This window comes from Asterias rubens, chromosome 5 (genome assembly GCF_902459465.1).
Source record: "Asterias rubens chromosome 5, eAstRub1.3, whole genome shotgun sequence".
Taxonomy (NCBI): domain Eukaryota; kingdom Metazoa; phylum Echinodermata; class Asteroidea; order Forcipulatida; family Asteriidae; genus Asterias; species Asterias rubens.
The window spans coordinates 19,826,276-20,114,633 of NC_047066.1; the positions used below are offsets into that span (position 1 = coordinate 19,826,276).

At 39.0% G+C, this 288,358-nt stretch overlaps 14 protein-coding genes, 2 long non-coding RNA genes and 1 pseudogene across 30 annotated transcripts; 9 read left to right on the forward strand and 8 right to left on the reverse strand.

Moving 5' to 3' along the window:
- LOC117290481 overlaps positions 1 to 21,757 on the forward strand; it is a 25,737-nt pseudogene extending 3,980 nt beyond the window's left edge.
- Positions 21,758 to 54,287: 32,530 nt separating this feature from the next.
- LOC117290978 (GTPase Era, mitochondrial-like) lies at positions 54,288 to 61,732 on the forward strand. Of its 2 annotated transcripts, none has more exons than XM_033772570.1 (11): positions 54,288 to 54,352; positions 54,934 to 55,107; positions 56,167 to 56,294; positions 56,853 to 56,930; positions 57,215 to 57,261; positions 57,744 to 57,805; positions 58,316 to 58,428; positions 58,579 to 59,199; positions 59,872 to 60,021; positions 60,435 to 60,515; positions 60,777 to 61,732. In XM_033772570.1, exons 1-11 carry the CDS (start codon positions 54,289 to 54,291, stop codon positions 60,879 to 60,881), a joined length of 1,623 nt encoding a protein of 540 aa, XP_033628461.1. In that variant the 5' UTR covers position 54,288; the 3' UTR covers positions 60,882 to 61,732. The 2 variants fall into 2 exon arrangements, with proteins under 2 accessions (XP_033628461.1, XP_033628462.1); XM_033772571.1 differs by lacking the exon at positions 54,288 to 54,352 and adding an exon at positions 54,495 to 54,649.
- A 1,020-nt stretch (positions 61,733 to 62,752) lies between these two features.
- On the forward strand, positions 62,753 to 81,492 carry LOC117290240 (RNA-binding protein cabeza-like). 3 transcript variants are annotated; one of them, XM_033771515.1, is made up of 15 exons: positions 62,753 to 62,810; positions 63,666 to 63,705; positions 64,501 to 64,621; positions 65,082 to 65,259; positions 65,627 to 65,884; positions 66,319 to 66,535; positions 70,574 to 70,632; positions 71,538 to 71,579; positions 75,292 to 75,381; positions 76,066 to 76,172; positions 76,696 to 76,825; positions 77,563 to 77,670; positions 78,217 to 78,370; positions 79,175 to 79,245; positions 80,102 to 81,492. In XM_033771515.1, exons 1-15 carry the CDS (start codon positions 62,789 to 62,791, stop codon positions 80,353 to 80,355), a joined length of 1,851 nt encoding a protein of 616 aa, XP_033627406.1. In that variant the 5' UTR covers positions 62,753 to 62,788; the 3' UTR covers positions 80,356 to 81,492. The 3 variants fall into 3 exon arrangements, with proteins under 3 accessions (XP_033627406.1, XP_033627407.1, XP_033627408.1); XM_033771516.1 differs by having other exon boundaries at positions 64,507 to 64,621; XM_033771517.1 differs by lacking the exon at positions 71,538 to 71,579.
- A 691-nt stretch (positions 81,493 to 82,183) lies between these two features.
- LOC117289947 (polyamine oxidase 7-like) lies at positions 82,184 to 85,338 on the reverse strand. The gene is made up of 2 exons (XM_033771154.1): positions 83,974 to 85,338; positions 82,184 to 83,295 (listed from the first exon to the last, which is right to left on the reverse strand). Exons 1-2 carry the CDS (start codon positions 85,019 to 85,021, stop codon positions 82,829 to 82,831), a joined length of 1,515 nt encoding a protein of 504 aa, XP_033627045.1. The 5' UTR covers positions 85,022 to 85,338; the 3' UTR covers positions 82,184 to 82,828.
- A 1,573-nt stretch (positions 85,339 to 86,911) lies between these two features.
- On the reverse strand, positions 86,912 to 95,726 carry LOC117290865. The gene is made up of 9 exons (XM_033772420.1): positions 95,642 to 95,726; positions 94,633 to 94,772; positions 93,800 to 93,895; positions 92,780 to 92,926; positions 91,903 to 92,104; positions 89,678 to 89,900; positions 88,829 to 88,976; positions 87,955 to 88,055; positions 86,912 to 87,624 (listed from the first exon to the last, which is right to left on the reverse strand). Exons 2-9 carry the CDS (start codon positions 94,643 to 94,645, stop codon positions 87,433 to 87,435), a joined length of 1,122 nt encoding a protein of 373 aa, XP_033628311.1. The 5' UTR covers positions 94,646 to 94,772; positions 95,642 to 95,726; the 3' UTR covers positions 86,912 to 87,432.
- Positions 95,727 to 95,894: 168 nt separating this feature from the next.
- Positions 95,895 to 158,124, forward strand: LOC117290005 (CAP-Gly domain-containing linker protein 1-like). Of its 6 annotated transcripts, XM_033771216.1 has the most exons (30): positions 95,895 to 96,026; positions 113,016 to 113,219; positions 114,636 to 114,665; positions 121,711 to 122,237; positions 124,082 to 124,224; positions 125,489 to 125,738; positions 127,417 to 127,599; positions 131,543 to 131,596; positions 132,972 to 133,075; positions 135,789 to 135,849; positions 138,434 to 138,538; positions 138,927 to 139,184; positions 139,388 to 139,445; positions 140,388 to 140,471; positions 141,143 to 141,210; positions 141,629 to 141,717; positions 142,740 to 142,905; positions 147,802 to 148,017; positions 148,694 to 148,897; positions 149,194 to 149,441; positions 149,844 to 149,967; positions 150,369 to 150,823; positions 151,228 to 151,348; positions 151,858 to 151,910; positions 152,522 to 152,639; positions 153,568 to 153,754; positions 153,938 to 153,990; positions 154,505 to 154,632; positions 155,403 to 155,575; positions 155,858 to 158,124. In XM_033771216.1, exons 2-30 carry the CDS (start codon positions 113,117 to 113,119, stop codon positions 155,902 to 155,904), a joined length of 4,410 nt encoding a protein of 1,469 aa, XP_033627107.1. In that variant the 5' UTR covers positions 95,895 to 96,026; positions 113,016 to 113,116; the 3' UTR covers positions 155,905 to 158,124. The 6 variants fall into 6 exon arrangements, with proteins under 6 accessions (XP_033627107.1, XP_033627109.1, XP_033627111.1 ...); XM_033771218.1 differs by lacking the exon at positions 131,543 to 131,596; XM_033771220.1 differs by lacking the exon at positions 127,417 to 127,599.
- Positions 158,125 to 168,452: 10,328 nt separating this feature from the next.
- On the forward strand, positions 168,453 to 172,833 carry LOC117290861. The gene is made up of 5 exons (XR_004519093.1): positions 168,453 to 168,502; positions 170,198 to 170,345; positions 170,962 to 171,053; positions 171,465 to 171,559; positions 172,483 to 172,833. It is a non-coding gene; the product is annotated as an uncharacterized LOC117290861 (long non-coding RNA).
- A 12,914-nt stretch (positions 172,834 to 185,747) lies between these two features.
- On the reverse strand, positions 185,748 to 195,634 carry LOC117290927. The gene is made up of 8 exons (XR_004519102.1): positions 195,548 to 195,634; positions 193,623 to 193,724; positions 192,827 to 192,957; positions 191,784 to 191,916; positions 191,004 to 191,138; positions 187,939 to 188,076; positions 186,743 to 186,867; positions 185,748 to 186,188 (listed from the first exon to the last, which is right to left on the reverse strand). It is a non-coding gene; the product is annotated as an uncharacterized LOC117290927 (long non-coding RNA).
- A 5,113-nt stretch (positions 195,635 to 200,747) lies between these two features.
- LOC117290928 (angiopoietin-related protein 7-like) lies at positions 200,748 to 202,113 on the reverse strand. Its single transcript, XM_033772500.1, has one exon. It carries the CDS (start codon positions 201,880 to 201,882, stop codon positions 201,208 to 201,210), a length of 675 nt encoding a protein of 224 aa, XP_033628391.1. The 5' UTR covers positions 201,883 to 202,113; the 3' UTR covers positions 200,748 to 201,207.
- Positions 202,114 to 204,228: 2,115 nt separating this feature from the next.
- Positions 204,229 to 209,518, reverse strand: LOC117289868. The gene is made up of 6 exons (XM_033771052.1): positions 209,399 to 209,518; positions 208,254 to 208,452; positions 207,730 to 207,920; positions 207,153 to 207,348; positions 206,324 to 206,529; positions 204,229 to 206,026 (listed from the first exon to the last, which is right to left on the reverse strand). The coding sequence occupies exons 1-6, from the start codon at positions 209,411 to 209,413 to the stop codon at positions 205,316 to 205,318; spliced, it is 1,518 nt and encodes a 505-aa protein (XP_033626943.1). The 5' UTR covers positions 209,414 to 209,518; the 3' UTR covers positions 204,229 to 205,315.
- Positions 209,519 to 209,696: 178 nt separating this feature from the next.
- On the forward strand, positions 209,697 to 217,362 carry LOC117290655 (internal alternative NAD(P)H-ubiquinone oxidoreductase A1, mitochondrial-like). Its single transcript, XM_033772174.1, has 9 exons — positions 209,697 to 209,775; positions 210,574 to 210,908; positions 211,521 to 211,611; positions 212,270 to 212,404; positions 212,728 to 212,898; positions 213,426 to 213,670; positions 214,392 to 214,545; positions 215,305 to 215,449; positions 215,971 to 217,362. The coding sequence occupies exons 2-9, from the start codon at positions 210,622 to 210,624 to the stop codon at positions 216,096 to 216,098; spliced, it is 1,356 nt and encodes a 451-aa protein (XP_033628065.1). The 5' UTR covers positions 209,697 to 209,775; positions 210,574 to 210,621; the 3' UTR covers positions 216,099 to 217,362.
- A 1,968-nt stretch (positions 217,363 to 219,330) lies between these two features.
- LOC117290003 (arginine/serine-rich coiled-coil protein 2-like) lies at positions 219,331 to 233,491 on the reverse strand. 5 transcript variants are annotated; one of them, XM_033771211.1, is made up of 10 exons: positions 233,393 to 233,491; positions 231,654 to 232,290; positions 230,952 to 231,058; positions 227,445 to 227,537; positions 224,424 to 225,091; positions 223,925 to 223,993; positions 223,204 to 223,436; positions 222,343 to 222,587; positions 221,608 to 221,731; positions 219,331 to 221,137 (listed from the first exon to the last, which is right to left on the reverse strand). In XM_033771211.1, exons 1-10 carry the CDS (start codon positions 233,489 to 233,491, stop codon positions 220,959 to 220,961), a joined length of 2,454 nt encoding a protein of 817 aa, XP_033627102.1. In that variant the 3' UTR covers positions 219,331 to 220,958. The 5 variants fall into 5 exon arrangements, with proteins under 5 accessions (XP_033627102.1, XP_033627101.1, XP_033627103.1 ...); XM_033771210.1 differs by having other exon boundaries at positions 221,608 to 221,734; XM_033771212.1 differs by lacking the exon at positions 227,445 to 227,537 and having other exon boundaries at positions 221,608 to 221,734.
- A 390-nt stretch (positions 233,492 to 233,881) lies between these two features.
- Positions 233,882 to 237,585, forward strand: LOC117290331 (coiled-coil domain-containing protein 86-like). The gene is made up of 4 exons (XM_033771666.1): positions 233,882 to 234,733; positions 235,211 to 235,340; positions 235,923 to 235,997; positions 236,631 to 237,585. Exons 1-4 carry the CDS (start codon positions 234,000 to 234,002, stop codon positions 236,730 to 236,732), a joined length of 1,041 nt encoding a protein of 346 aa, XP_033627557.1. The 5' UTR covers positions 233,882 to 233,999; the 3' UTR covers positions 236,733 to 237,585.
- Positions 237,586 to 237,833: 248 nt separating this feature from the next.
- On the reverse strand, positions 237,834 to 255,839 carry LOC117290330 (ubiquitin-protein ligase E3B-like). Its single transcript, XM_033771665.1, has 27 exons — positions 255,622 to 255,839; positions 254,828 to 254,981; positions 254,246 to 254,310; positions 252,893 to 252,952; positions 252,673 to 252,777; positions 252,254 to 252,353; positions 250,641 to 250,809; positions 250,141 to 250,246; positions 249,341 to 249,461; positions 248,884 to 248,918; positions 248,714 to 248,743; positions 248,443 to 248,555; positions 247,624 to 247,778; positions 246,714 to 246,878; positions 245,951 to 246,119; positions 245,366 to 245,484; positions 244,570 to 244,781; positions 244,019 to 244,138; positions 243,538 to 243,615; positions 243,324 to 243,422; positions 242,784 to 242,891; positions 242,196 to 242,333; positions 241,412 to 241,536; positions 240,643 to 240,825; positions 240,045 to 240,156; positions 239,543 to 239,635; positions 237,834 to 239,032 (listed from the first exon to the last, which is right to left on the reverse strand). The coding sequence occupies exons 1-27, from the start codon at positions 255,733 to 255,735 to the stop codon at positions 238,841 to 238,843; spliced, it is 3,240 nt and encodes a 1,079-aa protein (XP_033627556.1). The 5' UTR covers positions 255,736 to 255,839; the 3' UTR covers positions 237,834 to 238,840.
- A 728-nt stretch (positions 255,840 to 256,567) lies between these two features.
- On the forward strand, positions 256,568 to 270,706 carry LOC117290306 (A-kinase anchor protein 10, mitochondrial-like). Of its 2 annotated transcripts, XR_004519034.1 has the most exons (13): positions 256,568 to 256,725; positions 257,853 to 258,104; positions 258,886 to 259,440; positions 259,952 to 260,050; positions 260,280 to 260,364; positions 260,703 to 260,826; positions 261,421 to 261,557; positions 264,800 to 264,944; positions 265,555 to 265,823; positions 266,426 to 266,514; positions 266,739 to 266,785; positions 267,159 to 269,826; positions 269,859 to 270,706. XR_004519034.1 is itself a non-coding variant. In XM_033771624.1 (12 exons), exons 1-12 carry the CDS (start codon positions 256,701 to 256,703, stop codon positions 267,354 to 267,356), a joined length of 2,025 nt encoding a protein of 674 aa, XP_033627515.1. In that variant the 5' UTR covers positions 256,568 to 256,700; the 3' UTR covers positions 267,357 to 270,706. The 2 variants fall into 2 exon arrangements, 1 of the variants encoding a protein (XP_033627515.1); XM_033771624.1 differs by having other exon boundaries at positions 267,159 to 270,706.
- LOC117290307 (tubulin delta chain-like) lies at positions 269,314 to 273,275 on the reverse strand. 2 transcript variants are annotated; one of them, XM_033771626.1, is made up of 3 exons: positions 273,142 to 273,275; positions 271,652 to 272,605; positions 269,314 to 271,468 (listed from the first exon to the last, which is right to left on the reverse strand). In XM_033771626.1, the coding sequence occupies exons 2-3, from the start codon at positions 272,550 to 272,552 to the stop codon at positions 271,068 to 271,070; spliced, it is 1,302 nt and encodes a 433-aa protein (XP_033627517.1). In that variant the 5' UTR covers positions 272,553 to 272,605; positions 273,142 to 273,275; the 3' UTR covers positions 269,314 to 271,067. The 2 variants fall into 2 exon arrangements, with proteins under 2 accessions (XP_033627517.1, XP_033627516.1); XM_033771625.1 differs by having other exon boundaries at positions 271,652 to 272,674.
- Positions 273,276 to 277,324: 4,049 nt separating this feature from the next.
- LOC117290576 (flocculation protein FLO11-like) lies at positions 277,325 to 284,484 on the forward strand. The gene has a single exon (XM_033772032.1). It carries the CDS (start codon positions 278,162 to 278,164, stop codon positions 282,107 to 282,109), a length of 3,948 nt encoding a protein of 1,315 aa, XP_033627923.1. The 5' UTR covers positions 277,325 to 278,161; the 3' UTR covers positions 282,110 to 284,484.
- Positions 284,485 to 288,358: the final 3,874 nt, after the last annotated feature.

Sequence of the window (288,358 nt, forward strand, 5' to 3'; positions counted from 1 at the left end):
CGTAACAAGACACTTCACCATTGCTTCGTCCTTCGAAAGGGGCGTAAAGCACTTGTCGCACTTTTTTATCGCAAATAATATGAGTAAAACCTGAGTCACAAAAATTATCTTCGTCTCAGTGAAAATTATTTCAGCATGTAAGAACGTATTAAAAACCAGTTATGATAAAAATGCAATTTTGCTGTAAAAAGTATTAAAATACTTTTTACGGCAAAAACTGAGACAAACATTATTTTTTTGTGGCATTGTTTTACTCATTTCTCTAAAACTGCAGAACCTCAGCAAGTTAGTAATTATTTTAAGGAAATCTTTCTACTATCATTATCTTCAAACGGTGTATGTAAGTTAATCTAAATCTGTGGATTTCGTGTTTTGTGTTACAAAAAGTACCGAGACCCTTTAAGCAATCAAACTCAAGTTAAAGGCAGTGGACACTATTGGTAATTACTCAAAATAACTATTAGCGTAAAACCTCTCTTGGTGACGAGTAATGGGGAGAGGTTGATGGTATAAAACATTGTGAGAAATGGCTCACTCTGAAATGCCATAGTTTTCGAGAAAGAAGTAATTTTCCACGAATTTGATTTCGAGACCTCAAGTTTAGAACTTGAGGTCTCAAAATCAACTATCTAAATGCACACAACTTCGTGTGACAAGGGTGTTTTTTCTTTCATTATTATCTCGCAACTTCGACGACCGATTGATATCAAATTTTCACAGGTTTGAAATTTTATGCATGTTGAGATACACCAACTGTGAAGGCTAGTTTTTGACAATTGCCAATAGTGTCCACTGTCTTTAACATTTCAAGTTCCAATCAAAATTATTCAAAACTTTACCCTGTCAGTTTCCTTGTGGTTATTGGTTTTTTTTTTTTTTTTACAGAAAGCAAGTATCTGGACCAAGAAGAATGACGGAGTTCAGTCCCGAGCTGAGAAGGATAAAGTCCTTACAGCAGAAGAAGAAAATGCATTGGATAAATCAAGGTAAATAATGTAAGATGCATGTTTCACTCCCTAAAAAAGTTTTGAAGGTAGTGCATTTTGCTCCACCAGCCATGCTCCTAGTGGATGATCCTTACAGACTTTGAAGGGGGTAACCCTGTTTCAGCCCTAGGAGTAGGTGGCTCCTAGTGGTTGACACCCATGCCTACATCCTTAGGGACTGTGAAGGGGGTAACCCTGTTTCAGCCCTAGGAGTAGGTGGCTCCTAGTGGATGATACCCATGCTTACATCCTTAGGGACTGTGAAGGGGGTAACCCTGTTTCAGCCCTAGGAGTAGGTGGCTCCTAGTGGATGATACCCATGCCTACATCCTTACAGACTGTGAAGGGGGTAACCCTGTTTCAGCCCTAGGAGTAGGTGGCTTCTAGTGGATGATACCCATGCCTACATCCTTAGGGACTGTGAAGGGGTAACCCTGTTTCAGCCCAAGGAGTAGGTGGCTTCTAGTGGATGATACCCATGCCTACATCCTTAGGGACTGTGAAGGGGGTAACCCTGTTTCAGCCCCAGGAGTAGGTGGCTTCTAGTGGATGATACCCATGCCTACATCCTTAGGGACTGTGAAGGGGGTAACCCTGTTTCAGCCCCAGGAGTAGGTGGCTCCTAGTGGATGATACCCATGCCTACATCCTTAGGGACTGTGAAGGGGTAACCCTGTTTCAGCCCAAGGAGTAGGTGGCTTCTAGTGGATGATACCCATGCCTACATCCTTAGGGACTGTGAAGGGGTAACCCTGTTTCAGCCCTAGGAGTAGGTGGCTCCTAGTGGATGATACCCATGCCTACATCCTTACAGACTGTGAAGGGGGTAAGTCTGTTTCAGCCCTAGGAGTAGGTGGCTCCTAGTGGATGGTACCCATGCCTACATCCTTATGGACTGTGAAGTGGGTTTCCTGTTTCAAAACAGCTAAAACTTAAAGTCACCTGGAAAAATATTTTTTTTTCTCCAAACATAAGAGTATAATGTTGATAAACAATAACATATTTTTTTTAGTAATTGTTTGTCACGATTTATATGTTAAAAAAATAGATAAAGTTGTTTATGGGGTGACTCCGCCTACCCCTTTTGTGACGTCAATCGAGGCAGACCTTGCCTTGATCGAACATCGAACACATGTGGAAGTACATGCAAGTCCTAGTCGTGAGTTTGTACGTTTTGAAAAAAAGTTTTTTCTTGCATTTTTCCGGCAATGCCGACCAGGTGTATTGCTGCTAAATGCAGTAAAACAACTTTAAATGGGGTCAGTTTGCAAAGTGGTCGGTCCATTGTCTTTTTTCAGCGCTGTGCAGCGAACACTTCGAACCGTCGTGCTTCGAATCCGGAAAACAATACACCACACATTTGACATGAAAAGAAAAGGTATTCTGAAACATGACACCATCCCAACAATTTTTCTTGCTAGTGGGACGTCGAAGAAGGTACCTGAAAGACGTGATGAACTTAAAGGAGCATTTGCCTGATGAGAAAACAATTTGGGTAATGTTTCAACTTTGAGGGCATGTTTTTAGCTTACACCAATCGTCAAGCGCCAAGCTATCTTGTGTTGGCACTGCATGCCATTGTCCGTGCAGGGTAATCCGAGTGGACTGTCCGCACAGCAGCCATAGTGCGTGCAGACATGGTTCGTGACCATAGTTCTGTACGTATGCATCATACCGATCAGGTACCCAGTATACGAGGCCAGACTACACATTTTCTCTTCAACTATCGTGCCTCGATTGACGTCATGGACAGCGCCCTCTCGGGTCGGGCCTAACTCTTGAAAAATAAAAGTAAAACAAATTTTTGGAACCTTAGTCAACTATTTGTTCATATTCTACTCATCAAAACACATATTTTGATTGTTGACAAAAGCTTTATTTTGAATAAAAATACCACTTCCAGGTGACTTTAAGAAAAGTTTGTTTTAACTATAATAGGGCCTATATTCCAGGTTTTGCATCGGAGATAAATAATATAATTTGTTTACACCGATGTGTATGAAAGCACTGTATACTCAGTACTTTCCCGAGTTATACATGTGTCTGCTCTAGCAATGCAAAGGTCATGGGTTCAAATCCCACCTGAGTGATTTGCCTGTGATAGTTCTGATAAAACAGTGAGTATACAATGCCCAACACACATCTGTGTTAAAGACTCTGGACACTATCGGGTATTGTCAAAGACTAGTCTTCACATTTGGTGTATCTCAACATATGCATAAAGTAACAAACCTGTGAAAATTTGAGCTCAATCGGTCGTTGAAGTTGCGGGATATTAATGAAAGAAAATACACCCTTGTCGCACCATGGTCACACGAAGTTGTGTGCTTTGAGATGCATGATTTTGAGACGTCCAATTCTAAATCTGAGGTCTCAAAATCAAATTCGTGGAAAATTACTTCTTTCTCCAAAACTGCGTCACTTCAGAGGGAGCTGTTTCTCACAATATTTTATACTATCAACCTCTCCCCATTACTCGTAATCAAGAAAGGTTTTATGATAATAATTATTTTGAGTAATTACCAAACTGCCTTTAAAGGAACGTTACAGAAATGGTAAGAAACAAATATCGTGAAGATCACAGATTTACATAAAACTTACACGGTCTAATGATGATGATAGTAGAAAACATCCCTTGAAATATTTCTGTCTGAAATGTCATATTTGATGAGAAATAAATATTCTAACTTTGCGTTTGGAGTTTATCGCTCAGTGAGCGTTTAATTCATTTTAATTTTGGCATCGATGCAATGCAAAATTTGTAATCGGTTTTTCACTATTCTCTCGTGACCCAGATGGCCGATTGATCTCAAACTTCTACAGGTTTGTCAGTTTATGTATTGATGGTGGATTACATAAAGTGCTTACACTGCCAGCAACTGTTCTGTTAGCAAAAACCAATTCTGTAATGTTCCTTCCCAAAAGAAGTAAATACCAGGTAACGATAGTATGTTTTAGTGTTTCAAGACTTGATTTTTTTGTTGTGTTTTCAGGGCAGCCTTAGAGGCCAAGTTAAAGCTCTAGGAGGAGATGTCAAAAGGAGCCATTCTGACAGCAGGTAAAGAGTTGTGCCCTTACGCTTATTTTCCTAAAGGGTTAAACAGAACCTGTGACTGTTTTTTTTAACCATCAACTTTCTCTACTGATTCCAAGCAGACCTACACATGTATGAGCCCATCTTTAAAGGAACACGTTGCCTTGGATCAGGCCAGTTGGCCATTTATGGGAATCAAATTTTTGACTCCCTTAATTAGGTTGCTGACCGTGTTTTAGTCCACGGCATACAAGGAAAACACTTTCGAGGCATGTTTGTGTGGATCATTATATTCAACTTTTAAAATATCTTTCTAATCAAATGCATTTCATTGTCCGATCCAAGGTCAACGTTTTCCTTTAAAGCCATTGGACCCTTTCGGTAAACAGTATTGCCCAAGGCCCACACTTCGTGTATCACAACTTCTATATCAAATAACAAACCGGCACGTTAATCCGGAGGTCGTTGGTTCGAATCCCACTCTAGTCAATTCTTTGTTCAACCCCAAAAATCATTTACAAATTTACCCAGTCAGTTTCCCTTGTGGTTAAATAACAAACCTGTGAAAATTTAGGCTCAATCGGTCATCGGAGTCGGGAGAAAATAACGGGAAAACCCACCCTTGTATCCGCGCGTTTCGCCGTGTCAGACATGTGTTTAAAATAAATCCGTAATTCTCGCTATCGAGAATTGATATTGTTTTTACTTTTTTCTCAAAAATTAAAGCATTTCATGGAAGAATATTTCAAGAGAAGTCTTTTACCACTACCTTCTGTAAACCCTGTAAGTTATTTGTAAATCTGTTAACTTTTTTTGTTTCATTACCGAAAGGGTCCAATGGCTTTAAAGGATTTGGGTACCTTTTCAAAATGTCCATAGATTTACATTAAACTTACAGGGTTTGAAGATAATGATAGTGGAAAGCTTCCCTTCAAATATTACTTACTGAGGTGCTGTAGTTTTTGAGAAATGAGTAAAACAATGTCATGAAAATACGTTTGTAAATGATTAAAATAATTTTCGTCTCATGAGACGAAAATTATTTTCATGACATTGTTTTACTTAATTCTCAAAAACAACAGCACTTCAGCACGTAATATTTTCAGGGAAGCTTTATACTATCATCATCTTCAAACTGTATAAGTTTAGTGTAAATCTGTGGACATTGTGTTTTTTGTCCTACAAGAGTAACATATAGTCTAGACCAGATTTAAAAAAAAACTTCGAGCGGCATTTTTGAGTAAAAGTTGGTAACATACCTGATTTAACTAAGTATCATGATTTTGTCCATATGTTAACTTACTATTTTCATTTTTGGGGGGGTTTAAGACTTTTCTTGAAGTTGGTTTTAAAAGTTTAAACTCTTGTTGTTCTTCCCAAATAAAATATTGCTGGAAAAGCAAAGTAAGAGTCTGGTGTACTTGGCCAAAATTGAAACAGTCTTTTGACTTAAGCTTTTTTGTTTAGCAAAACAATTTGCCTCAGTTTGTACTCCAAACTATGATTGCTAATATCGAAGATACGCACACCTTTCATGAATGATTCATTGCTGGGAACCGTCCTAGCTGACACACAAAAATAAAGTAGGAGTCTATACTTGTGGATTGAGCGGTAATAATGAATAAAGAGATATTTGTTTTTTCCTTGTTCTTCACAGCCAGCTGAAAAGAGAGGGGTGGATTGTTTTATCAATGGAGGGGATACATATGTTGTTGTCCTTTGTTTCGAATCTTACTATCGTCTTCTTGTGTACAATTTGTCCGTGTGTGTTCAAACGCGACTAACAATGCGTTATACTGCCAACAAACAAACAAACTGGAATTTATTTTTTCAATTGTTAGCCTACAACAGTTAGATTGGTTCGTCAACTGTGGAGAATACTTTCTAAAACGGGGGAGGATTGTAATCGAAAAATGAGTTACTTTAAAATCCTCTAAAATCAAATTTTTTGACTGGTAAGATAATTTCAAGCCATGAGTGTGAACACTAAAAGCTAACCTATGCAATTTGGTTGTAGATCTATCCAGTACAATCAAAAGTTTGTTACGGATACCTGACCTGCACCTGGTTACCTGCCCTGTGTGGTATCCTGACAACATTAATATGGAACCACAGCAGAACCTGACTATTTTTCACGTGAAAAGTCCGTCATCTGCTAGGTTTTCTGTATTGTTTTAAATTTGATTTTTCAGGGTGAAGGACCAAAAATTAGCCTAGGTAGCCACCATTTTCGGATTCAGCACCCCCAAATTAGTTAAATCAGGTATGTTACCAACTTTTTCTAAAAAATGACGCTCACTTCCTTAACTATATAGCCCTTTTTGGGAATCTGGTCTAGACTAATAGACCCTTTAAAGGATTAAAAATAGAACACTGTAACCAAGTCTTTATTTATTTTGGTTTACACCAGCGGGACTTGAACCTGTGACCTCTGAATTAACTTCCCGTCTTGGTTCAGGGCAAGCTTTTGTATAGCAACCTCCAGTTGAGCAAACTCCCGTACCATTGTGCCATGCACTCTCATTGAATGTTGGGCCATTCTGGACTGAAATTTTTGCCAAAGGACACTAAAAATGGAAACAAGGTCGTCGGAATGGGTTTTTTTTACTTGGTGTTTATCTTGGTGTCTGGAGCATTAACAATCGTTTTATCCAGAGGATTTTTGTAAAATTAGTAAATACAAAACTAAGTATCATGATTTGTTTTTCTTTTTTCAAATCGGTTGTATTTGCGCTTATTGACTCGCAATTCCCGAGTATCGACCCGAACCCTGCATCTCTTACTAACTATGCAAACACTTGCCCTGAAACATTTGATGTAGCAACTGTCTCAATTGTCATAGAACTTTCAATTTAAGAAAACACCTTGTGGCTAAGCATGTCATTGTACCAGACATTGTTCAAATCTAACTTTCAAATGGCTGATCACTAATACTGAAGTCATCTTGTCACATTCCGTCTTACCCAGGGGACGATGTTGCAGATCACTTCCTGGTGGACTATGAGAAGAAGGCCATCAGTGACATGAAGGAGAAGAGAAGACTCGAGGAGGAGGAAGAGGAGGCAGCAAGGGCGGGGCCAGAGTATGAGATGGGGCTACGGATGTACCTGGCCCAGTCGACCCTCAAGACCAATGGTAAGGAAATTCATCTAGAGGGGGGGGGGGGGGGGGGGGGGGGTGGGGGAGGTGAAAAGAGGAGGCAGCAAGGGCGGGGCCAGAGTATGAGATGGGGGCCACGGATGTACCTGGCCCTGTCAACCCTCTAGATCAATGGTAAGGAAGTCATCCAGGGAGGGGAAGGGGGAAAACAGGAGGCAGCAAGGGCGGGGCTGGAGTATGAGATGGGGGCCTCAGATGTACCTGGCCCTGTCAATCCTCTAGACCAATGGTAAGGAAGTCATCCAGGGAGGGGGAGGGGGAAAACAGGAGGCAGAAAGGGCGGGGCTGGAGTATGAGATGGGGGCCACGGATGTACCTGGCCCTGTCAATCCTCTAGACCAATGGTAAGGAAATCATCCAGGGAGGGGGAGGGGAAAACAGGAGGCAGAAAGGGCGGGGCTGGAGTATGAGATTGGGGCCACGGATGTATGTGGCCCTGTCAATCCTCTAGACCAATGGTAAGGAAGTCATCCATGGAGGGGGAGGGGGAAAACAGGAGGCAGTAAGGGCGGGGCTGGAGTATGAGATGGGGGCCACTGATGTACCTGGCCCTGTCAACCCTCTAGACCAATGGTAAGGAAGTCATCACGGGAGGGTGAGGGGGAAAACAGGAGGCAGAAAGGGCGGGGCTGGAGTATGAGATGGGGGCCACGGATGTACCTGGCCCTGTCAACCCTCTAGATCAATGGTGAGGAAGTCATCCAGGGAGGGGGAGGGGGAAAACAGGAGGCAGAAAGGGCGGGGCTGGAGTATGAGATGGGGGCCTCAGATGTACCTGGCCCTGTCAATCCTCTAGACCAATGGTAAGGAAGTCATCCAGGGAGGGGGAGGGGGAAAACAGGAGGCAGAAAGGGCGGGCTGGAGTATGAGATGGGGGCCACGGATGTACCTGGCCCTGTCAATCCTCTAGACCAATGGTAAGGAAGTCATCCAGGGAGGGGGAGGGGGAAAACAGGATGCAGAAAGGGCGGGGCTGGAGTATGAGATGGGGGCCACGGATGTACCTGGCCCTGTCAATCCTCTAGACCAATGGTAAGGAAGTCATCCAGGGAGGGGGAGGGGGAAAACAGGAGGCAGAAAGGGCGGGGCTGGAGTATGAGATTGGGGCCACGGATGTATGTGGCCCTGTCAATCCTCTAGACCAATGGTAAGGAAGTCATCCAGGGAGGGGGAGGGGGAAAACAGGAGGCAGTAAGGGCGGGGCTAGAGTATGAGATGGGGGCCACTGATGTACCTGGCCCTGTCAACCCTCTAGACCAATGGTAAGGAAGTCATCACGGGAGGGGGAGGGGGAAAACAGGAGGCAGAAAGGGCGGGGCTGGAGTATGAGATGGGGGCCACGGATGTACCTGGCCCTGTCAACCCTCTAGATCAATGGTAAGGAAGTCGTCCAGGGAGGGGAAGGGGGAAAACAGGAGGCAGAAAGGGCGGGGCTGGAGTATGAGATGGGGGCCTCAGATGTACCTGGCCCTGTCAATCCTCTAGACCAATGGTGAGGAAATCATTCGAGGGGAAAATCGAGCTAAAAATCCCATCTCATTTGCTGCTTATTTTTGCTTTGTAGAAAATGTTTAGGTGCTTTGTCCACTTAAAGGCAGTATTTGTACTTTCGGCAATCCTCAGCTGGTCATAAACACTGGTCATTATCAACCATTCATAAATACCCCAGACAGTTTCTCTACTCCTATTGGTGGAGAGTGCGTCTCGTGGGGGTGTTTAAACGGTTGATAAAGACACAGCTGAAGCTGTTTAAGACTGGCTGGCTTCCGCATGTCGGGCGCGCGCGCGCCAGATTATCACGCGGAACGTAAATCATAGCTATACAGCGCGTAATATATGTAAGCGCGCGCGTAATCTTTTTATAAGCACGCGCGCGTACACACAACCCACGCGCATCAAACAGATTCTTCACAAAGTTTTTGAAAAAAATATTTCAAACCTCGAATTTTCAATTGTCAAAGTGTCTATAATTGTATTTTGTTTAAAGTTTTTTAACAAAAGGGCAATATGAATGGGAATAAAAGAATAGTGACTCGTTCTTAAACGTCCGTTAAAAACCTTGCAGGGTCGTTGCCGTGCGATAAAGGCCCTCGCTTTCGGCTCGGGCCTTTATCACATGGCAACGACCCTGCCGGTTTAAACCGGCCGTTTAATAACTCGTCGCTACACTTTTATTCCCTTATTTAAACACCCCGCACGTGACGCGCTCTCCACCAATAGGAGTAGAGAAACTGTCCAGAGTATTTATGAATCTACATTTGAAGTCTGTACTTTCCTTGTTTTTCTCTTCTTCTCAGAATGGATTTTGTGGACACCTTAGGACGATCCAGACGCTGTATGAAGAAAGATCTTCCTGAGCTCATCAACATTGATAAACGTCTTAATCCTCAGGCATTTAGGTAAGTCCAGATTATCACCAGATATAAATGATTGGTCTCCGCGCTCGCTATTTGATTCATAGTTTGTAAAAGCACACAATTTGTGTAACATTTTGGTTTGTTTGTTTGTTTGTTTGTTTTTTTATTTCCAAATATCACTATAAATAATTATGAAACATACAAGAAATAAGAACAACGAGTGATAAGAGGAGGGCACCAGGAAAAAGCCTAGGCTTGTACAGAGCCTGGACCCTTTATAATATAAATTAATAGGTTATAGTTTATAGCAATAACAATATTGATTATTGAAATTAAGGTACGGTGAAAGGTATAGTGCATACAGCAAAAAAAAACACAAAGCAATGATTGTTTGTAATTAAACTGTTTCGAAAAAAATTTGTTTGCTATGCAGCCATAAATACATATTGAGATTGATAACAAAAAGGAAAATTAACAGAACATTATTTAGGAAATTACAAAAACTTGATAATTTGGAATGGATAATCATGGTACGCGTGTAGTTACAGGTGGTGTCATTTTAGACGATACTGGTTATAAGTAGGTTTTTCATGTATTTTTTGAAGCTGTGCACAGTTCTAAATGAAGGTATTGGGGTGAGCTGATTCCAGAGTAGGGGGCCTTGATGTCTGACTGTTTTCATAAATAAAGTGGTCCGAGCCTTTCCAATATGAATTTTAGTAGCTGATCTAGTGTTATGTGGATGGATGTCAATATTTCGTGTAAAGAGGAGTCTTATGTTACCTGGTAACAAGTTAAATTCAAACTTAAACATAAGGACCCCAAGATGATATTTATACAGTTTAAAAATATCGAGTGTTTTAAATTGCTTGAAAAGGGGTGCAGTGTGCTCTCTAAAGCTAGAATTGGCTATAACTCTCAAGGATTTCTTCTGTACGATTAATAGCTTGTTCAGGTAGAAGCATGAGTATTTCCCCAGGCTAGAATCCCGTATTGAAAGTGGGGCAATGCCAGCGTATTATAAATAGAGAAAAGCACATTTCTAGGCAGAATATTTTTAAGTTTACGTAGAACACCCATAACTTGGGAAACTGATGTGTGAATCTTTTGGCAGTGAGACTTCCATGTAAGGTTGCTGTCAATTATAACACCTAGAAATCTAAAAGAATTAACTTGGCTTATTTTAGAGTTGTTTATATAAATATTGATGTTGTCATCTTTACATATATTTGAAAATAACATAAAGCAAGTTTTCTTTTCATTAATTGATAGTTTGTTACATTTAAACCACAATGAAACCTTATGCAGTTCTGAGTTCATTACTGAAACTGCCTCCTTTAAGTTACTATGACTAAAGAAAACATTGGTGTCATCGGCAAAAAGAATAAAGGATAACAATTTCGAAGAATTACAGATATCGTTTATATATAAGAGAAAGAGTATTGGACCTAGAATTGAACCTTGAGGTACGCCACATTTAATAGTTTTAGATGTAGAGTCATAATCTTTCCAATGAACGAATTGTTTCCTATCAGAGAGATAGCTTTTGAACCAGTCCAAGGCCTTTCCCCTAATTCCATACCTCTCAAGCTTTGAAAGTAAGATAACATGATCAATAGTGTCGAATGCCTTTGAAAGGTCCAAGAACAACCCTATAGTGTGGTTACATTTATCAATAGACGAACTGATTTTGTCAACAAGGTCTATTAGTGCCGTTTGGGTTGAGAAGTTAGCACGGAAACCATACTGGGAGTTATGCAGAATATTATACTTAGTTATAAAGGTATTAAGACGATTAGCAACCAAGCGCTCAAGCAATTTGGAGAGACATGGTAATATAGAAATAGGTCGGTAGTTGCATATTAATTTAGGGTCACCATTTTTATACAAAGGAATAACCTTAGCCTTCTTAAAATCATTCTCTGATTTCCTGTGGTGAGCAAGCACAGGAAATCAGAGAAACAGAGCGCCCGCTAGCGTTCGTTCATTACAAGCGTGTACAGTTTTTGCCGTGCATAATCGGAACGTTGGTTGTGTGTGACCACGCAACACCAATGGTCTAGGAACCTAGACTACAGATTTACATCAAACTGACCCTGTTTGAAGCTAATGACAGTAGCAAGCTTCCCTTAAAATATTACTTACTGAGGTGCTATAGTTTTTGAGAAATTAGTAAAACAATGTCATGAAAAAACGTTTTTACATTCTAAAATAATTTTTGTCTCATGATCACTGAGACAAAAATTATTTTCATGACATTGTGTTACTCATTTCTCAAAAACTGCAGCACCTCAGCAAGTAATATTTTCAGGGTAGCTTTCTACTATCATTATCTTCAAACTGTAAATTTGGTGTAAATCTGTAGACATTGTGTTTTTATCCTACAAAAAGTACATAGACCCTTTAAAGGATTGGGAAAGAGGAGACTGTTAAATCAGCCATGATGGGAAGAATACTGCCCTCTGGTGGCGGATGGGGATGAGATAATAAGCTTCACTTTAATACCTTTTTTTGTTTTGCATATCTTAGGGAGAAGGACGACAAAGAGAAAGCTATGAAGCAAGAAACACTGCCAGATCTTCTCTCTAGAGGCATGCATCGGAAGATGATGAGGAAGAAATGGGAGGCTGAGGAGGAAGAAATGAGGAGCCGAGGTCCTGGGCCTCTTCACTACCAGAACCTCAAGTTTGATGGTAAGGTGTAAGATAGGGTTCTTAAAGGCACTGGACACCTTTGGTAATTGTTAAAGACCAGTCTTCTCACTTGTTGTATCTCAACATATGCATAAAATAACAAACCTGTGAAAATTTGAGCTCAATAGGTCGTCGCAGTTGCCAGATAAGAATGAAAGAAAAAACGCCTTTGTCGCATAAGTTGTGTGCTTTCAGATGCTTGATTTCGAGACCTCAAATTCTAAATCTTAGGTCTCGAAATGAAATTTCTTGAAGACTACTCAACTTCAGAGGGAGCCGTTTCTCACAAAGTTGTATACTATCAACCTTTACCCATTTCTCTTTACCAAGTGAGGTTTTATGCTAATAATTATTTTGAGTAATTATGAATAGTGTTTTAAACACCCTTTGAATGCCCCAGGCGGCCCTCATGCCTTCCTTTTGTTACGCAACACCAGGCGGTTTCTCTGACTCCACTCACACCTGTGTACTCACTGCATGCACTCCCTCTCTCATTTATATTTTTAGGACTCACTCCTGGATGAGGCAGTAGGTTAAAGCCATTGGACCCTTTCGGTACAGATACAAAAATTAAAGTTCACAGATTTTCAAATAACTGACAGGGTTTACAGAAGGTAGTGGTGAGAGACTTTTCTTGAAATATTTTTCCATGAAATGCTTTACTTTTTCACTTGAGAAAACAGTAAAACAGTATCAATTCTCAATAACGAGAATTACTGATTTATTTTAAACACATGTCGTGACACGGCGAAACAGGCGGATACAAGGGTGGGTTTTCTCGTTATTTTCTCCCGACTTCGATGACCGATTGAGCCTAAATTTTCACAGGGTTTGTTATTTGATATCGAAGTTGTGATACACGCAGTGTGGGCCTTGGACAATACTGTTTACCAAAAGGGTCCAATGGCTTTCAGGCAGTGTACACTATTGGTAATTACTCAAAATAATTATTGGCATCAAACCTTTCTTGGTGACGAGTAATAGGGAGAGGTTGATGGTATAAATCATTGTGAGAAACGTCTCCCTCTGAAGAGCCATAGTTTTCGAGAAAGAAGTAATTTTCCACGAATTTGATTTTGAGACCTCAGGTTTAGAACTTGAGGTCTCAACCATCATATGTTGAGGTTCACCATCTGTGAAGGCTAGTCTTTGACAATTACCAATAGTGTGCAACGCTTTAACCATCACCAGAATGTGTGTATAATGAGTGCCACATAGCGACTTTTATCTGTTAGAGAGGACAATTCAATTCAGCACTTACATTACTTTATTGGGACTCTTGGTGCTGTGGTGTACTGGGCCTAATTTCATAGAGCTGCTAAGCACAAAAATTTGCTTAGCATGAAATTTCTTCCTTTATAAAAACAGGATTACCAACCAAATTTCCACATGATTTTCAGGATAAGCAAACAACAGCTGAATACCAGTAACAAGAAATATACAACAATGGAAATTTGGTTGGTAATCCTGTTTTTATCAAGGAAAAAATTTCATGCTAAGCAAATTTGTGTGCTTATAGCAGCTCTATAAAATTTGGCCCTGTTTGGCAGAGAATCGGGCAAGTCGGGCTATGGTTTTCCTTTAAAGCTAACCCAGTCGGCCATTTTGTGGAATCAAGAGTTCCGTGTTAGTTCACGACATACATGTATAAGGAAAACCGCAATTTTAGTGTTAAAGAAAGAGAAACAATTTGTGTATTTTGTTTTCCGTCTTAAAGACTCTGGACACTATTCGCAATGGTCAAAGACCAGTCTTCTCACTTGGTGTATCTCAACATATGCATAAAATAACAAACCTGTGTAAATTTTAGCTCAATAGGTCGTCGAAGTTGCCAGATAATAATGACAGAAAAAATGCTTTTGTCGCATAAGTTGTGTGCTTTCAGATGCTTGATTTCGAGACCTCAAATTCTAAATCTGAGGTCTCGATATCAAATTCGTGGAAAGTTACTTCTTTCCGGAAAACTACTTTACTTCAGAGGGAGCTGTTTCTCGCAGTGTTTTATACTATCAACCTCTACCCATTACTCTTTACCAAGTAAGGATTTATGCTAATAATTATTTTGAGTAGGTCTCAAGGGTTGGGAACGGTAGGAATATTTCAATTTGACAAAGACCACTCTATTGGGCGCCTGCCCGTATTCACTCATGTAGGATTCCTTTTTTACTTGAGCATAATGATTCAGTCTAGTCAGTAGATCGTTCTTGTGGTTTAAAGGGTCTATGTAACTTTTGTAGGACAAAAAACACAATGTCCACAGATTTACACTAAACTTACACAGTTTGAAGATAATGATAGTAGAAAGCTTCCATGAAAATATTATGTGCTGAGGTGCTGTAGTGTTTGGGAAATGAGTAAAACAATGTCACAAAAATTATTTGAATTATTTACAAACGTATTTTCATGACATTGTTTTACTCATTTCTCCAAAACTACAGCACCTCAGTAAGTAATATTTGAAGGGGTAAGGTTTTCACTATTATTATCTTCAAAATCTTCAATACCCAAATCTTTTAATGGGTTGCGATCATGTGCCCACGGGAATGTTATTTCGGAACACGCAAGATTTGTTGTGTTTTTTTTGTATTGCCCGGATTTCCAAAGAGGATAATTTTAAACAAAATGTTTCAGCATATTCTAAAAAATATTACCATAGGTTAGCTCAATAAATTTTTGAGACGGTGAACAAAAGCCACATTTTCTCAATAGATAAAAATAAGTCTCGAGGTACATTTCTTGAGAACAGTCAATTTCTCTACTGGGTTAGAAATCATTGTTTCATTATGACAAAACAAATTAAAAAATACAAACTTGTTCTGCAAAGTGATCACTGAAAGGTGGTTAAAGGGAAGGTACACGTTTGGTAATTACTCAAAACAAATATTAACTCAAAAACTGACTTGGTGATGAGCATTGGAGAGCTGTTGATAGTATAAAACATTGTGGGAAACGACTCCCTCTGAAGTAGCGTAGTTTTTTGAGAAAGAGGTAATTTCTCACTAAAATATTAAAAGACTTCTAGCTAGAAGTCTTTTATTCCCATCTGAAAGCACACAAATTCGTCCAACAAGGGTGTTGTTTCTTTCATCATTTTCTCGCAACTTCGTTGACCGATTGAGCCCAAATTTTCACAAGCTTGTTATTTTATGCTTTTGTTGGGATACACCAAGTGAGAAGACTGTTCTTTGACAATTAACAAATGTGTACCTTCCCTTTAAAGGCAGTGGACACTGTTGGAATTGTTGATTGTATAAAACATTATGAGAAACGGCTCCCTCTGAAGTAACGTAGTTTTTGAGAATTTTTTTTTCCATGAGTTTGATTTCGAGACCTCATATTAGATTTTGAGGTCTCAAAATCAAGCATCTGAAAGCACCCAATTTTGTGTGACAAGGGTGTTTTCTGTCATTATTATCTTGCAACTTCGATGACCAATTGAGCTCAAATTTTAACATGTGTTATTTGAGATACACTCAGTGAGAAGACTGGTCTTTGACAAACACCAAAAGTGTCCAGAGTCTTTAATGCCAGTTTTGTTTCTGTTCAGATGTGAGAGAGATGGGTGTCGGCTGCTTTGACTTCTCAAAGGATGAGGGAGAGAGACAGAGTCAGATGGAGATGTTGAGTCATCTTAGAGACGAGGTAAGAAGATAACATGATTTTTGTGTTGATTAAGGGCAGTGGACACTATTGGTAATTGTCAAAGACTAGCCTTCACAGTTGGTGTATCTCAACATATACATAAAATAACAAACCTGTGAAAATTTGAGCTCAATCCGTCATCAAACTTGCGAGATATGAATGAAAGAAAAAAACACCCTTGTCCCACGAAGTTGTGTGCGTTTAGATGGTTGATTTCGAGACCTCAAGTTCTAAATCTGAGGTCTCAAAATCAAATTCGTGGAAAATTACTTCTTTCTCGGACACTATGGCACTTCAGAGGGTGCCGTTTCTCACAATGTTTTATACCATCAACCTCTCCCTATTACTTGTCACCAAGAGAGGTTTTATGCTAACAATTATGTTGAGTAATTACCAATAGTGTCCACTGCCTTTAAAGACCAGCATTCTCACTTGGTGTATCCCAACATTTGCATACAATAACAAACCTGTGAAAATTTGGGCTCAGTTGGTCTTCGAAGTTACAAGAAAATAATGAAAGAAAAAACACTCTTGTTGCACAACTTTGTGTGCTTTCAGTTGCATAACCTCTTTCTCAAAAACTACGTTACTTCAGAGGAAAACTATGGGAAAACAGTTGAGGAGATGTTTTCTCTGCAACCTTACTAGTTTGTACAGTACTTGTAGTTTAGCACTTGGATAAGCATAGCCTGAACATCTGACGCCACACTTCGTGGCTCGAAAATAACACCAGAGACCGGCATCAAAAACTGGCGTGTGTTTTGACTTTTGTACTCATTAATTTCACATAGAGATACGCAGTCAAATTCCATTGCGGACTTGACAGTAGTGTACTGTTTGGGCATAATGGGTGCACGTTTATCCAATATCATTGTATCCAATGGAATCACTGGATCTAGCGGCATGGACCTGAAAGACAGACCCCCAGTCTAGGATAGGCATCACAACCAGCCCTCAACCCACAACCCGCATAATAATAATAATAATAATAATAACCCGTTTTTATATATCGCTTCTCACACCCGGAGGGCGTCCCAAAGCGCTTCACATTATTACCATGGTCACTGGGCCTTAAATCACTCCTTAAACCATCTCAGCTCCCTGGTGGGGAGTATGCAGCCTGTGCAACATCAATATGCGCTACTCGGTTAAATCAATCACAAGAACCATCTCTGCCCTCATAGGTCCCCATTTACCCCTGGGTGGAGAGAAGCAATTATAGTTAAGTGTCTTGCTAAGTGTCTTGCTCAAGTGTCACGACCGGGATTCGACCCACACTCTGCTGAACAGAAGCATCAGAGCTCTTATCCGCTCGGCCATGACACCCATACATGTATATCAAAACCCATAACCCACCTCGACAACCCAACAACCTACAGCAACAAAATTCCAAAGTACAACTCACTACCAACACCTCAGAACCCACAACCCTTCTCTTGCAACTTCGATGAGTAATTGAGTCCAAACATTCACAGACTTGTTATTTTATGCATATGTTGGGATACACCAAGTGAGAAGACGGGTCTTTGACAATTACCAATAGTGTCCAGTACCATGGTTAGTTTTGCGATAGCACCATGTTTAAATAAGGGAATCAATGTGTGGTGAAGAGGTTTCCAACTAGTGGTTTAATCCCAACGAGGCTTGGTTCTTGATAATTTTACCGAGACGAAGTCGAGGTAAATTATAGAGAACCAGGCCTCGGCGGGTTTAAACCACTAGTTGAAAACCTATTCAACACACTTTGATTCCCATTCATAAATACCTTTTCGGTCAAAAACATCATCACTTTTTTGTCAAAAAGTAAAACAAATGCAAAAATTATAATTTTTAAAAGATTTCTTTCAACACAACACCCCTCTAGCTATGAAATGGTAAAGCCCTCCGCCCCCCTCGGGTAAACAACTCTTTATAAGGGAATGTTGTGCGCGTCGTGCGTATCGCGTGATGTAGCACATCTGTTTCAGCCATTGTTCTCTACCAATAGGAGTGAAGAAACTGCCTTATAAGAACAGGTGCAAGGTCGCGTGTCACGCCCATGAATTAACACTTTTTACCGGTCATAAACAAAGGTTTATACACACCAACGTGACGCGCTCTCCACCAATAGGAATAGCAAAACTGTCTGAGGTATTTATGAATCTCTTTTTGAGTAGAGTTGGTTCTGAGAAGAACCGTTGGTTGACAACTCAACGATTGTCAACCACCAGTTCTTTTCAAAACTACTACTCTCAGTGAGATTTACACAAGCCTCCCCTCATGGAATAAAAATTGTGATGCGATCTAAACCCATCACAAGGTGATGAAAATATTCATTTCTGAGTTAATTTATATACATGAAATTTAAGGGGACACTCCACTCTTTTCGTATCTACCTCTACCTCCATGGTAGGACCAAGGGTGGATTTCACAAAGAGTTAAGACTTGTCTTATCTCACGTTAGGACGAGTTACTTGTCAGTTTGTAATATCTTCTAGGACTATAGTCCTAAGTTAGGAATAGTCCTAACCCCTTTGTGAAATTGACCCAGTTGGCCTTGGTTTGAGAAATCAAGCTTTAAAGTTCCAAATGCACATTGATACAGATGTTTTTCAAGAATACAGTTGGAATATCGTTTTGTGCAATCGTTTCTTTTTTCAGACGCTTGGTCAGAGAACCAAGAGTGACCAGCTTAAAGCGAAACGCAAAGCGGCCCTCAAGGCCCGACTAGATAAAGTGAAGCAGCGTAACCGAGCCAAGGGGGAGATAGTTGAGGAGGAGGGCGATAAGGACCATCAGGAGGAGGAGGAAGATGCGAGGATGAAGGAGGAGTCAGAGTCAGCGAGACGAAGACAGAAGGAGGAGGATGAGAAGAGATTAGCAGAGAGGCTGAGCAAGACGGCGCCGGCGAGACCTTGGGATATTGGAAAAGGTAGGGTACCCTTCTTCATCTTCTTGTTCTTTTTTAGGGCGTTTGTGTCGTTGGCTTGATGCGGAAGGCTCTAGCAAAGTATTAGACTCGAAGTACATTAAAGCCATGTTCCCATTGGACTTTTCCTTCAGCTGTCACGTGGAAATTTACCGTGACTGGCTTTTGCGTAATTCTACAGTGCGTTCCCACCTAGACTTATATTCCGCAGCGTTTGCAAAGTTTTTTTACAGCGTGGTCGCGGTAGGTTTACAGCAAGGAGCTGTTCCTGTTGCTCTTTCTAGATAAGTTACAGTGGCTGTGCGGAAGTCTTCTGCGCCCTCTTTCCGCTTGTTAGTTTTACATCACAGTTGCGGTAAATTGACAGGGTCAGTTTACCATGCGTCCCCTTGGATTGTATTGTCATTCTACAGAGAAGTTGCGGTACTTAAACCAAAAACAGTCCATTTGGGAACACGTTTTTGTAAACATACATCAATTTTTCGCTATCTTTGTGAGGACTTTCCTTTGTCCCTCTAACTAAACACTCTCCATAAGAGCATGAGAAAATGTGAGGATGTAAAAATACAAAGGAGTCCAGTGCGAGGACAGCATTGCTTGTTTTGAGTTCCTTTGTTCTACTGTCCCCTCTCTTCCGATGAAACCATGTCATCGAATTCAATGAATTCAAACTCTGGTGTTTCTGATCAGCAGAGTGTGGGTTCGAATCCCCAGCCGTGACACTTGTGTCCTTAAGCAAGACACTTACCCATTGCTTCGTCCTTCGGATGGGACGTAAAGCCGTTGGTCCCATGTGTTGTGTAATGCATGTAAAAGAACCTAGTGCACTTATCGAAAAGAGAAGGGGTTCGCCCCGATGTTCCTGGCTGTGGTTGCTTAATGCGCCGTAGCACCTTGTAAACCCTTATAAGGTGCTAACTAATTGGGTCTCAACATTCATCACTGCAATAGCCTATCTTTCTGAAAGTTTGTATATACTCAGCGCCTTGAGTACCTCGTTAGGTAGATACGTGCGCTATATAAGACTTCGATATTATTATTATTATTATTATGTATTGTATGTTGATAAACCTTGTAAACATGGTAAAAGAAGAACATGCACTAAACCTTGTGGAGAGTTAGGATTTCAGAGTCTTGTTGTGATTAAAGGGGCTGTTTCATGATCAAAGCAGATCTGTGGCTGTACATAGTATCATGAACTCTCACCTGCATGTTTGCGTGTACTCGCCTTAGATATGATACCGAGGGAGGGCACATGTGTGACCTGTCACAACAAAATGAGCTAAAATTCGGAATTTAAAACAAATTAGCTATTCACATTTCTGAATTCTGCAGATTAATAGCTTTCCAATGGTATACAATACTTGGGGTAACAATAATCCTCCAAGTCGACAGAGCTTGTGGAAACAAGAGAGGTCTCACTTATCTATAGAGAAAGATTTGACTTTGACCGTCTGTAATGGGAAATGGCACAATGCGACTTATAGCTCATTTCGTTGTGACAGGTCACATATATGTACAGTAATTCATGAATCCGTTTAAAGCTACAGGCCTGTTGAGTATAACACAGCCCCTTGGAACCTAACCTTCCTAAAACCTTCTACATCCTCTTTGCTGAAATAAACGATTCAGAAGGACTTTACACCGCAATAACAATATTGTACCAGGGCTGTGTTTTGAGAACGTTGCATGGAGGGACGTCTCGTCTTCTTGGTCACGTTGCATGCTGAACCAAATTGTTAGTCCAAATGTAGCACATATCAATGCGCAGTTCAATCTGGCACCGCGTGTGCGCACATGTTTTTGTTTTTAAAGGCAGTGGACACTATTGGCAATTACTCAAAATAATTACTATTATAAAACCTTACTTGATTACGAGTAATGGGGAGAGGTTGATAGTATAAAACATTGTGAGAAACAGCTCCCTCTGAAGTGACGTAGTTTTTGAGAAAGAAGTAATTTTCCGCGAGTTTGATTTCGGGACCTCAGATTTAGAATTTGTGGTCTCGAAATCAAGCATCTGAAAGCACACAACTTGGTGTGACCATGGTGCGACAAGGGTGTGTTTTTCTCTCATTAATATCTCGCAACTTTGACGATAGATTGAGCTGAAATTTTCACAGGTTTGTTATTTTATGCATTATAATGTTGAGATACACCAACTGTGAAGACTAGTCTTTGACAGTTATCAATAGTGTTTAGTGTCTTTAAAATGGCTGCAAATTACTAGTATATATAGGTTTGCGGTAACACCATGTGTGTATCTGCTTGCCGGTTAGAGTTTGTTCTTAGAGAACTGTCTTGCTTAATTCTACTTCCGTGGAGTAGATTGATCGGGAGACTTCTCAGTTCAATCTGGCACCGTGTGTGCGCACATGTTTTTGTTTTTAGCAAAATGGCTTCATAAGTACTCGCAACACAAATCAGGTATCAGTTGCAATCGCCAAAACGCACCCCTGATGTCAACTGAAGATATTGAAGACTTTGTTAAACTTTTATAATCAGGTAGCTGTCATTTAAAACTAACAATTTGTTTACAATTCTTATTTATAAACAGAAGAGTCGCAATGGGACAGGGTGAAGAAGCAAGTACATGAAGAGCGCCCTCAAGAGTTTGCTCCTCCACAGCAGTACAACTGGATGATGCCATCGATGAGACAAACTCCAAAGAAGAAGAGCAAGTTTGCGTCCACAGAAAGTTGCGACGACACGCCTTAACACGTCAAAACAGCCGCAGGAGTTCGCTCCTCCTAGTAATTCTGCAAAGTGGAACATGAGAAAGGGTTTGTCTGCAAGTACTTCGTTAGAGGCCAAGAAATCTAAGGATCAAGGCAGCAGGCTGGGGAATCGAACCAAGAACCGCAAAGAACTGTAGAAGATTTCTGCCGTGGAGGTACCCTGATCGTCTGACGTCATTCTTCAAGGCTCGTGAATAACACCAGAGAGCGGCCAAAAACCGGCGTGTAGTTGACCTCTGACCTCTGTCGTTTCACATATAGATACGCAGTCAAATTACATTGCGGGCTTGAGAGCAGTGACTATTTGGACATTATGTCACTGCATGTGCATTGTATCCAATGGGAATCACTGGATCTAGCGGCAGCGACCTGTCTTTATCCTTGCGGATAAAGACAGGGGCCCAGTCTACCGTGGAGGGATCGGAGCTAAGGTAGTTAGTGCGGACTCTATAGCACAAGCTTTGTTTTTCTTCCGTAGTAAGGCAAAGAAGTAGGACTCAATAGAGGCCACAATTTGACAATATTTGATTAAAGGAAAACACTTGTCGAGAAGTAACACTGAATTTTCAGGTTGTATTATTAAAACCTCAGAAATTTACAAAGGGTTCCCCCATGGCAGATTCTTTTCCAAAGTGTAAGTCTATGTTTATTGAGGGCAAAAATTGACAAAATCTCAAACATATTTATCAATTTTGGGCTAAAAATTGAAGGAAAACAAATCACAAGGGGTCATAAGTCCAGTTGTTTTATCAAATTTTAGCCCAACATTAAAAAAATCGACAAGGGGTAAAGTCCTGTTGTTTTATCTTGATAACTTAGCCTTGTAAATTTTTCGCTTTAAAAAAATCATAAGGCCTTGTAATCTTTTCGCTCAAAAATAAAATAACAAGGCTATTTATATATAGCCTTGCAAATAAAAGCAGAGTCTTTCTCGAAGGCTTAATTACTATAATTCGGCCAACTAAAAAAATAAGTAAAAAAAACATAACGTGGAAGCATGTTGTGATTGTTGTTATTTGTATATTATTGTTACGCAATAAACCAGTCGGGCGTGACCGGTGGCTGGGCAGCATCCTGCGGCCTGGCCATGCGGCAGTCCGTTGCCCACCAGTCTTCGTCGTTGTGGTATAATTCTTAGCTCTCGTGTCGACCAGTCCAACGGGACTCTAAAAAAATCATAAGGCTATAGCTTTGTTAACTTTTCGCTCGAAAAATATCATAAGGCCTTGTGAATTTTTTGCTCGAAAAATATCATAAGGCTATATATAGCCTTTAAACTTTATGCAAAAAAAAAAATCATAAGGCCGTGTGAACTTTTCGCTCTTTAAAAATCACAAGGTCAAAGCCTTGTAACCTTACCCTTGTGAACTTTTTGCTCCAAAAAATCCATAACTTTTCGCTTGTGAACCTTTCGCTCCAAACGAAATCACCGGGCTATTATTAACCTTGTTAACTTTAACCTTGTTAAATCATAAGGCCTTGTGAACTTTTCGCTTGAAAAAAATCATAAGGCTATATATAGCCTTGTGAACTTTTCGCTCGAAAAAAAATCATAATGCTATATATAGCCTTGTGAACCTTTTTGCTTGAAAAAAATCCTCAAGGATTGTGAACGATTGTAGCCTTGTTAACTTTTTGCTCGAAAAAAATCATAAGGCCTTGTGAATTTTTTGCTCGAAAAATATCATAATGCTATAAATAGCCTTTAAACTTTATGCAAAAAAAAAATCATAAGGCCTTGTGAACTTTTCGCTCTTTAAAAATCACAAGGTCAAAGCCTTGTAACCTTACCCTTGTGAACTTTTTGCTCCAAAAAATCCATAACTTTTCGCTTGTGAACCTTTGGCTCCAAACGAAATCACTGGGCTATTATTAACCTTGTTAATTTTAACCTTGTTAAATCATAAGGCCTTGTGAACTTTTCGCTTGAAAAAAATCATAAGGCTATATATAGCCTTGTGAACCTTTCACTTGTGAACTTTTCGCTCTAAAAAAAATCACCAGGCCTTGTAAACTTTTTGCTCTAAAAAAATCATAAGCTATAGCCTTGTGAACCTTTCGCTTTCAAAAAATCATAAGGCCTTGTGAACTCTTCGCTTGAAAAAAAAATCACCAGGCCTTTTGAACTTTTTGCTCGAAAAAAAACCATAAGGCTATATATATAGCCTTTAAACTTTTTTCTCTAAAAAAAATCATAATGCCTTGTGAACTTTTCGCTCTAAAAAAAGTCACAAACTTACCCTTGTGAACTTTTTGCTCCAAAAATCACCAGGCTATTATTAACATATTGTGAACTTTTCGCTCAAAAAAAAAATCATAAGGTTATATATAGCCTTGTAAACTTTTCGCTCGAAAAAAAATCATAAGGCCTTGTGAACTTTTCGCCCGAAAAAAACTTTTCGCTCGACAAAAATCATAAATCTATAGCCTTGTGAACTTTTCGCTTGTGAACTTTTCGCTGTAAAAAAAATCACCAGGCCTTGTGAGCTTTTCGCTCGAAAAAAATCTTAAGGCCTTGTGAACTTTTTGCTCGAAAAAAAACCATAAGGCCTTGTGAACTTTTCGCTCTAAAAAAATCACAAGGCTAAAGCCTTGTAAACTAACCCTTGTGAACTTTTTGCTCAAAAAAAAGTCACAAACTTACCCTTGTGAACTTTTTGCTCCGAAAATCACCAGGCTATTATTAACATTGTGAGCTTTGTGAACTTTTCGCTCTAAAAAAATCACAAGGTTATATATAGCCTTGTAAACGTTTCACTCGAAAAAAATCATAAGGCCTTGTGAACTTTTCGCCCGAAAAAAACTTTTCGCTCGACAAAAATCATAAATCTATAGCATTGTGAACTTTTCGCTTGTGAACTTTTCGCTCTAAAAAAAATCACCAGGCCTTGTGAGCTTTTCGCTCGAAAAAAATCTTAAGGCCTTGTGAACTTTTTGCTCGAAAAAAAACCATAAGGCCTTGTGAACTTTTCGCTCTAAAAAAATCACAAGGCTAAAGCCTTGTAAACTAACCCTTGTGAACTTTTTGCTCAAAAAAATCCATAACTTTTCGCTTGTGAACTTTTTGCTCGAAAAAAATCATAAGAATTGTGAGCGATTGTAGCCTTGTGAAATTTTCGCTCTAAAAAAATCATAAGGCCTTGTGAACTTTTCGCTTGAAAAAAAACCACAAGGCTTTGTGAACTTTTCGCTTGAAAAAAATCATAAGGCCTTGTGAACTTTTCGCTCGAAAAAAAAAATCATAAGGCCTTGTGAACTTTTTGCTCGAAAAAAATCATAAGGCTATAAGCCCTTTAATATTTTTGCTCTTAAAAAATCATAAGCTATAGCCTTGTGAACTTTTCGCTCTAAAAAATTCATAAGGCCTTGTGAACTTTTCGCTCTAAAAAATTCATAAGGCCTAGTGAACTTTTTGCGCGAAAAAAATCATAAGGCCTAGTGAACTTTTTGCTCGAAAAAATCATGAGTCTTTAAACTTTTTGCTTTAAAGGCAGTGGACACTATTGGTAATCACTCAAAATAATTATTAGCATAAAACCTTTCTTGGTGACAAGTAATGGGGAGAGGTTGATGGTAAAAAACATTGTGAGAAACGGCTCCCTATGAAGTGCCATAGTTTTCGAGAAAGAAGTTATTTTCCACGAATTTGATTTTGAGACCTCAAGTTTAGAACTGGAGGTCTCGAAATCAACCATCTAAATGCACACAGGACTTCGTGACAAGGGTGTTTTTTTCTTTCATTATTATCTCGCGACTTCGACGACCGATTGAGCTCAAATTTTCACAGGTTTGTTATTTTATGCATACGTTGAGACACACCAACTGTGAAGGCTAGTCTTTGACAATTACCAATAGTGTCCAGTGCCTTTAAAAAAATCATAAGGCCTTTTCGCTCCAATGTGTACTTTTCGCTCGAAAAAAAATCATTGTGAACTTTTCGCTCGAAACAGAATCATAAGGCCTTGTGATCTTAGCACTCGACAAAATTCATAAGGCCTTGTGAACTCTTCGCTTGAAAAAAAAATCACCAGGCCTTGTGAGCTTTTCGCTCGAAAAAAATCTTAAGGCCTTGTGAACTTTTTGCTCGAAAAAAAACCATAAGGCTATATATATAGCCTTTAAACTTTTTTCTCTAAAAAAAATCATAATGCCTTGTGAACTTTTCGCTCTAAAAAAAGTCACAAACTTACCCTTGTGAACTTTTTGCTCCAAAAATCACCAGGCTATTATTAACATTGTGAACTTTTCGCTCAAAAAAAAAATCATAAGGTTATATATAGCCTTGTAAACTTTTCGCTCGAAAAAAATCATAAGGCCTTGTGAACTTTTCGCCCGAAAAAAACTTTTCGCTCGACAAAAATCATAAATCTATAGCCTTGTGAACTTTTCGCTTGTGAACTTTTCGCTCTAAAAAAAATCACCAGGCCTTGTGAGCTTTTCGCTCGAAAAAAATCTTAAGGCCTTGTGAACTTTTTGCTCGAAAAAAAACCATAAGGCCTTGTGAACTTTTCGCTCTAAAAAAATCACAAGGCTAAAGCCTTGTAAACTAACCCTTGTGAACTTTTTGCTCAAAAAAATCCATAACTTTTCGCTTGTGAACTTTTTGCTCGAAAAAAATCATAAGAATTGTGAGCGATTGTAGCCTTGTGAAATTTTCGCTCTAAAAAAATCATAAGGCCTTGTGAACTTTTCGCTTGAAAAAAAAACACAAGGCTTTGTGAACTTTTCGCTTGAAAAAAATCATAAGGCCTTGTGAACTTTTCGCTCGAAAAAAAAATCATAAGGCCTTGTGAACTTTTCGCTTGAAAAAAAAAACACAAGGCTTTGTGAACTTTTCGCTCGAAACAAAATCATAAGGCCTTGTGATCTTAGCACTCGACAAAATTCATAAGGCCTTGTGAACTTTTCGCTCGAAAAAAATCCCAAGGTCTTGTGAACTTTTTGCTCGAAAAAAATCGTAAGGCTTTATATAGCCTTTTAACTTTTTGCTCAACAAATATCATTAGGCCTTGTGAACTTTTCGCTCTAAAAAAATCACAAGGCAAACTTTTTGTGAACTTTTCACTCGAAAAAAAATCATAGCCTTGTGACTTTTTCGCTCAAAGAAATCACAAGGCTATACCCTTGTGATTTTTTAGAGCCAAAAATTTACAAGGCTCGAAAAAAGCCTTATGATTTGTTAAGTCTTGTGAACTGTTTGCTCGAAAAACTTGTGAGCTTTTCGCTGTAAAAAAAAATCATTAACTTTTCGCTCGAAAAAAAATCAAAAGCCTTGTGAACTTTTTGCTCTAAAAAAAATCACAAGGCTATAATAGCTTTATGAACTTTTCGCTTCTGAAAAAAAAATCATAAGGCTATTATGAACTTTTGAACTTTTCGTTCGAACAAAAATCATAAGGCTATATTTGATAAAAATGCTGGACCTTACCCTTTATAGTTTTATTAAGTTTCGCCCAACTTTTAAGTAAAAATAAAAAAAATCACAACTTCCTAATTATTGCTTCAAATATTATTATTCTTGGCCTCTGTTCAATAAAAAAAGGCTTCAGAAAAGCCTACCGCATCATGAAGAGCACAACATCGGACCTTAAAAACAAAATAGGCAAAAGTTGAGAAAAGTGCTGGCCTCACTGCCTATGATTCTTTCAAATTTCGGCCAATAAAAGGATGCACATCGAGCAAGGCATGCTGGGGGAAAAAATGGCGCATCGAGATCGATCGCCCCTGGGAACGAAGTTGGTGCACCCCTTTACTTAGTCTGGTTCCCAGACCCAAAAATCTCCGACTAGGCTCTGTCGACAAGAGACGTCAAGGAATCTTTGGTCAGGGGACCAGACTACCCTTTACTCCCCCGCGGCCATTTTCTTTTCTGAGCGCGGGCATGGTGTGTTCAGCTCCACGTGTGTGGTAAAAAAGCAGATTTTCTGCAACATTTTACATCACAAACCGACATCAAAATTCAACAACTTCCACATGATAACTGCACGGATGTTCATAGAATCTTCTAAATCAGGTAAGTGATTCGTGTGTTGATGCAAAAGAGGAAATTTGAGGGGGGTTCTAAGACAAGATTGTCTTGGCAATACAAACAGTCAAATTCCGTTAATATGTTCATAGTGTCCCTCACTATATTTTGAACGAGTTTACAGCTACAAATATATCCATGAAATAATTTCTGAAAATATGTCGGAGTCCTGCACTGGCGATGCGATCGTCATGTACCAAATTGATAGTGTGAGCCCAAAATATTAACATTAAATGAGAAAATTCAACAATTTTAAATAATGCTGTCTTGGAGTTCCGACTACAAGGAACATAACTAGTAAAAGTTCAGCTTCCTGAGTTAGGTGTATTTTTTTCGCAATGGTACGGGACCTTTATACCCTGGAGACAATTTAAAGGCCTCTGAACAATTTAAAGGCCCCTGAAGTAATTTTCCCAATGCCTTATACTTCCTATATCCCCTCATTTGTATGAACACTAATTTACATCTATACTCAAAATATAACTTTGTTCTTTTTCAGAGTTCGTGGAATCTGATGTTTCCCTTTCATCAAGTGTATGCTGCCTCTCCCTGCATCTTAGCAGTCTTTCCAGCCACAACAGCAGTCACTGAGGTACACAGCCTCAACCATTCTGTAAGGCAACCAAAATAAATCATATTCTATTACTAGCTGTAGGGCCAGAATAATTTATACCAACACATTTGCCAACATTTCTCTCATATTTGTTTTTCTCCTAAGACCCACCTATGACTTCTTATTTTGTGGGGCCTCCGAATAATCAGTTAAATTTCTATTAAAAACTTTCATTTAGAAAGCACACAATTTCATGAACGGAATAATTTGTTTTAAACTTTAATGACCATTTGAGCCAAAACTTCAATTGGTTTGTTATTTTTATTTTATGCATTTATTGAGGCACACCAAGTGAGGAGACTGTTGTTTGATAATTACGAAAAGTATCCCCAACCTTAATTATTTTCTAAAAGTTATTTTTAATTAGTTCATCAACACCAAGAAGGCATCAAAGTTACAAGTTGTCCAAATATTAGGATTCTTCAGAAAATAATAAGCAAACCAGACTAGATTGTTAATTTGAATTTTCAAGACTTTATTTGAACAAACTTTAAATGTCTTCCAAAGAAAGAAAACAATAACACTCACTTAGTGCATCCACACTGTTAGACATTACCCCCACCCACCCCAACCTCAAGAACTTGATTATGACTATGCTGTATGTTATGTTTCCTTAATGTTTTAATTAAAACAATTTTTGTTTTTGTGGGTGCTTTTGCACTCCTATTGCTTCCTTACTATTCATTTTGATAGTTGCTTAAATTGATGGTTGGAAATATGCCAGTTGATGTACAATTACTTTTTGAAAACTTCATTGAAATTATTTTAAAATGTCTTTTTTTTTTTTAATGCACTTGTCAAGTGCCACAATTCAAAAATTGTATTTGTAAAATCAAATACAGCTTTCAATTCATACTTGTTTTAATTAAAAGTGTATAGTTTCAAAATTCAACTTAAACCCCAAAATATTCGCGAAGAAATATCAGCTGGCAAATGACAACCATAGCTAAGAAATATAAATGATCAACCAAGGAAGAAATGTAACCTGTTTTATCCAAAAGGAGTCTACATGGCTAACAAAAAAACTAGTCTCATGAATTAACTATTTGGTTTCTGCAAAGTTGAAAAATATTTTTTTGTGCTTTTTCTTCATCTTACAAGAACTCAGAATATTTACAGAATCAAAGCGTTTTTTTCTTCTTTTCAAACAAATCTAATTAAATTTGACTCCTTTATGGTTTACAGGTTGCATTTCTTACTTATAAAGAAGGTACAACATTGGTATTCATATACTGCATATAGAGTGCACACATTTTGACACAAAAAACGTTATCTCAAACTTGCAGCGTTTTCATAACACATTTCTTTATTTATTGTATAACTCAATACAGTTTTTACATCAAGTGGACATTTAGATGAATGTTTACTTGCATGCTTACCAAAATTGAAGGCAATGCATGTTCAACAAATTCCCGCAATAAACATATAAGTTCAATTCACAATAGCGCAACTACCAATGTTGTATCTTCTGTAAAGGCCGCATCTTATAGCTTGTTCTGTGACTTTATAATCTCAATCTTGGAAAGTTTTTGAAGTCCACAAAGGGACACAGAGAGTCGAAAATTACTAAGTGTTTTTGTCATAAAATGACTAAGTCCAAAAAAAGACTATGAGTTTCTGCTCAAAAAATTACTAAGTACAAACAATGGCTAGTTTTTTGGTCGAAAAAATGACTAAGTCCACAATAGGACACAGAAAGTCAATAATTACCAAGTGTTTTTGTCAAAAAAATGACTAAGTCCAAAAAAAGACTAAGTACAAACATTGACTATGAGTTTCTGCTCAAAAAATTACTAAGTACAAACAATGGCTAGTGATTTGGTCAAAAAATGACTAAGTCCACAATGGGACTCCATTTTATTGTTATTTAAAGTCACAACAAGCTATAAGACGATACCTTTAATAAGGGGCTGTATTCCATTTTGATGTACCTAGCTATATAATCTAATGGTAATTTGAATTTGACGTCTTGTATAAGTGTCATGTGCAAATTTCTAGTTGATTACATTGTTGGTGTACATTACTTTGGGATACAGTCTCTTCTGCACCCCTATAGGGGGTGCACTTGGTTGATCAATATTTTAATAATAGGGGGGGTAGGACCAAAGTTTTTACGCAGTTAATTTCGAACCGTACAACGGCACGAGAAATATTTTTGGCTGACTTAGTCTATATAAAAAAGGCGTTTTTTAAGGGATTTTTTTGATTTTTTTAAGCACCACTGAACTGTAGAAGCAGCAGAGTTGCGCAAACGTGTGTGCCGGTCGGTGTGGCCAACTACTATCTAGAAAGTGAAGCGACTAAATGATCTAAGTATTAATGGAAGGAAAGCATTTTATTAAGTTAAATCAAGTTAATGTTTCATTGATAGTCTGTTTTACCAATGTCCTGCCTTACATGATTGACAAACTAAAAAGATTGTTTTTTAAAAGTCCGAAGCCAAAAACAAACTTAAGATTTTTTTTTTCAAAGTCCAAAACAAAAGTCGGAAAGGATTCTGTTGCCCGTTAAAATGTTTGATGAATCTGTATCAAGTGTACCATCGGACGTCTCCCCCTGTTCGGGCAAACACGTCGCTAAGTTCTTGGAGTAAAGTTTAAAGTTTGAATTTTGGTTGAAGTGTAAAAGGACGCTTCCACTCCGTCACCGATTGAGTCCTGTACCATCAGAATAACGAAGACTTCAACCCAGATGATGATGCGCTGATCAGAGAAACAAGATTCCAACATGGCGGCTGAACTTGAAAAATTTTGTGAATTTTTGTGACAAGCACAAAAAAACAGAACAGCATACTCAGGAATGTATTGGTTTCACTTGCATTAGAAGTACTACAATTTGTTTTGGATTTGTTAAAACATCGCAACATTTTAACAGTGTGTGTGATTACACGTTCAAATGAAGTCAAATTTCAAAGTCAAAAATGAGGTTATACACAAACATCAGATTTGCATCTTCATTGCATATTATTACAGGAGATATTGTAGATGACATTGGGTTTATGGAGGATAACTAGACTGTGAAAAAAAAACTCTTAAAAAAAACTAACCTATCTCTAAACAAATTCTAAACTCCTAAGTACAACAAAGTTTCAAATCCTACGGAACTACAAATTGCTGATGAAGTCCCAATAAAGTATTGAACATCTAGGATCAACAACTACTCCTACTGATTAACTTCATGTAAATCTGCGAACCAACCACTGCATACTAATGATTTCGTACCAATTATAAACTACAATGTTTTTGCATAAAAATGAGTCTGACGTCGATGTCAGAAAATTAAGGTTTTATCAGTGACGATAAGATCGCTGATAACTTGGTGTATTTTCCATCTAGAAAGACACCTGTGATTCTGCAAACAGTGCATGACTAAAGTAACAAAGTGACGTCTTATTTAGATTACCTATTCCTGCTGTGTCTTTTTGGCATAATATTCATAACAAAATCAAGCTAACAAGCAAATTGAGAAATAACTAATTTAGTTATTTGTTTAATAATTCTACACTAATACTGGACTAGTGTTTATACTCCCTATAACTACCTAGCCATGTGACAAATTACTATGTTTGTTCTGAGGTTATTTAACTGAATAAGTCTACACTAATACTGCTAATACGCTAATAAACACCTAGTTTGATCCATTGTACACTTCGCTATTGTACATGTTGAGACATTCTCATGTTAACCATAAAAGAAATAAAATAATTGATGGACATCGCACAAAATTTGTCTCGTTTCAAAGACAATTGTTGTACTGACAAAAAACTAGTAGGTTACTCTTGTTCCCAACAGTTCTATGGGTTACATATCTTAAACTTGCCAACTCTTTTTAGAACCTGTCAAAATATTAATGACCAAGTGTCTTTGTCACTTTAACAGCCTAAATAACTAGAGAAACAAGATTCAAACATTGCGGCTGAACAAATTTTGTGAGTGTTTGTAAATCGCCTGAGTGTCGTCACCATATTCAGCTGGAAAAGGGTTAACCAGTTGTAAAAACTGTTTACAATTATCAATAATTAATACCCTGAAGGATTGAAAACACCTACTGCAGCTAAATTTCTATGTTTATGAAAAATGTATACAAATCATGCACACCACAGTGGCAGTATTTGTTAAAAAAGCAATGTCTATTGGTCAACATCATTTGTAAATCATTTCCTCAACTGATTGTCGTTAACATACCTACTGTAGAATCTGTCATAAAGCTGACCACTCAAAACCTACAATGAACAACCTAGTTAATTGGTCACTGAAATAGACCAATAGTTAACGTCATAGACTGAATATTGTCAACCAGTTGAACAGATTTTAACTAAATCTAAAAACTATTCTAACTGACGATGGAGTGTACATACAACCTACTGTGGCTGAGAATTTAACCGGTTACAATTACCTAATGCACAACGGCATCTATCTAAGCGACGATGTTTCTTCTATAAAGGACCCTGTTAACTTCCTACACAATCCCAATGTCATCTTTGATATCTCCTTTTGATACAGTCAAAACTTCTTAACACAAGTGAAACCAATGTAAAAGCCTGAGTACCTGATTGAAATGTGAATAGCCATGTTCAGAATCTCGTTTCTCCGACCCTCGCACCAACATCTGGGTAGAAGTCTCCGTCATCCGTCAAGTTCAGAGGCTCCCTCAGATCAGAAGAGGATGTCCAGTGTAGAGAAGTTGCTCAAAAAGTAGACCCGTTTACACAGGAACAGTATAGAGAGACGGGTACCAACTTAGGATAACAAAATGATCAGGTAAAAAATGTGCAAAAAAGTGCAATGGTCCTCAGTCCTTGACACTTTTGATACAGGCCCCCAAAGACTTCAACAGGCAACCAAATCCTTTCTTTCTTAGGTTTCAATTTTTTGTTGGAGATCGAGAAAGTTGAAATAGTTTGTCAATCATGTAAAGTAGGACACCGGTAAGACAGACTACCAGCGCCACATTAACAAGATTTCACTTAATAAAATGCTTACCCAACCATTAACTCTTGGATCATTAGGTCGTCACACTTTCCAGATAGTAGTTGGCCACACCGACCGGCACACACGTTTGCACAACTCTGCTGCTTCTACAGTTCAGTGGTGCTTTCTACAGCATTTAATGAATGGTAACCAATTAATTTACTACATAATTTTTCAAAATATAAAAACAGCCAAGTACAACATTTACAATCCTTGAGTTGAAATAAAGTTATCTCTGAAATTAGATTTTTTTTTTGTATCAGCTGATGCAAAAAAAAAATAAATAAAATTTAGAACTGTTAACTATTACTGTCGCAGCAATGCAAAGAAGAACAAAAAAACATTTTCAAATGAAGTTTGTGACTGTTTCATAAAAAATATTGTACTTTTTGAATTTGGACAGGTGTAAATCACACTCGTCCAAACATGTCGAGCCTAAAATGAATAAATTTGGTTAAATTGATGACGTACTCGTATTTCATTTTGAGTTTGGACAGGTGTGCATCACACTTATCCAAACATGTTGTGCCAAAAAGGAATAAATTTAGTTAAAATGATGGCGTACTTGTATGTCATGAAGATTGGTCCCAAGAATACAACTTTAGGATGTGTTCCGCTTGCATTAATTGTATTGAGTGCAAGTTGTACTTGGCTTCACAATCATCAAAGTATCAATATAGGACCAGAGACACTCCCACAATTTGAGTCACAAGCAAATTTTACAGAAAGTTTTGTTTTCCTAAACAGGAAAACAAAAATTTCTAAAAAATTTGCTAAGATATTCCAACTCTGGGAAAAATCTAGAAAAGAAGAGTTTTTAAAGTGAGCAAAGTTTTAAAAGTAGTAGCGGGAAAAAAATTTGCCAAGAGAGTAAAACAAAAAAAAATAAGAATTTAGAATTTTGTATTTTGGGAAGTAAAGTCGAGCGTTCTATATGAAAAATGTACGCATTTTGTATATAAAGTAATGTGAACTCATTTCGTGGGAATGTCTCAATAAAGTGTTAAGATAATTTATGTAAAATACACAAATATTTTGCAGTTGTGACCCAAATTACCAAAAAAGACAAATCTTTTCGCATTGTCGTATTTCTTGTCCCAAAATTAAGTTTAAAGCCAAAATTAAGAATAGCTTTGACAGTAATTTATTTTGCGTGTGTGGCCAACACAAAGAATGATAAGCGAAATGTTTCACGTAATGATTTGTCTTCTTCTTTTTGTGAAGTTGGATCACAGATGCAGTCAAATGCACAATCATGAATAAATCCAGGCCTGATACTTCACGGAGGCAACGAAGGCGATAGCCTCGATGCCCCTGGTCATTGCCTTGGTGCCCTTGAAATGATCCAGTACAGATTTACAATTTCCGCATAGGGTGCGTTTTACCAAGGAGAAAATGCTCTGGTGCCCTTGCCTTTTCAAAAAAGAAGCATACAGGCCTGTTAGTCTATAGAAACAATTCACAACACATGATTCAAGATTTATCACTGTGTTATTGCAACAAATACCCCAGGTGGAAAGGGGGGGCAGAGGTAAAATGGCAAGTGGCCATTTCTGACATACATCCGCTAAAGGTTTACAGTAACCTTACCCCACAGAAGAAGGGTCAGAGGTCACACGGCAGGTGGATTAATATAAAGTACCAGTCATTTCCCCCAGGTAGGAAGGGGAAAAGATCATGTATGTACATATCAACCTCAACATTTAGTTTGCTGTGACCCAATCCCTAGCAGAAAGGGATGAAAGTCATGTGTGATGGTAGTGGTACAACAGTAAGCCACTAATGTAAAACGTTACTAAGTTTGCTGTGACCCAATCCCTAGCAGAAAGGGATGAAAGTCATGTGTGATGGTAGTGGTACAACAGTAAGCCACTAATGTAAAACGTTACTAAGTTTGCTGTGACCCAATCCCTAGCAGAAAGGGATGAAAGTCACGTGTGATGGTAGTGGTGCAACAGTAAGCCACTAATGTTATTCTTTTTTAAGTTTGCTGTGACACAATCCCTAGCAGAAAGGGATGAAAGTCATGTGTGATGGTAGTGGTACAACAGTAAGCCACTAATGTAAAACGTTACTAAGTTTGCTGTGACCCAATCCCTAGCAGAAAGGGATGAAAGTCACGTGTGATGGTAGTGGTGCAACAGTAAGCCACTAATGTTATTCTTTTTTAAGTTTGCTGTGACCCAATCCCTAGCAGAAAGGGATGAAAGTCACGTGTGATGGTAGTGGTGCAACAGTAAGCCACTAATGTTATTCTTTTTTAAGTTTGCTGTGACCCAATCCCTAGCAGAAAGGGATGAAAGTCACGTGTGATGGTAGTGGTACAACAGTAAGCCACTAATGTAAAACGTTACTAAGTTTGCTGTGACCCAATCCCTAGCAGAAAGGGATGAAAGTCACGTGTGATGGTAGTGGTGCAACAGTAAGCCACTAATGTAAAACGTTACTAAGTTTGCTGCGACACAATCCCTAGCAGAAAGGGATGAAAGTCATGTGTGATGGTAGTGGTACAACAGTAAGCCACTGTACTAAAACTTTACTAAGTTTGCTGTGACCCAATCCCTAGCAGAAAGGGATGAAAGTCACGTGTGATGGTAGTGGTACAACAGTAAGCCACTAATGTTATTCTTTTTTAAGTTTGCTGTGACACAATCCCTAGCAGAAAGGGATGAAAGTCATGTGTGATGGTAGTGGTACAACAGTAAGCCACTAATGTAAAACGTTACTAAGTTTGCTGTGACCCAATCCCTAGCAGAAAGGGATGAAAGTCACGTGTGATGGTAGTGGTGCAACAGTAAGCCACTAATGTAAAACGTTACTAAGTTTGCTGCGACACAATCCCTAGCAGAAAGGGATGAAAGTCATGTGTGATGGTAGTGGTACAACAGTAAGCCACTGTACTAAAACTTTACTAAGTTTGCTGTGACCCAATCCCTAGCAGAAAGGGATGAAAGTCATGTGTGATGGTAGTGGTGCAACAGTAATCCACTAATGTAAAACGTTACTAAGTTTGCTGTGACCCAATCCCTAGCAGAAAGGGATGAAAGTCATGTGTGATGGCAGTGGTACAACAGTAAGCCACTAATGTTATTCTTTTTTAAGTTTGCTGTGACCCAATCCCTAGCAGAAAGGGATGAAAGTCACGTGTGATGGTAGTGGTGCAACAGTAAGCCACTAATGTAAAACGTTACTAAGTTTGCTGTGACCCAATCCCTAGCAGAAAGGGATGAAAGTCATGTGTGATGGCAGTGGTACAACAGTAAGCCACTAATGTTATTCTTTTTTAAGTTTGCTGTGACCCAATCCCTAGCAGAAAGGGATGAAAGTCACGTGTGATGGTAGTGGTACAACAGTAAGCCACTAATGTAAAACGTTACTAAGTTTGCTGCGACACAATCCCTAGCAGAAAGGGATGAAAGTCATGTGTGATGGCAGTGGTACAACAGTAAGCCACTAATGTTATTCTTTTTTAAGTTTGCTGTGACCCAATCCCTAGCAGAAAGGGATGAAAGTCATGTGTGATGGTAGTGGTGCAACAGTAAGCCACTAATGTAAAATGTTACTAAGTTTGCTGCGACACAATCCCTAGCACTAGCAGAAAGGGATGAAAGTCATGTGTGATGGTAGTGGTACAACAGTAATCCACTAAACTAAAACTTTACCTAGTTTGCTGTGACCCAATCCCTAGCAGAAAGGGATGAAAGTCACGTGTGATGGTAGTGGTACAACAGTAAGCCACTAATGTTATTCTTTTTTAAGTTTGCTGTGACCCCATCCCTAGCAGAAAGGGATGAAAGTCACGTGTGATGGTAGTGGTGCAACAGTAAGCCACTAATGTAAAACGTTACTAAGTTTGCTGCGACACAATCCCTAGCAGAAAGGGATTAAAGTCATGTGTGATGGTAGTGGTACAACAGTAATCCACTAAACTAAAACTTTACCTAGTTTGCTGTGACCCAATCCCTAGCAGAAAGGGATGAAAGTCACGTGTGATGGTAGTGGTACAACAGTAAGCCACTAATGTTATTCTTTTTTAAGTTTGCTGTGACCCAATCCCTTGCAGAAAGGGATGAAAGTCATGCACTATGGTAGTGGTACAACAGTAAGCCACTGCTAGAGAACACGTTGATAGGTTCCTAGTTTGCTATGACGCAAACCCCTAGCAGAAAAGGACAGCTCAGTCATTTAAACAGGGCAAGTGCACCAAGGTGGTTTTTCTTGGTAAAGGGCACCTCTATGGAACAATTGCAAGAACATTTCAAGGGGCACCCAGGCAATGACCAGTGGCAACGTTGCCTCCGTAATGCATCAGGCGTTTCCTAGTAACAGTATCGAGGATGACATTTGTGCAATGACCAACTCTCAGGAAAAAGGGAGTTTTAGTCTTGCCATGACCCATAAGTTACTAAGTATGCCATAATCCTAACCAGAGCTAGAAGGCTTTTATCATAAAAGGTGTGCACTCAAGTTTCTTGTTCGTTCTTTCAATCGATCAACCCACCCCAGGGGTTAGGGGAGGATCGACCAACAACAACAATTCACGTCGGTTAACAATTCAATTTCAGATACTCATTTTTTGAAACAAGCTATAAAGCACGAGTTATCGCAAACTAATGTAAGCAACACTGACAGTTTAAAAACACCTTTATCACAGTTCGGCCATTTTGTCTGGTTCCCGTGTACCGATCAAAACCCGCTCGAAACGCTCAAAGTTTAACAAAAAGGAACCAGACTTAATTTTGTTGTCAAGCCTCATTTTGTTTCTTGAGACAATCTTGATGGCACTGTCAGTGATAAAGGATCCTTATCTTATTTAAGTACCCATACTGGGATGGATGCTCGGCCTCCTCATCAGTAACACATCTCTCTGGCATCAGGTGGTGGTCGTCGTTGTCGTCGGTGGTGATTTCATCTCCTTGTTCCAGTGAGCTCTTGATCCGAAAATGTTGATCCTCTTCAGGAGTACTCAATATCTTGATGCCTGTAAATAAAAAATAAAAAAATAAAAAATTACTTTTACATCAACATTTAACCTTTGACCCTAACCATCTTGGGGACGATTTCACAAATGGTTAGAAAGATGAAATAAAACAGTGAAAGTTTCAGCAAAATAGGTTGATTGGTTCTACTTGCTGAGAAAACAGAAAGAAGCAAAACCCTGTCACAGTAGCGATAAATCTATCGGAGGTTAAGATTTCGATACATCAACAAACTATGTTTGCTTTTTTTCCCAAAACATTTAAAATTAATTGGCCAGGGATTTCCTTACTGACTGTCACTGATTTTTGCTCCTCAGTTTTCACAGGTAAAATATAAAACCTCTGAAATAAAAGGAACCTATTTGTATATCAAAATATTTGGAGGGGTTTACGCTATTTTTCTAAATTTAAAAAATGTCAACTTTCATATCGAAGTGGCGCAATTTTCAATCAAACGCAAGTAAAAAATCCGCCAGGGGTTTCCTTGCGGGTGGCGAACCCTTTGTCACTGAATTTTTGCTCTTCTGTTTTCAGAGTTATAAATATATAAACCAAATAGTTGGGGGCTTGTTTTTCAAAACTTATAAATCACCTTATATGAAGTGGCGCATTTTTCAATGAATAAACACAGTCAAAAATTTGGCCTCCCATCAGTAAGACATCTCTGTGGCATCAGGTCGTCATCGTTGTCGTCGTCGCCGGTGGTGATTTCATCTCCTTGTTCCAGTGAGCTCTTGTCTTGAGATCTCTAAGTGTAGACTGATCCGAAGATGTTGATTATCTTCAGGAGTACTCAATCTCTTGATGCCTGTAAATATAAAAAAATATATAAAAAAATTACTTTGACATAAAAAATGAACCTTTGACCCTAACCATCCTGGGGTCGATTTCACAAATGGTTAGAAAGATGAAAATAAAACAGTGAAAGTTTCAGCAAAATAGGTTAATTGGTTAAAGAAGCAAAACCCTGTCACAGTAGCGATGAATCCATCCGAGGTAAAGATTTCAATACATCAACAAACTATGTTTGCTTTTTTTCCCAAACATTTAAAAAATAATTGGCCAGGAATTTCCTAACAGACTGTCACAGATTTTTGCTCTCTGTTTTCACAGGTAAAATATAAAACCTCTGAAATAAAACGAACCTATTTGTATGTCAAAATATTTGGAGGGGTTTCCTGTTATTTTTCAAAATTTACCAAATGTCAACTTTCAATTTGAAGTGGTGCAATTTTCAATCAAACACAGTTAAAAAATCGGCCAGGGGTTTCCTTACGGGTGGCGAACCCTTTGTCACTGAATTTTTGCTCTTCTGTTTTCAGAGTTCAAAATATAAAACCAAATAGTTGGGGGCTTGTTTTTCAAAACTTATAAATCACCTTATATGAAGTGGCGCATTTTTCAATGAATAAACCAGTCAAAAATCGGCCTCCTCATCAGTAAGACATCTCTGTGGCATCAGGTCGTCATCGTTGTTGTCGTCGCCGGTGGTGATTTCATCTCCTTGTTCCAGTGAGCTCTTGTCTTGAGATCTATAAGTGTAGACTGATCCGAAGATGTTGATTCTCTTCAGGAGTACTCAATCTCTTGATGCCTGTAAATATAAAACAATATATAAAAAAAATTACTTTTACATAAAAAAAAGAACCTTTGACCCTAACCATCCTTGGGTCGATTTCACAAATGGTTAGAAAGATGAAAAAACAGTGAAAGTTTCAGCAAAATAGGTTAATTGGTTCTACTTGCTTAGAAAACAGAAACAAGCAAAACCCTGTCACAGTAGCGATGAATCCATTCAAGGTAAAGATTTCAATACATCAACAAACTATGTTTGCTTTTTCCCCAAACATTTAAAAATAATTGGCCAGGGATTTCCTTACAGACTGTCACTGATTTTTGCTCTCTGTTTTCACAGGTAAAATATAAAACCTCTGAAATAAAACGAACCTATTTGTATGTCAAAATATTTGGAGGGGTTTCCTGTTATTTTTCAAAATTTACCAAATGTCAACTTTCAATTTGAAGTGGTGCAATTTTCAATCAAACACAGTTAAAAAATCGGCCAGGGGTTTCCTTACGGGTGGCGAACCCTTTGTCACTGAATTTTTGCTCTTCTGTTTTCAGAGTTCAAAATATAAAACCAAATAGTTGGGGGCTTGTTTTTCAAAACTTATAAATCACCTTATATGAAGTGGCGCATTTTTCAATGAATAAACCAGTAAAAAAATCGGCCTCCTCATCAGTAAGACATCTCTGTGGCATCAGGTCGTCATCGTTGTTGTCGTCGCCGGTGGTGATTTCATCTCCTTGTTCCAGTGAGCTCTTGTCTTGAGATCTATAAGTGTAGACTGATCCGAAGATGTTGATTCTCTTCAGGAGTACTCAATCTCTTGATGCCTGTAAATATAAAAAATATATAAAAAAAATTACTTTTACATAAAAAATTAACCTTTGACCCTAACCATCCTGGGGTCGATTTCACAAAATGGTTAGAAAGATGAAAAAACAGTGAAAGTTTCAGCAAAATAGGTTAATTGGTTCTACTTGCTTAGAAAACAGAAAGAAGCAAAACCCTGTCACAGTAGCAATGAATCCATCCGAGGTAAAGATTTCAATACATCAACAAACTATGTTTGCTTTTTCCCCAAACAGTTAAATATAATTGGCCAGGGATTTCCTTACAGACTGTCACTGATTTTTGCTCTCTGTTTTCACAGGTAAAATATAAAACCTCTGAAAAAAAACGAACCTATTTGTATGTCAAAATATTTGGAGGGGTTTCCTGTTATTTTTCAAAATTTACCAATTGTCAACTTTCAATTTGAAGTGGTGCAATTTTCAATCAAACATAGTTAAAAAATCGGCCAGGGGTTTCCTCACGGGTGGCGAACCCTTTGTCACTGAATTTTTGCTCTTCTGTTTTCAGAGCTCAAAATATAAAACCAAATAGTTGGGGGCTTGTTTTTCAAAACTTATAAATCACCTTATATGAAGTGGCGCATTTTTCAATGAATAAACCAGTCAAAAAATCGGCCTCCTCATCAGTAAGACATCTCTGTGGCATCAGGTCGTCATCGTTGTCGTCGTCGTCGCCGGTGGTGATTGCATCTCCTTGTTCCAGTGAGCTCTTGTCTTGAGATCTATAAGTGTAGACTTATCCGAAGTTGTTGATTCTCTTCAGGAGTACTCAATCTCTTGATGCCTGTAAATATAAAAAAATATATAAAAAAAATTACTTTTACATAAAAAAATGAACATTTGACCCTAACCATCCTGGGGTCGATTTCACAAATGGTTAGAAAGATGAAAAAACAGTGAAAGTTTCAGCAAAATAGGTTAATTGGTTCTACTTGCTTAGAAAACAGAAAGAAGCAAAACACTGTCACAGTAGCGATGAATCCATCCAAGGTAAAGATTTCAATACATCAACAAACTATGTTTGCTTTTTCCCCAAACATTTAAAAATAATTGGCCAGGGATTTCCTTACAGACTGTCACTGATTTTTGCTCTCTGTTTTCACAGGTAAAATATAAAACCTCTGAAATAAAACGAACCTATTTGTATGTCAAAATATTTGGAGGGGTTTCCTGTTATTTTTCAAAATTTACCAATTGTCAACTTTCAATTTGAAGTGGTGCAATTTTCAATCAAACATAGTTAAAAAATCGGCCAGGGGTTTCCTTACGGGTGGCGAACCCTTTGTCACTGAATTTTTGCTCTTCTGTTTTCAGAGTTCAAAATATAAAACCAAATAGTTGGGGGCTTGTTTTTCAAAACTTATAAATCACCTTATATGAAGTGGCGCATTTTTCAATGAATAAACCAGTCAAAAAATCGGCCTCCTCATCAGTAAGACATCTCTGTGGCATCAGGTCGTCATCGTTGTTGTCATCGCCGGTGGTGATTTCATCTCCTTGTTCCAGTGAGCTCTTGTCTTGAGATCTATAAGTGTAGACTGATCCGAAGATGTTGATTCTCTTCAGGAGTACTCAATCTCTTGATGCCTGTAAATATAAAAAAATATATAAAAAAAATTACTTTTACATAAAAAATTAACCTTTGACCCTAACCATCCTGGGGTCGATTTCACAAAATGGTTAGAAAGATGAAAAAACAGTGAAAGTTTCAGCAAAATAGGTTAATTGGTTCTACTTGCTTATAAAACAGAAAGAAGCAAAACCCTGTCACAGTAGCAATGAATCCATCCGAGGTAAAGATTTCAATACATCAACAAACTATGTTTGCTTTTTCCCCAAACAGTTAAATATAATTGGCCAGGGATTTCCTTACAGACTGTCACTGATTTTTGCTCTCTGTTTTCACAGGTAAAATATAAAACCTCTGAAAAAAAACGAACCTATTTGTACGTCAAAATATTTGGAGGGGTTTCCTGTTATTTTTCAAAATTTACCAATTGTCAACTTTCAATTTGAAGTGGTGCAATTATCAATCAAACATAGTTAAAAAATCGGCCAGGGGTTTCCTCACGGGTGGCGAACCCTTTGTCACTGAATTTTTGCTCTTCTGTTTTCAGAGCTCAAAATATAAAACCAAATAGTTGGGGGCTTGTTTTTCAAAACTTACCAGTCCAAAAATCGGCCTCCTCATCAGTAAGACATCTCTGTGGCATCAGGTCGTCATCGTTGTTGTCGTCGCCGGTGGTGATTTCATCTCCTTGTTCCAGTGAGCTCTTGTCTTGAGATCTATAAGTGTAGACTGATCCGAAGATGTTGATTCTCTTCAGGAGTACTCAATCTGTTGATGCCTGTAAATATAAAAAAATAAAAATAAAAGTTACTTAACCATCCTGGGGTCGATTTCAAAAAGAGTTAGGACTGGTCCTAACTTAAGGCTAGTCCAAAGTTAGACGAGTAACATGTCCTAACAAGATAAGACTAGTCTTAACTCTTTGTAAAGTTCACTGCAGATCCTTCACAAGATCCAATTGCATGTTTTGTTGGTTTCTGTTTTGCTGATGGATGCACTTGTAACCATATTGTGCTTTAATAATAACAACAATATTAAAAATTATAATAAACGTATTTATAACGCGCCTTTTCCAAAGGATACAAAGCGCCAAATATTTTTACTGCAAGGTGAGTGGGATAAAGATTTTGAAATTATGAGACCTTATCCTTAGGCCGAACAAAAGAATAGTTGTGTTTCCTATTACACTGTGGCAGGAGAATAGGGTAGGTAGGTAGGCAATAACTTTTTTTTTTGCTTAAAGTTTTTATGGCTCTGAAAATTAGGGTAGGCTAATGTTCCGATATTTTTTTTATTTTGCGCACTCAATTGAAAAACTGACCGTGTCAAATTTGTTATGTAAATATCAATAGTCCCTACATGCAGTACTGTCTATTCACTGATTTGTGAATACATGTATCTGACTTAATTAACACCAGTTGAAATTGGATGGTTTGAGTACAAATACAAACACAAGAACATGTAACCATTCTTTCAAGAACAAATAACAACATGTTTTTATTGCAGTTTTTATGTAAAAGTAAATGAATAAATATAAATATGTGAGGTTTGTGGAGACACCATGCTAGATCCCTTGCAGCAATGCGAAGACTCCCCCTGTCCCCAGCTGTGCCGCCATGATGCTGCAGCGAAAAACACTATTATTTTTACATGCGGTGCCGTGACACACACAGTACACGGCATGCACAAACACACGCCGCACGTACACACATAGTACATGTTTGGTTTAGATGTACATGTTTATGTATATGTACATACTCATGTACAGCACATGCATGCAACGAAAGGAGTTGAGAAGTCTCGATCGATTGCGTCTCGGTGGGGCACCATGCTTGTGTTGACCCTTGTCAAACATTTTCAAAAACACTTTCCTCATTTATATTAATGTATTCTTAAGTCATAAAAACAAAATTGCAAAAACTAACTTTTCAGAAATTGCAATGCTTGACCCCCAACTTTATCTGCAAATAAACGGAGTGACAAAATTTCTGAAAACACCCCTGCACTCCTTTTTCGACGAGCCCAAGTACGTCACAGAACCGCGCAAAAAAAGTAATCATGCAAGTTCAAAATTCCAATGCGCAATGTTGGAAATGTGCACATTCTCGCAGGTAAAATGTTTTAATTTGCGTAGGCATGTCTTCAATTTGCGCAAGTGTTGCAAGCACACTTCTAGAATATATAAACACAACAACTGAATTTGTCGAGAAGGTCCTGGTGCGTGTGGTGTGTGTGTATGGACGGACGAAATCATAACGATCCGAAAGACGGGACGACACGCGGCGTGCCGCCGGTGGGTACGTACGATTGAAGTTACCAAGGTACGAAATGACAAAGGTTCGAAGTGTCTGACAATCTTGTTTGGATGAATAAAAAATATAGGAAAAAACATAGAAACATACCAGGACGATGTGCACAAAAATGAGGTTTAGGGTCGGCACCATAATATTTTATTTTATACTTTTTTTTAAATAAAAAGATACAGGGTCGGCGTGATTTTCTAGGGACGGTCGGGTAACCGGAAACACAACAATTATTTTGTTCAGCCTTAGCACACCATGTAATGCTGTACATGGTGCTACGGCGCATACAGCAGCCAAAGCCAGGAACACCAGGGCGAACCCCTTCTCTTTTTTTTGATAAGTGCATGCACTGCGCTCTTTTAAAAGGGACCTGCGGCTTTACATCCAATCCGAAGGGCGAAGCAATGGTTAAGTGTCTCGCTTAAGGACACAAGTGTCATGGCTGGGGATTCGAACCCACACTCTGCTGATCAGAAACACCAGAGTTTGAACTTGATGCTCTTAACCGCTCGGCCATGACACACACTCCCGACAACGGTTTACACACATGTCATATGAACAGTGAATTTCTGCTTGTACTAATCCGCATGTAGCACTGAAATCCGTCATTCAGTGACGCTCGTGGCTCTTCAACAATGTTACCCCTGATCAATGGACCATTTATTTCATTCATCAAACCAACTCAGAAATTGCCTGTGCAGCCAAATATGTAGTGATAAATAAATCACAAGAACCATCTCTGCCCTCACAGGTACCTACTTACCCCTGCGCAATCTATGGAAACTGTATGATAAACCTAAAAGGATCTACAAGCCTAAAGCCCGGTTCATACTTCCTGCAAATGCGAACAAATTTTGTTGTCACAAACTCGCAATGAATCACTCGCAACAGTTGAACTGTGTTCAACCTCTTTGAAACATTTGTTAACTAAACAGGGCTGGGTCACCAAAATTCACTTTGCATTTGCAGGAAGTATGAACCAGGTTTAAAGTCACCTGGAAGTGTTTTTTTTTCAAAATAAAGCTTTTGTCACTAATAGGGGGCCTATGTGTTTTGATGAGTGAAATGTGAATAAACAGTTAACTAAGGTTTTAAAAAATCAGTTCTTATGTTATTTACAAATTTAAGAGTAGACCCGACCCGAGAGGGCGCTTTTCGTGACGTCAATCGAGGCAGACTTTGCCTGTAATGCGTAGAGTAAACACAATTGCAAAGTACATGCACGGACCAAGTCGTGAGTTTGTATGTTCAAAAAAAAAAATATTCTTTTTGTTTTTTTCCGGCAATGCCGACCAGGTGTATTGCTGCTGAATGCAGAAAAACACTTTTTGAAATGTACCAACTCACGACTTGGACGGACATGTACTTTGCACGTGTGTTTACTATACGCATTGCAGGCAAAGTCTGCCTCGATTGACGACACAAAAGGGGTAGGCGGAGTCAGCCTCCCAAACAACTTTATATATTTTTTAAACATATAAATAGTGACAAACAATTACTAAAAAAATTGTTTTATTGTTCGTAAGCATATACTCTTATGTTTGAAAGAAAAAAAAATCTATTTCCAGGTGACTTTACTGTTCTATCTTAAAAGAATCCACCCGCTGTAATCAAATCAAAATTCATGTCACTATGTGACTCGTGCTACGTTGTAAGTACTGCGAGCGCGCAAGTATGCGTGCTCTATTCGCGATTTGCTAAACACCCATCCATTTATTTGGGATGGGTCCACTTTTACTATTAGACATTTCTAAGAATCGACCGCAAGTTCAATAAAAAATGTTTTGCATGTGACTCACCCGGTTGTAGCTGTAACCAGCTGTTCCTTCTCTATGTGCTTCGATGGATGCTTCACACTGCAGGGGAGGGCCACATGAGCATGTACAGTTGTACTTCTATCAGTTCAGCAAACACTTGTATGGTACCAATCACCATCCATACTGAAGCTGGTTTAAACTGTGTGAGATATAAGAACCAAACTGTTAAAACATGTAGGGCCTACATAATGTAAATAAAACAGTCAGGATTCAAACTGCGTACTTAAAATGTACATGTAAAGCCTCGGTCACAACCCACCGAGCGTGTTTTTTGTCCGTACGTTTTTGGGGGAGGCCACGGCTGCCACGTTTTACTGAAAACATGGGGAGGGAGTGGCAAGAGCAGGGAGGGAATATGTCAACGCACGTCACTCGCACAGTTTGTGCAAGGTGCAAGTACGTGGCCGCCTGGCCGTGAGTGGTTGCGTGCATAGTACGTTGCGCACGTGGTATGCGAGTACTACATGCTTACAACGTGCTTACAGCGTACGATCATCTTGCGAGTGCCACGTTGTCGTACGGAGGCCGTACTTACACGTGCTGATTACGTACAGTGTACTCACTCGCATGTTGTAAGTACGTGCAGGTGCGGTTAGCATGCGGTAATTTATGGTAAAAAGTGGCCTTATTTGTCCTGGGGAAAAAATACGCTTCCACGTCTGCTTTAATTTTCTTTCCTAAGATGATTCTATTTTTAATTGTTAACTTTGTACATATCAGATTGTTTTTATATAGGCTGTATGAATATTTCTAATTTTTTTATTTTATATCCTTTCCTGTAATTTGCGGCTCGTCCGCTGTTGGTTTGGTTAATAAAATATAAATTTATATAAAATATAAAGTGTCCATCAGTGCACAACTAAGTTGTAAGCATGCGCTAATTTATGGTAAAAAGTGGCCTTATTTGTCCTGGGGAAAAAATACGCTTCCAGCACGTGGAGTCTTGGCACAAGACGTCGCAAAGTTCTGCAGTTTGTGTAAATTGCTCCCTGACTATTATCAATATGCCTAGTGTTTCGTTGACGCAAGTTGAAGGCAATTTGGCTGCAAATAGTAGGCCGCCAGTGATCAGTGCAAGAAAGTGTTTACACGGGAATGGAAATGCAATTTCAATTTTCTTTTCACAAAATATTAACACCAATAAGGAGACAATTCAACAATTTTAAATAATGCGGGCTTGGAGTTCCAACTACAAGGAACATATGAGTAAAAGTTCAGACTCCCGAGTAAGGTAGAAATATTTGTAACAGATTTTTGATTTTTTTTTGCAATGATACGGGACCTTCATACCCTGCACTCCGTCGCGTTGCCTGCAACCGAGGAGTCCAACCTGGGCTACTCATTGGCTAGATTAGTTTGCCCAAATTAAGTCTAGTGCGAACACCGCTTAACAATTGTTGGAAAGAGACAAGGGATAACTTTCTGTGTATGGGGATAATGGCGCCACCACCTTTTCACTCATTTTTACAAAAAGGGATATCACATTGACGAAAATTAGATACTGTATTATTTCATATCGAATGAAAAAGTGGTGACGCCATACGGAAATTTTTCCTAGACGAACTTCAGGCATTATCAACACGTGCGCTTCGAAGATTGCCGCCACACTGCACAGTTTAGCATACCGCACATTGCACACATAATGACTTAAGCCCACCCGCTACACCGACAATTTAAGATATATGTGTTTGCACCATTTTTGCCGTTTTGAAACCTCATATAAACCTCAAAAACACTCCCAAAAGATTCTATAACTAATATTCAACTCACCTTATTCATTTTGCAGTAGTTTTGTCAACCGAATTGGCTATAAAAAACAGAATAACTGGAGAGAAAAATTGGAGTCTTTCGCGGTCAGCCATTTTGTCTTCAAGGAAAGGTCAACGCCACGCCGAAAAAAGTGCTCATCAAAGTAGCCCTGACGCACACTACGAGGATCATGAATGATAAAGACAGGGGACCAGTCTAATATCGAAGGAGCGAGCCAACGTGACTAATTTGCATATCTCCATTGAGAAGGGCAAAGCACATTTTTTAAAGGGAAATACTTGCGATAGAGGAGGGGACGATCCCAAATAAGATACAAATATGGATAAACGGTTAAATTATAGCATTGTGATAAAACATGTCGTTGCTTTGAAGACTTTTGGAAACATGTGTGGAATGTACGATGAAGAATTAGCTGTAAGGAAAAACCAACCCTTCGTGAACACCCCCATTAAAGAATGGAGACAAGTCCCCTTATTTTCTAGATAACTATCGATAAATCGTTGGGCAAAAAGAATTTCCCTTGTTTGACCATGGAGGCAGAATTCTACCTCCATGGTTTGACAACCAGCCCACCCCAGGCCCTGTTTTGCTTCTGCTAGAGCAAAATGAAGCAGGATGGGGATGTACCAGTCAAGTCGTACTTGTGAGCTGGTATTTTGGCTGGTAACGCAACAAATATAGGTGCGTTCGATTAGCTCGATCCCTGACGGGATCGCAACAAATATAGGTGCGTTCAATTAGCTCGATCCCTGCCGTAATGCGGTGCGCATTCGGGCGAAGAGCCCCTGAAAAGAGCTCCCGAACGATCACTCGCCATCGATCTCGTGGTGACGTCATGCACCTCGGGCCAGTCCCAAGTGATCCAAGTGATCTCGAAGAAGGGCACTCGGAGCCGACCCGGGCCCAGTTTGCTGCTAACCACAGAAATTTGCTTAGCATGAAAAATTTGCACTGATACAAACAGGATTTCCCAACCAAACTTTTATTGCATTGTCAAGATAGGAAAACAACAGTAAAAAAGCAAATGCAACCAATGGAAATTTGGTTGGTAATGCTGTTTTAATCAAGGAAGAAATTTCATGCTACCCAAATGTTCATGCTTAGCAGCTCTATGAAATTGGGAATTGGGTGAGCCCCTGGAATGACGTCAAAGCTATTCGAACGTACCGGGGTCGACCCGGGGAAGCTAATCGAACGCACTCATTGCTTATAAAAGTTTGAGAAATTAGTAAGCTGCAAACTGCTTAACAACCGAAAGGACCTGATTATAAATGAAAAGCATATTTAGTGGCCTGACGTTTCGATCCATCGAAGGCTAAATGACAACAAAACAAATAGTGACATGTTCATGTTTGTTGCTACGGTCTAAACGTCCGGCAACTTACTATTTTCTTGCGCTTACAAGTTAGTTGTGCTTAGTTGTGCACTATATATTTATATTTTATTGACCAAACCAACAGCGGACGAGCCGCAAATTACAGGAAAGGATAAAAAATAATTAGAAATATTCATATAGCCTATATAAAAACAATCTGATATGTACAAAGTTAACAATCAAAAATAGAATCATCTTAGGAAAGAAAATTAAAGCATACATTGAAGATTAAATAAAATAAAATAGGGAACAGAAAGAGACCACCATGAGCGATTGTGAACATTAATTTAAAAATATTCTTTTACACCATGCATCGATTTTTACTCTAACACTGTACACTATTGGTAATTGTCAAAGACCAGTCTTCTCACTTGGTGTATCGTAACATATGCATAAAATAACAAACCTGTGAAAGTTTGAGCTCGATTGGTCGTCGGAGTTGCGAGATAATAATTAAAGAGAAAACACCCTTGTCACACAGAGATGTGTGCTTTGATCCTTGATTTCACAATTGGTAATTACTCAACATAAAATATTAACTTAAAAACTGACTTGGTGACGAGCATTGGAGAGCTGTTGATAGTGTAAAACATTGTGGGCTACGACTTCCTCTGAAATAATGTAGTTTTTGAGAAAGAGGTAATTTCTCACAAAAATAATAAAATACTTCTAGCTAGAAGTCTTTTATTCCTCTTTGAAAGCACAACAATTCGTCCAACAAGGGTGTGTTTTCTTTCATAATTTTCTCGCAACTTCGATGACCAATTGAGCCCAATTAATTTTCACAGGCTTGTTACTGTATGCTTATGATGGGATACACCAAGTGAGAACACGGGTCTTTGACAATAATACCAAAAGTGTACACAGTGCCTTTAATCAAATTAATGAATCTTTTTTCGGTACAAACTGCGTCTCTATTTTTTTTTTTAGTTCCAGAATGATTCAAAAGCATGAATATAATTTTTGCCTCCATTTATCACCACAAGCCGTGTGTATCATGCATTAAATGTCCTAAATTTATGGGATGTGTCGGGTCTACTCCCGGGCCTCTAGCGTCGCTTTGAAAATCCCAATAGCACTACTTTTGTAGGAGAGGAATGCCCTTGAAATTGTCCATCCAATGGTGCTAAACTTGTTTAGATTGAGCAATGATTTTGGGTCGAATTGACCCGTTGTACTTTTGATTTTCTCTGTGCACAAAAAAACCCGTAGAGAGTTCGTTTCGGAGCACAGCCGCCTACTTTTAATTTTCGGTGTCAAGAAGTCTGGAAGCCGCTCTAAAACTTTGAAATTTGAATTCAGGGACATGCCAGGATGACGCAAGTACAAACTGCGTCTCTCCATCGTTTTTAGTTCCAGAATGATTCAAAAGCATAGCTGAAAGTTTTTATAAGTCCGGGCTTTTTTTCAAGGCATATATTTGTTTTCTCCAATAATCACCACATGCCGTGTGTTTCATGCATTAAATGTCCCAAATTTATGGGGTGTGTCGGGTCTACTCCCTGGCCTCTAGCGTCGCTTCGAAAATCCCCATAGCACTAATTTTTTTACGAGAGGTAAGCCCTTGAAATTGTCCATCCAATGGTGCTAAACTTGTTTAGATTGAGCAATGATTTTGGGTCAAATTGACCCGTTGTACTTTTGATTTTCTCTGTGCACAAAAATCCCGTAGGGAGGCTTTTTGAGTTCGTTTCGGAGCATAGCCGCCTAGTTTAAATTTTCGGTATCAAGAAGTCTGGAAGCCGCTCTAAAACTTTGAAATTTGAGTTCAGGGACATGCCAGGATGACTCAGGTACAAACTGCGTCTCTCTATCTTTTTTAGTTCCAGAATGATTCAAAAGCTTAGCTGAAAGTTTTTATAAGTCCGGGCTTTTTTTTCAAGGCATATTAATTTTGTTTTCTCCAATAATCACCACATGCCGTGTGTTTCATGCATTAATGTCCTAAATTTACCGGTCGTGTCGGGTCTACTCCCTGGCCTCTAGCGTCGCTTTGAAAATCTCCATAGCACTAATTCTTGTACGAGAGGAAAGCCCTTGAAATTGTCCATCCAATGGTGCTAAACTTGTTTAGATTGAGCAATGATTTTGGGTCAAATTGACCCGTTGTACTTTTGATTTTCTCTGTGCAAAAAAATCCCGTAGGGAGGCTTTTTGAGTTCGTTTCGGAGCATAGCCGCCTAGTTTAAATTTTCGGTATCAAGAAGTCTGGAAGCCGCTCTAAAACTTTGAAATTTGAATTCAGGGACATGCCAGGATGACGCAGGTACAAACTGCGTCTCTCTATCTTTTTTAGTTCTAGAATTATTCAAAAGCATAGCTGAAAGTTTTTATAAGTCCGGGCTTTTTTTTCAAGGCATATATTTGTTTTCTCCAATAATCACCACATGCCGTGTGTTTCATGCATTAAATGTCCCAAATTTATGGGGTGTGTCGGGTCTACTCCCTGGCCTCTAGCGTCGCTTTGAAAATCCCCATAGCACTATTTTTTTACGAGAGGAAAGCCCTTGAAATTGTCCATCCAATGGTGCTAAACTTGTTTAGATTGAGCAATGATTTTGGGTCGAATTGACCCGTTGTACTTTTGATTTTCTCTGTGCACAAAAATCCCGTAGGGAGGCTTTTTGAGTTCGTTTCGGAGCATAGCCGCCTACTTTTAATTTTCGGTATCAAGAAGTCTGGAAGCCGCTCTAAAACTTTGAAATTTGAATTCAGGGACATGCCAGGATGACGCAGGTACAAACTGCGTCTCTCTTCACTTAACTTATCAAAACTCACGACTCTCCATCTCTGCCTAAAGCTGCAAGCTACAGCCCTGAAAGTCTACAAGTGTCATAAGCCGGGTGTGCAGGAAGTTCTGCCCCCCGCCCCCCTTATGCCGAACTATGTACAGACTACTTCTGATAGCACCCTCTTTCAGACCATCCTCTTCCAGCCGTTGTCAATTTCATATTCTTTTATAGGGGACAGAATCTCCGGTGAACAGAATTCCCTGGGACATCGGTGGTAAAGATTTTTCCATTAGAGTTAAACAAAACATGAAAAATGTCTACTATGAAATTCACAAGTGTTTGTATTTTGAACTCAATTACTAGTTGATCGAGAGTTGGCGCTCACTGTAAGACAAAAGGAAAATACAATTTTTGTTCATTTCAAACACAAAATCTCGTTTTCCCTCCTTCCATAAAGGCTATTGAAGTTTAGCAAACAAGAGAAACATAGAAATACAAACCAGGGTCAATCAGAGGGTATTCAATTCTAAAAAGTAGTTCCATTGTTAACTGTCTTCCCCGAAAACCCGATTGCGTCACGTACGGTGCTTTTATCCTCGTCCAATAAAAACACGCGAGCTAATTGTTCTTAGATAAAACACTGATTCAACTAGGGGACGCCATATTGATATGAATTATTGTACGAACAAAGGGGAATAAATGCCCGTGGCGTGGGCTGGATATTATTATTATTTTTTTTTTTGAAACGATCTTGGTTGGGCTTTTATAATATAATTATGCCCAGTATTATACATAGGCTTAGAGGTATGGTTTCCCTATAGAATTGTGCAGTAGGCCTACAATATTGGCGGCGCGTTCACAGGGTCCGTTTTTCGTCTCCCAAAAATTATTTCCCCACCACAATTCCCCAATTTCTCGTAAGAAACACCCCCATCACATTCAAACTGAGTTTAAAAACCGTCAAAAGCAATTCAAGCTTTCAGTAGGGCATGTAGATCTGTATGATCGCTCTCATGTTGTAGGCCTACACTTTTCACATCTACATAAATGTGTATAGAGCAGCACATTCGAAGTGCATGTTTATGGTGGACATTACAGCGATTTGGTTTTCAAGTCTGGATTTTCTTGTATAGGCCTCAATGACCAACTCTTTTTGTTAATTATAGGCCAATGTCAAAACCACGAGTTTTGCAAACCAGCAGTGTGCACCACTCCAATAAAAAGCACACTTAATGCTACTACACCAATTCAAATCATTTTAAAAGTCTGTCAGCCTCTCACGTGGAAAACGTTCAAATTGTTTTCTGGAAACTACATAATTTCTACTCCTAAATTGTTCATAGGTTTGTGTGCAGTTTAGCTTTTGACCAAGGCCCGGTATCAAAAAAAAACAAGGTAGATCTCACACACACAAAAAACGGCTAGAAAGACTCCATCGTTAGCAAACAATAGGCAGACTGAGGGCTATTTTTAGAGGGCTAAATTGCACCCAATATGCTCCATGTTGAAGGTCAAACAATCCCAGGGGCACAACGACGATATCGGACGATTTCTCGCCAATCAATAAGCCATACCTTCAACAAGAAAGAGATATTTTAACGAGGCTCGGCGCATGAGTTTCTATGCATGATCCCATCCCGGCCCGCCGGTGTCAGATGCAATTGTGTCCGCCATGCAATACTGTCCGATCCGAACACTTTTGCACCGTGCAATCGTGTCCGGGGCTATGCAAAAACCGTCCGATATATGTGCGCGCGTAACGAGCGTGCATGCACTGAATATGCAGCATGTCATTTCCTATGTCATTTTATGACATGCACTTAATAGCTTGTAAAAAAATGGCGAACGTGTTCCGTCGACCAAGGGCAATTTATTTACTGCAAGGACGGTTTTGCACGGGGGCGGACACAACTGCACATGCAAATGTGTCCTGGCGGACACAATTGCATTATGCAGCAGCGTCCGGGCGGACACGATTGCACATGCAAAACCGTCCGGCGGACAATATTGCATATGCAATAATGTCCTCCTGATAGTATTGCATAGAGGACATAAATGCATGCGACACCGGCCCAGCAGTAGGATCGGCAGCGGACTACGAAATAATAGTATAGCGCCCTCTGTCATTATGTGAAAGACAGAAGTACGACGACTTGGAGCAAGTCTACTTAATGCGCAGAATTAAACATGGCGGCCCCCATGTGTCAATCTATTTCTCAATTACTACGGACACGTTTGGCAATATGCCTGCAATTTAAAAGAGGTGAGACTAAGCTTGTTTTGTCATTTTGTTGTCCAGTTCTAACTGCATCTTAATTGTGAGAGAAATAAACTGCAAACCACAATTCTCTGCTCTTTTAATATTTATACTTTTTATTTTACTTGATAGATAGTGATACTGCATGCAGGGCAGTGCAGTTGCACAAACATGACACATTCACATCTCTATTTCTTGTGTACATATTGTGGCACCCACTGACTGCTGAGCACACAAACCGTCCACCGTCGGCAGCCCGAGCCGCACCCTTGTCTAGATGCTGAAAAGGCTTGAGTTTGACAAGTAGCTGAATACTCGAATAGAATATAGATGTAGATGTAGACTTTTAATTTTATGTATTTTTTTATTAGTTAATTTTTGCTGCATGATCATGAAGCAGTGCAGCATCGACCAAGCGCCGTTTTGATAATTCTTGGGGCCTGCTCTTTTTGTTACGTTTCTAGGGACTACGTACTAGCTGGGGGTTTTCAACCAGGTTTCAGAAAAAGTATTAATTATAGTTTTGTTGTATTTTGATGGAAAAGTGACGTCTCTGAATGTTTCAAATTGTCTTTTTTTTTCAACAGTGGAAAAACCTCTTGTCTGCACTCACTGCAGACAGTCTTCTTCTCATGTTACAACAAAAGAGGGCGCAGTTCAAAACGGCCTTCATCGAGATGACCCATTTTCCACAAATGCAGTTGAAGAGTACAACAGAAAGGACAAAACCCACAGTGGAATTCCTATCAGTTCAGAGAAAGGTAGGAATTGTTAGTTTGCCACTCTTAATAACGCATATAATGCAGGAGCCTCGATTCGCAGAGTCTTAGTGCTCTGTTCATTGGGTTTTCACAGTTTTGCACACTTTGCATAATGCAGGAGCCTCGATGCGCAGAGTCTTAGTGCTCTGTTCATTGGGTTTTCACAGTTTTGCACACTTTGCATAATGCAGGAGCCTCGATTCGCAGAGTCTTAGTGCTCTGTTCATTGGGTTTTCACAGTTTTGCACACTTTGCATAATGCAGGAGCCTCGATTCGCAGAGTCTTAGTGCTCTGTTCATTGGGTTTTCACAGTTTTGCACACTTTGCATAATGCAGGAGCCTCGATTCGCAGAGTCTTAGTGCTCTGTTCATTGGGTTTTCACAGTTTTGCACACTTTGCATAATGCAGGAGCCTCGATTCGCAGAGTCTTAGTGCTCTGTTCATTGGGTTTTCACAGTTTTGCACACTTTGCATAATGCAGGAGCCTCGATTCGCAGAGTCTTAGTGCTCTGTTCATTGGGTTTTCACAGTTTTGCACACTTTGCATAATGCAGGAGCCTCGATTCGCAGAGTCTTAGTGCTCTGTTCATTGGGTTTTCACAGTTTTGCACACTTTGCATAATGCAGGAGCCTCGATTCGCAGAGTCTTAGTGCTCTGTTCATTGGGTTTTCACAGTTTTGCACACTTTCATAATTTCTCGTTAAGTTCATAATCTAAATACCATACTTATTCAACTCAAGTCACAAACTATACAAACAGAGCGTCCCAAAGACTCCCAAAACATGCATTCAGTCCAAGTTTCTATGACCTGATCAGATTGTCATTTGTGACTTGAGGTCCTTCTTGACTCCTCCATTATCTATCAGTTGTGGATCTTGATTTAGGGTGGAAAATCCACAAGACCATTTACTTGACAGGAACTGTTTTTAAAAGACTAGAATCAAACAAGAAAACAAGTTAACCAACTTTTTATTTAAGCAAGCACCAATACATTACAAGTTAAAATTTGTGTATTATTCATTGCTCAATACAATTGTTCCAATTTGTTCTTGGCAGCTCTCCAGGAGATGTTATTGCTCAAGAAGCCCAACCTGCCTGACGATTCACAAGTCCTGAATGTCGCCATCATCGGGTCACCCAACGCTGGCAAATCAACACTTATCAATCGACTCATGGGTCAAAGGGTAAGGGTTGAAACTCTACTGGTTCCCTCGGGGTGGTAGGTTGATACTTGTCCAAGAGCTGTATATTTGAGAGAAATTGGACATAGAGGGACTAACTTCAGTGGACCACACTCGCACAGGCCAAAGCAGTTACGATCTTGACATCCCACTCACATTTCTAACACCAACCATTGCTCTGAGCAGGGTCGTTCTTACAGAACAGGGGTTTACTAACACTCATTCTTTCTCAACAGCATTTGAACAATCTCCATGAAGGCATCAACTGCGCATCTCTTGCTAGTCTTATACAGCGTATAGTCAGTCCAGCAACCGTCCAGTGAATGTACTTTGCAACACATTCACTGTTAACACCCATCTGCATTATATGTCCCCACCCTAGCATGCGCACATCAACCACAGTACATAATACACCAGATTGTTGACTGTAATCTCATGGAAGAAGAACAAGACCTACTTTCACCCATGAGAACTGTATTATAACCCAAGAGTCAGAGGTCTTCACTGAAAAAGAAACGGTATTTGATATTTTTTCACATCAGGGTCTCTCTTTTCTTTCAGATTTGTTCGGTCTCAAGTAAAGTCCACACAACGCGCTCTACTGCCCTGGCTGTTCTCACAAGAAATAATACACAAATTGTGAGTAATTTCTGTACAGTCCAATAAGTCTGATAATGCTGTTGCTTTGGGGATGTTTTAGTTGGAACCCTATCCAACAATTTTGAATGTGTACCCTCCAAATGTCTAGATACTGTTTTTGCTGAGAAAACAGAACAAAAAACTGTCACAGTATTTTCATTAAGAACTTCAATCTAGCCAGTTTAGGGTGACTTTGGGTACCAACTGCATCTCTGGTCGCTAGAGGATAGAACAAATTTTTAGTTTTTCATAAACAATTATGCACTTTCTCTTTTACCTTGTAGGTGTTATTGGATACTCCTGGTATGGTTAGTCACTTACATGGGAGAAGGTAAGCCAATAGTAACTCAATGTGTTGCGGGTATGACGGTGGTTTTTTCATTTCGTTTTTGTGTTGGTGAAACATGGTTTATATTTAGTTTGCGTTAACATCATGTTTGTATCTTCTAGCCAAGTAGATCATGTTCATTTAAAAACTTACCATTTACTCTACTGCCTTGGTGTAGATTTTTGTTGGAATTTGGTAGACTTCTCAGTGCTAAAAGAACTGTCCTGCTTATTAACTACTACCTGGGTGGAAGGTAGGAAATCTGTAGGGACTACTTCTTTTGCTTAGTGGATCTAGGGGACTTCTCATTATTAACTTCACTGCCACAGAGTGAGTTCTTAATTGGTCTCAACATTTCAACTAGCTTACTTAAGTCATTGTCAGGAGAGCTTGGTATCGGAAAACTTACAGAGTCTGGTACATTTGTTTAGTTCACCAAACCAAAGTCTTTGCAAACCAAATTTCTGTTGTTTTTCCTCCATCAGACATCAGTTATCACGACCTCTGCTAGTTGACCCCAAGAACAGCCTGGAAAAAGCAGACCTTGGTAAGGTCAAACAGTTCTATGCAAATATAAATCATTTCAATATGATTCTTTCATGAAAATTGTCCAGTACAAAAAGTTGAACTCTGCTGGTCAGACTTTGTAATGAATGAAATGCTGGCTGAGCTGATTGGTGGGCGTTGGTGTCTCCTAGATTACGAGGTGTTAGAGCGGAAGAGGCAAAGTGGTGCAATCATGTGATGAGAATGGGAGGCCAACCCGGCGCAGTTATAGATGGTCTGCCTACAGGTACAATTCGAGGTAGAGGTCGCCCTAAGCTGCGTTGGATAGACAGTGTGACAAAGTGGAGTAGTAGAACATGGGAGAGCTGTGATAAGCAGCGATTGAAGGAGAACAGGTGATGTCCCAGCTCCAGGAGTGTGTCCCCATTACAATTAAGGCCATGTACGAAAGTCTTTGCCAAATAATGATGATGATGATACATGTAGTTGAAAATGTTGGATGATGTATTTGTTGTTTTAAATTGTTTATCTGTTCATTTTTAATTTTCAGCTATTGTGCTAGTAGATGCTTCAAACAAGTGGACATGCGAGAAAATATCCCCTGAGATATTGGTGGCTTTGCATCATAATCCGAACGTACAATCTGTATTAGTGCTCAACAAGGTACAATCTATTTTGCTTCACATAAAACATAACCACCAAAGTTTATTGTTAATTAGTTGTTAATTATTGGTTTTCCCTTAAACCGATGTTTGTTAGCAAAAGCACTTCCCGCAGAATCACTGACAAAATTTCCCTTCCGTACCTTCCCAGGTTGACCTGATCAGCAGCAAGCAGCAACTGTTTTCTCTCACCGCTCAGCTGACCGAAGGAGTCATCGGCAACCATAAATTCACACTGGACAATAGGACAGCCTACTCTCTAGGCAAGGTCGAGACGAGTCCCATGCTCTCACACAAATACAAACCAAGAATGCAACCAGATGATATTCAAAGCATTCCTATGAACAAATCAGAGAGAACTGATCAAGTTCAGGAAGTCACCACAGACTCTAGAGACAATTATGAGGCAGACATTCCAACATTTGTTCCACAAAATCCTGATGCTAAGAACAAAGTACCCAGTAGAAGCAATGATTCAAGTTCGACCGAGAGCAGCATCGACCCTGTATTAAATTTAGACAGCGTGTCTCATCAGAAGTTCAACACTTTAGGAGACTATGTCAGCACCTTGGAGGGGTTTAGTTCAAAGAGCAGTGCGGTCGAGGCAGAAGAAGTCTCTACAAAATCTGAAGAGATGCAGGAGGATCAGAAGAGGGTGAAGCAGGAGCAACGAGAGCTTTTAAAGATGATGATGAAGAGAAATGGCTGGGATGGGTTTGATGCTGTGTTCATGATCTCTGCCCTCAGTGGAGAGGGGCTGGAGGATGTCAAGGTGAGGAACTAGACCTGGGAAAGTAGTTTATTTTTCGGTGAATCAGCTTTGTGGCTATTTTACCGTAGATACTATGCTTTTTGCAGTCATAGCATTTCATATCTAGATGTACAGCCGTGATGCATCTTTCATCAATGTGCTTTGATTTAAATGCACATAGCACACTAAATATAATGATTAGGTTACTATAAACCATAGGAGTTTGGTAGCTTAAAATGAGCTATAGTGACAAAGAGTTCAGATTAATAAGGTGTCTTTCAATTCTCTCATACCAGAAATAGACACGATTGATTTGTTTCATCTGGTTTACACTATCCATAAATACCATGTAGCAGAGAGATGTCTTTTCGTGGTATTGACCCATTTTACGACCTGCGGTGCACTTCCAGTTGCCTATCCTGTCTGTTATATTGGGAGTCCCAAAGGAATTTACTCCCATAAATGGCGGAAATGGTAGATACATTATTGTGCGGAGGTGTTTTTTGCATTGTACAAGGGGTCACTAGAAACTCTGTTTTACATCTTTACACAATAATTAGCTTCGCAACCGAGATACAGGAATAGTAACTTTAGGCTCAACGTGAAATATGTTAGAATGGAAAATCCAAATACATGTACGGTATTGAAAAGATTCAAATATTGCTACGGTAAAAGAATTTAATTCTTTTTTAGGAGCACTTGATGGAGAAGGCAGTTCCGGGTATCTGGGAGTACCACGAAGATGTAGTAACCAATTTGTCCCCTGAGGAGATTCTGGTTGAAGCCATCCGAGAGAAACTACTGGAGCATCTTCCACAGGAAGTACCTTACAATCTTAGCCAGGTGAGACCATTTGAAACAAGATGATAAATCTCACTGAACTACATGGATTTCTGTGTGTTAGTTTCTTAAAAGTGTTCCTGAGCATTCAATGGGAGACTTTCAGGCGCTAGGTGGCAGCAGACTTACCAGGTAAATTTCCATTGTTTACGTAGTTCTGAGCATGCGCACATTACCGAGAACTATGTATTGAATGGGTCTGAATCCAAGTTCTGCTTATGTCGTCCTTGAGCAAGATGCTTGTCCATAAGTTGCTTCTCAGCGTCTAGTAATATAAAATCGGCACAGATGGTATAGAGACAACTTAGTTACTTGAGGAGTGAAAACTCCCAAGAAAATTGAGTGTCCTAGGAATGACTTAAAGGAAGAGTCATACTTGCATCAAGATTTACATTTTATTCTCTATTTTTTTGCAGAGAAATGAGTTGTGGACAACGCTGGATTGTGGGAAACTGCGCATTATTCAGAAGATTGTTTGTCACAAGAAATCCCATGTGGTAAGCGCCTTGCTAAGTTTTCTGTGAAATGTTAAAACTCCAGAAATTGGTCCATAACAGGCAACACAGTTTTGGCAATAAAAGCTATGCTTCAGTTGTGTATTTGAGACGTGAATATTTCTCTGGAGATGTGTTCAATTATGATATTTAGGATGAATGAGCTTTCAGATTAAAAGTATATTTCTTATGTTTGTTAAAAATAGTTACCATAAAACCGTATTTTATCTTTAACACGGGGTATATTCTCTGCTCTTTTTTCAGAACATGTTGAAGAAAAGGATTGGCATTATAGCTCGGGAGGCAGAGGATAGCTTAGTGGAGGCGTTCCATCAAGATGTTCATCTTACACTCGGCATCAAACAATAAGTCTTTAACCTGGGGCCCATTTCACAGTGCTACTCAACATTGAATTCTGCGTTTTCTAAAATAATTACAATGCCATGTATGTGGTGGAGTAATCTTCATTGTCAATTATCGCCATGAAACTTGACCCAAATAACTCAACTGCTTGTAAACTTTGCTAACTGACAATAACAATAAAACCGTGTTATTTTAAAGTGCTTTATCACACTCGAAGTCATCTCAAAAGCCTCTTAAGATTTTCTACAAGGCACTTGAAGCTATTTTAGAAATATGAGGATGAAAAAAACATGGCACCATGTAACAGTTTACAAGGTGATGTGGTGCAATCTGCAACTCATACCAGAGAACACTGTACAAACCCCTTCTCTTTACGACAAAGTGTACTGGCTTCTTTTATATGCATAGGCAACAGTTTACACATGAGGCCCATGGCTTTATGTATATCCAAAAGACGTAGCAAAAGTTTTAACCACTTTGAAAAATGTCTTGATTAAGGACGTAAGTGTCAAGATTGAGACTCAAACTCGCACTAGTGCTGGTCAGAAAAGCAGATATTGAGTCAAGTGCCCTTGAGTGCCCTTGATAACCTAGGCAGACTTGACTGAAGATGTATTTTAGACATTCAGCCTCGGGCTCATGTTTTCAAGAGAAATAAAATAACAAATGCCCCCTGAGATCATTGCCCCAGTTGCCCGACGTGTCAAATATCGTAACAGCTGTTCATAAGCAAATAATACATTTATAACTTAACTATATTTCTGTTTAAATTGCATGTTTAAACGTGGCCATGTGATCTCTCTGCGACTAATTAGAATGTATAAACTGTCCCGGATATTTTTGAATAAAGATTTAAAGCATGAAAAAAATTCTAATGCCTTTTTCAATCGTTATTGTTGTGTCATATGGTTTCATTGATTTACTTATACTATGGTTAGCTTGGAAAAACTAAAGGGTCATCGGTTAAAAGGTAAATTTTTTGTAAAAAACTACAGTCTGATAAGCAGCCAAGTCCCAAGAAGTGGGCCTACCTGCTAAAGTAAAACTTACTACCTGCTTGGCAACAAAAGGACCTGTGGTATAAACGAACAAAAGAAATTAGTGGCCTGACATTTGGACCCTGACGGGAGTGTTTCTTCATTTTGAAGATTACGGGTCATCTCGTACCCAGTTGGTAGAGCGCCAGCATGTTAATCCGGAGGTCGTTGGTTTGAGTCCCACTTTAGTAAATTTTTATTTGTTCACCCCAAATCATTTACAAAATTTACCCAGTCATGTTTCGTTTGTGGTGTATAATGTAAACATCTGAGATAAAAAGTTGAACCTTCTTCAAAGGTGATCCCCTGGCTGCCGCTTCCCAGGTTGTACGGTGTCTTAATTTGGGTGTGATCCCTGGCTGCACTGCAGTAAACGGTTGAACCCACCCCCCCCCCCCCCCCCCCCCCCCCTTTGCCAAAAATCCTTACCGCTAATTTGCAATAGCGCCACCTACGTTAGTGTCAAACTTTGGGGTAGTCATCATTCCCCCCCCCCCCCCCCCCCCCCCCCCCAATTAAAGAAAATACTCTGGGACATGTTGGTCGATTTCTTTGTCCTTTAGAACGATTAAAATTTCTAAATAATAACAATATAAATCAATAGAGTTATACAGAATATGATAACCCCAGGGTAAACCAGTTTGAAAGCACATGTTTTAGCAGACGACATTAATTATCGGAATTTACCCCCACTGCGGCCCGTTTGGGAAACCCGCCTCGCGCATGCGTTTTACCTACTTAGAATGTCTGGTTTCTGCCTCAAACGAGTTGGCTTTTTTACACACTAAATGAACTTCCCTCTTCCGCGTGTGACACAAAGCGCTTGTCCGGAAACCAGACTATTGTACGGCGTTGGTTTTCTTTTACCATTTCAGAATGGCGTCCAACGTAGATTCTCGTGAGTATAAAACCACTTAAATATATCGTTTTTAATTTAATTTTTGAAATAAAATTCAAGTTTTCCATAAGATGATGTTGTAAGGCACAAATTGGTTAGCAAAAGGCATTAGTGCACCTCGAAGTTAAGAATTTTAAAACGCATGGTTGAGTTTTGTTTGGCAAGTAAAAATATTCTGCAGCATGCAGCAGCAGTGTCTTTCAATCATTCAATGAAGTGACAAACTCGACCATCAAAGAATGGTTGGTTAAATCCATAAAAGGGGTGGCCATTAATTGAAGTAAAATAAAGGGTATGCAAGCAGTTATTCAGTTTGTAATAACCAAGAAAAAATGAAATGTTTGGTTTTTATTTAGCCAGGGTTTTTGGGGAGAAAATATTATAGAAAGAGCACCGTATCTCGCCACAAATCTTTACTCAATTTTACCAAGGGGAATATCACGTGAGTGAAGTAAATTAGATATTTATTTCATTAAAAATAAATTGGTGGCAGGATGCAGAAATTTGTCCAACATAAATTTTGCAGTGTAGTCAGCACTGTTGCTGTGTCAAGAGGTATTCTGTCAAGAGAGGGCGCTTTACGATATGCCTTGAAATGATTTTAACGTACCCTGCCACCACTTTTAAATTGTTGACTCGTTTTTTTTTCTTTAAAATTTGAGAAAATACAATTTTTTCTATTAAATAATGAATGAAAAAGTGATTGCAGGTCTGAAGCTTCCCCCCCCCCCAAAAAAAAGTCACAAGTTTCCGACTGGGGAAAAACTGTATGTTAAATTTTTTTTTAACTGATAAATTCCGAGTGGAATTCATTGTTAAGCAAAAATACTTCAAACTTATTTGATTTATTTGCAGAGTATACTGGTTACGGAACCCCGCAGCAGGCCCAACAAGGGTGAGTTTCTATGTTGTTAAAAATTTGCACTACAAAATACATTTAGCTTTTAACCAAAGAGGGAAATTAGACAACCATGAAGCCCGGTTCATACTTCCTGCTAATGAATGCAAATTTGACGTCACATTTCTGTGTACGTTTTGCAGGAGTTGAGCAAATTTCAACTGAAGCTAATTATTTGTTCCGAACTTGTGACGTTAAAATTTGTATTGCATTCGTGGGAAGTATGAACCGGGCCTTATAACTGAGGTATTTGAATGTCATTGATAAATTGCTTTTCAGGTTTTAAAGCCATTGGACACTTTCGGTACACAGTATTGTCCAAGGCCCACACTTCGTGAATCACGACTTCTATATAAAATAACAAACCTGTGAAAATTTAGGCTCAATCGGTCATTGGAGTCCAGAGAAAATAACAGGAAAACCCACCCTTGTTTCGGCACTTTTCGCCATCTCATGACGTGTTTAAAATAAATCCGTAATTCTCGACATCGAGAATTGATATTGTTTTAATGTTTTCTCAAAAAGTAAAGCATTTCATGGAATAATATTTCAAGAGGTCTTTCACCATTACCTTCTGTAAACCCTGTAAGTTATTTGTAAATCTGTGAACTTTTATTTTGTTGTCTGTACCGAAAGTGTCCAATGGCTTTAAATAAAGAAAATGCACTTTTGTGACTATAAATTTAACAGAGCTTGTTGTTAGTGTATGGAGCGTAGTCTCGAAAAACAGTTGCTGCAAGATCTTAAAATCAATACAAGTAATTTGAGTATCAATGCTTCTGTCATTTTAAGGTACAGCTATGGGAGTGCTCAAGGTTACCAGCAACCACAACAGCAGCCTGCTGCAGGGGCAGCACCACCTGCCCAGCAGGCCGCAGGTTATGGCCAGACACCGCCAGCCGCATACAACCAGGTAAGTTCACCCTAAACCATTTCAGGCCTGGAATTGCACAAAAGTCACAGAGGCCATGGCCTCCATTGCCCCTGCATGGTCTGGGCATTGGTGCCCCCTTCAAAAGTTTCCCAATGAAAACGGCCTTGTCCTCACAAAGATGAAATTCCAGCCTACCTGCATTTCCTTTCTACCAGAGTTTGAGACATGCAGCAACTTGTAGTCTAGAGACTTGCCGAGAGAGATTTGAGACTCGAATTCAAAACTTTAGGTTAATGCCCTCTTTAAACTTAATAAACTGTTCACCTACGAATGATTTCAAAAGCCAGTCTATGTAATGCTTTTTAACTCATTACAGAGTTTTGTTTTCCTTCCTTATCTATGTGCCAACCACTGAGCCATGCACTGAGTAACTGTGATCATTGGCCAGCGTACATATTTATGGCATGTATTAATCACAATCATTTGAATGTATTTGCAGGCACAGACCACATATGGCACTCAGCCTACAGCCGCTTATGACTACAATGCCCAAGCACAGACTGCCTACGCCCAACCAGGGGCTACCAGCTATGCCCAAGCCCAGCCAAGTTCATACACTACTCCAGCCTCGACCTATGGACAAGCACAGCAAAGCTATGCACAGCCTGGTAGAACTGGTAGGTTCACACAAATTATTTGTAATTAAAAATAAACTGGTGCTATTTTTCAGGCCCAATTTCATTCAGTTTGTGTAACTTTATTTATGCACTGATATGTTGCAAATACAGGGTGCACAAATTTCATTTGTTGGTACTTTTTGTAACTTTTACGGAATGTTGTTTGGTTCTGTTAACAACGTGTGGTGTATTTGTGGTCACACACAGTTAGTCATAAAAAAAATACGGTGAGGAAGGATCTTAGTAATTGGTTAAAGGAGTTGTCGTTCAAATGATTTGTGTCGCTAAATTGTTATGGTTGTTGCAAGCATGCTGTGAAGTAAAGGAAATTCTTTCATACATGTTATCTGTCACCCTTTGTTTATAGGTCAAGCAGGCTACACCAGTCAGAGCACTACTGGTGGTACTGCAGTGCCAGCAGCGACCGGCTACAGTCAGACTGCCACACCAGGCAGTTACACCCAGGGTAGCACTCCACAGGGATACAGTCAAACCAGCGCTAGCTCCTACTCAAGCTCAGCTGCTAGCCAACCGTACTCCCAGAGCACTCAGCCAGCACAGAGCAGCACTTACAGTCACCAAGGCAGCCAGGGGTCCTATAGCGCACCAGAAGTGCCCAAGCAGGGTAAGAAAATACTTTGATTAATCAATTGAGTTTCATAATGAGGCTTTTAGTTAATTTGAAACGCAACTTTCAGTAGCTGGTAAGGAGTTTCACAAGCAGTATAATAGATGAGTGAAAATATTATTCCTGAAGGGAGTATAAAACAAAACTGCAAATGAAAGCCAGTGACATATCTGTTTGGCCCTATCGGCAAATATCTTTCTCACGATGTACATTCCACAAATATTTCTCCAATCAGCCCTCCTAAAAGGTGCTGAGAGGTATAGAAGCTTTGTTATTGAAAAGTACGACCATAAACAAGAGTTAATAAGAATCTTGGTTCACAGGTGGTGTTGGAGAAGTCCAGTTACCAGTATAATGTTATATGTGGAATCTACTAAGTCTGAAGTCTAAACTTCAATTTGACGTTGGTTAAATTCATTCTCTCTGTGTAGGTGGAGTTGGTAGTAGTAGCAGTAGTGGAAGCAGTGGTGGCTATGGTGGACACTCCGGAGGTGGTTCAACAGGCTATGGTGGATCCCAAGGAGGGCCTCCACAGAGTGGTGCTCTAGGAGGTAGTGGAGGGGGTTATGGTGGAGATTCCAGTGGTGGATACCGTGGTGGACGTGGTGGAAGCTCCAGCAGTGGAGGTGGTAGTAGCGGCGGATACGGGTGAGTTACATTCAATGTAATTATTGGTCAAGTAATCTGTGTGTAGGTTTTATCACGTAAAACTGAAGACTCGCTACATTTATTTCTATGGAAGGTTGAAATTTAATTGAGCTGTATCAAACGTAAACATAAGCTTTCTATAAAAGTGTATTCTGTTGTTTTACGTGGGGTCTTATTTTTATTTGTTTTGGGTGAATAGGGCTTCTTTTGTTTCCCTCACTCAAAATCTTAGCCATTTGTCATCATTAATACGGGTAAATATTATAATGGCTTTTAAAGTCATGTTTCACACTTATATGGTACAGCCCGGGTCCGTGAATGTTTGTCGCGTTACATTCACAAAATCACAGTGTTTGAGCAGAGCTGTAATTGTATGGTCAGGATGGTCTTTTTTTTTACTGTTTTATTTATTTTATTGGGTTTTTCTCTTTCAATCTCACATTATACTTGCAAACTCAGGGCTGAAAAGCAAAAGGGTTTATTTTGTTAACTGTAGCAACAATTAACTGAAAGATTTAGGAATGAAAAGGGATTATCCACGCATGAAGAAACTGTTGTTTAGTAAAAAAATATTTGATAACTATGTGCTTTTTGTGTGAACTCAACTGACAACTTCTACAACTTTCTTCACAGATTTGAAATCTTCATCCATTTATATTTTTGTTATGTTTTTATCATTTTAAGTTATATACAGTTTTTATTTGGTGCTTTATTATCCTGTCCATTTATTGAGCAAGTTGTATTTTTGGTTCACATAAATAATAACTTGAAATTATTGTGGTTAAATGAACTAAAACTTTGTTTAAGTATTGGTCAATATATGAAATAAGGTGTAGGAAAAGGTTGGTTCATTAAGCAAAAGGGATTTTTTTTTTTTAGATGGTAAGAGTGAAAAAGTAGTTCGATGAAGTGAGGTTCTATGTAAATGTTTTTGAAGAAGTTTTCAATAGATCAAAGTAAACAAAGATTGTTCTTTCTTTGTGAGGTTATTTTTTAATGATAAGAAATTAGCAATGTATTTCAAACCGATTCTTTGTAATCTCTCCATCGATACATGTGTGCGCTGATCTTCTGAAGAAAAGACGCCTCTTAGTGGGTTTGCAAACAAAGTATTTGTACTTGAAGTTTTAAGTATTTGATTTAAAACACGTAGCAGGCTTTGAATGAACCCAGCAGTTGTTGCGCCACTTGCTTTTGCTGTTGTTTTCCGTGCTGTTTTCCGTGCTGCCGTGCTGTAAACCAACAGAAGTTGAACATTTTCCTCATTGGAATACCAATACCCTTTACTACAGAATAACGGAGAACAATTTTTGTGACCCTCAAAAAGCTACATGTAACTTCAAAGCCTGTTGTAGCAGACCTCGCTTCCCCTGATTGCTTCCTTATTTATTGCAAATAATTATTGATAATGGTGTTATATTTGGCCATTTTGTTGGTTTTTATTTCACTTGAGATGTGTTTAGAGTACAAGAATAGATACCCATCTCAGTCAAAGAAGGTTTAGATGTTGGCCTCAAACATTGTGGAACAGAGTTCAGATTGGCCAGGAGCAAATATCTACTGTATCAGCATGCATGTGCAATCCAACAAGTTCAACTGTGTTCCTTGATGCTTGAAAAGCATCAAGATGGCTATTGCAGCTCTTGTGAAAATGAGGCTTGACGAAAAACATTGTGAATGTAAACAGTGTTGTACCATTGTATAGTTAAGTCACATGTTGAGTTAGAATGGTGGCTTAAGTGAAAAAAGACTGATACTAACTAAAACTACATTTCATCAACGTTATCAAGAGCAGAAGATCATCATATTGGGATTTGATGTTACATGTACCTCTAAACTACTAGATGTGACGCATATACCACATCCATTTTAGATATGCTGCTGTTTTTCAACTTCATAACTTCAAGGGAACAGCAGTAATTTTGTTTGATCCAGGTGCATTAGATAAACCCTGCCTCTTCCAGAAGTGATCCAGTATTTACACCATCTTGATCTTTGATCAGTTGCTGGTCTTGACATCCTAACTTTGAGGGAACATCTTTGGATCCAGTTGCTATTGACCCACTTCACCTGACGTCATCATTCATCACCTGACATCATTCATCTCCTCAACCAGTCTTAATTTTGCTCAGAATCGCATGTGCTGCTGGGTAATGCACATTTTAGGCACTGTGCTTGCGTTGACTAGCTCGGCAAATTTTCACATACATTTTGACTCCCCAAAATGGCACGCCATTGCAGACGAAATCCGCATGTGACCTCAGTGCAAGAGGTCAATACACAAGTCTACAAGTAACACCTTTTTGGGGACCCACACAAACGTATCTGGTGTTGGGAAAAGGTTCGAGTGATCTTGTTTTCTCCTCAATGCGTAAGTCCAAGTCCCTCAATAGAATTGCCCCCCCCAAAAAAAACAAAAAACAAGCGGACCCAAGGAAGGTGCATCAGAGAAAGTGACATACATGTAGAATCTGACAAACTTATGTCAACTCAACAGACCATCCGAATGCTGGATCCCACTAGCTGTCAAATGGCAACTTTTGTCATGTTCGTACATGATGTGAAAAATTCAATGAAGAATTGGTCACTAAAGATCAAATGCCCACTGTGTGCATCTGCAATTATTCAATAACAACAGGAATGGCAGGTGGATAAATTCTAGAGAAAGTGTATGGATCTGTTTTTCCTCTTAGGTATAACCAAACTCTTGTTCACTTAAAGAGTCTGAGAAAAAGACAAGAAAACAGATCATGATCTGAGAAAGTACACGACACATCTTCTTCCTACAGGATTAGTGTAAATTGTGAAGCAGCAAATGTTAAATCTTCGGACGCTTTAAGAGCCTGATAGTATTAGGTTTTTTTGATTGGAAAAGGGTCAAGTACTGCAGGTTGAATCTTAATCTGAAAGGGAAAGTTTGTGTAACATTCAAATGCTACCTAGATCACAATGGTAGAAAATAAAAATGGTAGGAAGACTCCATCGTCAAAGATTCAACAGAAAGTAAGATGAACCTGTGAACTGAATGAGACTTTGCCAAGTGGTTTGCCTGTGTTTTTTTCCCAGGAAACTTGGGAAAGTTAATAAGTATACAGTGCTTAGAACACATCTGTGTAAGGGTTAAAGCAAATTTTATTCTTTAGTCCTTGATGCAAAACTTGCATCTATTAGAAAGGTACTTTGTTAATTAATTTGATTTTGTAACTTGATTTATTACAGCAATTAACCTATTGGCTCACTGGTCCCGTTTGAAAGTTAAAAGCCACATCTGTTCTTCACATTGGAGCATTTTGTTCTCTAGGTATACTGTTTGCCGTGCACTTGCTGGGTCGCCAAATTCCTTGTAGAATTAGTATGAAATATCTTTTCGGCAAGTTAAGGGCCAACAAAAATTACTATGCTGTAAAAGTCAACAGTTTAAAAGATTTGTTTGATTGATTTGTGTTTATTTAGTTTTGTTTATTTTTGTTTTGTTATTGTGTCGGGAAAGTGTACTTCAAGTGACAATTTTATTTTTTATTTTGGGTGTCTACGTATATTCCTAAATACGTTATTCTTTTTTTGTGTGTATGATTGTTGATTACAAATGCCTAAATTCTAATCGCTGTGTAAGATATGGTTATAAAAGGGAAAATACTTATTTATTTTTTTGAATGTGGTACAAGTAGTATAATTCTTTGGTATTCAACTATATACACATAAGTTTTTTCCTCCTAGAAATGTATTTTACATTACAGTGTTTGTAGCTGCTTAATAAGTAGAGACAAAGTGTTATTTATATATGGGTTTATATGCGTACAGATTTGTAAAAAATATATTTAAGAGGTTTTATGGTTATACTATTACTGTTCAATGGGTAGAGGATTTATACTTATACCAATGTATTAGGTACATGTACTATTTTTGCCAAGTTTGTTTTTGATGTCAGCATCTTCATTGAAGCGGCCAATGATTTTACATCCAGCGCTTACTGAGAGACAGGGCCTAGTTCCCTGACTCCTAAGCATAATATACCAACCTTCTGCTAATTCCTTCTAGTGGTGACCGAAACAGCGGAGGAGGTGGACGAGGTGGTGGGGGCTTCAATAAGTTTGGTGGTAAGTTGTTTACTGGGTGTACCTGTGCCTCCTGTAAAGTATCTTTTTATTGTGGCATTTGATCGATGATTATGTTCAATTTTTCACTCGGTTAATGAGGCACAAAAAGTGATCTAATATGATTGAGAGAAAAAAGAAGGGCTGGAAAATCAAATAAGGTCATTAATGCAACAAAAAGAACAAGACACATTATTGTTTTTGTGTTTTTGAATGCAAAGCTGTTTTGTGCAGAGTCACAAGTTAAGCTTTATCGAACAATCTTAAAATTAATGTATGGAAACAACAGTATTTGAGGCACAAAAACGTTCATAAGTTGTTTCTTAATTGTAAAAGAAGAGATTTAGAACCAAAGTGTAGTTTTTCAAAAAAAGAAAAGAAACCACAGTACTGTTTTGGACTTGTAGAAGTTTTGATGTTGAGGTATGATAGAGTGGTTCTGTGCGGGATTGGGGTTGGTGGTGGGGGAGCAGCGTATTAAATGTAAATTTAACAGTTTTTTTAGTTTTTGCAAAACTTCAGGAAAATATTTTAATGTTATACATGTAGGTCTATACCGGTTAACATGGAACGCTCATACAAATAATTGGCAGCAGCAGATTATGGTTATCACTTGCATTGAAAGTTTGCGTGCATGTTGTAAACTCTATACCTTCTAGATTTATTGCATACACATCAACATTCCTGTTTTTGCCTCATTGGTTTGTGTAGCCATGACAGCCATGCTTGGTTGGGGTAAGGACGTAGATGCAATTTGATGTTCAGTTAATTTTCACTGAAGGATTCTGATGAATTAGGGATAGCTCTGTTCGCCTTGAGGTTGGGTTAATGTTTAGATGTAATATGCCATCAGTAAGGAATACTAAAACAGCATTTGTATAATGTATTCCTTGGTTTGTGTTATTCAGATTCTTGCGAGCAAGAGCCGAGTGCTGCTAAGCAACAATTCGGTAATAATAATGTTGGTTGTTCACAATGTACAGCCAGAACGATGTTGGAAGAGCATTGTTATGTAATGAACTGGTACTACATTTTTTTTCCCTTTTTCTTCAATAGACTGGGTTAGGTGTGAAAAAATAAGTCCTTGGTCGGTTAGTGAGGATATGGTTTTGGGAGAGGTGGTACCTGTATGTGACTGGTGCACAACTGGCATGATGGACTCCTAAAGATTGATTGAAATGTTTTAATTCTAGCCTCCCAAAGGGTACACAGTATTGTGTTTTTAGTTTCCTTTGCAGGTAAAGGACACGGTCCAAAATGGCATACAAAACTTGTTTGGTCAAATTTCACATAAACATTATATTTGATGTTTATTGTCAGCGATGGTACAATGACCTAACAACAGTGAAGCAATGAGTGTGTTTTTAAATTTTTTATGAGTGGATTTCACTGAATTGTTAGAATCATGGTGATTTGCCATGATTTGAAGAGCCTTTTAGTTAAAAAGACATTAACCAACGTGTGATCACACGGAGTGTTCATGGTTTATTGGGATGTTTTTGGTTTTTTTTTCCATTTCCTCTCAAAAACCATACCAATTTAAGTTCTGATAGATTAGTACTTAATCACTGGTATTTATGATCGCATGTCTGAATTTTTGTGGAATAGGTTAACATCTACCTGTTTCCCAGGATGACTCTGAATGTTGACCAGGTAACTTTATGTAACCCAACTTTACAATCATCAGTTGAAGTGTTTTTTTTTACTTCCAGTCCGTTTATTTTTTTCATAAGGTTGTCTTTTATACTCCGTATCATTTAACCAAGAAATTATTCGATGGGTAGCCTTTTACACATTAGTTTTATATTCTCTAATCCAGCAGCAGGTGACGTGGTCGTGCAGGGGAGACATTATGGTTTTTTTTATGGGTACATTTACTACATGTACATTATAACACTCGATGGTCTAGCAGGGCTGTATGCTTCGTTTTTGAAAGGGCAAGGGCACCAAGGCATTTTCTTCTTGGTAAAGGGCACCCTATGATAAAATTGCAAATTTGTACTGGAGCATTTCAATGGCACCAAGGCAATGGAGACCAGGGGACACGGAGGCAATCGCCTTCGTTGCCTCCATGAAGTATCGGGCCTGGCTTAGGTATTGGTTACTGCTCTAGGACAGTAGAGTGCATGTGGGTGGTTTTTTTTTTTGTTTTTTTTTTTTAGCCTCGTAAAAAGCACCGAGTTCGTATGAAGTGCTTTTCACATATCGTTGAATGGTTAAGTGAATTATGAAGTGCTTTTCAATATCGGTGAATGGTTACAACAATTTGTGTATAAAGTCGAGTTAACACAACCATGTGAATGGGATTGAATAGACTGTTTCCAGTTCACTTTGACATCTGGGCTTGCTTCTAGGTCTACAGTAGATTACCATCCTGTGTAATATGCACATAATTTTGTAGTCTTGCAAAATCTGGGATACGTGTGTTCTTTTAATTTCAGAACTAAACTTTGATCTTAAAAAGTTACTGTGCAAAGAAATGACAAAACAACGTGGCCCAGGACATTTTTTATTTCTTAAGGGAACAATTGGGCTTGGCATTTGTACAGTTTGTAAAAGGTACGGTGAAACTTAATGATGGTTTGTCTTGGTCTGGGAACGTGGAGTCCTTTAATTTACAGAATGTGGGTTCAAATCTTGGCCATGTAAGTGGCGATGCTTGTGTCTTAAGAGCAAGACACTTAATCATAATTGCATCTCTCCAATCCGGAATACAGATTGGTACCAGCAAGAGTAGGGGTTGAACATTCTCAGTCATTTAATGCCAAGGAAACCGGGTATGAACATCAGCCTGATAAGCCATATTACCTTGGGATAGACTTGACTCTTTCTTTTCACATGAAACTTAAAACATTAGCATAGATGTAATTACAACGAAGGTTTATTTTTAGTCTTGCTTCTCTCAAGTCTGTGATAAATAGAAGACTGTGCATGTACACTTCAAAGGGGTAGTTGTGTGATATTTGTCATGTATAGTCTTCAGAAAACATGCAACATTGTTGTGCAACGAATACCGAGAAGGAAGAACTTTTTTTTTTTTATATACTGAAAGAAAGATCTTTTCTTAATTGTGGAGGGTTAAAAAGCCGCATCATTTTTTCAAAGAAGTGGTTTGAGTTTTGTTGATGTTCATTTCGTCATTGTTAAAAGGGCAATGTTGTTGTAATATTCATTAGTGACCACATAAGGTGTAACGCGGTAATTTTGTATATATTAATAGTTGAGGTGTTACTGTACAAGTTACCTGTTCGGTGACATTTGGTAGTTAACCCCCAAAACCCTTACTGTGGTTCTTTGGTTGGGTTTTCGTATAACACCTTTGCCAGGTATAACAACTTGGTATTTGTTTCTTACTTGGGTTGTGACATACTTTTAATTAATAACCGACAACAATTTTTATTTTTCCTTACTCGATGACCATTTAATAGCATCCATGTTGAGACTCAGTACACAGCCCATGCAATTGAAAGGTTTTACATAGTTGGTCAGCTTGGTTGAACATATGACCAAGTTTTGGAATGTGAAACCGCTTTCACTATTTTTACTTTGGTGTTCATGTCAGTTTAATCAACTTCCTTAACAGTGTGGGATACGCATCCAAGTCTGTTCATGTAAAGGCCAGGCACCAGGGCAATCACCAAGGGCATGGAGCAATTGCTTCGTTATCTTATAAAGTACACATAAAGGGCCTGGGCATTGTCTTATTGGCACATTTATTATTAATTTTAATGGAGAACATTCTGTCCTGAGAATTAAAAACCTAAGCGTGGAAGAGAGCTGCCAGTGTTAATGCATGCCTAATGCTTCATTTTTGAAAGGGCACAAGGGCATTTTCTCCTCTGTAAAGGGCAACCTAAAGGGAAATTATTTATCTCTACTGTATCATTTCAAGGGCATCGAAGGAACGGCCAGGGGGCATGGAGGCAACTGCCTCCGTTACCTCCTGGATATATCAGGCCTGTTCAAGGACGAATGTTCGGCCTCCTTTGTAGGATTTTGGGGTACTCAAACTTCCTTAAGCTTTTCGCATAGCTACTTGTATGAACTATGTTGAGGACCATTTCATATTGAACAAATTTTCACTTATCGTTCCGTCGCATCGCATTTGTGGGGGTTTTTTATGCTAGGTTTTGGTTGACGGACCTAAAGCTTTATCTCCTTTGAACTGGATACTGATGACATTGATTCAAAGTCATTTTAATTCGTGCAGGTCTTAAAATTGAAGAAACCCACCGATAGACTACAGGTTATTGTAGGTCAGACATTTTGTCGGACTGTAAATACTTTAATAATACCGAATATATTTCTTGTTGCTTAAAGTTAAGATTTGAACTTGAAATCTGAAGTGTGTTTAATTTGGTTTTGAAAAGTAAGTGTGTTGGGAATATACTAGACTGCTTGACTTGCATGTAAATGGTGACGTTAATTGCCCATTGCCTAAATAAACTTTGGGTAGTCCACTACTGATTATATTGAGCTCAGTCGTACGAGTTTACTCTTGATTTAAAAAATAATGACATAAAAATGGACAAACTGTAAACAGGATTTGTCCGATAGGAACCGTCAACCCTTTACCAGCTTTCCTTCTGCTTTTTTTACGCAAAAACAATTTAATCAATGTGCACAAATAAAATGGTTTTGGGGTTGTTTATGTTTTTTTAGATACTGGCCGTGGTGGAAGCACTGGTGGCGACAGTGGTGGGAGTGGAGGCAGCAGCATGGGCAGCAGTGGGGGAAGCTCCTTTGGAAGTGGTAAGCTTAAAATTTAATTATGTTTGCCTTGGATGAAGCATCTGAAGTCTTAGGGACAATTACTGTTTTAGATGGGATTTTAGAGCTGTTGACTCCCCCTGTTTCTGCAATCTGTCCAAGTTCTGATGAAAAAAAAGAGCCGTTAAACACTGTTCTTTTCAGAAACAACACTACTCAAAAATGATATTCACATGGTGCTACACAAACCTCTCTCTCTTAGTCCCCAATTATGGAAACTAGTATGTAGCATGTATTTCTTAAAGGCAGTGGACACATGGTAATTACTTAAAATAATTATTAGCATAAAACCTTACTTGGTAACAATTAATAGGGAGCTGTTGATAGTATAAAACATTGTGAGAAACGGCTCCTTCTAAACTGCAGAGTTTTCGAGAACGAAGTAGTTTTCCACGAATTTGATTTCGAGACCTCACATTTAGAATTTGAGGTATCGAAATCAAGCATCTGAAAGCACACAACTTCAGGTGACAAGGGTGTTTTTTCTTTCATTATTATCTTGCAACGTAGATGACCGATAGAGCTCAAATTTACACAGGTTTATTTTGTGTAGAGCTCGTAATAAAACCCAGTACACTTATTATTGGAAGAAAGGGGATTGTCCCTTTCTTTCTTGAGTTCAAAGCTATGAATTAGTGATAATGATAATGTGTTTTGACTTTACAGGAGAGCCAAAGAAGGATCTGTCTGTAGACACCATCTTTGTCAGCGGCCTTGGAGAGGTATCTGAAGATCAATTAGTGGACTACTTCAGCAAGATTGGTATTGTTAAGGTAAGTTCAAAATTTTCATAGATGATTTTTTTATTCTGTTGATTTGAGAACTGCACGTGTCTTGTGATCATGCTTTACATGAGATCAGGCAGAGCACCTTAATCATTGGTGCCACATTTAATGTGTTGAGTTTGGATGCTTAATAAACACTGGTTATTATAGCTGGTTATGTAGTTACAAAACTTAATCCGACATAAAGTGACACAAGCATTAATCCTTTCAGCATGAATTTTACTGTATTGCATCTGCGGCAGACAATATGCCGCAATGCATCTTGTGAATTTAAAAGTTAGTTGAGACTAGTGTCCAAAGTCACAACTATTTGAGGGGAGTCTAGTCGCGTAGTTAATATACATGTTGCCAGGCTTAATGTGCAATGATCTCAATGGACTGGCGCTGTATAAATTTGATCAAATTCAAATTAATAACGATGCTCTTTGGAGTGGAAAGTTTTGAAGTTCAACTTTGCCTTAATTTATGTGTTTTCAAAATGTCTATAAAAGCTTCACATTGTATTACTCAGCTTGACAAGAGGACCGGCAAGCACAAGATCTTCATCTACAAGAACAAGCAGACCAACCAGCAGACTGGAGAGGCCACAGTCACCTATGATGACCCACCCTCTGCTAAAGCTGCCATTGATTGGTTCAATGGTAAGTAGTGTAATGCAGAGATTTATGAGATGATATTGGTGACATCATTACCTAGAAGTGAGATGATGTAACCGTCAACAAAGGGGGGGGGGGGTAAGGGTGGGTTGTCAGGAATGTGAGTGGTGGCTTATTTACTGGACATGGGCTGATAGAGGATATGGGCCAACCGTTGAGGTGTGAACAACTATTTTGGAATTATAGAGATAACCATGGGAATCATCCTTACATTAGCTTACACAATACTATTCTTTACCCTTGTCATATTTTTGTTTGTGTCCTGCATATAGACCTTTATCACGGTTTGGCCATCTTGATTTTATTCCATTCCATTCCAACTCATTGTAAACCAAACTGAGGCTGGACGAAATAATAGTCTGGTGCCATGTTTGCGCAATGAATGTTAGCATTCATTACTGTTATGGAAACAGGGAACACGACCAAGATGCTGAAAGCGTGATAAAGGTCTTTAAGAGTTGGACACTAAGGAATTGGATACTATTTTAGGGCAACTTTAAAACCAATGAACAAGTGGTGGCATGATATGAAAACTTTTCCTAGTAGCGATTTTTCAAGGTTCAACTGATTTCAGCCGTTACTGTTGCATTTTTTATGTCTGCTTTTAAACCACCAATGTATAGAATTTTAAAACACATACTTTTCAAGCTGCTACTAAAGCAGTTTCCCTCCCCATTTGTGTCATATATTAAGATACAGTGTTTGTTGATTTGTTTTTGTAGGGAAAGATTTCTTTGGCCACACCATCAAGGTTGAGTTTGCGACAGTAAGATCCAACTTTGGGATGAACTTCCGGGGACGTGGAGGCCCTGGTGGTGGAGGTGGAATGGGTAAGGCAGAGTACTGACCTATCATTTTCGCTTCTTGGATTAAATATTTTCACCATGACGGTGATATGAAACTTCTCTGTGCATGTGATGTCATCTAGTGAATTTTTCTACTGTTAAAGCATGTATACAACTTAAAAGTTTGTTGTTTAAAGGCACTGGACACATTTGGTAATTGTTGAAGACCAGTATTCTCACTTGGTATATCCCCACATATACATTAAATAACAAATTTGTGAAAATTTTGACCTATTGGTCATCGAGGTTGCAAGAAAATAATGAAAGAAAAACACCATTGTTTTTATGTTGTACATATTTGTGCGCTTTCTGATGCCTACAAAAATATTAAAAGACTTCAGGCTTGAAGTCTTTTATTGGTTGAATAAGAAATTGCCTCTTTCTCAAAAACTATGTTATTTCAGAGGAGCCGTTTCTTTCAATAGTTTATACTTTCAACAGCTGAGCTCTCCATTGCTCGTTACCAATATTTCCAGTTATACATACATTCATCTTTATTATTTTAACAAATTTTTTTTCTTCCGATTTCAGGCGGCGGCGGCGGATTCCGAGGTCGCGGTGGTGGACGTGATAGTGATGGAGGTGGATTCCGTGGAGGTCGTGGTGGTGACAGGGGTGGTGGTGGAAGTATGGGTGGTGGTGGTGGCGGCGGTGCCAGGCAAGGGGATTGGATTTGCACAGATAAGTAAGTACTGAGATGCAAATTGTAGAGTCAATTGATGAGCGGTTAAGATCACCAAATTCAAACTCTCGTGTTTCTGATCAGCAGAGTGTGGGTTCGAATCCCAATAAAGCCGTGACACTTGTGTCCTTAAGCAAGACACTTAACTATTGCTTCGTCCTTCGGATGGGACATAAAGCCGTTGGTTACGTGTGTTGTGTAACACATGTAAAAGAACCCAGTGCACTTATCGAAAAGAGAAGGGGTTCGCCCCGGTGTTCCTGGCTGTTGCTGCTGTATGCGCCGTAGCACCTTGTAAACCCTTATAAGGTGCTAACTAATTGGGTCTAAAATTTCACCACTGCAATAACCTTTCTTTCTGAAAGTTTGTATATACTCAGCGCCTTGAGTACCTTGTTTGGTAGATACGTGCGCTATATAAGACTTCGATATTAATATTATTATGTTAAAGGGCCTCTCTCAGCACGCGACATATGCAGTGAAAACACAGCTTGGCCTTACACCTGCATTTTTGGAGCAGTGCGTATTACATGCGTTTGGTTCAAATATCAGCAGATTGAGCCGCAGCCAAAGCCGAGGTTTGAGAAAGCTACATTAGAGGCATCAAGATCATGTTTCATTGTATAACTAATTGCATTGATGTCATCTCAGTATGAACATGTCTGCACATTATCAATAACTTTGAATACATTTGTGTGCAAATTGTGCGCTCTGTAAGTTTCAGAGAGTGCATACAGATTTTCCAACCTTAAGTCCTGAAAGTCTAATTTTAATATATATTTATATATATATATTTGTTTTTTCCAGTGGCTGTAGCAATCACAACTTTGCCCGTCGTGACAAGTGCAACATGTGTGGAAGCCCACGGCCAGCTGATGGTAAGTGATCAGAATAAAGCAGTGCAAATTAATTTGGTTTGCAAATAGTTTTGTAAGGATAAAGAAAACGATTGGGGTGGGGTGCATTCTGATGAAATATTTTACAATACCTGTGTTTAAAAGTCAAACAATTTATTTGTTATCGATAGCCTTTTAGGAAGACTTGTTCAATTTGAATCTTACTGAGACGACCTGATCCTGCAGAAATTCCTTTGAAATTAAACTAATCTCCTATGATTTAATGAACAAATTTCTTCCTGGTTATAAGATGCAACAACTGACAACTCAAAAAGGCCAATCATGTTGTATTATGCCTTAAAACATCTGAGCAATATTAGCTTTGATTCTACTGTCTGTCCATTGAAATCATTTACTTGTTAAATGCTTTATGACCAACCTGCTGTATCATGTGGTGACTATCCTCGCAGGCCTGGAATTACAGAGAGGCCATGGCCTCTGGTGCCCTGATCTTGGCCTTGCTGCCCTTTCCAAACTTTCATAGACTTTAAGATTTCCCAATGGTAGTGCCCTTGACAAAATGGCCTTGGGCTCTCCAAGATGATATTCCAGGCCTGTCTTGTTTCTCAAGTGTACAAAACCCAGTGCAGTTAAATAATTTGAAATGGTTGGTCTTAATAATAATAATTTGGGGGGCTAATCATCCTTACTCGCAGCTGAATTGCAGAGGACGCGGCTACAACGTGTTTGAGAAGCAGGCATGCAAGGGCGCCTTTGGCTGCCAGCGACATCAACCCATTATGACCACGGAGCACAGCCAAGATCGAAAGTGTTTGATAGAGTAGGAGGGTTAATTTGTGGATTGGTATTCATTATTCATTTTTATTCTTTAACATAGGAGGTATGCCTGCCCCAGGTGGTGGTGGAGGTGGATTCGGAGACCGTGGAGGTAGAGGAGGCGGTGGTGGCTTCCGTGGACGTGGTGGCATGGATCGCGGACGTGGAGGCGGCGGTATGGACCGTGGGCGCGGTGGTGGTGGCTTTGCACCCAGAGGACGCGGTGGAGACAGGGGAGGTGGCCGAGGGGGCTTCAACCCACGTGGACGGGGTGGTCCACCAGATGGCCGTAGGGACAGATTCCGTCCATACTAAGGTAGTCAGTGACCAAACTCCTCTGTGTACAAAGTCTCTTAATCATGTGCCACTAGGTTTCTTTCTTGCACTTTAAAGTAACAGAGTGTAGATTAGTTAACACTGTCTCTGGAATCCTAAAGAGTTTTGTAAATAAAATGCTCCAGTGCAGTAAACAAACTTTACATCTCTTTTAAAGCATTTTAGGTGTATGTAGGTCAAAGAATATTCACTAAAACAACGAGACTGAAAAACAAGGCCGCATCTGTTTAGCGATTTGACTAGCCACCATAGCATACAAAGCAAGTCGGTCACATATCATGTTACATGTAACGCTAAAGATATACTTCTGAATAACCTGTTAGAAATCCGCTTTGCATCAGAGTGGACTCTTTATTGCGATGGCATGGCATTGTTGTTTATAAGCAAGGAAATAATTCTCGCTCAAAGTCTATGGTGGCTAGGTGTAATGGACTGCATCTGAGTTTAGTTACTTTTTGATAATACTATTTGATGGAGACGTGCCCTAGTCCACCACCCTTTATTGCCTACTTGAACGGTTTACATTCTGTGTTGTGCACAGTTGTGTACTAGTATGCTTGTGTTAGAAGCAACTTTTGTTTCAAACACAAGGCTCTTTGTTTTTAATGTTTAAGTTTAATTTTAAGTCGTCGTTAAAATCTTCCATCCATAATGGGGAACATCATTGTCTTGGGCCTTGATTTTGAAAGGGTAAACTAAGCTGGAAGTTATCATGTCAAAACAATATGTAAGCATGTTTTCCAAAACCCACCAGTTCTTTTGATCCAATTAAGGTGATGCATCACAACAGTAATTTTGGTTGCACTATTTTGGGAGTCAATGTCTATGTGTGTTATACAGAAGGGTAGTGTGACTTTATATGGTGATGCTGTCTGAAGTACATAGAAGAGGTCAATAGAAAATGTGTGGATACATGGTAAGGTCGACAGGAAGAAACATAATTTTTTATGAGATGTAAATGTTTCTCTTGGGGTGTGTGCGGAAGGGGCGGGTTTAACGCAAAGCATTTCCCTGGAAATAGTATTTGAAGACAGGTTTCAGTGAATTGTTGTTTAAGTGATTTTAGATGTTACTATCAAACTGTTTTAATAAATTGTCCTGTGTCGGAATACTACATACCCTTTCAATTGTATTTTATTTGAATGTGTTGTTTAAAGGCAGTGGACACTAATGGTAATTACTCAAATATTTATTTGCATAAAAACCTTACTTGGTAACAAGTAATGGGGAGAGGTTGATAGTATAAAACATTGTGAGAAACGACTCCCTCTGAAGCAACGTAAATTTCGAGAGAGAAGTAATTTTCCACGAATTTGTTTTCAAGACCTCAGAGTTAGATGAGGCCTGGAAATCAACTTGCATCTGAAAGCTCACAACTTCGTGTGACAAGGTTGTTTTTTCCTTTCATTATTATTTCGCAACTTCAGGCTTAAATTTTCACATGTTTGTTATTTTATGCATATATGCTCAAATACACCAAGTGAGAAGACTGGTGTTTGACAAGTATCAATTGTGTCCAGTGTCTTTAAAGTTTATTTGAAATTTAAACGTTTTACTGGCTATCGTATGAAGTGGGACAGTGCAGTAGAAAAACATGATGGCTGAACACTGAACATCTTTGTCGTCTTCGCCACCATATTTGTCTGTCGCCTTCCCGCCCATTTTTTTCTTTCAAATATACAAACATGCTTTGAATTGAAATTGAAGTTAACCTTGAAACTCGACAGATAATTGAACCTCAACTTGAACATAACGAAGGTACATAAACAGTGACACCATAAAATTTCAACAATCGTATTTCCTGAACCACACAATATGGATATTTAATATCTTATGCATCATCTTATAAAAACTTAAAAGCAGCTTTACTTCCCAAACAGAAAGTTAACGTGACTACATTTTTATGTTGCCAAAGGATTTCAGACTTAAAATTACTCCATCGAAATTAACCAAATTATATAGAGTTTAAGATTACACCAAAAGATTCTTCATTGTGAAATATTTTACAAATCAAAAGAAAGTTTTGGTAAAAAGAATGTGTAATTCTGCAAGATCTGGAAATGTATTGGTGTCCAAGACGACAGAATTCCCAGTGGAATCTGAAGCTTTGATATTATGATTAACATACACCAAGATTAATCTTAACACATTCACAAAAATGATGAGCACTTTAGAAGTTATCTCTTTTTGACCCAACGTGCTACGCAATTATGGGAAAGCTTGAGGTGAATACATAGTTTTTGTACCTTAATACAGATGTACAGACTAAATGATTATTACATCATACCTGTTAAGTATGTACTTCATATATTCCTTTAAAGGATTGATAGCTTTCAGTACTTACAAAACAATAGCAAAGATCAAAATTTTCCTACTATTAAAACAGAGATTCATAAAACTTTAAAGCAGCATCTAAATAGCTTGGTTAAGAACAAGATCAATGGAACCATCGCTAACAGAAATTGATGAGCCTCAAGCCCACTAGTGTGGCGATACTGACCATAAGTGCATTGAATCGCACAGACACTGCAGAACCTGTACTGGGTTTTTCACACACTAAACCTTGCCCTTCAAAGATTGGGCACTCGCTAAAATCTGCCATACATTCTTTGATCTTATTCGCTTCACGGTTGCCCGACTCGAGTGCCCCCTCAACGTAACCCAAGTATTCAGAGGAAGTTGCTTCCCCCGCAAAAAACACCCGCCCAACCCTACTTTCCAGTTTCTCGAAACAGTCATCGGAAATATCAACAGGCCAGTTTGAGTAGGCTCCTTCAGTCAGGGGATTCCTTGACCAATCGCTGACGAGGATACCATCGGCGCCTGGGGAGCTGGCACCGTACAGCGTACGAAGGACTTCCTCGATCTCTGCTTTGGTTTGATCTGCAGGTTGAGCTTCCACGCGGCGAGATTCATCACCTGTTATGAAAGATGAAAAAGAGGAAAGTTTCCTGTTCATGCTTGGCTTTTGATGCATCAGCAGGGGTCGATTTCACAAAGAGTTTGAAAATATTAAAAACTTAAGGCTAGTCCTAAGTTAGAACGAGTAACTCGTCCTAACTTGAGCTAAGACTAGTCCTAACTCTTTGTGAAATGCCATGAAGGGATATGTCATTGGTTTTTAGAACAGATAATTTTCAATAAATTCATCACATAACAAAATTGTGATAATTTATTAAAACTAGGTGTAAACCCAGTGAAATGAATAACAAACTTAAAGTTTAGACAAGTTGTGCATGAACATACATGCCTGTTCCCACTTATTTTGATTGCAGTATCGACATGTCAAAATAAGCACTTTTCATATTGGGTTGTTTTTTCAATTTATCATTTGTGCGATTCATCTCTTAAGTACTATCGGTACTTTTCCTTAGGTACCAAAACAATTTTAAGGAACAGGTATAAACCACTCATTTACATTTTTAAAAAGTTGCCACACAGGGTTATATGTAACATGGGTACCTGCAAGGGTAGAGGTTGATATAATGTATGAAAAAGCCCAGGTTGTGTACTCTCCCCAGGGAGCTGAGAAAGATTAAAGGAATGTTATTGGCCCAATGAAATGCGCTACTACTATTCATATGTACATGTACTAACCTGTAATATGAGCCATCAACATAGGTGTGCCAGATGGATACAACCCCATAGCTTGGAGGTTCAAGAAGATGGGGTAGTACCCCTTCCTGTCACTGGCATGAACAATCCATTCAACATCATCCCAGAACTTTGTTGGAAAAGTGATGTACACCTGGGTATAAGAACCCATGCGTGATTTGTCTATTACTGCTCTTTTCCACTCAGGGAGTGATGGAGTAAACTGGATGTGGTTCCGTTGGAGGACCCCGATGCTGAAGGTGACCAGGACATACTCTCCGATGTATCGAGTGCCATCTTCACACTCGACCACGACTGAGACATCATTGGAGTAGTCGATGGAGCTGACTTTTTTATTCAGATGGGTGTGGTTGATGAATTCAGGCCCATCCAGGAAACCAGCAATGTCATCAAAGATTTGTTTCAAACCTCCGGGATCCTTCATGAAGTACGTGTCGTCGAAAGTTTCAGATTGTCTGGTAGATGACACATCTGTCCTCTCAGCGTATTCAAAGTCAAAATCGAACCATTCGATGACGTTATCAAGGGCATCCAGAGCCTCCCATCCTCCTAGGCGTAATGAAGAGCGAAGGGACATATCTGGGATATCGTCGTCGTCATTCATTCTGTCCCGGATCTCTACAACATGCTCCATTGCTGGTTCGAATACATCATACCGTTCATAGGCTGCATCCGTGACAGTGTCCCCAGCTGCATTAAAATATGTGTGACTATCATAGTCGCTGATCCAACGTTCAAGATCAAGTTTTTCAATGATTTTGAGAGTTTCAGTTCCACTCGGCGATGCCCAAGCAGCACCCAACTCCACTGTCATGCCACCAAATTCTGTATCATGGACACGTCCACCTTTGCGGTCAGCCCCTTCTAAGATAATGAAGTCATCCATTCCAGCATCGTGGAACCTCCTAGCTGCCTGTAGGCCAGCACCTCCTGCACCTAGAATCAGAACCCTGGCCTCCCTGTTAGTCTTTTCGCCATGGATTGGATGACACAGCGCAAGGAGCGCCACACAAACCACCAGTTTCAACATGGTTGCAAGAATGTCAACAACCACAGTCTGATTTGTCCTGTAATATTTGTGACTGAGTCTGCAGTCGACAACAATCCAAAACAGACCTCAAACTCGTTATGACATGTGCACTATTTCAGCACCTATATAAACCATCAGTACTGCAGACCGAGATTAGCATACAGGCAGAGATCTATATACCATTATTGATTCGGTTCCTGAAGCCACACCTTCATCCATATGAAGAAAAGAAAAAGACAAAAAAAAAAAAGCAGTCTCTATTGGACTGTGAATGAACTGCACCAAGGTTTAGGCTTACTGACCTTGATGTAGGAGAATTCTTTACTATTGTTGCTATACAGTCTAAAAATTCAATCCCATGTGTAGCCCTGTGGCCAGGGGAACTTTAACACAAACTCTGCTAATAACAAAATGTCTTCAAAATTCCTAAGAAAACCAAAGTTCTAAGAAGTGATTTTGCTTTCCAATTGCACCACCGTGTTTTGATCTTGCATTCAGTAAAAACCAGCACTAAAATAGAGAAAGCATAACAACGATGTCAAACAAAAAACTGCATTAACTACTAGGGGTTTGCCCCAGTGTTGCTTGCAGTGGCTGCTGAATGCCCCGCAGCACCTTATAAACCCATAAAATCTTCCGTTTGTTCAAGAGCCTTGATGAGGACCTTTTGTATGCGCTACATAAGACTGTACTACATGTATAATTATTACTATTATTATTATAAACCAATATGGCCTTGCTGCTATTTGTTGTGAAAGTACATCCAAGGTTGCAATAATACCTCAATGACATGGTTTCGCCCTAAAGTTCACTTTCTATGCAGTGTTACTTCTCATTTGTCACACCCTGTGTCCAATCTCAGCACCCGACCCCTGTCAGTTATAGGCATCTAGCTAGAGATCTATAAGTACTTGTATTTCATGCATTCATGCATGACTATGGGCACCAACCAGAACCATAGAGTGATATACACATGGGGCCTTCTTTCCAAAGGGGGGAATCGGAATGATGTGATACTTTCTTGTTAGAGTGTATTCTCTGAACTTTGGATTCCAAAACGGGCTGAAAAAGGCTACTTAAAATGATTTTAACAAGTTAAGCAAACTTTTTTGAATTAACATCATTTTATTAAAGCCACAGAACAATCACTGTCCTGTCTTAATGCACAAAAGGGGAAACTCATAATCAATATTTTTAATTAAAATATTTCAAACAATCTGTCTTTCCATTTGTTACATATTTACAAAAATTTCCTCGGCATAAAATTGTTAACAAGAACATGGATACCACAACAATAATACATGCACAATATAGTTTTATGCCAATTTATAAGTAGAGTTATACTTTGGTGAATACTCAAACATTAATAAATCATCAAAACTTACTTGGTAAGAAGTTTTACAGCTTCAGTAAAGAAGTTATTTTTACCAATTCAAATAATATGGATGAAAAATGGAGAACAAACTCACAATTTGTTCAGTGATGTTTCAAGTGGCTTCACTTACAGACTGGCAAATCTTATGCACTACCATTGTTGATAGTACAACTATTTTGAAATAAAGATTAAGGCAGTTGACACTATTGGTAATTGTCAAAGACTAGCCTTCACAGTTGGTGTATCTCAACATATGCATAAAATAACAAACCTGTGAAAATTTGAGCTCAATCAGTCATCGAAGTTGCGAAATAATAATGAAAGAAAAATAACCCTTGTCACTTGAAATTGTGTGCGTTTAGGTGGTTGATTTCGAGAATTCAAGTTCTAAATCTGAGGTCTCAAAATCAAATTCGTGGAAAATTACTTTTTTCTTGAAAACTATGGCACTTCAGAGGGAGCCGTTTTTCACAATGTTTTATACCATCAACCTCTCCCAATTACTTGTCACGAAAAAAGGTTTTATGCCAATAATTATTTTGATTAATTACCAATAGTGTCCACTGCCTTTAAGGTTATATGGTCTGAATAATTTCCCATCCAAAACAGTTGAACCTAGAGATATGGTTGTACCCGCTGTTTGTAAACGTGGATGGGTGCGAAATTCATGTGAAAATACTTTTTAGAAACATAAATACTAGATTCACAGCTGTCTGTCTCAGCGGGGAATCCCCCACAATAATAAATGAGAAGAACAAATAAACAAGGAAATAGTTATTACAAATTGTAAAGAAATAACTTAGGAAATAAATAGTAACAAATTTAAAAGAACATTTCATCAAGAGTTAAACTGCATAACCGATTTAAAACTGTTTTGGTTGAATATATGTATGCCATTGGTTAATCATGAGTCAAGTACCAAAACAGTCAGTGGTTACGACTGCAAAACCCACACTTGCCCCTTAATCTTAGCATAGTATACTTTCAACAAGTTTTCTTACATCTGAAATAGTAGGGAAATTAACATGTGTAGTTCTTACGGTTCTTGCACTGATGCCAGTCTTTCCTTCATGACACTTCCGCTGGTAGTTATCAGAGTGGTCATCACTTTCTGCTCAGCCGGTGTAGCGGGGCGGACAGACACACAGCGGAACAGTCCGCTACGGCCATCTAAACTTCCCATACAGCGAAGCCATTGATCTTTAGTAAGCTTGACCAAAGGGCGGTCCTTGAAGGAAGAAAATAAATGTTTTTGTACACTTTTTTTTGCGAAGTTAAGTCATCATTTTGTTTGTTGTGTTTAATATTTGCTTGAGCAGATGTTACCACTAGAACACTCGATTTGAACTGCCTCTAGCCATTGAGCTAGCTCAATGGTCTAGTAGTAAGACATCTGCTCTAGCAATGCAAAAGTCGTAGGTGCAAACCTCACCCGTGTGATTTTGTTCACAGAACTCTGGAAAGTACAGAGTATGCAGTGCTTATTACACAAACACAGTCAATATGAATACACTAGTAGCAACTATCATGTCAAAAAATGAGTTCAAAATGTACTCACTGTCTCATAGAAAATGCACTTTAGTGTCTGGTTTTGGTCTTTCAGAGTGAACTTTTTGGCCAGGCCATTGATATCAGAAGACATTGCTGAAGTCATTTTACCTGTGTCATCAAGAAATATGAAATAATTTGTTATTACAAGTTTCTGCCAAGTTCTTATTTTATTAGTGTAATCCAGAAGTCAATAAAATGATCAGAAAAATGGTAACTTAAGACACAGCAGAAAAATGGAACCCAAAGTTATGATTTCTAGCAAGTAAGATAATTGCTGCTGCTTCAAAGGTTGCATGGCTTCTGACTGGCACCCCCTGAACAAAGATGTTGACAAAATACGGAGACTGCCAACGTTAGTGCTTTATGGCTCAGATGGCTTATGCTACCTCGCTTGCTCATGCACATGAAAAGCAGTTTAGTATTAATGGACCGCCATAATAAGGAAAAGGAGGCAACTGGATTTGTTTCAAATTATTTATTTACAGCATTGGATAATGGACCTGTCCTTAAGCAGGACAGTTCTTTTCAGAACTATTAGTAGTCTCCCGATTTCTGAAATCTACTCCCACGGCAGTAGAATAAAAAACAAGACCTATTTCCGCCCCCCCCCCCCAATAAAATAAAAAAATCTATACAGAAAAGTAGATGTACACATGGTGTTACCACAAAGCGAATAAACCAGGCATGCTGTTTGGTCCGTGGAAAAGGTAGGAATATTTTATTGAGTACAACGGCATACCAACATGGTGTAGGCTTTTTCAAAAGGCGCACAAGTTGGAAAACAGACCAAAGTAGGAAGAGTATCATCCTCACCATGCAACGCCTCAAAACATAAAATAATTTTTTGTTGAAAGCAATTTTGTACGAGACAGGCTACTTACCATAGACCTCAAAGATGAAGACTCCAGCCTTGTCTGTGTGTTTACTCCAATTTCTGACATCGGCAATGGATGCAGTCAAGACCTTACTGGAGCGGTCATCGACACTAAACCCACCCTGTTGGTTCATCTGAGAAAACTTTCCATCCACCTGCAAGATACAAAATTTGACTCTTTAAAGGGAAGGTATAGACGATGTGACCTATGTTTACATTCAAACCGCCCTCTGTTGACAAAACACTATATACGTCATGTTTCGCCGGGCACCGAGTTGCGTAGTCATAGTAAGATTGCGTACACTTTCTAGCTGGCTGCCAAAACACAAAGGTTTTGCCAGGCAGTATGCGCGCGAATCATGTTATGGTTTTCGTGTGACGTCAGAGGTCACATCGTCTATACGTTTGATATTCACTGATGACATTAAAAATTTTTGGTTAGAAGCCTACAGCAGGTTTTGATAGTAACAAGCATTTTGAGAACCATTTCACTTTGAAGTAATGTGTTTAATCGAAATAAGATGTACGTTTTTTTTCCCAAAGTTTGAATCTAAGAAAAGTTTTCTGTAACACTTCTCAGATTGTGTATTCCTATTAAGATTCTTCTTCCTGCAAGGACATTATAAGCTTCAATTTTTTTGCGACTTTCAAAAAACGCTACAACTTTCCCTTTTGATATTGAACTTTCACAGGTTAGTTTTATTGTATATCTACATACAGCGCCATGAGCATAGGATTAAAAGAATCAAACGGTTCCAACAAAAAACAAAGACCACTTTGTTTAAACAAGGATAAGGAGCCAATCCAAATGACAACGTTTTAAAGAAATTTGAAGGCAAAGTTCCCCAATAATTACCTTAAGTCTTGGAAGGCTAGGTGGGGCACTCTGGTGAGGAGGTCCCACATTTGGCGGAGGCCTGTTGCTGTTTTGATGAGGAGGCCAACAGGGTAGGGGTGGAGGATCCCTACCCACAGGGAAATGGGGCTGCTGCTGATGAATGGGGTAATCCTGATTGTTGTTGGGCTGGTGGGGCAAGTCTCTGCCAAACTGTGGCATGCCCATCATCTGGGTAGGGTACCTGTTAATGTAAGCAGATGCAGGCAAATGGTTTGCATTCTGGAAACAATATGCCACCATTGGTCTTGAACTTTGCTCTTGAGGGGACCCAGCTATTCTCCACTGATAAGGGCCGCAATTTTATGGGGAAAATGTAAGTTTGTATTAGAACCACAGCAAAAGCACAGGGCACCCCAGCAATTGCTGTGGGTGACGTGGATTATTTTGAGGCCTGAAATAATTTGTGTATATTCAAAATAATTGGCAATTAATTTCAACATGAAAGACATTTGAAGATTTTAAAAGGTGGTCCGGTTGGTGTAGAAGTATCTTTCCACCTTCCACCTATATGACCCTGTGTCCCCTGGAATAAATTTCTTGGGTTTGGAACCCAAACTTTTAAATATTAGTGTTAAAGGCAGTGGACACTATTGGTAATTACCCAAAATATTTATTAGCATAACAAATTTCTTGGTGACGAGTAATGAGGAGAGGTTGATGGTATAAAGCATTGTGAGAAAGGGCTCCCTCTGAAGTGCCATACTTTTCAAGAAAGAAGTAATTTTCCACGAATTTGATTTCGAGACCTCAGGTTTAGAACTTGAGGTCTCGAAATCAACCATCTAAACGCACACAACTTCGTGTGACAAGGGTGTTTTTTTCTTTCATTATTATCTCGCAAGTTCGATGACCGATTGAGCTCAAATTTTCACAGGTTTGTTATTTTATGCATATGTTGAGAACCACCAACTGTGAAGGCTAGTCTTTGACAGTTACCAACAGTGTCCACTGCATTTAAAGGACTCTATTGGAAAATGGATGGACCTCTGATTTGGGGCCTCTTTTTAACAACCTGCAGTGATTTTTCAAGTGTTGATTCTTTGCAATAACTATACTTTCAATACAATCATGTAAATTGTTTGCATTTTTTATTTTTTTTTGTACAATGGACTGCCCATGGATTTTGCACTTTCACTTTTATGGAACTTGTGTTGACTAACGATGCACAACGAATTACCTCCATTGATGATGGTTCTGTTGCCAGTATAACAGCAACCAGTTTAAGTTTAACAGGGTCGCACTGTGGTAATTTGTTTCAGACATGCCTGAAGTGTTTACTGCTCATCAGCGGAACACAGTGGGAAAAAAAACACTTAACAAAAACAAGTTGATTGAATTTAACTGTGAAACCTGAGTAAGCAAGTGTGCTGATAGTATGCAAAGGGTGAAAAATTATAGCATGTTTGCATCCAGCATCATGGTCCAGTGGTTACTTCAATAATAATAATAATAATAATATTAATAACTGAGTATTTACAAAGCGCCTTATACCAGGCCTCAAGGCGCTTTCCACTAAAATCAACAATATTTTAAAAACAGCACTAAATATAGAAAAGGCAGTTGAAAACCACAAGAATTGAGCCCTGATACATGCCGTTGCTTTTTAAAATAAAAAATTGTATGATATGGAATCATTGAAAACAATATATTTTGTAAAAGGGCTACGAGGACTACTTCATAAAGATAGTCCTATTAAACTTGGAACCAGTCCTGGGTTACTAAAAACTAAAGGCTAGTTCTAAGTTACGACAAGAAACTTGTCTTAACTGGAAATAAGACTATTTAACTCTTTTTGATCCACCTCTGGACACGTTTTGTAATTACTCAAAATATATATTAGCAAAGACTTACTTGGTAACGAACAAGGGAGAGCTGTTGATAGTATAAACCATATTAAGAGAAACAACTCCCTCTGAAGTTTTTTAAGAAAGAGGTAATTTCTCACTAAAATATTTGAATCTGAGAAAGACTTCAAGCCCTTTCTCAGGCATCTCAAGGCACATTTGAGCAACAATCTATTCTTTCATTGTTTTCTTGCAACAGCAATGACAAATGGAATCAAAACTTTCACAAATTTGTTATTTTCCTGCATTAGGAACAGCAAGTGCGAATACTGGTCTTTGACAATTACAAAACGTTTCCAGCGGTGCCTTTAACAAATGTGCATTGAAAGAGTTTCCTACCTAGTAGGCGTGGGTCGCTGATCCTCATTCACCCCGGCCCACTTCTGCCAGCTATTGTTAATCCCTGGAGGTAGGCGTGGAGCTTGATCTCCTGAAGGACCCCCTTCAAATTCAAATCCCGGGGCAAAAGGGGAGGGGGCCATCCATGGACTTTGGGGTAGAGGTGGCACTGGGTTCCCTCGGAAGCTGGGTTGAAAGAAGGCTAAAAAGGAATAGACAATAGACAAGTTTTAATAGACAATTGTCACAAAGGAACATCATAATTAATCAAAACCACTAAAAAAACACTAAAAAAACACAAGAGTTAACCTATAAGTTCCATTTGGCTATCGTCTTAAAATTGACAGCTTTCTTTCAAGGAAAACAGGGACAATGTTCTCAATTTTGATAAAACCTTAAAACGTCCAATAAAACATGAAATTGCGGGCCAAATCTGTTTTCATTTACAACTGTGCTAGCCTTGAAAATAAGGTGTAATATTTGGTCCTCGGGAAAAGAGTAGAAAACTTGTATTGCAAGGGCTGACTTTACATGGTATAGGCTTTAATAAATTGTTCAGGTTATTTAAATCACAGTTTATTTGTTAAATTTCCCAGGAAAAAAAAAAACGGGAAATAGGCTGAAGCTGGAAGAAATTCATGCTTGGGGTAAATACTAATTTTAGTACAAATAATATTCCGGATATTTGAAATTTGAAGCCTGTGGTCGATTGCCTGCCCCTAACAAACAATTTCTTCACCCCCCCCCCTCCTTTCTGGCAAAGGCTCATGGATACGGGAGTACTGACAGAACAGATGTTACTTCAAGGAAAGCTCTGAGAGAAGGATGAATCATTAATAAACAAAGTGTGCAGAATAAAAATTTTAATGTGAGCTACCTGAATTGTTGTTTGGGTTGTCATTCCATGAAGGTCTGGGTAGGGTATTGTTGAAGCTTGGTTGCCGTAGTTGATTTCGGTTATTGTTGGTGTGACGAGGTTGTTTAGCTGGGCCATGATTTGAGGATGAGGATGAACCAAAACTTCCTGATTACAAAACGAAAACACTGAATAAGTTTGTGACAATTTTAAATTTTGAAAATGAAAGTATTGTTGGGATAATTTTTTTTTTTTTGACTTGTGGTTAAAACAATGTAATGTTTGGATTTTTATTTAGGAGGCGAATGTATCAAAATGTGTGGAGATAATTTGCTATTGTGATTTTGCTGATGCCCTTTGGCCCTAGGTCAAAAACAGCTTAAAAATAGTTTAAATAGCTTATAAATAGCTTATTTCATTGTAGTAAATGTGCCAAGCAAACTGTTTTCTCTACGAAAAATAACTGAACATTTCAGACAAAGTTGGGTGTTTTTTTTGCATCAAAAACTGCAGATCTGAAACAATTTTACTCTTCTAAAAAATTAAATGTATGATAGATCTATGTATAAAAATGGTTTATTTAACTCGCAGCACCATGCTGAATTACAATAGTGTTACACCTGAATAAACTAACATGAAATATAAATTTAAAGGCAGTGGACACTATTGGTAATTACTCAAAATAATTATTAGCATTAAACCTCACTTGGTAAAGAGTAATGGGAATAGGTTGGCAGTATAAAACATTGTGAGAAACGGCTCCCTCTGAGGTGGAGTAGTTTTCGAGATAGAAGTAATTTTCCACGAATTTGATTTCGAGACTTCAAGTTTAGAACTTGAGGTCTCGAAATCAACCATCTAAACGCACACAACTTCGTGTGACTAGGGTGTTTTCTTCTTTCATTATTATCTCGCAACTTTGATGACCGATTGAGCTCAAATTTTCACAGGTTAGTTATTTCACACCAACTGTGAAGGCTAGTCTTTGACAATTACCAATAGTGTCCACTGCCTTTAAACAAAATCAAGATTTAATTTTACCCTGGTATCTTGCATTGCTACTACTCTCATTGTTTGGATGGGCGATCAGGGCTTGGTGGGACCGCTTCTTTGAACTGAAAGTCTGTGTTATTTTCTCTATGAACAAAAAAGTAATAAATATCTAACTTTATAAACATGACAACGCCTTGCATGATTGATAGGCCTATGTTAATATTTACAAGAAAATTTCTTATGTTCAAATGATTCTAACATGAACTGTGAGTGGCAAATAAGAGTTTGTTTGATGAGGGAAACAAAATAATGGAAAGTTTTGATTGATCAAAAGTTTCTATTTACAACACTGGTGACAACAGAGGGCGCTCTACAATAATGCATGGTGGGTTTTGGCCTAAATGATTCTGTACTGTATAGTTGAGCCGGCAAGAAAAATGTCTAAAGACACGTCATACCAGCTTTGCACATTGTGTGGATGGGATGGCTTAATTATTGAAGTGCTTAGTGAGAGTGTCTTTGAAGACATCTAATGAGTTGCTAGTTATTATCGTCTCTCAAAAACTAAAATTTTAAAGAGTGGTGTTCAGTTCAGTTTGTAGGAAAATTCTGATTTTAAATTATGCACAAAACAAAATAAAAAAGATAAGCAACAGCTGAACATCAGTAAATATCCATGAATAAATTAAATTTTCTTCATTTAGAGATACACCCTGGTAATATCAACAATAACAATTTGTGCTGACTATATGGTTTATTTACAGGCCAAAGAAAAACACAAATGTCTTTTGTATTTTCTGGAATGACTTTTAAAATTAGGTCTAGTAAAATTCAGTGTTGAATGTGTAATACATGTTTCTTCACAAAGTTGGCCAACTTACTTTGGTTTTGCATTGTTTATGAACAGGAGCAGTCCTCTCCGTGTGTGGTCGTGAGTATGGGTCGTAAACTTTAGCAAGAAACTGTACACTTCAACGCACGAACTTCAACGCATGAACATGCATGACGGGATGAACTTGTCCTGAAAAACCATCAATAAGATTAGACCCACCCAGTAACTGGGTCTGCTGTATTCCTTTCTTTTTTTGAAAAAGGAATACAGTCACTCAGCTGGGTCTACACCAAGATAAACTGTAAATTAAATTATAGCTGTTAAATATCAAACTCATTGAAAAGTTAATTACGTTAAAGGTAGTGGACACTATTGGTAATTGTCAAAGACTAGCCTTCACAGTTGGTGTTTCTCAACATAAGCATAAAATAACAAACCTGTGAACATTTGAGCTCAATCGGTTTTCGTCCATCGAACTTGCGAGATAATAATGAAAGAAAAAAACACCCTTGTCACACGAAGTTGTGTGCGTTTAGATGATTGATTTCGAGACCTCAAGTTCTAAATCTGAGGTCTTGAAATCAAATTCGTGGAAAATTACGTCTTTCTCTAAAACTATGGCACTTCAGAGGGAGCCGTTTCTCACAATGTTTTATACCATCAACCTCTCCTCATTACTTTTCACCAAGTAAGGTTTTATGCCAATAAAATAATTATTTTGAGTAATTACCAATTTTTAGTGTCCACTGCCTTTAGGCAGTGGACACTATTGTTTAAATTTTAAATACACAACATGTTCTCTGAAGAAAAGCTGTTTTCTTAAAAGCAAAGTTCAAGCAAAATCCTTATGCTTGGGACTTTAAAGGTCTCTCACCAACCAGGGCAGGCAGGCAACATTAATTTTCACATTCGAAAATGAGTTTTAAAGAAAAAGTCGTCTGCTTGTCGAAAAAATATCAGCGAAAAGTTTGAGACGCACGGAAACACACAGAAAGAAAATAATAAAGCAATAACGAAGTTCTCCTATTAACAGTCATCAAAAACGTCAGAAAAGATACCTTTTATGTGTCCTTTTACGAACCAGTCTGCAACAAAATAAGAATTCTGTAGCTCTTGTCACGCACACCACACGAAGAAAATTACACTGAACTTTTTCTAATAAAAAAGTAAGTTTGTCAAGAGAGGGCGCTATGTAACCTAATCACCGCGCGCTCGTCCTCGAACCCCCATCATCTCATGAATAAAAGACAACATCACATACCGAACACACACACACACACACATATATAGGGGATCGACTGGAGATCGAGTTTGCTAGCTATTATAATCACTGCGGTTGATCGGAGTATGTAAATGGAAGAAGATCTAAGATCGTCAAGATAAAACATTTTCCTTCATTCTGAGACAACAAATATATCCATCATATACCAGAATTGTAACTTGGTAAGTTTTTTCTTTTGAGTTATGTTCGCATCTATGCATTGTTGTGACTGTTGTTTAGTGAAATTGCCAGCGTGAAAATAGCAAGGTGATGTCATCAATTGGGCAGATTGGACACGTCCTCCCTGCTCATTGCAATCCGTATGCAAGCTCCGTCCGTTTGGCCCGGTGGGCCGGCTGGCTGGCTGGCAGCCTGATGATCGGCTGGTCATGACACCTGACAGTGACACAGTTGACTAGATCATGCATCGGATTTAATACATTTATGTAGCCATCTTGAGTATAAATTTGAGTTTTTTAATGCTGAACTGAATTTCAATGTTTGTTTATTGCTTATTATTGCCAAAAACTGTCTGGCTGATGTGGCAGTTGTTCAATCAAGGTGGGAGGGGTCAATAAATGACATGGTAATAAATGCTGACTGTCAGGACTTATACATTTTAAACTAATGAAAAATACTCAGTGTATCTGACATTAACCTGTTCACCCATTTCTGTCAAAAATAGTAAGTCTTTCATATTTAAATCTACCCAGCCCAGATGATTCTAAATCTAATCTAATCTGATTCTGATCATTAACAACAGTCTAAAAATAGGAAGTGGCAGTAATTTTTCAGTCAGAAGTTAGAACTTATTATATAACACCCAAGCAGATCCTTGCCATTTGATTGGAGGATTGCCCGTCACGTGATAGCAAATAAAAGTACCATTGCACGCTGAGTCACTCGCCGTGCTTTTTCGTTCCATCCGAAAAGTACCATTGCACGCTGGCACGCTGCCAGCGTGCAATGGTACTTTTCGGATGGAACGAAAAAGCTGAGTAAAAACATCACTGCGTGCGCGTGTCTTTGGTAACGCAGCAGGTGTTACTGCAAGAAGGCATAGTAAAATTACTAGCATTCGGCTTCTACAGTTGAAATTGTTTGTTTTGAAAGTTGTTTCTTTCAATCAAAATGACAAAGTTCTACTTGGATGTTATATAAAACAAATAATGAATGTTTTTCATTCGTGCAATGGTGCGAATATGTTCATTCGTTGAAAGCTGGAATGTTCCATTCAACTCGGCTCCGCCTCGTTGAATAGAACATTCCATCTTTCAACTCATGAACATATTCGCACCATTGCACTCATAAACATTCATTATGTGTATAATAGAAGAGGCTGACAAAAATAAGTTCAAAAGACTATACACCACACTGTCATCAGTAGTTATTCAGTGGATCAAAAAATACAGTGTTTTCCAAAAGGGAAAAAGGTCAAGGTTTATATCCTCTCTACACGATCCTTGGTCGTCCATATGCGACACAGTGCATTTGAACAAATCATTAGTTAAAATTGTTGCTTATGAAGCATGATAACAGGTGTTCGCAGTTTGCAATTAGGGCCTCTGCGTCAAGGTCACGACTAGTCCAAACTTGAATTTCACTAGTCCCCTTCCTAGTACCCTGATGACGGAACCCTTCTTGCATTCATAGACCAAAGGCTACAGTGTATGGTTTTAAGATAGGTTACAACTTACCTTCTCAACTACTGTCATTATAGTTATTGTCTCTTAGAAAAAAAAATCAAAAAAATTAACATAATTCTTTAAAATCTTTTAAAGTAGGGCCTATGTGAGATGAATTGTTGAACATAATCATCATTGATGTTATTGCACACAATGCTGTTTACAGTGTGTCAATGTTTGGCCATGTTTTCATTGACTAGCCAGCGAATATTTCATATTAAATTGCAGGAAGCTTTGTAATCAATGAACTAGCCAGCTGGACCAATACAAGTTTTGACTGGTCCTACGTTTTTTTTGCGAGTAGACCACTGTTATTGGGTGAGCCCTGCACGTGTCATTAAGAATCAAAGACAAAATTGTAGGCCTACATACTGAGTGATAGGCCTACATGTTTGAATTGCATTTTGGTACTCCATGGAAGTGTCATTATGCACTCAAAAATTTATTCTGAACAATGCTTTCTGTGTACACTTTGTGCCATGGAATGTCAAGTGCACAAATCATCCTCTTTTGCTAAAAATAGTTTGCGGTTGAAGAAGCATAAAATCCATGATTGATTGACCAACCATACTATGAGTCATCAACGTTAAATTAATTCCGTTAAAAACACCATTAAAAAACAGAATTTTTTAAAGAGAACAGCTGAGTTGGAACAAAATGCTCCACAGATTTTGTACAAAAAATCATTCGGTACATGGTGTTGCCTCATACATGTATAGGGGTTGTCTTAACTTTACCGCTCCATGTCGAGTGACACATATTTCAGGCCTGGTCTACTTTGAACACATGTTGAAAGGGCAAGGCCTTCTTTTTCATTTTACAAAGGGCACCTCCATTGGAAAAACCTTAAAGTCAATTGAGAAACTTTTAGCGAGCACCGAGGCCAAGACCATGGCCTCGGTATTTTCTGCCAAACGTTTCTGAACCAAGTTAACTTGAAGATGTATTTTAGTGCCTGTAAACAATTTTGGAGTGCCATCTATTTTTTGAGGTCAGTCTGACCATCAGACACTCTGTAGTGTGCACAGGCAGGCATATACTGCGCTTCATTTCACTGTGCTAAGACTAAGAGACAGGGATGGGAGGTACTGGAATCCATGCTCGTAATCTCCCTTTACAGTGGTTTGAAATCCTTATTCTAGACCTTAGCAGAGACACAAAACTAGGTCTTGATATAATCTGTTGTCCAACAATGCATTGTTTAGAAGGCGACTGTGCAAATTTGTCACTGAGCCTGCTTTTTTATTTACTGGACTTGTTCTTATCAATTTGATAACAGACCTAATAAGTTTGCATTGCATCCTGTATAATAATCCACTAGATTATGTAATTACTGTACAATGTAAACACACACTGTAATGCATCTGGCATTGGCAATGGATGATGTCATGCCTACATTGTACATGTACTGTACATCTGTCATAGAATCTGTTGTACCAGCTTAGGACTGAGTGGTACATGCATCAGATGCATTGTACATATTTTAGGTACGTTATATATGTAGACTGCTTAGAATAGAAACTCTCTGTTTTAGGTTTGTTTAAATGTAGAATGCAAGTTTGTGTGTACTTAACATTTATGCCAAGCACTATAATTTTGGTGTTGACCTGTTTTCACGGTGGGCAGTGCAATAACATTACATCTACATTGTACAGTGTACATGTACAGCATGTATCATGTGGGCCATTTTGGGAGTAAAAATGTACGCAAAGGAATTGACTCCCAAAATGGTGGGTATGGTACAGTGTACAATGTACGTAGATCTTCAGTGTGCGAAGACACATTTTGCAATGTGCTAAGGAGTGACATGAAACAATGTACAGTTTATGTGATGTTCCTTCTTGAAGGATGGATTCTACATGTAGCCCTTTTCACACTCTTGTGCAGTACAAGCCAATTCCCAGGAGATAGGATTTACCACAAGTGGTGTTTGGTTTTGTTAGAGTTTACAGCTCCATGGTTAGAGTGAGGAAGGATCTTTGTAAATAACCCCGGGTAGCCCTTTTTTCAAGGCCTTCCATGGCTTAGAAGAACCTTCACAGCCATAAGCGTCTGGAACTTGGATAGACCACATTGGAAGTGCCCTTTCCGAAATGACCTTGCCCTCTCCGAAATGAAATTCTAAGCCTTGAATGTTGTCTTTCAGGACAGTATCTTCCTGTGAAGAACTGTCTTGGGAAGTAGGAACACTCTGGACGATACAAATCAAGAAAAAAAGAACGTCTTTAGAAATTCCTGACATAAGTTCAAAAAGGCCTCATTGCAAGATAGCCATTTGCAATTGTGGTCTCCAGCTCAAGTCGCGTCGTGGCTACACACATTTTCTAAACCACGAAGGTCTTGATGAAAAGCTAAGGCCATAGGGAATGTGTTCACTCGAAACTTTATTTTGGAAATAATATTTCACAAACCACAGAATTCCTCCCTCCATGCTGAAAGTAAATTTATTGCCATTCATAGAGATTGCCCAGCAATTACAAGAATTTCTCACAGAAGGAAAGGAATAAGAGAAATTTAATAATCTAATTTAAAGTGTTGGTTTTGTGCTTGCATTTAATGAAAGCAAACCATTGTTTGCCTTCTGGTCAACCACCCTGATGACATCATATCAAGTATCGGTATTTTTAGCCTGAGCGCTAAAACTTGATCCAAGCCGTGGGCCTAAAAGTAATATCAGGATCTGGGTGGAAACCATGGTCTGTTTCTTTGGTTAAAGGGAAAGTTCAAACAAAACTTGATAGTAAGTTTCAATCTGAAAGTTCACTGATCAGGTAAATTGCATGCCAGAACCAATCCTCTTGAGAGTTGTTTCCACCAGTAAGGTAAATAATATAAATTTTAGTTCCCTCAAAATCGCCATATTACACAAAATCCCTGACAAAACACGAACCCTGTTTTTTAATAGCAGATCAGCTAAAAGGTAAAATGGTTTGACAAGTTTTGATGAATCAAATGTTGTCATACATGTAGAACCGTTTTACTGTGCAAAGAGGTCAGCTGAATCATGTACATATGTACGATGCAGCAACAGCTGTACTGATTGCAAGCAAATTTAAAACAAAAATAATCTACACATGTATACAAAAAAAATGTAGAAAAGAAAAAGAAAAAAAATAGATGCAAGAACAAAATAATATTTGTTTATCCCCAATGCAAATTGTGTTGTTTTCCTAATGCAAATTTCCTTGAACATTGATAATAAAAAAATACGGATTGGTTGTATTCCCCATATAGGGGGCCCACACTGTATGCATGTTGTGAAAAAGTTCCAGAGTTGAGAAAATTCTCCCAAAACTATCATCCATGTATTAGACCTACAATGTACTGTAGCTTTAATAATCAGGACTACGGGCACGTATGGAATGCTGACCCCTCCAGTAAACCACACACACTATCAGCATGCACCCAGGAAACAATAAATGGCCATAGGGGTATTGTCATATCCCTAGGCTCATCCCATCATTGGGGAACCCTCTAATTGAGGAAAGAACAGTACCCTCTACATGTGTATATTGGGGTCACAGTTGTCTGGATGAGGGGATGTGTGTTACTTTACAAGCAAATCAAAACTTGTATTATTGATTAGATCATTGGCCTAGAGAGGATGCAATTTTGATGTAATTATTGCTGTCAGCTCAGTGAATAGTAGACAGGTTGGCTATACCATGGAGGTAGAAATTCTTTATCAGGTTGGACCCAACATTCTTTTATTGAGGCAATAGAGGCAAGATGCACCGGTGCCTTGGTGCCTTTTGAAATGTTTCATGTACAAAGTTAGGATTTCCCTCATTCATGGGCCCCTGACTGTGGAAAAACATTACTACAAGTATTAGCCAAGCATGTTTTTTACTGAGAAAATATAATAAGCTGTTGCAAACTGCTTATCAACCTCAACAAGGACCTGTATGCCAATGCCTGGTATAATTGCATAGTTAATGGCCTGACGTTTTCGACCTTGAGAAACTTTTGAAGGGGCACCAAGGCTTAGACCAAGGGCAACAGTTGCCACAGACTCTGTGTAGTAATTATAGGTCTGCAGCCGATTTCACGAAACTTTGCGCAACTGCATAAGTCCACTTGCGCAATGTTTATGGCGCAACTTACGGCATAAACATTGCGCAACTTACGCCATTAACGTTGCGCAAGTGTACTTATGCAGTTGCGTAAAGTTTGGTGAAATCGGCTGCTGGTGTAATAGACATTGAATGTACAGTATGTACACGAACCACATATGTTTCAAAACAGTATTTTGGTTTGCTTGTGGGCAAACAATTAGCCCTAATTTCTACTCTGGATATGAGAATACACAATATTGAATATTGAATATCGCCAAGAAGGATACAAATTTACCCCTCCGAGAAAAAATGGGTAACGCTAGGCAAAATGTGTAACGTTAGCTTTTGACTAATCATACACTGTATAATGGTAGTCATGGTGGTGTGTACCATTTGTAGTAGTTTGGATTATTTCGTTCAAAAGTGGCCAATTTTATGAAGCTGCCCAAGCAGACAATTATTGCTATCGTTTTTCTACTATGCAAAATTAAGAAGGAAACCAGAATATATTTCGTGGTGTATTGGTCGGACCCTCATCTAATACAGCAAAATTGTTTTGTACTTGGGTATTTTTTTTGAGCTTTAAAAGCAAATTTGGATAAAATGAGGTGACAGCAGGTACCAACCTTGCCGTAGCATTCTCAAACAGAAATCAACCCTCAGAAATCTGAGAAACGATTTGTTTTGGGGTGAAAGATTATCCAAATGATTCAAAGGGAATCCTTTCTCAAAATTGTTTTATCAATGCAGTGCTCGTCTCACCAATTATCGATTTATCTGGTCGTTACGCCATGAACCGAACCAATGCCTTCGTTCTTCGGACACAAACCTTCTTCGATTACCCCCTCTCTTATCACTCCTGGGGAAACCGTTCATTCTCTCGCTCCGGTCCTTCCCTATGGAACTCACTTCCCATCAACTGAGAAAGGAAACTTCCTTCAACACATTCAAGATTCAACCCAAAAGCCATCTCTTCCAATTCAGCTGCCTCTCCTTCTGTTTTTTGTTTAATTAGTTCCTAGTTTGTTATCTTTGTAAGGGTTCCTGCGCCAGGAGTGTCACCTGTGACAGACATGGGACATTATAAGTTTCCTTATTATTATTATTATTATTGTTATTATAATTACTTACCAATCTGATTCTATGCCCCTGTTATTCTAAATGGATGTAATGTAATTTCAACTTCTTCAAGGGACAGCAAGGCAATGACCAGCCAGGCATTGAGGCAATTGCCTCTGACGCTCTGTGAAGTAATCGTGTCTGTGTGAGCTGTTTTTCATGGCTCTTCCATCTGTGTCTTCAAATGATAATTCATCAACATTGTTGTGTTGGTTGAGTTTCTTGGAATGTTGATTTGTGGTACAACTTGTAAAATAATAACTTGTCAGTGAATTTATACTCGTATTTGTTCACATCCTGAACATCTGACGAAAAGATTTGTAGAGTAGTTATTCTAGAGACATGTTTTTAAAGGGATACACAGGCAACGACCGTTCAAAAAAGTCTTTGGGCTCAGGGCTGGATATTTTTTTCCAAGTTCCCACTAAAAAATCGGCTGAATTATTTTCTCAGGAAGTAGAATGCAAGTTTCCTTTTACGGCTGTTTTGTTGAAATGCAACTTCAACTTTGTACAAAATTGTTTTTCAAGACAACTAAGTGTGAAGGTTTGATCCATATTCTGCCATTTATTAGTCATCATTGGAAGGTTAAAATTCTGTTTGGAGGTGGGAAAACTTATCTTTGGGGATATTCTAGCAACAACAATGTTACACTAATTCCCCCTTTTTTCAAGAGCCACTGTATAAGCCTTTTTGAGGTATGGCGACCGTGATAGAAGGTACTGTTTGATTTGGGTGTTTACACACAAATTTACCCAAACTTTATAGTGTTGTAGCATTGTGTCCGCCATATCTCAAACAGGCTTATATGGCCTTTTGTTGCTGAAAACAGGGTACTTTGTGTGTCTGCAAGAAGGGCGTAGAGCCAAGTAGAGCCTCACACCCTTCTTCCAGGCACACGAAAAAAACCATAGAGAATTGGCTCACAGAAAGGAACCGCCAACTCTAAAATGTTTATCAAATGTTTTCATCAAAATAGAAAGCTTGGACCGGTCCTAGCACTGTATGGTCAAAGTTCAAGTCCAAAAACTACAGAATCACAATGACTAGTGAATGAGTAGTGAGAGGGTAACTCAAGTTCAGTGTTTTGTTACGCCATACAGTAATGGGAAAAACTGGATATCGAATGCAACTGCCATTCATTCTCTGTATGGGTAGAGGGTAGCCCTGACAGCCTCTTTTCATTATAACTTCACACACACACAGTATGACCAGGGGGTTGACCTTACTAGGGTACAAGCTTGTTGTGTTATCCTTCCTGACATCATGACAATAGGGAAGGCAGCCAGTGAGACTCCCCTCTGGTGATCAAAGGATATGTTCACATGGTTCAATAACGGGGGGGGGGGGGGGGGGGGGGGGGGGGGGGGGGGGGGGGGGGGGGGGGGGGGGGGGGGGGGGGGGGGGGGGGGGGGGGGGGAATTGTTGACCGTGTGAATGCAAAATGTAGGTGTGCACAGCCACAGTGGGTGCCCCTTTAGTTTACCAATGAGAAAATGCCTTGGTGCCCTTGCCCTATCAAAAGCAAAGCATATAGGGCTGCATGTCTCTCAAGAAAACCTATAGGCCCACCATCACTCTAACTTGAATGCAAAATGTACACGTTTCATCAGACAGACAATCTCTGCAATGTCACAGTAGAATGGTTTAATTGACATCACTTCCTGCCTGTGAAAGCTACACTACAAAGCACAACGTCGTTAATAACCCAAAATGCGCTGCTGCTATTTTACCAGCATAATTTAGTGAATGGGATATACATTGTAAAGCAACCAACCAACCATCAAAAAGATGTTTTTATCATTTTTGTATGTGTTCGCTATATCTAGATTTATTTTGGGAATCAACTTTTTCTATAACCTGACATTTATTTCACCCCCCTGTCTAAAAAATTGACAGGGCTAACGTCAATTAAAGGAGAAGGAGAATGTCAGATTCAATTTTGTGGTGGAATCATGTTCTAGTCTTCATGTGAGTGGGGAAAAGATTACACATGTAGTCCCCATCCAACTTGATATGTTTGACACTATTTGCTTTTTATTTGAAGCAATGACAGCATTATATTTCCTATGAATAGGAAATAAAAAAGGGAATAACTTGGGTAAATAATATTACCCTAAAGGGTCATAGTTCTTAACTTACACTTCAAAATGGTGTCCATTGCGTTTGGAGGGCCCAATGCAATAGTTTTCATTATCAAAAAAATAGCCGATGACATAATTCTGAGAAAAATGGGTAGCTGCTACTTTTTCATCAGTTTTTCTTCATGCCTTCTGGTTTTCCTTCCCTCCGGAAAAATCAAAACACTTTCAACTCAGGATGTGCTCTGTGGTCATGCCAAAGGCGCCTTGTAAGCCTGCGGTTTGACCACATTGTTGCCTTGTCCTTTGAAGTTCTGTATCTGAGATGATTAGCCTCCGAAATTATTATCATTTTAGGAGCCTATTAGTATTATAATATAAAGAAATGGATTTAGAATGGATAAATAAACCATTTGGTTGACTAGACTGTTTCGTTTTTTGGGGTAACCAGTCGCTAAAATTACTCTGGCCAGTGGTCCAGTAAGATCAGTGAGTAGTTGGAACTAAATTTCCACAAAGGTTTAAAAACAAAAATTTCCAGTGCATGCAGTGAATTCGTTCTTGAAGGGGCACAGCAATTTTCCTCTGGTAAGGGTCACTTCTTTGAAGTTCGGCATCACTCATGTATGAGTTTGTAGCATAGAGCTATATATATTGACTAGAGCGCTAACTTGCTCTGCGTTTTGAAGCCACCCTGTGCGCAGACATGTTTGATGTGTTGCGTGAATTTTGAATTTTAAGAGAACACACATTGCCGCGATTATTTTACATTCGCCGTGTGCGCTTATGTACGCAACTGTCCACTCGCGTACGTCCGCGCTACAAACACCGTAATTTCGACTTGATTGCCGTACTAAAAAAAACTAAACGCGCCATTTAATCATGATGCACATGACGCTCGCAGTTTGTGCGCTGATCAGCAGATTGTGCGTTCACATTAACTGCATTTTTGCTTTGATGGCACATAACAAAGTACAGACGCACGATCATGCAAATAGCCGTACAATTGCCGTACAAAATTTCAAGCTTTTGTATTGGTTTGTACATAAACATGGATGCGCCCACAAGGCTTCAAAACCTTAGCGCGTGTATAACGGGGTGTAAGCGCTCTAGTCAATATATATAGCCCTATGGTTTGTAGTGGAACTTTGCAGACAGAATGCACCACAGCAAAAGCTCAGGGCACCACAGCAATCGCTGTTGATGCCCTGGGTTATATCCAGGCTTGATCGAACACAGTCCTTGTCAGTGGATTAGGAAATTGTGTACACTTTTGCATTGCTTTGCACGCACAGCAGGCCGATCAGCATCATTCATCGTCAGTGGGCTGACAATTTGGTTTGTGGTCAGAAATGAAAACATAACAGGAAACCTGTGGGTTTGGGAAATGTCTATGGTCTGAGGTAATGGGGCTTGAATTAATTGTTCCGTAGAGGGATACTACAAACCTTAAGTATGAGGGACACACCAGTGCCAGGCATGCAACTTATTACGTCTTTATACTACATCTAGGTAGTGCCATGGGTAGTGTTATAGCCAGAGGGGTGTTTGGGTGTCTTTCGGACCCCGTTTTAAATTTGGGCAACCAGTTCTTAAATTTCCAGCAAATTTAAACACCCTTTTTGACCAAATCCTGGCTAGACCTGGTTTCCCCATGGTTTCACCTGATCAGATGTTTGTGTCTCTTTCTTTTATAATAGCAGTGGAGTGGAGTAAACAGACATTAATTTATGATGGCAAATGAGGACAATGACATAAGGTGGGGGGGGGGGGGGGTTTCGGGTACTCAAAAAAGGCACAGAGGGGGTAACCTTGAGGCGTCTCATAACCCCCCCCCCCCCCCCCCAATTCGAAAGAAGCACAGTGTGATCTGCGGTTGAGCCAATCATTTGAGTACATTTTATATTTTTAACTCATCTTGGGGTGGGGTAGGGGTTGGGGGTTGGGGTTGGATGACAACTGCATTTCAATAGCGCCATAGAAAACAGCTAAAGGGAACTGTGAAGAGAAAGTCTTTTCATTTCGGCGGGGGGGCTCAAATAAAAATAAATACATTTATAAAAATGGAAGAAAAAAACCGAAACAACAACTTTCACTTTCAGACTGCCCTCTACTTTTGGTAACAATTTTCTCTTCTCTTTTCATACAGATTTTCATTAAAAATCAGTAGGAGAAAAAAAGGCCCAGGGGAGGGGAAACCTTGAGGCGCCTCATAACGCTGCCTCCCCCCCCCCCCCCCAATTCGAAAGAAGCACAGTGTGATCTGCGGTAGAGCCTATTTGCCCAATTCCAACCCACAAACTGATCTCCATTCTACTTTTCTAAGAGTTATTGATACGTTTCTTTGTACATCAAACATTATTTTGTTACTCGTCTGTCAAAGTCTCGCCTGTGTTTCAGTTTTGCCCGTGGCCTGGGCAGCAATTTCCCGACCATGATTCAATTCAAATTGACCCCTGAACTCTTGGAATACAATACTAGATCCCTTGGGTCCTGATTGGATGTATAATATAAACTATCAGTTTTTATTGATGTAGTATCAAAAAGTTCTCACAGATGGAAATAGTGAAAGTGGAGGTTTTGATTTCTGAGGCCACCTGTTACATGTAATAGGAACTAAAAGTTGTGAACCCCGCATAAAATGGTGAACATTCCAAACCAATGTGTAGGCCTACATTAACAGAACATTTGTAGACACTTTGGCCTAGAGTTAGTATGCTAAGCGAAAATTGCAGGATACCAGTCCATAGATTTTGTTCAGGTTTATGTAGATTGGTAACCTTATTCTGGTAAGCATAATTTGGCGGGACATTGGAGCTCCAGATTGCACAGTAAGGCTTTTAAAACCAAGTTACAGTAAACACCAATTAGAAAACAATACAACCTGAAGACCTTGTTTCAATCAGCATGCTTTACAGCATAACGTACACAAATTTGGGTCCAGAATGCCCACAGTTTTGAAAAAGTCTCGGGAGAACCTACACAGGTACATATATTTTAGCCCACTTTGCTGTTGAAGGGGCACAGCAATGTTCCTCTGGTAAGGGGCAAGTGCACATATCCCCTGTACTGTACGTGAACAGTTTGAGGAAAATAAGAACTTCGAGGCCTATCCAAACTTTGCAAAGGGCACAACGGCAAGTGCTGTGAGTGCCTTGAGTTTCAAGGCCTGGTCATATCTTATTCGCCATTACAATATAACCACCATGATTAGACTAGTAGAGCAAGGGATTAGAGCCATAACAACAGCCCTACAAGGTGGGCTAGAGAGAACCCTGCTTTCATTCAGTGTACAGATTTACAGAAGTTTTTACCCTACATTGTCTGATGAATAATATTTCCCGAGTGGCTGTTAACCCACTCGGCCATTAATGCAAACCTTCCTGAAGTACGTTACTTGAATAACATCAGGGCCTTTATTTGCTAATATTTTTTGCTATTGTACATAAAATGAATAACACCAAACACTATCAGCCCAGGGGTTTTTTGACCAGGAAAGCAATAATAATCCGATTTTTGTTACTGAGTTTTATTTTGGATACCCCCTACTTGGCTTGACCTTGGAATAGCAACAGCTTCCTATTCCTGATAGGAATGTAACAATTGGTAACCTTGTCACCTGTCATTGGATCCTGGCTGACCTAGATGCATACTCTGCTAAACTGTGCATTGGGTAAATTGTTAGGGTTGTGCCTAGGATGAATAGGTGGATGGTGGCCTCACTAGCTGTACAATGCACCATTGAGCATTAGTCTTGGTTCAAGACTCTCCTGTAATATCTCTCCATAATCCATTACCACAAGAGGGCGCTCTCTCACCATAGACCGCTATCATGGAAATTTGCTAAACGTGGAAGACGCACATCTACAATGTATTACGCGGCGGACAGGGTGAGCCAGTGGACCGACTCCCCTAACTAAGACTCTCAACTGTTATTAATATGTCTCAATGATCTATTACCACAAGAGGGCGCGCTCTCACCATAGACTGCTATCATAGGAGTTCGCTAGCAGTGGAATCGCAAATCTATTACTCGGCAGACAGCGTGGGCCAATGGACCGACTCCGCCCAGTTCCCTTATACTTGACATGAAAGCAAAGCTGTTGTCTCAAGCAATCTTGTATGTAGGCCTACACTCTGTTTTTCAATTGTGACACAGGAGAATTTGCTTCGTTTTCGCAATTTGCATTAAGTATAAACTAGGCTTCAGGATTTATGCATTACATAAATGGGACAAATTTTGCAGACGCTTTCAATGTGTACACAATGTGTATTTTCAACTTACATGACAATGTACGAAAATGGGTATCGCGTTCATACGGTAGGCCTCCCAAGCGTAGTGCACAATGGAACCAGAGCTTCATGTAACGCCCTTTTTAACACATTGGTATCATGTGACCATTGATTGTCATTCCACATGGTCACACATACATGAACCAACTGTACACAATCGATAGAATGTGACATTTCTGATGAACCCTAGATGTGTAGCCTACGTTTATGGTTGGCATGTCTTCACAGTACTGCACATTGTGTCAACATGGTCAAGGTTAAACTTAGTTTCTCATTTTGTTGTCCATGGATCAATTAAAAAACATGCATAGTATGCGCCACTCCAATTGATTTACCAACGTAGTTTTAGATAGATGTACGCAACTTGAAGAACACACCCAGTCAATATAAAACAATGTTTGCATTTACCCTAAAGTTACACTTCCTCCATAACATACCGTACAATCCTGTGCAAGCCACACCGTAATACCTAATCAGTGGCCCCTAGTAATTCAATCGTGAATGTCATCAACCTCTACCCTGGAGCACTGAACACAATTCTCCAGGGATTAAAGAGATACATTGATCAAATTGATAGTTTGGGAACATTCATTTTATTATTATTATTATTATTATTATTAATATTGGTTTATTAAAAATGCAAACATGGCGACCAAAAAGCCGAAGTGCGGATGCACATATACACAAAGAGTAAAAATACAATAATTATTACTAAAAATATATTAAAATTTAAAACAAATTCATTTACAATATCACAAAATTTTTTCTGCCCTACATACAGTAGAATTATTTCATGTACACGCCACGAAGGCCATGGCCTCTGGATGCCTCTAGGCTGTTGTCTTGGTGCCCCCCTTCAAAAGTTTCCCGTAGAGTTTGAGATTTTCCAGTGATTATGTGAGTGCCTGTTAAAAAATTAAAATGGCCTTGCCTTAGTCTTGGCCTTAATGGCCCTTCAACATTCCAACAACCTTGTAAGATTTTTAAATCAATGTGTCCTTTGCAAAATGAAAATGGCCTTGCCCTCTCTCAAAGATTGCCTATTACATTTGTACTCGACCAAACCTACAGAAATATTTAGACAATACCTGAAATAGTTTTTGCATTCATACTTCCGGTTAGACTACAAGCCCAGTTCATATTCCCTGTCGAAAACAAATGTTGATGTCAAGTGGCTGTTTTCACAGGTAATGTTTCGCAGGAGTTGAAAACAGTTCAACTGTTGCAAATTATTTGTTAATTTGTGACGTCAAAATTCACATTCGCATTTGCATTTGCATTCGCAGGAAGCATGAACGGGGCTTTAGAGTGAGGAAGGATCCCAAGTCTGTAGTTAATCACCCAAGGGAGTTTGGGTTAATGGTCTAGTAAAGCTACAGTGTAAGTCCTAGAAACTTCTAAAAACCCAACTATTTAAGAACTAATTTTGTCTTGTTTTCCCCCCTTACATAGGGGTAATGATTCAATTCCATATTTCGTATAAGTATGTGTATTTTTTTCTGTTAACTATGTTTATATTTCTGTTGTAATTGTTGTTTGTTGTATTGTAAAGCGCTTAGAGATGTTTATTCATATTATGCGCTATATATTGTAGTTTATTATTATTATTATTATTTATTGTAGTCTCATGGAGACTTTATTCCACTGCCAAATGAAAATATCAAAGATGCAGAAGTGTTGATTGATTTTTCATGTGCATCCAAGCAGTATGTCTCCTGTACAATGATGTCTTTAACTGATGTAGTGATCCGTCATCACCACGTTGCATCTCATCACAGCATCCTCTCTAAAATGCTGGCATGTGTTCTCAGATTGGAGGCACACAACCACAGCACATTGGAGTCCTGGCTCATTAGGACGCAATTGCTTCATCATCAGACGTCATTGACCAAGTACCAAGTAGCGTGTGTTTCCAGTGACTATGACTCAGATGCTATTCTGGTTGTCAGCCATGTCGACACAAGTGCTAGCTTATGTACTGGAGACAGGGATGATGCTGTGGTGTTACATACATGGTACACTGTTCATGCAGATTTAGAATCCATGTGTAACATTTAGTTTGCCTGAGTGTATTCCTATTCTACATTAAAAATAATCACTTTTGTATACTGCTACACTACAGTACACTTACATTGTAGTTCACAGAGGCTAGGGGCCATGGATGCAATTGAGGGCAATTGCTTCCATGCCCCAACCTGGTTGCCTTAGTGCCTTTTATAATGATCCTTTCCAGAAGAAATTTCCCTCGCAGAAGAATCTTCCTTGCTCTTATAAATATCGGGGGAGGCTCTTTTTGGGGAGGTAGTGCATTCTGCTCTACCGGCCAGGCTTCGAGCTGATGATACTCAAGCCGACATCCGTATGGACTGTAAAAGGGGTAACCCTGTTGGAGTAGGTGGCAAAGGCCTGTGGAAAAAAAATAATTGTAGCCCACACCTTGAAGTGGCCTTCAGGCCTTGTGTGTCTGGCGACTTGCATAAAACATTGTTTTTTTTTTAATCAGTGGAATCCAATTCACGGAATAAATCGTTGGAGATTGGGTGAAAAAGCACTCAATATTTCCCTATTCCACTCGTGTTTCTGTGATAATAGCATTCAATTCTGTACACGTTATGAACTTCGTGTACAAAGAATTATTCCAGTGTGGTTAAAGGATGGATATAAATACAATTGAGGAGTTTTCAAAAGCAACAGACAGTCAGTAACATCATCCTTGGAAACAAACATTGTAACACTGTTTACGTGTAATCCCCAGCAATCCCAGATGTTCCAAAATCATAACCAGACAGCTGTCTGACTTTGTTGAGGATCATGGTTGGAAAAAGATGTATCATGGACTACTGCATGAGCTTATGTAGTAAAATTTCAAATCTCAATTGCTTATCATATCATTGAGCCAGTCTTTGTTTTGAGCTAGTCTTAAAAAGATGTACATGTATCATGGACTACTGCATGAGCTTACATGTATGTACATGTAGTAAAATTTCAAATCTCAATTGCTTATAATATCATGGAGCCAGTCTTTGTTTTGAGCTAGTCTTATCTAAGTTGAAATGTTAGGGTGTTGGGTTACCATAGAGTAGAGTGGAACACTTGGTAGTTTTTTTTTAAGGATTTGGCTTGGATAATAGCCACAACAGCCATGAAAGGCTGTATAATTTATGTTATTGTAATCCAACGTAAAAAGGTAGCATCATTTATGGTACACCATAAATTGGTAATATGTACGTATGTTTTCTGTACAAAAGTGTTCATGTAACATGTACATGTACAGTCATGGCTGATCAATCCTGACTCACATATTATTCTTTATATTGAAGTCCGTAGCATGCATTTTAATGATAAATGACACAATTCTATTAGGACAAAATTGCTGTTTTGGAAACAAAAACCAATCCAATAAAAAGGGATTCATGAGATACTTGATTGATGATGGCGAGTCATTCTGTAAACCTAGACTATTCACATTGTTAGAGGGCAGTAGACGGTCTTCTCTCCTCAATATGACATCCCTTGCCTCGGGGCAGACAGCTCGGACATTTTCTTCACCCATAAATACCATTACTAGGAAAGAGCTCTGGAATATCCCAGTGGTTGTCAATTGAATACACCTGACAACATTTTACAGTGTACTGGACGTTTTAAAATCATAATGTAGAGCCAAACAAATGTATACATAGGCCTACATTATAGCAGACTGAATTTTTGTGTTTTGTGAAAATAGAAATGGCTAATTTAACTGCAAACTGCTTACCAAAGAGATTTACATGTACATTTGGTGAGTCTTAGACTTGATTCTTTGCTGGGCACCTTTGACTTCACTGAGAAGGTTCTTCAAAATAAATGAGAAACAAATGAAATGCAAAAATGTCTTTTTATTATCACACAAATCTGACTGAATTTTCTCTCTTTTCATCTGGTTTCTCCTCTTATCTCAGATCAAATTCGTCACGAGGTGATGTAACGCTTCAGGCAAATCGATACACTTCCTCCAGCACCAATCGTCTCGTCGAAGGAGGGCTGCGTTGTCACATTGACCATGGCAACCCCTAGGTCTGGTCTGAAACCTCCATCGAGGATAAGTAAGCCTGGGGGTATACTGCGACCGGGTAGCCTAACCTCACAGACGGTCAAAGTAGAAGGTAGGATTAGTCATCTCTGCGTTTTCACGAACATAAACTGTTTCGGTTGAACTTGCCATTGGTTGATCACTGGCCATTGACCGAAACAATGGTTATGACTGCGAAAACGCACCTCAGATGACCTGGTAATATTATTTCATTGCATAGAGCAAAGTCTCTTAAATTGTCTGTGATCTGCTCCCGTACGTGAACACTGAGGATTTGTTGCAAATGTTTCAATGAAGTTGAGTGGTGTGTGACGCCTACATACATGCCACTTCAAGATGGGGGCCTTTTCCACTTTATCTAATTTGGGCTATCAACCCAAATCAACTGCTACTACATGTAGGGTCAAGTTGCCACCTGCTCCTGGGGCTATACAGGGTTACCCCCTTCACAGGCCGTAGGGATGTAGGCATGGGCATCATCCACTAGAAGACTGGCTGGTAGAACAGAATGCAAAAATGCTCTACCATCCCAACTTTTTAAAGAAGCAGGGGTCGATTTCACAAAGAGTTAGGACTAGTCCTAACTTAGGACTAGTCCTAGAAGATATGCATGGATAGTCCTAAGTTAGGACAAGTAACTGGTCCTAACTCGAGATAAGACTAGTACTAACTCTTTGTGAAATCCACCCCAGAAATGGTTAAGTGCCTTAGTCATGGGCACAAGTGTCGTGACCGGGATTCGAACCCACACTCTGCTGCTGACAACACCAGAGCTTGGGTACAGTGAAATAGACCGATAAGAGATGACACTCCAAATACATGTAAACCCAGTTTTGAGTTTTGGAATGAAGTACTTGGTGCTTAACAAGTCAGGTGGGAACAAAAAAAACTACAGGCTCCTCTGGTGGGATTCTAACCCATGCCCTTAGCGTTTAAAACAAAAATACAAAGACATTGCTAGACCATTGAGGTATGCCCTGTAAAGACTATAGAGGACAGTCTAAACATTCAAATTTAAGCCTTGCATTTTCCCAAGTGCTTTGGAGATCACTTGAAAGCTCTTTCCTTCTGCATTCAGAAATGTTTGCCCTCAGTTAATTTACAAACCTAAAAGCTGTGGGAGGAGATCACAGACAGGGCCTAGTATCATGGCTCTGCTTGTGCAGAACTCTGCCCTTACAGCCCCTAGAGTCTCGCGCTTAACCCTGTAAAATGAGTGCAGACTTTTGTGCCATGGAATGGGGGACTTTTTTGGACGCTAGGTGGCAGCAGACTTACCAGGTAAATCAACTGTTGTCGGTACTGTGTGCATGCTCAGCACTACTTAAACAATGGAAATTTACCTGGTAAGTTTGCTGCCACCTAGCGTTCCAAAGTCACCCATATGTCTACACCGGAAGTACACAATCATGCACATATAGTCAGTCCTTCAGACACACCAAACATGACCATGTCTTGTCTCCCGTCTTCTCTTCATTTGTTCATACAGCATCCCTGTTACACGCCACTCGTATCAAAGGTAGGATCATTAGCTAGTGGCAGTCTGCACACATACGTGTAGTTGATGCATAAGGACGTCACTGTGATGATTGTAGAGCATGGTGTATTTGAATTCTTTCGCTGTTTTTTTTTTTTTTTTTTCTTTCTTTTGTGACTGTTGTTTTGTTTTGGTTTTTATTTGAAAAACAAGTACTGGGGTGCGTTTTGACAGTAGTAACCAACTACTGTTTCGGTTGAATGGGCCATTGGTTAATCACATCCGATGACCGAAATAGTTTTGGTTACGACTGCCAAAACCCACCCCTGTACAGATTACAAAGTAACAACACCTAGAACAGTCAATTCCCAGACATATTAAAACTTTTTGGGGTTCCCTCTACAAAGATTTAAAGGGTGTGTGCAGCCTTGGTAAGATTGAAAACTTAAATATTCACAGATTTGCACATACATGTAACTTACATCTGTGGTTATTATGGTCGCCTTAGAAAACATCCCTTGAAATATTTTGGCTGGAAATGCTTTAGTTTTGTTATTTCATATACATTTTGGGTCACATAAAGTTTATGCACAGATACTGGTCTTTGATAATTACCAATATTGTGCATGCGCTTAACATTTGAATCAACAATGTCACCAGTTGATACATTTTGTTTTACACCTTCTTGGAATTAATTGGTGAACTATAAAAGATCTGCCAAAATTATGATTGCTTTACAGCCAATATGAATTTTTTGATGTGTTTAAAAAAAAATACATTTGTGCTGGTAGTGATAGTCAATTGTATGGAAATAAATTCTTTTATGAGGTTACAAACTATGGGTTGGGGTTGCTACTGTACCCAACTCTAGTGTGTAAAGAGCTTGCCACTCACCACTGTGGCTCTGGTTCGCTTCCCGGCTTGATGTGAGTAGAGTTGTGCATTAGCTCGCTCCTGTGCCACAAGAGAAACCCAGGCCCTGCGGTTTTCCTTCCCCCCCCCCCCTGAAAAATAAAAAACCTTTGATCCCTGGCTGTGCTCCATGGTCATAGGTCAATGTGGTTGGCTGCCAAAAAGCATTGTTGTTTGCCTGCGGCTCCACCATGTGAAGCTGTCTCCTTTGCAATTCAGCTTCTCACATGTCTCAGCTGTAATGATAATTGGCCTTCCAAATTATTCTTAATATTGTACTTAGGGCAAAAAAATTGTCTAAAAACATACTTTGAAATGTTTCTCATCTATTTGTATAGACTTTTATAATAACATGTAGTTCAATCTAACAAGTTCCCTTACAAACAACATCTTTCTAGGCTGTAGTAGGCCCCCTACAGTGTTAAATCTGGTAAAATAGTATACTAAACCGAGATTGTAGATCTGGTAGTTCTTATTTATTGTAGAGCTTTGGCAATAAAACCTTAACAGTGTACTGCATGTAGACGAGAATAGACTTATGCGTATCTTTTGCAGCTACGGTTATGAGGGCATTGTATTTATTTACGTAGGTCTTCTTGTAATGTAAAAATTGATAGTACAAAATGTGTCTTAAGTCAGTATGCCTGCAATCCACACCACCACACGTGTACAAATGTACATTGTACCTTGGGCCAGTTCCTGCTTCTATGTCTATGGTTGCTTGTTGTATTGCACCCTTGATCATCATAACTGAATATTTTTTTTCGTATCACAAGGCCTCAGGCCTTCACAAAGGCACAACGGAACTTCCTGGATGCAACTGCATTCCTACATTACATACATGTAGATGGGAAACTTCATTATTTACAGAGGGGATACAAGTCGATGCTTGATTTAAAGAGTGTCCATCGAAAACATTATTTAAAATTCTTTGAATCACACAAACAAATTTCAGCGCTTTAGTTTGGTTTCTGATGCAAAAATTAATGGAGATTTTTTATTATGGTGCACCGTTATCCACCAATTTTGATGCTCATGGCGCATGAAAATTATTACGTTTGTCACTGGGTCATTTTCAATCCTTTATTTCACAGAACGTAAAATATCTTGCCTAAAGACGCAAGTGTCACTTTTGCAGGAATTGAACCCACACCTTAATGACTTACATATGTAGCCACCAGAACTTGGTGGTGATGCACTAGACCTCTCGGCCATGACAAATGCTTTGTGTACAAGTTTCAGGGATCGTAATTATCTATAAAAACATAAACAAAGGAGGAAAAGAGAGAGAGAGAGTAGGTTGTTACTTTAAAGGCCATTGATTAACCAGTAATCAGTCCTCTGGAGAAATATTTCCATCTGAAATATTGTCAGAGAGCCAAGAAAGTTACTTGTATACTTGAAGACCCCTGCTGATATACACATAATGAATGTTTATGAGTGCAATGGTGCGAATATGTTCATGAGTTGAAAGGTGGAATGTTCTATTCAACGAGGCGGAGCCGAGTTGAATGGAACATTCCAGCTTTCAACGAATGAACATATTCGCACCATTGCACGAATGAAAAACATTCATTATTTGTTTTATATAACATCCAAGTAGATCTTTGTCATTTTGATTGAAAGATACAACTTTCAAAACAAACAATTTCAACTGTAGAAGCCGAATGCTAGTAATTTTACTATGCCTTCTTGCAGTAACACCTGCTGCGTTACCAAAGACACGCGCACGCAGTGATGTTTTTACTCAGCTTTTTCGTTCCATCCGAAAAGTACCATTGCACGCTGCCAGCGTGAAATGGTACTTTTCGGATGGAACGAAAAAGCACGGTGAGGGACTCAGCGTGCAATGGTACTTTTATTTGCTATCACGTGACGGACAATCCTCCAAATAAATGGCAAGGATCTGCTTGGGTGTTATATAATTTTGCATATCGACTACTAGTACTACTTACATGTATAATCAAAATATGCCATGCCCATTTTAAATCAAAATATAAATTGTTTTCACAAATATTTAACCATAAAAGTTTCATGACATTTTCATAGGTTAGTGGTGTACATTATTAAAAACCATAGATACATGTAGCAATAAGTTACATTTAATTCTTTGCACAAGAAGAAAACAAAACAAGACAAGTTATTATTATCCCATCAAGGAAGTTTGCTTTGCCGAAGGGTAAAAATAGAAGTAAAAAGAAACACAAACTATTTTTATACAATCGTTGATGAGAACGTCAGAAAGTGTGTGACCGCTCAAGAAATCAACTACACACACAAATCTATTCATAGTGATTCAATGAAAAAGGTGAGACACTTCATTGGAAGTCCCTGGCGTGTGTCAAAAATCACCTCGCATTTCTATGACAATCCAGTTATGATTTTTTTTTTTCCTGTGCCGAACCTTAATCATAACACTGGGTTCTTTAAACCCAGACATAATAGAAATGGGTCAGCAGGGACCCTGGATCCTGCTGACTTCACCATAGGTGATCAATAGAAAAGTCAGACAAGCAAGTATAAACCCCCCTGTTGGAAAAATGGTCTAGAATGCTTCAGAAACAGGAAGGTGGTTGACGTGTTGATAAGAGCCAGGCACTCTAAAAGCCAACACCAAAGTCATGCAGTTTGTAAAAGGAAGTGTTAGTTGATATTAAGCTTCCAGGGAACAAGTTACATGGCTGCATTGTTTGTTGGTGTGGAACTGTACTGTAGTTTATTTACACTGGTTGTAAGAACATACTGCTTTGAAGTTTGACTGTGCCTTTGGTTCACAAAACTTTGAAACCAAAAGTGGATACTGTGAAAACTGGAATACCAGGAAAGTATTAAACTTACTGGACAAGTTACATGTTTGGCTGCATTGTTTGTTGGTGTGGAACTGTACTGGTGTTTATTTACACTGGTTGTATAAGAACATCACTCTCTGAGGTTTGACTGTGCTGGGCACTGTGCTTCAATTACAAAACTTTGAAACTGTGAACAGTGAAACCAAAAGTGATAAAACCGTGGACTGGAATACAAGGAAAGCTCTACTTCTAGAGTACTGTCTGTACTTGATTGCTGGTGATGTTGAGGTGGATATGCTGTTCAGCTCAGGATAATTAGCCGGCGGTCAACATGTCGAAGGGAAAGTCCATGTTCCACTTCAGTTTCCATCGGAAGACGGATAATTGTAAGGCACTTGAACAATTTCAGCTTGATTGTAAAACAAATGTAGTTCTAGGAAAGGATGAGAAACATATAAAGGGTACCATTTTGCTACTCTCATGTTGGTAGTTTTCAAGGTGATTTCCTGATACTATCGAAAAGTGTTTCAACATGTAAGAATGGACATGCAGGCTTGTACTGAAAATACATGTAGCTGGGTTGAACTAGCCTCAGTATTCACAAAATGGGGTCACACTTTTTGTATGATTTGTTCAATACTATTAGATCTTACACATAGTCCAAAGAACTTCTGTAGCAATAATGGTTCCCCAGATATTCAATTCAATTCAATTCAATATACATTTATTTCCACAAAACATTTCCACAATATTATAGTAATACATACAGGTATATATAAATGATAGAAAAAAAAAATGAATAAACTGGTGGAAAACGCGTGGAGGCAAGGCCTAAAATAAGCCAGGTAGCTTGTAGCGGCTTGCCTTTACATAACAAAATAGATAAACTAAAGCTAAATGCTTAGGACAAAACACAGACGAATTTATGCTAGTTACTGAATCACAACTAACTGATTTGTACAATTCAAAATCACACAGTAGACTTTACACCATTATGCGAATGATTGGCTGTTGCCAGCTTGACAGTTATATACCCTTGTGAAGTTCTCTTGTTTGGAAGATGAACAAACAAACAATCACCCAAACAAACATCCCAACACCCCAACAAACGAGCAAACAAACAAACAAACAAATAAATATAACAAACAAACAGCGATAAGCAATTTTCATTTGTGCCTGCAGTCTGAAATCCTTCAAGTAAAACAACTTCCTGAACAGGATTTTTGATGAGTTGGAACTGACACAGGATGTAGAGTTACCAAAACACTAGTAAAAAGTGTAAGTTGAATGGACTTCAGGTTCATTACAATTACGTTACAGCCCAATACTGTCATCATATGACTGTGTACATGTGTAGGTCCGTCGTTGTGTGTCTTCAAATTGGGCATTCATTTGTTAAGCAGTTTGGAACTTACCATTCTCATAATGAAGTTATAAGTGAAATGAACCATGCTTTCACCTGTGAGGGTCAATGATCCAGAAGGTCAAATGCCCAGCAGTCATTGGTCTCATGAGGTCAGTGGTCATCATCATGGGCTGGCTAATTGGATATTATTAGTGTATGAGGTCGGTGATCATTAAACCTTAAGTATGTGGGATCAGAATGTCAAGTCAACTCTTTCATGTGCCGACAAGTCACTAGTGATCAGTTTAAATTTCTTCAGAATTTGTATTTTTTTTTTTAAATACTTTCGGAAAAACATGTTTTCCAACCTGAAGTGGTTGAGAATGAAAAAGAAACTATGTGAATAAATTCATTGAACAATTTCCCTTGAACATGTACAATTTTGCAACTCAAAAATCATCATTTGCTGCTCATTATTAGCATCCAGTGTGCACAGAACAAGTTCAGTTGAACTATATTGCTATGCAAAATGCCTCTCTGAAATAGTTCCCTGAAATGTACATACGTGTACATATTGTCGGGTATTGTATGTCCTTACTGTACGGTTTGGTGAACTGCAGATATGTATGTGGTCCGGATATGCTACATGTACTTTAGACCACAGATCCTACATTTGATTGGTGGAAAATGTGTCACATGCCTCATTAAGTCGCATCCCCTTAAGGTGATCCCCTCACTGCCGCTTCCCAGGTTGTATCGTAATTTGGGTGTGATCCCTGGCTACACGGCAGTTAACGGTTGTATGGCTTCTGACTGGCACCCTCGAACAAAGATATTGACAAAATAGGGACACTGCCAGCATAGTGCTAGAAAGCTCAGTTGGTAGAGGGCCGGCACGTCAATCCGGAGGTCGTTGGTTCGAATCCCACTCTAGTCAATTCTTTGTTCAACCCCAAAAATCAATTTACCCAGTCAGTTTCCCTTGTGGTTTTTATTGATATGCCTCATTATCAGTATGTTCCAAGAATCCTTGTGCCACTCCCACTCCCACTTTTGTTTACAATGGGGCAAAATGTAATGCAATCACCTGGTGAAAGTTGGATTGTTCCATTTTACTTGTCTTTGCTTTGTAAAATGAAGCAGTCCAAATTTCACCTCGTAAATAATGCCATTGTGCTCTGGTATGCAGCCAGTGTTTGTGTAATGTTTTTGTGTTGTCTTTTTGTACACGGTTCGATATTACAGAATTTATAAAATATTGAATCTGAATTTAATATTATTTTAACCCTGGATGTTTAATGATACTCATTTTCATTTTCCAGTGTACATGTAATGCATGTTTTAATTGAATATTTTGCATTGACATTGGCAAAGCTTAAAAAGGCAGTGCCCTGTTTTTATTTCCATGCATGTTAACGTGTCAATGTATTTTTGCCCTTCTCCAACCTAAAGTTAAGTTGTTTTTGCAGCAGTGTTCCTTCTCTTTTTCGAGTGACAAAGCACACAATGCCACTAAGGGTGTCACCCCCCAAAAATCTTTATTTGTGTTCTTTTAATTTATTTTGTTGTTTTATCTCTTCACTCATGACTATATAATTGCATTTTTTTATTTCAACATTTGAGTCAGTGTGTTTTGTTTTGCCTTGATATTTCGTTGACCATGTCCCCTTCTACAATTCCCAATCTGCAATTGAGCGGTTTGCATGAAACTGTCCAAAGCCAACCAATATGCATTGCTGAATATTTTTATATTGTTGCACTTATTTTTGTTCACGTTTTGTAAATTTGAGTTTGGTACAAACAATTATTTTACTATTTTCCCTCAAATGTAGTTCTTCAATTTGCAAGAGTGATTTACAGAAAACTGTCGAAAGCCAACTAACATGTTGAATTTTTTGTTTCATACTTTGCTATAATTTCAGAATTTTGTTAATAACTTTTGTGTTTTCTTCTTCAACACTTTGTAAAGTTTTGTGCCTGTTACAAACAGTACATGTTTTTTCCATTGACATTTTCATTGACCTACATGTATTCCCCTCAGATGCAGTTGCCCAATCAGCTAGAGCGGTTGGCATGAAATCCTCCGAAGCCAACCAATACGCAGATAATCTCGTCAAGGTCGTCCCCTCAAATTCATCAAACTCTTCAACACCAAAAGATGACTTCATCATCGGAGAGCGAGTCATTGTCAGCGGGAACAAAAGAGGCTACATTCAATTCCTCGGTGAGACAAAATTTGCGCCCGGCCAATGGGCCGGGGTTGTTCTGGACGATGCCGTCGGGAAAAACGATGGCTCGGTCAGTGGAGTCCGTTATTTTCAATGTGAGCCAAAAAGAGGCGTCTTTGCACGCCCGGATAAACTCTCGCGAGAGTCTGCAGCAGGAAGTGCTAAACTGGCATCAGCTGTAGCCGGACAAGGTGCATCAAGGCCCACTGGGTTGCCATCGGCACCAAGAATGGGTACAAGGGTAGCATCGCCCAGAGGTTCGGTCACTAAGTTACCCCCCTCGGCTATAAAGACATCAGGGATGGTAGAAGAAACTACTGGGGACAATACTGGTTTAAAGGTATGTATTTTAATGCTGGTGTACCAGTGTTAAATGGTGGTGCACATACATGTAGTGTATGAAACAACATGTACAATAACTTAATGGTAAAAATAATGGTACAATGTACTTACTTACTACTGTTTTAAGGAGGAACACAACAAAGATGGGGGTCCTCAGATATTCAACTAAACATAAAATTGGCAGTTCGTTAGTCTGATACTTTTTTTTTTTAAATCACTCTTTAATGAGGTTCCTTCCAGAAGTCTGACGATCCTTTGTCTAGTGGTTCAATAAATGCTGACGGACATTTGGGCTGTCATATTTTTGCTTTAAAAAGGGTACCAAGCTACATGATAGCCGAAAGTTTTCAAGAAGTATTTTGTGCTTGTAAAAGCAGCTCTATGAAATTTGGTCAAGGTCTTTTGGTCACGTTGGTTTTGAAAACAAAAACCCCAACACCCTCACACATTCGTTGTGTTATTCAACTCTGTATGAGATGCCTACTTATCAAAACATATTTCATGAAAGAAAAATAAACAGATTTGATTTCATGGTGCATTCCAGACACAACTCAACAGGTCAATCTCAGAGGCTCGGCCCCAGTGCACTCTAGCACTGTAGAAATCACTAGGGCATTGTAGGGTGGTCACCTCTGACAGTGTGTGTATGGTACTCGGCATTTCTCATGACTCCAGTAAATGAGGGAACCATGTGCAGTTGGATTTAAAGGATACAAAAATTATTGTCACAGTACAATGCACCATGTGAGTGCTTGTAGAGGTTTCCAAATATGAAAGTTAGGAGTTTACAATTCTGGAGTGAAATCTTGAAATGTTTTACATGTGTATTCATTATGGTAATGAAATATATCAAGTAATAAACAGGGTTGTAGCTAGACCAAGTTTAGTGGTGGGCAATATAAGGGCAAGCCTACCACGGGCAAGGGTATCAACCAAATTATTTAATGTTGAATTATGGGCCATTATTGCTGAAGTAGGGCCAGGTTTCCAAACTGTTCGTGCTATGGGGTCCATGCAATAAGTTGAATGGCTGTTTGACCGTGTTCATTCTCTGTGACATTTGATACTCCTTATCATGAGCTGTTCTGAGATCAATCAGTGGACAATATTTGAACTCTGTTCTGGGCGGCACAATGTATTTTGTCCTGGGCAGGCCCGCCCGGCACCGCCCACGGTGGCTACAACACTGGTAATAAACCACAAAGTGAATCTGACTTGGTATAGACCAATCCGACGCGCACCGGGTGCGGAAGTGTTGAGCACCGGGCGCCATTTGCAGCGGTGTCTTCAATGCCTAGATTGTGCACAAACAGACACACCGCAGTTGGTAATTGTCAATAGAGGGCGCTACCAACTTTGTTTTGTCGGACTGGTCTATACTTAAGTTCAATTTTACACATTTTGTGTTGAACAAAAATATGACAAGAGCGGGATTTGAACCTACCACCTCCATCACCTCCGCTCTGCCAACTATTTAGCCCTACATGTTATGTTGCTGTTTGGTAAGTTTCTTTATTTAGGGGTGCCAGTCAAAAGATTTAAAATACAACCTGAAATGGGCCAGTAACTCAGTTGGTTGAGTGCTGGGACATAAATTGGAAGGTCGAGGGTTCAATTCCAGTAATAACTGTGGCTTTGCTCAACACAAAAATGTTTTGTAAAATTGAATGAAGTACATGTTGAGTATAATTAGTTTCCTTTGTATTTTATAACTTGACAATGTATCCTTATGTACGTAGTAAACATGTAGAAAATTTCAAGATTGGACACCATAATTGCTTAGTTTATTTTATAGAAAACGTTAGTCTAGACAGTTAATTACATTCATGTTTCTTTTTGCAGGGGGGAGACCGTGTAATGGTCAGTGGTACTAAACTTGGGACCCTGCGCTACATCGGCACCACTGAGTTTGCCAAGGGGGACTGGGCAGGGGTAGATCTGGATGATGAACTTGGTAAAAATGATGGCGCCGTGGCAGGAACAAGGTACAGAACCACAACAGGATTGAGGGATATCATAGAAATAGAACCCGGACAACGCTGAGCCCGGCCACCCTCTGTGTCATCTGTGGACGCAGCGTATCGATACCATGCGATACGCGCGTATGGCAAAATTATCATCGCGTGAGACGCGTGTATGGCAAAATGGCAAGATGTCAGCGCACATAGACCGTTTCTAGTGTGTTCATTGGTCAATGATGATGTCATCGTATGGCAAAATTGTATGGCAAATTGTTTTGCCTTACAGGCGTAACAAAAATGGCGTATGCGCGTTCATAAAAATGGTCTCACAACGAAACCGCATGCAGTATGAGACACTCAGCGTTCTCCGGGTTCCATTTCTATTAGGGATATACATGTGTACCGGTAATCATCATCATCATAATAATAATAATAATAATAATAATAATAATAATAATAAAAATAATAATAATAATAATAATAATAGTGGCTTTGTATGAGCTCATATCTGTCTCTGAGTGACTCTCAAGGCGCTTTGACATTCACTATTTACCTGCCATGTATGTGGGGCTTTGTTTGAGGTATGAGACCTGGGCCCAATTTCATAGTGCTGCTTAACGGTAAGCAAATTTGCGTGCTTACTGTAGCAGAAAAATTTGCTTAAGCCTTAGCGTATTTCACAGGTTAGCAGAAAAATTGGGCGGCCATATTGCGTGTTTACCGTGGATTTGCATTGTGACGTCATTTATTTTTGTGCGGTAAGCACTGGAAGGTTAGGCCCTGATATTGGGCCCTGATAGCACCATGTAATGGTTTACAAGGTGCTGCGGCGCTATACACGTACATGCAGCCAATCAAACCAGGAACTCTGGGGCGGACCCGCTTCCCTTTCCGATAACTGCACTGTGTCCTTTTGCATGCGCTGCATTACACACTGGACCAACGGCTTCACATCCGATCCAAAGGACGAAGCAATCATGGTAAAGTGTCACGACCGGGACTCGAACCCTCACTCTGCTGATCAGAAAGACAATAATTTTAATCTAGTACTCTTAGCCATGATAATCTGGTCCTGTGAACAAAAAGTACCTTGCAAAAAATTCAAAAATAGGCTGTGCAACAGCTCTATGAGAATTTCCACAGGAACTAAATCCATTAACATCAAAGATATATAACCCCCTGATGATCACATAAGGATACATGAAGAAGGGCCAAAAAGAATACCCTGTGGCACCACGTAACTTTTGTTGATTATTTTCCATCACCATTCACCTACTCTGTATATTAGGTACTTCCAGTGCCAGCCTAAGCATGGTCTTTTTGCACCAATCCACAAAGTGGCTAAGGTCCGGGGTAAACCTAGACCCATCAACTCCGACTTGGTCACACGGGAGAAGAGAAGCAGTAGCACCAGCTCCCTCAGCTCTATGGGTTCAACAACCTCGGGTATCGCCAGGAATTCAGGTTTACCGCCAGTAGACTCCAACTCTCCGAGGTCTCAAGATGTTTCTCGGAGATCGGGCACAGCTGCGCCTCAGGTGGGTTTTTGCTTTTATCATTTTGGAGTCTATTTTTAGGTTTAACCCAATTTCATAGGATAAGCTGTTAAGCAGAAAACACTGCCTAGCAAACTGCTTTACATGGTTGGCAGAACACTAGTGCATTTCGATGGGTAACCAGATTCTGCTTGGCAACATTTTTCTGGGCTTAGCAAGTTTCAGTGGTTACCAGCTTTATGAAGTTGCTCCCTCATTTCTCTTCTCATGAATTCTTTAACTACTCGAAGGCCATCAATAAATCATTCTCTGTTACTCACTGAGTAGTCTTGTTAAACTTCAAAAATTCATTTTCTGCAACTCTTTGTGTGATCTTGTAAATTCAAGGAGTTACTCACTATTACTCACTGGATTATCTTGTAACTTCAAAAATTCATATTCTGATATTCTTTGAGACATCTTGTTACTTCAATAAGTCATTCTCTGTTACTCACTGAACAATCATGTTATTCAAATTTTCATTTTCTGATATTCTTTGAATAATCTGGTAACTTCAAGAAGTCATTCTATTATACTCACTGAGTAATCCCATACATTCAAGAAGTCATTCTATTATACTCACTGAGTAATCCCATACATTCAAGAAGTCATTCTATTATACTCACTGAGTAATCCCATACATTCAAGAAGTCATTCTATTATACTCACTGAGTAATCCCATACATTCAAGAAGTCATTCTATTATACTCACTGAGTAATCCCATACATTCAAGAAGTCATTCTATTATACTCACTGAGTAATCCCATACATTCAAGAAGTCATTCTATTATACTCACTGAGTAATCCCATACATTCAAGAAGTCATTCTATGTTACTGACTAAGTTATCTTATAACTTCAGGCGTTCAACCTGATCATTCTAATTTTATGGTGGAATTGGTTGATTAAATATTGCATGAAAACCTAGTGTGTTCATATCGTTGCTTCAGTGCAGAAATGTCATATCTCAAAAATACTTTTGTTTTGGTCAAATCTTTTTATTATAGCAGAGATTATTTAAGCCCACATTTTTAGATGACAACTAAAATGGAGAAAAAACTTGAGGTCATTAAACGTTATCACAAAACAACTTTGACTACTGTGCACTCCCTTGGTAGTGATAGTTTTGTCGTTTTAGACAGTGAAAATATTGCAACATTCCTTTGGGAAAACACATAAAGAGGAGGATACCATAGGAAGTAAAAGAGTTGCAAGTATTTCGGAGAGCAATTTTAAATTTGCACAAGAAATATTGATTCAAGGTTCAGTGTATAACTACTCTCCTTTGCTGGGGTTTTAAAAGAGACACAATTTAAAAGTTTCAAACACGCTTTGTTGATACAACCTTTTTGCACTGACCTGATGACGAATGATTGTTTTGAAAAAGTGTGCCATCGTACAATAAACCCTTGTTTTCGTGGCACTTTAACGTGTCTTCTTTCCGTTTGTTAATATCCTAATGGTGGCTAAAAAGTTGTAAACAATAATTGTTTTCTTTGAAAATTGTTTGCAGAGTGAATTTGTTTTCTTAATTTCGTTTCCTTTTCGTTTTCCCAACCATCTGCTTTTCATTGTACAAAATGTATTTCCATTGTTTTTCCTTTTCTTTTTTTTATATGAAATCCATGTTGCCTGTGGCATGCTTTTAAAAAATCCACCGAAAAAAAATATTCCACAAAAGGCGGAAAAACGAAATGGCTTTGGTTTTAAAGCTGAAAACGCGCACATGCATGGCCATTCTGCTGAGGAATCACACAACGAGTCCGGTGGGGTTGCGACGGTAACGCAGCCACTGCACCAGGCATCCCCAGTCCACAGTCGTCGGAGAGAAAATGACTCTGGCCACAACAAAGAGGCTCTGGAGGTAGGGTCAAAGTTCACCCAAACTTTCTCCTTCTTTCACACAATGCTGGCTACATGTACTATCTAAATATGGGCGCAATTTCATAAAGCAGTTTACAGAAAGCATTCTTTTCATGGCCCAATTTCATAGAGCAGATTAAGCACGACAAATTTGCTAAGCACAACAATTGCTTACCAGAATAAGGTTATCAGATAAAGTACCTTGTCACTTGCACAATCTTTGACTTGTATCCTGCAAAGTTTTGCTTAACGTTGTTAAGCAAAATTGTCTGCTTTTAAGCAGCTCTATGAAATTGGGTCAAGGTTACCACAGCCCAAAATTAATGCGCAAGTTAACGATGAGGAATATACATGTACATGTAGGTGGCATGTACAATGTAAACAGTATGCAAGATTTCAATGTAAGTATTTGAATTGTTGCTTACAGTGTAAGAACTGACTTTTGCCTAGGGAAAGCAGTGATAAGAAATTCTGCTAGGGTTACCCACTAAGACGAGAAGGTCTGCTGACAAACTTTATGAAATTGGCCCATAATATGCTGATGGCTGAAGTATTGTCCATAACTTTGTGTTGTACAGTGTAGTACTTTGTACATGCAGGGAAATATGGGTTGGGTGTTCAGATTGTGTAGGGAACCTTTGCTTGTTGGGCTTGCTGATTGGTTGTTGTCGTGGTTTTGTGTAGCAGTAACTTTCTCTCTGTGTGATTCAATGTGATGTGATTGGCCGTTTGTGTGTTTACTCTTGATTGGCTGGCTGTTTGGTATGGTTTGCTCTGATTGGCTGTACGCTTGCTGGTTTGGGGCTGTTAACTCTGTTGTCCATGTAATGTATTGGTGTGTATTATTTGTACAGTGTATGTATGTTGTATATTGTGAATACAGTGTAAGGTTCAGTGCTCTACAGCATGATTGTATTGTTACATGTTTTATGTACAATAACACAAGGTTCTGACACTTTGAAATTACCTTTAAAATTATTCTAACCTTCAATTATGTCATAACATGCAAGTACATGTACATGTAGTGAAAAGAAGTCAGCGCTTTATCGCACCCCAAGGGGCATATCATCTTGTGCATTATTTGTATCTCGTTGTTATAATATCTCTTTTACAGAAGTTTGGACGGGTTGTAAATTTGTTAAATGCAATTTTGAAGTTCCAAATACATACCATCAAAAACAGTCATCATAAACATCTATTTTGCAGTAGTTGAATATACATTGTACATGTAAAGCAAGATAGTTCTCTAAAGAAAGAAACCTACATGGCAAGTACATTGTAGATCATACGTACACACATGGTGTTACCGCAAACCAAATATATAATAAATAGGTTATTGCACATTTTTCAGTATCAATTTCTCCCAATCGCTAAACACTCAATAACTGGAATATCTTAGCATTGTTAAGAATTCTTGTACAGGTCATGTCACTTCAAGTTTCCCCAACACATAAACCTCTAATCCAATAACACTAATGGTCGGTAGAAAAGTGACACAGAAAAACACGACTTAAATGTACACCATTTATTCCACTCATCCACCGAGCACACACTGCTTTTGTGTAAACTGTTCGTGGCCGGAGCGGGTAATTTAACAAATTAAATCTTCAATACTTCAATGAGTTTTAGAGTCCAAATGGGTTTATGTATGTGATAGTGTATGGACTGAGAGACCAATGTGATATACACATATTTGTGTTTGAGTGTGTGTGTGTGGAATTGGCGTTTATTTCTGGAGCATTTTGAGTTGTGGTTCGGTGTGCATGGAGGTCTGGTTGAAGTGTGTGTTTGATGAGTGACTCGACGGATTCCTTAGGTGAGTGGACGCTGATTTGTTTACCAAGGCTGAAATTCATACATTTAGCAAAGACAGGCTTTTAGATATGCTCTCTGGTACTGTACACAAACACAACATCAGGAGTGTTATTTACAACCCAAATTCCACTTCTGGCATACGTACGTGTCATAATTGTTGTGCCTCTGGCAAAGCTTTAAATAAACTCATCAAATTGAATCTAAATCTCACAATGACATATTCCTCACATTTTACATGCAATTTGTCCAGGCTTGCATTCAGGCGGATAAAAAGACATTCAAATAACTACACGTAAAAATGATTTGGGTCATTACTATCAGTCTAGTAAACTTGAATACCATACAATTGAGCAACTCAGTTGGTTGTGTTTTCTGAATATTAGATGCCCTGGGGTTTGTGAACCTTAGTGTCAATGTGGTGGGGTATTCCAGTGTTACCTCATGACAGGACTACAATTGCTTGTAATGCCTTGGCAAAATGTGTTTCGACAGGGTGTACAATACATCTATGTTTACATGTTTCGGCACGATACTTCATGGAGGCAATGAAGGCGATTGCCTCCACAACCTAAAAATCTTTGACGATGACAAAAGTTTTGATCAAACAATGTAATTGTGAAGCTTGCCACATGATTCAGATGTTATTATAATGTGGTTCAGTAGTAGATTTCAGTTTGGTGTAATGTAGGCCTATCTTAGGATTTGAGGCATTGCATGGTGAGGTATCAATATATATTTGGTTTGCGGTAACACCATGTGTGTATCTACTTGCCTGGTTGAGTTTGTTCTGAGAGAACTGTCTTGCTTAATTCTACTACCGCAGAGTAGATTGTTCGGGTGTTCGGGAGACTTCTCAGTTCTGAAAAGAACTGTCCTGCTTATTAACTATTATCTGGATGGATGGTATAGAAATAGGCTGGGACTACTACTTTAGCTTATAGGATCGTAATTAACTGTACTACCGCGGAGTCAGTTCTTGGGTTTGGTCTCAACGTTTCGACTAGCTGGCTCTAGTCATCCGCGGTAGTAGAATTAAGCAAGACAGTTCTCTAAGAACAAATTCTACCTGGCAAGTAGATACACACATGGTGTTACCGCAAACCAAATATATATAGGCCTAACTTGCTGGCTTCAAGGACGTAGTGGGAAATCAATGGTGCCCCTGCTGTGCTGTTCCCTTGGTTGACATTGAGGACAAGATAAGCAGGTTTCATCTGGTTCCTTGACCTGCCCGCGTACGTGTTCATAGAACACTGTGTATGAACACTGCCCAGGTCAAAATTCCAGTTGAACCTAGGTAACTGGGGTCAACTGGTTCAACTGGATAGTGACCAAACTCGTCCATTTTCCATATTAACCAACTGGTTTGGACTAGGTTTAACTGTGTTCAACTAGCTTGAAATTATAAACCAGTTGGTTTCTGTCCATTTTCCATATTACATGTAAACCAACTGGTTAACTAGTTTATCAACTGGTTTCAACTAGTTCCAGTTAAACCCAGTTTAACTAGGTTCAACTGGAATTTTGACCTGGGTGTGCAAGTAGACTGTGAATGGGTGAATGTAAGCAGAGAATTGATGAAAAGCGCTATATAAAAATGGGTTATTATTATACCAACTTAGTTGGCCTACCGGTTTTTATAATGTTCGTCCCTACCAAAGGAAACTCCCAAATGCCCGAAGGAAACTCCAACAACACCTGGGAACCCTGGGTTCCTGAATACATGTTCAAATGAGTGTACAGTTCTTGCACAGCATGGTATATTATGTACGGTACATGCTGTACATATAATCAAACAAGAGAGCTACATTACAGAGATGTAAATTAAAGTGCTAAATTGCACTGTAGAGCCTACACAGTTCAGTACCTTCAGTACCTTTACTCATTGTGTATTTGTACACATGTGTAGAAATGCAAAGATGAATATACATGTACACAGCTTCATTGACCGTACAAAAGTAATCTTATAAATAATCCAGTATTTTGAAATCTACTAATCTACTAATTAAACTGTTTAACTCCTCAGCATGCACTTAACATTAACCAGAACTCCTCTCTTTCCTTTTTTCTGCCTTTTTTGTTTTTCTTCTTTCATTATGCGTGCCTTGTGTTATGCATTATGATTGCAGTCAACTCACCAAGCAGAGCATGATCTAGCTGCTGTCAGGAACCAATATGAACAGGTACATAACATTAACAGCTCAAACCCAACGGCTCATGGTTCCCAGGCCACGGTAAAATAAAAGCACCTGTAATTAAAGGCAGTGTACACTATTGGCAATTGTCAAAGACTAGCCTTCACAGTTTGTGTATCTCAACATATGCATAAAATAACAAACCTGTGAAAATTTGAGCTCAATCGGTCATCGAACTTGCGAGATATGAATGAAAGAAAAAACACCCTTGTCACACGAAGATGTGTGCATTTAGATGGTTGATTTCGGGACCTCAAGTTTCTCACAATGTTTTATACCATCAACCTCTCCCCATTACTTGTCACCAAGTAAGGTTTTATGCTAATAATTATTTTGAGTAATTACCAATAGTGTCCACTGCCTTTAACACTAATATTTACAAGTTTGAATTCCACACAAGTTTCTTGACAATGCAGAGCTGCCAAATCTCCCTGATTCTGAAGAAAGTTCCCTAAAATTTAACTTATTTGTCCTTATTCTGATGAACAAATTGAAAATCTCTCTTACAAAAGCTTTTTCCCTATTTAATATTTTGAATGTAAACCTAAATATCTTCCTGATTGCAAGATGCAAATGGTTGGCAGCTCTGACAATGGCAGGCCTGAAATTATATGAAGGCCACAGAACCCATAGTCTCCATTGCTCTAGTATTGACCCCATTGCCCTGGTATTGACCCCATTGCCCTGGTATTGACCTCCATTGCCCTGGTATTGACCTCCATTGCCCCAGTATTGACCTCCATTGCCCTGGTATTGACCTCCATTGCCCCGGTATTGACCTCCATTGCCCCGGTATTGACCTCCATTGCCCTGGTATTGACCTCCATTGCCCTGGTATTGACCTCCATTGCCCTGGTATTGACCTCCATTGCCCTAGGCTATGCCTTAGTATCCCTTCAAAAATTCCCACTTAGTACATGTACAATGAAATTGAAAATGGCCTTGCCCCAAACAGAAACAAGAGACTTGATTTGAGTAGATTCAATCCCGGCTCAAATGCTTGGGCCACCATTGGCAAAGTGGCAATAAACCTACCCTTCCCTGTTTCCCCGCTTCCCTGCTTGGTGTCGGTAACCCTAGCTGGAGTGCAGACAGTGTAATAACATGAAAAAGAGCAAATGGATTGAGGGGGGGGGGGGGGGCACGGTATATGGCCGGGATTGTAGATGGCTGCAGACCTGCCAGAATCTTATTAAAATGGCCTGAAAAAGTCTGTAAAAGTTACCATGTACTTATAAGGTCAGCCATCAGACCATAGTGCACAATAAAATGTAAAACATTGAAGGGCAAAGTAGTACCCCATGAAAAGTTTGTTCAGTTGATGTGATTTTGATGTCGCTCTGGTTAAATTGTTTGTGCACAGTACATGAAGGATAGCGAAGACAACCTCGATTCCTTGAAGTCATTGGTGGAATCGGCTGACAAAGAGAAAGTGGAGCTACTACAGCAACTTGAGGAAGAGAGGAGGTTAGTTCAGGGTCTGAAGCCTCATATACATACTGGTTTTTGAAACTGTTAGATTGTTAAGTACATGTTAAGCAATAAAACTAGCCTGTGACACTTTCGTTTCAAAAGGTCGTAACATTTTTCAGATGTTGCCCAAAATCCAGAGTGGTTAACATGTATGTCCACACAGGAATCCTTAATTGGAATACACAATCTTGGAAGACAAAAACTTATATCTTCTTCCATTTTCACCACATTACTTCAAAGTGAAATTATTCTCAAAATGTTTGGTACTATTCTAGTCTCTTTTCATATTTAATCTGCCGTTGATTTTACCAAACTCTTCCTAACTTAGGATTAGTTTTACATGTAGGACCAACACATGTAGGCAAGTTTAAGTTTGGTATCCATAGACGTTAGGACGCATTGAACCCATCCTAGCGTTTCGTGAAATTGGCTGCTGGTCTTGTAATTAAAATCCCGGTCAAGTAAAGATTTTGAGCTACAATTCCTGTGGTTTTGTGAATTTTCCCTCCAAATTCGAGCCCTGTGGGTGCCTAAGCATTCATCCTTCCCCAACAATTCCCTCGATGGGTGTTTTCACTCCTATAAATAGCAGTTGAATGGTGGCTCTGTTTTAGGAACATCCTGTTCATGATGGTTCAGGATGTGGGTCCCACTTCAACTGTGACATCTGGCTGACGGGACCCAAATAAAGTCTGAACCCTTCAGTGACTTCCGTTTTGTCATTATGTTTGTTTTAATGCTTATGTGAGATCTCATACTGCAGAGACGTACATGTATGGTTCGATGTCCCATCTGAAGGTTGCAACACATGTATGTTTGTTTCAATGCCAATGTGAGATCTCATACTGCAGAGACGTACATGTATGGTTCGATGTCCCATCTGAAGGTTGCAACACATGTATGTTTGTTTCAATGCTAATGTGAGATCTCATACTGCAGAGACGTACATGTATGGTTCGATGTCCCATCTGAAGGTTGCAACACATGTATGTTTGTTTCAATGCTAATGTGAGATCTCATACTGCAGAGACGTACATGTATGGTTCGATGTCCCATCTGAAGGTTGCAATACACATGTATGTAATCCAGGCCTTGAGTTACACAGAGGCCACGCAGGTCATGGCCTTGGTTGCCCCTGGTCTTGGACTTGGTGCCCCTTCAGAAGTTTCCAACTGATTTTAAAGGCAGTGGACACTATTGGTAATAACTCAACATATTTATTAGCATAAAACCTTACTTGGTAACAAATAATGGGGAGAGGTTGGTAGTATAAAACATTGTGAGAAACAGCTCCCTCGGAAGTGGAGTAGTTGTCGAGAAAGAAGTAATTTTCCACAAATTTGAGACCTCGGATTTAGAATTTGAGCTCTCAAAACCAATCACCTGAACGCACACAACTTCATTTGACAAGGGTGTTTTTTCTTTCATTATTATCTCGCAACTTTGACGACCGATTGAGCTCAAATTTTCACAGGTTTTTTATTTTATGCATATTTTGAGATACAGCAAGTTAGAAGACTGGTCTTTGACAATTACCAATCGTGTCCACTGTCTTTAGGATTGTCTAATCAAGATGCTCTTTTCAAAATAAATATCGCCCTGCCTTCTGAAAGATGAAATGCCAGGCCTGTTATGGTTAAGTTTCTTGCTTGAGGACACAACTGTCAAGACTGGGACTCAAACCCACACTGTGCTGATCAGAAACACCAAAGCTAGAGTCCAGTGCACTCAACTGCTCTGCCAGTACCAGACACAAGATCAGTGGGAGCACGAAGAAAGACTTCAATTTAAAAAATCATTTTCACTTTCAAGGCCATGCGAAGTTGTACAATCGGTTTACTTATACAATTGTGTGTTTTGGCAGGCCTGGAATTTCATTTGTGAGAGGGCAAGGCCAAAAAATAATTCACAGGTCACTTCCATCTATGGGAATCTTTGAAGGGGCACCAATGCCAAGATCAGGGGTAGCAGAGGCCTTGGGCTCCTTGGTCCCTGTGTAATTCTAGGACTGTTTTGAAAGTAACTGAATGCCAGTTTAGGGATGCAAAAGCAGGATGCTTTTATAACCCTTGAATTAACACATGAGGCCTGTGGACGGAACATTGTGGGATGCTGTAGTTGATCAATTCAGTGGCAAGCAGTGCAATAAAATTGGGCTGAACTCAGATGGAAGTGTAACAGGAAATACAATAAGTGCACAAAAGTAATAAACCAAAGTACATAAAACACTTAGTATATATTCAGATTAGCAGCTTGTTTTGATATTAGCACTCTGTATTTTTAATCATGACCACAGGATACAATTTGTTTCATACAAATACAAATGTTCGGCCAAAAACAATTTCAGTCAGTGCATTGTTCTCCACTCACAACAAATGTGGAGACGTGTTTATAGTTTCATTTGAGATAAACTGTGGTTAAATCTGCTCAGGAGAATTTCTACATACATTACTTCCATGAAGTTTCTACGTTGATAGTCGGTAAAGTCCTATGTTGGGATATCACGCACATACGCATGTGTGTGATCGCTGAAACAATTAAGGTAGAACTTTGTTTGAAGCCCTAAAAACTTAATGTAAACTTAAGCGAAAGTTGAAACCTCTGTTAGGTGAACGGCCATACAGTGTAATCGTATTCAACCATGTTAACACATTGCTAGAGTCATACATGTAGTTTATCGTTTGATGTTTTTTTTCATGTGAATTAGGAAGTTGGAAGACCTTCAGTTCCGGTTGGAAGAGGCAAACATCAACTCCACAGACCTCAAGGTGAGATAAAAAATGTCTGGTATTAATTGGTCAATCAAGTATCCCTTCCTACTGTCTGACTATTTAGTGTAACAATGTATGCACTGTGGTTTTGCAGGCCTTGCATTCAAGGAGGCAACACGAGACATGGTCTATAGTGCCCCTGGGCCCAATTTCATAGTGCTGCCTATCGGTAAGCAAATTTTTGTGCTAATCGTAGCAGAAAAATTGTGTTAGTGTATTGTAAGGTTAGTCGGCCTTCACCATGAATTTGCATTGTGACGTTATTCATTTTCGTGCAGTAAGCACCGGAGGGTTAGCACGCCTTTTCATGTGCTTACGTTTATGCAGTCTTGAAATGGAACTCGTACAGTAAGCACTAACTTTGCTGTCAAGCAGCTCTATGAAGTGGCCCTGGTCGTGGCCTTGGTGCGCAAGGTGTGTGTGTTTGTGGTAAAGAATGTTATCTCGGTTATACCTTGACAACGATGTGTGTTAAGCACTGTATACCCCTTGCTAACTGGGGCATGTGGTAAAAAAGTCCACATTCTACTCTGGTGGGATTCGAACCCTTAACCCCACATTCTGACAATCAACAGCCGATATCTTGATCAACCAACATCCTCACAGTTGTATTCATTTTGGTGATAGAGTACCTCACCAACTACATGCAAGGTGATGCACAATCTGGTTTGAGTGCACCATATATTTAGGAACATGGAGTACGCATGCGCACAAGCCAAAATTCCCTGCTAACCCGTTAAATACGTTCGGCGTAAGCACAGAAGTTCACGCAGAGCCATATAACTGGGCCCTGGTATACACCATTTACATGCAGTTTGACATGCAAGGGGTCCATTAAAGTACACTAAATGATTGAATGCAAATTGTAATCTGATAATGAGAGCTTTGGGAATTATGCCTGGAATAGTCTGTGGTTTATTAGATAAGATGCAAAAACAGATGACTCTCTTCCACTCCAATGCTTAGGCCATATTCGAATTGTCGGCAAATGCTACTGCTACGACTGTTGTTTTAAAAATGGTGAACGCTGATGACAATATTGATAATTTTCATGATAAATACAAGTCTCTACAGAAGGCTAGTCGAATGTTCGGACCAATTAAGACCTCACTCCGCAGTTGTGCAGTGAATAATGAGTAGGCCCCTTGATCCTCTAAGCGAGAGAAGTAGTCCAGGCAGATTTCCTACTTTTCGCCCAGGTAGCAGCAGTTACTAAGCAGGACAGTTCTTTTCAGATGAGAATGAAAAGTCTCCCGAATTCTGAAAATTACTCCGCAGTAGCAGAGAAGTCTTCCTAGTTCTGACAAATGTACTCTGCTGTAGTAGAATATAAAGCAAGACAAATTCTCAAAAAACGTAATCTACACCTAGTAGATGTATGGTGTTTCTGCAAACTAATACAAAAATACAACTTTAGAAAACTGGGTCAAAGTTTTGTGTTGTTGCCAAAGCCAGTCACAAATATTGACATTGCCACCATTGAATTTAGAAAGATATTTGAAATATAGTAGAATATAAAGCAAGACAAATTCTCAAAAAACGTAATCTACACCTAGTAGATGTATGGTGTTTCTGCAAACTAATACAAAAATACATATTTGTGTTGTTGCCAAAGCCAGTCACAAATATTGACATTGCCACCATTGAATTTAGAAAGATATTTTAAATACCAGTCAATATTCCTGAAATAGTTGACATATCAAAACAACACATACATGTAGAAAATCATCTGGGACTAGGGAATAAAAATTGCATCCGACTTTCTGCTTGTAATGTTATCTACTGGCCATCTGTTATGCTGTGGTGAAGAAGGAATTACTTTGCCAGAGGGAATGGGTCGATCAATCTTAAAAGTTAAAAATAACATAGATGTGTGTCTATAATGAGTGGAACTGGTTTTGAATGGGGATGATGGAGGACGTTTCACCTCACTGGCCGCTTATGTATTGTATAATATCAAGAGTGTGAATGTTAGGTCAGGAAGCTGTGTACAAAGTATTCTATCGAGTGGCTATTCGACTGGCTACCAAATGGAGAAAAATTAAAACAGTTAAAGTACCATTAAATTGCCTTAATTTTTATAAATGTGCTTTCAATGTTTGTTGGTCTTTTCAAGAAATCTTTTACGAACAGTGTTGGATGTTTAAACCTAGGAAAACTTAAACATACCCAGTCAGCTTCCAATGTGGTTTATCACTTCATATTTGAAATAAGAAAGGCGCATCCCTTTTTAAGGTTTTAAAGTGATCCCCTGACTGCTGCTTCCCAGGTTGTATCACAAACTTTGGTGTGATCCCTGGCTACACAACAGCTAAGGGTTGTTTGGCTTCTGACTGGCACCCCAAACAAAGATGTTGACAAAATAGGGAGACCACCAACATTGGGCTAGATAAATAGCTCAGTTGGTAGAGCCCCGGCATGTGAAACCAAAGGTCTTTGGTTCAAATCATCCTCTTGTCAATGTTTCTTTGTTCAACCCCAAAAGACTAAACATACACTTAAACAGTGAGGGTTTAATATGTTTGTGTAAATTCAAGGCATGTTGTGAATAAAGAATACTGAATTTTATTTCCGATTATAGGCGGAGCAGCAAGAGGAGTCGGCGAGAGTCCGAACCTTGAAAGAGAGATTAGTAGAGGAGAATCAGAGAGCGTCCAAACTACAGGGGGAGGTGGATACCTTACAGGTCAGTCAATCCACACCATACTCCTGTCAAACCTCCAATTGCTTAGACACTGGACACTATTGGTAATTACTCAAGCGAAAACTTACTTGGCAACGAGCAATGGAGAGCTTCGGTAGCATAAAACATTGTGAGAAACGGCTCCCTCTTATGTGCATCTGAAGGCACGCAAATTTGTCTAACAAGGGTGTTTTTTCTGTCATATTTCTCTTGCAACTTTGATGACTAATTGAGTCCTTTCGACTTATGTTTAGATACACAAAGAGAAAATACTGGTCTTTGACAATTACCAAAGTTGCCCAGTCCTTTAAGGCTCAATCAACTGGGGTAGTAAAATTTTAAGGTTTTTTCATACAATGGGTTAAAATGTACCGTTGTTTTTTTTTTCTAGGTGAACTTTGAGGAGAAAGATTTCAAGATAGCGGAGCTAGAGGCGGAGTCAGCAACGTACCAGGAGCAAATTGACTTCCTCCAGAAGGAGAAACAGAGTGCCCTGGAGCTGGTTGCCCAGCAGGAGTACAACAAGCTAGTACAGAAACAACGGGAGGGCATGCTGACCCAGAGAGACCTGGAGATTGCCGGGATGCAGGAGAGGATCGCATCCATGAACAAAGATAAGAAGGTGCAGGAGGAGGAGCTGGCTCAGATGGTAAGAATAGGAAGTACAGATGAAGGAGTTGGATCGAATTTTATATTATTATGTTTTATGAAAACATTTGAAACTTGTAAATATAGATGTAGTAGCATTTTAATCATAATGTATTAAAATTTGAATTTGTTTTGACCTTCAGGCTGCTTCAATTCAAATGTTTTGACAATAGGCTTTATATGTTTGTTATTATTTATTTGCAGAAAGAACAAATACAAGAGCGTCTCTTAAAACAACAACAGTCAGCAAGTACAATAGAGGGTGAGGTCTAGGGAATCGGCTGCTGCTTTTTAATTATCTGTCATTTAAAAAAAAAAATGTTTTATGAACTACACATCCAAAAGCACAATTACCACCAATAATAGTAGGATGAAGAGCAGTTGATAAAGAAATATTCAGCTTCAGATTTGGCAGGAAAATTCAAAAGGTGAAAAACCGACATATTCAGCGTCCTACATTGGGTGTGTTCTTTTAGCTTCCCTGGGTCAGCCCCGGTCTGCCCCGGTACGTTCGAATAGCTTTGACGGGACTTACCCGGGTCAGCCCCCAGTGCCCTGCTTGTGGAGTGGGTCACTTGGGGGCTGGCCCCAGGTACAATGTACATGACGTCACTACGAGAGCGGTGAGTGATCATTCGTTTAGCTCTTGTCAGGGGCTCACCCGAGTGAGCACCACGGGTAGACCCAGGGAAGCTAGTCGAATGCACCCAGTGTATCTCTGGTCCGAGATTGCATTTGAACTGATATCCACAGAGGTGAATGGCAGGGAACCACTTAGCCAACTTGGTAGGGTTGGCGGTGTGGTATCTTTCCTCACTTTACACCTCTCTGATTCTGGTTCAAATCCCGTCGGGGCACAATGTGGATTGGGTTTCAGTCCCTACCTGACTGTGTGGGTTTTCCCCTGGAATAATTCTCTGGGGTTTTCCTCCCTCATCTAAATCTGAAACTTGATTAAGTTCTGAGTACTTTGCTTCACAACCAGAATAAATGAAATGAAATTAATTTAATGAAACCTGATGTCAAAACATTAAAGACCAGTAGAGTACACTTTTTGAAACGTCAAAAAAACAAACCAACAGCTCTTCTCAGAGCCAACACTCTGAAAGATATATCCCCATGGCTGTATCCGCAACAAGTACCAGAAATAGTTACTTCTTCTTATGTGAAGTTAATGGTTGATTTTGTTTCTCTTGATTTGTAGATTTAAAAAAGCAGCTGTCCGAGCAAGAGTCTTCCTACAACAATTTAGCGTCCTCGGTCCAGGAGTTAAAGAATACATGTGCAGGTGAGTCAGACATCCTTAGGAGAAACTTGTTTAATTTGGGGTTGAAAAAGGAAAGTCGGCTAGAGCGTGACTTGAACCTGCGACCTTAATGCAATTCAATTCAATGACCAGGGCCCAATTTCATAAAGGCTGTAAGCACAAAAGTTTGCTTAGCATGACATTTCTTCCTTGATGAAAACAGGATTACCAACCAAATTTCCTCTTGATTTTCAGGATAATCAAACAACAGCTGAATGCCAGTAACAAGCAGTATTCAGCAATTGGAATTTTGGTTCATAATCTTGTTTTTATTTAGGAAGAAATTTCATGCTAAGCAAATTTTTGTGCTTACAGCCTTTATGTAATTGGGCCCATAGCTCAAAAAGGATAATTCAAAAGCTTGCATGTAGTAAAAACATTGAAACATCGAAAACAGTTCTAGGGCGATAAGTATACATGTATATGAAAAGAAAATACCTGAAGACTGGATGATACAATTAATTTATACGTTTGAAAGTGAGATTGTGATGTGTCATTGCACAAGGGATGAAGGGGTATGGGCATCGGTTTGACACAGTACATGTATATGGCACTCGCCTATGACCAGACATTGGTCAACTTGTTTGTTATTGGGGCGATAGGGTTTACTATTACAATTACTTTATGATAATTTGTTCCTATCTTTATAACAGATTTAGAGCGGAAATATAAAGCAAGTGAGGACAGATGTAATCAACTAGTACAAGATAAACAGAAATTGGTGAGGAGACTTTAATATTGTTTTCCCTTGCTATGTGTGTGGTAAAAAAAGATTAGATAAAAAAGATAAGATAAAAAATATTATATATTATATAATATATAATATATACTATATATTTTGTTTTTGGTGTGTTTACATTGAACTACATGTACTTGGGTCATGAAAATAAAAGGATGAGCAGTGAGTAGTAAGCAGCCCTACTGGTTTGTGCATGATCCAATTTATGAAGTAAGTCCACTGTTTGGAAAAGGAATAACATGGAGATAACAGGCGTGAGTTGCCAGACAAAAAGGATGCATTATTTAAGCCTCTTTCTTTAATGGAACCTTTTAGCAATGGAACGTTACATTCTCATCAGCGTACAATGTACAATGTTATCTATCATTGTTTTTTCCGATCCTCACTCTGTGTGTTTTAGGAGGGAGACATAGCTCATATGATGAAGAGCTCTGGGGATAGCTCAGAGCAGCTGGTAAACCTCAATGAACAGCTAAGAACCAAGGAGAGGTAAGACTTGCATCCTGTCTTCTTGTTGTGCCTTGCATTTGTTTGCTGCATTAGTCTTGCACAATGAGCTCGAGAACCAGCCTGATGACTCTAGTCACTATACAGCCATGGCAATAGTTTTCTTTTTCTCTAAATGGAGAGTGCCAAATGTTATAGAATTTTTCTCAATGATATTTTTTCTTGGAGTTTTTTCCCCCATTATCAAGGCAAACCACATCGGCTATTAAAAATGTAGATCTTTTGACACAAAATGGTTATAAACAAAGTAGGGGATTAATTTAAATTTAATGATAAACAGCTTATAACTACTGTAAAACTAGATGATACAAATGGCACTAGGTGAAGCATATTGGCAAATTATATTAAAAATAATGTTTGCAGCAAATTTACTTTTGTGCAGATTTAATTGCAGTATAAAAATCAAACTGAAAATTTCATTTCAATCTTTCTAAAATGTGATAGATAAGTACAGTTAAGTTTGCAAAGTAAACAGAGATTGCACAAAATTTGCAAAATGTGATTGGGATTCAAGTTTCTCATAAATAAACTAAACAAAAAATGAGATAATTAAAGATAACTCGTTGATACTCTTGGGTCCAGACATTAGTTATTAAACAATCGCAAGTGGAACATTGAAAAATACAGCACTTCTGCAAGGTCGAGTTGGATATGGGACGCAGACTCGCTTAATTTTCCGTTTTCCAGGAGTGTATGTATGATAATGAATTTATCTTCAAGCAAACTTGTTGTGCCGATTAAAGCAAATGGGATGTTGGAACAGCTGTATATTTTGTATATACTTGGTTTAAAATGGTGCAATACCCAGAGTTAGAAGTGCACAATACACAGGTTGTTATATATGTATATATCACACCTCTTGTTGCTATTAGTTGACCAATCAGAATTGAGTATTCGAGTTTCCTTGAAGATAAAATGTTTTTTTAAGACTCTCATAGCACCTTTATCAATTTTGTTTGCATGTGATTTGAGTTTGATCCAAACCCCCTTAAACCACTTTCCAGACGTGTGGAAGAGTTACTAGCGGAGCTCTCAGATGCCAACCAATCGGTAGCCAAGCTCAAGGACACGTTAAACCAGAGCAGCGAATCGGCCGGGAAGGATACCAAGATGGCCGCCGAGAGGCATCAGCAGGAAATGGACAGATATCTGCTGGAGATAAGCTCTCTGGTAAGCGATGACTGCCCTGTCCATGTATGGACTATAGAGGGCCAGTTTGTTCATGAATCTTGTATGTTGAAAGATGTTGCATATTTTTGACCACAGGAGGGCGCTTTCAAACCATACCCTCAAAAACATTTGAAAGCGCCCTTGCAGGTTCAAAACGGGTGCCAGGTCATTATGTCACAATTGTGGGACAGTGGTTTTACTTAAAACATGTACTTTAAGATTTAAGTTATTTTTATCTGATGGGCATGCACTGAGCAGAAAATAGTCGCACAAATAAATTGGCAAATTATTTTGCAAATTGTTTTAGTGCAAAAAATGGCCACCTTAGAAAGTTTTAACTATACAATCTTTTACTATTTATCTTCATTTTCACGGTTAAAACTTTAAAAATTTTTACCTCAATTGTAGTCCAACATTAGTATCGAAGTGTGAGCTACATGTGTGGAAAACGATGGACCAAAAACAAATTTAATTGTGATATCATGGCCTCCTGTACATTGTAGCTTTTGATGCATTGTGACTCAACTTGTATGCATATGTTATGTGCCTGAAGGGTAAGAACATCACTGTTGACATTTGATTTGTGAACATGCGGTTAAAAAATCGCCAGACTACTAGCAAGTCCAAAAATGTTATCGTTGAGCCAGAAGTTTGTCCAAACACTCACTAAAAATCTACTAAAACTAAAGCTTGCTGACTCAAACTACTTCCAAAAATTTCAGCAAATAGTTAAGAAGAAAGAAATACTTTGGGTTTTATGTTAAATACTTCTGGGCCTTATAAGCAAGGCACAAACAAATTATGCTTACCAGCTCAATGATTTATCACAGACCTTGGGTGTCTAATTACATACATGTAGTTGCTTGTTTGTTTGTTCCCATTACACGTTCATATCTTTCAGAACATCATTGCAAAACCCTCCCCTTTTTGGGGTTGATTTGAAATTATAATTGCCACCCTTATATAGTTCAATCATCAGTGCTTAATTACTCACTAACTTGCACCTACTAGCATGATGCCTCCCACTAACCTGTACATGCTGGCATGAGAACATTTTCCACTTCAAACTTTCAGATATCTTAATTGAACTCCTATGATCTATTAACAAAGATAGTTTCTTGCACTTGCTGGTCTCCACCCCTTCTCCAAACTTCCTCATAAATATAAGCATCTTGATTTGCTGTTCGACCATTCAACGTAAATCGCAAAACCACAGTCATAAGCCACGGTTGATAATCTGCCACAGTGCTTGTATGCTGGAAATCCTGGGAACACTTGGACTTAACTCCAGTTGACCGAAATACAATGATAAACATCACAGACAGCTTGTCCACTCTTACACACATACATATTACATAGTTTTGCTGCAAAAGTACAAAGGTCTGCATTCTGGAATTATATAATAACCCCAAAAAGGGAGAATCGAGGCATGAATTACAGTACCTTCTGTCCCTCCTGTAGTGTAGAGTCCAAGCGTTTCAACACACCTCACCTTTGTATGAGGAAACACTAATACTCATAGATTAAAAGGGGTTTTAATAGGAGACTTTCCAACGCTAGGTGGCAGCAGACATACCGGGTAAATTTCCATTGTTTACGTAGTTCTGAACATGCGCATAATTCTGAGATCAATGGATTTACCCGGTAAGTCTGCTGCCCTCTATCGTCCCAGAAAGTCTCCCATTGGCTTGATGACTGACTCAGCACGTGACCTATCTAGGATTTCCCCTGGGGACTAGTCTGTAAGCCACATCGTTTCTGTTTTAATCCATGGGATTGAAAAGACAGGCCTCGGAAGGGTGCTCATCTGCAGGAACCAAGGACAAAATCCAACAACAAGGCATGCTAGTTCTGCCCCTCCACCAGCTATCACACACACATACATGTATTCTGTTATTCGTCGCTATTTTTGTTATTGTGTCAAATGCATGTACATGTATACAAACATTTATTTGCAATAAGTGCCCGAATAATTAAGATCAGTTTTACTGTGATAAATGCATTCCGCAGATCGTTAATCAAATATAATTAACTAGATTTTAAAATGATGCATATAAAACAATCGAAACCCTTCATTTTCTCTTCCTAGGTGACGCTGTGAACCTCCCTATCCCCTTTCCTTGCCAACTTGTATATTATTTTTATATTTAATTTTGCTCCTCATTTGTTTTTAGTTTTGTACCGCTTTCCTTCCGCCATTTTATTTTTGTATTAAGTTGTTTTTTTCATCTCGGGACCAATGCCACTTCATGCTAGCATTCCTCCGTATTAAAGTGCAATACCTTTGTAGTAGAATTGACCAAGTCAAATTAAAGTTTATTTAAAAGAAATGTAGTTTTTTAAATTCATATATTTTGTTTGTTATAGTTGGGGGTGTTACTTTAATGTGCCATAAGTCTCGCTGCCGGTATTAGTGCAATATGTTTTTGATTGTCCATTATAGGGCTAAAATAGCTCAGGTGGTAGTATAGTCAGGGCCAGATGATTCAAAAGGCACAGTGCCTACCAAACATATGGGGCCAATGGAACTGGTTAGCGCTGCCCCCATTGGTTTTGTGCATGAAAGCGAAGCAACAACGTCCTGGCTCTGTCATGTCTGTCAAAACACTGGTCGGACATCCAGACACACACAAGAAAAGTTTGTTTAAAATTCAAACTTATCTCTGGACTTTTAGGCAAATTTCAGGCTAGAACAAAACATACTGCATACTTCTGTACTTAAAAAATTAAGCATTTAAAGGCACTATGAAATTGGCCCTGGAGCATAGGGCCTATATGGAACACGGGTGCCTATGGTTTACTTATTCCTTTAGACTACAGAACACGTGTGCCTAGAGCCTACAGTGAATTGGTGCTATGCTTGGGGCCACCTTGTTCCGTGAGCCTATAGAACACTTGTGCATGCGTACAGAACTCTTTCCGTGTCTGCGCCCCGGGCCTACAGAATACTGATGCCTTGGGTGGGGTGGTTTCTCGGGCCTACAGTACACTGGTACATACATGTATGCCTACATAACACTAGTACATGCCAACAGAACATTGGTTTCTGCCTACATATCATTGGTGTCTATGCCTTGGGCTCACAGAATACTGGTGCCTTGACCTACTGCTTGGGCAAGCTGAACACAGGTGCTTGAACCCAGTGCACTGCTTGGGGCAACCTTGTCCATTGGGCTGACAGAACACTTGTGCATGCCTACAGAACTCCAGGTCATGCCTACTGTATAGAACACCAGTACATGCCTACAGAACATTGGTGTCTGTGCCATGGGCTCATGGAATACTGGTGCCTTGGGCAAGTCATTGCTTGGGCAAGCTGAACACAGGTGCCCGAACCCAGTGCACTGCTGCCATGCTTAAGGCCACCTTGTCCCTTGGGCTGACAGAACACTTGTCCATGCCTACAGAACACCAGTACATGCCTTTAGAACACTAGTACATTTATGTACACATACATGTACATGCCTACAGAGCATGTCTGTGCCTTGGGCTCAAAGAATACTGGTGCCTTGGGCAAGTCATTGATTGGGCAAGCTGAACACAGGTGCCTAGTACATGTATGTAACAACATGTAATCCTGCCCTATTAGCCAACACATTCCTCCACTCCAACAATGTTTAATACAGTATGTACCTTAATTGTCTGTTTTATTGTGGTCTATCCAAAGGGTATAAAACATGAATTCTTAAGAAGCTGCCTTGTGGTTAATGTATTTTAATTGTTTAATTCTTGACAAAGACTAACATTATGTACAAAAATATGCTATTTGACTTTTGTTAATCAAACTAACCTGAAAAAAATATACAGCAATAACTGCTTGGCTTTAAAAACTAATTAATTTAAAACACTAGAAATTTATGTGCAATTTTTAATGTACATATTCTTCCATTCAGAGGAAGTAATTAGTATAAGAGTTAATTGCTGTGGTTACGCACAAAAAAAGGCTGTTTTATTGTTATTTTTCAATTAAAGGTGCTAACCCATACAATGTCTTAATAGGAGAGTATACCTTTAGTAAATACATGTATTCCAAAAAATAATAACCATACCATTACTTTGTAAGAAGCGGTGTAACTGTTGATAATGTATAACATTTTAGGAAACAGCTTCCTTTTAAGGAGGAGAAAGTATATTTAAAAGAATTCAATCTGAGAATTGTTTTATGCATTTTCAAACTTGTTGACCAAAATATGGCCAAGTAGGTTCACATTCCTCACTTATTATTCCTCATTCCACTTTATTTCCACTCTGAAGCTTTCCTTCACAAGTAAAATGAGACAGACTTGCCAGCTATCGTTTAATTGAAATATTTGTTTGTAAAAGTTGTCAAACATATTCACAAACTTGACAAATTTCCTCTTTCAAGTTTCTGAAGCTACTAATACAACTTGCCAAATTCATTTTTTTTCTTCACAATACACTAAATGAAAACTTATAACTTTCTTGAACCTACAAATAGCTTATTTAAATTTACTCTTAGTTTTTTGGACAAAGTGTGTTAGCCTTCGTGTAAATTTACTTCATCAGGAAAGCTACAAATCTGACCATGTTTATAAATAATATACCATTTACATGTATGATGTTGACAGTCATAAACAAAAATCATGAACTTAATTCCAAGTATGACTATCCGTTATTTGATTCATTCATATACACATCCAAATCATAAACACATCCAAATCATAAAATTCCCAAAACAAATGTATCTACATGTCATGGAACCCAATCTCTAACTTCCCCCGTCATCATCATTGTCCAAACCTCCTCCTCTTCTTTCCATCTTGCCTGCTTCCCCTTGTCTGTTTTTTCCTTCATCTTTCCTTCATCATTTTGTTTTTGAGTTGCACTTGGCCCACTCTCCCTCATCTGTTTTCTCTTGCCCTCACCACCACCCAGCAAGCGAACTTAGTGACCTCGACTGCCAAGGTCGCCCAACTCCTAGAGACACACAAGGCGGAGGTGGAGGCGTTGACCGCAACCCATGTCGGGGCTCTCTCTGAGGTCAAGGGTCAGGCGGAGAAACAGAAGGAGGTGACAGAGAAGCTCAGGTCGGAGGAGGAGAGTCTGAAATGTTCGCTGAAAGAGTTGGAGCACAGGGCGGAGAAGTTAACGGTGAGTTATCCTTGTGTATGTAGACACAATCAATTAATTAATCAGAAAACATTTATAATGCGCCAATATAAATAAAGGGTAGAACGACTTATTGGTATCATTCCTTACACTAACAAAATTTAACACCATTATGGCAACTTTAACTGATGGACCCTGATTACTCTGTTATGAACCCAATTTCACAGAGCTGCTTAAGCACAAAAGGTAGCTACATGTAAGCACAACAAAATTATGCTTACCTGACTAAGGTTACCGGCCAAACTAACATGTAATGTGTACAATTTGTGACTGTTTTCTTTCTCGTTAATCTTTTCTGCTTAAGCAGCTCTTTGAATTTTGGCCCAGATCACATGTAAACAGTGGGGTATCTGAAAGGGACTGCAGTGTACAATGTACTTTCAAACGTCTCTGCCTACATGTAGGTGCCTATTTCACAGGTTTCTGGAAGCAAATTTTGAGAACACCCTACTAGGGTACTGCTTACCTGTACTCCAGAGCAGGGCTGGATATTCCCCGGGGTATGGCCCATATGCGAGGAGGTAGATCAGGGGAAAAGCGATCCAACTGTGAAAGGGGTGGCCGTTATTCCTTGGGGAACAGAGTAGTGTGAATAGGCATCTAAAGACTTCTCACTTGACTTAAACATTCTGTCCTGCTTTGTCTTTCTCCGTTACAGACAGAGAAGACGCAGACAGAGTCCACTCTAGTACAGACAAACAAAGAGAAGGACAAACTAAGAGAGGAGCTGGATCAGACGTTAGCCGAGAAGCAGCAGTTGCTTCTGGCCAAGGCTGAGCTGACTCTACGACACGATGAGACCTCAGGGAAATACAAGCAGCTACAGGACCAGATGGATAAGGAGGGATTTTCAGCTACTGAGGTACGGGATTACTGTTTTAGAACTGCTTTGGCAAAACTTGAGCATTTGCTATAATCAGAGCTGCAAACTCTCCCCGGTTTCTGTTGTCTTTTATAATCAACCAATCTTTCTATGTTCTTATGACAAATTTGTAAGAAGCCAGATTTTAAGGTTTTTAACTAAATTCATTATGACTGGTGTCATGATGCCAGGTCCCATCCCTGTAGCTGATAACCTGTGGAATATATTTGAATTTGTTGGCTTTTAGCGAGACTCTGTTAACCTGGCTTAATTTGTAAATTGTAATTGAACCACAGCAACAACTGGCTCTACAAGACACGAGGTCCAGTCTAGAGAAGATCACCCAGGAGCGAGACACGGCTCTGAGGGAGAGGACGGAGGCCTTGGCCCAGGCCCAGGAATCCCAGATGAAGCTGGAGAGTAAAGTGTCAGAGATTGAGATGGTGAGACAGGACGGTGAGAAGAAATATCAGGAGCAGCTGCAACGAAATGCTGAGACAACCAAGGAGAGTGACGAAGGCCTGAAGGAGATGAGGAGTCAATTGTGAGTAGAAATTGAGAAAGTCTTGAAAACACTTTTGATTTGGGGGTTGAACAAAGAAAATTTGACTAGAACTGATGGGTTTGAACCAATGACCTCCGGAAAGGTGCCGCCGCTCTTCTAACTAAGCTATCTAGCCATATGTTTGGGTCTCCCTATTTGTCAATATTTTGTTCAGGTTGCCAGTCAGAAGTCATACAGCAACCGCTGTGCAGCCAGGGATCACCACCAAATTTACGATACAACCTGGGAAGCAGCAGCCAGGGAATCACCATAAGGGGATGTGACTTTTTATTTCTGATATCAAACAAACAAATTTTGTCATGAAGACAAAAATCTTGCGCACTTAAAACACACTTTACACCAGATGATGTAATCTGCAGTTTTGTTATTTTTATTCTGCAGAGAGATGTCATTACAAAGCCTTGAAGACATTACATCAGAGAAAGCCAGGTTGGAGTCTGAGAAAGCACAACTGCAGACGCAACTTGACGACTCTCATTCACAAGGGAATGACCTAAAACAACAGGTATTAACGAACTACCATGTTCAGTCAAAATCAAAATCAGTTCTTCTGAGCACTTTCAGACGTTTTTCTCAAGTTTTTGGCACTACAAAAGTGAATAACATTATTACTTCATTCTTATATAACGTTTTATCACACCTAGGGGTGTATCAAAGCGCTCAGTATTTTTCTGCCACAAGGCACGTAGAGCTACGTTTTGAAGTAGAGACCAGTTACGTTTATGCTTTATAGCACCATGTAATGATTCACAAGGTGCTGTGGTACAATATGCTGCCGATCAGACCAGAGACACCTAGGTGAACCCCTTCTCTTCACAATAAGTGCACTGGGTTCTTTCAAGTGCATTACACAACCCATGTACAGTTGTGATTAGTATGACTACTATTTGTCTTTTGTGAAACCAGACCAGCAAAGAGTTAGAGGTGCTGAGAATATCCCTTGACAAGCTAACCAAAGAAAAAGAAGTCCTCTCCCTTGAGAAACAAACTGCCCTCCAAGAGAAGGAGGTCCTGCTCCAAGAGCAGGACATCATCAAGAAAGAGAGGGAAACAGCTCTTCAGGAAAGCCAACAGGCAGTCCTGGAACGAGAAAGCCTCCTCAAAGAAAAGGAAGCCATCACGGAAGAGAAGAGCAACGTCACCAAAGAGAAGGATACGATCCTTGAGTTGAAGGCTTCTGCCGAGAGGCAAGCGCAGGAGGCGGAGAGGCAAGCGCAGGAAGCGGAGAAGCAGAGGGTGGCGTTGCACGGAGAGGTAGAAGGGTTAAGGCGACAGGTGGATGTGTACAAGCAGCAGATGGAGACGGTTAAACAGGCTACAGAAGAGGGTCAGAGCAATATGGGATCCTTGCAGGCACAGCTGTGAGTTGTTACAAATTTTGTTCTTATTTCATTAATCGATGAGTTGTTTATAGCTTTTAGTGTGCGTTTGTGGTCTGTTGTGGCTGAGTGGTCTGGTGCATGGAATTCTAGTTCTGATGGCAAAGTCATGAGAGTGTGGGTTCTAATTCTGTTCATGACACTTGTCAGGGATGAGAAATTTCAGACTTTTACCTGGATTCAGACTTTTAAAGTCAGCCTGGTGAAAAAAATTAGCTGTGTTTTTGGAGCAGCGTGTATTGCACATGGTGGTTTGGACACCAGCAGACAGAGCCTGGAGCCGAAACCCAAGGTGAGTTATGATAAAGGCCCCTGGTCTGAATGCACATTATACATTTCTATTATTAAATTGTTTGGCTGGTTTTTTTTTATTTACCCATTATTAGAGCTGAAGCAAGATGTGAGTCTGATGCCAGACAACACAAAGCAGACCAGCTAGAAGCTGAGGCAGCCAAACTTAAAGAATCAGTAGCAGATTTGACGAAGACCAGACAAGCCAAACAAGAGGTACTTGGGCGAATGTTAATACGGAGGTTGCAGGTTCAAGTCCTGCTTTAGTAAATCTTTCTTTATTGTTCCCCAAATTTATTAATTTGTTTTCTTGACTTAATAGACACTGGACACTATTGGTCCTTGTCAAAGGCCAGTCTTCTGACGTTGAGTACATGTATCTCATAATATGCATAAAATAAAAAACCTGTGAAAATTTGAGCTCAATTGGTCGTCGAAGTTGCGAGACAATAATGCAAGAAAAAAAACACCCTTGTGTGCTTTCAGATGGTTGATTTCGAGACCTCAAGATCTAATTCTGAGGTCTCAAAATCAAATTCGTGGAAAATTACTTCTTTCTCGAAAACTACATTACTTCAGAGGGAGCCTTTTCTCACAATGTTTTATACTATCAACAGCTCCCCATTACTCGTTACCAAGTAAGGTTTTATGCTAATAACTATTTGAGTAACTACCAATAGTGTCCACTGCCTTGAACATTGAGCCTTTGTTTTGTTGTTTTCCAGTTGGAAACTGATTTTGCCAAAGCAAGTAAAGATCTGCAGGAGTTGAAAGAAAGGTATGTCCCATTCTGATTGTAGATTCGCTTTAATCAAATTTATCACCACTTACAGTTTTATTATACTAGCACCACACTTAGGGAAACAGGAGCCGATTTCATGAAGGCTTTTTAACTGTTTAAAATAGTTTATGATCCTTTTATGCTCCTGGTAAAGGAGGGTGTTGACTAATATGTATTTTTTATAGCTCTTAGGCAGGTTAGTATTTTATTTTTGTTAGTAGTAGGATTTCAAACATACATGTAGCATGGTGAAGATACAGTGTAGTAAACATGTAGGTAATAGTAAAGGAATGGTTTTCCGAAACACTGTGTACATGACAACAGTCTCTCTGTGAGCTGGTGCAGATGTTTTGACTTACTTTGATAATTTATTGTGCAAAGATGCTTTACTGAAGCAAAAAAGTTGACTTTCTGTAAGTTTTCTTGGTCATATTAAATACCGGTAAGTTGACATCTTAGTTTCAGTACGTAGATTTTGTGAGATAAATAAATATCTTGAACAAGTGGTATAGCACCTCCTCGGCTTCTTGAAAATATCACCGAGACAATATAAAAACATTTAATATATGTCTACATTGCAATTTATTATTTTTTGGGGGGAAACACAGGCTGGAGGCAGAGACTACGGGTTACGAGGCCGAACGGGATTCAGTTCAGAACACACTGGATGTGACCAATTCATTAGTCGTTGAAAAGGAAAAGGAGATACAGCAGCAGAGTGTGGAGGTAAGCTTTTAGAAATCTCTCAAGAATCAACTAGCAGAAATGGTCAAACAATAAGGATATCAGCTGAAATCTAAAAGGCTACAATTAATTGCGTCTATGGGTTTTTTGAAGAGTAATTGCATAAGTCAATTCTCAAACTTGTAGTAAACATACCATACAACAAACCTGTTGACCTAAGTGCTATGACGTGGATTCGAACCCACAACCAACCACAACTTTAGTTCAGTGCACTTGACCATTACAGGCTCATATCAGGCTTTGTTACGATTTCGGCAATCAAAATAAGAAGGAACTATTTTTCATGCTGTTTTCTCTCATCTTTGATAGTAAATCAGACAAAACTATTCCTCTTTAGGATGCTACAGTATGGACAGTATCAAACTTAACATGCTGTTGGATTCTGATGGGTTGGGGTGGTTTGGGTTAACACATGATGTACATATATCAGGCGTGCAACTTTTCCTTGGATCAGCTGATTTCCTCTCTTTTTTTTTTACTATACTATACAAAATACTATAAAATACTTTTACCACTTTTATGGTCCAGTAACCCTTCCTTTCATTCTAAACATCCTTTGTCCTCGCCACTCCACTCCTATTGGTTCATAGCCACCAATATTGTTTCTGAAATAGGAACTTTGATTGGCTGTTATTTTCCCGCTTCTTTCTGGATCCTTTCCTTAATCCCTTTCCCCCTCTCTTTTTCTATAAATGGATATGTATTTGTTTGTACTTGTTTTATGCCTCTGAGGAAGGTCTGGATTGGATCGAAAGCTAAGGCCATCTACCCTATTCATTAAATACTATAAAATACTATACAAAATCATTGAAATTTTGAAATTTTCCTTCTTTTTGGTGAAGTTGCAGTTGCATGCCTGATATATATTGTTTCGTTGTAAATAATGTACATAAATGTACCTTTTCACCAGATATCAAGTCTAAGGGGAGAACTGACTCTACTAGGGAGCTACAAGTCGTCTGTGGAGAGGTTAGAAGAAGAGAAGATCAGCCTTGAGGATCAGACTAAGGATCTACGCTTTGCCCTTCAGCAAGCTGAGCAGCAAGCACTCCAAGCTGCTCAACAAATCTCCAGAGATGTGGACGTTGATGTGGACGGTAAGTAAAGACTCAGATTTTTTATAAGCTTTCAAGTTTAAACAAATGTACTTGTGAGCAAACCTGTTGTATTTTTGGGGCCAGAATCCTAGAACAAATGCAATGAAAAGTGCTTGGATTTCTGTGTGAAAATTGCTTGAAGTTTTAGCTGAAGCATATTTGCATTTCCTTTTCTGACTTTAGGTGACCCATTACTAGACAAGCTTCAAGAGGAAAGAGAAATGGCAGAAGGACAGGTATGTATTTTCTGAACCCCTTCCTAAGCCACGTGTACCTCTTCTGTACCCCTTCCTTAACCCAACTTGACCGCTTCTGAACCCTTTCCTAAACCCACGTATACCTCTTCTGTATCCCTTCCTAAACCCCTAAACCCACTTTTACCGCTTCTGTACCCCTTTCTTAACCCACTTGTACCCCTTCGTAAAACCACCTGTTACGCCTTCTTAAACCTGTACACCTTCTTTACCCCTTCCTTAACCCTTCCTCCCCCCTCATTCAGATGTATCCCTTCTGTCTCCCTCTATATCATTGAATACCTCTTGTACTTCTCTTAAATATACCTCTCTACTCTGTCCTATGTGTACACAGAGTATACCCTCCTATACACACACCCTCCAAATCTTTTTGCGCCTGGAATTTTTCCTCGTTTTTTTAAAACTGCAGTTGCATACCTTTGATGATCAAGTCAGGATACTTTAAACAGATTTTAAAACTGGTGTGAACAAGCCTTCCAATCATACTTTCCTCTAGGTCACTTTTCTGAACTCGGTGATTGTCGACCTCCAGCGGAAGAACGATGAGCTAAGAGCAAGAGTTGAGATCATGGAGGAAGGAGGAATGAACGGAGCCCATAACGACATGTCGCTTGATGATATGGAGTAAGTACAGTAGTAACCATCAAAGACAACAGACTGTGCAAGTCTCTTATATCTCTATAAGAACCATTGTTATATGAGTAATGTGCACAGCCATAATCATAGCAGTTCCAATGTTATTTATCAATCAATTAAAATTTGCTGTGTCAATGCTGTGTCAATGATGAATAAAAAGTACTTTTCTTGTTCAAGTACTAGACTTGTAGACAAGTTGTAATGTTGTGATAGCGTAATAAACTCAGTTGTTAGCTCTCGCAAGATCACTGCTCTCTCGCAAAACTCTGGGCTTCCCGAATAAGAAAGAGCAAAGGTCTAGCCGGGGGGTGGGGAGGGGGGGCAGCAATCGTGCATCTACATCTCAGAGAATCTTGGAGAGAGTCGGAACGCAGACAAACATTAAATGACTTTTCAACCAGTGTAGTCGAATACAAACTTGCAAAGAGTTACTCAATAATTATCTATTGTTCATTCTTTTGGTACCTGTGATTGCGACTGTGCACGTATTTTAAATAATCTTACGTAAATTTTGTATAAATTGTTGTTTAAAAGGCCGAAATGAATTTCCCATTGTGGATAATAAAGTGAATTGAATTGAATTGAATTGAATTATTTATTTAGACCCTACCTCAGGTTTGTGGTTTTTCCAGTTTCAGAGTAAAATGAAGAAAACAGAAAAATGCTCAAACGCTCTGCGCATATTAATATCCTCAGATTTGCTGATTGGTCACACACATCATGTATAATTCATTATCCTTTTTACTTGTCTAATCCAGTCTTGAGTTAACCAATCGGATGCCGCCACCTCGTCTGTTCTGCGATATCTGCGACGTGTTTGACCTTCACGATACGGAAGACTGCCCTCTACAGTCCAGTTCAGATAGTCCTCCACCGACCCAGTACCATGGCTCCAGGCACGAGGAGCGAGCTTACTGCGATATATGTGAAGGTGAATATAATAATAATAATTATAACAATAATAACAACTGCTCTTATACAGCACCTTAGATCTCCAAGGAAAGGCTTTAAGCGCTCAGAGGAACAAAAGAAAATTACCTGTACAATTAGTCCTACAGAAATGTTTGAGAAGATTCTGAAACGTGAGATGGAGGGAGATTTTTTGTAGAAACAACTACCTGATCTGCTTTGCATCTGATAAACTACCTTCCTTGTTCAAGCAAGTGTTATAACTGGCTATGGAACTTAAACAATATTTTTTGTTTATTTTCAGTATTTGGGCATTGGACGGAAAATTGTGATGACGAGCAAACCTACTGAGCTGACCTTCCATAGTCTTGTCCCCTACGAGCATACAACAGAGACCATTTTGAAATTCCTGATCACACCACGGGTACCAGTCTATTTTAGACACAGGTCTCAGTCCAATTTTCCTTAGACTTGTGTATTGGAAGAAACAAAATGGCGGCACCGTGAGTAAAACACTTCTTGGCTACTTCAAACATTTAACAGGCAACAAATTGGAGACAACAAACTGCACTGTATGCAGAATGACATGCACCACTGTATGCAGAAGTAAAACTTTGATACAACATTTTTCGGACAGTCTCTTGCTGTCCCAGTGAAAAGTATGCAAAGATTTACAAAAATCTTCTACATGTTTCCAATGGAAGTGCCCTGTTTTTTTTACTTGGGAAAAGTGGCCTTGCCCCATGTTGAATGAGACCAATCATTAGAGCCATGCTGAACATAGGAACTCTCTATCTTGCATGGGCACCATGTGTGACACACAAGTCTTATTCTGCCCCAGCGCTTACACAAAAGACCTAATGTTAGCAATTTCAACGGCTAAAACACAATAAATGTACATTTTATAATGGGATTGAACATGAGTGATTTTGGTCGAGCTTTTGGCCGCATGTTCATAGTTGTGGTTGGTCAATTCTTTGAAAGGGGAAGCCTGATGGATTGGTCTGTTCAAAAACTGCATTCATGGCCCCATTGCTTCAGAGTATCTGGTGCTTTATCCATGTCAAATACAATGTTTAATGCTTCCATGTTTGTTCATATTACTGGAAGCTCAAGGTCTTGCAAAAAAAATGTAACAAAATTGTAAAGTTGTTTTATGGGGTTGGTTATTATAGAATATCTGATTGTAAATTTGTGTGTGTATGTGTGTGCTGAAAACAGAAACAAAAATTCTTTGAAATTAAAAGTCTGTTTAGTGTATTTGAAACCCAAGGTATTGCTATTTAAATTTCAGATGGATTCAAAAGGTATATGTACGACATTGGTGATTAAGACTAGAGAGGACGGCTATACTTGGCTCATTGCTCCATTTTTCCAAAAATGTATCTCAGAACTAACGGTAACATGTTTTTTTTTTAAACATAAATGTAACCAGGCCTGATACTTCATGGGGCAATTGCCCCATGCCTTATGCAATTGCCTTGGTGCCATTTGAAATGCTCCAGTAGAAATTAGAACTTCCCTCATAGTCCTGTACTAAGGATTAATTGCCGTATACATGTAAGATGGGGGCAATGCCTAATGCCTTGTGAAATTGCCTTGGTGCCCTTTGAAATGCTATGCCATTAAGAAATGAAAATGTTCCTCATAGTCACAGAGATGCCATGTCCTAAGGATTAACAGTTTTGGCTTGTCCCCCTATGACTGGATGCATTATGTATTGCAGGCGGTACTTCACGTTGCCTCAATGCCCCCTGGGCATTGCCTTGATGGCTTTCTAAAAGCTCAAGTACAAATTTGACGTGCCCTTTGCCGTGGAAAAACTGCCTTGCCCTTACAAGAAGAGATTCACATCTGGCCTGTTTAATTGCAAGTGGAGAAACAAGCCAAACACAAAGCCATGTTTTTCAGACTTTGCTCCGACTTTCATAAAATGTTTTGATGCATAACCAATTTTTGAAAATCTATGTATCAAATTAAAAACTAATGTCACCACTTTAAATTGATGAAAATATTTATGAGTGAAAGTTTTGTGATTTTGAAGCGCAATGTGAGGTTAAAAAAACTAGCCAGTTAAAGACTTTTCTTATAAAAAACTTCTGTGGTCCTACAGTACTTTTGTAAAGCATTTAAAGTGAAACAAAATCTGTGTAAATAGTGTCCATTTTGAAAGACAGAGGAAAAAGTGGAAAAGGCACCTACATGTTTGAGGAAAAAATTATATGAAGCTATATAGTAATTTAAAGATTATTGTGTATTTTGTACAGAAAGAGGCCTGTGTACAGTTATTTGTTTCTTGCGGTAATTTGTGCGGCTTTAATGTGAAAGCACACAGATTTATTACTGGATATTGTCTTTGAAATTGTATCGGATATCAAATTGTTTAAAATTTTAACAAAATGACATGCAGTCTTATGCCAGATAATCAGATAGTATGTGAGCTGTGTTTGTATTTATCACAGACAAAATGCGAGGGTGACTAACTTATGTGTTGCGTTAAAGACTCTGGACACTATTGGTAATTGTCAAAGACCAGTTTTCTCACTTGGTGTATCTCAACATATGCATAACATAACAAAACTGTGCAAATTTGAGCTCAATTGGTCGTCGAAGTTGCGAGATAATAATGAAAGAAAAAACACCCTTGTCACACGAAGTTGTGTGCGTTTAGATGGTTGATTTCGAGACCTCAAATTCTAAACTTGAGGTCTCAAAATCAAATTCGTGGAAAATTTCTTCTTTCTCGAAAACTATGTCACTTCAGAGGGAGCCGTTTCTCACAATGTGTTGTACTATCAACCTCTCCCCATTACTCGTCACCAAGTAAGGTTTTATGCTAATAATTATTTTGAGTAATTACCAATAGTGTCCACTGCCTTTAAGAGATTTACTTCACTATTCAGATCTTCTTCTTTTAGTAATGGACAGTCAGGAATAGTTCCTTCTTGGTAAAAATTTCCCTAAGAACCTACAACTTTTACTAGGGTTGGTGGGGCGCAATTTTGGTCTTATGAATTCAGTTATGTTTGCTTGATGTTTGTTACTTTTTTAATATCAGCACCTTGAGTTTATTTTGGTTAGTAAATGCACCACAGAGCAGTCCTGGAACTGGCCTTGGTGCCTCTTTCAAAGTTTCCACTAAAACTTTCCAATAAAACTAATTTGTCAATGTTATTGCCCTCGCAAAAAAATGAAATCCAAGGGTAAGTCTAAAAAAAAAGGTCTCCTTCTGGTCCAATCTCTACATGTGTATTTCTCCTTTACTTTATCACCTAATGGACTAATGTTTTATAAATTGACGTGGGTATCTGCCTCTTAAATGATTTTCTGAAAATAGTCTTTTTCCGAGTGCCCAAAATAAACCGCGCAATTTTAAGTAGTTTTAATCTTTACGCAAGAAAAAGAGGTGCTTCATAATAAAGAAAACAAAATAAACTCCTCCCTTTTTTAAATGAAGGGAGACTTGGTTGAAGGTACACAAAAACATTCTGAAATGTTGTCAATTTTCATGATCAATACCAAAATCTTACCTTGGAAAATTAGGTCAAAGTTTTGGTTTTGCAATACTGCGAGGGAACATGAGCAAATAATTGCATAAAAAATATCAGTCATCTATATTGCAGAAGGAAAGTTTTGAAAATTTATGTTTTTCTGATTCCTGTGATTTGTAAATTATGGGAAGTTATTTCTATCATAATGAAATTTAAGTCTGTTATGCATCATAAGTTGCAGTCACCATGACTAAACATGTCTGCAATACAAAAGAGAAAAAACAGATGTTTGACTTCTATAAGAAACTTTTTAAAAATCAAAGCTGCATTTGATGAAATTGTCATTACACATTTCAGTACATAAAGATGTATTAATTTTTATTTTATTTAATTTAAGTCTTGCTTCCATAATGTAAGAACCAATGTATGTATTCCCTTCAGGACGACATTAAATTTTTCAGGAAAATTCACACTCTGAACAAAACAATGAACCTATTTCCTTTTCATAGTATGCTGGTAGCATATTTCTGCTAAGCAAGCTTTTTCTGTGCTAAGCGGTTTCTTTGTTGCTTACAAGCACTGTGAAATTGAGCCCTGCTAAAAAACACTGCTGCTACGGGCTAAAATGCCATGTGATCCCAAGTATTTTTTTTCATTGGTTCCCTTAAAATCATCAAATGAATAAGTCAATTAAGCAATATTTGTGTTTGCTTTACAGCTCCTCAAAGGCAGTGGACACTATTGGTAATTACTCCCAATGTAATGAGGGAGAGGATGATAGTATAAAACATTGTATAAAACATTGTGAGAAACGGCTCCCTCTGAAGTGATGTAGTTTTCGAGAAAGAAGTAATTTTCCACAAATTTGATTTCGAGACCTCAAGTTTAGAACTTGAGGTCTCGAAATCAAGCATCTGAAAGCACACAACTTTGTGTGTCAATGGTGTTTTTTTTTTCTTTGATATATTATATCTCGCAACTTCAACGACCAATTGAGCTCAAATTTTCACAGGTTTGTTATTTCTATGCATATGTTGAGATACACCAAGTGAGAAGACTGGTCTTTGACAATTACCAATAGTGTCCACTGCCTTTAAAGTTGGATTCATACTATAAATGAGTCCAGGCTAATGAGGCGAAGTCCTGTAAATATTAACTGTTTGGTTTTTCATAACAATAATTGAATGGTTTATCTTTTGAATTTCTGTTCAGGTTTATTAAGAGAGAAAAGTATTATTAATTTTGAGTTGAACAAAATATGATTTTGTTTTAATTTATAAATGATAACGGCTCACAAGGGTACATGAATCTGAATGCAGTTTTATATTTTTCATTTTGCAATGACTGATTAAAAAAAATGCAAAATATGTTTTCATTGTATTTTCAATTGTTTGAAGGGTTGTCATTTGTTTTTATTAAGTGGTTAGGGGTTTGGGTGTTTAACACTGACAGTGATACTGACAACATGAGAAAAGGGCTTGAACCATTTTCAAGTAAATAAACCATTGGCGAGTTAGACTTAAAGGCACTGGACACGTTTGGTTATTTTCAAAGACCAGTTGTTCTTACTTAGCGTATCCCAGCATGTATAAAATAACAAACCTGTGAATATCTAGGCTCAATAGGAGACTTTCCAACGCTAGGTGGCAGCAGACATACCGGGTAAGTTTCCATTGTTTACGTAGTTCTGAACATGCGCATAATTCTGAGAACAATGGATTTACCCGGTAAGTCTGCTGCCCTCTATCGTCCCAGAAAGTCTCCCATTGGTCATCGAATTTGCAGGAGAATAATGATAGAAAAACACCCTTTCATCACTTTGTGTACTTTAGAAGCTTCAGCTAAGGTCTTGTATTATTTGAGTGAGAAATTGCCTCTTTCTCAAAAACCACATTACTTCAAATGGAGCCGGTTTTCACAATATTTGTATACTGTCACCGGCCCTCCATTTCTCGTTACCAAGTAAGTCTTTTATAAATGCTTACAATTGTTTTGAGGACTTACCAATAGTATCCGGGGCCTTTAAACTCCTTTAATAGACCTTTGACTCATATCTCATACTGAAATAAAGGATGATAAACCTTGGCTTGGAAACGTTGCTTTAATCCTCTACAATGTGGATATTTACAATCGAAAGACTTCTTGAAATTTACTAAAATGTGGTATCGTTTTTGAAATATCGCCGAAAATCCGGAACGGTTTTAATAGACATCAGTTCGCGGGTTAACTTAGAATCGTTTACCACCAGTAAGTCAAATTTGGGGGATGACATATCTTTTTCCATTACTTCGAGTGAAATGTTTAGAAACGATTTATAGGGGTGCCGTTGTGAGCTAATACAATTGATAATTACGACACACTTAAAAACTATGACTAGCATCAGTCATTAATCAGGCCGCCATTTTTAATTACCCCCCCCCCCCCCCGGTACCCCCGTAGGCACAATTTAATTTCTCCCCCTCTGGATGCCCTTTTTACGCTCAGGTCCACTTCAAAAGACCAATATCACAGTAGTGCTGTTTTCAGAATTGTCGTCAACAAATTGTATTCTACAACTTTACTCAATACAATTTTTTTTTTAATTAAAAAGAAACTATTATCATGTTATTTTGGACAGTAAGAATATTGCTCTATGGTGATATCGTTTCAGTATAAGGTGATACGGAGAAAATCACGTGACCTACTCCGACCAACGGTTTTCTTTTCTCCTTTTTTTCCCTCTCCTTTTTTTTGCGCCTGCGCATCACCGCCCTTTTTAAAAACATGGCGGACTTCGAAATAGTAGGGATCTCCACTACTTCACAGTTTGAGTAAAGAAAATAACATTTTTGAAGCGTATTATACCCGTTTGCTACCTCGAGAGGGTAAGTTAATAACTTTTAGTATATGCTAGGCTAATTTTGTTAAATTAATTTGCTCTCCTGTTTGGGTTTGGGAATTTCTAAATCCCGGGAGCAGAGTGCAACCAGCATGCAGCGCAACAACGTGGAGGGACATGGTGTGTGACGGTGAGACGACTGCTATGTGTTTTTCGCACACTCTCTCGTTTGAAATATCAATTGGTTGAGTCGATATAGCTGACTGGAAAGTACGTTTGTACATGCTAAAACTGGAACGAACATTATTTTCGTGACATCGTTTTAAATTTTGTTGTCTCAAAAACTATTTTGAGTTTAACCATTCGGTTTCAGTACTTACTGCTTTACTTAACTAATTGTACATCAGACAACTCACTCGGATCATTTGTTTTAGTGTGTACTGTGTGTGATCTCTTTTTGGCATAAGATAGCATTCAAACCATTAACTATCTGAATAATATAGTATCTAATTTACCTGGTTGATATATCCTTTTTTGTAAAAATGAGTGAACAAGTGGTGGTGCCATACGGAAAGTTACCCTTAAATTATTTTGTCAGTGAAGACCCTTATACTTGAATTGAAAGCCAGGGTCTAAGACTATAATATAATATTAAAATAATTAACTACATTTTGAGGGCCAGGTAACCCTGAATTTTTACAAGCCCTGAATAAATTTCAGTAGCCCTGGCTGGATTTTTGTCCATTCTGTTTTTGTTATTATTATTATAATTATTAGGGGGATTATTTTCTAAATTATTATTCTTTATTGCATTGATTTTAGTTGCTTTAATTCATATTAGCCAAGTATTATTAGCCATATTGCTACATTGCATTAATACATATTATGCAGGCTAGTGTCCACACATTTATCATCTTTATTTTTTAGTGCATGAAAGAACAACAAAATGATTCATGTGATTATTTGGTACCTGTACTCTATTACAGCTTTCAAATTAGTTTGATTGTTTTACTCTTTGAAATGCCTGTTTCAAACGATAAAACTTGACCAAATGTAGTGATGTTAAAATTGTTGCCCTTTCCCGAACAAAATGAAACCTTTTCATAGTATTGATAAAGACCATAGGTAACTCGATAACGCAGTACACTATGATCGCAATTTCTTTGCCAATAGGAGACTTTCCAACGTTAGGCGGCAGCAGACATACCGGGTAAATTTCCATTGTTTACGTAGTTCTGAACATGCGCATAATTCCGAGAACAATGGATTTACCCGGTAAGTCTGCTGCCCTCTATCGTCCCAGAAAGTCTCCCATTGTTATACCATGATTGTAACGCTTGAACAATAGTGCAGATAACCAGGGGGCTGCATGGTTTTCTGTAAAACAGAATACAGAATTGAAAGTTTGTGCTTCAAAGAAAAAAGAGTTAACATTTAAAATTTTAAGTCAAAATATAAAATTACATGTTTTTTCATAGCCTAGAGTGCATTAATATTCAAGACATGATTACTGTCGTGGCTGTCAATCATTTTAAAGCAACACTTACCATGTTTGAGATGTGGAATTGACAGATTTTGATAATTAACCAATTTAGTGACCAGTCTGTAAAGTGCCTAAAAATGTTAAATTAAAAAATGTTTAAGTACACTGGACACTATTGGTTATTGTCAAAGACTAGTCTTCACAGTTGGTTGGTGTATCTCAACCTATGCATAAAAACAACAAACCTGTGAAAATTTGAACTCAATCGGTCATCAAAGATATTAATGAAAGAAAAAAAAACACCCTTGTACACCATGGTCACACAAAGTTGTGTGTTTCAGATGCTTGATTTCGGACCTCAAGTTCTAAATCTGACGTCTCAAAATCAAATTCTAGAAAAATTGCTTCTTTCTCGAAACCTCTGTCACTTCAGAGGGAGCTGTTTCGTACAATATTTTATACTATCAACCTCTCCCAATTACTCGTAGAAAGGTTTGGTGATAATGATTATTTTGAGTATTTACCAATAGTGTCCACTGCCTTGTTTCGCCTTGTCATGACATGTGTTTACTATAATCCGTAATTCTTGTTGTCGAGAATTGATAATTGTTTTTATGTTTTCTCAAAAAGTAAAGCATTTCATGGAATAATATTTCAAAAGAAGTCTTTCACCATTACCTTCTGTAAACCCTGTAAGTTGTTTGTAAATCTGTGAACTTTTTATTTGTTTCTGTTCTGAAAGTGTATACTGGCTTTAATTATTGAATATTGAAATTTACATTTTTGAATACCTTTATGTTTATATGTTGTTTCAAGAATTAAACATGCTTTATCGATACAACAAGTTTCAATTTTGACCCTCCGTGAGATTTTTGTGCATCCTTTTCTGCGAAGTTGCCCTTTATTGGGTCTCGTGATTTGTTTGTTACTGCAAAATATCCAGTGTCATCACAGCGCTGAGCAATGTGAACAACTCTAGCCAAAGAGACAGCAGATGCAGCATGCATGCTTGAAAACTTTGTGACTTTGGTAAACATTCATTGATGAGCACAACTTTGACTGCATTTAAAAGTAACGACTACATAAAACCAACAGCATGCAAAGCAACTGGATTTACCTTCAGTCTTCAGCAGGATTGAAATCAAGACCACATTGCAGCAGAATGAAAAGATCTAACAAGACAGATGATGCGCTAAACCACCCTCACTCCACTAGTGGGTCGATCTTGCACCCCTACCCCCTTCCCAGTGCTGCCCCTACCCCAGTATGAAGGCTCCCTACATGTATACCACGGTCAACCCCAACACAATGTAAGGGAAACATCAAGGTTGCATCTCTACACAAAGGAAGCTCTAGAGCTCTGATGTCCGAGACCTCATCAGAGCTTGGATCCCTTCTCCATTGCTTCGTGTTCATCTTGTGAACATCAAAGAGATGCGTTTACAACTCTTGCAACTACTGAACTGTTGCTTGCTGCATAATACCTGCACCATCGTTATTGCAGGGCTAGTGACAATGGACCTGAAGTTACTTATGGTGACACAATTGATGAGGGTCGAGGGAACTTAAGGGACAGATGGAACTTTTTATTAAATTTACCAAATAAATATCTGATAATGTTTATTTTTATATATTTATTGATAACCAACAGCTGTACTGCCACGTATCATCAACTTAAGAAATAAGAACGCAATGACAATTTAAAAAAAAATTTTTTTTAAATTATTAAGAAAAACCTTAGTATTAAAATTATGACAAACAACAATAATTTAGAATTATAATAAATAAAAAATGTGTTAAATAAACATTTTTATAAATATAAAAATTTAACAGTTATTAAACTATATTGAGTTATAATAAATTTAAAATTTGTTTTAGTATTACATTTTAAGAGAACTTTTTTATCAAACTTGGATGTCAACTTTATGTCAACTTGGATGACATACCCCTCCTTTTGAAAATTCAGGAAATAAATTTGATATCGATCAACCCACCCTTGGAAAATATTTGTTTTATTTTGCGTCAATATTTTCTTTTCTGTGATGTGTCAAAAGAATTGTGTTGTGAGAAAATTTGTCAGATATTGTTTGTCAAAAAACGTTTCTTGTTGAGTGTCCTTTTTCATGTTCAATTTGCTTATTGTTGATTTGTCTGGGTATGCAGAGGCCGTTGGATGTATGTATTGCATTAAATTCAATCATGGTGTTTGACTGTCTAACACAATGAGCAATTCTTCACGTTCTTACTAAGTGGATAAATCATTCTTCTTTGTAGAAGATTAGTAAAGGCTCTCTTGGACAGATGTGTGTGAAGGGACCACTTAAACAGTTCACCAACTCCTGCCCTTCATTAAGTTTTCCTTTTTAACAATTTAGCCTTTTGTGGACCTTGATGATCAAACTATCAAAAACAGTAGTTTTTTAACACAAGCAATGGCATTGACACGATGAGTAGTAACTTAATATATTTTTTTGTAAAAGTTCTCTGATGAAATCCTCAAAAATTTGTCCATCAAGTTAGCATTAAGGAGCTCCAATGTCGTGCTCATTTTGGTTGTTTAATATTCAAAGAAGTGTTTAATACAAAAGTTATCTTTTCTAATGTTACTGGCCTACTCATTAGCATTTTCCCAGGTTGTTGGTAAAGTATGTTGTGAGAGCGAAAACAAAACGATCAAAACAAGTGCACTCTTTCAATATTAAACTATTATCCCTTTAAAAACTGACATGTTTGTAAAATTTTTGTTCTTTTAACTTGTTTAATTTCATTCTTTCTGCCCGTTTATCTACCGATGAAGGGCAGCCCATATATCTACATATCCACAATCTGATGGCTGCCCAGGTACCCTTGGATGGCTGCCCAGATACCCACCTTCAGATGGCTGCCCAGATACCGTCGGATGGCTGCCCAGATACCGTCGGATGGCTGCCCAGATACCGTCGGATGGCTGCCCAGATACCGTCGGATGGCTGCCCAGATACCGTCGGATGGCTGCCCAGATACCGTCGGATGGCTGCCCAGATACCCTTGGATGACTGCCAAGATATCCACCTTCGGACGGCTGCCCAGAGATTCGTCCTCGGACAGATGTGAGTGAAGCACCCTCAAACCAGTTCCCCCACCCCATGAACTCCTACCCTACAAACATAGCCTTTCGGACTCGGCGAGGAAACCCTGTCATGATGTAACTAACTGAATAAAGACACATGAGTGATGGTCTCAAACCTGGAGAAAATGTGCTGACATTTAATCATGGTGAGTTAAAGCTTACAAAACTTGGTAACCTGCTGTAGCTAACTTTTATAACAATTTGAGAAGTAACTTTATGACCAACCACAAAGGGGATGGCCAAGCCAAATGGGTAAGCAAAGCCATAGGGCTTATTTTGATTACTAGCCTGTTGTACATAAAGAGTGGGAATAGTAGTCAAACTTGCTTCTTTGGTAGACCTACAGGCTCATGAAAAATACTAAGGTACATGCTTGTGTGAAACTTTCATTTTTCATGACAATTTCTGGCTGGCTGGCTTGTAATTGCTGGCTGGCTTGCCTGCTCGCTGGCTGGCTGGCTGGCTGGCTGGCTGGCTGGTTGGTTTGCTAGCTGGCTGGCTGGTGGGCCTGCTCGCTAGGTGGCTGGCTGGTTTGCTGGCTGGCCTGCCTGCTTGCTCTCTTGGCTTTGGCTGGCTTGCTTGCTGGCTTTCTTGCTTGCTTGTTGGTTGGCTTGCTGGCAAAAGAAAACGACAGACAATCCTATCTTTATCTCTTTTCAAAGCGTTGCCACTCCAGCCCGTCAAACAATCTAACTCCATAACTGATCAATAGATCAACAAGGTTGCTTGCTGACTCGCCTACTTGCTGGCTGGCTTTCTTACTTGCTGGCTGGCTTTCTTACTTGCTGGCTGGCTGGCTGGCTTTCTTACTTGCTGGCTGGCTGGCTTGCTTGCTTGCTGGCTTGCTTGCTTGCTTGCTGGCTGGCTGGCTGGCTGGCTGGTTGGCTGGCTTGCTCGCAAAATAAAACAACAGACCAGGCACCTGTTCTCGGTAAAGAGAGTCTACCGACTGCACAAACATCCCCATCCATCTCCCTACTTTCCTCACCAGAGATAAATATGAAAACTTTGAAGGTTTGAATTAATAAGCTAAAATGTACCGTCCCCTAAAGAAGATTGTTCTTGCCGAGTTGTGAAAATTTTCTTCCTTTTGGAAGATTTGTATGGAGCTGTTGGATAGATGTTAGTGGAGCGCCCACAAAAAGCAGTTCACTACCTCATCAACTCCTGCGCTACATTCAGTTTCCTTGTGAACAATGCATGTATAAATACATAGCCTTGTGGAAATTGCTGAAGAAACCATCAAAAACAATAGTTTCCATACAAGCAAAGGGATTGCTGACAGGATAGTTATTTATCAAGTTTAATTTTAAGTTGATTAATTTCATTCTTGCTGCCCGTATATCTACTGTGGAAGGGCTGCCCATAATATATCCACATATACACCATCTGATGGCTGCCCAGATCCCCTTGGATGGCTGTCCACATGTCCGCCTTCTGATGGCTGCCAGATATTCACCTTCGGATGGCTCCCCAGATATCCACCTTGAGATAACGACTGAGACATGGAGAGAATGTGCTGGGACTCGATCATGGTGAGTTAAAGCTTATAAAACTTAGTAGACCTGTAGCTAACTTTGATAGAAACTTCAACCCTCACTGGTCTAGAAAAGTAACGCAGGTATAGAGAAGTAACTTGAGTTAAAAAGTGATTTGAGTTGGAAGATTTGTATGGGCCCTTGGATAGATGTTAGTGAGGCACTAAACAGTTTACCACCTCATTAACTCCTGCCCTACACATTCAATTTTCTTGTTAACGATATATGTTTATATATAGAACATAACCTTGTGGAAATTGGTGGTGAAAACATCAAAAACAATAGTTTCCACACAGGCAATTGGTTTGCCGACAGGATAGTTAATTATCAAGCATTCAATTTATTAATTTCATTTTTTCTGCCCGTATATCTACCGTTGAAGGGTTGCCCATTATGTCCACATGTCCGCCTTCTGATGGCTGCCAGATATTCACCTTCGGATTGCTCCCCAGATATCCAACTTGAGATGAGGTCTGAGACATGGAGAGGATGTGCTGAGACTCAATCATGGTGAGTTAAAGCTAAGAAAACTTAGTAAGCCTGTAGCTATTTTTGATCAAAACTTCAACCCTCACAGATCTTGAAAAGTAACACTGGTCTAGAGAAGTAACTTAAGTTAAACATGTGAACAACCACACGAGAGAAACATACCCATTGGCCTATTAGTAAGCTAAAATGTAACTTCCCAAAAGAGTTAAAAAAACAAGATTGTTATTGCCGAGTTGGACAAATCTTCCTTTTAGAAGATTGGTATGTAGCCCTTTGATAGATGTTTGTGAGACGCCAACAAGCAGTTCAACACCTCATCGCTCCTGCCCTATCATTCAGTTTCCTTGTAAACAATACATGTATATACAAAGCCTTGTGGAAACTGGTGGTCAAACCATCGAAAACAATAGCTTCCATACAAGCAATGGGTTTGCTGACAGGATAGTTAAAAATCAAGTTTTAAGATGGGTGGCACGGTTGGCTTGTGCGTAAAGCGCTCGCCTCTCACCAAGGTGACCCCGGTTCGATTCCCGGTCGGGGCCATATGTGAGTTGAGTTGTGCGTTGGTTCTCTGCTGTGCCACGAGGGTTTCCCAGACTATCCGGTTTTCCTCCCTCAGGAAAAAAATCAAACACTTTCGATCTTGGCTGTGCTCCGTGGTCATAATGGGTTGATGTGGCTGGCAGCTGAATGCGCCCTTGCATGCCTGCTTCTTCTCGAACACGTTGTAGCCGCGTCCTTCGCAATTCAGCTCTTAGCTGCGAGTAAGGATGATTAGCCCCCCAAATTATTATTATTATTATTATTATTATTATTATTAAGATGATTAATTTCAATTTTTTCTGCCCATATATCTACTGTCGAATGGCTGCCCATAGATCCACCGTCGGATGGCTACCCAGATATCGACCTTTGGCTGCCTGCCCAGATACCCACCTTCTGATGGCTGCCCCAATATCGCCCCTTGGAATGCTGCCCCAATATCGCCCCTTGGAATGCTGCCCCAATATCGACCCTCGGATGGCTGCCCAGATATCGACCCTCGAATGGCTGCCCAAATATCCACCTTCGGATGGCTGCCCAGGTGACCTTCGGATGGCTCCCCATGATATCAACTTTTGAATGGCTGCCCACATATCCACCTTCAGATGGCTGCCCAAATGTCCACCTCCGAACGGCTCCCCAGAGATAAACCTTCAGATGCCTCACCAGATATCCAACAAGATGAGGTGTGAGACACGGAGAGGATGTGCTGAGACTCAATCATGGTGAGTTAAAGCTAACACAAACTTGGTAAACCTGTAGCTAACTTCGATAAACACCTCAACCTTCACCAGTCTAGAAAAGTAACACAGGTCTAGAGAAGTAATTTTAGTTAAAAATGTGGACAACCACCCTGGGGAAACATACCGATAGGGCTCAGTTTGGTCACTAGCCCTGTTGAAGTGTCGTGGCCGAGCACTTAAGAGTACCGAATTCAAACTCTGGTGTTTCTGATAAGCAGAGTGTGGGTTCGAATCCCCTCGGATGGGCAGAAAGCCGTTGGTCCCATGTGGTGTGTAACACATGTAAAAGAACCCACTGAACTTATCGAAAAAAAGAAGGGGTTCGCCCCGGTGTTCCTGGCTGTGGCTGTTGTATGCGCCAAAGCACCTTGTAAACCCTTATAATTGATGGTTTGTTTACAATTGTGTATCTGTTAACTTGACCTTCCAGGGCTATGAGTCTAGTAGTTCTTTGAAATCAACTGAGGAAGGAATCAGCACTACTGATATTGACAGCTGCAGTTTATACAAGAGAGCACCTATGAACAGAGTTGGGTTATGAGAGCTAAGACAGGGAGAGGATGCAGCAAGTTATGATGGTGAGTCTAAAAGTTTCTAGTTGCAACTGCAACCACCACAGCTCCTTAGAAGTGACTACAGATAAAGAGACATGACCAAACAGTCACTGCAGAACACAGGAGAGTGCTGAGAGCTAGTCAAACTGAAAATTATAAAGGGCCCTGCTTGTGTGAAGCTGTTGAGCTTCCAGTAAAATTATTACACATGAATCACTTAAAGAATTAAATGCACAGCTGGCTGGGGGTTCTTATATATTCTGTAGGTGTTTAAAGATTGTGTGAAAGCCCCTCAGGTGGTTCCTTGTTAAAAACACAAAACAAATTCTTAGCTCTTTGTAGTTTAAACTAAATGGTTATGTCATTTGGCAAATAGGTTTTATTCTGGGAACTAACTGATTGAATCAGTACCCTCATAAGAACTGCATTTGACATCCCCTTGAGTTTCCGTTGCTCAGTTTTGCACGAATTCAAATTCTCCTGTTGTGCATGAGTGTAGCCAACCCTTTCATTTCTGCTTTCAACGATTTGTCCTCGTTTATTTGTGTTTGAAAGTATAGCAATCTTATCTGTTTTACTGATGAATGATATTTGTAAAATTAGTAAATGTTGCAAATCTTGCATTTTGTTTGTGTTGCAGTCGGACCTCGGGATCTCAAGTGACATCTACACATCAACAAGTGGATGTCTAAGACCAGCCTCTGATGCAAGAGCTTCACACTCCAGTAAAAGGTGAATTCCCGGAAAATATCCTTTTATTATTCACCCTGGGCAGTGTAACACATTAACTGTTCAGAAGCGATGTCAGATGGAAGGCGGTTGATTTAAAACGCTTAGTATTGCACTTGCATACTGGTTTGTGTTCCTTATTTTCTTGGCAAGGTATACCGGGAGTCAAAACACACACTGAGAGTCTATCAGTGCTGCTTTACTTTATAGTAAACTCCCTGCAAATTTGCATTCTAGGATTGGGGATTTTGTCAAGCTGCAAAGTGGCCAAAGCTTCGAATAAGTTTTATTTTCACTGGAAAGAATGTATGTGCACACCCTCCTAAATCCTCTCAATCTGAATATTTTTCATTAATAACAAGATTATGAGTCACAACTAAATGTTGCAAATTATGCAATTTGTTTGTTTTGCAGTGAGGCTTTAAGATCTCCAATAAAGCCATTTACCAGTCGATGAGTAGATGTCCAAGACCAGCCAGTGATAAAGGAGTTGCCCTCTCCAGTAAAAGGTGAGTTCACAGAAAATACTTGTTTAATATTCACCTCATTCCAACTTGGAGCTCTGTTATAATTATGCAGAACGCAGGTTGCTATTGTTTGGACAGAGCTCAGATTCAATTTTAACTTGATTTGAGGAGACAGAAGCTTGGTTGTGTTTTTATGACAAGTTGTTGTATACTATTGCTTATTTTGATTGCCAAAAAAATGAAACGAAATAATTTCCTTTGATCATTTTGTTTCTAGAGACGACCTGGAATTCCCTATTATGAATTAGTGGTTTTTATAATTTTAAAAATTATTTTGGGTAATCATTTGGTCTTTAGATTCAAACCAAACTCATGTACTCGCTTGGTACTTGTATAAATGTTCCCAGTGCAGAAGTAATGTTCTAAAAAAAACATGGTGCCTGATGACAGGCAAGTTAAGCAGATACAACTCAAAGAAAGTATCAGAGTTTAGCATTGGAGCACCTGTAGATCCAAAGTCAACAATAAAAGCACCCTGTGAACATTTGAATGTTTTATTTCGTTTTCCCCTTTTTAAATTCTCAAAAGTGGCATCGGAAATTGTGATTATTGCAAAAACAAAATTTAACATGAACGAAATACCTCCACTGAATAAATAATGAAAAATACAAAGTATTTGTCAAACTTGTCATCTCCCCTTATGACCAGCTCACATGTTATGAGGTTCCAGTAAACACAAGGTTTTTTGCTGGTCCCGAACTGCCCCATTTCTGTTTCAATCTTTGCAAGACAAAACTAAACTGTACCTCAATTAAAACAAGTTATTAGTCGGATTTTGTGCTGACAAATTATATCTTGGGGGGTCTTCACCAGTTTTGTATCATCCTTGCAAGAGGTTTTGCACATTGTTGGCTTACAATTGCATGCTTACAATTGCATACAATTTTGTATCTGTTACCTTTCAGGACCTGAGATGTAGCTAATACTGTCCTGAAATCAAGTGCGGAGAGAAGCTTGTCTTCTGACATCTTAAGAGCTGCAGGGTAGAGGAGAGCAAAGCTGATGAAATCATGACATCCTGGCAGTTCATCTTTGGATCACGAATGAACAACCAAGCATCATCAATAGTAAGACGAGTTAGTTTTGTAATCGCCATTAGTTAGCTGTTTTTGTAGAACTGTAACAGTTAGTATCTGTAAATAAATACACCATTGCAAGCAAGCATGCACATACGCGATTTTTGCGCGACGAAATTGGAGATCTTTGGGCCTTGGTGATACAGCTACTCGACTGGAGGTGTGACGATTAAAATTGGAGGTGTGATGATTGGATTAGGGGTGAGTTTATTTGTTTGTTTGCTGCATAACACCTGCAAGGAGGACCTTGTAGAGGCTTGTGACGATGGACTCTAAACTGCCCAACATGGGCAAAAGTGATGACACGAATAGATGACGATTGAAGAGAACATACAATTGGCGGTGGGAGGATACAATTGTTGGTGGGAGGATACAATTGGTGGTGGGAGGATACAATTGGTGGTGGGAGGATACAATTGGTGGTGGGAGGATACAATTGGTGGAGGGAATGTACAATTGGTGGAGGGAATGTTTGATTGCAGGTGCAGCATTTCGGATAACTCCGAAATAGATTTCGGATAACTCCGAAATAACCTAAAGGGACCTGGACACTTGCACGTGGCTTGTGGGGTCCTACTTCCGGCTCGCTACAATGGGTGGCTGATCTTAAAGGTGCATTTGGGCTCCTCCCCTGAGGATGCGCCGGTGTTATCACAAATGGTTGGCTAAACGGAAGGAGTTCCTAGTCTTTTCGGCTAGGGACCGCGTGAGTAGAGTAGGGGACTACCTTGGGGCAACTTGAGGTGGCGGACCGGACCCTCCAATGGAAGGAGGTGCAATGGCCCTTACGATCTCGAAAGCGTGTGGGGCTGGTATCCTGGCACCTGCACGTGGTGGCCCTGCTAAATAAACTAAGCTGATCAGGATGACTATCAGACAACATCTGATGCCAAATTTTTGCTTGCGATGGTGTATTTATTAGATATGTGGTTTTGTTTAATTACTAGGTTATGTTCTGCATAACTGTGATGTTAAAATTTTAAATGGTATTTAATGTAGCTTTATTGTAGTAGTTTGCAGCCAAATAATATAGATTTTTTTCTTTGTCGAACTACTCTTTCAAACTCTTGTTCTTTACTTTCTTCATACTCTTTAGTCCTTCTGGGTTCAGAGAGCACAGTCTCAGTCCTTCTGTGATCATAGGGCAAACTCTTAGTACTTCTGTAATCACAGGGTACATTCTTAGTCCTTCTGTTATCAGTGGGCATACTGTTAGTCCTTCTACGTTCAGAGGACACACTTTCATTCACTTTGTGTTCAGAGGGCAAACTCTTAGTCCTTCTGTGTTCACTGGGCTAAGTCTTGGTCCTTCTGTGCTTAGACAGCACTATCTTAGGCCTTCTAAGTTCAGAGGGCACACTCTTAGTCCTGTGTTCAGAGGGCACACTCTTGATCCTGTGTTCAGAGGGCACACTCTTGATCCTCATGGTTTCAGGGGGCAGACACTTAGTCCTTCTGTAATCAGAGGGCAGACTTTTAGTCCTGTGGTCAGAGGGCAAAATCTTGTTCCTCATGGTTTGAGAGGACAGACTCTTGGTCCTTCTGTAATCAGAGGGCAGGCAGACTTTTAGTCCTTCTGTGGCACAATCTTGGTTTCAGAGGGCTCCATATGCGACCTTCTGTTTTCAGTGGGGCACACTTTCATTCACTTTGTGTTCAGAGGGCGCACTCTTTGTCCTTCTGTAATCGGGTGGCACGGTTGGCTTGTGCGTAAAGCGCTCGCCTCTCACCAAGGTGACCCCGGTTCGATTCCCGGTCGGGGCAATATGTGAGTTGAGTTGTGCGTTGGTTCTCTGCTGTGCCACGAGGGTTTCCCAGACTATCCGGTTTTCCTCCCTCAGGAAAAAAATCAAACACTTTCGATCTTGGCTGTGCTCCGTGGTCATAATGGGTTGATGTGGCTGGCAGCTGAATGCGCCCTTGCATGCCTGCTTCTCGAGCACGTTGTAGCCGCGTCCTTCGCAATTCAGCTCTTAGCTGCGAGTAAGGATGATTAGCCCCCCAAATTATTATTATTATTATTATTATAATCAAAGGGCACAATCTAATTTCTTCTGTGCAGATGGCACAATCTTAGTCCCTCTGTGTTCAGAGGACTAACTCTTAGTCCTTCTGTGTTCAGAGTACACAATCTTAGTCTTTCTGGGTTCAGAGGGTATAGTCTTAGTCCTACCATGGTCGGAGGGCAGTCCTACTGTGATCAAAGAGCAGTCCTTCTGTGATCAGAGGGGCGCACTCTCAGTCCTTCTGTGTCAGAGGGCACACTCTTGGTCCTTCTGACTTCAGAGGGCACACTAGTAGTCCTTCTGTTTGTAGAGGGCTTACTCTTAGTCCTTCTGTGTTCAGATGGCTGTCTCATGATCTTTCTGTGTTTAGAGGGCACACACTCAGTCCTTCTGTATTCAGAGGGCATTATTTCAGTCCTTTTGTCAATCTTAATCCTTCTGTGTTCAGAGGGCACAATCATAGTTCTTCTGTTTTCAGAGGGTTCCATCTGGGACCTTCTACGTTCAGAGGACACACTTTCATTCACTTTGTGTTCAGAGGGCACACTCTTAGTCCTTCGATAATCAGAGGGCTAACTGTTGTTCCTTCAGTGGTCAGAGGGCACACTCTTAGTCCTTCTGTGTTCCGAGGGCACAACCTTAGTCCTTCTGTGTTCAGAGGGCTAACTGTTAGTCATTCTTTGTTGGGAGGGCTAACTCTTAGCCTTTCTGCATTCAAAGGGCACACTTTCAGTCATTCTGTGATCAGAGGGCACACTCTTAGTCCGTCTGTTTCCACAGGGCTGAGTCGTAGTCATTCGTAGTTCAGCGTGCACAATCTTAGTCCTTCTGTGTTCAGTGGGCTAACTCTAATAGTCCTTCTTTGGACAGAGGCCAGTTTTTCTGTGATTGGAGAACACTCTCAGTTCTCTTGTGTCAGAGGGCACAGTTTTAGTCGACTATGTTCAGAGGGCACAATCTTAGTCCTGTGTTCAGAGGGCACAATTATAGTCAGAGGGCACAATTTTAGTCGACTGTGTTTAGAAGGCTGATTCTTAGTCATTCTGTGTTCAGAGGGCACACCTTATCAGTCCTTCTGTGTTTACATGGCACAATTTTCCTTCTGTGTTCAGAGGGCACATTCTTAGTCCTTCTGTGTTCAGGGGGCACATTCTTAGTCCTTCTGTGTTCAGAGGGCACACTCTTGGTTCTTCTGTGTTCAGAGGGCACAATCTTAGTCCTTCTGTGTTCAGAGGGCACACTCTTAGTCCTGTGTTCAGAGGGCACATTCTTAGTCCTTCTGTGTTCAGGGGGCCAATCTTAGTCCTTCTGTGTTCAGGGGGCACATTCTTAGTCCTTCTGTGTTCAGAGGGCACATTCTTAGTCCTTCTGTGCAGATGGCACAATCTTAGTCCTTCTGTGTTCAGAGGGCACATCTTAGTCCTTCTGTGTTCAGAGGGCTAACTCTTAGTCCTGTGTCCAGAGGGCTAACTTGTAGTCATTCTGTGTTCAGAGTGCACAATTGTAGTCCTTTTGTTTTTAGAGGGCTCCATCTGGGACCTTCTGTGCTCAGAGGGCACAATTTCATTCACTCTGTGTTCAGAGGGCACACTCTTAGTCCTTCTGTAATCAGAGGGCACACTCTTAGTCCTTCAGTGTTCAGAGGGCACAATTTTAGTCATTCTGTGTTCATTGGGCTAACTCTTAGTCCTTCTGTGTTCAGAGGCCACATCTTAGTCCTTCTGTGTTCAGAGGGCGAACTCTTAGTCCTGTGTCCAGAGGGCTAACTTGTAGTCATTCTGTGTTCAGAGTGCACAATCGTAGTCCTTTTGTTTTTAGAGGGCTCCATCTGGGACCTTCTGTGTTCAGAGAGCACACTTTCAATCACTCTGGGCACACTCTTAGGCCTTCTGTAATCAGAGGGCTAACTCTTATTCCTTCACTGTTCAGAGGGCAGACTTAGTCCTTCTGTGTTCATAGGGCTCACCCTTAGTTCTTCTGTAATAAGAGGGCTTACTCTGAGTCCTTCTGTGTTAAGAGGGCTATCGCGTGGTCTGTCTGTGTTTAGAGAGCACACTCTCAGTCCTTCTGTATTCAGAGGTCATTATTACAGTCCTTCTGTGCAGAGGGCACGATCTTAGTCCTTCTGTGTTCAGAGGGCTAACTCTCAGTCCTTCTGTCATAAGACGGCACAATCTTAGTTCTTCTGTGTTCAGAGGGCTTAGTCTTAGTCCTTCTGTTTTCAGAGGGCTCCATCTGGGACCTTCTGTAATCAGAGGGCACAATCTAAGTCCTGCTGTGGTCAGAGGGCACAATCTTATTCCGTCTGTGTTCAGAGGGAACAATCTTAGTCTGTCTGTGCCAAGAGGGCACACTCTTAGTCCTTCTGTGTTCAGAGGACACAATCTTAGTCCTTTTGTGTTCAGAGGGCCAACTCACAGTCCTTTAGTCATAAAAGGGCACAATTATAGTCAGTCTTCGTGCAGAGGGCTAACTCTTGGCCCTTCTGTGTTCAGAGGGCACAATCCTAGTCCTTCTATGTTCAGTAGAGGGCTACCTCTTAGTCCTTCTGTGTTCAGAAGGCACAATCTTAGTTCTTCTAGGTTCAGAGGGTATAGTTTTAGTTCTCTTGTGGTCAGAGGGCAGTCCTTCTGTGATCAAACGGCAGTCCTGTGATCAGAGGGGCACACTCTCGCTCCTTCTGTGTCAAAGGGCTAACTCTTGGTCCTTCTGTGTTCATTGGCACAATCTTAGTCCTTCTGTGTTTAGAGGGCTAACTTTTAATGTTGTGTTCAGAGGGCACACTCTCAGTCTTTCAGTGTTCAGCGGACAGTTTTATTCGACTGTGTTCACAGGGCACAATCTTAGTCCTTCTGTGGTCAGAGGGCTAACTTTTAATGTTGTGTTCAGAGGGCACACTTTCAGTGTTCAGCGGACAGTTTTGTTCGACTGTGTTCAGAGGGCACAATCTTAGTCCTTCTGTGCAAATGGCACACCTTAGTTATTCTGTGATCAGAGGGCAGACTCTTAGTCCTTCTATGATCAGAGGGCACACTATCAGTCCTTCTGTGTTTAGAGGGCACAGTGTTAGTCCTTTTGTTTTCAGAAGGCTAACTCTTAGTCCTTCTTTGTTCACAGGGCACACTCCCAGTCCTGTGATCAGAGGGCACATTCTTAGTCCTTCTGTTTTTAGAGGGCACACTCTTAGTTCTTCTGTAATCGGAGGGCACACTCTTAGTCCTTCTGTAATCGGAGGGCACACTCTTAGTCCTTCTGTTTTCAGAGGGCACACTCTTAGTTCTTCTGTAATCGGAGAGCACACTCTTAGTCCTTCTGTTTTCAGAGGGCACACTCTTAGTCCTTCTGTAATCGGAGGGCACACTCTTAGTCCTTCTGTTTTCAGAGGGCACACTCTTAGTTGTTCTGTAATCGGAGGGCACACTCTTAGTCCTTCTGTGTTCAGAGGGCTTATTCTTAGTCCTTCTGTGTTCAGAGGGCACACTCTTAGTCCTTCTGTGATCATCAGAGGGCACACTCTTAGTTCTTCTGTAATCGGAGGGCACACTCTTAGTCCTTCTGTGTTCAGAGGGCACATTCTTAGTCCTTCTGTGTTCAGAGGGCACACTCTTAGTCCTTCTGTGCATAGGGCTTATTCTTAGTCCTTCTGTGTTCAGAGGGCACACTCTCAGTCCTTCTGTGATCAGAGGGCACACTCTTAGTCCTTCTGTGATCATCAGAGGGCACACTCTTAGTTCTTCTGTGTTCAGAGGGCACATTCTTAGTCCTTCTGTGTTCAGAGGGCACATTCTTAGTCCTGTGATCAGAGGGCACACTCTTAGTTCTTCTGTAATCGGAGGGCACACTCTTAGTCCTGTGATTAGAGGGCACAATCTTAGTTCTTCTGTAATCGGAGGGCACTGTTAGAGGGCACCCTCTCTTTCCCTCTGTGTTCATAGGGCACACTCTTAAACCTTCTCTAAACAGATAGCATATTCTCAGTCCTTCTGTGGACAAAGGGCTTACTCTAAGTCCTTCTGTATTTTTCTGTACATCAGTAGGGGGTAATGCTTGCGTGTGTAATTGTTAGCAATATTGTAACTGGCTTTAGTTAAAGTATGCATAAGTAGTGGCTCTAGAAGTATTTGTTTGTAAAACTGTACCAATTGACTGTTAAATGTTTTTATTATTTTCGGTAATAAATAAGATTTGTAAAAAAGTGAAACGATGGTTGCAGCGTTAGTCGGGCAGACTTAAAGTCATTAAGAGTTAGATATATCGCCGTAAATTTTAAAAGGCTCATCTCGTATAAAATGAGCCGATTATATATTACCGAAATTACAAGAGTATTACAATACATGTATTTAAATTTAAATAGTATATCAAATGTACACAAAAACTAAATCACAGATGATAAAAATGCAGGAGAAACTATACTGGGGATATAAATTTAAACAGGGGGGGGGGGTCAAACAATGAATAAACAATTATAAATCTTGAGCTTTAAAAAAATGCTGATGTTATAACAAAAAAATTATGATTTGTAGTTAGGTAGCGTTATTTTACAAAAAAATGAATGTTATATATATCAAATTTAAACAAAAAATTAATATACAAAGTACGCGCTACCAAATGTGTGTTATTTATGATGTGCTTTTACCAAATAAATGTATAATATATCAAATTACACAAAAAAATTCATCACATATAAAATGAATCTTGGAGTAAGCTATAGACACTGTTGGGGGGGGGGTATCAATGTAACCACACAATTACCAATGTAGGGGAATCAAAACAAAATATGCGTTTATACCAATTCTGACGTCATTTTACAACAAGTTTTTGATGTGTAGTTAGGAAGTATAATTTTACCAAATAAGTATATGATATATCAAATTTACCAAAAATTTAATCACATAAAATGAATCTTGAAGGCTATATACACTGGGGGTATCATCATAACCACACAATTAAATGTAATTTTACCAAATAAATGTAAGGGTAATTAACAATTAACAAAACAAAATATGCGTTTATACAAATTCTGATGTTACAATTTATGATGTGTAGTTAGGAAATGTAGTTTTACCATATAAATGTACAATGTATCAAATATAACAAAAACTAAATCACATAATGAATATTGGAGAAAACTATAAACACTGGAGGGGGGGGTATCAATGTAACCACACCATTACAAATGAGGGGGGATCAAACAAGGAATTAACAATACAAAATATGCGTTTATACAAATTCTGATGTTACAATTTATGATGTGTAGTTAGGAAGTGTAATTTTACCCAAAATATATAATATATCAAATTAAAGAAAAACTAAATCACATATAAAATTAATATTGGAGAAAACTATAAACACCGGGGGGGGGGGGGGGGTATTAATGTAACCACACAATTACAAATATGGGGAAATCAAACAAGGAATTAACGATACAAAATATGCGTTTTTACAAATTCTGATGTTACAATTATGATGTGTAGTTAGGAAGTGTAATTTTACCAAACAAATGTATAATATATCAAATTTAATATAAAACTAAATCACATAAAAGGAATTTTGGAGAAACATGTACACACTGGGAGGGGGGGGGGTATAAACTTAATTACGCAATTATAAATGTGTGGGATCAAACAGATATATAACATTTATTAAGTATCCGTATAAAAAAATACTGTGTTTTGATTTGATTTCTTATAAAATGGCGCAGCAGCGATGAGTGTAAATTAAGATGTTATGTGCAATCGAAATAACCCGTGCGAAAAAGCAACCTCGTTTCAGAAAATGTATCATGTAATTACGCGAACTGTGATCAGAAAATAAAGACATTGTTATCTCAGTTGCAGTGAATTTAGTTAAATTTGTGGATGAAATAGTTAAAAGTATGTATATAAGGAATGCAATATTGTTATGTACTTTACTGAGGTATATTTGATAGATGTTAAAAGGTGTAATAGTTGACATATATACACTGGCAAGAAGACGCTATTTGCGGGTGCTAAATATTGTTTATCGAATCAATCATTTGTGCAAGCAGGTTCGCAATTTTTAACTGGTTACGCCAACGGCAAAAGTGTACTGTGTTGTCTTTAAAGGGTTGTCGCAAATTGCAAAGTTAGTTTTAAGCGCTACACTGCGAATACTTAATTATTTGAATACATCAAATTTGTTACTTTAAAGTTAACCTAGTGATAGTTACTTTGATGTGTAGACTTAAGTTAGTTTTAAGCGCTGTTAATACAATAATTACACTGCGAATACTTAATTATTTGAATACATAAAATTTGTTACTTTAAAGTTAACCTAGTGATAGTTACTTTGATGTGTAGACTTAAGTTAGTTTTAAGCGCTGTTAATAGAATAATTACACTGCGAATACTTAATTATTTGAATACATCAAATATGTTACTTTAAAGTTAACGTAGTGACAGTTACTTTGATGTGTAGACTTAATCGTATATACTTTTTACTTGTTAACATAGTCTAGCATTTATGTTAGTTATTTTGTTCTACAATTAAAGTATTTTTTAACACCCACAAACAATTCTCTTTTTTCTTTTTCTCTTCATGCTCATGCTAAGGTCAAAGGTCATAAGTCTCATCTCATTTAAATTTTGTATTTTTTTTTACCCATCCATCCTAAGGTTTAAATATTAGTTCCGAGCAAATTTTTTCAAGAGCTGCCGTAGCGCAGCGGGCTAGCTCACAGCCCCCGGAATCCTGGGGCTGTGAGCCGGGTGGGTTCAAATCCTCTCCAGGACCTTTTTACCATTAAAATAAAGAATTTTTTTTAAATTCTAGTAAAAATGGGTAGGGCTTGAACCGGGGACCTTCCGCTCTGTAGTCTCTGGCCTTCACCGCTGTGCTACGAGCTGTTATGAAAATCTAACGGTTTTTGGAGTGATGAATGTACCGCATTTGGACTTAGAAAATTTTTCACAATTTTTTCACCAAAAAGTTTTGCCTTGCTCGAGCCTTGGATTTCTAGCTGATCTGAGGGTTGACCAAGGGCCTTGGGGCTCTGAGTCGAGGGGAGGGAGTGCTATATGGCAGTCACTTGGGTTGGGCAGCTGGAGGGGCCAGAGGCTGGGAGTTTGCTGGGCAGGTAGTCAGATGGGCTGGGGTGATGGACTAATAGCAGTCAGCTAGGGGGTTGAGTTGATTGGACTGATGAAGGCTTGGGGTGAGGGTAAGGATAGTGGCCATAGGATAGGGGTAGCTGAGAAGTCAGTTAGCCATTGGGGTAAGCTCGTTGGATTTTAACGTGGGATATGGAGTAATATTCATCATGCTGGGGTTGGGTATTTTTCTGTAGTGTCTATTTGATTTAATGGGACAAATTTAAATGTATCTTGTAGTAAAGCTATGAATAGGTGGTAATAATGAGTTATGGTATAATGGGTTCACGGGACTGCTCCAAGAATTGACTAAAGGGGAATTTCAACTTGTTTTAAAGTATTGTAGGATATTGGTCACTATTCAAACGAGTTTAAAGGTATATGTTCTGTAGTGAAGGGCTGTATTGGTATTAAGAACATTTTAAAGGTATTTAATGATTTATGGTATTATTGGTTCAAAAGACTACTCTATATGGCGGAATTGACTTAAAGGGAAATTTCAACTTGTTTTAAAGTATTGCAGGATATTCGTCACTATTCAAACGAGTTTAAAGGTGTATGTTTTGTAGTGAAGGGCTGTATTGGTGTTAAGAACATTTTAAAGGTATTTAATGATTTATGGTATTATTGGTTCAAAAGACTACTCTATATGGCGGAATTGACTTAAAGGGAAATTTCAACTTGTTTTAAAGTATTGCAGGATATTCGTCACTATTCAAACGAGTTTAAAGGTGTATGTTTTGTAGTGCGGGCTGTATTGGTGGTTAGAAGATTTCAAAGGTATTAAATGATTTATGGTATTATTGGTTCAAAAGACTACTCTATATGGCGGAATTGACTTAAAGGGACAGTTCAAATTATTTTAAAGGCTTTTATTTTACAATAAACAAATTTAAAGGCGTGCTTTTAAATGTATTCAACTCAAACTATTTTAAAGGGCCTTTTAGTTTAAAAACAAATTTAAAGGTACATTATGTAGTGAAGTGATTATTGGGTGGTTAATAGGGTTTTTAAATGTATGAAATGATTATTGGGTGGTTAATAGGGTTTTTAAATGTATGAAATGATTTATGGGTTCATAAGACTACTCGTTATGGCGGATATTGCGGAATTTACTTAAAGGGACAGTTCAAACTCTTTTAAAGGAATTTCTTTTTACAATAAACAAGTTTAAAGGCATGTTTTTAAACATATTCACTGGATTATTGTAATGTGGGTTCATGAGACTACTATTTATGGTTGATTTGACTTAAAGGAGAAGTTAAAACGATTTAAAGGGCCTTTAATTTTAAAGGTACAATTTGTAGTGAAGTGATTATTGGGTGGTTCAGAAGGTTTTTAAATGTATTAAATGATTTATGGTTTTATGGGATCATATGAATACTCAATATGGCGGAATTGACTTAAAGGGACAGTTCAAATTATTTTAAAGGCATTTTTTTTTACAATAAACAAATTTAAAGGCATAAATAAGGTTTTTAAAGGAGAATTTCAAACTATTTTAAAGGACCTTTCACTTTTAAAACAAATTTAAAGGTATTTTTTAGTGTATGGTTTTTGTAGAGAAGTGTAGTTGTGGTTTTGGGTAGGGTCAAAACGAGTTTTCTTAAAATAAAGACTGTTTTTCTTTGTATTGCGTAACAAAACTATAACACATTACTTGCACATACAATAAGGAATTCAAGGCATATTTCTTCTGCTAAATTTATAGAATCATTTTATTTGACTCAACACTAAATATATTCTCAATAATACAAATTTAACATTATTAGTATAGAAACAATAAATTTACTGTAATTGAACAAGCCTTATTGTTTACAACGTTCTTTCAGTTTCTTTAAACTACACTACTAAACTGTTTTGCCCGCTAATAGTTTGACACAGATTTTGTAGACTTTTGAACTCCTTTTTTTTTTCATTTAGTGAAACTTCTTCTAGATATTAATTTGTTTGGGATTTTTTTAAAGTACGCTTTCTTTAGAACATTCTTGAAAAAAAAGAAATTATTGCTTTTTGATCTATTTTCTGAATCTGTGAATTTTTCAACAGTGTAGGTGTCAAGGAACTATACCAAAATGTAATATAGGTTTTCTCGGTCAATTTCGGAAAATGAGCAGCCAATTAAACCAACAAGCGATTCTATTTCGTGCGAAATCGAATGCTACTGAAAAGGGTAATTCGATTTTGTTTTATGCTTAGTCATATGTAATGTTGTGTCATTCGATTTAACAAAATAATCATTCAATTTAACAATTCATCAAAGCAGCATTCAAATTCACAGACGCTTCTTTAGGCGTGTGTGTCACAAAAAGAATGACGATACACTAAATTGAACAGAGTGCTAAAGGAATCTGACTTGACTCAAAATGAAATTGAATGACACAATTCTGAATTTGAAATGCAGTAACAACTGGAGAGGCAAAACAGCTTTAATTCGAACGCATGAAACTGAAATTGGCTGCTCATTTTCTGAATTTGACCGAGAAAACCTATATTCCAAATTTTTGTTTTCCTTCATAGTTTTTGAGTTCGGTTAATCAAAATGACACCTATCGTTTTGGTTATAATGCAACTACCTTACTTGTCTACCTTTTTAAATAGCACAATATTTACAACATACCACTTACAATAATTAACTGTGTACATGTAGTACCAGCAATAAAAAATTCAACATTAGACCCAGGGACCGTTTTGAGGTTTCTATGTCACCTTAGAGAACATTTTCTCTAGATTCTGATGAAAATGAAATGTTGCCAAGAACATTGTAAACTTTAAAGAAAGCACAAACAAAATGCCTTCTCAGTGTAGTTCAAGTTCAGTGTCCGAACCATTCAAAATTTGAACCTACAGACCCGGCCATATCTCCCCTGCTCAAGGCCTTGAATATTAAAGAAAATAAACGCATCGAGGTAACATATTGGGTACAAAAAAATTCATTATGCCCTTGTCAATCAATGTTGACTTTGTATCTAAATAACTTCCTTATCATCAAAGACACCTGACACCTTTAGTATATTGTAAAAGACCAGTATTCTCACTTGGTGTATCCCAACATATGCATTAACTTAGAAATCTGTGAAAATTGGACTTAATTGGTCATCAAATTTGTGCACAAACTTGTGTGCTTTAAGATGCCTTATAAAAGGCTTCAGTCTTTTAATATTTTAGTCAGAAGTTACCTCTTTCTCAAAAACTGTTACTTCAGGGGGAGCCATTTCTAAAAGTGTTTTTGTTTACTGTCCACAGCTCTCCATAGCTCATTACAAAGTAAGTTTTTATGCTGGAAGTTGCAAGAAAATAAAGAAAGAAACACTCTTTGCACAAACTGGTGCGCTTTCAGATGCCTAATAAAAGGCTTCAGGCCTGAAGTCTTTAATTATTTGAGTAAGAATTACCTCTTTCTCGAAAACTATGTTACTTGAGAGGGTGCTGTTTCTCACAATGTTTACTCCTATCAACAGCTCCCCATTGCTAACAATTATTTTGAGTAATTAAAAATGGTGTCAAGTGCCTTTTATTAAATATATGTAAATCAAATTCAAGTTTTAATAAAAAACACATGAAACTTGAATTGCATCAAATTAGATTTGCCTAAAGATACGATTCAAACTTGAATGAATGAATGCTTTCAGTCATGAAAGATGTGAAATGTTCAGCAAAAATTATAAAGGCAGTGGACACTATCAGTAATTGTCAAATACTAGTCTTCACAGTTGGTGTATCTCAACATATGCATAAAATAACTAACCTGTGAAAATTTGAGCTCAATCAGTCATCAAGTTGCGAGATAATAATGAAAGAAGAAAACACCCTTGTCACACGAAGTTCCATGCGTTTAGATGGTTGATTTTGAGACCTCAAGCTCTAAATCTGAGGTCTTGAAATCAAATTCTTGGAAAATTACTTCTTTCTCGAAACTATGGCACTTCAGAGGGAGCCGTTTCTCACAATGTTTTATACCATCAACCCTTCCCCATTACTCGTCACCAAGAACGATCTTATGCTAATAATTATTTTGAGTAATTACCAATAGTGTCCACTGCCTTTAATACTAGTTACATGGAATAGTTCAATAATTTAATAAATGGAATTTTAAACGATGACTTTTATATAAAACAAATGGTGTTAATAAAAACATGTTTTCAATGTTCATGTCTGTAATTAATCTGTAGGGTCAACCATTCATCTGGGTTAGGCTGGTGCCTGCATGAAGTCCCCAGAATGTTGTGGCATGTGGCGTAGGGGTGGCGCTTGTATAGTGCTGCAAAAACAGCCCACTTTTTGATGTTAGTGTAAAACATGGGTAATGAAACCCACAGGTTTTGAATATACCTCTGTTCCGTAGTAAACCTCACAGAGCTGGTAGACTGGTGAAATCCCTTTCTCGTCAACAGCTTGGTATCATCAACAGATGGCACACCTTCAAAATAACAACAAAGGGAATTTTGTTCACATGAAGTCAAACAAGTATCAGCATTTACGACATAGAGGCCTTTATCCGTCTTGAATGTACTCTGTTCAACTAGAGCTTGGTAAATGAATGACTAATATATAACAGCTTTCCATTGGTCTGATTAGGATTCAGAAACATGACCATAGAAAAACAAAAGATTAAAAAACCTCTACATACGGGTGTTCAAACACTTCAAGAAGAAAGGAATATAAACAAGTAAATTACATGTAAATATTGTTTACTTACGTGGGGTTGTATCTTCAATTTATTATCTCACCCCCCCCCCCCACCACCAAATGCTAAAGGCTTCGTTGTTTTGTTTTTTTGTAAGAAATTGTAATACTACATCAAAACCATAATTTACCAATGTAGTGATTAAAAAATATCCATACCATATTTTAAAGACTGGTATCACAATTTAAAATAAAATTGTGATTGCGCTCAAGCTTAGGTGAAACTAATATAATAAGTTATAATAAAAAATATATATATATATATGATGAAATCTTTTATGAACTAACCTGTTTTAAGGGAGAAGGCAGTTCATTTACCCGATACTGTCCATCGATGTTTGAAGCTAAGCTTTTGCAGGTCTCGGCATCATTAGGTCTCATCACTTGATGGCTGGATCTCTTGGAGATGAGAGCTGTATCATGCAAACAAAGAGCAATATTATACTAAAGGTAGCTTAACAAGTTGTTAAACACAAGCTTGAGTAGTTAAAGAGTCTCAGAGATGTTAAAGGCAGTGGACACTATTGGTAATTTCTCAAAATAATTATTATCAAAAACCTTTCTGGATTACGAGTAATGGGGAGAGGTTGACAGTATACAAATTGTGAGAAACAGCTCCCTCTGAAGTGACAGCGTTTTGAGAAATAAGTAATTTTCCACGAATTTGATTTCGAGACCTCAGATTTAGACATTAAGGTCTCGAAATCAAGCATCTGAAAGCACACAACTTTGGTGACCATGGTGCGACAAGGTTTTTCTTTCTTTCATTAATTCCTCGCAACTTCGATGACCGATTGAGACCAAATTTTCACAGGTTTGTTATTTTATGCATATGTTGAGATACACCAACTGTGAAGACTGGTCTTTGACAATTACCAATAGTGTCCAGTGTCTTTAAATTTGCATCAGGGATAAAGAATATTAAATCGATGTGTGGTGAATTGATTAAAAAAAAAAATTAATAACAAAACTGTCATGGGGTTTTCACAACTTTGTTTATCCATCCACATTTAGCATATTCACACACGGACAGCAACCCTCAAATTTTTTAGAATCTATTCATGTATGAGGTGTTAATCAAAATGATATGTTCTAGGCTAAAAACAAACTGGTAGGAAATTACTTCGAAAGCAATCCTTTCAAAAAAAACTTCGGTATTTTCACAAGAAAGTTGACTTTTTTGACCATCCACAGAAAGCAGTATCAGCATTCGAAAATGAAACAAACCCCCGAAAATCTGAGAAACTATTCAAGCATGAATTGTTTAAAATCCTTTGAAAAAACTGTCTTGGTATTTTCACAAGGAAACTCAATTAGCAGTGAGAAGACAGCAGGTACCCACCACATCTCTGGCAAAAATTCATAAACGGACAGACAAACATTACTCCCGATTTTCAATAGTATCAGGATATTCGCCCAGTGTGAAACTACCAAGTGAATACATAATAACAAATCATAAATGATTAAATATTTTATGAACTAACCTTTTTCTAAAGGCGAGAACAGTTGAATTACCAGATACTGCTCACCAATGTTTGAAGCTTATCATTTTTCAGGTGTTGTCTCAGCATCATTAGGTCTCATCACTTGATGGCTAGATATCTTCAGAGATGAAAGTCGACCTGCATAGTCAAAAAAAGAACATTGATATTATGTTATAGAAATGAGACACAAGGTAAAGTAGTTTGACATAAACAACAAAACTGTTGTAGTATTTTCACAAAAAATGTTATCCATCCTCGTTTAGCAGCGAAGAGACACGTGAAATCCTAGAAACTATTCATGCATTTAAAATCGGAATGAAATGTTGTAGGGTAAAAAAATAACAGAATTTGAAAAGCAATCCTTCAAATAGAAAAAGTCGTGTTTGAAAACACAAATGCCCTGCAAGCCAGTCCGTGTCTTGACATTTGACACATATAGAACAGTGTTGTTGTTTTTTCACAACTAATCTTAGCCAGTGTTGTGCAATGTTGTTCTGCAGATACTCTGCCATGTAGGTGGGAAAGACCAATAGGAGACTTTCCAACGCTAGGTGGCAGCAGACATACCGGGTAAATTTCCATTGTTTACGTAGTTCTGAACATGCGCATAATTCTGAGAACAATGGATTTACCCGGTAAGTCTGCTGCCCTCTATCGTCCCAGAAAGTCTCCCATTGGTGAAAACACTCAATCATACACACTATAACCAACCCCAAACCCCCCCCCCCCCCAAATGTCTACTCTTTCTGCATTACATTCTTTTAAGGATATTTAATCATTGCCGAAGCGGGTTTGGTAGAAGGCTGGGAAAACTGAGTGGGGAAGGATAGGTGAGAAGGTGTGAGGGAAGGCAGAGCTGGGAAAACGGAGTGGGGAAGGATAGGTGAGGAGGTGTGAGGGAAGGCAGAGCTGGGAAAACGGAGTGGGGAAGGATAGGTGAGAAGGTGTGAGGGAAGGCAGAGCTGGGAAAACGGAGTGGGGAAGGATAGGTGAGAAGGTGTGAGGGAAGGCAGAGCTGGGAAAACGGAGTGAGGAAGGATAGGTGAGAAGGTGTGAGGGAAGGCAGAGCTGGGAAAACGGAGTGAGGAAGGATAGGTGAGAAGGTGTGAGGGAAGGCAGAGCTGGGAAAACGGAGTGAGGAAGGATAGGTGAGAAGGTGTGAGGGAAGGCAGAGCTGGGAAAACGGAGTGGGGAAGGATAGGTGAGGAGGTGTGAGGGAAGGCAGAGCTGGGAAAACGGAGTGGGGAAGGATAGGTGAGAAGGTGTGAGGGAAGGCAGAGCTGGGAAAACGGAGTGGGGAAGGATAGGTGAGAAGGTGTGAGGGAAGGCAGAGCTGGGAAAACGGAGTGAGGAAGGATAGGTGAGAAGGTGTGAGGGAAGGCAGAGCTGGGAAAACGGAGTGGGGAAGGATAGGTGAGGAGGTGTGAGGGAAGGCAGAGCTGGGAAAACGGAGTGGGGAAGGATAGGTGAGAAGGTGTGAGGGAAGGCAGAGCTGGGAAAACGGAGTGAGGAAGGATAGGTGAGAAGGTGTGAGGGAAGGCAGAGCTGGGAAAACGGAGTGAGGAAGGATAGGTGAGAAGGTGTGAGGGAAGGCAGAGCTGGGAAAACGGAGTGAGGAAGGATAGGTGAGAAGGTGTGAGGGAAGGCAGAGCTGGGAAAACGGAGTGGGGAAGGATAGGTGAGAAGGTGTGAGGGAAGGCAGAGCTGGGAAAACGGAGTGGGGAAGGATAGGTGAGAAGGTGTGAGGGAAGGCAGAGCTGGGAAAACGGAGTGGGGAAGGATAGGTGAGAAGGTGTGAGGGAAGGCAGAGCTGGGAAAACGGAGTGAGGAAGGATAGGTGAGAAGGTGTGAGGGAAGGCAGAGCTGGGAAAACGGAGTGAGGAAGGATAGGTGAGAAGGTGTGAGGGAAGGCAGAGCTGGGAAAACGGAGTGAGGAAGGATAGGTGAGAAGGTGTGAGGGAAGGCAGAGCTGGGAAAACGGAGTGGGGAAGGATAGGTGAGAAGGTGTGAGGGAAGGCAGAGCTGGGAAAACGGAGTGGGGAAGGATAGGTGAGAAGGTGTGAGGGAAGGCAGAGCTGGGAAAACGGAGTGGGGAAGGATAGGTGAGAAGGTGTGAGGGAAGGCAGAGCTGGGAAAACGGAGTGGGGAAGGATAGGTGAGAAGGTGTGAGGGAAGGCAGAGCTGGGAAAACGGAGTGGGGAAGGATAGGTGAGAAGGTGTGAGGGAAGGCAGAGCTGGGAAAACGGAGTGGGGAAGGATAGGTGAGAAGGTGTGAGGGAAGGCAGAGCTGGGAAAACGGAGTGGGGAAGGATAGGTGAGAAGGTGTGAGGGAAGGCAGTGGGGGTAGTATGGTGCTTATTTGGGATCCTCAAACCAGTCCTCCAAGTTTGGAGTTGATATGACAAGTACTTCTCGAAGTATTGCTCAGACATTTCTTTTGGTTTAGCCATAATGACATAAAAGTTTGGCCTAGTGTCCAAAAGCAATAGGCTTCCTGCGGATCCCAAGACCAATCCACAAACAAAGACCAATCCACAAGCCAAGTTTGGAGTTGATATGACAAGTACTTCTCGAGATATTGCTCATACAACATTTCCTTTGTTTTAGCCATAATGACAAAATTGTTGGCCTAAAATAAAAAAAGGACAGACCAGGGGGCTGGGGGGGTCCCAAAACAAGACGATCCACATGAAAAGTTTTAACCTGTACACCTATCCTAATGCACGCACGCACGCACACACAAATCACAACACCACAACACCATGCACACACTCACACATGGAAGGATATGTTTGAAACAATGCCCCTTCGGTGGCTTCGCCTCTGCAGGGCATAAAAAACTGTCATGGTATTTTCACAAGGAGAATTCAATTAGGAGTGAGGAGCTTTCGGGTACCTACAACAGCTCTGGCAGCACCAATTCACAAACAGCCACCAACCCTCAGAAATAAAAGAAATAATTCTTGCGATTTTCAATAATATTTTGATATCGCCCAAGCTTACGTGAAACTACCATAAAAATACATAATAAAAAATATAAATGATGAAATATATTATGAACTAACCTTTTTTAAAGGGAGAGAACAGTTGAGATCTACCAGATACATCGATGTTTGAAGCTTATCAATTTTTAGGTGCTGTCTCAGCATCATAAGGTCTCATCAACTGATGGCTAGATGTCTTCGGAGATGAAAGTCCACCTGTATCATGCAAAAAAGAACAATATTATGTTATAATAAATGGAGTAATGAGACACAAGGTGAAGTAGTTTGAGATAAACAACAAAACTGTTGTGCTATTTTTACAAGAATGTTATCCATCCTCGCTTAGCAGCGAGGAGACACAAACAACATCTCTCAGAAATCTGAGAAACTATTTATGTATCAGTTGTTAACAAAAATGATATGTTTTAGGGTAAACAATTTTCACAGTATTACATGAAAAGCAATTCTTTCAAAAAAATGTTAAGGTATTTTCACAAGAAAGGTGCCTTTTTTTGTCCATCCACATTCGTAGCAGCATTCTAACTATGATGCATGAATTGTTTAAAATCAGAAAGAAATGTTGTAGGGTTAAAAAAAAAAAACAGAATGCGAAAAGCAATCCTTTTAGAAAACTGTCATGGTATTTTCACAAGGAGAATTCAATTAGCAGTGAGGAGACAGCGGGTACCAATAACAGCTCTAGCACCATATAATAGATGTTACCTCTGGCACCAATTCACAAACGGACACTAGCCCTCAGATATAAGAGAAATAGTATCGTGATATCGTCCAAGCTTAGGTGGAACTACCAAAAGACAGTATACTAAAAAATATAATTGATGAAATATTTTATGAACTAACCTTTTTTTTAAGGGAGAGAACAGTTCATTCAGCATATCTGTATGTCCGTGTTTGAAGCTTATTATTTTTCAGGTGTCAGCATCATTAGGTCTCATCACTTGATGGCTAGATGTCTTTGGAGATGAAAGTCGTCCTGAATTATTCAAACAAAGAACAATTATATGCTAATTTTGCTTAAAGATACACACAAGGAAGAGTAGGTTGAGATAAATAACAAAACTGTCAAGGTAATTTCACAAGAATTTTATCCATCCTCGTTAAAGCCATTGGACACTTTCGGAACAGAAAAAAAAAGTTCACAGATTTACAAATAACCTACAGGGTTTTCAGAAGGTAATGGTTAAAGACTTATCTTGAAATATCATTCCATGAAATGCTTTACTTTTTGAGAAAACATTTGAGAAAACATGTCATGACACAGGGAAACGTGCACTAACAAGGGTGGGTTTTCCCGTCATTTTCTCCCGACTCCGATGACCGATTGAGCCTAAATTTTCATAGGTTTATTATTTTATATATAAGTTGTCATACACGAAGTGTGTAGGCCTTTGGAAAATACTGTTTACCGAAAGTGTCCAATGGCGTTAAGCAGCGAGGAGACAGCAGCATTCCCACATGGACAACAACCCTCCGAAATCAGAGAAACTACTTATGTATCAGTTGTTAATCAAAATGATATGTTTTAGGGTAAAAAAAACAGCAAAATATAACTTCAAAAGCAATTTTTTTAAGGGAAACTATTTCGGGGTTTTCACAAGAGAGTTTTTTGTCCCTCCACAGTTTGCAGCGGCATTCATAAATGACAATGACCCTCAAAAATCTGAGAAACTATTCATGCATGGATTGTTTAAAATGAGAATGAAATGTTTGACCGTACAAAAATATCGCAAAGCAATCCTTTAAAAAAACTGTTTGTTTTTTCAATTCACCAGAGAGAACCAGTTCTTGTGATATTCAATAACATCAAGATGTCGCCCAAGCTTAGATGGAACTACCAAAAGAAATTATTACAGTAAAAAATAATGAATCTTTTATGAACTAACCTTTTTTAAGGAAGAGAACAGTTCATTCACCACATCTGTACTCCGATGTTTGAAGCTAATCATTTTTCAGGTCTCAACATCATTAGGTTTCATCACTTGATGGCTAGATGTCTTTGGAGATGAAATTCGTCCTGTATTATCCAAACAAAGAACAATTATATGCTAATTTTGCTTTAAGACACACAAGGAAAAGTAGGTGTAGATAAACAACAAAACTGTCAAGGTATTTTCGACAAGAATTTTATCCATCCTCATTAAGTAGCGAGGAGACAGCAGCAGCATTCCCACACGGACAACAACTCTCAAAAAAAAAAACTACTTATGTATCAGTTGTTAATCACAATGGTATGTTTTAAAGGGTAAACAATCAGCAGAATATCACTTCAAAAGCAACTATTTTTAAGGAAAACTATTTTGGTATTTTCACAAGAGAGTTGACCTGTTTTGTCCCTCCAGTTATTAGAGGCATTCGTGAATGACACCAACCCTTGAAAATTTGAGAAACTATTCTAATGCATGAATTGTTTAAAATCAGAATGAAATGTTTGACGGTACAAAAATATCAGAATTCCAAAGCAATCCTTAAAAACAAATGTTTTGGTATTTTCAGGAGATTTCAATTCGCTAGAGGAAACAGCGCGTACCAACCACATATTTGGCACCAATTCACAAACAGGCACCAGCCCTCAGAAATAAGAGAAACAATTCATGTTATTTTCAACACTGTGATAACGCCCAAGCTGAGGTGGAACTACATGTACCAAAAAAAAATTATAATAATAAAATGTTCATTTACCGGACATTGTACATCGATGTTTGAAGCTTATCATTTTTCAGGTCTCAGCATCATTCGGTCTCATTACCTGATGGCTGGATCTCTTCGAAGCTGAAAGTCGTCCTGTATCATTCAAACAAAGAACAAAACAATGCTATAGTTATATATTTGGTTTGCGGTAACACCATGTGCGTATCTACATGCCAGGTAGAGTTTGTTCTTAGAGAACTGTTTGTTCTTAGAGAACTGTCTATAGTTAAAAACATGTAATGAAACACAAGGAAGAGACAATTGAGATACCAACAAAACTGCCAGGGTATTTTCACAAAAATGGTTTCCATCCACGTGTAGGAGACAGCTGCATTCCCACATGGACACCAACCCCTCAAATTCCAAGAAACTATTTATGTATGAATGGTTAATCACAATGAAATGTTTTAGTTTTAGATTGTTTTAGATTGTTACTTCAAAAGCAATCCTTTCAAAAAAGTGTTTGGGTATTTTCACAAGAAAGTTGACTTTTTTTGTCCATCCACAGTTAGCAGCAGTATGATCGCGAATGACACCAACCATAAAAAATCTGAGAAACAATTCATGCATGAATTTTCTTAAATCGGAATGAAATATTTATAGGTAAAAAATATCAGAATTTACAATCCAATACTGTACAGGTATTTTCAGAAAGAGAATGCAATTAGAAGCAATTCAAGGAGACAGCGGGTACCAACCACATCTCTGGCACCAGTTTACACACGGCACCAACCATCATACAGATTGAAAAGGTTTAGGATGAAAAATTATCTGCTTAATACTTCGAAAGAATTTCCATGAAAATGTACACGATGAATAGTTGCAGAGTTTCATGGATGGTGTATTGACAAACACTAATGCCTTGCTGAGATAGTCTCATTCTCGAGTTATTACTCGAACAATACTTCTTTTGTTTTAGCCATAATGACCTTGAATATTGTAATGGATGGTCCAAAAACGATGGATATCTGGGGGGCCCCAAGACAAGTCCACAAACCAAGTCCTTCTGGAGTTACCCCTGAGACAACATTTTGTTTTAGCCATAATGATCTTTACATTTGACCAAGGAGGTCCAAAACAATAGGTTTGTGGGGGAACCCAAGACAAGTCCACAAAACACAAACCAAGTTCGGAGTTGAAATGCCAAGTCCTTCCTGGAGTTATTGCTCAGGCAACATTTCTTTTGTTTTAATTGACCTATATTTTCAACTGTAGGGGTCCGAAAAACAATAGGCTTTGAGCTGGGGGATCTATATAGACCGGTTTGGAGTTGATTTGATTTCTTAAGTTATGACTCGGACAAAGCTTTCGCACACACGCACCCACACCCACAAGGCAAACACTGAGTCCACCGAGTATGCACCGGCGGCGGGGCAAAATAATTGAGTTAAAAATTATATAAAAAAATAGGAAAGAGTCAGGTGCAATACTGTTTGACATTTTAGTTTAACCAAACAAGATATTGCACCCATGAAAGGGTCTAAAAACTGTTCTAACAATGTGCACCCCGGCACATTAGCCGGTAGTGCCGTGCAAAAATATTGAAGAACTGCTAAGAAAAATCCCTGTACTGCTCACCTGCTGAAGCAGGAAATTCTGCAAATAATTAAATTACTTTATTTATGCAAACGATCATCGGTAGACATTGCCCGTCAAGTGTCAAATTACATACTTGTTTTAATTATTGTGAGGTTGAATCCTTGCAAGTTATGAACATTTCATGTCGAAGGTTGCCATCCATCCCATGCCAATGAACATTTTCAATGATTGCATCATGTGCATGGCTATCGCCAATATTGGAGTAGTCATTTCGGTCGCGGCCTTATCGCAAAATACCCTTTAGTTTCTTCAGATTTCTTTGTGTGAATATCCTCCAAAACACGACCACCATAATCACAATCAATCTATCAACTCACCATCGCCATTTAGAGGTAGTTTGTCACCGGAACTGCAGTGAAAACTCGACTTCGCTGGAGAGTAAGAAACAGAGACGTTTGACGTCGTCCATTTTGTCTTAAAAATGCCCGGCAAATAAAAGCGCTGCTCTGCTCGTATCATGTGATCTAGTCTGGTCCCCCGACCAAAGATTCCTTGACGTCTCTTGTTATCGGAGATTTTTGGGTCTGGGAGCCAGACTACATGTGATCACGGTACGCCACCTCGCGTTCAGAAACACTAAATTTGCATATAAAACAAATACATGTACTTCTCTGTAGGTTTTAGATAGACTCCGAGTTTGGCGTGTTTGTTATTTTATTTATTTAATTTACAACAAAAATAGCAAGAAAAAAAACATGATATCATATTAAAGTAGCTCCACATGACTCAAAACTGTTCCTCTGTTTTATCCTTTGCAAGCTCTGGAAGGTTATGCTAATGTTCGCTAGTAAGACCCAAAGTGCAGTGCGCCCTCTAAAGCTGTGCATCTTATCTTGTATGCAATTAATCTTGAATTATCGTGACATTTTGATGACTTAAAAACATTTCAAAATACTGTTTATGATTCTACAACTAAATACGTAAAGGGTGAACCGGTGATTTTCATTGAGCAACGAATTCAGAAAAAATTAACATTGCTTGCGTCCTTGTGTATTTAAGTGGTAGGCGTATAGTTAGGGCAAAACGTCTTAGTTTTGTTAGTAATTCAGTTTGGTTGCCAAGGCCAATTTGATTTCGTGTTTCTTATTCGTTGTCATGCCCATGGATTAAACAGTGCCTTCTCTAGTTTAATTAGCAGTGACGTCACTACTTGGGAACAAGGCCTTGACACACGATTAAATTGTCCTCCCATACGTGCAACCATCCGACTCATCTCCATTGTGAATCAATGGTCAGTGTTGATGGTGTGCTTAATTATAAGTAGGTCACTTTAAACTCACAATGCCAAGGTTCGTTTTTCCTTATTAAACGAAAGCCTCTGTACGTTTGCAGCGGTTGTTTTTCTAATTGGCATTATCACGGCACGGTTTGAAGTAACCGCCCCATTTGCAAATTCAATTATCGACAATTAACGGTCAATAATTAAGCTTTAATAAAGCTTCGGACACTGCAAAGACATCACGAGTGGAAAATTAATAACGGCTAATTTTTATTGCTTTATTTTCGTATTAATTCAGTGTTGATGGTGTGCTTAATTATAAGTAGGTCACTTTGAACTCACAATGCCAAGGTTCGTTTTGCCTTATTAAACGAAAGCCTCTGTACGTTTGCAGCGGTTGTTTTTCTAATTGGCATCACGGCACGGTTTGAAGTAACCGCCCCATTTGCAAATTCAATTATCGACAATTAACGGTCAATAGTTAAGCTTTAATAAAGCCTCGGACACTGCAAAGACATCACGAGTGGAAAATTAATAACGGCTAATTTTTATTGCTTTATTTTCGTATTAATTTTTTTTTTTTCGAAGCCTATATAAACCCTCGAACACCCCATCGTCCTCATTATCGAAAACTGACGTGAAACCTTGTCAATCTACTATGGCGTGGAAAAATCCCTCGCTTTCTAAGATTTTATTTATACTTATTGTAAGTACCTCCAACAAGGTAAATGGAAGATGTCAAAAGGAAGGGGCGTGCCCAGCTGATTGGAGCAAATGGGGAAACAACTGCTATCATTTTGTTGAAAACGGGCTACGTTGGGCTCATGCGCAACAGCACTGCGTGGATATTGGAGGTGTACTGACTGTTCCTCATTCCCGCGAAGAAGAGGACTACCTCTTGGCTTGGACTAATGCTGGTCAACTATGGATCAACTGCAATGATATCGTTTCCGAAGGTATGTCCTTAGATAGGCTGTACGTTTTGTTTTGGGGTTTTTATTTGTTATGCAAAAGACTGTGGAAGTCCCGTGCGTATTTCAAACAAGGACCCGTTCAAGTGCCTAGGTTTGTTTTCTTCAAAGCAATGCACGTAGGAACAAAGTGGTAACAAAAATGTCGAATACGCGACTTTTATCAGTTAAACATGGGTGGTCACTTATTTTTTGACCCCCGTGCACAAGCAGACGCACCTCCGCACAATGCTCGTCAGCCGTTTTCACCACTTTTGGAACCTACATGGTGGATAGAATGGGAGGCTTTTGAATGCATGAGATAGCAGTATATTTCTATTGTTTATGTATTTCCGAGCCTACGCACATTTTACCGAGAGTAGAAGATGTCTGGTAATCTGCTGCCACCTAGCGTCCTAATAATACTAATCAAAATCCCACATAATAATATATTTCGCTTTGTGCAAGTAATCAAGAGAGATTTCGCAAGCGTCAGATACAGTTGATAACCGTATCCGTTCACGCCAGCCGCGTGTTGGATTTTGTTTTGCAAAAATATGTGTCACTTGAGTGCGCTCGCATTCATATTTTTTTTTTCGATAAGCATGACCGATAGAGACCCCGTTTGTTTCACTGCATTTTCTCGTCGTTTTGCTTGCAAAATGAATAACATATTCCTATCTCTATCAAGCAGGATACCAGTGAAAGCAATTCCGTGTGAAATGTTTTTAATCAGGGACAAAAAGACAACTTATGTCTGCAAAACAGTGTCCGTTTTTCTACAAAGTGTTATGAGCTCCTGTATCTGATGCTAAAGTGAAAGTACAATAGTCGTGGATACGCGTCACGTGAATACACAAAGTGTCGACGTATCGGTATCTGTATCCATAGACTAATCTGCCGAGTCAGAAAGAGAAAAGACCCGGATTCCAGGTTGCAAGGGCATGCTCATTTATCAAACCGAAGCAGAAACCGAGTTAAAAATCACGTTGACAGGCCAAGTTTCCAATTTTTTGAATTTATAATTTTTTTAATTTTTTTTAAGACTTCATTTGTTACTTTTGACAATTTGAAATAATACAAAATATTTACAAACAAAACTCTCAAGTATTGAGTGGCGAACGCAATGAGACACAAAACCAATCAGAATTTCATGTTGATTTCTAACGTAGGAACTTGGGAATGCAAGGAGGGGACAACCACTGTTGACTACAGGAGGTGGGCTTCACCGCCATCTAACAGTAATGGTGGAGAAGACTGCGTAGGCATGCTGGTGCAAGGATGGAATGATATCTCATGCACTGGGTGGAAAGAGAAATTTGTGTGCAAGCAACCAATCCCCATTGTATGGGTTTAAACCCACTGTGAACACCAAAGAGAAATGGGGCAAAAATGTGGGGGGAAAATGAATGAGGTGTGTATCTTAAGGTTATTTTGAAGGGGAAAAAACGGTTAATGGTCAGACATTTCCCTAGCAGAGTCTTTCTCTGACGCTAAAAGGCCTTTAGGTTATTTTGTTACATCTTTTAAAAAAGTTAAGGATGGAGGTCGTCCAGGAAAGAGGAAAGGAATGTCAAAGAATAATTTTCAAAGTAATGTGTATAGTTACTCAAGATGCTAACGATTGACACACCATCAAGAAGTGTGGTTGCCATTGATTCCGCTGATAGAAACAAATGCTTACAGACGGTGTAACCTCTAAGTTGCCCCGTGTGACAATGCCCTTGCACCCCAAGATACAACACACACTGATAAGTTATTCGTGATTTTTGTGTTAACCTAGCTGCCTTAAATAACATTTTTGTTGTAAGAAGATGTATATGGACATGTGCCACCGTACTTAAAAATTTGCTTGTTGATACGGATGTTTTGTTTAAATATTTCACAAATGAGCACCACTGAGATTGTTTGTAGGCTATTGTGCATTAAAATTCATCACCATTTTAATCGAGCTTATACTTAGTTTAGAATTATTTACATTTATTTGATGTTAATCCATATTGATGTATTTGAAAGTGAACAATCTAATTTCAACGATAGTAACATTAAATTTGAGTTCATTCTAGACACTTTGTTCTCTACATCCTATAACAAACTCACTCTAAATATTTAACATCGGATCGTTTTAAAAACACCATGTGGACACGGTTTCATATAGTAATAGAATACGAGTTCATTTCACACAAAGTTACATGTTATCAATAAATCAAAATATTACATTAATTTTCGATAGAGAATGTGGTTCTAGGAATACACCTAAGTATTAATAGCATACGTAATTAATATTATTAGCATAAGGTAAATTACATTTCAATATCATTCAGAATTTATAATATTATTATTATAATTATTAGAATTTATGTTTTTGACCAAGATTTGACGTTAAGCTAACTAAAAGTAGCTACGTTCGACTCGAACTTTTTGCGCTCAGTTTTTGGTAACACAATTTTGCCAGAGCACACAACTATTTGTTTACACCATTGTTCAACCCACAAACACGATTGGTTGTAATTACATACTTAAACCATGAACAACAAGAACAGTTTGAACCACCGATCACAATTACTGCCGGGAACACGGCTTTGTACTAATGATGATTGGAATGGAACTAACGACATGCACTTAGACTTAATGCTGAGTCCTCTAGTAATGTATAACACATCCAATAGATACGTGCATACTTTAAAGTGTATTCTAAAAGTCATGTTTCCCGCCATTAACTATCTTGGCGACATTTTGGGGCCGAATAATAAACAGAGTCAATCCATTATTACGGGAAAGCTGTAGTGAAAAATGTCCAACTTTGGCCCGTAAAACTAGGAAAGTACACATCATTTTCAGTGAGCGATTGTGTTCTCATTGAAGTACTTGGGTCAATAAATTTGAATGTAAGCAGTTACTTCGCATGTGGTTTCCAGCAGCACTTCTGGTTTGTACTTGATCTAATTAAGTCCACTGCTTTGAAGCAATACATGGAGATAACAGGTGTAAGTTGCCAGACGAAAAGGATGTGTCTTTTTAGTTTGCCTCTCTCTTTAAGGGAGCATTCCCGTAATGTAAATGTAATGTATAAAAAGAAAACTGCGAGACCTAAACAGAGATAAATAATAAATGTTTTGTGCATTGGCTGAATAAAACGAAATAACGATTATGGGGGGAAAAAATCTGATCAAACGTGTTACCTTATGGTTGAGTCCTTAAACGTACATCTGTGAGGGCGCTATTTGAAACTTGACGGCTTGTACATGTATTTTGTAGTGAACTTGTAATACCACTAACAACATCATAACTAGTAACTAAAAATATTTTGCATTTTACCTTGCGAAGGCCTTCCTCGTGGCTCGGAGAGCCACTCACATGCGTGGTGTCCCGTTCCAGTCACTTGAGATCGCGGTTCTTCAAGCCACGAAGGCCTTGGCAAAAGGATACATCCTTATCACGAATTGAATCAATTTTAAATAGCAAATACAATACCACATTATTTACATCGCTGCCTGGTGACCAAGCAGTCTGGTTCACGCGACTTCCTTTATAGCCATGCTGCATTTCTTCAGGGAGTAATAGTTACTTTTCCAGGGGTTCCATTGTAACCCTTGAGCATATGGAACTCTTGCTTGGTGGTAGTATTTACCGTTCAGATGCGAGTAGAAACAAGAGCGGAACCACCATGCTCCTTCATGACGAACTGCACAGTTAGCTCCACTTTCCTCTCTCCTATCGTTATCGTTGTCTCTGGTAGTGAATTGCTGTCCATTTTGATGTTCAAAGGAGTTGCCTGCGGTACTGTCAGTGTTGTATGAACTGACACTCAGCGTGTATTTGTCACCTGATACAGCAAACACTTCATAAACAGCCCAGCTTTTTCACCCTCCCAATCTTCGATTTGTACTTTTAGTTGCCATTGTCCTGACGTTGTGAGTGAACGTAGAGCATCAAGCCCCAACCAAAACTCAGCAGTAAGATTGCCGAATCCGGTTTTGTAGTCTGCCCAGTCACGGTAAAAGTCAACAGAGCCATCTTGTCTTCTCTGAATCACGATCCAGCCTCCTCCATCGGTCTCCATATCACAGTAGACCTGAATACCAGTCAGATCATGATAAATGATGTAGATGCCACTGTCACGATGTCCAGCTTTGTACCACATCTGACAACTGCTGTAACGTAAAGTTCCATCATAGTAGGCACTTCCTTGCAACTGCATGAAATCAGTAGGGCTGTGATCTCCGGTGACATTGTTCAACTCACAAACCTGGCTGCTTGTGTGATAATTAAAGGATGCACAATTTGAATCAAACGAGCAGTCTCGCCCGCATATGACAGAAGAAGATGCTGTTTTCAACTGGTAAACGTGCTTCAGAAGTGCGTGGTTGTCAAACAAGTATAAATTAGTTCGAGCGGTGATTTTTTTATCACAACATTCGACCCATACTTGGTGTGTCAAGAACGCTAGAAAGAGAAGCAAGACCGCTGTGATGACTGTCATTTTCAAATCAGTTTGAGTGTCTAAACACCTATTTCACTCTGCTTTTCGTTCAAGATTACAACCTCAATTTACCGCCTGTAAATGGCCTTTGAAAACTAGATACAACTTGCCTACCGATCATTAGCTGTACGTGACCATGGTGACGCGTCGTTAATTGTTAGTTAATTAATGCAACATGTACATGTATACCGATATCAAGGTTTGTTGACGGTCTGCCGGCTTTATAGTCTTGGTTCCAAGACCACTGGTGTTGCGCGGTCACACACAACCAACGTTCCGATTATGCACGGCAAAAACTATACACGCTTGTAATGAACGAACGCTAGCGGGCGCTCTGTTTCTCTGATTTAGATCTCACCATGAGATTTTGGTGAGCACAGGACATGGTGAGATCCGGAAATCAGAGAAACAGAGCGCCCGCTAGCGTTCGTTCATTACAAGCGTGTACAGTTTTTGCCGTGCATAATCGGAACGTTGGTTGTGTGTGACCACGCAACACCAATGGTCTAGGAACCAAGACTACCGGCTTTACAATTAAAGGGACATTCTGGTTTTGGCTATACAAGAGGTGTGATGAACTGAATATGGTTGGAAAATGTTTTAAAAGTTGTAGCACATAATAAATCCACACAAATATACATCAAAATTGTTTGCTTTTACTTCTCGTTAACGAGAAGGTAATCCCATAGGGACAAAAATTGTTATAATAATAAGCCTTGGCATTTTTGAAATCCACGATTCTGGTAATTTACTGCAAGCATCTTGAAACTAATTTTATAGTCCACCCGGGCGGTACAGTGACTAGAGGGTTTAGGAATTCAAGACGTTCATAGCGGTCTTTGGAGGTTGGAGGGGCAAATATTAATTCTCAGTCTCAACATTTAAAGTTGTCAGTTTTCCAGTCTTTACCGATCCTGGATCACTCTCATGCACCTTAACGTGTCGTCCATATTCTCTCATTCAGGAGGAAAGTCGGTATTTTTAACTTAGAGGTTTTAAATTTTTCATAGACCATCAACTCATCTCAAATCCCCTTCCCTGCTCATCTCGCCGCTGCCCGATTACACGCATCGTCGGTTTTCCTAATAGAGAGCTGACACAAAGAGACCGTGTGACAATAATATTGTATTATTCATGAGTATTCTGTTTATATCAAGCTTCAGCTTTGGTAATTGTCAAAGACCAGTGTTCTCACTTGGTATATCTCAAACTATGCATAAAACAAAAACCCTGTACAAATTTTACCCTTGGTCGGCAAAATTGCGAGAGGAGAATCGTGAAGGAAAAAACACCATTGTCACACAAGTTGTGTGCTTTCAGATGCCCTGAAATCGAAACCTCAGCTCAGGTATCTTATACATTAAAAAAAAAATTAGTAAGAAATTACGACTTGCTCAAAAACTACGTTACTTCAGAGGAAGCCATTCCTCACAATATTGTACACTTCAAGCAGCTCTCCATTGTTCGTTCGTTACGAAGTGAAACAAATATTTCAAGTATATACCAGAAGTGTCCATCGTTAGTTTACCATTAGTGACAGTACTTTTCGTAAAAACTCATACCAACTAAAATGTCTCAAAATTAACGAGTGTCGACTAACAACTGAGACAGGCAAACGGTCAGAGTACATTAATTGCTATATTGTCTTATAAGTATCTACGTGCATCTGCTCTCATCAGAAAGATGGTCGATCAATATTTTGTTTAAAACCCAACTCAGCTATACAACTCGTCCATAATTGATTGCAGTTCCCTTCTTCCGGTTACAAAGATAGCTTACAAGGCAGCAATTAGTGACCATGACAACCGTATCATCAGTATTTTGGGCCTGCGTCATTTCAGGCTCTATGGGTGTGTGCTCTTAATTAGCTTTACTTTATTCACCCAGTTGATTCTTCTTTTTCAACAAATTGAGCAAATGTAAAGAGATAAACATGCATAGGGAGTTCTAAATTCTCCAACCCATCAGACCATACAGTTAATTAACATGCACCAGCAAGAATCTCAGGTTTGACAAAACTATCCGGGGCAACTAAAGACAGTGGACACTATTGGTAATTGTCAAAGACCAGTCTTCTCATTTGGTGTATCTAAATATATGCATAATATAACACACTTGTGGAAATTTGAGCTCAATTGGTCGCCGAAGTTGCGAGATACGAGTGAGAAAAAAACCACCATTGTCACACCAAGTTGTGTGCTTTCAGATGCTTGATTTCGAGACCTCACATTCTAAACTTGAGGTCTCGAAATAAAATTCGTGGAAAATTACTTCTTTCTCGAAAACTACTTCACTTCAGAGGGAGCCGTTTCTCACAATGTTTTATACTGTCAACCTCTCCCCATTACTCGTTACCAAGTGAGGTTTTATGCTGATAATTATTTGGAGTAATTACCAATAGTGTCCACTGCCTTTAAGCCAACCAGGATCCTACATCGCGTTAGGCTTTGCATTGCGCACTTGTACGCTCCCATTATTTTCACCTATTGACTGCTCATGTATCATACAAAGAATACAAAACAGTTGTCAAAATGATTTTTTACTATACATGTAAACTGTTTTTTTATTAAGACAGAGAGAATATGTACTTACAGAGTAGTGCCATCTTCAAGATTTTCCCTGCTCCAATTTCACTACAGCAATGTTCCAAAATCACCCCTTCACATCAATTTGCAACACTGATAACCTGCATGTGTTAAAAGTCTGTAAAATGAAGCAGGCATCCGGATTTTTTGAAACTTACTCGACTCCGCTAGATCATCATTTTATCTATTCAGGTTTGTCCCATCAAACAATTGCCTGATCTTAGCCACAATGCATTTAAATAAATAGTACTTAAAAAAAATAAGAGTGGAGCACCAAAATATTTTGCACACAGAACACTACCGTAAACTTACTCTTCATATAAAGTTTTGTCTCTACTCTCTATCATGACTGTCTCCATTTCTATAACATGATCCCTAGTCAGTTCATCTTTGTAAACAGCTTGGCTGTAAATGAGTTGGCCTCATCTCTTTTCCTGTCGGCAAGTATTTCAATCATCCTGCATATTCAAGAGGTGACTGTTTTGCCCTGGATTACACTTTCAATTTACATGCAGTTCGTTCACCGCGTCCTGTCACAATATGTTGCACTCCATCAATGATTTTGCAGTCTTGATTTACCCTTCTTTCTTCACTCCATCAACATCCAAGTCTTCCTAGACCAGTCCTGATTCGATTGACAGTGCTGTTAAGGAACACCATCTATACCCAGGCCGATGCTAGAGGTCTTTGATTGGTGTGGGACAACTCCAAGAATTAACTCATAGCCACCTAGAGTTTGAGCTAGATTGCAGCATTTGGGACATCATCTGGTGACAACCCATCTTGAAGGTTAAGCCATAGTATTTATACCACCTCTAACATCTTGGGTTGAAGACCTGCAAGATCCATCAATTCACCTTAAAAATTCTAGTCCTGCCTCTCTTAAGAGGAGGTTCACCACTTGGAACGTCATCCTCAAAAGACCGTTTGTCCAAGCTGGCTGTACTGAATATTTTGGCTGCCGTGCCATCTGATAAAATCAATTTCAATCTCTTGTGCTTGTCAAACTCTTGTGGAGTATTTGCAGAATCGCATGTATTGCCAGTCGATGACAAACCACTGGCTGAAAGTTCGTACGACACCTTGTCATCATTGGAGAGCATCTGGACATCATTCTGAAGCTCAGAGAGCGAGTCTTTGGTCTGGATGTTCCCCTCTACTTGGCTCTCAACCAAGTCATTCTCTGATGTGATAGTCATGACAACTGTCTGCTCCATGTTTTCCAGGGTGCTAACAGAGTCTGTAGGCATCATCATAATACCTTGAATGTTTTGAGATTGGATACTGCCAAGATCTGCTGGTACCAGATCCCCATCTGCCGTTGAGACTGACTCTTCCTCACTTGACACTGTCTTGGAAAGCTCTCCCAATTCAGCATAAAGTCTCAGCTGTGCCAGATGGTGGTGAAGTAGTTGTGTGTGCTCCTCTGATAGATGCTGCACCAGCTCCTGCAGCATGGACTGTTGAACTGTGCCATTTGTTAGACGCTTCAAACTGGAAGAGTGCATAGCAGTCAGCTGCTGTTTTAAGGCTGTGTTTGTGTTGGAGAAATATTTGACCTAGAGCACAGATTGGACAAAAAGAATGAAATTTATTACAGTGCTCTGCCTCTAATGTCATTTGGCATAAATCAACAAAACACAATCTGCTTATAATTGTTCTTTACGTAATTCTTGTGAACTAAGGCTGCAAAGCATTCAGAAGAATTATCTCTGAATATCAAATATAATAGTGGGATATGAACTGTCATCAAAGTTTGGTCAAAACAAACTTAGATCGAGCACTGTTCTCTATCACATGAAAATTATGTAAAATTTGTGCATCAAACGAGCTCTTTGAGAAACAAGTGCAATTACCTTAGCCCTCAATCTCTCTATAGTGTCCTTCATCTTCTGCTCTGTCTTATTCCACTTTCTCCTCTCCTCTTGTAGTTGTTTCTCAAGCCGTTCCTTCTCATGCAAGAGTGTGAGATTGATGGCGCCACTGTGCTCTGAGAAGCAGGCAGCTGGACCTGTATCTTCTTTCTCAGACCCTTCGGGGATCTCAATCAGCACTATTGTTTCTGCAAGAGAAATACAATTTTATGGTGGACTCGTTTAGCTTAATAGTCTCTGATTAAAGTTAGTAGATCAATGCTGAACCTTCCATGCTATCAAGTGTACTAACAACCCTAACAATAATATTTCCTTCTTTTCTGTTTGTAACCTTTAGGGATGAGTGTCACTGCTGACAAACAAGACTGAAACTGGGATCCAGACCTTATCAAGTACATTTAAAAGATAGCAATTCCACCTTGAGCTAACCTCTGAGTTATAGATGTCCTTGAGCATTTTGTGCTTAAAGTAGATCCAAGAGCACGATTTATCTAAATTTTGAGAAAAGTACAGCATTTTTAATATACATGTACCAGGTAGACTTTAAAAAGTCTAAATTCAGCTAAATGTATGAACAATGTCTCATCCATGAACCTTGTAAGTTGTACAAGGACATACGTTCATCTCCATGGCATGTTCATTAAACTTTACCAAAGTCATATACAAAGTTATAGAGAATCTGAAACAGAGAATCACTGAAAGTTCTTCATTTGTTAACAATTTTTTAGTACAGAGAGCCAAATTTCTTTCTGCTCATAAAGCAATCTGTCAGCTCTACTTACATGTTTTCAACAAAAAGATCAGCACTCACCCTCTCCATTGTCAGTGCTCTGACTAGGAACATCACTTCCCACACACTCAATTTGTTGCCCACTGTTTTCCTCATAGCCTGGGGATGTGTCAACCCTATCTATTCTTCCCTCCATAGACTGTACAATGAGGTGCGACTCCAGGCTAGTGCTGTTTGCAACTTGGCTGGTGTAGGATGCCATCGTTTGGTTCACATCCTATGAGATGTAAATGATATTTTAAGGATAAGTCTTAATGTACTTTTTACCATGCTTATAAGAAAATATACAATGCAAACAGCTTGCATATGTGTTAGGGCTACAAAACTATTAAAGAACTGCTGTAACAAAATATTTTGCTAATTTCACTATACTACATGTGCACATTTCTCACAAATTACTTTGACAAATACATACATAAAAAGTAAAAACACACATTCTCAAATATGCATCCCCAGCCCTCTGTGGGAGACATCTTTTGTTCTTTCAATTTTCCCATAAACTTTGTACGCAAAATTGCTCGTTAAACACAAACGGTCTTTAGAATTTCCCTATTAAGTCCTTTTATTTTTCTGTCAACACAATGGTAAGTATCAGTACCTGAGCAACAACAATTTGTAGCGTGGTCTGTGGGTTGCGGAAGTGTTGTTTATAATGCTTCATAGCCTCATCTCGTCTATTGAACCCATTATGACAGTGGTAGCAATGCCAGTGGGCACCCTTGAAGTGTTTGAACTGATGGATGATTCCGTGGACATCACACATCCGACAGCACCGCAAGATTTTCAACCCTGTTCAGAGAAATTGATCCCCCAAAAAATTAACATTAAAAACTAGTGGTTTTAAAGTTTGGTTCTTGCAATAGGTTTAAATTGTAATATTATATTCACCACTTGAGTTGTCATTAAGTCCTTCACGGCAATTCTCTGAATTGACATCTCGAGTTTTGATCTTTCAATAAACTTATATGTAATAAGTGAAATTGATTAATTTCTGCTTTTCACAGACATTTATTTTCTGGAATGATGGTTCACTTTTGATACACTCCCTGGCTAATACTTCACAGACTCAAATGTGAAACTCAAATACATTTTACACACATCTAGTGAATCTAGATTACTCACCAGCAAACTCGATTGCCTTATCAACATGCTTGACCCTGTAGTGAGCCTTGAGAATGAGCTGGTCATTAAACATGGTCTCCAACGTGCAGAACGGACAATGAAGATGGGGTCCCTTTATCGTATAGGAACATTCACTATCCATGCAATGCAGTGGGGTCCAGTCAACTTCAGTGCCTTTCATACGCACCGACGGGTGTGCCTACATTAGCATGAAAAGACAGTTTTTAGCAAAATTATTCAACATTAGGAATGCTGAATTTTTACAGCGCATAGGGACCTCACGGTGATATGCGCTATATAAGAATGGTTTATTATTATTATTATTATTATTATTATTACAAAGTTACCATTTTTGTTGTTTCTATAAATAAGGCTTTCATCATTCATATTTATTTAAATTCAACTGCCTAACTTTGCGCCTTGAACACCCAGCAGGGTGGATATGTGTGCATTACAAGCCTTATTATTATTATTATTATTAGTTAAAGCAAGGGTACCAGTAATTATAATTAGGCATAAACAAAGTAGGCAAACTATTTTTAAAATTCTGTACATAACCTATCATTTAATTTTTGTAGCAAACTTTTAAAATTCTGTACCTATCCTAAACTACCATTTAATTTTTTACCAACCAAGAAAAGTTATTATTAAAAGTTTCTAGTAGGAAACTTATGAGGCGTGCCTCAAAAGTGAACTTAATCACAGATAACTTGGATTGGTAGCATTATGAGGGAAACTGCAGACAAGGCCTGGGTGAGTGAGCGTGCAGTGCATGCACTGAACCAAAATCACATCAAGGGTGTGTTCTTAGCTCTTCTAAATGCTCTGTTATAATTATTGGTACAACTTTACAATACAATTACAAAAGACCAATCCAGCTTTACACTTACATAGGTCCCATCATGTTTGTATGCTACAATACTTGTATTTCAATACAAAATGGAGGGTAATATATAAAGTATTAAAACAAAACAACAGAGGGCTGCTTTATGAATAAACGCCATGGTCCACCTGGAGGTAGAACGCGTCGGCTCATCAAGTGTCCGGAAACTGGACAAAAATACTTAAAATTCAACAAAACCAATACATATTTTCGTACTTTGAACGCTTTAAGTTGAGTTTTGAAAAACTAAATATATACGTACCACATGGATAGACATACTCCCAGAATATTTTACACAAGAGTCGACGACAAGTCCATAAAATCTGTAATAAATGTGTGATTTTCGTGAAGTTCGTGAAGGCGACTGTGTACACGTCACTTATTTCTGTACCAAACGCATGACGTCATTGCTAGTCTTGTATGAACAGCCGTTAAAACCGAATGCACTCTCAATGGTGGAAACGCTTGCTGCGCTACACTGATCAAAATAGAAAGCGTGTGTGTTGGAGGCGAGTCTAGTGACAAAAACAAACAGGTCAAAGGTTGTAAACTAAAAGCACGGGAGAAGTAAACACGGGACATTTGGATCGGAGGCGCTTATAAATCTTTTCCAGTTTCGACTTTGCCTCATAAATCAAGGTTTGAGTAATTTTTGTATAGTAATATTAGCGTATAGATAGTTACTATTCACATACGTTAGTTAGTCCGTACTGTCATGACTGCACATGTTCCATTGTTTGGTATTTTGACTCTTTTTCTATATTTTTAATTTTTACTCAACCATCACGTTCACGGTCAACCAATTTTTTGTAAATTAATCACTGACAAATCATGTCGGTTTTTTTTGTAGGAAGTACAATTACTAATTGAATAACCTGTTTATATGGTTTCGGTTAGGAAGGACTTGATGTCAAATGTGGAAGACTGTTAGACCCAGTGACTGGGGCGCTAGATTCCCTTTTTCGAAGTTTTGACATTCATTATCGGTCATCTAGATTTTCGAAAAAAAGGAATCTAGCGCCCCAGTCACTGGGTCTACTAGCGCCCCAGTCACTGGGTCTAGAAGACTGTAGTGTTTAGTTTGTAAAATTGTGAAGAATAAAGGAGGTCTACAATTTACAAAGATAGCAGCCTCTCTAGATACTAGCTACTAAAATTAAAAATAATATGCCTAGCTAGACCCAGTAACTGGGGCGCTGTACTCCTTTCTTCGAAATTTTGACATTCTCGGTCGTACTAGCTCGACCACGAATGTCAAAATTTCAAAAAAGGAGTACAGCGCACCAGTTAGTGGGTCTAATGCCTAGCTAAGTTAGTGTGTGTTGTTAAACTTTGTAGGCTGTAGGCCTGTATGCAGATTCGTGACTGTACATGATTTCATTTACAAAATACTCAATCCCATTTCGAGTCCATTCTTTTTTCTATTCCATTCTACAGATTTGATGGACAATTGTTGACTGAACGAACCCCAAGAAACCACAAGAAATGTTTGTGTTTGCCTTCCCCCGCAAGATAACCCAGGGCTTATTCTGCCATCGGCATCTATCATCCCCACTACCCAAGATCATTCAACAAATTAGTGTTTGTCATGGTTCGTCAGCAGCAAATGTGAAGAGAAAGAAACTTGTGATATTAGGGACAGGATGGGCCAGCTACAGTGTCCTAAAAAGTGTCAATAAAAAACTTTATGACGTCATTGTCGTAAGTCCGCGTAATCATTTTTTGTTCACACCATTACTGGCCAGTACAACTGTTGGGACGCTGGAGTTCAGGTTAGTTTTCAAGGCAAGAATAAGAACCTAATATTTAGATTAGAAATCTTTAGTAATAAGAGACGTAGAAAGATCCATAAGCTGACCCTTTTCCTACTCCAGGTAAAATTTTCAAAGAAGTTTACCACTGCTTTGAAATCATTCAAATCAATAGCTGCAATAATCGTAACCCTCCATCCTGCTGACATTCAAGAAAGGAGGATTGATATTATATTTGTTTGTTTGTTTAGATGATCTTCCAATCGAGGGAACTCAGCAAACTCCCACCAGGGAATAACACCAAGTTGGCAACAGCCAATCTCTCTCAAACAAACATTGGTTTAACGTCTATGATTATGAATTGCACAAATCAAGAAATTCTGATTTAGTAACTAGACGACAATATTTATTCTAGCCATTGTGAAGTACGCTGGCGGCTTGAAGGAAAGCATGCTGTTATACATATCATTTAAAACCACTGGATGGTTGAGAGTAAGAGGGTTAACTATGTACTGTGTAGTAGAAGCATTCGTTACATGATATCACAGGCAAGCATAATTTAACATTGAAAATCACATTGGGTGATATTGATTGGTCAGACTGATTTACACTTTGTCTTCTTTGCATTCACAGGAGCATCATTGAACCCATTCGAAACACAGGTTTTAGACAGACGGATCACTTCCATTTGAGTGAAGCCGTTGGGATCGATGTGGGAAAAAAGGTACTCAGCATGTAGTTTAAGTTCAATGTCCTATCCCTGACCCGTATACCTCCTTCCACACAAGCCTTCACTTTCCATTAAAATGGGGAATCAAACTTCAAGTTAGTTTTCAAACTGTCAAAATGCTCCGACCAACCATGCCAACCATTTGTATTTGATTCCTTTTTGGATTTTGTTTAAATCCAAGTTGCAAACATTTTACAATGTGGCTTTAAAAGAAAAAAAAGTGTATTAATACATTGTATAATATTGAAGTCTTATATAGCGCACGTATCTACCAAGCAAGGTACTCAAGGCGCTGAGTATATACAAACTTTCAGAAAGATAGGTAATTGCAGTGATGAATTTTGAGACCCAATTATTTAGCACCTTATAAGGGTTTACAAGGTGTATCAATACATTGTATACAGCTTTTGTTGTTGTGTGAAGGGCAATGATTATGCTGCGCATGACGCCACGTTTTAAGGCCATGTTTGACACAGACAAGTTACAGGAATAAAAGTTTAGAATTAAATTCATTGTTCAGCCATCTGGCCTTCAGATTGATTACACTGTTCTTTCCTTCTTGCCTCAATGCTCATCAACTCTCTAGTTCTTCACACCCCATCGATCCAATACCTTGTCAAAGGTGTTTTTTTCTCTTTCTATTATATTGTAGGAACTTTACTGTCAGAGTGTGCTGAAACCTGAATTGACATACAACATTGAATATGACAAGTTGGTCATTGGAGTAGGAGCTGTCAGTAATACATTTGGCGTTCCAGGCGTCTCAGAACATGCTTTCTTCCTCAAGGTATTGAAAAAAAAAAGAACAAACCATCTTTTTGAAGACGATCAGAGTATGCTGATCAAAACGTTGGGTTGTCAACCACCTGTTCTCCTCAGAACCAACACTACTCAAAAGAGATTTACACATGGTGATGCCACAATTACCTCACCCAATTTGTGTAGGTTATCAGTATTGCTTAAATCCATATAAATGTATTTGAAAATCTATTCAAATTCATCATCTGGTTGTGTTTGATTTTGAGAGACATCGTAAAAGTTAATGAACTCATCACCCTGAGAAAGACATTTCATTATTCTTTAAGAAGTTGCATCTATTTTGGTTAACAGGAGGTACAAGATGCCCGCGCTATACGAAACCGCATCCTCAATAACTTCGAGTTGGCACTGCATCCGAGCATCTCCAAAGAGGAGAGAAGACGACTTCTTCACATTATCATTGTAGGAGGTGGGCCAACAGGGGTGGAGTTTGGGGCTGAACTGTATGACTTTGTCAGGGAGGTGAGGTTTGGTGAAGGTTTGTCTGGGAAGATTTTCCCCATGACCGTTTTTATCTTCATACCGCGGCCTATAAGTTATGTCTTTACCTAACCTAAGGTAAAATGCACAACCTTTAAAGGGAAATTACACCCTTTTTTTTTAAGTTGTTTGATTGTTTTAATTCTAAACAAATATTGATTATATACGATAAAACTAACCTGTGCAAAACTTAATTTCAAAAGTTGGTAGCGTTTCTGGAATATCACCAAAAACCAGAGTGGTTTTGTCCTCACAGGAAGAATAAACTATTAATGAAATACACAATCTGAGAAGCGTTACTGTCAGTAATGCATCTCAGATTCAAATTTTTGGGGATAAAAACATTTATAATATTCCATAACCACAATACTCCAAAGTAAAATGATACTCAAAATGTTTTATACCAACAAAAGCTACTGTACTTCTTACAAGTAAGTTTTGAGTGCCGTTAAATTTAAGAGTGATTACCAATTGTATATCTTCCCTTGAATCCCCTTCTTCCACCATAGGATGTCTCCCGTCTTTATAAGGAGGAGCAAAACCTAATCCGTGTCTCACTCATTGAGGGGAGGCAGATCCTCTCCTCCTTCACTCCTAAGCAACAAGAGTACGCCACCTCTAAGATCAGCTCCCGATCACAGATGGAGTTGATCAAGGCTAACGTGACCAATGTTAGAGAGGATGGAGTCACCCTCAGCGATGGCAAGAAACTCCCTTGTGGATTAGTGGTATGGTCCACTGGACTTTCTCCCAGGTAGAACAAATAGCCTTGTATCAGTGGGCAGGGTCGAGCAGTGACCATTTGTCAACCACTTGTCATATCCCGTGGTTACCTACGCATGCAATACATCCTGGGTACCAGACAAAATCGCTCAATGGTCGATTGACTTTAGTCCCTTGCTCAAACTTGACTAGTGTTTTAGTTGAGACCTGGAGACCCGAGACCCAGTCTTTCAAAGGCCAAGACTTTTGCAGCCCGAGACCAAAACCAAGACCACAAAAAGGTCTGGAGATGAGATTAACATCAGGTCTCGAGACCTACATTGCCGTCTGGTACCATACATTGTTTCTGAAAAGTCAACACCCCCTGTGATGAGAACACCCCTGTACTCAAGTGGGCTCTCCCACAATAAGACCTTCAGTCCAATGGTAGGGAAGTTATTCCATTGTGGACAGTTGGTGGGTTCCAATAGACATTTTCAGAGATTGACTGGGGGTACTAAAAGCATGGAGTAAGGCAAAACAAAAGTACATTTCCTATTTGGGTACACGATTGTGCATTGTTTTTTTGTTTTTTCGACTTGGTGCCATAAATGACAAATTTAATATGTAAATAATATGCTAATGATGAATAAGTATTAAGCCAATGAACAGCCTGCTTCTTAGTTTGGGGATGCAAAACACAGAGTATTGGCCTATCAGCAAATTGCATGATGGCCATTATGATAATGACGGGTATATTTTTGCATTAACAGGTCATTTGTGAAGAACCTTCCCTTCTCCAGAAATACGCAGGGTCAGTTATTGACCAATGGCTACCTGAACGTGCTAGATGATGACAGTAAAAGCATCTATGCCATCGGTGACTGTGCGGAAATTGTCGGCAATAGTCTGCCATGCACTGCTCAGGTTTGTACACTGGCTATCACGCTGGCTATATGCAGATAAAACATTGACTGTAGTATTGCGAGAGGCTGCCTCAGCTGAGGCCAACTGGCGGAGCCTCTGATGGTCACTTTCCACTAAAGCCCGAGTGTCTGAAAATCGGCTGTATATTAAACAAACTTAATTGACCAGTGAAACCCCTTAAACATTCTTAACATGTAGATTGTCCATGTCTTTCAGGAGTTATATCCTATTCAGCAACTTTCTCTAACATCTAAAGAAAGATGATAGCAGTCCTCAGAGATGCATTTCTAAGGCCAACGGATACCATAAACAACTTTATACCACATTGGCTTTCTTATGATTAATAAGAATATACATTTATTAGCCGGTTTTAAAGGCGTGTAGCAAAACGACTTGCACTACTACACCCATATTAACTGAAAAAGCACTCCTGAAACATCAAAACTCCTCGAGAATATGCATCACCAGCAGCCAGATGACTGCTTAGCATTCACATCAACAATCTCTGCCACGCAGATACCAATTACTACTGGGTGATGAGAAGCAATTATGGTGTTTTTCCCAAGGACCAAACTGTAGTAACCAGAAAGCCACACTGACGAGTCCGCCATTCAACCACACGTCAAATGCACCACCCTGCTCAGCCAAGAGCCTCTGCTTGCCACAAAGATTAAAAACGTCAAAGTATCTGATAATGACACCACCTATAACCATACAATGTACATGTAACCTGCATTAACTTCCCTTGTGTGCATCTAGGTTGCAGAGAGGCAAGGTAGATATCTCGCCAAGAGCCTTAGTACTGATGGGAAGGGGTCAGAGTTCAAGCACGAGAATATGGGCATGCTGGCCTATGTAGGTGGCTACAAGGGTCTGACTAATACACCAGTAGTTAAGGGACAAGGTGAGATTTAAGATTAGCGATGAAGTACAGTAGTCAATGGTGTAGTCTAGTACATATTTTGATTTCACCCTTAACCGATGTGTAAAAAGTATGCATCCTCAGTGCTTTCCAAGTCCTGCAAAAATACCCATAAATACTCCTATGGGCTACCGCAACCCTCACAATCTAGAGCAGATGTCGAAACTAATGAGAACAACAAATATGTCCAATGAGAAAACCAGTTCATTATAATTGGCAAACTGTTAATTTACGAAACATTCAAAAAGGACATTTTGAAAAAGAGTAGAGATCTGTTCAATACTTGACCCATATGAGAAAGTCAATAACAGAAATATTCAAATACAGGATATGAAAGTAGCTCACTGTTTCAAACAATAACTCCAACAGTTATTTGTAATGAGCTGTCTTTTTCAGATTTTAGGTTAACACAGAATAAGCATAAACTAAATCATGTTTTAAATAGCAATCCCGATTTATAAACAAATAACCATATTTTGTTTATTTTTTGTTTTTGAATACAGGGTTCAACTCTTGGTTGCTATGGCGATCAGCTTACCTCACACGATTGGGTAGCTGGCGATTACGTATGCAGGTTCCCATTGATTGGACAAAGACACTGCTCTTCGGTCGAGACATTTCAAGATTCTAAAAATATTATATAGGAATCATAGTTGTAATAGTTCTGTTACTTGGTTCATCTCCAAAAGTAGACAAGTTTAACAGAACAGCATGTATTTTGTATGCAATATTTAAAACTCAGGTTTTCCAAACCAAAATTTAACAGTGAAGTTAAATTTCACTACTTTTGACGGGTACAGGAAGTAAAACAAATGCACAATGAATAAAACAAAATCACAAGACCAAGTTTTTTGCATGTACAGGGTTGAAGATGACGATGTCTAAAGAATTAATTCTGGAGTCGATTCCTTGCGCTGGCAAGATTCTATGAACAATTAAGAAGATTGTAATAATCAATCTTCCGTAGCAAGTGTCAATAGAAGGTACATAGTACATCTTTTGATTGGGGAAGGATATGTAAAATTTACGTCAAAGTACAAAGGGTAAACATTTTCCACCAGACATGGGCTGTACAAGCATAAGATTGGCAAGAAAGACCAATGGTGTGAAGTGATTGGCTGAAGTCAAAACAAGGGCAGCTTAATAGTTGGCTACATAACAAATGTCAAACAGTTCAAATTTTACTTGATAGTTAAGCAAAACTACTTGCACCACTGGCCAGAGTCCATTTATTTTACCTTTGGGCCTGTAACTCCACAAGTGAACAAGCCCAGCTGCAGTCCAGCATTTTTGGACATGCACACTTTTTAAGATTTCTTGCTTGGGTATGGAACTTTCAGCTGATTTCCTGTTTTTCTGTAGTTAACAGTACCATGGGAAACTGAAAGAAAACTGAAAGAACACTACAAAGTTAAATGAGGGTGGCCATTTCCTTGTTTTTTGTTTGTTTACTTTGTGTGGTTTGTTTTAGCTATTCGAAAGCTTTGAATGTATGCATTATGTACATGTATACAAGTATTTAAGCTTTTCAATTCAAAGCTATTCCTCATTGTTCAGCACACGGGAATAAATAAGTTCTCATGAAAAGTATTTTAAAAGTTTTTTTGCAAACATTACAGTCCCAGCGAATCTGAGTGAATGAATGTATAGACTGGGTATTAGCTGATCAATGCAGTGTGTGTCAACTATGAATACAAATATATATATTTATATTTTTGATATACCATCGTTATTGACTGTAGCAAAACTTTTTAAATGGATTGTTTATTTTTGTAGTGTAGTGTTGAACAAGATTGAAACTAGTCTTCAAGGCTTAACAGTGTACTCGTTTTCTCAAATCAGAATTTATAAAATTAAAAATTATGTTCACATGTGACAGATTAAAGAACTTCCAATATGGTGTGATAACTTGCATTTTTTCCCAGTAAAAAAAAACCCCAGACATAGAACCTTTGAAAACACAGGAACATTTTACCAAGTACAAAGGTTACTTATTATTTGTTTGTTTAGATGATCTTCCTGTCAAGGGATCTCGGCAAACTTCCGCAAGGGGTTATAAACACCAAGCTGGCAACGGCCAATCTCTCTCATACAAACATTGGTTTCACGTCTGTCATTATTACATGTACATGTAAATGCACAAATCAAGAAGTTGTGATTAAGTAACAAGACAACTGTTATGATACAATATTATTTGGCAAATTTGATAATACTGCTACTGACTTTCCTGGGTCAAAAAAAATTTGAAAAATAATGCTGAGAGGTCTAGTGCACTGGAATCAAGTTCTGGTGTTGCCAGACTGGTGGTTCAGTTCCTGGTCATGACACACGTCTTTGATTAGAATGTTCACTATTGTAAACTACAGGATGATAAGAATGATTCCTCCAAAATACAACCATATCTTTCCAAGTAAGCTCAACTTAAAGGCAGTGGACACTATTGGTAAATACTCAAAATAATTATTAGCATAAAACCTTACTTGGCAAAGAGTAATAGGGATAGGTTGATAATAAAAAAACATTGTGAGAAACAGCTCTCTCTGAAGTGACGTAGTTTTCGAGAAATAAGTAATTTTCCACGAATTTGATTTTGAGACCTCATATTTAGAAATTGAGGTCTTGAAATCAAGCATCTGAAAGCACACAATTTCGCGTGACCATGGTGCGACATGGGTGTTATTTTCTTTCATTAATATCTCACAACTTCGGTGACCGATTGAGCTCAAACAGGTTTGTTGTTTTATGCATGTTGAGATACACCAGTGTCCAGTTTCTTAAAAAGAGTTGTCAACCTGTACAAGCCATCAAACTATTTGCCCAATAAGGTACATAACAAAGTATACATAAGGGCATGTAAATCAATACACAAGTGCCCACAAATGAAAAATAAATTAAAAACTTCCAAGTTTTCAAATGATGAATCACTTTTTCAAAAACTATATTTAATCAGGCGTTATTATATCCAAACAGCAAAGCAAAATGAACTTGGATAATAACAGTTACAGCTCATGTTGCTTTAAGAAGTTTTCAAGAAAGTTAATATATGAAATAACATTAAACAATATTGTGTTTTTGAAGAGGAACATAAAACATTTCTACTTTTAAATACCTCCAGATTTCCCTGTACACTTTTACATGTACCATAAGAAACCTGTTTGTAATAAAAGTGTCAATGGCTTTTCACAGTAATATACAGCAATACCAATGACACCCCACTAACAAAGTCTGTGAAGCAATTGTATCCACATTATTCATAGGAAAACTCCATACAAGACAATGTCAAAAGCTTAGCAATACATTTGAAAAAACAGAATACCAAAACAAATCTTTAATCTTCACAAACTCACTTCTAAAAAAAAAACTCAAGTTAAGAAACACTAAAGCTATTTTTCCATTGAAAGCACAAAGCATATTTTCTTGTTGCAAGAGTAGAAAGGGGAAGTGCCTTTAAGAAGTGCACAACTTTGTATTCAAGTCTTGTAAATTAATTCTTTTTATATTAATTTGGTCAACCGTAAAAATATTTGTTGTTGCCTCTTTCCACCTATTCCTTTAGATACGAGACATCCCACACGATTTGTTTAGGACAAGTTCTGGTGGCCGAGTCATAAGGGTGTGGGTTTAGTTCCTAGTCATGAAACATGTGTCGCTGAGTATAATTCACCTACAGGGTTAATGGGTACCTATGAGGTCCGAGATAGTTTGTAGCTTGGTGCCCTACATACTTGGCAGCACAGGCTGTATTGACCCAATTCACCCGACGTCATCATCAGAATAATCTTGGATGCGCCATATTGGTGGGCAATGTCACTGTGCCTTATAATATTCAGTGAAGTGCGCATTTTAGGCGACAGGGCATCTACATGTAAACCTATTGACCACCAAAATGGTGAGCGTGGCACAGTCATCACTTGTGACGTGCGTGCAAGGGGTCAATACTTGCATCTTATTATGAACATTATTACCTTTGGTCACAAAGCCATTCATTTTGTCCATTAAATCATCTCAGCTCCCTTGGTAATGCACGGTATATTCTGCCAAGTAAGTAGTGCATCAAGTAAAAATGTTCACAAGAACCATCTTTGCCCTCGCAGGAACCCCATTATTCCTGGGTGAAGAGAAGAAATTATAATTATTTAAGTTCGTTGCAAAGCAGTTCTGTCACAGTCTGGATATAATCTTCATCTCGGCCATGTCAGCCATTTAAACATCCCAACCACCCGGACACTGTGGAGCAGGGGTGTGACTTTGTTTTAATCGACCAGTCTCTCTTGGGGAAAATTGTAGAGGGCACACTGCATTGTAAACAGACAAGCTTTCTCAACCAGTCATACTGTAAAAGAAACTAGCTACAAGAACCACCAACTACAGGATTGTAACTCACAGTAATCGATACGATATATTTTACAAAATAAACTACTAAATCTACTTGTACCGAATATAAAACCACATCGAGCTGTTACTTTTTGACCTCAATTGAAAAAGAGAAAGAAAAACACTGTCCATTACAGTTTCACTAAATTTACACCTGCCTGTAAATATACATTGCTGTAATCTAATAGCCACTGCAGAGTGGGCAGAAGTACCTACATTTCAGTGGCTATATAAATGGGTCTCATAATTCAAATAAGCTCTGCATAGCAATGTTACCTCGTAAACAATTCAACGTGCTATATAAAATGGGTCTCACAGTTCAAACAAACTCTGCATACCAATAAAGTAATACGTGCTTTGAGATTTTATCGGGCGAATGAAAAATTAATTTGCCTCTGGTAAGGGACACCGCTATGGGGGAAAATGTTAATTTGTATATTGTATTCTGTGGTGCCTTCTGCAATGTTCTTAAAGAACATTGCAGAAGGCACCACAGCAAAAGCACAGGGCACCACTACAATTGCTGTGGGTGCTGTTGGTTATTTTGAGGCCTGCAGAGTTAGTCTCAAGTTTTTTTAAAGGTTTACCATGGTTATCCAGGTTCAATCTCCAGATACCTCGAGTTATCAAATGTTTAATTCTGGTAACTCAGGTCCAGCATGGTCCTAACTAGTCTTCAAACAACTTAAACCTGTTTCAGACAGGCGCTTCAGAGTCACGCCAAACCAAATTCTGAATTAAGTACATGAAAAGTTTGATCTCAAAACAATAAGAAGCGACTTGACGCGCTAGAAGTAGAAAGATTGACCGTAGCAGTCCCGCCTGTCTTTAAAACAGGTGTTAAATGCAACAGCAGCCTACAAGTTCTTTCACATACATGTATTGACCCTATTCACCCGACGTCATCATCAGAATAATTTTGGATGTGCCATTTTGGTGGTCAATGTCAATGTGCGTTTTTCAAAAAGTACGCTTTTTAGGCGGCGCGGCGTTTACACGTAAACCTATTGCCCACCAACATGGTGAGCGTGGCACAGTCGGCGAGTGTGACATTCGTGCAAGTGGTCAACACGGGTCTATTCTTGGCTCCAAGTTACAAAAACTATATACTCCTTAGCTATGAGGAGGTGGTTGGGGGAGTGGGTGCCTGCTGGATGACAGGGCCTCCTCCATGCCCAAACCCAAGTCCAAAGCTTCTCTGGGTGTGGGTCTTTACACGAGCTATCTGGTACTCCTGGTCCAACTGGTGGAATAGCTTGACTCTTTCTTCTTGCTGGCGTGCTGTGTCACCTTGATCTGCCAAAGAAAGAAAGAAATGAACAGTGATGGATTTCCCTTATATAGCAGAGCAAAAATGCAACACAAATTGTCTCAATTGCACTCAAGAACCACCATTTGCTACTCAGTGTTGCCATTCAGTGTGCACAACAAAAGTTCAGTCTAAATGTTTTGCTATGCATACAAAACCATTTCCCAAGTATTGCAACTTATTTTCAGGACAGAACGAGCTGTACGTTAATTTTGGTTTGACCCTCTCAATGATGTGTGTAGGCAGTTTAATGTAAATCTGTGGACATTATGCTTTGTGTTAAAAAAAGTACCCACATCCTTTAACAGGTAGGACTTGACAATCTGAGAAACATTACTGACAGCAACGCTTCTCATATTTAAATTTGGGGGCAAAACTGATATCTGTTTAAATAACCACATTACTTCGAAGCGAAATAATAGTCTGGAGTTTCTCATGCCTGGAAACCTCTTCTTACCTGTTCCTTGCTCGGGTATCTCCTCTCCTTCCTTGATCCCCATCAAGCGGCGGAACTTGGCCTTGGTCTCATTATCATCAAACGATGTCCTCTCCCACTGGTTACTTGACACTTTCTCTGCAATCTTCTAGTGTTCAAAAGCAAAATCAAAATTCTCATTCTGAATTGTTGGACATGTAAAACCTTTTACTTATTTTAACGTTTTACTTGGTACAAAGTTTATACAAATGTCTATACAAGACTAAAAATATCCTTACTGCATGCAATGGACTCAATTTCATAAAGCCTGTAAGCACAGAATATTACTAAGCACAGAACAATCTTAGTTTAGCAGAAACAGCCAACCAGCCACAATTCCTTAAGGCTTATACAAATTGTTGTGACTGGTCCCTCACCCAACTTTTGCTAAGTGAAGATATTGGCTACGTAGTATTTTTTGCTAAACAGCTTTATAAAATTGGATCAAACCAGCTCTCCTTATGAAGAGCACTGTTAAGAAGAGGTTCTGCTTTAATATATGAAAAGCACATTCGGAATTTCTGAATCTTATTTCTGCTTTGGGTTTCTTTGTTTTCCTGCCCTCTGAAAACAACATTCTTGTTATAGTAAGGTACATGTAATTTGGCAAGTTGCAAAATGTTAAAATGCGGGTGGACTGTATAGTCAAGATTTTAAACACACAGGTCTTTTTATTTCTTTAATCAGTTGAACACCCCAATTGGGCCATGTACTTACATCCTCTTTCTTAGCAGACCACAGTAGTTTCCTCTTGCGTGTCTGCTCCGCTATCTGTACAGGGTTGACTGTCAGTGGGTTGTAATACTTGGGCATGCTGATTCCAGTTTGGGCCAGAACCTTTGCCTGCATGGCTGCGGCAGCGGCAGCTGCTTGGATGAGGGGGTCTATACCCATGGGTGTTAGTGACATCAGAGGGGGTGGATTCAGGGATGTCGTGTTGCTCTCCACTCCTTTGGCAATTTCTAAATAAACAGAATTTAGCACAAGTGATTATGATGCCTTTTTATACATAAGGTACAGGGTTTTTCCCAAGAATTTAGAACTTGGTGTGGTGTGATATCTAGCGCACCAGACTCAAGCTCTGAAGACATAGTCATCAGAGTGTGCGTGTGCCCTCGAACTGACTGTTGGTGATCGGAAGTGCATAATGCGGCAGAAGGCAAAGCCATGAAACTTTCATAAAACTGTTGAGCAAAAAATACTGCTTAGCAGAATTCTGTGGTAAGCAGTGCCATGAAATTGCACCCAGTTGAAAAGTTGCTTGCCTTGGATACAAGTCTGTATGCTTTGTTTTCTAAAGGGCAAGGGCACAAAGGCATTTTCTCCTTGGTAAAGAACACCCTAGGAGGAAATTGTAAATTTCTGCTGCAGAGCATTTCAAGGGCACCAAGGCAATGACCAGGGGGCATGGAGGCTATCGCCTTCGTTGCCTCCGTGAAGTATTAGGCCTGCGGTCAGGGACAAAATAAGTAAACTAAATCACTGTTGCTCTGAAGCGTGTTGTCTTACACACAGTAAAACATGAAAAAGAGAAAACTTGCATGCCTGAGATTCAAGGAATGGTTCACACTACAATACCTTTCTCAAGCGTGTCATCCGTCTCCAGCTTCAGGACCTTCTCCCTCTCCTTCTCATCCTTGTCCCGTCTCTCCTTCATCTCCATCAGCTTCTTGGCTCTCTCTAGCCGTCTAGCCAGAGCCTCCTGGGCATGCATGGCGGCGTCCCTCCCACGGGTCAGAGGAGAGGTGGAGATGCTGCGGCTACGGCTACGGCTGCGGGTGTGACTACGACGCCTCCTTGGACTCCAAGATCTACAAAGTTTTAAGAAGTCACAAATCTTATAATGCATCTTCGAGTTGTACTTTTAATAGTAATAATAATGGTAATAATGATGAAGACATTTAATTTGTAAAACGCCTAATGAAAAAGCCATCAAATTCGCATAAACAAAACAATAAAATAAACATGTATAATACTAATAATAGTGGCTTCTTATATAGCGCACATATCAGTACTCAGTGGCGCACAATGAGTGAAAGATAAATTACATGTAAGCAGATTATTAATAAGCAGCTTTAAACATAATTATGAGATGATCCTACAGTCTGAGTAGGGGATACATAAGCAGGAGTTTGACATGTTTGAGCTTTAGGCTTGATCTGTCTTGTGCCTTTTCATTTTGACAACAAAATAGTGTCATGTCAATACCAAGAGATTGTATTTACATCAAAATTACAAATGCATTTTAAGGGAATTGTACAACAAATGGCTTCTTCTTAAAATGTAAATTGACAATAACCTTGAGCGTCGCCGGCGTGGAGATCGTGATCTAGACTTCTGTCTTCTCCTGCGAGGAGGGGTTCTTGATCTACCATGAAGAAAACACAAAACATAAAAGTCAATGACAACTATTAACTCAAACTGGCATGAAAATCTTTGACGACAAGCAAGGGTGTTAAATCACACAGCTTGGAATGGAAATTTCTTTTAAACAGGGGTGACAGTCATTGCTGACAAAAACTGGGCTCCAGATCTATAAGACAGCATTTTCGCCTTTTGATAACTCATGAAGTTGTAGATTCCAAATGAGCTTTTGGCAACAGTATTCTCAGTGCTAGAGAAGTTCATCAAAGACAATGACTTACTTTATTTTGAGAAAAGTTAAACATTAATTTTGTACCAAGCAGACTGATATTTCTCGTCTCTGTTTAGATCTTCTTGGGCAAAAAACAATTGTAAGCTTTCTGGACTAGATTTTTATTCGGGAAAATAAAAAAATAAAAATATTATTTACTTACCTTGACTTTCTACGGCGCCTTGGTGAACGTGACCTCTTTCTGGAGCGAGACCTGGATCTCTTGTGTGACCTCGATCGTGACCTCTTCCTTGACCTAGACCTGGATTTCCGACGAGGAGGGGACTTGGAGCGAGATCTACGCCTTGACTTTGAGGACTTGCTGCGCTTCGGAGATCTCGAACGAGACCTCCGACGATGTCTCTTTGGCGATCTACTACGGGATCTGCGGGATTTCTTTGGCGAGAGTGATCTTGATAGGGATCTACGGGCTGACTTCAGCTGCTTCTTTCCAGGCGAGGCCGACCTCGATCGAGACTCCCTGGCTCTGGATGATTTGGACTTCCTGTCCTTTTTTGGCGTGAGAGATCTGGATCTCGAATCTCTCTTCCGTCCCTTTGAACGGGAGCCTCTTTTCGGAGAAAGCGACGCCCTCCGATCACTTCCTGATGACGAAGGTGAGCGAGCAGTCTTAGAGTTGGCCTTCCGGCTTTTCTTGATTCTCCTTGGCGATAGGGACCGGGATTTGGACGCAGCATGGCGACCGGGGGACGGGGAACGGGATCCTCGCTTCAAGGCATCTTCATCCTCATGGAAACTGGACACAGATTTCTTCCTGGAGGAGCTGACTTCATCAGGCCGGAGTGGGGATGACGACGTGACGCTGCTCTCCTGTTGTGGGAAGAATGCTCTTTCAGGGAAATGGCCCAACAAAACAGTGTTAGTGTTTTCGGAACCAGGCTCTGATGTTACACCATCAGTATGTGTGACACATTTTAAACTGTACCAAAGCTTTTTTTTTAGCACTCTGGAAAATACATGTACACATTTGAATCTTGTATGCCTATCATTTAAAGGGAAGGTACATGTTTGGTAATTACTCAAAACAAATATTAACTTAAAAACTGACCTGGAACGAGCATTGGAGAGCTGTTGATAGTATAAAACATTAAGAAACGGCTCCCTCTGAAGTAGCATAGATTTTGAAATAGAGCTAAAATAATAAAAGACTTCTACTTTCTAGCTAGAAGTCTTTTATTTCTATCTGAAAGCACACAAATTCGTCCAACAAGGGTGTTTTTTTATCTCCCAACTCCGATGACAAATTGAGCTCAAATTTTCACAGGTTTGCTATTTTATGCATATCTTCAGATACACCAAGTGAGAACACTGGTCTTTTGCAGTTACCAATAGTGTACCTTCCCTTTAAAAGCAGATCAAGGTTCAAAAAGAAAACAATCATTAGTTTGTCTTTTGGTCAAGTTTAAAATGTGTCATAAAATAGCAAAGATTTGAATTGGTTATTGTAACTATAAACTTGATGACCAATGGTATCTGTTGAATACATGCTTCCAACTAGGCATACCTGCATACCATCATTAGTTCGTCTGTTGGTCAAGTTTAAATTGTGTCATAAAATAGAAAAGATTTGAATTGGTTATTGTAGCTATAAATATGATGACTCATGGCACGTATCTGTCGAATACATGCTTCCTTGAAGTACATTGTATCTGTTTGTCTGGGATTCCCAAAAGAAACGGTCTTTTTCCAATTATTACTACAAAATGAACAATCCTCTGAACAAGAGCAATTAAATATTGATGTCAGTCAGTGTAGATGCTCGCAAACCACATTCAACTCGATGCAAAAAACACCAGGAAACAGTTTGTCCAGGAAACATTTAAACAACATTTGTACACAGATGACACTACATGTACAATGTATCTTGATGATGGCACTCCCTCTTTGCTCATTCATACAATACATCAGGAACCCACTAACCGAATGTCACACAGCCAATAATGTAGAGTTTGCGCAACTTTTTGTTAAAAAAAAAAAATACAAAAACCATGCTCCTTTATTACAGAGTTTGCAATACCACAAAGCGAAACCATTACCACACTGTTAATGAATGTTTGTTTTTAGATTTTCTTGCACATGTGAACACCTGTTATTTTGGGGTCCAATAAAAAAAAAAAATCAATATTGCCATTTGCTGTTTCACAAAAAGGTAACTTGGGCCTAAAAATACAAGGCTGTGCGTGACCTCATGACCTCAAACATAAAGGCCTAATACATTGTACTTCATTCTTGTACGGGCAAGCGGTTGGTCTTCTACACAGGGTACCATTACTAACTTAAGCAAGGACAAGGGGCATGGAGGCAATTGCCCTCATGCCCTCTGAGGCCTACAAGGCTGTGCGTGACCTCATGACCTCAAACATAAAGGCCTCATACATTGTAGTTCATTCTCGTAAGGGCAAGCGGTTGGTCTTCTACACAGGGTACCATTGCCAACTCAAGCAAGGACAAGGGGCATGGAGGCAATTGCCTTCATGCCCTCTGAAGGCTACAAGACTGTGCGTGACCTCATGACCTCAAACATATAGGCCTCATACATTGTACTTCATTCTCGTAAGGGCAAGCGGTTGGTCCTCTACACAGGGTACCATTGCCAACTCAAGCAAGGACAAGGGGCATGGAGGCAATTGCCTTCATGCCCTCTGAAGGCTACAAGGCTGTGCGTGACCTCATGACCTCAAACATATAGGCCTCATACATTGTACTTCATTCTTGTAAGGGCAGGGCAGTTGGTCCTCTACACGGGGTACCATTACCAACTCAAGCAAGGACAAGGGGCATGGAGGCAATTGCCTTCATGCCCTCTGACGTATCAGGCCTAAACGTGACCTCAAGTTTACCTAAGACATGCCTTCAGAGTCAGACATACAGTAACTATCATAAAAATACACAATGAGAAAATAGAATTAGCTGTTTCAAAACTGTTTACCAACCATAAGGACCTACATGTACATGTTATGTATGGTATGCAAAAAATTGTTAATGGTTTGACGTTTCGACCATAGCAGAGTTTTCAAGACTCTGCTACGGTTGAAAGTCGGGCCATTGACTATTTTTACAAAAAGAACATGTGGCAGATGTAGCTGACCTTACATAATTGTAGCAATTGTCAAGAGTCGTTAGTGTCTTTGTCTGGTCATAAATAGCGTATAATAATATTCACCTGATGTGCCATGCTTTGCTTGGGCGGAGCTTCAACGACGGGGTTGCTATCCCGGCGCTTGGATCCAACTGACTCACGGGGCGGTGAGCCAGGCTGAATAGTATATTGTTGTATATGGCAAAGCGGGTTATCATTTGGACTCATAACATCTGACCCTAACCTGGCTTATAAAGGGCGTTTAAGAACTACAGTGGGTTTTTGGTCTAATCCTACCCACCCAAACCATCAAACTTCAAAATGTTTTTCTTTTCTTCTTCATTCTGCTGAACTGAGAAAAATACTAGCTACAGTAACTGATTATGCTTTAAACTGTACGTGGGATCAGACACACCACCATTATCAGAGTCCAACAGTGTGTCAAGTTAGTTTGGTATTGGATTTTGTTAGACATGTTAGAGCGACGAAAAATCCAAGTAAATCAATCAAAGAATCAGTAGTCCAACTGACAAATTTCACACAATAGACCTTATGCACATGACGTCATTTCAGTAGGGCGCCCTCACCTAGAGGTCAAAAGGAGGTTGTTCATTGGCCAATCCTGTGCACCTAGCGTACAAATCTGTGCGTTTTGATTGTTTGGTCACCGTTTTTCCACTAAGATGGCCGCTGGATGACGTCAATGCATAAGGTCTATAGTAAAGATTGTGTATGACGGCTAGAAATCTAATGTAGGACAGAGATTTTCCTATTAATTTTTTTTATTTTTTTAATCATTATCATTCTTATTCAAATTGATGAACCCGTTTTGGATTGGAATAACAACTTGTTCATCCTAGGAATAACAAAGATAGAAATGTACAACCCAGCAAAAGATAAATTCAAAAGGTTTAATATTTCATGTGGAACAAATAGCCAATACTTAAACAAAATTAAAAATACATTGTTAACATTAGTGTGGACATTGATGGACAGATCCACAAATTTACATGCAAAACTGCATTTGTCATTTTAAACAATTATAACTAACATTGAATACATACTGTACATGTGCACTTTAAGATATGTGAGGCAGACTTGGTATCGTTTAAAGTAATGAAATAAAAAATGTACAACCTTAGCGTTTCGTCATCTACACACCATGTGTGTATTTATGCAACCCTGAAAAAGGAAATCTTGGTTGAGTTTGTTGAATTATTTAGTATTAAAATATCTTCAGCATCCATAGATCAAGTCTAGTTTAAATATATTATCAGTCATTTCAGTAGATATGTGGATTGTACTGGTCCCAAATTTGAGTATTGAGAGAAAATTCTGCAATAAACAAACCCACTTTGAAATTTGCACCATATTTTAGTGTGACATTGTACACCAAAGTCGCCCAGACCCATGACGACTTGAAAGGGCAAGGCCATCTCTTTGATGGCAGTCTTTATTTCTACTGGAATAAATCAAAGGGCACCAATGCAATAACCAAAGGGGCAAGTAGGCGAGTTACCCTCTGTGAAGTATTACTCAGCCCTGGACCAACCTCAGCTTGTCCATGAAATAAATTTATTGCCTGTTTTCACACACGACGCAGGAGCGCCTTAGCTCCATTTTCATGTTATATCTTGCTTTCCTGCACTTAGCATTGACAGCCTTCTTAATGACAGATATTTTCTGACTTGTTGCAGTGGAACCGGGGAACTCCAACTCTGTTTGGTGCAGAATGGCATTCATACGATGTTGATCCAACTGGACAGTCATAGAGCCGTCCTGAGTCATGGTCTCCCCTCTGAAACTACTCACTGACAACTCTTCAGGTCCGAACAGATGGCCCAAGAGCTCACAGGCATACCGATGAGGTTCTACACTCTTGAAGATGGCCTGCTCCATTAGATATTGCCTGATAAGTACTGGATGCTCGGCACCTGATACACCAATCTCAACAAGTGCATCTGAATTGGAGGGGGTGGCAGGAGCAACACATGGTCGGGCTCTACCAGGACAAAATGCTGGAAAACCGTCTTTGGCAATTGAGTCTTGTCTGACAGTTTGAATGCCGGCGGGTTTTGGTCTAATATTTTTTAGGCCAGCCATAGAGTTGGAGTAAATGTAAGTTTCCGTCACACCAGGAACAGAGGCAGGTGGTGGGGAAGTTGAGTTAAAGAACTGCTGAGGAGTGCCACTTGGAAATTCAGACCCGACCGACTTATTGTATCTGCTTGCACAAATCCCAGTTGGAATCGCTTGAACTGTTCTACATGTACTTTGGGAAGCTACAGGGTAAGCATCCACAGTGTTTGGTTTTTGAGCACTCAAGGCAGACAATTGTTGCTGTCTAGTTTTAACTGGTAAACCACCATTCGCCTCTAAATCTTGCCTGACAGTACAAACCGCTGTGGGAACTGCTCTTCTTGGCCCAGCCACTATACTGGGAAACAAGTCCGCAGGCACAGCAGAAGAGGATGGTGGTTGCACACAATTTAGAGGAACATCCTTGAACAAAGTGTCCTGTCGGATGGTGAAAATTCCAGTTGGAGTAATTTGAACCATGTTCCTTTGATCAGCCATAATGCCAGAGAATGCAGCCATTTTTTGATGAGGAGATTGAGCAGTTGAACATGGCTGCTCAGTAACACTCAGAGTGCTACCATTGGCTTTTGTATCCTGTCTTATAGCACACTTATCACTAGGTATTGTTTCAAGGGTTGTACTTGAGCCAGGCGGAAAGCTGTTGAAGGCTTCCATGGCCATAGGAGAGGAGGCTGTCGAGTGATTCTCAAAGACCTGAAACTCTGAATATGCCGAATCATCCTCAACCTCTTCCTTCTTTATGTCACAGATTGCCATCGGCTCAAATTGTGACGCAGCACTAGAGCCACCATCCTCCATACCGAGGGCGGTGTCTAAACCATAGTTATCATCAGAGCTGGCGTTTTTTTGTATGGACTCAACCCGCTGGGTGACGCGTGCAATACTCTGAACCATACTGCACTGTAAAGTCTCCAAGCGGTTAAGCTTACTGACAACCTCATCCAGTTTGCATTCCAGCCTGTCCAGTTGCTCCTGGGGAGAGGAGTCAATATCCATGGTCAGAATCTTGGATTGAGACGGGGTAAGGAGTCCGAGACCGACCAAAGGAAACTTTACAGGCTGTAGCAGGTCATCATTAGGCTCGAGTGATACTCAGCTGGTATAAGATCACTACAAGCTGAAGAACCTTTTTTTGAATCCATGCAGCAATCGTGACAAACTGTTTTTATCTCACCTCGAGATAAGAGTGTCAAAAATAGCAACATTCTGGTTCTATTTGAAATATGTCTCTCAAAAACATCATACTTTTACACAATGATCAGATAGCAGGAAAAGTATCAGTTCATACCACAAACATTTATGACTGAAGAATAGAAGATGACGTTTTGTTTAAAGATTATTTTTTCTTTAAAAAATAAATAATGTGCATTCCATGATTTGCCAGATTGTGTACAATTCCATCGTGTACTTGATCTACCTCACACACCTTCATGACACTAAAATACTTAAACTATTTGGTCTTTTGCATATTCTTAACAAAAATGTACTTACGTCTGCACTTCGTGTGCGATCAGGAGTCTGACTAGGACTGTGGCTTGGACTTCTGCTCCGACTCCTACTGAGACTTTTGCTTCTATCCCGTTTGTTTCTTTTGGATCCTTTTGGGTAAACAAATTTAGAGTGTTTAAGTAAATTCATAGTAAGACAAATTTAAAATATTTGTTTGTAAAGAAGAACTGTTATGGTCAAAGGAACTATCATTATTATTGTTAATAACCTACATTCTTTGAACATCAGAGCTTGAAAACATTGCAACTTCATAAGTTTGTTCATTATTTTGTTCAAAATATTTCACAGCAAGTCATGTTGCATGGCTTATAAAGATGCCATGGTCAACTAACAGCACAGAGTAAGTTGTTTCCGAGTTTAACATTTCATCCCGACTACTTTTAGTGATTTCCTAGGACTCTTCTTCAAACTGTTGGACTCTGAAATACACTAAATGAAGAATATGAATCATTGAAATATTACTAACGTATAATGATATTCCTCCCAAGAGAAGCTAGACTATCAAAACAAAAAATCTAAAACAAAATACACTCATATCATAGCCTGATACTTCACGAAGGCGATTGCCTCCCTGCCCATGGTCATTGCATTGGTGCCATTGAAAAGCCCCAGTGGAAAATTGCAATTTCCTCATAGGGTACCCTTTATTATTGAAGAAAGTGTTCAGGCCTGTTTGACACTTACCACCAGGTGATCTTCGTCGTTCTCTAGAATGTGACCGACTGTATCTCCGCTTCTTATCCCGTGACCTTGAGCGACTCCGCTTCCGTCTGGATCCTGATGCATAGTTCCGACGATTCTTTGGTGTTCTGGATCGAGAGCGACGTCGACGCTTTGGTGTTCTAGATCGAGACCTCTTACGTCGCCTTGGTGTCCGGGACCTTGACCTCCTGGGGGATCGGGATCTTGAACGCCTCTTCCTCTTTGGTGTTCTGGACCGGGAGCGTTTTTTCTTTTTGGGTGTTCTGGACCTTCTTCGTTTTGGGGACGAGGATCTTGAACGTCTGCGTCTTGATGATTTCGAATGTTTTGGTGATCTTGACCGTGAGCGAGATGTGGCTGCTGAACTGGACCGAGAGCGAGATTTTCTCTCTTTGACCAGCTCCTCAGATGTAACTTCATCCTTTTTTGTTGCTGTCATGATTTCGCGCTGGTCGAGAGTACTACCAGTAGAGTCAATTACAGCCACTGGTATCTTTGTTTGAACTGAGTTATTAGTGTCTACTTCAACGAGCTCAACAGCAGTAAGTATAGAATTCCCGGCACCGCTACTGCTAGTTTGCTTTTGCTGTGAAGTCACCTTTAATCTCTTGTCTCGAATCTACGAAAAGAAAATTAAAACATGGTTGAAACTCCCACAAAAAACTTCTTAGGAAATATTTGATAAACATTGAGTATTTCAAGTACCAGTAACAATGAACATGTAGGCCTAAATTCTGAACAAGTCCTGGCAATCTGACATATTTTAAACCACGTTCTTTATTCAATCTAAATTTACACTAGGTTTAATGAATGTATGGTGCTCATTCAAATAGTAGTAAGTAGTGAGTAAATCATTCATAATGTACTCTTCCAAAAATCAAAATTCCCTCCATTTCATTTATGAGACAAAGTTCATTCATTTTGTTAACCAGAATCAATAACAATAACAGAAAAATATGTGTAACCAAAAGTGCATTTTATTAATTGATTTCATAATTTTACAGCGCTTGATTGCATATTACTCACAATGGACTCACTTACAATTTGAGAACTTTCGGTATCCTGCCACCACTTTTTCACTCATCTTTACAAAAAGGAATTTCATTTCATAACAAATGAAAAAGTGGTGGCAGGATTATGGGATACAGAAAGGTTTCCAACACTTACTTGCCTTGCCCCTAGGCCTAGCCCTCATCGGCAAAACTTTCCAAAGGTTCAATAAAAGAAAGTCACACCCGGTTGGTTTCAAAATAAACACAAAAATAACAATTTTTCCCGCAAAAAAAGTCTAATTCAAAACCCAAAACAAAACTAAGAAACATAAAAAAGGACCCAGTCCAGTGACATATGCCTCTCCCATTTGCTAAACCAGCAGCCCACCTCCAACACAGAAACGCGAAACCAAAATCTTGGCACTCATAGTCATAACAAACTCTAAAACAACAAAATATTTGTGATATTTACTTTTTTTTTTACAAAAAATCTGTTAAATTATTCATCACATGCACCGCACGTAACCCCGTACCGTTAACCGTACTACAATGGTAAAGCGCCCTCAATCGGCAATAACAAACAAATTACAAACGGCTCCTAAAATTATAAAAAGCCTTTATTTTTACCGTTTTCATTTTTTCTTGAATAAAGCATAATTGTGACTAGTTTGCATATTTTCTGTTCAGTCATTGAATGTTAGAATAATTGAAACAATGTTCACTACTTACCCGTTTCAACATATCTTCATTTAGAGCGTGAAAACCAGGTGAATTTTCACCACTTTTTGTTTCACTCGAATCGCTGATGTAGCCAGAGATCCCGTCCATCTTGAAAATACCCGGATGCGCTACCCGGATGCTCTGTTATGTTTTTGACCGGCTAGCAAAAACGCAAGATTAGGCGCACGCCGCAAGCTTTGGGGCTGACTTCATTGAAATTTAGGGGGTTATTTCAATTACACTTAAAAAAATTAGATTATGTGAGTCTGTGAAGTGTAATTTTGAATAATACAGATTTTTAATTACAATAAAATTATATCTTGATATTAATTGTAACTTAATTTGCCAAATGTGAGCAAAATAGCATAACAACAATATTTCAAAGAAACGCAATAATTATTGACATCCCTAAAAAGTTGTGGATGAGTCCATACTGTAGCCCAATTTTGTGCAAAGTTCGTTGAACCAGGAATGGGAGCGTGAACTACGCTTGTCTTATTTATTACACGTGGTTTATGTGCAATATATTTTGCACGTGTATTTCGTACTACAATTGGTGGAGTTTCTGGACTGGAGTTCAGCAGTAAACACTGAGAAGAATTTCGCAGGAATCAAAATGGTTTTAACTCGAAGTCGTCAGAGCAAAGACACCAAGTCTGTTGATGACAAACCTCAGGAAGCCAGCAAGAAGGTTGAAGATTTGGTGGCACAAAATACCAGCCTCAAAACGAGAAGAGCAAAACCAAAACAGACATCAGCAGCAGCATCCACGACCACAGCAGCAAAAGAAGAGGTAGTTAAACAACAACAACCAGTTTCCACAGTTCAAGTTCCTAAACCAGACCCAGTGAAGGATGCAGTTGTCATAGAAACGACAGGGGATGAGACACCAAAGAAGAAGAAAAAGAGGAACAGAAAACGAAAGAGTGCTGAAAAAAAGCAAACTGAAGAAATCTCAAAAGATGCACCATCTTCATCTGTAACAAATTCAACTACAAAAGGAGAAGCATCATCATCATCTTCATCTTCTGGAAAACAAAAATCTAACAATAATGCCAGCTCAACAAAAGAAACGGTGATTCCTACAAAATCAGCGAAGAAAGCTAAAATAGTGAAGGAAGACGAAAGAACTGCTGTCGTCAGTGTCGATGAAGAACTGCAAAAGGAGAACGTGAGTGCGAGTTCGACTTTGGATTTGGAGAACGAGCAGCCTTTGATTGAGAAGATGGAGGTAATCAGCGCCAAGGAGATAATGAAGTTATACAAGAAGGAGTCGTTCATTGGGGAGGTGACCAAACACAAAGGCGTTTCAAAATCTGGACGGAAGTGGAAGACGGAGCAGACGTCTCGGTAAATATAGATTGAACTTCACGTGTACTATCGTCTACGATTAGACTGTCAGACACGAGGAGAGAGGGTTACGAAATGTCGATTATCCCAACTTTGAAGCAAGTTCAAAGTTCCTGTTTGTTACAACAAAGAAGATTAAGAAATCTGAATGGCAACAGTCAGAATTATGTTTTATGTAGTTCAAGTAAAACATTAATTTACATTTGTTTTGTTTTTGTATGCTAAGTAAATAGTAATACTAATAGTATGCACTACAAACAAAACAAAGTACAACACCCTTGCCATTCCAATAATACATACTCTGCACTTCTTCTAATTGTGAAGGAGTCCGAAGTACTGCACTACTGGCACTATTTTATGGAGCTATTTTTAATTATTTGTGATTAAAAATACTACCGTACCACCACACATTTGAGTATGTACTGTAGATTATTGTTAATCATTAAACGTTACAAATTATTTGTATTGTGGATGTAGATCTAATGGCATGAAGCAAGACAAACCCATGAAGACTTCCTGGAAGAAGAAGATGAGTCAGAAAGCGGAGACGAAGAGCATGAAGTTATTTGAGGCAGAGCTCAAGGATGCAAAAACCAAGGAAAACGAGGTATAAATAAAACGGGGTTTCATCCATCGATCAATTTGTCCAGATAGTATGAGAGCCTGGGAGCCTACTTCAAGAACTATGACTGTAAGGGTTCATTCTGCTATCATCTCCACGAACCTCGTAGATGAAGCACCAGAAAGTCCTGTTTGAAAGTGTTTGCCCTTCACGTTTGCAGAGCTTTTTAAAAATTAGATCTCGCCAAACTTAATGTTATTGCAACCGTAAAGAGCAAAAAATGTTTGAATGGGACTTTCTGGTGCTTTATCTACATGATGTTTATGAGGTTCGTAGACATGGTAACGGAATGACACAAGCCAATCCATCATTGTCAACCTAATGGGGGCTACAGTCAGGCTCTCCAGCTAGAGCAGGGGTCTTCCAGTCTCTTCGGGGCACTTTGTCATAATGTGGATTGGGTTTTCAGTCCCTACCTGACTGCAAGGATTTCCCTTGAATAATTCTCAAGAATTTTCCTCCCACATTCAAAACTGGAGTGTCCTTCATTGTCTTTTCTCCAATGGGTTCACTAAGTCACTCCCTTGGCATTCTCGCTAAAATTGAATCTTTCCTCTTTTATTTCAGAGAAAGAAACAACACAGAGCAAAAAAGTTGAAGCTGAAGTTGGAGAATGAGCGCAAGTCGGAGGTGGTGCAAGTGGTAAGATTTGGTTGCCTGGGTTCTTATAGGATTTGTTGTTGAACAAAGACAAATTTACAAGAGCGGGATTCGAACCAACGGCAACCGGATTAACACCAACTAGATTTTTAAAGCCATGATTCCATAACAAGCTGTGTTTGATTTGGGAAGTGTCTCACTCTGATTTCATGAAAACTATTTCTCAATGCTATTTTGATTATTATACTTGAACTGATGTGTGATGAATTACTACTGTGTACTAATTGCTTTTAATGTACATGTACTGCCTGGAAAACAATTGGGCTACTCAAGTGTAATTCGAACCCACAACCCCTGCACTCAAGAGTGAATGTCTTCACTAGCTAGACCACAAGGGGTCAACTTCACACAAAAATATGCTTGATCTTTACTGCTAAGCAAATGTGACCCCAATATGCAAGTCACGTTGGTCATACTGACAACTCATCTGTAAATATTAATTTTGGTTTTTACCCATACACCGATGTGTGTTAGCACTGTATACTCAGTCCTTTGTAAAGATGAATCTTAGTGCTTTGTGAAATCGAGCCCTGGCTTGCTCGGTGACAAGAGGGCAGTTTGAATATGCAATCAATTATTTCTTTCATAACAAAATTCAATTCCTTTTTTTGACAGATCAAGAATACATCCAAAATAAAGCGTATGAAGAAGAAACAACTGAGAACGGTGGAAATGAGAAAGATTCCGAACTTCAATACAGCGCAGATCTTTGCCTAGTCTACCGTCACACACTGTGAGACTCCTTTTTAGCTCTTTTGGTGTCTGTTTTATTTTATTTTAAAAAAAAATTATTTGGAGGGGGCGCTTTAAACCTAAAATGCCCCCTGAGCTTTTATGAAAAAAGTATTTCTCACAAAATGTATTATGCTGAAAATGCCCTGTAGCGATAACATGCATAAACAAATGGCGCTTTTTGGAATACATAAAACAGATTGTACATAGCAAACTTGGCACTGACAGAGGTGGGCCCTGATGTTGGGTTATGGACATATTTGTACACAGAACATATGCCTACATTTGTACCTGATGGAAAAACCAGTCTAACTTAATAACCGATTTGTTAAAAATTAAATCTAAATTGATTTATGAGTAGGTGACAATTTATTTCAAGAAACTGTACCATTTAAATTTAATATGGCTATTCGGTGATTTATAACTTTATTGTGACAAGAACGAAGGGCAAACAATATGTACATAAGTATATTTGAAGCTTTGCATGGTGTGGAGAAGTAGGAAGAAACTAGAAATGAATAGTAAACTTGCAGGTACAACCAAGTGTAAATCTCTTATTTTCTCCTAAAGATGAGCAGAGTATACTGTTCAAATATCGAGACCAAACCGGCTCTTTTCGGAGCCAACACTCCCTCAAAAAAGATTTACACATGGTTGTACCTACAAGTTTACTCTTTATAACACATACATAGGTATTTCAACACTAATACAAACAGTTACATGTCCATGTACATACTATACAATCCCAATGTCAAGCGACCTCTGTATTAAAATAATTAAATACCAATATCCTATGTCGTGTATTAGCAAAATAAACACAATACAATAGCAACAAATACATGTAGTGTATGTGTTTATACTTTGTAATTTGGATTTCATATAGGTGGTGTGATCAAGTTAATCGAGTCTTTGGAGAAACAGACCAGCACTGAGCGGAAATTTTAAAGAAGTTGTTTTCTTAATTTTTAATTTAAATGCCAAAATACATGAATACTTTATTTTATTTTGGCAACTTCCTTCTGAGAAATTACATCAAAAGGGGTTACAATTTAATTGTAACCCCTTTTTTTAATGCTAATTGAATTAGCATTAAAAAATATATGCCGATGTTTTTCAATAAACAACTAGACTTTAAACATCTTCATCTTAGTTTCATTCTCTCTGGGTTTTTTCTACTTTCACAACTTTTGAACCAAAGGTGGTTTCAACATGGAGTTCTACAGTATTAAAGCATAGATTATGCTCTTTTCAAGTAAATAAGAAAAGAAAAATTAACTTGGTCGACAAACGACTCATTTTGCTTGATCACATCACTAAAAGGAAAGCCCGGTTTTCGTTAAGCATTACTCGAATTCGACCAAGACCTGGACATTGGTTCCATTATATAATTTTGTGATTTATAATCGCTGTGATTTGTGACTTAAACATAACTCAGATCAGTTATGAAATGAACTATAATTACAGTTATCATGATTGATTTCTATTTAGATCGACATATTGTGCATAATACATTGAGGTGTTCTGAAACAAATTACTTACAATAAAAAAATTATATATACACATATCTGCATCCAAATTATTTTCAAATATTGCACAACTTTCTTTTAAGGTGTCACAAAAAAACGTCCCCCATAATGGCAAGGACAATGTGTTCTAGGAGAGTGTAGCTAAAGATGGAAAAACATTTGTGATAATTTCTACACAGAAGTGTATTGCAATCTAAACAGCGACAGAGCTACAGGGGGGTATGGGGGAAATTAATACACCCCCCCCTTTTTGCCCCCTTCCCCAATTTACCCCCAGAACCTATTTCAGTCTACACCATAACACTTGACATGCTTGATAATGAACAACCCACTCCATTTGTCACTGCTGACAAAAAGTCAAAAGTGAAACCGAGATCCAAATCTAATAGGCCTACATTGAAAAGATAGCATTTAATTAGCATCTTTTAGTAACCCCCGAGCCAAGATCTGACTGTATGGCACAAACAAATTGTTGACATGGCAAAAACCTGTGGTCACAACGTCTCAAGCCGATATTCAGCCCGAGTAGCATCAACTATACATGTGTATATATATATATATGGCCCCTTAAGACAACTCAAAGCCAGTGTTGCTTGAGATTGCATAACGAAGCTTCTCTTTAAGAGTGCCCTTCTTCTGGTAGTTGGGTAGCTTGAGCAAATTAAAGCAGGTGGAGGAGGTTGGTAACCGACCGACAGGATCTCTCTTCTGGATACGCAAGAAGCCACGGAGGACACTACCGACAGTATCACCGGTATCCTGCATGAGAAGCGGACATTAGTGTCAACAGAAATGTATTATTGTAAAGTGATTTTGGTGAGTCTCAGGCATGATATTATTTGGTCATTGGGAAAAAAATATGAATATTTTGTTGAGTGCAAGGGCTGACCTACATGTACATATGGTATCTAGGCTTTAATAGACTTCAGGCTACATGTAACATATTGAAATAGGGAAGAACATCATGCCTGGAAACTAAAACAAAGACAATATTCATAAAGCAGGATCGAGGAGCATTGTACCTCTATCATAAATGAGTATTTTCAATTGGATAACACACAAATTGCTTCTTAGATATTTTGATTGAGACAAATTCCTGCCATAAAAATATACATGGTCAAACGGAAGGGGGAAAGAGAAAGTCTGGTCTCTTGTTCTTTTTGTATTGCTTACAATTAAAACTAAATATTATTAGGAACCTGTACCATTTAAATTTACCATTTTTACCTATTTACTAATTGAAAAGATATGATATGCTGTAGTTCTTACCTGATCATCACTGACTTCCACACATCGTATTGAGAAGGGTGGCTCTAGATGGGCAAAACCTAGCAATGGCGGCTTGGAACAACTTGTTACAAACTGTAAAAAGATTGGTTTTTAAAATTGGTAACTGATGAGCCTCATGTTTCGATCCTAATAGAGTCTTTCTTACAGGCTAAAGGACAACACACAACAAGTATTGGTGTAACAGAAGCATTTAGGTGGGAAAGTTACTATGAAGTGAACGCAGGGAGCAGAGATGCAGGTTATGAACAAATAATATAAAAACCAGTGCATTGTAAATGCAAAACATACATGACTGAATGTTCATTATTAAGTTTATGACAAAAGATAAAAAGAAGGCCTTCACAGAGAGCATTTCATTAAAACAGATGGGACTACCCTGGTTATTTAAAACAAAATAAATAACAAAATAAGCACAGAAACAAATGTTTTTCATGAAAACCCACTTGACATCAGATTTGTAAGAAAGATAAAATATAATCACCTTGAGGAAGAGTGCCCTCTCTGCTGACGTTAAGTCATGCTCCAGAACATCAAACAACCAATTGACCACCCGATGGGAGTTATGAAACCCTCCATAGTACTGTGTATGTTTCCTAAACCACAAGCAAAAATAATAAAAACAACAATAATAATAAAAACATGGAATTGAACAAAATAAAAGTTATTTGGTATTTATTTGATTTTATCAAATTCTTTTGTTTTTTGTCTTAATGAGGATATATCATACTGTGAAGAAATTGTAGTTAAGTGTCTTGTTCAAGGACATAAGTGTCAAGACTGGGATTTGCACACACACACTCCAGTGACTTAGCCATCAGAACTTGTGATGAAGGCCATGTGAAATGATGCAAGGTCAAAGGTGATTATGTAAGTGGGCTCAACAGCAGATCTCTGGCGCAATTCACAAGCCTCGAAGTGTGATGTCGGATGTTCAGGCTAGTGTTTGATATGCTTAAATTATGGTTGTGCTTGTGGTTATGGTTATGGTTATGGTTATAGTTATAGTTATGGTTATGATTATGTATATGGTTATGGTTGTGGTTATGGTTAAGAGTTATAACCTTATCTTTATTACCCACCTGAGGTCTGTAAAGTCAATCTCAGTATTATCTCCAGATATCAATCTCTGTAGCTCTGGACCAGAGAACCACGATAACCACTCGGGGTTTATTATGGATCTGAAACCGCGCTTAAATGCCTTAGTCTGGTCCCGGATCTGCTGGTACAGCCTGTAGTGGGCCATTAGGTGGATGTAGCTGATTCTTAAGGGTAATGGATAGGGAATCAGACTTTTTCAATCAAATAGAGTTTTAAACAAAATGTTTTTCCTTTACTTAAAATAATACAAGCACCTGAATAGTGATATGTGTCTGCAAGGTTAAAGTAATCTGACACAGACATAGTGTACAATAGTCATAGTTTTAAGTTTTTGTATTCCATTGAATAGTAACAATAATCAATAGAACCTTTATGGCGCCTTACATCTAAAACAAACCCCAAAGCTCTATAGACAGTATTGAATAGCCCCTTTTTTTGCTGCTATGAAAGACGCCATTTTGTAGGTCAAACTGTATGCGCGTCTGAACGCGTACATCAAAGAAACACGCAGCATTCCCGATTAGATTGCTACAGCACAAGCACGCACACGCTCGCAGACGCCATCTTGGAGAGCAAATACTTGAACGGTAACGACATATTCAATACGGTCTATAACAACAACAAAAAATTTTAAACGAAGCAAGTTTAATAGGGAATAAACTAAAGTACACAGCCAACGAAAAATAACAAAAAATGTATGTTAATGAACAAGCAACAGAACAAAACGGAGTTATTGATTTGGGCTCTTACTTGTTCTCATTGGTAACTGCCATTGCCTTGCCACCAGGTACCAGTTCATGAGTGTGGATCTTACCCATGACATCCTCATCATAGGAGAAGACGAGATCAAGGTCAGAAATGTCGCCCTCATAGTGCTGATTGGAAAATGTAAATGGAACATTTACTATCATTTCTTACTGTTCTTAAAGACACTGGAAACCTTTTGTAATTGTCAAAGACCAGTCTTCTCACTTGGTTTATCTCAACATATGCACAAAATAAAAAAAACTATGAAAATTTGAACTCAATTGGTTATTGAAGTTGCGAGATATTAATGGAAGAAGAAACACCCTTGTCACACCAAGTTGTTTGCTTTCAGATGCTTGATTTCGAGACCTCAAAATCTAATTCCGAGGTCTCAAAATCAAATTCAAATATTTTAGTGAAAAATTACTTCTTTCTCGAAAACTACGTTGCTTCAGAGGGAGCCGTTTCTCACAGTATTTTATACTATCAACAGCTCTCCATTGCTTGTTACCAAGTAAGTTTTTTTGCTAACAATTATTTTGAGTAATTACCAATAGTGTCCACTGCCTTTAAACCTTGTCAACCCAACCCTTCAACCCAAACCAGGTAAGGACTGATAAAACAAGTCCACAGGCTCTGGTCAGTGGAATCAATCATATGGGACTCCCATGAAGGATTAAACAATGGCTGTTTTCAGTGGAAGGGTCGAGGAGGTCTGAGTATAATGTCCAGAATCAGGAAAACTCCTAAGAAGTCACACGCCTACATGATTGATAAATAATGTTACCTTGACATAGGTGAGATTCTTGTAGAGTTCAGGATCCATTGAGGGAAGCTCATCAATGGGGCTATAGAGCTGATTATGCTGCTGCTCTAACATCTGACTCAAGAAGAAGGTTGCGAAAGGAACTTCAACCACAATGCTCTATGAAATATATCAATAAAAACCCACATGTTTCAGGATAACGCTAATCAAGTAAAATTGTGCAAAGAATTGTTAATTGCCTCACAATTCAACTCTTCCAAAGTCTTTCTATTCTAATAAGGCATATTCACAAAAACACACACATTTATACTAATAAATCAGAAGAATTCAAGTAAAGGAAGTGAAAAGAACAGGTAAATAAATTAAAGTTATGTCAGATACCAACCAAGTATAAAACAAAGTTATGAGGAAAATAGTTACACGGGATGTTAAAGGATCCTTAAAAAATAATAATATTATAACCATACACAGATGTTCGATAAGCACCGTATACTCGGTGCTGTTAGAGAATCTTCCAGGAAAGATAGACATGGTCAAACACTGAAGCTTTAAAACTATTCGACTTAACAAAATTTGTGATGACAATACAAAAATGAAACGGGTACACACCTCGTACACAGCTTTGGCGAGCATCTTTCCGACAAACTCAAAAAGACCTAGATGGTTCTCATTGATGAAGGATGTCGGGCTTGGGTACAATCGCTGCTCACTGGTAGTCTGCACACACAAAAAAACACTTAACCATTAGTGCTTCTCTTCACCCAGGAGTAATTAAAGGGGTAGCTTGAACATCAACGGAAATAAAAACAACAATGATGGCGTATCGTGGCTAAGCAGTCTAGTGTACTGTGCTCAATTACTGGTGATTGGGTGTGGATTTGAACCTTAGTCATCACACTTGTGTCCTTCCACTAGGCACTTAACCATAATTGCTTCTCTTCACCTAGGAGTAAAGGGGTAGCTTGATGTTTATAAACATACTTTGATGAGATGGTTTAAGTTGTGAAATTACTGGCCAAAGGGCCATTCAAATGTTAATGTGCCCAAGTGTTGGCTGATAATGCATCTTCATCGCGGTCAGGATAAGGGATATCAATGAATAAACATATATCAGAAAGATTTTTTTTTTTATAATTTAGGTTTAATTACCTTGAATAAATTGAGCGTTGGGTTAAAGACCGTTCTTATAATTTCTTCCAAGAATTCCTTAAAGACTCCATCTTGATCTATGCCTGCTTCGTCTAAGCCCTGTCACACAAAGATACACATGGTCAAACACTAACAATTTAAGACATCAAAATTTCATAAGTTTCGGATAAACCTTTTGAGATAATCCAAATTGTTTTTATGTTGCATAGATTACCTGCATGTTAATAAACCTGACCCGGATAAGACCTTTCAGAGTCTGGGGTTGGAGACCAGCTAACTGTTGGTACCCATCCTACAAGCAAAGAAACACAGAAACAAATAAACAAAGCTAATGTTACAGGACTCTGGTCAGTGCCTCATTGAGTATCTAGCCCTGCATGGCAGTACATAGATAAATGTATGCAGTTGTTCCACCATACACGACCCTTGCAGATGAATAGTTTTAGAAGGTTAAACCATAAAGAAAGGTCGGACCAGACATTCGCCAAAAAATCAAAAAAGAAAAAGTTTAACACATGGACAAAGGTAAATCAAACCACTGAAAAAGAATTGGCAGAGTATAAAGATGTGAATAAAACACAAGGCCCTAGCCGGGAATCGAACCAGGGCCACATTGGTAAGAGTTGAGCACTGTACACACTATATAAGACACTTTGAGAGTTTCTTAATAACTATTTAGGAAACTTGTAACTTACTTCTACTAGCCTTGTCCTGTGTACTGTTATGAGCGTCGAGTGTGGGGAGTAACTCGCTGTCTCTGTGAAGCCAAGGGCTTTCTTCTCTTCAGCTACTCGTTTGCGGAATAGCATTACTCTCTGTCAGAACAACATTTTACTTCTTACATATATGACATATCCATAATGGCAGTATTAAGGGCATGGAGAGAGAGATCTCTTCCCATTAGTTTACATGCTGCTAGAATGAAAATACTCCTCAACAACTCCTTAATGTTTTTCTATTGTAGAGAAATAGGGAGGCAGGCTTTTGTGCATTGGACAGACACCATAAATGAGTTAACAAGTAGCGGGCAAAACAAATAACTTGAAAATGGACAAACAATGACAAACACAAACAGAAAGCAAGTTTACATTAGATCAAACATCCATCAGAATAAATCAATCAATAAAGTAGTATCATATTAATAATTTAGAATTGAACTTTAGAGGTTTTTTTTTATTCACAATAATTAACTTTTAAAAGTGACATGAAATGAATTTGGATGAGAATCTCAAAATTTACACCTTACCTCTCTGTGTGGGATGACGTGAGGAATCCGTTGCAATATTAGCGTCGTTCGTTTACTCCCCTTCTCAAGCTCCGCTCTGAAAGTGGTCAGTTTTAGGTCCTTGACTAACCAGTGGTTAGCCGAAGCGAACTGGCGCCTGCAGTCTCTGTCATATAGTAGACTTAGTAGAGAATGTGTGGAGCTAAACAGGTTGGCTTTCTTCACTGTACCATCTGGGATGAAATTTGTTTCGCTAAAATTTAGATTTTTGATAAAGTAAATTCATTCTAGTCTCTTTAGGGATAATGCATGTATTTGACAAATGTAGAACTTTCTGAAAGGCCAGGGTTCCCCCTTATTCTAGACCCAGAACCTTTCACATGTTCAATTTATAAGGTGAAATACTCCGTGCATCCTCAAAAAATACAAGTTTACAGGTTTGGACACAATGAAGATGACTTATTTCTCCCTTTGGTGACTGATTTTCTTCTTTCAAAAAAGTTTGATGGCTTCAGGAAAGTTTGAGAAAATCAGAAAAAAAATCCTGTAATATCACATAATCTGGTTTGCAGTAACCATTACATGATTACAATTGGTTTCTGGAGACTAAATACTTGATGAATTCTTTCAGTTAAAATTTGAATTTTGGAAGTAAAGTAGTAAAACAAGCAGTCGATCAGGAAAATGTTGTTGTATCTCTTCAAATTAATGGGACAAAAATCTGGTCGGCAGGTTCTTAAATGGTCTGTCAAGTTACAGGAAATACACTTTTGTTGAGCCTAATCAATTCTGTACATGAGTTACTGGGTTGACCTACCAATGCCATGCTCCCAGATCATCTTGAAGACAAAGGTATTAAGGAATGCTGTGACTGCAATAAGGTCCTCTTTATGGAATGGAGTCTGCTGGTCGTAAAATTCAACATCATCCAAGATTCTGCACATGGGGTTAAATAGTTAACTCTTTAGCTCATTAGCAAATTTTGCTCATTAGCAAATTGTTTGGATTTAAACAACCAAATTTGATCTTCCTACCAACTAACTTCAATTAGAGTATGTGAGAAGTATTATAAAAACCTTCTTCTCAAAGAGGTTAATGATAACTAGGAGCTTTAGATAATTATAACTTGAATTGTCATGTAAAAAAATTACTAATATCCTGGTTATATTACAAAATTGAGTTAATTGCTCAAATCAGGGGGCCAATTTTACAAAGAGCTTCAAATCAATCGTAGTTGCGAAGTAAAGTGTCATGTCACAAAACAAATCAATATGGTAATACTAACAAATTGTCTTAAGATTAATTTTATTACTTTGTAAAAACAAGCCCGGGTTATGAATGAATAATTAAACTAATTATTAATGAATCAGTTTGTCAAAAAAGAACCCAGGATAATACTTACGGTATTAAGTAGGTGGCAACATCACAAAAGAGCACCAGTACTGAGAGAATATTATGGGATTCCATGGAGGACGATAAACACTCTAGGAACAGCTTCAGACCTCCCTGGGGTCCTAATTCAGCGATGAATCGCCACAGTCTAGGCAGAAGGAGATCTCGATAGCTCAGACCTGTATCAAATTTGAAAGATAGTTTTGAATTGGATTACAAACTTTAAATGGTTTAAACAGTGCATTACGGGAAAGAGGCTAGAATCAAGCACCCTTTTCATCTGACAACTAACACCTGTTATCTTCATGTAACTCCTTTTCCAAACATTTTATACAGTGCATTAAAGATGCTAAAATAAAACATCCTTTTCATCTGACAACTAACACCTGTTATCTACATGTAATTCCTGTTCCAAACAGAGTAAACAGTGCATTAAAGATGCTAAAATAAAACATCCTTTTCATCTGACAACTAACACCTGTTATCTTTATGTAACTCCTTTTCCAAACAGTGAAAGTAATTGTATCATGCACAAACCAGATTCGCTCATCCATTAAGTTTAATGACCCAAGTACAGGCCTGGAATTTCATCTCTGAGAGAGCTAGGCCATTTTATTTCACACAGGGTTTTTCCATTGGAAAGTCTTTAAGTCTATGGGAAACTTCTCAAGGGTCACCAAGGCCAAGAACAGGGACAACAGAGGTCATGGCCTCCGTGGAATTCAATATAAACACACCCACCGGTGAAAAGAATGTATTACTTGGAACCTTACCTGTGAGTATATCACGTCTGAGTTCCGTGAGTGTAGCGATGGCTGTTTGATACATATCACACACATTACACACAGCTACAACCTCTGGTGCCTGTAAGCTCTTCCCTCCCTTCTGTGTGCCGAGCTTGGAGGTGGTTCTTTGCAAGCGCTTCAAGAAACTACCTCCTGTAAAGTAATGAGCAAGTAATGAGAAAATAGAGAAACGTTCAATTCCATAACTATGCACTTTCTCAGAAACATACTGAAGACGAGCAGAGTATACTGTTCGAAACATCAAGACCAAACCAGCTCTTTTCAGAGCCAACGCTCCCTCAAAAGAGATTTTACACATGGTTGTACCCGCAAGTCTACTATTCATAATAGATGTTAAATTTGCATCGGGGATAACGAATATTAATTTTGTTTTTTTTTACCCATACACCGATGTGTGTTAGCACTGTATACTCAGTACTTTCCCGAGTCCTGTGAAAAAATATCACAGGCATGTTACTCGGGTGGGATTCGAACCCACGACCCTTGCAATTCTAGAGCAGTGTCTTACCAACTAGACTACCGAGGTTGCCCGGCAGCTAGAGGCAGTTCGAATCCTATGTTTTGGCAGCGGGTACCGCAACGATATAATAGATGTTAAATTTGCATCGGGGATAACGAATATTAATTTTGTTTTTTTTTACCCATACACCGATGTGTGTTAGCACTGTATTCTCAGTACTTTCCCGAGTCCTGTGATAAAATATCACTACTATTCATATTTTGTATTATACCCTACTTCCTAGAAGAAAACAAAATGGTTTTAGGAGATGAACTTTATAATCAGGAAGCATTCAGACTGAATTTTACAAATATACCTATTGTATAATAGGTACAACCGAGCCTGTATAGTAGCTTTATTACAAATACAGAGACATACCTTTAGAATGCCCCTTTCCTGACGATGTCGGTGACTTTGCTGTTGGTTCTTGGTCAGGAGCCGCCTTCAACACATCAAGAAACACTGCCTGTAGAATCTGCTGGCCCCACAACAGATTTAACTGCCTTACAACGAAGTTCATTGCTTCGTGTAATCTGAAATATTGATACGTCATTGAGCATATTTAATAATAGTAATAATAATAATAATAATAAAGGCTTGTATATCACTCAGGGATGCGCACAAGGAGCTTCCACATTCAGCATTTTCTAAAAGATACTGTCTAGCTAAGTATTTAAGTATAAAACCAATTTTTTGTCTAAAGCACCATGAAATGGAAAAAGGATGCTTCATTTTAGTCCCTTAAAGCCATTATACACTTTCGGAACAGAACAAATGATAAAAGTTCACAGATTTTCAAATAACTTACAGGGTTAACAGAAGGTAATGGTAAAAGACTTCTCTTGAAATTTTATTCCATGAAATGCTTTACTTTTTGAGTAACAATAAAAACAATTATCAATTCGCGACCACGAGAATTACGGATTTATAGTAAACACATGTCATGACACGGCGAAACGTGCGGAAACAAGGGTGGGTTTTCCCTTTATTTTCTCCTGACTCCGATGACCGATTGACCCTAAATTTTCACAGGTTTGTTATTTTATATATAAGTTGTGATACACAAAGTTTGGGCCTTGGACAACACTGTTACCGAAAGTGTCCACTGGCTTTAATGGAGCTTTTTTTTTATTTTATTAGTTTTTGTAAATTGTCGCAGGGGGAATCTGAAATGCTGTGTATAGCTCAATTCATTACCTATGGTCGGTGGGTTGTGAGAACCAGCCGAGGACGGGGTGCCACTGAGTCGTGTGAGATTTCTTCTTGCCGACGTAACCTTGACAATGGGTCAGGAGGGAGACGGTCACTCGCTGGAAAACACATTGTGAGAGATGGGTAAGGATTCAAATTCATGTTGTGTCAGATGAAAATGAATGAAATAATAGTGGCATTGGAAACAACGTTGCTGTTGACATTTTACAAAAACAATTTCAAATACTAAAATGCATAAGTTAGCAAAAATACTTACTGTAAAAACTTGCACATTGCTTGAGAGAATCTGTGGAAACAATAACAATACAAAAAAAAAACTGCATGTTAACAAAGTTACAAAGTGATGTGACAATATGCACCGTCAACATTGGGGGGCAATCTAAGTTAAGTATTTAAAATTTAACTAGAATATCAAACAAATATTACCTGCTGTTCAAGCTGACCCATGTGTATAAGATTTGCTGTGGATGAATACATAAACAGATTTCTATTAAATAACATTAATAAGATTTGACTATAAGATTTGAAAACAAAAACCACCACTTAATCCATGAAAAAGTAGCTGGAGGGTGAAAAAGTAGCTGGAGTGTGAAAAAGTAGCTGGAGGGTGAAAAAGTAGCTGGAAGTAACTAAAACATTTGCAATTATTATGAGAACAATGCAAGCAGGCAATGGGCACTTAGGTCTGTAGAGAGATTAGGGATTTACGTGAAAAGATAGCAAGTTATTTGAAAAGAATTGGTTTTGAGAGCCGTGAAGGTAGTTTCCAGACCTCTTGATGGACCCCTTAGCTCCACACGTGTGATGAAGTTTTTACATCAACTAGAAAACCTCTTGTCCAAGTCAACTACGGTACATCATGTTATACATGTAGTTCTCTTACCCATTAAGCACAGTGCATAGTTTCCTTCCAGTGTGTTAAAGATTATCCTCATATTCTGCTCTTTGGCAAGAAAGTCCAGGCACTGTTTGAAGAAATTGTGTGTCTTTACGGAGGCCAGACACTGCCGAAAAAGAAAGAAATGTTGTCCCTTTTCAGCTTTTTATTATGGGATAAACCTAACACTCGAAAATCCTCTGCATGAATTTGGAGAATTGTGGATGAATGGTGGATAAATTGTGCATGAATTGTGGAGGAATTGTGGAGGACTGAAGACCATCATGGTCGAGCATTCAAGTGCACTGGACTCAAGCTCTGGTGGCCAAGTCATCAGGGTGTGGGTTCAAACCCCGGTCATGACACTTGTGTCCCTGAGAAAGACACCAAACTGTAAACGCTTCTCTTCACGGAGGTAAATGGGTACCTGTGAGGGCAGGTATGGTCATTGTGATTGATTTAGCATAGTGCGCTAAAAATTTTGCGGCACAGGCTGTATAATACCAGGAAGCTGAGATAGTTTAAGGAATGAAATAAAATTGCTTGGTGACCAGGGGAAATAATGTTAGGAGACATACGCCTTTTGGCGACAGTTATTTGTTTAACTTTTATGCTCTCCTGGGCACCCCACTGTTGTTTTACTTTGTTTTCTTAAATATTTGTAATGTATGTACATGTGCTTGTAAATGTGATTGCCCGAATAAATATTATTATCCCCATGAACATCACTGAATGACGGATTTGTGCGGTATATAAGAAGTCACCATTAGTAATATTATTTTTATTTAATTATATTGACAATTTACCTCTGGAGCGATAGTAGTGAGGTGTAGAATAAGAGCTGGTACTGATAGAATGTAGAGATGGAAAAGACTTGTCAGGTTATCCGAGAATTTACTGGCAATCAACGGCCTGCAAAATTATTTAAATATCAATTATTTAAAAACAAAACTATTATAGAGATTCGTGCATAAACTTTGTACAAACTTCGCAAAAGACCTAAACCTTTATAAAAAGTTAAAAATCAGCAAAATTTAATATTCAAACTGTCCAAAACAGTAAAGTCAAACAAAAAAGTGCAGCATCTAGAAGTCATCAAAAGTTAAAAGAAATTTACAGGTTGTACAGATTGTATAAGTTGTAAAAATCAATCAAATGTGTCAAGGCCCTAAGATTTTCCAATGGATGTGCCGTATACTTGTGTTTCCTTTGTTGTTTCTACTGTGGAAATATCTACATCTAAACACTAACAAAATTCATACATGGGATCCATAGAGATATAAGTTATACATAATGGACTGCATACCGTAATGCGACAGTGAACAGAGCTGAGAGCATAGCATGGGTTAATGAGGGCTTCTTCCTGGCTAGGCCCTGGACCAGTAACTGCTGCAGTGCAGGGAACAATCCCTTGCTGTTCAGATGACCCATTACATTAGCACAAAGCTGGTTCAGACTGGGTTTCAAAGCTTCCGCTTCGGAGCAAAGGAGGGGAAAAGGGAATAACAAATAAAACATTCTGAATCAGAATCTACATATTTATATATTTGGTTTGCGGTAACACCATGTGTGTATCTCCTTGAACTGTCCTTCTTTATTCTACTACCGCAGATTAGATTTATCGGATGTTTGGGAGACTTCTCAGTTCTGAAAAGAACTGTCCTGCTTTTTAACTACTGCCGGGCGGAAGGTATAGTAAATTGGCTGGGACTACTACTTTAGCTTATAGGATCGTGATTAACTGCACTACCGCGGAGTCAGTTCTTGAATTAGTCTCAACGTTTCGACTAGCTTGCTCTAGTCATCCTAATTGAAACATCACACAAACTTTTTGTAGAGAAGACAATGAACATACTTCAGTTTCAGATGTGGGAGGAAAACTGCTAAAGGTGAATGAAAGGGAAAACCCAGGCAGTCAGGTAGGGACTAAAACAAACAATTAAATTCAATTCAATTCAATTAATAAAAAAAAATTAATCATCCTTTATTAGGCAATTACATCAGTTGCTCAGCTCCATATAAAAACATTAAGAGATATAGCTACAAAATAGACAATATACAATTATTTAAAAGTATTTGATAAAATGACAAAGCAGATATGTAAAAATGGTTGAAACCACAACAATATATACAAGTGAATACATAAAAAACATTAATTGAATGTACATTATTAAAGACTGTGGACACTTTTGGTAATTGTCAATGACCAGTCTTCTCACTTGCTGTATGTCATCATATGCATGAAATAACAAGCCTGTGAAAATTTGAGCTCAATCGGTCATCAAATTTGCAAGATATGAATGAAACAATAAAAAAAAATTGTCACACGAAGTTGTGTGCTTTCTGATGCTTGATTTCGAGACCTCAAATTCTAAATCTGAGGTCTCGAAATCAAATTCATGGAAAATTACTTCTTTCTCGAAAACTACGTTACTTCAGAGGGAGTCGTTTCTCACAATGTTTTATCCATCAACAGCTCCTCATTACTCGTTACCAAATAAGGTTTTATGCTAATAATTATTTTGATACCAATAGTGTCCACTGCCTTTAAGAACCACAAAACAAATTAAAAAAATACAGTGAAAGCAGGTCAACAAATGCAAGGTAAACAAATGCAAGGCTCCGGTCTGGGTTCAAACCAAGGTCCACAGAGGTGAAAGGCAGGGACAGAAAACTACTGAGTCAATCTGACTGCAGTGTATTGCATAAGTAGAACTTGGCTAAGTGGTAATATAATACAACCTTGTTTCAATCATAGTTATAAACAAATAAAAATAAAACGCCTGCAATTTAGTATCATTTGGCCTTTGCTTATGGTAAGCTGTGTTTATCCAATACAATACATATATCTGAAGAATGCAGAGATGACTATGAGGACTAGTTCAATGGGAAAATGAGCACAGTAGAGGGCTAACTTACCTCCTTGTACTTTGAGGATCTTCCATGTTGAACAGTCGGTGAATGTCACCATCATGTGTAAGTAGAGGGTTATGACCTTAGCATCAACTGGGGATTCAGGCTGAGGACGAATTAAATGAAATAAGAGTAGGAGGGTTAACTAATGAATTAGTATGCTATATGACAGAGGCATCATTTTCAGAAAAAAGAACATCAGTCCAAAGTGTTAAAAGAATAAAAGGCATGTATTATTACAATGCAGGATATGTACATGTCGCTGTGAACGGGTGTTTTGCATTGCTGTTGTTGTTTTTTGGTTTGTTTGTTTGTTTGTTTGTTTGTTCGTTTGTAGGTTTTGGTTGTTGTTTTTTGTGTTGTTGTTGTTGTTGTTTGTTTTGGGTTTTTTTTTTTTTTTTTTGGGGGGGGGGTTAATTACTTACCTTGAGTTGTTTGAGGTATTTACAGCACAGATCCAATAAAGTCTTCAGTTGAGTAATCCAGGCCAAAACATGTTCCTTAGATAGTGCTAGTGACACATACCAAACCTGCCAACAAAATCAAACATTACCAGTCTGAACATTATCCAACTCCTCCAATAGGCCTAAATAAAATAGTCAACAACGTACAATTATAAATGTATACTAGTGAAGTAATTTTCACCTTAGGATCTCCTTCTTTGTCCATTCCCGCCAGTATGTAGCGACAAAGGTTCTCCAATCTCTGCAACAATGGAAAAATCAGAATGTAAAAATGTAAACGGGCCGGGTAAACTAAAGGGCATCTCTACAGAGTACAATGTAAAAAATATAATAACTTTGTATCAAAAATTTTAAGCCAGGCTGGGTTAAGTGTCTGGTAAGCACTGTGACCAGAGTTCTATAGGCCCTCGGCACTAGAGTTCCAAAGGATCTCAGCACTACTAAGTAGTATTCCCAAGGTAGACACCAGTGTTCCAAAGGCAGGCACCGGTGTAACAAAGGCCCTTGATGCTATTCCAAAGGTCCTAAGGAACCAGAGTTCCAAAGGGCCTAGGCACCAAAGTTCCAAAGGCACTTGGCCCCACTGTTCCATGTTCAAAAGGCCCTAGGCAATAGCGTTCCTATAAGGCTCTGGGCACCAAAGTTCAAACACCCTTGGCACCGGAGTTCCAAAGGCCCTAAGCACCAGTGTTCCAAAGGCTCTGGGCACCAAAGTTCAAACACCCTTGGCACCGGAGTTCCAAAGGCCCTAAGCACCAGTGTTCCAATGGTCCTAGGCACCAGTGTTCCGAAGGCCATAGGCACCAGTGTTCCTAAGGCCATAGGCACCAGTGTTCCAAAGGCCCTAGGCACCAGTGTTCCAAAGGCCATAGGCACCAGTGTTCCTAAGGCCATAGACACCAGTGTTCCAAAGGCCCTAGGCACCAGTGTTCCAAAGGCCATAGGCACCAGTGTTCCTAAGGCCATAGGCACCAGTGTTCCAAAGGCCATAGGCACCAGTGTTCCTAAGGCCATAGGCACCAGTGTTCCAAAGGTCCTAGGCACCAGTGTTCCAAAGGCCATAGGCACCAGTGTTCCTAAGGCCATAGGCACCAGTGTTCCAAAGGTCCTAGGCACCAGTGTTCCGAAGGCCATAGGCACCAGTGTTCCTAAGGCCATAGGCACCAGTGTTCCAAAGGCCCTAGGCACCAGTGTTCCGAAGGACATAGGCACCAGTGTTCCTAAGGCCATAGGCATCAGTGTTCCAAGGACCCTAAGCACCAGTGTTACAAGGACCCTAACCACCAGTGTTCCAAAGGCACTTGGCACCAAAGGTTAGGAGGCCCTATGCCATGTATGCCATTCATTTAGTACATATTAAGTGGAGTTCCATTCAAATGTGCTGGTTGTGGCAAGTTGCTTAAAAAAATTGGTGAAATTAAAGCTTGAATTCATCGGCCCAAAATAGTCCAAGTCCTGAAAGTCTGACCTTGAATTTCATTTGAGTCCATCCACTTATGATAACAGATTCTGATGATGTATGTAAACCGCTCACCTGTTTATCCATATCATCTCTGTACACCATGAGGAATTTATGGACTGCCTGGAAGACATTTCGAGCTAAGGAAGAACGAAAAACCAAATGATATTCTTTATCCAAGATCCAAATTTTTACATACTATTAATTTGGTGCTCTAGTGGTAAGACTTCTGCTCTAGCATGGCAAAGGTTGGTTCAAACTTGGTGCAATTTTAGACTCTCAATACAATTTGCATTCATTGGAAAAAAAACACATGAAAAGAATCTATACGTATATAGGTAAAACATGTACATTGTCACAGAATAATTATAACCACTCGTTGAAACCTGGCTTTTCCATTTGACTCGGCTTCACCTCGTGAAAAGGACTAGTCCAGATTTCATCTCATGTAACCTGCAGCCGATTTTACGAAACGCTGGGATTAATCCTATCTCGAGTTAGGACGAGTAACCCATCCTAACTTAGGATGGGGCTGAAAGTGTCCTAATATTAATCCTAAGTTAGGAAGAGTTTGGTGTAATCGACGGCAGACACTCACTCTTGCAAACAAACGTAATTGTGATTTGACAAACTGAATGATATTGTAAGGTACAGTACCTGGCTTAAAATGGTGTTTGTTGTTGTTTGGAGACTGTGGGGATTGTGGAGATGAGACATTATTTCCTGCACTATAAGATTCTAGCAGAGAATCTAGAATGCTGAGCATGCATCGTCTGTGCCGCCTTCTGGATAGAAATCCTTGTACAAGTGCCTAAATAATACAAAATATATTTTATTTAACAAAAACTACAGGCAGTGATAAATACAATGTTAGAAAATGGATTGGTTTATTAGTCACTGTGGTCACGTGGCAATTACCAGATAATTTGTTTGCGGACTACTACTTTACTTTGTATATTCTAGTACAAGTACGGTTCAGAAAATCATGGGCATAGAAACAGCTGAATCACAATTTACGCACTGTCAACAATCAACAATCAATGATTTCGTGGGATGCTAGATTATACGACCGAATATACACATAACAACACAGTACAGTACAGCTCCCCTGAGTTATTGGGTCTACTATACTCAGTATTTACTTATTTACTCTGTCTATTTAACTTACTTTACTTATAACATTATTATTGCAATGATTAAGTAATAATTATTTAATAACAATAATATTTAATTTAATAATTATGCGGACACATATTTATACCCACACCACACTCAGTCAGTAAAAGATGTATTTATTAATTTTAAGCTTATAATTGATTCGTTCTTTATTTATGTTTCAAGGACAAACATACAAACAAACATTGTCAAAATAGACAATACGGTACGAATAGGACAACACAAAGCCCAACGTAGTTTCCCGTACGGACGGCCGCTGCACCCTTCGTTTTTACCTGTATTTTGATGACTGCTTGCTCCCGTTGTTTTTGGAATGCTCTTTCGTTCCTGGAAGCTTTAGCCTTTTCAAGAAGCTCACCCTTCTTTGAGCCATCAGCTTTGCTGAACATTGTAGTGAATAAAGTCAAGAAGACATGTAGAAAACTTTAGCCAAAACACTGGAGAGGGAGTCAGTAGGGAATTCGCCCAATGTTGATTTTCCTTCATCCATGAGAGGTAGTTGGCATTTTGTGTCTCCAGAGGGCTCACTTCTAAAGTTTAACGGTGGTCTTTTAAACTTGTTCAAGTCGCATCAGAACACACAACACAGAGAGTGCCCCCCCCCCCTTCCTCCTCCCATGTTTCTGCTGTCACAAAATCTACATTGTGTCTCTCCTAATCCTATAGCAAACGGATCATGTGTGTCCTTTCTCTGTGGTATAATTGCCCATAATCTGCTGATATGAATAGATAATCTTATTCAATCTAATCAGAGAGGTAGATTTAATCACCCCTTCCAAAAAAGTATCTCCCGGCATATTTCAGAACCCTAATAAATTGCCCCTTCTTTTGCCTCCTCAAAACAATTAATTCAAAAGGCACTAACGAGAGGTTTGATACATGAAATAAACCTCCCCACACATGTTTATGAATGTTGCCCTTGCTAATGAGCCCCAACAAATAATAAAAATAAGAACCATATGAATATTTGAACGATACTCTATTCAAAAGATGCAGTTGAATTCCCAAGTAGATCAATACTGATGCCACTGACTTATTGAAATTCATCGATCAATATTTTATTAAATTAAACATTGGCATCCCCCCTACCCCGCCCACACATAGCGCCCTCTCTCAAAACAAAAAATAGTGACCACGATGTCCTTTCGGAGACACCGTACTTTCCATGTGTTTGTGCAGATTTTTTCCCATCATACATCATTAAATTACCTGGCCGTGGAGGTGTGTGTCAAAAGTCCGTCTCAGAATAATGGGGGTTTTGTGTTTTGATACAAAGTCACTCTTTGCAAATAACGGTTCAACGAGCACAGTTATTTTCATGTAGACGATTGACATGTCGAGGAAATCTTGAAGCATGCCCCTCTTCAAGAAGAAATCTGGTGAGTGAAATAAATAGCTGTTTTTTCTCCCCCGCGAAGAACGTTCGTCGTGTTTGTTTTTGCTTATTCCGCCGGACGTTTCACCGGCCTTCGATCCTGCCCCTTGCCTGGCCCTGCCACCTTCCCCACGACCACGTTGCCCTCTGTGTCTTAAAATTTATGGAAGTGTAGAGCTTTGGTTCTAGTTCTAGAGACAAAAAACAAAACATGCTCAATCGTCCAGGAAGTTATTGTCTTTGGTCATTGGTGTTATTATAATAATTCATTTATTTTATAAATTCTTGTTAACCTTTTTATAATTTTACATTTTGATAACTTTCCGTAATCACGCCACCACCTTTTCACTTATTTTTACAAAAAGGATCTCATTGAAGTAAATTAGATACTATATCGAATGAAAAAGTGGTGGTGTTATACGGAAACTTTTCCATCAACATGATCAAGGGGAAAATGTCCGTATTCTCATCTGCCACCACTTTTTTTGTTTGTCAAGAAATGAATTAGTATCAAAATAATTTACTTTCAAAATGAGATGTTCCTTTTAGTTATGACCTTTTGCCATAACAATTTGGTAAATATTATTATTAGTAAAAAAGGATAATTCGAGGATACAGAAATCTTTGCTGTAAGGATGTAGGCATCCATTACTTCTACAACTACATGTATGAGATGATAGCCGAACGAACCTCATACTCATAGATAGTTCTAGGAGTATTAGGCATCTAGGACTCAAGCCTTGGCTCTTGTTTTGTTTTTGGTAGAGTAGAATGCACTACCATCCCATCTTTTGGTGAAGCAATAATGGTTAAGTAGCCTTACTCGCTCATCAAGGGCACAAGTGTCATGACTGGGCTTCAAACCCATACTCTGCTGCTGAAAACACCACAGGTTAGGTTCAGTGAACTAGACCACTCTGTCACGACATGGCAACCAAAAACAGACTGAACATGTTTCATTCATTCATAGTTTATACTAATTATTATTTTTTTCTTAACTAGCAAGTTGCAGTGATTTTTGTGTAGAAACTGGGTGTAGCATTTTACAAAGGAAAGCGGTCACTGTTCTTACAAATCCAGTAATCCTGGTTTGCTAAAACTAAACATAAAATTACTTTTTCCATCGTGCAGAGAAGAGGCAGTCACCAGCCAAAACACCTAAGCACTCCCAAGCAACTCCACAAACTGCCACCTCCAAATCCCCACCGTATCCAACCCAAAGAAGACCAGTAGAGACTGGTACGAGTCTACCAAATGGAGGCGCTTTAGCACAAATCAGAAATGACCAGACTGGTGAACAGAGGAAAGGCAGTCTTGGAAAGGAACCTGTTCTGAAGCGAGAGTTCAGCGATGAGGATAGCAAATATGGAGACCTTGGAACAGGTAAAGAGTCAGGTTGTGCATACCATGTTTATTTTTCAATTAATAAAGAAACTTGACACGTTTGGTAATTGTCGACACTCGGTTCTCAATTGGTGTATCCCAACATATCTATGCATAAAATAACAAATCTGTGAAAAAAAATTGTTCAATTGGTCATCAAAGTTGCAAGAAAATAATGAAAGAAAAATTACACTTGTTGCACAAATTTGTGTGCTTTTAGATGCCTGTTCTCAGTGAGAAGTTACCTCTCTCTCAAAATCTACATTACTTCAGAGGGAGTCAGGTCTCACAATGTGTGTTCAGGTTACAGAGGAAAATGTGAAACAAATTGTAGGTATTGAAAATAATTTGTGGGGTGGACTAAGATAAGACTGTACATCCATGGTTTCATTAGGCGACATAATCTGAAAAAACGTTGAGATGAAATATTAATGTCGAAATGAAACCAAGGCTGCAGCTGTACATGAAGTAAAGACACCAACTGTAATTGTTTTTTGCACTGAGGTCCATGAATGTTGCAATTGTGAGCTTTCAGATTGTACCCATCCTGCACTTTTGTATAAATTTATATGACTATGGATATTTAAGGCCCTGATTTTCGTTCTTGAAGGGGCACAGCAATTTTCTTCTGGTAATGGGCAACTCTATGAGGAAAATTAAAATTTGTATTGGAAGTTTGCAAAGGGCACCACAGCAAAAGCACATGGCACCACGGCAGTTGCTGTGTGTGCTGTGGGTTATTTCGAACCCTGCTTACTCCTCTGTTTGTTGATGTAATCAGGTACCAAACAAGCCGTCAACTCAGAGCTGGAAACTAAATCTCGCCTTTGTCGCACCCTGCCAGAGGTACTCCACGACAATGGCGCCCTCCCCTACTTTATCCAGTTCATGCAGGCCCAGAACGTGGCCCACCTTGTCCAATTCTGGCTCGCGACCGAAAGCTTCACAACGGCATCCTGGTCGCGGCTTCGCAGCGAGTCCATAACGAAGGCTCGGGGTACCCTATCGGAGCAGACTCCCCCTGGGAAACCTGCCAGTGAACCCCTCCCGCCGGCTCTTGAAAGTCATTTCTGCGTCCCGGAAATCACTACAAACATTCCTAATTCCAGTCCGAATTCAGAACTCCAGAATACGGACCAGCTCAGACAAAACAATAACAGTAGAACTGAGAATAAAGAACTTGGTATTGAAACGGGAGAGACCAGCATTAAAACACACTCGAGGGCAAAGTCGGACTCGGTTGTTGAGATAGCTTCGACGAAGCCTACTGTGACCTCAACGGAGCATCCTGGCCACAAGAGAAACAACTCATGGAAAGGGGTAGATCCAAGGACAGGTAATGAACAACTCTTGAAAAGGAATAAAGAGTAACAACAGGCTTCGTTGAAAGGGCAAGGCCATTTTCATTTATAAAGGGTACTTCCATTGGAATGGGAAGACCAGTCTTCTCACTTGGTGCATCTCAATATATGCCTAAAATAAGAAACCTCTGAAAATTTGAACTCAATTGGTCGTCAAAGTTACAAGATAATAATAAAAGAAAAAAACACCTTGTCACATGAAGTTGTGTGCTTTCAGGTGCTTGATTTAGAGACCTCAAATGCTAAATCTGGGGTCTTGAAATCAAATTCGAGGAAAATTACTTCTTTCTCGAAAACTACGTCACTTTAGAGGGAGCCGTTTCTCTTAATGTGTTATACTTTTAACAGCTCCCTGTTACTCGTTACCAAGTAAGGTTTTATGCTAACAATTATTTTTAGTAATTACCAATAGTGTCCACTACCTTAAAGGAGACCCTGTCTTCAAGATGCTGAAATGTTTCATGTATACTCTTTTCTGTTCTGTAGCTGTTGAAAGGGATGCCTCGAATATCTTCACCCGGTATCTATGCAAGAATGCTATGTTGCCCGTTGGAATCACAGATGAAATCAGAATAGAAGTCATTGGTAAAGTACATCTTTTCCTAATATCTCTAACCACCACAAGCTATCAAAAGCCAGCTGCATGTTTCGTCTGATTCTGTTGGACTGAGTATTACCGAGTTTGTTAGAGCGTGTGTTTGCGTCCCGTTCATTTAACTTGTGTTGATTAGCAAGACACACACGGTATTATAACAGACCCATCCGAAAAATATTCCCATTTGATTGTAATGTAAACTGTTGTATTGTATTGCAGCAAAAATGTGTCCGCAAGAGGGATGGCTAAACCCTGACTGTTTCAAAGTGGCACAAAATTACGTCTTTGAATCCATGGAAACACAGTGAGTATTGAAATGATTTCCAATAAACAGTCACTTTTACATAATAACTTTAGTTTCAGCCATGATGCCGACATTAATTTTGTCCCAAATTTATCCTCTGGCCCAATGTTCATGAAGCTAAAATAACTCGGTTAAGCTTTTTTCAACAATCAACAGAATTACATTTATCGGACTGATAGCCAACATTTGAGCACAAACACAAGTGCCATATGTGTCTAGTCATGAGTTTACTGGCCTGATGCTAAAATCACTAATGGCCTTGGGCCTGCGCTCTAGTGTAAAATTCAGGCCCCTGCATAGGGAGAAATTATAGTTGATTGGTATGTTTTCTTGTGCAGTTTTTTCCAGCGGTTTCTCAGGAGTGAGTTCCACTGTAAATATCAGATTGATGTCTTAACGACTGGTAAGGCGTACCTCGCTGATATACTGTACAATGACACAGCAACCTTCTACTTCATGGAGGTATGTAAAAAACTCAGTAAAAAGATGTCTGAAATAAAAAGTATCTGATACCCTAGTTGCTGCTTCCCAGGTTGTATCATAAACTTGCATGTGATCCCTGGCTACATGACAGTTAACAGTTGTATGGCTTCTGACTGGCACCCCGAACAAAGATATTGACTGAATAGGGACGGCCAACATAGGGCTAGATATATAGCTCAGTTGGTTTAGCACAGGCATGTATAAGATTGCAAGTTCAATCCCTGCTTTAGCAAATGTTTCTTTGTTCAATGCAAAATTATTTAGAATTCATGCAGTCAGTTTCCCTTATGGTTTATTACTTGGTATATGTTAAAGCTTTTAATAAACCTCGATAAATATTGAGATAATTGAACTCGATAAAATACTCCTACTTTTTCCCCAAGAACAAATTATCATGCCTGATGATGTTGTTTTTCTATTGTTTCAATGTTTTTTTTTACCTCTAAGATGGCAGCATGATGACTTAAATGCAAAATGTCCATAATTTATGCAGTGTTCCGATCTTATTTTCATGTTATCATACATGATGTGTAGGTTAAAGTGAATGGGTATTCGGTTTCATCTTTGTCTTAGTACATGGAACAGGAGGGTGCAGTGCATCTATTACAGTTCTGGATAGCAGCGGAGAACTTTCAGAAACATCTCCTATCTCAGCAGGGGCAGTATGATAGTGCAGAAGCACAGAGTGATGCCATGGTGCTATATGATCAGTGAGTTATCTATTACTATTGTGTATAACTCCCCAGCCCCCCTTGTGCACAGCCACAATCATTGGTACACCTTTTGTACAGAGACACCAAATTAACAACAGACAAATGTTGAGTAACTCAGTAAACTCCCACAAGGGGATATAAACACCAATCTGGCAATAGCCAATCTCTCTCATACAAACATTGGTTTATGAATTGCACAAATCAAACTAATTCTGATTCAGTAACTAGATGACAATACTTACATAATATACTTACATATTATGAGTTCTAGTCACTGTAAGTCATCAGTTAGCTTGGTAGGATTCAAACCCACAACCTTGTGATTGCAAGTCCTGCAGTCTAACCACTGGACCACAGTTAGCTTGGTAGGATTCGAACCCACAACCTTGTGATTGCAAGTGCTGCAGTCTAACCACTGGACCACAGTTAGCTTGGTAGGATTCAAACCCACAACCTTGTGATTGCAAGTGCTGCAGTCTAACCACTGGACCACAGTTAGCTTGGTAGGATTCAAACCCACAACCTTGTGATTGCAAGTCCTGCAGTCTAACCACTGGACCACAGTTAGCTTGGTAGGATTCAAACCCACAACCTTGTGATTGCAAGTCCTGCAGTCTAGCCACTGGACCACAGTTAGCTTGGTAGGATTCAAACCCACAACCTTGTGATCGCAAGTCCTGCAGTCTAACCACTGGACCACAGTTAGCTTGGTAGGATTCAAACCCACAACCTTGTGATTGCAAGTGCTGCAGTCTAACCACTGGACCACAGTTAGCTTGGTAGGATTCAAACCCACAACCTTGTGATTGCAAGTCCTGCAGTCTAACCACTGGACCACAGTTAGCTTGGTAGGATTCAAACCCATAACCTTGTGATTGCAAGTCCTGTAGTCTAACCACTGGACCACAGTTAGCTTGGTAAGATTCAAACCCACAACCTTGTGATTGCAAGTCCTGCAGTCTAACCACTGGACCACAGTTAGCTTGGTAGGATTCAAACCCACAACCTTGTGATTGCAAGTCCTGCAGTCTAACCACTGGACCACAGTTAGCTTGGTAGGATTCAAACCCACAACCTTGTGATTGCAAGTCCTGCAGTCTAACCACTGGACCACAGTTAGCTTGGTAGGATTCAAACCCACAACCTTGTGATTGCAAGTCCTGCAGTCTAACCTAACGTCCGTCGATATATCGAAAATACTCAAAAACTCGATATTTTTTTGACATCGAAATCGCCGATGTCACTTTTATAATCATATCGTAATATCGGATTTTCGATATATATCGAAAATTTCGATGTTTTGAAAATATTTCGATGTTCCTAAATGATATCGAAAATACCAAAAGAGTGTCCGATTATTTAAAAGAAATCTGTGTTTGAGTATTAGAAAAGCCGTCGTCGTTATGTAGTTTCATCATTTTGAGTTGCCCTATTAAATAAAATACGTTTTACAACCAAGTATGTCTGCATGTTCTTTGTGTTTTCGCCATCAGCCGCCGGCCCGCCGCAGAAGTTCACGACCCCGCGGCGAGCGCACGATAAAACCTCAAAAGAAACCGCCGCTGCTGCCCTAGCCCATAGAGTATGCCTAGCCTATTGGCTGTTTAAGATGCAACTTCCCATTGTGCATGTGATCAAAATCAATGCGTCTTCATCACAGCATTATTGACTTTGCAAAAATACCCCGCAAAAACTTCCCCGAATCAACAAGACAAAACAAAATAAGGAAGAAAACAATCTTACGTTATACAGTAAAATAATCTTTCTATCAATCCAAGGTATCGTAATGGCGTCATTTTGGTCAAATAAAGCCTGCACGTTGTGTTGTTTTCGGTAAACAAGCTAACATTTCCGAGGAACTATATGCTTCGCAGACCACGCTGTCGGCGGCTATTGCGTGCGTACACCAGCGAAGACTATGCTGTTGTACGGTTTAAGCGTGCACACCAGCATGTATGGTTATTGCAATTCGGGGGGAAAACCCGTTTGCCCAAGCATGCGCAGACACATGCAGTCTTTGGTCAAGGCGGTATCGCGTGATGCACTGCGTTATTTCGACAATAGAGGGCGTTCTAGCATTCAATGTTTCTTGCCTTTGTTATAGAATGCAAAGTAAAAAGACTAAAAGCCTTTATTGGAGACTATGTGACTGCATGCTGCGTGCGTTGTATTGTGATCGCTGAGTGGTAGGTCTGTGTTTTGCGGGACTTTCTAGTGATTTTTTGTCGATGATTATCTCAACCATTTTCAACCGTAAAGGTCAACTTGATTGACACTTCTATACGTCAATGCATCGACAACTGACACCTTAATGTAGGCGAGTCACGCAACTCACAAAGGCTCTGTGTCATTTTGAGGCGGCCAATCATGGCCAATCAGGAATCGAGAATTGTGGTGAGCGTTCACCAATTGGCCAAGCCAGCGGTAGCGGCGATCATACTTTGTTGTAAAACCAGAAATAATCGGGGCGGGACTACGCAATCTGAAATTGTTTGGACAACAAACAAGTTCGGGGGATCAGACAAAAACAGGTTGAAATGTAACCCTATTAAACTGTCAGCCTATGGTATATATATTTCTACCTCCATGAGTATACCAAGTGCTGTTTTTAGGCTTCCATCTTGCGCGCGGGAAATACTCGATATATCGAGTATACTCGATATTAAATTTTCGATATATCGGTTATGGGAAAAAACCGATATCGACGAACGTTAGTCTAACCACTGGACCACAGTTAGCTTGGTAGGATTCAAACCCACAACCTTGTGATTGCAAGTCCTGCAGTCTAACCACTGGACCACAGTTAGCTTGGTAGGATTCAAACCCACAACCTTGTGATTGCAAGTCCTGCAGTCTAACCACTGGACCACAGTTAGCTTGGTAGGATTCAAACCCACAACCTTGTGATTGCAAGTCCTGCAGTCTAACCACTGGACCACAGTGTAGCTTGGTAGGATTCAAACCCACAACCTTGTGATTGCAAGTCCTGCAGTCTAGTCACTGGACCACAGTTAGCTTGGTAGGATTCAAACCCACAACCTTGTGATTGCAAGTCCTGCAGTCTAACCACTGGACCACAGTTAGCTTGGTAGGATTCAAACCCACAACCTTGTGATCGCAAGTCCTGCAGTCTAACCACTGGACCACAGTGACCTTAAGTTGAAGTCATTTAGTTTTGTCTCATCTCAATAAAAACACTACAAATCAGACTTTTCAAGCGCACTTTTGTCCCTCCAAAGATATTTTTCACTGCAAGCCACATGCCCGATAGGCTTTGCGGACTCCATACGGCTGGAGGTGGAGACTAACATTTGCAGGGAGGACGGTCCCTTACCAGACTGCTTTGCAACGTCTATGCGGAAAGCATACACCACTTTGGAAACAGTAAGTATTCACCCTGTCCTTATCATAGGTCACCTTAACCCTAAACTTAACCCTAACCCTTTAGTCGACTGTACACAAAGACATACTTGTGGAGTGTCGAGAGTGTGAGTTTGGTTCCCAATTGTGGCCCTTGTGTCCTCAAGTAAGCACTCATAAAGTGCTTTATCCTTCGAATGGGATTTTAAGATCCCTTGTTTTGTAATACACTACTGTAAAGAGAAGGGGGTTCGCCCTGTGTTTTCTGGCATATTTGATTGTAGAATATGCTGCAGCGCCTTATAAACCCCGACATCAAAAACGAGTGTCATAATTCAAACCTACCTCTGCTTACCGATCATTCAAATAATCAATGCTTTGGGATACCTGTGTATAAGTACTGGTTATTATTGCTATAATAAGTTTTATTATTTTGATTTACTCATGTTTACTACAAGTTATGTTAAAGATAGATCAAAATAAACAATTTCAGGTCTTGTTAATAAATTATTCCTGGTCTAATGGAAGTTCTGAGAACTAGTGTAGATTTTCTTACAATTTGAGCCCTATGTTGAGATTATCAGAATGATGTTATTGGACAAATTTGTGACATTCTTCAAAATGTTTCCTGCAGGTTTACTTTCCCGGGTTCATTCAGAGCGAGCTGTACTACCGCTTCCTGACCGAACTCATCAACACAATCAAGAGCGAGCACGCCTCAATAAACTCTGACCTGTCAGTGGCAGGTGGCGCAGTGGCAGGCATCGGGGCGGATGACAAGCCCAAATCCCGCAATACTCTCCTCGCGGAGGGCAACGTCAAGAAGTTGTTTGAAGAGAGTGAGATGAACATTGAGAGCCTGGATTCGAACCCGGATCTGTTGTGGCAGAGACCAGACCCTGGGTAAGTGGCAAAGAGAGGACTTGTGTATCAGACTAAAATTCTGATGGGTGAATCATTAGAGTGTGGGTTTGATTTTCGGTCATAATCCATGCCCTTGAGTAAGACACCTAACCATAATTGCTTCTCTTAACCCAGGTGTGTAAATGGGAACCTAATAGAATGAGTCAGTGTTGTGGTAACCCCATAGCACTTAAATAAGCAGCTTGGGGTGGTATGCTCCCTTGAGAGTTAAGAAAGTCCGAGGAACGGTCTCAGTATGCCTTATGAAGTATTTAGCTTTAGATGTGGGAGGAAAACCCCAATGAGGGAAAAATCACGCACTTGGGTGGGGACTGAAAGTGCCAATCCACATGCAAGGCTTTGGTCTAAGGCGAGATTCAAACTGGGTTCACAGAACAGAGGTGTAAGGAGCGAAGGAAACCGCTGAGCCAGTTTGAATGACCTTGGCTGGCCACTATAAACTTGAGCGCATTCAGCATAATGCTCCCTCTGTTGCTTTTGACCAATGTAAGAGTTAAATGTACATTTAAGGGAACCTTGGTTAAAACAATCAGTTAGTTAATAAGTTTTATTGAAATGCGTTTGTTTTCCCCTCCATCTAGGATGATGACATTTGGTAAGGTGAATCATTTAGGACAGTTTGTCCCCGAGTACGAGCCGGATCCAGAAGCCATGAACAAGAAATCCTCAGGTTAGTTCTCTCTCCTATTTGTCAGTATTTAAATTTTATTTTATGAAAGTCACTCAACACGAGGCCAGAAGGCGCTGTGCCCATCTACATGTATACAGGATTTCCGATTAAAATAATAGAATGGTTGCAAAAACCCCAGATATACTTTGCCTTCAAGTTGTTATGTACGACTGATGGAAATTCCCATATAAAATCAAATTCATTTGATATTCCTTTCTTACCAGGTTCAAAGTTTTCCTTCAAGAAACTAGTAAAAGGTGACCAGGAAGCGGTATGTATTTTTCTTGCCTTGTTTATTTTGTAAAATTGAATTGTCTCCATATTTGTTTTGTTATTAGAAGTTTAATACTAATACTGTGTTTTGGCAGGCATGATACTTCATTATTGTAAGAGCAAGGCAGCTTTCCTTATTTATAGGGCACATGATACTTCATTCTTGTAAGAGCAAGGCAGCTTTCTTTATTTATAGGGCATCTTAATCTCCATTTCTATTGGATCATTTCAAGTGTCTTGCTCATGACACAAGTTTCATGAACGGGATTTGAACCCATATCCCAATGATCGGGCAATCAGAGCTTTAGTCTAATGCATGAGAACACCCCGCCGACGAATTACATACCATCTTGGTATATATTATTTTGCAGACAAAAGAGGAAATGGCACTAAAGATAGCACAAATGATCATCAACGACGTCAACATGCAGACAGGGACGTCAACTCCACCTCCTTCCCCGTCCATCAGACCCAGCAGTGCCCAGAGGGGTGTGGCGTCTGCACCCCGCCTACCCCACGGCAGTCCAAGGGTGAAGTTCAATGAGATCAGTGAGCAGTCATCATCATGACAATACTAATAATTAGAAGGTGAGCACCCCCATCATTGGAATGGTACTCTAAAAGGTAACTAGGACATCACTTGATATGACTCGGGCCTCTATGGGAGCAATACTGATGAGGTCAAGCAAGGTCGCAGCTACTAGTTACCATTTAGAGTTTACTCATTGAAGGTTGAGAGCATCTCAAATTGAAGCTTTAGTACTAACATTCCTCATACTCGTTTGACCTGAAGAGAAACTCATGAGTTGTAGTTCTGTCACTGGTACTCACTATATCATACTTGTTCTCTGGTATCAGAGACTCGTTTGGCCTAGAGAGAATCTCCAAACAATGAGTTCTAATTTTGACCAGAATTCACACTTACTCTTTGTCCCAACACTGCAATGTTGTACTTATACGCTAACAAAACTTAGAATTTTTAATTAAAGTTAAAATTGATCATGCTCCTACTGCCAGTTACAGGATTCAAAAAGGTCTTTCGCCACCAGGCATGCTTGAGGGCCTAGTGGCTTTTATCTGCTCTAGAATTCAGAGGTTGTAAGTCGAATCCTACCCAAGTAATACTGCTGGACTCTTGATAGAAAGTACCGAGTATACAGTGCTTACATGTATCACACATTGTTTGGTAAACCAAAATGGTTATCTTTATTTTTGATGCAAGATGCCAATGTGATTTACAAGACATCTCTCAAATGTGGGGGATTATGGGCTCAAATCCCACCCAAGCAGTTTGCCTGTAAGTCTGTCTACGCAGTACTCTGAAAGCACCGAGTATACAATGCTAATCACACATTAGTGTAGAGTCAAATTAAAATAATGAAACCCATGCTGTTCTGACAAGTCAATTTAAAAGCGAAAATATATCAAAGGCCTGATGTGAATTGACATTTGCAGGTAATTGAGACAACTCCATTCAAACAGGAATAATTATTTTCAAAATGTTGTGAATTTTCGTGATGGAATGTGTCAAAAATCTTTTAAAAACAACAATACAAACTTAAGAAATATGTTTTTAATTTTTGTATGTATTGTGAATTTAATTGTTGAAGTGAAAGAATTTAATATTTGATTTACACAGTTGGTTGTTATATAATTTGTTCCGTAAGGCATCAAGATATTGCCCCCTTATTGGAAATAATACAATACTTATATTCAGATTTGAGTATTCTGTTTTAGTAACTGTTTTGAAGCACAAAAGACTTTTACTAAAACGTGGCCAAATGTTAATTTTGTCAAGCGGTCACAAAGTTCGGTATTCGAGTGGTTTCCAAATTCTACAAAACTTTAATGCAATGTGTAACAGGCAGTTGAAGTCAAATACAGTATGACACCATGCAATTATCTCAAACTGCTAATTAAAACCATGTAAACTTAGTGTTTTGCACTACAAATGCCAACAAATTTGACAATATCGTTGTGTCAGCAGAAAAACCCTGTATCTCGATTTTGCAAAACCGATGTTTCTTGCATAAAAACACCAATGGACAAAGCCAGAGCCATTGTCACTTGTTTCACACATCTGGCAGTAGCTTAATATCTTTTGCATGCACCCAAGCCACGCTATTGAAATCTTCAAAGTCTTTAAAAAAACAAATAAGTAACACGTTCAAGACAACATTGAAAAACTTATCATTCATTCCAACTGCAAAGAAAATCAACTAAGAATAAAATACTTGCCAAATTGATACAAAATTACCTTATTTTAAAAGATTACTGTAAATGTAAATTTAAAAAAATATTATCTAAACTTAACACACACTGCATTATAATCTGTGTGGTTTAAATTATTGATGAAAATTGCTTATAATTGTTTGTGGAAAAAAAACAAGTTATTTATACAACTTAATAAGCTGGTAACATACCAAAGTGTAGTGAGTTTTTAATGTTACCCATTTTTAATACTGAAAGCTTATATACAAAGTGATTGGAAAGTTCATGCTTTCATTAATGCTTTCGTTATGTGTCACAACCAAATGACATGTAATACAATTGTCTCTGATAGGAACTTTGGGACTATAGTTGGCAGCAGAATTAAGAGGTAAAATTTATATTGTTTTTACTATAGGTCTGAGCACACGTACATATCCATCTCACAACCCCTCATATTGGTAATAATAAAACTGTGTCAATACATGGCCCATTTGAGGACTGGGGCCGATCCACTCTTCGGGTGCACTCATGTCTTCATGTATGGTTGCCCGCAAAAGAGACATCAAGTCATATAGCAACTGGTCCCCTATCATTTATCTTTGATCGTGTTACATGTCTAACTAACTGTATGCAATTTACATTGAAAAACATGATTACTTTTGGAGGGAATTGCGTAAAAAAAAAATGTATTTTGACACGTGTGTAGCTTCCTACAAGCACCATACCAACGCTCAAAGGTTTTTAACAAGCCTGCTTGCAAACCAGTCACTTTTCGGAGCCGATAGTAGGGGTTAGTGACAAGAGGTTTCGATAGGCCCAGTGCCAAAGGTAGTGAGGCTGAATGGATTTACCTGGTACAGTTATATAAGCCTGCTGCCAACTGGCATCCCCATAGTTCTACAAGTTGTATGATTGCTTATAAATCATTTTTGTAAAGCAGCCCTCAAAATGCAAATTTAAATCCAATGTTTACAGTGCATTATGTCGTTATTATTTGTATAATGGGGAAACTTGACCAAGTTGGTCCCAACTTCATAAAGCTGTTAAGCAGGAAACGATGCTTAGCAAATTTGCTTCTGCTAAATGGGTGGACCCAGAGACATTTTCATGGGGTGGGGAAAATAAGGATGGTGTATACTTATGTACTTGACTTACTTACTTTGGGGCAGAGGCACACCCTTTCTCCTTGGATCCACCATTGCTTTTCGAGTCTCAAAATGAGTCTATAGTTGAAATGGCACGACTCATGAAAACTTCAGCAGGCCTGGTACTTTATGGAGGCAGTCTGTGTTGAAGTAGTGCCCCTTAAAATGTTCAAATACAAATTGACATTGCCCTTTTGTAAGGAAAAATGTATTGCATATAATTATGAGGTCACATGATATGCCCTTCCTTTATTGATGTACCAAGTTGTGAACCATGCTTCCCTTGATAAATGAATATGAAATCCATTCTTTGTACATGTATGTTATAGCTTTGGAAACGTCCCTTAATATAAGTACATGTAAATGTGTGGCCCAACATGTGAAAGTGTCGTATGCAATGTACTTCCACAGTGTAAACCTCCGAGTACATTGATGTTATGTATGGTGATCAACCCAAAATGAACAGGTTTTGTACATGTACAGCATAGATAGATAAAGATAAACAATAGGCCTATGATATTAAAATGGTCTACCCAAAATAAAATTAAAATGAATACAAATCATCACTTTGTATCTGCCTGCCTTTATTTATTTTGTCAGCTCTTCTTTAGGAACACCCTGTGTGGAAACCTTCCAGTTGGTGACTTCTCTGTGTCCTGTCTGTCACCCTTATTTTCCAACAACCCCATGTTCCGAAAAACCCTTGTGATTTACACTTTAGGGCGATACATATTTAATCGACCTCGCGCACATTAAGTCGTTGCATGCAATGGGGCACCTCCTCGTAGAGGTCGTCCAGTGTGCAGCAAGTACTTGGCTTTTGCGTTTTCATTTTTCCTAGAGCTAATAAGATGGTGGCAAGATGACATCAACACACAATTAAGGTCCATTATTAAGTTGGTTCAACAAAGCAACGCTTGAAAATTAGAGTTCTCTATAGTTGTGCATAACTTGTTCCAAGCTTGCAAAGCAGTCAATAAATTCTTCTTCAGTCATACCGTGCCTGGTGTACCAATGTACGTACGCCCTCATGGCAAACATACTCCATGCTTTGCTTAACACTCTGTCCAAGGGTTCAATAGGGGTCTGGCAGTTGCTCAACAGGCCTGCTGTCTTCTCTAACCCATGAAAAGGTTGTTCGTTTGATTGCATTGCAAAAGCTGCTGAACCTGGCACCCAGTTGGCATAGAGGGCTCTGTTCTTAAACCCTGTGGTGTCCACCAGTCCCGAGTCCTTCCCACGAATGGTGAACAAGGCAGCAATGGATTTATTGTGTTCACTTGATGCAGATGGTTTTGATGGCAGTTTCATTTGCCAGTTGATCCCTGCAAAGAAAAGTTACAAATAATCTGTTACATTATTATTCATGTAGGACTTCAAGAGGGCGATTATTAACACTTACAAAGCACCACTCCGTAAAAGAATGTGAGCTTTGAAATGCTTGATGGCGAAGGGCATCTTATTGGGGGTGAGTCGTGCAAACTTTTCAAGATTTCAACATACTTTACCTTCTTCCATAACAGAGCCCGTCACCAGCATCTGCCTGAGCCTTGTGACAAGGCTTGGATAGTTAAATGTGCTGAATGCCAAAGCAGCCTCCGAGACTTGTGGAACACTCCGCATTGTCAGGAGTTTGTAGTCCGGGTGTGGAACAAGATGCTCTAGTAGGTGTCCAAAAGAGGAAGGACGCTTTGGATTGGCGAAGTCAGACACAAGCAATGCTGGTTGCAAGGCTATGTTCATCTGTTGTGCAATGACTTTGTTCATGTCTAGGAAGGAGATGTTTTGTTTAGCAGTTATGTACTGGCCACAGATCCTCCGCATGCTGTCATTGTGGGTTATGAGAACAGCATCAGCACACTGGTAGAGATGTCCAAGTGAGAGGATGGCATTGTAGTTCTGTAGGATGACTTCCCCAGTACCATGTGGCCAGATCAGGTGGTTGAACAAGAAGGCATTGGGGTAGTTATCCTGGAGCACCTGGGTGATGCGGGTTCCAACGCCTGATCCTGTGCCCCCAGCAACACTCATGAGGGTCAGGAACCCAGCAAAAGCATCACACCTCTCTACCTCTCTCTGCACTCGCTCCAAGACCTCTTCCTCAACCCGGGGACCCTGTCCATGGAACCCATCGGCCCAGTTGTTACCAGCTCCTTGTTTCTTTGAGAACATCTGCTTCCTGTCATACTTCCAAGATCCTGACCTATGTGCTTGTGCAGCGACATTCTGCACAACTTTTCCTTCCATATCAACTAAAACTGCTCTAGCAGATGGGGCTACTCCAGGTGTCTTTCCCTCTGTATATTGGAGAAATTCATCTTTAGGGTCATGAAAGAAACGTCTGAGGCTGTCCAAGTGATAAGCTGGTTTTTTAGAAGGCTTCTCATGTTGACTGTTGATGTCAGACATAAGGGTCTGGAAGAATTGATGACCGACTTGGTTGCCACATTGCCCAAGCTGCACTGTTACAACAGACATTATGACGAGCACTTTATAAAAATCAACTTTCTTAAAGAGAATACAAGCCGTCTCTAAAAAAAAAAAAAAAAAGGAAACAAATTTCAAAATTAGTTTAATACAACTAGTGACAAACGTTTCAGAAACGAATGGAACGGGGAGTGCTTTACGTGCTGTACTTCAGTGTACTTTATTGATTACTTAAAATACATGCTCCATTTGCTGAAATGGTTAGATACAAACAAAAATCCTACTTCTACTACTACCGTACTAGCTACTTCTCCTTTGTTACTTGGCAGTCCATAAGTGAGGATATTACCAATAAGCAATTCTAAATTAGAGTTAACTTTTAAAATAAAGGACATACAGTAAGTTTCTAATTATTTACTTGAAATGAGTCATTCCTTCCCATTCCTCCCCTTCTCAATCTCAATCTCACGCATGCTTTTGATTTGTCCGTAATCTGGGCAATATCGTTCACAGTAACCGAGAGACAAGTTTAGTACGCGTAGTCAGTCTCAATTTATCAAACTTAACATACCTTCTATACATAATAAGTAGAAAGGATGATGAACAACTAGTTGGGGAAACTGGTATTTGCTACATTTGGCCGCATTTCTGAAAAAGTGTGCTAAGAAATGTCCAACGGTTCGGTGCACACGACGGAGTGTTCACTTCTTTTTAGTTCTGCAAGTAACAATCTAACATATCGCCCTCTGTTGTCGTTTCTTTGGCTTTTTTTCTGCCCCCACACCGCCCTCAACTTTAGTGGAGGATAAAATCTAGACGTTGTATAAGTCGCTAGCATCATTTTACTTGATGATGTTTTCTGTGACTGGACAACGAGGGGGATATATCACACATACCTACTTCATTGATCGCATTCAGTATTCAGCATTCCCTCATTTTACCCGCACCTTAAAGATCAAGGCCCTTGCTCATGGTTCAAGTTGACCTACGGAGTTGAGTGTCTGCAATTATCAATAATAACAACAAACAATGATTATGTCCAGTATAAAATAAATGAGGATGTATAATCACAGTGCTAAGCAGATCCGTTTGGCAATTTAAATTCAGTGTGAACTTTAAATGCTGCCTAGGCCTAACTTTAATAAAAACGTTACGTTAATTTTGAATGACAAATAATAATTATGTGCTAGAGAATCATTTCTGAACTCTAACCCCCCAAAATGTTATGGAAACTGAATTGAACACTGTTGGACTATTATAGTGACGAATGCCTGATCCAATAAAAAGCATTCATCAAAGTGCAGCCCCTGAATCAACCCATCGTGCAGTTGAATTTTGAAGGTTTGGAACGTTTTTGGGGAAATCGTTTCGCCCTTTGGTAACAAGCATAGATTTGGGCAGACAATCAGAGTATGGATCATCAGAAAGTTATTTGGCTAAAACGCCATCTGTACGCTAGTATTTTGTCTCTTAAAATGATACCGGTAGAACAACGAGCGGTTTTTTCCAAAATGGCTGCCATCGCTTGTTGTTCTACAAATTTAAAGCGCGATGCAGCGATCTTTCTCATAGTCTGTTTGCCAATAATTATTATGCTTGTATCATCAAAGTCACAATCATATCACCCAGGCCTGATATCACGGTCCCATATAACTACACCTGCCATAATAAGGGTTAATTTAACCATGGAGAAAGGCAAGATTTTACTTTGTAGCATATTAAACTGTCCAGTACGGGTTTTCCTTAAATTCTTCAAATTCAAGACGGCTTATTTACTAGCCCATCAAGTCTTGCCTCATTGTCGTTGAGGAGGTAGGCCCTATGATTTTATTCCAACAAAGTTCATCTGGAATAGGGATTTCCAGCTAACGCTAAAACCACATGCTCTGTGTTTTACATTGAATAGGTACGAGAGAACGTGTGATAACTGCATAGAATAAGAAGGCGATATACGACGAGCGTAATGACGTCTTGCCTCCTATGGAGGCCTGTACACACGTAATGAAGTCATGCGCAAAACATTTCCTGTCAATCAATGTCCTACAAGCCATACAACCCATTATTTAACCATAGTTTATAGCGGCTTGTTAGAAAGAGTCAGGGTGGTAATCGTATCCAATCCCTTAAAGCCTTTGTCAAGACACGCCCAATTAGGAGTAGATAACATGGCGTCATGATTGACAGCTTATTGTCACTGCTCATCAAGCTTGGACTGCTAATTGACTGAGGACATGGCAAACAGAATTGTCTGGCTCAAAGATAAAGAAGTGTCGTGCATATTGTTGCTTGCAGAACATTGTTGACTGGGATCATGGGTGGTGATTTGGGCACAAAAACGAATAAATGAATCATTAATTTTGCTTATCTTAAACTATGTTCCCGAAAGACGAAACTAAATTAAATTCACCTGTTTATGTATTGTGTTGTCATTTAGCCTTCGAGAAAGATTCTGCTAGGGCTGAAACGTCATTATTATTATTATTATTATTATTTTTTGTTTAATATACAATCCTTTTGGTTAGTAAGCAATTTGCAACAGCTAATAATTTATTGTAAATTAATTTTTTTATTTATTTCAGTTTTACTCTTCTGTTTATGATTGTGATTCCTGCATTATTCTTCTCTTTTTGCGTGCGTATATTGCGCTTGGCTCCACGATATTTTCCTGTTATTGTTTAACCAGTGTAAGAGATACCTTAACTAGCAAGGCCTCCATTTAAATATAAATCAACAAACTTAGCCAGAACTGTTATGGCCTATCTGCTAAGCGCAGTTTTCATGTTTCACCAAAATGATGCTATCTGACAGTTCTGAACAATAGCTTAGCAACTTGTGGTAGTCTATAAACCCTTCGTCACTTGGCATTTTGAACTGCAACAGAATCTAGTATTATTTTGTTCCCATAGGAACGGACCGTCCCATAAAGACCCTAACCGCTGGTCGAGCTCCAATTCGCACTGGTTCCCACCCATCCCGAACGGATGCATTCTACCCGTACGTCAACGTCAAAATTTATCAACGTTTGCCACCGAAAATCCCTCAGGACTCTGGAAATTATATACTTCGCTTATAATTTCTCGGCCCCTTTTTTAAAAAATATTAATGACAAGGGCGAATGTATGCAGGGGTTTTAAAACTATTTTGTTTTCTTGGCCAACATAGTCGACATCCTCCATAGAGACCAATGGGAGTATTTTTAGCCTCTCGTAGTTATGGAATGCCGGGTTTTGTTTTGTAAACAGCTTATTCAGCATGGCCTGCCCACACACCTCAGTATTTAGTATTTTAACAGTTGCACTTTGTGCCCGTTTTTTTCGTCACGGAGTCTGCATATAGACCTACCATGTATAAATGGGACATGCGGTGAGATCATTTTGATGTTTGACAGCTAAACGGTTGCTATGCTTTTTAATATATATATTTTTTCAATTTTATTTATTTGAACACGTGCCCAAAGCTGCCATTATGAAAAAAATATAAATATCTTCCTGAAGATCCAGTTGACTTGTAAATGTTTCACAGGAGTTATTTTTCCAAAAGCCATTGTTACACCATTTCAATGAAGAGTGTTCCAAACTTTAAGTTGTTTAGTTTAATTAAGACCATTCCCAATATTATTATGCTATGAACAGTTAGATAAACTGAAGCCTAATTTTATGTTGGTCAGTTCACCCATAGAGTATGGTTCACCACACAGTTATGACCATAGGCTAGTGAAATTGCAGTTGCAGCCCCTGCCTGTGGAACGCCTTGCCTCTCACCCTTAGATCACAACCAGACGTTTCTTCATTCAAATCCAATCTCAAAAACATACCTCTTCAGTCAAGCCTACCATCAATTTCCCCTTGGCCATAGCACAGTGAATAGTTTTCAAGATACCAACTCTTTATAAGATTTGTATTATTATATTTTTTGTACCATATTGATTTTTTTTAAACAAAAAAGATACTTTGTTAAAAAGACAACCCGAAGATTATCTATTAAAATTGTTATGTGTTATTGACGATGAATAACATGTCCCTATAATGAATGCTTCAGTAAATGGATTTGTTCCTGACATCTTTTATATTTAATTTTTAAGTAGTCCGAAAAAGAAAAAAGAAAGAAAAAAACTTCCAAATCTGCATGTGTTCGTGGAGATAAAAGGCCCTAAACATGTCCCATAATAACATGGCTGCCAATAAAAATCATTCGTCTCTATTTGGTGCGAACCGAAACAAGCTGAGCCAGCGCCAATCATCTGTTCACACGGGATGCCCTCTTGGCCTGGCATGACTGACGCCCGGGGCTCGAAAAAATCCCTCCCACTTCAGACAGAGGGACATTGATGTGTAATTAGGCATTATCGCGCTGTCCAAATATTGCGTATCGAAATTGAGTTGAACTTTTATAATGACCAGCCCCCATTCCTTCAGACTCGGGCGATTCTATTAAAACAAAGGGTCTTTTAAATATCTCATTGACACTTAACACACGGTGCATTGTCCTTACATGAATATATTTTTGCTTTTTTGAAGTCCATCTTTATACATAAACAATTATTTAGGAAAAAATGTAGATCATAGAAATAACCAAAAGTATAGCTCTTTGCCAAAAAGAAGTCGATTTTCAATAACCCCCTATCAACAAAATGGAAGACTCTAATATTAAAAATTCATACATGCGCACGGCGTTTTGTGCACGCACAATGGACAGGCTGATTGCAGACGATATACAATTTATGTACAGAATAATGCCCACCGAAAGTACGCACTACAACTAACTGTGCGTTGTACAAATTGACCGAACGCAAGTTGTGTGGGAACTTTTTCATTTATATGCCACTGATGGAATGCGAGATTTTCCTGCGGAAATTGTTGTTCAATTGTCGGCATATTTGGGACACGTAATCAGAAGAACATTTCCGTCAAGCTTTTGAATCCAGAATCGTCGAGAAATACACAGGAAAACCAGTGGGACTGAAACTTGTTGATGTGTGTGTATGCACAATCGTGCTTGAGTGACTATCGACTTTCCGTGACATTCATTGTGCACCAACTCCCAACGATTGACCGTTTAGTGAACATAATTGACAGTTCGGATATTGGTGCATGCAAGGACCGCTGTTCGGTGTTCGGTGCTGTGGAAAACTCGGTGCAGAAACCTGCTTAAAAGTGACTGAAAGCGCCATGTGAAAGTTGAAAAGTTCATCCAAGGTGAACCTAACATTTATCTTAAACGGTTACTATGGTTTAAATGATGTGACAATTCGCTAATAATACTTGTAATTTCGCAATGTTTGTGAGACGTTTTCTATCGTGAAAAAATTGTAACTCGACGTGGTTCACACGGTGTGTGGGGACAATTTATCGCATCATGATCTCACACGAAAAGCTTCTTGAATTTTGGATAACAACTGTAATCGGCTGATTATTGCTATGCAGCACAGATCAAGTGTGAACTCTAGATAATAGTGATTGCTTTACAACCGATTTTCACGTTGCCTAATGGGAATTTTATTACGGCTGATAAAGCTTTCGGAATTTCTGACAACCATGGCCAAGGGACATACACTGCCGGGGATCGGCGCCGCGTGACGGCTCGTTTGCGTGATGTTTGCACCGGATCACCTGCAGTCTGCCCCGCACGATCAGCAGCACAACACCGCGGTGATGACCGGTAACCCCAGCATTTGTGGGCCAGACTTCGGCGTGCGGTCGGTGACAGGCGCCGGAGGCTACCAGGCCCGTGTTGCTCAGTCGTACCACGGGGGAGGTATGGATGCTAGCTCGGGCTTCAATTCATACAGCACCACAGCAAGCACCGTGGACAGTATGAAAGGATTTGAATGCACTGCTTTGGACAGTGGCTTGCTGAACTCAGGTGGGAATAATTCTAGTGGTGGAATCGATGGGCAAATGTACATCACACCGAACAGAACTATGATGACTACAAATTCCACTAATATGACTTACAATGAATATGGACAGAATCATTCCAATGCAGAGGGCTTTGGAAGTCAGATGACTCGGTCACATGCCTACAACAACCAATACATGTCCAGTGCATCTTACAACAGGCAAACTCGAGGTGTGCACGGGATCAACAACACTTCAGTACACCAACACTCTCTGAACTCTGACTATTCTACTGACAGTATGACAAGACGAATGTCGGTTCCTGCTGCGGAAAACAATGCAGCTACCCAGAGTTATGCACGAGCAAATTCCTACCCAACAGGAACACCATATGCTGAGAACTCCCTGACTCAGTTTCCTTCAACAAGTCAATCATATTCCATTGGTGGCTACAGTCAGACAAACTTTCCAGAATTAGACTCCGCCGTTCCAGCAAATATGGCGGCAACTGCGCAAATGAACAGGAGGCAGCAAGTTAACAGTTACCAACAATCTTATGCATCAGGAACTGTGAAAAAAACGACCTACCCAACAGCTGCTATGGGTAGTGGCAATGAAGGCTGGGGAGATTCAAGTTACCCAGTGCAGCAAAAGTTTCCATCCCATTCTTCCATGGCAAAGACACATTCCGTTGAGTCGGGGGAAAGTAGCAGTATGTACCCCCAATATCAGCATGGGACACAGAATACGGCAACCATGCAAGGAATGCAATACACCAATGCAAGACTGCCTGGATACACGTCTTCCAATGCTGAAATGACTGCAAATCACTACTCCTCAGCGACTAACATAACTGGTATGTGCACACCCACCTCTACTTCCATGACGACAAGTAATAAATTTTCAAAAACTTTTTCAGGAATGAGCCAGCAGTCAAGACAAAACATGTCTTATAGTCAAATGCCAGTTGGTCATATGAGAACTGTAGGATACAAAAATGTTGCGGATTCACAAGCCACAGCCATGGGCCAATCCAATGTTGCTGGTTCGTCTCAAAGATTAAGACATTATGGACCAATGCCTACTCAAGCTCAAAATGCCCAGAATATGCTTTATAGGAACTATAATCATTCTGAGAATTCGGTAAACAGTGGTAATTCCGCAGTGGCTCATAACGTGCATGAACAGTACCAACATTATGACCAATATGGTGGGGCTACACGACACGACAGAATGCGTTCACTAGATGGGAGATTTGTGAGCAGTGCTTCATCAGCACATACGGGTGTGGGAATGCCGACCAGTTTGTCCATGCAAAACACAAACCAAAGACCTTTTGAACCACCCGCCCATCAGCAGACCACTACCGGTACTGGTCATTCGTCCACTGGCAGTGCCAATCTGTCGTATTATAATAACAGAACTAAACCTGATGCATTTAGCCCAACATCCATGCAGACAGCGGTTGGCTGTCAAGAAAGCTTTAACCATACTTATCCTGAGGGTCAACAGCGGTTCAATAGTTCGGTTAACAACTCCAATGTAATGAGCCATTCAAACTGCCCCCCTGCTTATCAGATTCAGCAGAACGATCCAGTTCAGTCGGAGGCAGATATTCGGAGAAATATGATTTTCAGCGCCGAGTTGGAGAAATTAGCTCGTCTTTCAAGGGACCCGATGGCCGATGAATTTCCAGGTAGTGTTGGGACAGTTGGGGTAACTTCTCAACCGCAAGAAACCGTCCAAAATCTTGGACAAACTGTTCGAAATCCCCATTATCCAAGCACTGCAAGTGGGAACATGGGGCAGACAATGTATACCAACCAGGGACCAAATTCGTCTGAAAACAGTAAAACTGCAGTTCAAGGGAAAAGTTATCAAACCCAGGCTGCTACTGCTCCACCTGTTAGTGTACCCACGAACCACAGCGCAAAACTGACAACCCAGCAGCCAACAGTGCAGGAATCATGTGCCGTGATTCTGTCTGCACCATCCACACCCAGTTCTACCGCAGGTAATACACAACAAACTTCTCCTGATTCAAACTCCACCCGCCCTGTCCGAACTTCGACCCAAACAAATCAGAATCCAAGTGCCCCGGCTCCTGCCCCAGTTCCTTCACAAGAGAAGGGAAAAGAATCGCAAAATGCAGTACAGCAACTCCAACGGTTGACGCAGTCGCTCAAAGAGAAAAAAGATGACGGAACAAAAACATCTCAACACATGGAATATTTGATCCACAACAATGAAAGTAGCTCCTCTATGGGTGGGCAGAATTGCATTGCTGCTTTATCTGCTGCATGTCGTAATATGATCGCTGATATGGATAACTCGGTTCCAAAACTCACCCCTACTACTCACAGCCCCATTGCAATGAAATCTTATATGGATAACCCAGGGAGTGGCATGGGACAAAAGTATGTTTCCACGCCTCAGAATCAAACTTCTTACGGTACTCAAATAACTGACCAGATGTATTCTCCAGCTAATGCAACCGGGCAGACTATCTCCCCACCGTTAGTTTCAATGGGTGAGTCATTTGGATCCCCTCCCTACAACACATCTAATGTACCACAAGACTACCAAACACAGTTCAGTGATTTCCTTGAGCAAAGTGTACCCATGCAAATGAACACCAGGAGACCGGAAGAGAAACCAAGAAAAAAGGGCAAACGCAAAAAGTCTGATGAAGTCAATGACATGACCACAGCCAGTACTATCGGCCCCAAGAAAAGGCGTGGGAGAAAAAAATCATCCCAAAACCCGCTTAGTGTGGAGTCGTTGGACCATCCCAATTCGCTTGACAATCTAAATGTTTCCACACCAATGAGCGAAGGACAGTTGCCATTGGTTGAGGAAAGTCCAAACCGCTCAGCCACTCACACTCCCAACATAATGTCAAATTCATGGAGGACAAATGACTCAAAATATACGAGTTCTGAGCTAATGCCTGGTTTGTTAACTAGCCAACAAACGCCCTCAGTTGATAGTGACAGCGTTGCGCAAGACTTTTTAGACAGTGTGTTTTCTCCTGACACCACTATGTCTGTCACGAACCAAGAAGCTGTTGACTCGTTTAGTCAGCTAACGAGTGTGAACCAGTCCCATCATTCTCCAGCGTCGTCTTTAACGTCACAGCAATCCATGAATGAAACTGCATCAACAGGGTCCTACTCCTCACAAGGTGGGCTAATGGCTCGAAATAATCAGTGTTATCAAACCGATTGTATCGACCAATCCAAACTGGCCACTTACTCAAATCAGCAAATGAAATCCTTGAAAATGTCGCACGGAACTGTGTCTTCTACGGGGGACTCGGTATCCAACCCCGTGTCGACATCCAGTGACACGACGGACGCGAACAGCGAGAAAAGCGCTCAAGAAGAAATCCACCCGCTTGAAATTCTGCAGGCCCAAATTCAATTGCAGAGACAACAATTCAATTTGAATGACTCACGCCCGTTGCCTTTGAAAACTGCCCTGAAAAAACCAGCCGGCGTTAACCCTGCCAAAAAGACTGGTCCGTCCACGATGGTGCAAGGAGAAGTCGATGTGAATGTGTTAATGGCAGAGGAGGACTCGACATGGTATCTGCCGAATGAACAACCTAAGGAACCAGAAGTGCCTTGGGAGAACACCCGGAAGAACACTAAAGGTAAGGACAGTTCGACTGTCTTTCCTTGGGACTGGTTTGCGTCATGACACCAACTCCAATGCTAAAACGGCCCACAATCATCAAGGATCAAACTTTCTCTTTATAACCCGGATACTTTTGAAATGCTGAAAAACTCAATTTCATTTTGACGATTGTGACCTTATCACAGTGAAAGACTCAGTGGAAATATTGAAGGCGCCATGATGCAGACCAGTAACCTTTTTTTTAAAGATTAATAATTGTAAAATTATTAAAGATGCACAATCTGTTCTTATCGACAAAGCTTTGAGCTCTTTTCGTCTCATGAAATTTTCTAAGTACCTGTTCAACCCATCCCGTGGTTATCTAAACTTGTGTAAGTTTGTTCTCATTATTGTGAGAATTTATTCATTGGGGATTCCAAAGCAGGATATTTTGCAAAATGTAATGCATACATTTATGTGATATGATGATATTTCCAGTATGACATTCAAAACAAACAGATTGTGCATCTTTAGTCTTTATTCTGATGTTTTTTTTTGTGGTTTTGTTTTTATGTTTTTAAAAACTATGGAACTAACTTGTATCAAAGGTCAATGTAAATACGTTTGTAGATTTTGAATTTCTGAATATTTTACATATGAATCTGTGACTTAAGATTTGAAGGTTTTATACTTGAAAGTCTTATATTGAAGGTTTTAAACATGAAATAATTAAGTTATTCTTAAACGTGCATGTTGTTTGTGGAACAGTGAATTTTAATTGCAATTTATAAGCAATTAATGCTGAAATGAGAAGACTTACTTTGCAATGCGAAAAGCAGATTTTGTTGCATTTTCTTTACCAGAGCTTTAAAATTATGGTTTCAGTCTGTGTCTTTTTGCACAACTTCCTTTTTTATTTGATTGGTTACATTCGTATTCACACTGATTAAAAAAAAAACTTGCAACAAAACTTGTCAACAAAGATAAAAGTAAAAGACCTCTCACTTAAGTCACAGTCACTGGAGCTTTAAATTGTGGTTTAAGTCTGTGTTTTCTGCACATTTTCCTTTTTGATTTATTCAATTACATTCATATTTCCTCTGATGTTAAGAAAAACTGCAACAAAAGTTAAAATGTCCATTGCGCGTCCACATTTTCACAAGTCACTAGAATTGGGGCATAAACTTTAAAATGTTCAACAACATTCTCGTACTTTTACTCTATCTACGGTCAGTGCTTCCCAAAGCCCAAATGTCACCTTGAAATTTAATAAGTAGATGCATGAGATTTGTGCCTTAGGTGTTGTAATCCTTTCTTAGTAGACTCCTGTCTAAAGTGAAGTCCTATCTTGAATCTACTGACAGTACACAAAGCACTTGTAGCCACAAGGCTTTGTCAAAACATTCCTAACACTGGGTCACTTGTTTGACTTCCTGTCGGCCTACCAGAATTTCAACTTGAAGTCAAAGTTCTTGACCATTTAGGCAAACTATATTGTGATGTCGTTTCTCATATCGTGATGTACAATGTATGATTATAGAGAATATTTTACAGAAGTTATTAGGCCTTACCAGTGACTATTTTGCAATTTTTATTTTTTAATTCTTTTTTTTAAACAACAAATTAGGCAACCTTTTTGTTTTCAGAACTAGGCCTGTAGCGATTATATTTTTAATAACGCTCCACCTCAAGTTTGTCAAAATCTGCTACTAAAGTTGGTTAATCTTTTATTGACTCAGTACTATTACATGTTGGTGGGTTTTCATTGCTGGTGAACACTTTTTGAAATTTTGTTTTAGACAGGCTCTTACAAAATATGCCTTGTATGAGCTTAATATTGTACTATTTTTCTCTACAATTATAGTCTGTAAATTTAAGCTATGGTCTGTAAATTTAATGTTATAATATAAATTGTCTTTTTTAAATGAAATAAGGTGAAAATCGCTATACTTTTCCCACAGTAAAAATGAAAACATGTCCAGACAACGTCTGATTTCTGAAGTTTATAAAGCAGTTATTAACCAATGGATATTTTTGACACTATATGATGATGACAATGTGAAAAGGGTGAATCTGTCCCAACTGTCACTGAAAATCTTTTTCTTCAGAAATGCTTTAGAAATGACAGTGAAATAGGTTTGATTTGGATCGGTGTATCGGTAAAAACAAAATATTAATACAGGGCTCAAGTTTTAGAATGGACTGCAGGCCAGTGGTTTTAGCATTGGGCCAGTAAACTCATGACTCGACAAGTTCGGCGGTCTAGTATTTGTATTCAGTTGTTGACTGTCAGTCTGATTAGTATAATTTGGTTGATTATTGAGAATTTGTATTCATAAAGTATGGAGATGAATCTCTCTTAGTGCTTTTTCAAACTAAAACAGTTCAACTGTTTTAAAAAACAGTGACGCATTTTTTCTTCTAATTTCAATCCGGTCTTGTACATAAAATGGGAGACTTTCTGGGACGATAGAGGGCAGCAGACTTACCGGGTAAATCCATTGTTCTCAGAATTATGCGCATGTTCAGAACTACGTAAACAATGGAAATTTACCCGGTATGTCTGCTGCCACCTAGCGTTGGAAAGTCTCCTATTCTGGTCCAGTAAATTTGTTGAGCTAAAAGCCCTGCGGTCTTGGGTTTTCCTCCCAAATTCAAGTTTTTGTAATTTTCCTTATCCCCAATGCAAATTTTAAATGTTATTTTTGAAAACTGGATGAATTTGTGGACTAAATGACTGATGATGGGAACACTTGAAGGTTTAAATTAAGAAATACTGTTTACTTATGAAAAACAGTTCATTGTACACGTAATGTAAACAGGAAGTAAACATGCACTCGCTAAGCATTGTGTTGTAACTTTAGCTTCCTCATTTGACCACAGGCACAATATTGACTGTGTTGTTTATGTTTGTCAGAGCTTTGGTTTTTTTTCAACAACAACAAAATTCAAAACTGTTTGGTTTAGTTTTTAAAGTTTGCTGTTCTATGTAAAGACAATCTTTTTATGGTTCTTTTTTTAAATTTTTTATATTTATTTGAAGCGACTCTTATAAAGCATGATTTTAAAATCTTTATTTTATGAAGATGGCCCGGATAATAAGAAGTTTTTTGTTAATAAATAAAATGGAAAGAGGGTTACAAAACTAAATTATTTTGTCAGGACTTGTCTATGGAGACTTTGATTTAGAATAAATATCTTACTCTTGAATTGTAATAAAAAAATAGTCAGTTTTAAATAGCTCAAATTTAAATAGAAATGCACATGTAAGAAATTGCGAGATGCAATCCTAAACTGTGTGCACGTAAAATATTTTAGAAATTAGTTTGCCAGAAGAATGCAACTATAAAGATTTGTCATGTAAGTTCCCCAAGTCCAAATACTCCAAGTCACTTATTGTAAATAATAAGCACTAGCAGCTTCAAAAGCAAAGAAGTCATTATATTTTCTGAAACCTTTTCAGATTGCGAGAACAAATAATAAGAATAGTAATGAGGAATGGGAGTGTCTATTTATTATTATATATTTTGTGATAATTATCTATAGAATATTTAGACATTTTTTAGAACTCAGAATCTGTACAATTGATCACTATACCAGTGTGGTGTTTGTGTTCAGAGTAAAATCAAAATTCAATTTCTTTGTTTCAAATAAACCTTTGAAGGAGGTAGTGATAATTGTTGGTCTGTTTGACGCAATCAGTATGGAGGCCATTGCCTTCTATACAAACAAGTTAGTATTTTTGACGGTCAGTTTCTGAAGCTTTCTAATGGTACCCACCTATTCATTTTTATAGGCCATCGTCCCCTTTAACAATAATTAACTATCAACATATAGGTCAGGGTTGGGAAAACCCAAGCTTAATTTCGGAGTCCAGTGTCCCAGATATTGTGGTAATGGTCCCACTAAAATTTTAAGGGCCATGTACCAGAGATTTATGTTTATGATCGGCATTTAATGATTAGTGTATTCAATACACTCACTACACACCCTTTGGAATTCCCTGCAGACTAGTAAAAGTCAATTTTGGAAAATTGGCAAGAAACAAAGCGTAAATCATAGCCTGGATCCTTCATAAATCACCCCATGAGAGAAAGAAAGCTCCCTTTACTTAAGGTCTGGGGAACTTGTCGTGAACTGTGTGTGAAGTATTATGAATATAGTTTGAACTACATTTGTTAGGATTAGCCCTTGGCTTTATTTTTGTTCTTTCACTTGCCGGCGGTGGGGAACAGAATAAGCTTGCCTTTTTTACAGTTCAGAACTTGAAGTCTCGTGTGGTGACGGTGACAGCCTGTGGGTCAGACAACTAACATTGCCAAATATTAGTTGTTTTTGAGTAGTGTCCAGTGTTACACATGAACAAGAATTGTAAATCGAAGCTGAACTTTTTGTGATATCAGAGCTTAAATTCAGGGTGTTGCTAACCAAACAATTAGATGCTTACAACAACCTTACCCGTCAGTGCAGAATTCCTTTATAGGCAGTGATTTAAAATGGCCCTATTTCGAGCAATAGTTTTTAAGAATCCTCTGGGACCAATTTCATAAAAACTGTAAGCATAAAAAAGCACAGTTAAACCTTGCTTAACAGAAGTTAGTTACCAGCCAAATTCTATTAAGTTTACATTGTTGCAAGTGATGCCACACTTATTTGTTATTAGCAAAGTAATTTGCTAAGCAGTATATAGTTGTTATATGAAATTGGGCTCTGATCTTATTTGCATAACAATTTACTAGTCAGTTGGACTTCTTTGTCATGTTTCCCGTGTGCTTAAAAAAGCATTAATGAATTCCATGACTATTTTTCTCTTCAGCCTCAGTTTGGTTACATTGTTGTATAGGAGAAAACAAAATGGCAGCTCCATAAACGTTCAACGTCCATTCGTACGTGCACGTACTAAAACCTGAGTCTTTGTTTTCTCTTGAGCGTTCAGTCCAGGCTCCATGGGATTGACTTTGATTGACTTTGTATCTGTTATGATATTGGGTATGCAGTTCAAGGTTGAAGCTGGTTAAACCATGCATGGGTTGTGCATGTTTCAAACTCTTATGATAATTTTGTGCATGGCAATTGGGTTAATGTCCAGACTCCTAGGTTGAAATGAACACATGAACACTCTACTGTTGAAATCATCAAACTACTTGTTTTATACTTTTATACTATTTTGTTTTAGTGTGATGAACATTACATGAGAAGGCAATATGAAAATATAGAGTAATATTTTTCACAGGACTTGAGCAATTCAAGTCAATTCAATTTTGGTTGATAAACAAAAAAATACATCACCAAATAAAAAGTCAAACTCAAACACTAAAGGAATTTGAATTTGGTTTACAATCAGTGTATGGGTTTAACAGATATAACATTTTGTTTCAAAGAAAGGCCATTAATAATAAATGAGGTTTTTTTTTATCCCACAAGCCCTAAGCAGTTTGGAACAGCTATTTTCTTCCTAAAAAGAGTATGATAACTAATGGAGTTATTTTAAGTGTGCAGAAACAGTAGAAACACAACCTATCCCACAAAATCCTTCTTTGAATTTGAACCTTAACATCATAAAATTGTTGTAATGGCTTTTTGATACGTTGTACCAACAAGTCCACATCCACGAGGCAAAGAAGAAAGAAAAAACAGAGACAAAATCTAGCCTGAAAGACGAATTAGGCCGTGTAAGCTTGCCCGGGGCTACAACTGAGTCACTGGAAATGGGGGAAATTTTTTCTCGTAATGCTCAACTGTGCAGTTAATATGAACAGGATACGTTGCGTGTACAACAAACTCCTATGCCCCTTTTTTCTTACGATCAAGGAGTGAATAGTAGGCACGGGTGATTGGTTTAGTTTCTCTCTGATGAATGAGTGAATATGTATTGCTTGAGTAGACTCATACTTTTGCCAGGTACTACTGTATGCGATCAATAAGGCAATTGGCTGGTCTGTCATTACTGTCTCGGTGCCTCTTTCGGTCAGCATCTTGGTTTAACTCTATAGTTTTGTTTTTTGTTTTTTAGACCTGATGGTTCACGGAGGCAACGAAGACGATTGCCTCCACGCCCCCCTGGTCATTGCCTTGGTACCCTTGAAATGCTCCAGTAGAAGTTTACAATTTCCTCATAGGGTGCCCGTTATCAAGGAGAAAATGCCTTGGTGCCCTTGCTCTTTCAAAAACAAAGCATACAGGCCTGGTGTTTATTCGAAAACTATGTAACTTCAGAGGGAGCCATTTTTCAGAATGTTTTATACTATCAACCTCTCCTCATTACTCGTTACCAAGTAAGGTTTTATGCTAACAATTATTTTGAGAAATTACCAATAGCCTTTAAGTAGCAAC

Coding starts and splice junctions, on each gene's coding strand:
- LOC117290978 (XM_033772570.1), top strand. CDS start 54,289: ATGTGTCAATCTATTTCTCAATTACTACGGACACGTTTGGCAATATGC. Junction 54,353..54,933: donor ATGCCTGCAATTTAAAAGAG/GTGAGACTAAGC, acceptor TTTTTTCAACAG/TGGAAAAACCTCTTGTCTGC. Junction 55,108..56,166: donor TCCTATCAGTTCAGAGAAAG/GTAGGAATTGTT, acceptor TGTTCTTGGCAG/CTCTCCAGGAGATGTTATTG.
- LOC117290240 (XM_033771515.1), top strand. CDS start 62,789: ATGGCGTCCAACGTAGATTCTC. Junction 65,885..66,318: donor ACCAGAAGTGCCCAAGCAGG/GTAAGAAAATAC, acceptor CTCTCTGTGTAG/GTGGAGTTGGTAGTAGTAGC. Junction 70,633..71,537: donor GGGCTTCAATAAGTTTGGTG/GTAAGTTGTTTA, acceptor TGTGTTATTCAG/ATTCTTGCGAGCAAGAGCCG.
- LOC117289947 (XM_033771154.1), bottom strand. CDS start 85,021: ATGTTGAAACTGGTGGTTTGTGTGGCGCTCCTTGCGCTGTGTCATCCA. Junction 83,296..83,973: donor GTTGATGGCTCATATTACAG/GTTAGTACATGT, acceptor CTTTCATAACAG/GTGATGAATCTCGCCGCGTG.
- LOC117290865 (XM_033772420.1), bottom strand. Junction 89,901..91,902: donor CAGCGACCCACGCCTACTAG/GTAGGAAACTCT, acceptor TTACATTAACAG/GTACCCTACCCAGATGATGG. Junction 88,056..88,828: donor CTTCATCTTTGAGGTCTATG/GTAAGTAGCCTG, acceptor TTGATGACACAG/GTAAAATGACTTCAGCAATG.
- LOC117290005 (XM_033771216.1), top strand. CDS start 113,117: ATGGCAACCCCTAGGTCTGGTCTGAAACCTCCATCGAGGATAAGTAAG. Junction 135,850..138,433: donor TCAACTCCACAGACCTCAAG/GTGAGATAAAAA, acceptor TTCCGATTATAG/GCGGAGCAGCAAGAGGAGTC. Junction 148,898..149,193: donor AGGGATTTTCAGCTACTGAG/GTACGGGATTAC, acceptor ATTGAACCACAG/CAACAACTGGCTCTACAAGA.
- LOC117290928 (XM_033772500.1), bottom strand. CDS start 201,882: ATGACAGTCATCACAGCGGTCTTGCTTCTCTTTCTAGCGTTCTTGACA.
- LOC117289868 (XM_033771052.1), bottom strand. Junction 207,349..207,729: donor TACAAATTGTTGTTGCTCAG/GTACTGATACTT, acceptor TACATCTCATAG/GATGTGAACCAAACGATGGC. Junction 206,027..206,323: donor TAGAGAGATTGAGGGCTAAG/GTAATTGCACTT, acceptor TCTGTGCTCTAG/GTCAAATATTTCTCCAACAC.
- LOC117290655 (XM_033772174.1), top strand. CDS start 210,622: ATGTTTGTGTTTGCCTTCCCCCGCAAGATAACCCAGGGCTTATTCTGC. Junction 212,899..213,425: donor TGTATGACTTTGTCAGGGAG/GTGAGGTTTGGT, acceptor CTTCCACCATAG/GATGTCTCCCGTCTTTATAA. Junction 213,671..214,391: donor TCCACTGGACTTTCTCCCAG/GTAGAACAAATA, acceptor TTGCATTAACAG/GTCATTTGTGAAGAACCTTC.
- LOC117290003 (XM_033771210.1), bottom strand. CDS start 233,491: ATGGACGGGATCTCTGGCTACATCAGCGATTCGAGTGAAACAAAAAGT. Junction 227,538..230,951: donor ATCGCACACGAAGTGCAGAC/GTAAGTACATTT, acceptor TATACTATTCAG/CCTGGCTCACCGCCCCGTGA. Junction 221,735..222,342: donor GGTCTGCTAAGAAAGAGGAT/GTAAGTACATGG, acceptor TTTGAACACTAG/AAGATTGCAGAGAAAGTGTC.
- LOC117290331 (XM_033771666.1), top strand. CDS start 234,000: ATGGTTTTAACTCGAAGTCGTCAGAGCAAAGACACCAAGTCTGTTGAT. Junction 235,341..235,922: donor CAAAAACCAAGGAAAACGAG/GTATAAATAAAA, acceptor CTTTTATTTCAG/AGAAAGAAACAACACAGAGC. Junction 235,998..236,630: donor AGTCGGAGGTGGTGCAAGTG/GTAAGATTTGGT, acceptor TTTTTTTGACAG/ATCAAGAATACATCCAAAAT.
- LOC117290330 (XM_033771665.1), bottom strand. CDS start 255,735: ATGTTCAGCAAAGCTGATGGCTCAAAGAAGGGTGAGCTTCTTGAAAAG. Junction 248,919..249,340: donor CTATGCACTGTGCTTAATGG/GTAAGAGAACTA, acceptor ATTCATCCACAG/CAAATCTTATACACATGGGT. Junction 245,485..245,950: donor GTTGCCACCTACTTAATACC/GTAAGTATTATC, acceptor CCCCATGTGCAG/AATCTTGGATGATGTTGAAT.
- LOC117290306 (XM_033771624.1), top strand. CDS start 256,701: ATGCCCCTCTTCAAGAAGAAATCTG. Junction 260,051..260,279: donor AATCAGAATAGAAGTCATTG/GTAAAGTACATC, acceptor ATTGTATTGCAG/CAAAAATGTGTCCGCAAGAG. Junction 265,824..266,425: donor TGGCAGAGACCAGACCCTGG/GTAAGTGGCAAA, acceptor CCCTCCATCTAG/GATGATGACATTTGGTAAGG.
- LOC117290307 (XM_033771625.1), bottom strand. CDS start 272,621: ATGTCTGTTGTAACAGTGCAGCTTGGGCAATGTGGCAACCAAGTCGGT. Junction 271,469..271,651: donor GGGCTCTGTTATGGAAGAAG/GTAAAGTATGTT, acceptor TTTTCTTTGCAG/GGATCAACTGGCAAATGAAA.
- LOC117290576 (XM_033772032.1), top strand. CDS start 278,162: ATGTTTGCACCGGATCACCTGCAGTCTGCCCCGCACGATCAGCAGCAC.